Genomic DNA, 288,358 nt, shown 5'->3' on the forward strand with positions numbered 1-288,358 from the left:
AAAAGACACACACACACATACAGCTTTGGAGAACAAGCAACTGGAGCACATGAGCGAGTCTGATGAAGCACATACAAAACATGTTAGCGCTGAACTTCTGTGTGTTGATCATTGATTCTCATGCCTCTCAGAGATAAAATGCATCCATTAAATGCAATGCAAACACAACACAAAGTCAGATTCTTAGTGAGTTGTTTTGAGATTCACGTTAAGCAGCTCAAGTGTTTCTGGAACTTGTGCTCATCTCGACTCCTTTATGAACGTGTGCAGTTTTTAATTCAGCCTGCTCTAGATTTCCGAAAGAACATAATAAGTTTGGAAAAAGTCTGACTCATCTAATCCTTTTTATTGCTCTGTACTAATGAATCAAAGGCGACATCTTTCGCCAAAGCTTCTGCATCCCGTTTCCTCTTGTTTTCACGGGGACCATCATCATTCAGAGCTGAGGTCTAACAATTTAATCCAATAGAAATTCATTCAATTTACCTTAGCAACAATACTCCTACACACACATGTGAGCATCACTCCAATAACTAATTCAACATGGCAGCAGCTTCAAGGGGCAACCTTTTAAAAAGAATATTTTTTTCTGTTTCAGAATTATGGACTGTTGATGCATTGACGCTGCATGTTCATGTGCCGTAGTCTCTGCTGGTTTTCCCTTCATGAAAGAACCCAGACACACTCCATTAAATCCATCACATCTTGGGTTTACAGTCATTTCTCTGCCTTTGATTTTTAAACTTTTGTGCATGGAAAAAATAAGGCTAAATGTCTGGAATGGTGGAGGACAAGAAAGCCGCAGGTCTGTCCATATAAATCCTTTGTCGCCCATTTCTTACTCTTAAGAGATAAACAGTGGTGAGCCGAGCATGAGCAGGCCTAAAAAACAAGGGCAATATATTTCAATGCTTCTCAGCTCAAAAACTGAAATACGGGAGCCTGCACAGTAACAGAAAATCAGATTCAGGCATGTATGATCATCACAGCTTTGAATCCAGTGATGGATGCAACTGGTGCATACACAAGTTTCATTTAAATGACAGTGACACTGCACCAGGTGAATCACCAGGAAACTGACATGTAAAACCAACAAGTCTTAGAGTGGAGTGAAAGGCGTCTTTGTTCTGGCACATTAAAAACGAAAACACGAAAATTTAAGTTATTTTATACCAACGAATAAAGAGGAAGTTGAAACTCTAGTTTTCTAAAGGTGCAACACGGTCCTTTAAAATAACTGAAGGTACCAGAGAGAAGCTGGAAAGGATGTAGGTGAATCACAATGGGCTGAATAAAAGAGAAAGATCTAGGAGGGCAAAACTGCAGCGGGCATCCTGGGACCACAGAATGGAAATAAATCCTCTGCAAAGCACAGGAAACTTGAACGCAACTTTCTTCCCACTAAAACATGTAGCTGGCTTGGCTTTAGCCCACCAAACGCCTGCAAAGTGTCAAGAATGGATTTTAATTGTAAAGGCACTGGAGCAGTATTGGGAAGGCTGAAGGCAACTTCTGCACAATTTGTTTGATGCCAAAATCCCTAAATTGTGAAACTGATTCTGTAACAGCCACAGTTTAAGTTGTAAACAACAGGTTTGCCATTTTCCTCTCACGACAATACTTAATCTCCCTGGGAATTGTGCTGTTACAACTCAAAAAGGACGGAGGCATTAGGTATGACAATTATCTGTGCCTCAAAAGGATACAGAGATGATCGGACGTCCTTGCCCCACAGAGCAAAAATGCTCTTATCTTATCCAAAGCATTTGTTTGGTGAGTGCTGACGTTCTTTCTGAACCCAATTGGCAACACCTGTTCAAGTTAGCAGCCTTATCTGGTTTTTCACACCTGATTTATTGTTTCATACCAGCAGATAGTCATCAGCTCTGTCATGTGAACAAAACAAACAGTAAAACTCATCTCTTGTGGAGGAAAGTAAATACGAGATTCTTCCACCTCGAATACAAGTCTGGATTTCATTTTTCAAGTTTGTAAAACAAGTAAATAAAAGATGAGGCAATGAAAATAACACAGATGCACAGCATGTTTGTTCACATGATGCAGGAATTAATTCAACTGTGCAGGAATCTCATGCAAAGTGTGCCTCCTCTATTGTCTTGTGCTCAGGTGTCAATATGTGGACTCCTCAAATGTTTCGCGATCATTTTAAATCCAAAACAAAACCATCAGAGTCATCAGGCTTTTATTCACGGCTGATCAGATCTCTCATTATGATATAATATCTTAAACAGTAGTCTGTTCTCTGTTTATTGTCTCTTTTATGGCTTGTAAATGATCTTAGACTATGAATTCTATGGTATTAGTCAGTTTAAATGAATATGCTACATATCTGCATGTGTTTTCAATGAGCGTTCAGAAATAAACGTCTACCACACACATTTCATGTTCTGTAGTCCATGTTTTGCAACGCTATAGTGGAAAAATGTGCACGGATTCTTTTTAATGCACGGCTGCCTTCATGAAGACATCGTGAAGCAGCGTAAGACCACTCGCAGCCGTAAATCAATTGGACTTCTTTGACGCAGAGGTGCAACACAGTGACCTGTTTCCTCTGTCTGTTAGCTACAAAGAGGCCAATGAAAGGGAAAGTCTTCAATGCAGCTTGATAAACAGTATTTATTCTTGTTTTAGACAGCACTAACACAACGTCACCGCTCAACCCTCAAGGCCTCCTGTTCATTTATTCCTTAAGCACATCAGCTAGGTCGCGAAGGTCAGTGTGCTGTCGTATGGAATGAGAGCATCTCCCCGCTGACAGATGGCCAGACAAATGATACAACCAACACCAAGAGAGCTTAGAGTCTGGGTCAGCTTGCATGTGCCAAAAGCACATCCTCCGTTGCAGTCGAGTGCAGCACTGCCTCCGCAACTCCCACTCACCAGCAATATGACTCAAAATCTACTATTATGTCAAGGCTTGAAAGTCAAAGGTGGCTGGAGTTCACAGTGAAAAGGCAACAAAATGGAAATGAGCACCTTCTCCTCCCGACCTGCTCGAGCCTGTCGTTTTCTGTTGGCTTTCAGGCGCGATCCTTTCATTTCGCTCCTGGCTTTCGCTCTGTTTTGTTTTCCGGATTCTTTTAATCAGGCCATGTCATCACAGAAGCACAGGGACACAATGTTGCTTGCAGACAGTCCTTCTTCACATTTAGTTTTCACAGTCCAGCTCTTATTCAGAGAACATAACAAACTAATCGTCGACACGTTGGCCCGCATCGGTGTTTCGAACACTGTCTCAATAGCAGCTCATGGACTAAAGGAAATTCGGTAATTGGAGAGAACAGCAGCTGGTTTGTCCCACGGCACAACCTGCTGTCTCTCTCTGTAAGTGTGTGTGTGTGTGTGTACTTGTACTTGCTACATGGTGAGAACAGGAATGAGTTTTTAACCAGCAGAGTGAGGACATGTTGGCTGCTCCTCACAACTTCAAAGGGCTGTTTTAAGGTTCAGACTTGGTTTTAAGGGTTAGGATAGAATTAGGTTATGGTTTAATGTAACTGAGGGTCCTCACAAGTCTGGAACTGCACACTTATGTGTGTATGTGTGTGTGTGAGTAATGTGTCTAACACAGAATTCACTTCTCCTTCATGGTTTTGTCGAGCCTGTGACTTTTACCTGAAATCTAAGTTGTAGATGAAGTGAAAGTCATTTCTCTACAGCCAAAGGCTTTGCTTGAAGCATTTGGCCAAACTCCCCACTCGTGAATTTTAAAAATCCAGAGTAAAACCAGTAGCAGATGTAGAGCAACAGCTTGCTCGATAGAAAAACTGCTTTTTTTTTTTTGCTTGATTGCAGTGGCAGTATCTTGTTTGACTTATCATAACCCAAGCGGTGCTTTGATCTGTGTGTGTGAGACCTTGTACTGATATATAATGGAGAGTCACGACATTTCCCTATACAGCTACAACAGTATTTTATACCAGGCTGTTTGAATTTAAACAAATGCTACAAAGGAGGCATAGAAGTCGGAGCATCATCAGTTGTCAGTCGCCGGGGTTATATCTGCACCCCTGTCACTTCCTGTGTGCTTGGCAAGTCTAGTGACGGTGATTCATAAGAGCTTGAGCGCATTCATATGTAGAGCACTGATCTTTGATCATTTCCTCACCTGACTGACGGCTGCAGATTAATTTTTAATTGATGACCGGGAGCAATGAAACCGCTCAGGCTTCATATTAGTGCTGTGCGTGGGAAAAACAGCAGCAGCTACGCAGACTTTTCCTTCTTTTCCCAGCTTGCTCCATCGTGCTACAGACTGGCTGACACGGCATCGCTGGCCTCATGCCAGCAGTATCTTCATGCCACGAGAACGCATTTAAAACTGCAGTCTCTTTGAGCTTGTTGCTTGACAGCTAATCTTCAGTGAGCTCCACGAGTGTAAATGAGAGGTTGTCAGTCGCAGTGTGACGTCCTATAGCTATAAATGCTGCTTGTGCAATCTCATCTCAACTCGTATTGAAACGAGATGACCAAACTCTTGTTTATTTGTGCATTTGCATCCCCTCTGTCACTGTGCCGCCTGCACCTGAAGTTGCCAGGCGATCTCACGGCATTTAATTGCTTGCGTGGCATTTCCGGAAAGCTCTGAGAGGAAGTTCAATCACAGACTCTGCATGTGGGCTTACCTTGTGGCCTTTTGCGGCTTTGCTTTGTACGAGCAGAAAACAAGATGAAGCTCCCCATCAGCAGCGCAACGAATCCAGGGGCTCTAAATCTGTCAGAGCTGCATCAGAGCATTCTGGGGTAGCCAGCGGCATGCAGACAGGCAGGATTTATAACTTGCTATTTAAATGGACGCATCTCCTCCTGAGTGCTTCTTCAGTGGGTTATGATGAGGGCATACGTTGCTCTGTTGCCTTCCCCAATTCAGTTTCTGTCTCATACAGTTTAAATATGTCCTGCAATTTTGCTTGTATCGCATGAATCAGAGGCAAATATTAAAGCAACTGTGATTTCTCATGGACATTAAGCCAGAAAATGACAGTTGTATGACGTATTCAGAGTTATTTACCCTAGCAATTGGCAGACCTCTTGTGAAGAATGGCACTGGCTGGAACAAGAGCAAGCGAGGATGATGCTTTAAGGTGTAGATTTCTGGAAAACAGTCCACATTGAGCAGCTTCTGATCAACTGACTTTCACGTCATGTTATCCTGAGCTTGGCCTCAAGTCAGGGCTCAGTCTACAGCATCCACCCAAGCTTCTGTAATACACAAACAGAGGGCAGAACTAATAAAATAAATCAAGGCTGTGAATCCCATTGTTGGTGTCAGGAGCCAGTCCACTTTGCCAGCATGCACAGGTTCCTGCAACTGACACATCTAAATGCAACACAGCCAAAATTAACGTGATTAGCTACACCTGTGTGTGGCAAGTCCATCCAAACATGATCACATGCAGGACGTAGGCACAAAATATGTGGATATGGTCCACATAAAAGCAATTCTTTGAAACTAAAATATGTAAATAAAATCAGATTTTGGTGAGAAAAGTGTCCCTCAGATGCAATTTTCACTTGATCTTCCAAACTCTCTAAATCAGACTCCTCCAAAAGTCTGGATAGGTGAGCTGGGAGGCTAGAATCCATACTCTGTGGGAGTTGTGGGTGCGGAGACGTGCTGGCAAGTCAATATTAACTTCATAGCACTCGTGTGATACCCATGAACAGAAGATATTGAGAAAAAGTTACATTTATAAACTTGCTAACATCCGTCTTCTTCAGATTAGGCTCCAAACGCAGTCGTCTCGGTAGATCGGTGAGGCAGCCGACATGCTCTCACAGCTTCTGTGTTTGCGTTGGATCACATCCTCTCTCCCATGTTTCTCTGTCGCTCGCTACGTTGTCTTCTGAGCAGCAGAAATTTCAAACTAAATGTTTGTGTTGCATTTCCTCCAACCTTGAAATATGGCTCTAATACCATCAGGTTTTAACCTTTTTATATGCGCTCTCCATCAAAACCTGACAGCAGGACTCTGTAGCAGCTGGAGAAAGGTGAGATTTATTGTTGTGTTGTGGACCACAGCTATTGATGCTGGGGGGTGAAATGCTAATATTGTGCAGCTATTGATCTTAGTCAGCCACTAATATGTAAAACACATGAGGGAGCAGCATGGCTATAAGTACATGCAAACACGATGTGGTCACACTTGTCATCTGAGTTGGATTAGAGCATCTAGCTGCTATCTGATGGGCACACTCCTAATCGTTTATGCACAGAGTGAAACACACTCAGCCATGACACCATACTTTCTTGGACACCAGCATCAGTGGACGCATACACAAGCCCACCAACCGCATGATCTATTTTCTCTTTTCCCTATTCATTTCAGCTTTAGTGTAATGTGCTTGATTACATAACTGCCCTACAATCGACGGTAGTAATACGAACAGCAGCCTAATGTGTAGCCTAATCATACCATTTTATTTGGTTAAAAAAAGGATTTTGCCACTTCAAGATAGAAACACTTACAGAAGCCAAGCACTGCTTCTGTGAGCTGCTAAAAAAAAATCCTCTTACACAACACTGACGATGTTTGTGTACAGAGGTACTGAGCAGCAACTCTAAACAGGCACAGGTAGACTGCAGGTGACCCAGTAATCCAGTCCTCTGACCTTTCAGCTGTGCATTTTTAATAGTTACAGAGATTATTCGCACCACAGGGAATGTTTTCATTTAATTCAATGATAATGTTGTCTTAGATGGGCACAGAAAATGTAAAACATGTATTGCATGGACCTCTACAGAGGCTGTCTGACAGGGACATTTCTGCTGTTGTGTACCACCCATGTCAGCTTTTAGCTGTTTTAGCATTACGAAAAGTCCGTTTCTTTAAATCTGGGGTCCTGCATACTTGCAGACAGTATGCAGGCTAACTTCTCCAGCACACTTGTGGCAACGCGGTGGTGGTGGTACCGTTATATTATATAGGGGCGGTAACAAAATACAAATTGCAAGCCAGACAACGCCACCTAGGGACTTTCACCCAAGGAGTTTTACCCAGTTCTACACAGTAAGGCAAACACAGGTTCGAGCACTACAGGCAGAGACGTCGTTCAAAAGCAAATCAGAATTTATTAATGATTTAAACAAAAAAACATTAAACTGGAAGTGTCTGTTGGAGGGAAAGAAGAGATTAGCACTGAGCAATGAATGCAGATCAAAATTACGGTAGGATGTATGGAAATTTATTACAGTAACTGTTCTCACTTAAAACACTTCCAAAGTGAAATATTAAAACTATCAGAAAAAAAAGGGAAGGGGAAGTGAGTGGAAGCCAGCAAGGGGGAGGCAAACTACCGAAGGAGGTGTCCCAGGAGTGCACTTACTCACCACTCGTGAACTCACAGCAAACACACAGCAAACGGGTGCAAACTATCGTGTCCCAGTGCCCTTATCACGACAACAGAAAGGTGCCGGGAACCACCCCGAGTGCCTAGCCTCCACCGCCGGCCAGCAACCACTGCACTGTAAGGGAGGAGAAAGCAAATGTTACCAAAGAAACAGTTAAAACTGTATTAAACCAGTTGGTTCGAACTAAAAGGGCAATTTAATAGCACTTACAACACCCAAATCTAAAACAAATAACCCAAGACAAACAGCACAAATAAATCAAAAACAAAACAGATGCAAGGCAAAACAATTGAAACAAAAACAAACGAATCCAACAAAACACAGCAAAACAGAACAAAAACAAAACAAAACAGCACAAAACAAAACAGCAGCTGATTGTGTCTGAGCAGGTACTACAGTTACCCTGATGTCCTCAGTCTGGAACAAGTCACCACTACAAAAGAGGCAAACAGTGTTAACATTTTGTGGGGTTTGTGGAAGTTGAACATTGTTGAAAAGTTAACAAACCTCAAATCCCTCCCAATGCACACCACGACGACCAGGTCACCAGCACACAGACAGCAAACTACCAAACACAAACACAACACATGCTCACAATGCCCATGTTAAAATAAAAGTCACAAGAAGTCTAAAATGACCTCCAGGCCACATTACCCACCTCAGAGACACGACCATGTGGCAGCCACCCGGCACAGACAAAGAAAGGGCAGCCTTCATGCCACAGGTGTCTTAAATAGGCTACCAATTTAGAGGGGTTGGGAAAAGGGGAGGAGCTGACCAATCCGCAGCCTCCAGCTCAGGCTCTCTCTGCCACATTTCCCCCTACCTTTGAATCGCCGATTGATTATTGCCAAGGTCTAAAAATGTCAGATACATGTACCTGGGAGTTCGCAGCCCCAATCGCCCTGCTCCCCACAGCCTGGGGTAGGCGGTGAATATTTGTGTGCCTTCCAGCTGTCGACCTGTTGGACCTCCTCACCGCTTCAGGCTCAGTTTCCTGTCGGTTCCCTGCCTGGTGAAGTGGGGGCCAAGCCTGTAACTGCCCACCTGAAGATGCAGAGGGCACTAAAGAATCAGGCTGAGGCATAGGGGCTGGCGCAACATCAACCTGTGGGCATGAAAGATTCACAGGCACATGAGTTTGAGTGGATTCTGGCTGGATTACACACAAATCCTCATCTAATGAGTCCTCTGCCAAGGGATAGGATACCACATCCTCAGGTGAACAGGTATTGGTGCTTTTGTCCCCCACGGTACCTTGAAGGCAACTCTTCAGTAAGGTGCGGTGAACGTGCTTTACCTAACTGGGGTCATCCAATGGAGCAACGGTGTAAACAGATCCACCTCCCTGGGGGACCTTCACAACCTCGTACAATACAGAGCTCCACACATTCTGGATCTTATGGCGACCCCTGATGCCCACGTCCTTGAGGTACACCAGCTGTCCAACTTGCAGGGAGGAATCCCTCACCTTTGCATCATGACGTGTTTTGCGACGGTTTGCAGCAGCTTGCAGATGCTCTGTGGCTCCTTCAAAAGCCAGCCGGAGCCTGGTTTGATGCTCCACAATCCAGTCTTGTGTACTTCCTGCCACTGGGACTGGGGCTCTTCCTAGAAGAAAGTCAACAGGTAACAGGGGATCTTGACCAAACATTAAGAAGAATGGGGACTCACCAGTGGATTGATGAACTGTTGTGTTGTACGAAAACACCACTTGAGGCAGATAAGATGACCAGTCTCTCTTTTTTATTGTAGGCAATGTGCGAAGAAGGTCGTGCAGGGTCCTATTAAACCTCTCACACTGGCCATTTCCTTCAGGATGGTAGGGTGTAGTGCGAGTCTTTTTGATGCCATACAAGGTGCACAACTGTTGGATTAAATCACTCTCAAAATTTCGACCCTGGTCGGAGTGAATGCGGCTGGCACACCAAACTTGCAGAACCACTCGTTTACTAATATTTTGGCCACAGTTGTTGCACGTTGGTCCTTAGTGGGGACTGCCAGAGTGTATTTAGAAAAGACATCTGTCATTACCAACACATTTTCCATGCCATTTTTAGAAGGCTCCAACAAGGTGAAGTCCACTGCCAGGATCTGGTTTGGACGAGCAGCGAGGAGATGACCCATGAAGGTGCGAACTGTTGGCCGAGTGTCCTTGGCGACCTGACACCTTTCACACTCTTGACACCAGCGCTTGACATCCTGGTGCAGGCCCAGCCAGTAGCACCTCTGCCACACTAAACTGGTGGTCCGATCCACCCCCTGGTGGCCATGCTCATTGTGTAGCTGATGCAACACCTGGGTTTTCTGTGAGGAGGGCAGGACCAGCTGGAGTACCTCATCCCCGTCGGGTTGGAAGACCTTACGGTATAACACTCCATCTTGCTCCACAATCCGATCCCACTGTTTTACCAATGCTAGGGCCTGTTTGGACAGTGCACGTTGCTCTGCTGCGTCTGGGGCCCTCATGCGAGTCCAAAACATCAAGAAGTCACGGATTACAGAGTCAGCTGCCTGTAGAGCATGGAGATCAGTAACAGAATGACTTGGAAATACAGATATGGTATTCTGAGTTACCTCGGGCACTGGATTTGATACTCCCTGGATGGCCTGTGGAAGACGGGTGCCAGGTGCCAGATTGTCAGCTGTGACTGATGCAGGTAAGTACTGTCGTGATAGGGCATCAGCATTTCCATTACTTTTTCCAGGTCTGTACTTGATGACATAATCAAAGTTGGCGAGTTCTGATGCCCAACGTTGTTCCACAGCACCCAACTTTGCTGTCGAGAGGTGACTTAGGGGGTTATTGTCAGTATAGACGATGCATTTCTGACCCAACAGATACTCTAAACTTTTCAGTCATGGCCCATTTAAGAGCCAAAAATTCAAGCTTCATAGAACTGTAATTGTTCATATTACGTTCTGTTGGCCTAAGGCCACGGCTGGCATATGCTATTGGCCGAACCTTACCGTCCTGCTCCTGGGAAAGAACAGCTCCCAACCCGCTGTGGCTGGCATCCACTTCCAGGATGAAGGGCAGCGAAAAATTGGCATAGGCCAGCACTGGAGCCTCCACAAGGTGGCGCTTGAGACCTTCAAAGCTCTCTTCGCACTGGTCAGTCCATGCAGCCATTAGAGGCTGCTCAGATTTTCTGCGTTTTTTTGTGCCTCTCAACTCAGCGACCAGCCGGTGAAGAGGGGCTGCCAGCTTAGCGAAACCACCAACAAAACGTCTATAGTAGCTGGCAAACCCCAAAAATGACGGCAACTCAGTGACATTAGTGGGCCTTTTCCAGCTGGAGACTGTTTCAATCTTACGAGGATCGGTAGCCACCCCCTCTTTCGAGATCACATGGCCTAGGTAACCAACCTCCTCCTTGAAGAAGCAGCATTTCTCCAGCTTTGCCTTGAGATTCTCTTGCTTCAGCCGTCCCAGCACTGAATCGAGACGCTCCATGTGTTGGGCTACCGTGGAAGAGAAAACAACAATGTCATCGAGGTATAATAACAAGGACTGGTAATTTTGAGCTCCAAAAATCCTTTCCATGAGCCTCTGAAATGTACTTGGTGCATTGCAAAGTCCAAAAGGCATTCTATTCCATTCAAAAAGGCCAAATGGTGTACAAAAAGCAGTTTTCATTTTGTCCTTCTCGGTTACCGGCACTTGATTGTACCCACTAGCCAGGTCTAGGGTGGAGAACCAGCGAGCTCCAGAGAGGGCATCCAAGGACTCCTCGATCCTGGGCAGGGGGAAGGCATCCTTCCGTGTCTTGCTGTTAAGCAGCCTGTAGTCCACACACAGCCGAAGAGTGCCATCCTTCTTCCTGACGAGGACTATGGGAGAAGCGAAGGGGCTGTTACTTTCCCTGATAACATGTGACTCGAGAAGCTGGTGAATATGGGCTTTAACAGCATCATACTCTGAGGGAGGAATGCGCCTATACCTCTGTCGTATTGGTGTCTCATCCAGTAAAGAATATCGTGAGAAATCAGGTTAGTACAGCCTAAGTCTCCATCATGAGCTGAAAATACACTGCTGTGTTCCTGCAAAAGGGCTCTAACCTGACACTGATCATGCTCTGACAGGGCCGACAAATCAACAGCATTAATTTTCTCCTGCACTGAGCCGGAGATTGTCTGAGAAGACACTCTAGCCGAGGTAAGTCCCTCAATCTCCGTGACCCCGGTGGGCAAACTCACTACCTTGGCATGACTTATCGAGCCTATCACAGTCCTCGGGTAAAGCACAACATCACTACCTCCTACATTGACAATCGGAATGTACACTGTACCCCTTGTTGGTCGAACGAGAGCTGGAGAGGCCAGTAAACCTGCAGGTAACCCGTCACTCAGAGGTTCGAACAAGACATCATTGCTCAAATGCTGCTGGAAGCAGGTGGCAGCCACTAGCTTCATGCTGCCGCCAGGAACTCTAAAAACCCGCCTACCCTTCACTCTAGCTCTGCCTGAGTGTTCAGGGGGTGCAGTGGCCTGGGCTTGGTGACACTGCTGTAGGGCTTGTTGGAGTGGACTGGGGGCCTGTAACACAGAGGGCAGATCAAAAAGAGCAGGACCATGGTGTACAAACAACTCTTTATAGCATGATTTAAGAATGTTCATACCCAGTATACCTGGTGAGGAAGAGGAGTGACCTGGGGGGTCTTTAACCACCAGCACCCCACGCTTTGTCATTACCTTGTCGCAAAGCTCAACGTCAAGCTCAAGATAACCTACATATGGTATTTCTAGCCCGTTGGCCGCCTTCAGTTGTAGCCAGTGGCATGACTTTAGCTTCTCTTCCCCCCAAGGAGCAAAGTTCTGCACAAAGAAAGATTCCGTTATAGTGGACACCATGGAACCTGTGTCAACTAAACATGGCACTGGAACCCCACCAATTAAAACACTTATGTGAGGACAAGCGGACATCAACTCTGGCATAGCGATGGATTTCTCTGCACCTAGCTCTGAGCCAACAAGGCCCCCACCTGAACTTTGGCTCAGCAGTTCAGGGGGTGAAAGTTTCCCGATTGCTGGTTTTGGTAAGACTGTCTATGGTTAGAGGTAGTAGCAACAGGTGGGGCTGAATTAACTGGCAGCCTAACTCTCTCTCCATCACACTCCCTCGCAAAGTGACCAGGTTTCTGACACCTGCGGCAAATAACCGACTGTTTATTTTTATTTAAAGTTGGCCTGGGGGCATGCTGAAGTGCATTTAAACAACTGCTTAGTTTGTTTAGCTGTTCTTGTTGCGTTTTTAACATTTGCTTCAATTCTTTTAATTCAGAACCACAGTCTGGGTTACCTGACCCTGAATGAGGACCCCCTGTCTGAGAAAACTGGAAACCTGTAGCCGATGAGACCGAGTGGCTCCGGCCTCTGGCACCCCCTGGTGTTCCCTCCCGCTCCCACCGAATGGCCTCACTACGGACATCAAGCATTGTGACATTAGGTTGACGCCGGATTAGCTGTTTTAATTCCCTGCGAAGGGTAAAATCAAAAACATGCTCAACAAACTGGTCACGGAGTAAAACACCAGAGTTTGGAAGGCCATTAGGAGCATTGGTTACAATTTTGTCCATCAAACACATTAAAGCGTGTGAAAATTCCTGGAGTGTCTCTCCCTCCTGTTGCTTTCTTGAGAAAAAGTCTTCTTGCAGAGAAACATAAGATTTAGAACATCCATACAACTCCTGCAAAATGTCAAGGACTTTATCTGGGTCCTCCCTCTCCTCTTTAGATCGATATTTGATTTCCTCTCGGGCCTCACCCTCCAAATGATCATAAATGAAAAGGGCCTTGTCAGCGCTAGACAAATGACGTACACGCATGCAGGCTTTAACCTCCTCTAGCCATTCTAAAATGCTAAGGCCAGTCCTACCCCTAAACCTGGGACACTTCCTGTCCCTAGGGACATAAACCAGTCGCTCAACTAGTGGGGCATTGGAAGAGGGGGGCTGATTAGAAGAGGGACTGACTGATGCAGCACTAGTACTGGGTGCCACATCTCGTTCTCGCAGCAGCAGGTTTTCAGCTTGAAGTTGAGCAACCAATTCCTTTAACTGGTTCAGTTCTTCTGCCATGATGGAGGAGGAGACCCAGGGCCGGTGAGGCTAACAGGGAGGGGTCGCTTGAAGCTTGGGATGCCTGTGGAATCAGCTGCTGTTTTGTTTGTTTTCTAAAATACTCAACACTAACAATGCTTTGTTTTAAAAAATGAACCAACTGGCATACAGAACAAAACAAAAAAAAACCACACGTCTCTGCTTTTACAGTAGAATCCTGCCGACAACGCCAGAATGTGGCAACGCGGTGGTGGTGGTACCGTTATATAGGGGCGGTAACAAAATACAAATTGCAAGCCAGACAACGCCACCTAGGGACTTTCACCCAAGGAGTTTTACCCAGTTCTACACAGTAAGGCAAACACAGGTTCGAGCACTACAGGCAGAGACGTGGTTCAAAAGCAAATCAGAATTTATTAATGATTTAAACAAAAAAACATTAAACTGGAAGTGTCTGTTGGAGGGAAAGAAGAGATTAGCACTGAGCAATGAATGCAGATCAAAATTACGGTAGGATGTATGGAAATTTATTACAGTAACTGTTTTCACTTAAAACACTTCCAAAGTGAAATATTAAAACTATCAGAAAAAAAAGGGAAGGGGAAGTGAGTGGAAGCCAGCAAGGGGGAGGCAAACTACCGAAGGAGGTGTCCCAGGAGTGCACTTACTCACCACTCGTGAACTCACAGCAAACACACAGCAAACGGGTGCAAACTATCGTGTCCCAGTGCCCTTATCACGACAACAGAAAGGTGCCGGGAACCACCCCGAGTGCCTAGCCTCCACCGCCGGCCAGCAACCACTGCACTGTAAGGGAGGAGAAAGCAAATGTTACCAAAGAAACAGTTAAAACTGTATTAAACCAGTTGGTTCGAACTAAAAGGGCAATTTTTAATAGCACTTACAACACCCAAATCTAAAACAAATAACCCAAGACAAACAGCACAAATAAATCAAAAACAAAACAGATGCAAGGCAAAACAATTGAAACAAACAAAACAAACGAATCCAACAAAACACAGCAAAAAAGAACAAAAAACAAAACAAAACAGCACAAAACAAAACAGCAGCTGATTGTGTCTGAGCAGGTACTACAGTTACCCTGATGTCCTCAGTCTGGAACAAGTCACCACTACAAAAGAGGCAAACAGTGTTAACATTTTGTGGGGTTTGTGGAAGTTTAACAAGTTAACAAACCTCAAATCCCTCCCAATGCACACCACGACGACCAGGTCACCAGCACACAGACAGCAAACTACCAAACACAAACACAACACATGCTCACAATGCCCATGTTAAAATAAAAGTCACAAGAAGTCTAAAATGACCTCCAGGCCACATTACCCACCTCAGAGACACGACCATGCGGCAGCCACCCGGCACAGACAAAGAAAGGGCAGCCTTCATGCCACAGGTGTCTTAAATAGGCTACCAATTTAGAGGGGTTGGGAAAAGGGGAGGAGCTGACCAATCCGCAGCCTCCAGCTCAGGCTCTCTCTGCCACACACTCGGTTTGCAGATGTTTTAAATAACTGGCAGTTGAGCACCAGTCCTGAGGCGCATTTGGGGACAATGTACTGAGTGGGATCACCACAGACTTAGGCACCATTTTATCTTATTTAATTGTATCTCAGCAACATGTCATGCCAAAGCCTGGTCAGCGTCCATGTTCATGGAGGTCCACATCAGCAGTTAGGCCGCCAGCAGAGACCCACCTCACCTCACGGCCTCCTCCCTATTTGTATTATGCCTGCATCATAAGTGCCTTGATACCAGGGATATTGTTGGTAGAGTCCAAGATGTTCACAAAGTTCCTGACGATTTCATCTTCAGTGAGTGCGATGCAGGTGCCTTGGGCTGATGCCATAAGTCAAGGCGGCAGAAGCAGGCATCATGGCCGAATGAGGCCGGCAGCAGCGGCACATGGGAGAAGATTTCCTTTAAGGCTTTCTGTCAGAAAGCTTTTCTAAAATGTTGTTAACATTCTGAATAGGTCTATTTTAACTCAAAGCATGATCTTTTTGTAAGTTTAGTACCTAACATAAACCTAACTAAGAAGTCGTGCTGCCTGAACCTGACCAAACTCCTACTGAAAACTGAAAATAATTCCAAAGATAATAAACCGATCCTTCGGTGTCACACAGGACACAAACCCTGTTCTCCTGAATAAAAGTCCTGTGTTTGACCCATTCATCCACCATGACTTGCTCCCAATGTGGCCTTTGTTGCTCTTTAAACTAGATCATCTGACTTCCTAAAACCGTTCTGCCAGAAAGCTTTCTGGGCTTTCTGCCAAACTTCTCCCACAACCACAGCTGCGAGGCACGGATGGCATGAGCCTTGTTGACAGTAGAAAACATACTTGGTGACATAGGAGGGTGACTGAAGATCTCGAGCAGACATCCGCTAAGGTGGCTGAGTGAAAACGGTAGATGAACAGCCGGTGGGCTGATCGTTTATGGTGTGTGGATGCTACCTCCTGATTGGGTGGTGAGTGTAAAGGTCTGTCTCCAATAGAAGCCTTTTGGTGGGCGTAATACATACAAAATAGATGAGGTCTACCCAAGCATAATAAGTGACAACACCTGTGTGGGTGAACCATGCAGGTGCAAAGGCTTTAATATAATTTATTATAGTAGCCTGCTATTCTACTGTGCACTCATGGATAATTCATGTGATCGTTTGTATAACTGTTACAAGGCTTTCAAGGATAGTCACTGTGGCACCGTGTACATTTAGACATTCAGCTGCATTATGTGCAGAATTTCTTTACGTTAGGCCACTCATTCTTTGTTTGTTTTGTGTAAGATTAAATGCAATTGCACTGCTATTAAACAGACAAGTTCACCTGCTTACATCTGAAGCGGATTTACTGCAATTTCATTTATCGCCAGTAGATGGCAGTAGCTACTGGCAAACGCCTAAATGGTGCTGTTGCTAAGGCACAAGAAAAACATGTCTGAACATGATGGAGAACTGCTTTGCCAGTATTCATCTACATACGTTGGCTCAGTTTGTAGGTAAGAAAATGTACACAAACTTCACAATATGTGTGTTTATTTTATGTTAACATGCGGTTTCATATTTTAGACACAACAGGATACTAGGAAAACGAGTTAGCTAAGTTTAGCTAACACGCTAAGCTAACGTTTGTTTCTCTTGGGAAAGTTGTCGACTTAGCTTATTATTCTGCTAGCCAAGTCTTTTGTCATTGAGTTAGCTGCAAGTTTGATCTAATTTCTCAGTTCAGAGTGGGATATTCATGGCTGCTTGCGCTTTAATTTCCACTTGCTTTCTATGGTGTGCGAACATAGCCCCAGTTTGTGCCTATCTGGGTCACAGAGGTGACTGTGTATAATGGTGATGAATTACTGTTTATGTACCTGCATTGGAGCAAACCACAGCACAGTTGGGAGAATGGAGACGCGTTATGTCTGAATTCATCTCTAGGACTATCCATTTGGTCTGGTTCCAGTAACCAAATAGGCCCATAGCAGCTGAAGCATATCATCATTCAGCATTTGCAGCATCGTGTCAGACACATAGATGTTTTTGGATGGAAGAGGTGTTACTCTTCTCTGCACAGTAAAAATTGGCAGAGCACATTGCTTAAAAAAATTTCTATATCAGAAGGATCATACTCTTGCTTCATACTATACCTTATGGGCATATTAGGTGAATCCTATCATCTCTTTCTAATTGAAGTTGCTGTATTTAAGAAATATCCTCTTCTCACATGAGCACTACATAGGGTTGTGCATGATAGTTTAACACCAAACCTTTCAAACCAGTGAATTGTTTTCTGGAACATCTGTGACAGTTGCATTTGTCATCCGTGATGGTCACAGATGCTCCATAAAAGCTCCATAAAACATTTCTTGGTTTGTAGCATTCATGCAAAACTACACTCTATAAGATGCTGAAACAACTGCTGTCAGAGTCCAGCAAAAAAATAAAAAAAATGATTCACTAAATATTTTATGAAAGTGCTAAAGATTAGCAGACCATAGAAATAGGCTGTACAGTTAGTAAATGAATAATTATTTTGCTGTTTGTTGTACAGAGAAGAGATTCTGTAAATGTAATTCTGACATTTACATTATATAAATACTCAAAAACTACTCAAAAATATGCTTTTAGTAAATACCAAAGTCTCCACAGCTCCAAAAATTGGAGTTACCTTTATAATGTAGCCAAATAGTTGGTTGCACTTGTTATTGCTTATGTCTGACTTACCTGATTCTCTGATCATGGAGTTAGTTGTTTTGCCCAGTATTGCCTTCCAGCTAGGGAGGTGAGTGCAGTAGGTTGTTGTGGGGGGAAAATGCAGTTTTTTTTATATATATTCACCTTGTCTGCTACCTCTGACAGCAGTGCCTGCAAAATATCGATTGACTACAGAATATGTACTTGTCATAACCCTGATCGATAAATCAGCAGGTCCGTGAAAAAAATCCATATAATTTATATCACATCAGCTTGTTGTCCTTGGATCTGTCTGTCAACCAGAGTCAATGAGTTCTGTCAGAGACCTGCCTGAGAAATGTAGTGCATGGCTAAACTTCAGTTGTTTTTTACGGCATTGGCCTTGCCAGTGATTTGTGAGTGTGTGTCTGTTGTTTCTTTCCGTACTTTGTATTGTTGTAGATGCTGAACAGCTATGTTGGTTCAGAGATTAACACTGTGAGAGTGAAAGAGCTCATCTGAAGGAAATGAAACTAGACACAGCAAGCAAATCTGCGCCAGTCAAAACACTTCCTTGCCTATCTGTCTCTTGTCTCTCTTGCCGATCTCTCTCATAATTGTAAAGCTTGTGGAAATGATTCTGAGCTGCATAATTAAATCAACACCAGGATGAAAAACGTGTCTCTAAAGAGGTTTTGCTAAATGGAAAGCACTGTGTGCTTGACCTGCTCCTGTCCACACACCGTGACTGTAAGCTGATCAGACAGATGCCGTATGCGCTGGCTGTATCTCCGTGTGTTTGTGCATTAATGTGCCTTTGCACTTGTGACTTAGTCTAATGGGAAGATGATGAGGCTACCTGGGATAGGAAGCAGTAAGACAAAATGATCAAAGAGACACAACTGACAAACTTAATGTGCACATCGCGTGCATTTTGCACACTCATGTCCAGCGCACATCAGCTCTAATTCCACCGTATTATAAATGAGATCAGATACATGACAAAAATTCTCAGTGCAATGTATGAATAATATACTGTACATCTCATATTCGCTGTGAAACTCTGCATGACTGATGAGTCTCTGAGCACACACTGTGTTTTATATTCTGTTTCCGAGAGATGAAAGCCTCCAGTTTCAAAGTTGCAACCAGAACCACAAACACTTCAGAACCAAGTGCATAAAATAGACAGGAATTTGTCTCTGTCAGTCATTTTTTATTTTCATCATTTTACTTTTACTAGCATGCTGTGTATCATGCGATAAAACACATTGCTTGCTCTAAAGCAGCAATGTACTTTACCACCAGAACAGCACACCCTGACCCACATACTGCTTCACTCATTGGCCTCTAGCTGAACTACATAGCAACGACACAGCTCAGGTGAGCTTGGTCTTCGCAGAAATGCTGTAGTGGATGTTAAAAGAGTTTGAGTTTACCCATCAGAAATGTATTTTCTTACGGTGTGCAGGGTGAAGAGAGAAATACCTGAGATGCTAATAAGATACGCTTCACAGAACAGATCTGTAATGAAACTCTTGGATTACGCTCCGCGTTGATGGATGTGGTCACAGTGTCTCTGTAACAGTAACCCATGTGTGAAGATTGATGGATTGCATTTCCCGTGTGAAACAGCATATGTATTGCTTTGCCGAGATTTATGTCAAGTCATCATTGGAGAAGCAGGAGAATCCAATTTATGGCTGTGTCTGTTGTTTTATATGTGTCCTTTCTTCACCTGACACCCACAGAATGATTGAGGTGAGACAAGTGGAGAGCATGTGGCAGTCATTACCGCTGCTGTGGCACATCACATTAAGACAAGAGCTTTTGCATCCGTTGAACAAAACTGTTGTGAAAAGCAATTCTTCTCGCATGGATGAAGGGCCCATTAAACAAAACTCCTTATTGTCCACTCTTTTCTGCCTACTTCAATTACTCTTCATTCTACTCCACTATGATGTGAACAAACAAATGCTCTAGCTTTGCCTTTTCTCTTCCTTCACCACTGATAACTTTCTCTGCGTCTTTCTAGATGTGCGGTGTCCGTCAAGAAACTGGATGTCACGTGGTCACTCCTATGAAGAGCAAACTGCGTGGAACACAAAGTACTGTGTGGTTGCCGACCGTCAGATGCTGCTTCTGAATGAGGAGGAGGTGGTGAGAGCAGACAGTACCGTCTCGTGTCTGTCATGTCCTTCTGTGTCACCATTGTCATTCTCGGCTGCCTGTTTGCTTCGCTAGTTTGTCTCTGCCAATTTCATCTTACCTGCCTCTGCTTTTCTGCTCCTCTCCATCCACCTACATTTCCACATACTGTAGCTATATATATATATTTTATGACACTTGTTAAATTTATGTAAATATCGCTATTTCAATCCATTTCTAATGACTGCTGTGTTTAAATTCAAACTGAGATTCAAGCCAAACTCATTGAAACTAGTTGTCATTGATACTCAGCACATAGATATCCAGTGCCCCAGCTTTTAATCATGTTTAGATAATACTAGTAATAAAAGAAATAATAATAGTAATGATTAGAGCTTGACCAATAAAACGACTAGGGACAGATATGAGCTTATTGCGGCTCTATCGGTGTCACTATGCAGCATTTCTGTTGATAAGCAACAACAAATTTCAGACTGGAAATGCTGTATCAGCCAATATTCTTCTCAGATATTTTAAAGGCCTTAAAGATACAGTATCAGTTGGGCTGTGATAATAATTGCTACCCATGGAGAAACACAACCTGTGTTTTGTGAGAATTCATTCCACGTTTAAATCCAGCCTCCATTGTTTTGATCAGTGTCACACTGGATTATGCAAATTTCTGTGAGATTAGAGGTGCTGTTGTTAGGAACAAATCAGGAGTCAGCAGGGTCATCTGAATTACGTGGTTCACTCTGTAGTGTCCTGTTTCTGTTTGACAGCCTTGTGTGAGCTCATGTTCATACCCTACAAAATAAACAAACAGCCTTATTAACAAATAGATTCTTAATTTGGAAAACAGAAATGTGTAGACTTAAAACATGACATAACCATGATACCACAGTAAGATTCATCTTACTTACTAAATTGTTATGTTGAACTATTGCCCAGCTCTGCTAATTTCCATTAATGGTTTAATACATGAGGGATGTGCAGTGTGACAGTCAGAAAATGTACTATGGTTTTGTTGTAGCGCCAGGTTGCACCACTATGTGGCCTCGCTCTCTTTCAAGATAGTTTTTAATCAATTATTGCTTCATGTGGGTAATGGTCCAGTCATTGCTGAAAAAATTCCTTCATACAGCCTGTGCTTGAGTGACCTACCCCTCACTGTCCTGTTGCTTCAGAGGGGCGACCTTTACCTTGCTTTTTCACCTCAAGTAATTCCTTGCATACCTCTGCCCAGCTTCAACCTGAGCCCATTCGTTCCAGTGAGACCTTTTTACCCACAAGTTTCTCCTATTTTTGCATGCACCTCCTGCCATTAGAGCTTACATAACTCATGCACATTAGCGTCTGTGGCTGAGCCTGGCCAACTGCATGTTACACGTGAATGCCACAATAATAATATTTGATGTTCCATTTCGGACGACATTGTGTACAGTAAAAGTCCCAGGGCATCACATGACACACAGTTTCAACCGGGAACCATCAGCAACAAATTAAATTAGAGCTGCCTTAGGGAAATTCTCAAGCCCACTTCTGTAATTTTTAAGGTTTCAGCACAGCAACTGGGACAAAACACTGCCCCTCCTTGGGAATATAGCATCTTGTGCAAGAACAAAGGAGTTGATTACACTGGTTCTCAGACATGAATGCACTGTCACAAAGGCAAACATTGCCAAACATTTTTACATTACTGCTGGAACTGGGGAGAAAATCGTGCCTTCAGTTTTTTCTGTGCTGAAATAGAGCAATAATTGCAGGGAGGAAGTATTTAAATCGACCCCTCTGCAGCCTTTCCACCACAGTGCTTTTTATTTCACAGCAGCAAAGAACAACAGCTTTTAAATGCATCCATCTAGAGACCCAGACTCTGAAAGGTCATCTGTAACGCTGCTGGATTTCTGCGACGTCATCAGGCTGCAGGTCAACGCCATGATGCAGTCTAATGGGCTTGCTGCAGATAATGGTGCGATGGCATGGTTCAGACAGTTAAAGCATTTTTCAGCAGAATGGGTCAGAGCATCAGTTGCTTTGGACGCGATCATACAGTCCAGGTCAAACATTTCCACACGCTTCTGAAGGACATGTTCGTTCTGGCACTGTTCATTTCAGCAGCTTCATTCTCTGACAGAATGAGCGGAACATGCACATGGTCACAAAGCAAGCGATTTGATTCAAAGTGAACATAAAAATATAGCCAAGTTAAAGCTCCCCATGCATCCCAATCTACAATAGATGATCCTCCATGTTCGCAAGCAATGCATCATTATCATCAGAAGTCAAAGCAAATAATTCAGATTTCACAAGCTATGCAGACCACCCATTTGTACTCGTTGTGCATGTGATGCAATGTATCTCCAAACATGCAATACATAATGCAGCAGGTCCAAGACAACAGCTGGGCCTTTTTGAAATACACTTTAATAATTCAGATTTAGCCCTAAATTAAAACTGAACAAACACAACAGTGAACAAAAATGTAAGGCACAGAAGTGAGAGGAAAGAAAAGTGTACAAAAACACTTGCACAAAAGTTCTGATTGATTGTTGGCTGTGAAGGAGTTTTTGCTGGAGGGGGTTTTAGTAAACAGTGGCTCTTTTTTTTTCTTCCTCTGATTCTGTCTTTTTGTTTTGTCCCTTTTTGTCTTGATAAGTTTTTCTGGATTCTTTCACTGTCTCCTTCTTCAGTCAGTTTTTCTCTTCGGCCATGTCGGCCTCTGTTTCTCTTCCCTACACTCATGCTTTCCTTGTAGCCCGGCACATTATGAAAACCATAGAATTGATGCACAGCTAATGCAGATACCGTCTTTTGTAATAAAATGTTTACTCACAACTCGATTTAAAAAAAGCTAGGACACCATGTAGAACATAAATAAAACAGATAACTTGCTAATCCTTTTTGACGTATGCTCAATTGAAAACAGTGCAAAGACAATATATTTAATATTTTATCTCATCAGCTTAATAAAGTTTTGTAAATACTATATGCTTATTCTGAATTTGATGCCACCAACAAACAAGTTGGGACAAGAGCAACTGAAGACTGGTTGTGAAATGCTTAAAAAACACCTGTTTGTCAACAGTCAAGCAAGGATGGAGCGAGGTTCCCCACTTTGTGAAATACATGATTGCATAAAGGAGTTTACTACATGGGTTCAGGAACATTTTATAAAACTTGTTAATTTGCAAACGATTGTATTCTGTTTTTATGCCAACTTTTTTGGTGTCAGGGTTGTAATAAGTGACTGTCTTGTTTGCCGAAGGTAATTAGGTCCTTAGCCATTTGCACAGCCAGCATGACATTTTCCAAATCGTAAGACAAATGATGCTTGCACAAACACAGATAGAGCCAAAAAGGGGGAATTCAGAGGGTGAATGCAAAACTGCGTGAGGCGGAATAACAATCCCATCAGTAAACAAGGCTGCAGTATGAAAGTCATGTAACCGAAAGGAAGGTGTGAGGGGTTTCTAGAGTTGCACCTTCAGCATGATGTGAAGCCTTCATTTGATCCTCAGGCCCATGACGCGCACTGCGCAAAGATGAAAGATCAAGTTCAGCTCATTAGTCTCATCTACATTTCTAACACTCCACATGACTGCCAGCAGAAGGGGCTCGTGATTAAAGACAATACGTTTTCTATGCTCGTGATTCCAGCGGAATTGAGGATACTTGAAGGGGCCTTACAAGTGTTTAAATATAGCCCCAATTCGAGTGGGCTTTGCCATTTGTTTTACCGCTGTAATCAAATCAGTGCTTATTTCCAAGGCAAAGGCCATTACCTTAATTGGATTAGCAGAGAGCGAGGAGATATTTGCAATATTTTCCTCAGTTAACCCTTTCACTGTAAAAACGAGTTATCAAAACATCAATCAACCCTGACCCTGACTGCACTGTTCATACCTCTGTCTCGTAGGACTAAAATTACAGCTCACATTGCTCAGTCATTATGGCTCAGACCACTAGACATTGTCTTTATGTCAGAGAGAGCCTTGTCCTATGAGCCAAGTAAAGAGGTGACTCACAGAGACGGTCAAGAGGCACAGAGAGATAAACAGGGAAACCGAGGGTTAGAGAAAACGACTCAGGCAGGGTACCGCATTGAGCTGAGAGGTGTGAGGATGTTCGATAAGCCATTATCACCCGTCTTGGAGGACATCGGGCCCTTTCACTCATCACTTTCTCGCCATGCTTTTTCCTTTGTCTGTTTTAATCTGTTCGAGCCAAACATTTGGTATGCAAGCTATAGGAAGATACGGGCTGACACAGACTGATGCGCCGCTAATGTCTGTTCTGTTTTATCCAGTGACTTCTCATTTATCAGAAGCTCCACAGCTTTTGTGCACTATTGGCCCAACACGGCATTAAACATGGTGATCAGAATAAGCACAACAACATAGATAAGGAGCCCGGGTGACTATTGTGTTTCGAGCAGACACCATTTTTCTTCTTGTTAGCTTTCATTCTCCTTCTGTATGCTATCTGCTCTTTGTGCCTGCGTTTTATCTGTGCCTCTTTGTTGAATTTACTCAGCCTTTTATCTGTCTTGAAATTCTTGCTCTGTGTCTCAGTCTCCTTCTCTCCCCTCGGTTTCTCAGCAGATCCGTCCCTTGTTTTCGCAGGAGAGGCGCTCTGCGTCATGCAAGGTCCATCTCCTGCGACGCACCATCAGCGTTCCAGTGGAAACCCAGTTTCCAGAATTCCACAGCCAGCTGTCCACTGAGAGCGGTGAGTAGCCCGAGGACATGCCTCTGCAGTGATCAGACACACACACACACACCCATCCACACACTGGGAATACTTTAATTGCTTTTTTGAAACCGCTTCATTACATTAGAATGATTAATAACCCAGAAATCATATATTTAACACTTGTTAAACATGGTTATACACATATAAAATATAATTCATTAGTAAGAATCAGGAGACAGATGAGAAGTTTTTTTTTCCTACAATCTTCTGTGTCCAAGGCTGCTGAATATGTGCTGAATATCAGCATAAGTCAAAGTTAAGCACTCGTGTGCAGATGCTTGTTGTATCCACAGATCAAATGGGCAATGTAACTCAAGGGAAGCACTTCTTTCTGCTTCTCAGTGACATAACCAGTCAAACACTTACACAGCAAGTGAGCCTGTCATTGCTCGCATGCCTGGGTGAGCTTTTGAAATTGCTGATGCTCTTTTCTTCTACCTCATCTCCACTAGATGGAGAGCTTGCTGCTTCTAAGCCCTTCGCCGCACCTATAATGCTTCATCCTAACCTCTAAGACGGGCTCTGAAAAATGTTTTGGTCTCTTCCAAACGGCAGGTGCATGATGCCTTTTACAACGATATAATGCTTGTGATGTAGTAGCTTTACTTTCCTGATATGCTGGTTTGTGCATTTATGTGTCTGGACAAGATGAAACAGCTTGTAAAAGCTGGTGAAGTCTGTGGATGTGTCTTTAAGGGTGACTACATGGAATCAGTCAAAATGAGACTCTAGGTGGCACTGAGGTTTGACATTTAAGCATTTGTATCCCACAGTTACCGTTGCTGGGTTGTCAGCTGGCATGCAACCTGATATGCCCCACCTTTAAATCAGAGGGTGCAGTGGTTGTTTAGCTGAAGTGCTTTTTCATGATGTAGCTGCTTTATTTTGCAGTGTAGTACAGAGCACTGAGTTTTGGAATATTTAGTCATTTCCTGAGGTGTTGTTGCCGTCTGTCCCTGAGGTTATTAGTGGACAGTGTTATTGTGTAATTTCTTGCATTCTAATGTTGGGGGAGCACTGTTTAACCAAGATTTTTACAGGGTTCTTTGAGACCATAGTGACTTTAGTGATGCTTTGTGCTGGGATCAGAATCATGCTTTCTGCAGACCCCTGTTTTTTACCAACTCTGTACCACTAGAGGGAGCCTTTTAGTTCAATGTTAGCCATAAACACATAACTGTAGGACACTTTAGAAATGTACTTCTTCATCGCTTAGCTGACATGATGAAATAGAGTAATCTCTGGTGATAGCTTCCTTCATTTAAAGCATCGAGTCATGTTATGTGACTTTGTTTCTTCTCTCTTTCCATCACACCCTGCATCTCCTCAATTGAGGTCACATTCTTGCAGAGAATACGACGTTGAGACGAGCAGCAGCGTATGTCTCCTCAAAATTGTGGCTGCTACTCAGCATTCTCTGCATAGCACATATTTGGCTTTAGAAATACAGGGACATTTTTCTTTTTCTGTGATTCAGTGGTGAATCATGCACACATTATAAAACAGAGTTCTGAAATACGTGCATCCAGTTCTGTGGACCATTTTCACTGACACAAGTGATGACATGATGATGAGAAAAGAGCGCAAAGTGCATCATTACAGCGCATCTATGATTAGGTTGATTTTGTTTATCAGAGAAGAGACAGAGGCTGAAAGAGTAAACACACTCTGCCAGCTTGTTCACTAATTACAGGGTACCTTTGCAACTCTGCCAGTGGCATTTGAAACTTTCCCGTGATGATGTAAGATAATTTCTGAATTGCTGATTCAGATTTCCATAGTCAGGCAGGCCTTTTGTGCATGTTAGCAAGAATACATTAATATTTTACTGTGGTGGCTATTATGTCAGCCAGTTCAACATAATTTCATGCTTTAAGCTGTTCTGTCACCTTTGAGGTATTTAGCCGAATTAATATTTCACAAATTAGTATTCACAAGGCGTCATCAGCAATGAAAAATGACACACAGGAGCATTTACAGGTGAGAAGTAGCATTTAATGGCTACAGAAAAGCCAGTGGCAACAATATTCCAATACTTGTTAATAAGAGAAGCATGACTCAGACTTTAAATTAATGTTTAAAAATGTGTTTGTGAATCACCTCTTTTGATTAAAATAAATCCAAAACACAGCTATCTTTTAAATGCAGCATCCAGTATCCAATAGAGGAGTTAAGGTAACATAAAATAAGCCTAAAATGTAAAGCTGGTGATTAATTGAATAATTGTAAACTGATCAGTACTGCCATGAAATATCAGGCATATATGTGCATTGCTGTTAACATTGGTGCTAGGTGAGGTACTGCTAGAGCTTCATTCAAACACACTTAACGGCTTCACTGAGAAAATAGTATTTCACATTAGGGCTGTGTGATGTGACGATATACCGTGCATATTGTTTATTCCGCACGGATGCAGGCAGGAGGTTTTCATGAAGGTACCACAAACAAATTTGAAGGCGAGTGAACGTACCTTAGGACACAGTAATTCCGAAAAAGAGAAGGGCTCCAAAGCCAGGAGCTCGTACCTAAAAGAAAGGCTACTTCTGCTGCCTGGACGGGGTTTGGGTATGAAATGAATCATGTCAAACAGTACAAGAGTCTACGGATGAGAGCACCCTGCATTTGGTATTTTTCCTAACATGCTTAATTTTGATATTGCACAAAGGCTTAAATAAAAGGAGAAAAATCAGATATGAGTAAATGCATTTTATTTGTCAAAATGTAGTGAGAAATATTCATGTGGTCGTTTTATATAAGCTTTTCATTTTACAGAAAATATCGCCATATGAATCGTTATCTGGATATGAAAAGATCTGGATCGGGATGTGAGATTTTGGTCATATTGCACAGCCCTGTTTCACATGAACACAAAACAAGTGCCTCTTTGAATACCACATTGTCAGAAGGGTTGTCATCAGGTTTATCCCTGAAAGCCACACGCTAATACACGTTCTAGTCCCCTCTTCAGTTCCTAACCTTTAAAGTTGCATTCGTGCATGTGTGTAGTATGTGTGTGTGCACCTTTATGGTGTTCAAATCCCGCTCTACATCACAACATTACAAACACTCACACGTTTTCCTAAATTATTCATTGGCGTGGGCCCCACCTGCTCTTGTCCTTGTGTAACACGGGCTCTAAATAAGCAGGCAGATGAAAAACTACTCTTAGATGAATAGGAATCCACAGCAAATCAGAGAGCGCTCTCATCTCGTCTCATCCCCCGACTGAATAGTGAGCGGCTGCCTCCTCTGTTCTTTTGAACTCGTCGAGGTTTTGGCACAAACATGCCAGAGATGGAGAGCGCTGCTTCGCTCCCACCAGAACAACTATACTTAATTTTACTGAGGTGAAAGTTTTTTTCTTCCTGGATGCTGCTTTGGGAAAGTTCTCATCTCTGTTCTTTTAAGATGCTGGGGCATATGCTGCCCTATTTTCCAGCTTTCGCTTTCTCCATAAATATTTTCACTGAAGCTGCAACACTTTCGATAGGATTAAATACAAATGGATAACTGACCAAAGGCTGTGGAATGATTTTTGCATGCCTTGTAGCCAAGTATGGTCTCAAATGGATTTTAAGTATCTTAACATTCCCTGTGATGTTTAATTTGACAAAATCCATCTCTCCTCTTAGTCTGTAATGACAATTAGCTATCATTAGCCAGAACGGGGTTTGTTTACTTTGCAGCAGTGATTCCTATACATCCTGCCAGCACACCACTAAATAGTTGAATGGATTGGTTTGCCTTGTCAATGTGTTGTCTTATAGTTTCAATAAAGTGTGTGCATTTATTTAACTGTCTGCAGCAATTCTCTTATAATATTGGACCACCAGCTTAATATTTTATATGTACATTTATGACTGTAAGCACTGAACCTCTCATGGTTGTGGTGATTCACAATTTTGGAAAAAAGGTCTTTATTGTAAGCTTCTTGGTTCCAAAACAAACTGACGAGGTCCAGTTGCGAACGATTGAATGCCCTAAAGCTTAAAATGACCTGGATGAATGAGAATTTTCACAGGCACGTCTTTATTGTAGTTTTATTCATTACAGCCATTGACTGTTATAGTCGCCATTTATGACATATAGCAAAAGACATTTCCAGTAGTCATCTAGACCTAAGACTAAGCTTACCTCACCTGTTGCATGCTACATTTTGGCCTTTTTTGTGGCAAATAAATAGAAAAGTTAAAATTTGAAAGGTTTGGACTCCTGTTTTTTTGTTTCCTGATTAAGTTCGGACTGTACCATTACACTATTCTATGCATCTTAGAAAACTGAGACTATAATATATGTACAAAAATGCTTTATTAAAAACTTTGTCTACATTTATATAAGAAAACTTACACAGCGCTATACTATACAGCAGAAACTTCATTCAGAATTTTGCAAATCACTTGTTGCATCTGGCAGCTGTGGCATTGCAGTGGGTGCTTCGCAACCAGCTGCCTCACATATTTCACCTTCCTGCTTCAGCCTGCCAGAGATCTGCGTTCTATTGAGTGCATTGTTGTAGTCGAGATTAAAATGTTTTCAAGGTAAAGGTGGGCTCAGCTCAATTTTGCCATGTGACACTGCTGAAAGGACAAGAGCAGCAGGAGTGGCATGTGAGCGAGTCGTGCAATTACTGAACTACAAATAGATGAACATAAGCAAGGGCACAGTTGTAATTAACATCTTTAATAACTGTCTGTATGCAACTATTCCAACTATCGTTGCAGCCAAACATCAGTTTCCTGTGACAACACGCTGGTTGTGTCGGTTTTATATTTCTGTAATTCGATTATCTTCGGGTTTTGGCGCATGTCGGACAAAACGAACAAGTTTAAGACATCGCTTTGAGCTCTGACAAAGTGTGACAAGCATTTTTTCACACTATATTTTACATTTTAGAGACTAAACTATTTTTAATGAAAATAATCATTAGTGGCAGCCCGCACAAGCTGTTAATTCAGGTCGGCTTAAGCAGCGTGTGCTGTTCTGTGTGCCAAATTGAAATGAGAGTAGAAACCATGCCCAGCCAGCACAACCTGGTCTGGCTTTTGAGTTCACCCATTGTTAACGCTCAGGCCTCAGTGCTATATAAGTTCCTTAATTCTTCTGGCATGTTGATGTTTTCCAAACGGGTGTTACAAAAGTTCTCTTTATGATGAGAAAAACATATGATGAGAGTGTAAAATTGATCAAAGTGGAAAGATTCAGCACGGCCACAGCCCTCTCCACCCATATCTCTCTCTCCACCACCACCGCAATGTGGAAAGTGCTCCTCTCTCTCTCCTCCTCCCATTCTGTGTTCCGTTATGCTCTCTCTCTCCCTCTCTCTCTCTCTCTCTGCTCTCCAGAGACAGGCTCATTCAGACAGATGTAACACAGCGGTAGAAGCCTGAGCTGAGCTGGCAGGCTGCAGGGGCCAGACCAGCGCCAGCAGCTCTGACTGGAGAACAGCAGAGAGCAGACGGCAGCGGCAGCAGACATAAAACAGCACTTGTAGTAGTAGTTTCAGTAGTTGCAGTTGAGTTACAGAGCCGACTTTGCCTCAGGATATGGGTGTGTTGATCTCGGCGCTCGTCACCCTGTGAATTTAACATGGACCCCGACACCAGCACCCATCCAGAGGCACAGCATGGTGAGTGTGAGATTTGAAGCGGCAGGGCGGGAGGAAAAGATGAGAAATGATGGGAGTGATACTGTGGAAAAAGTTGAAGAGCGTGTTGGTGAACAAGGGAATCACGTCACATGGTTTTCCCGTTAGCTTGCTACTATGACTAGGCTCTCCATTTGGCTCTCAAACTGTTGACTGGGGCCTCTGTGGTCATATGAATAGGACTTCAGTCTGCTCTTTTGGGTAGGGGGTTAAGGGCTGAGGGGTGTTACATGGCTGCGTAATGAAATCAACAGCCTGCTAATGACATTTTGCTCTAATGACCTTTCCGTGATGACTTTAACAGGATTGTATGGTTTTTGGATTTAGTCAAGAAAGTTAAAGATAGTGTGTTGAATGATGTCTCTCTGGGAATTGCCCTGTCCCCGGTCCATCTCATGTCTGGCCGCTTCGGTACGAGCCTTGTGGATCAGGAAGCTCTGCTCTCGTCCTTTGAATGGAATAATTAACTGTGGCACATGCGAGGGCCGTGGGTGTACCGTTTCTGCTCGAAAGCAGCGAGATAATTTGATGGTTACGTGAATCTGCGTATGTGTCTGCTGTGTAGTGGTTGCAGCATGTGGGTGTTTGCGTTGGAGACACGGCACGGCAAGAAAGAATGAAAGTGGGAGAGGGGAAGAGAAGGGGAGACACAGAAAGAGAAAGAGTTATGTACACAAATAAATCCAGGGGGATCTGGACTGCACTGTAGGCAGCGAGAGCACTCTCTCTTTCTCTTCCCCCTCATTTTCCGCTGCCTCTTTTTTTTTCTGCACTGCTCCAAATGTTAGAGCCTAAACTAGATAGTTAAAAGGCAGAAAAAGTGGTGTATTATTAACTGGGCCAGAAAAGACGATGTTTTGTCTTCATGGCCGATGGGAAGGACTCTGCTGTGCCGCTGATGAAGAATGTGGTTAACAGAATGAGTCAACAGAGAACATATTTCCAAGAGACCATAGTTTCTCCTCGCCAGCGTCTAAGCCACATTGCTTTATGCGCTGGGCTGTCTGCCACGACAGAGACGGAGAGACAAAGAAAAGGGAAAGAAAGCTGCAACAGACGAAACCTCACCAACTTCATCCATCTCTCGAGACGTGAAACTTCTGTTAACAATCTAACCCAAATAAGTGAGAACAATTGAGCTTCTTGTCACCTTCACAGTACGGCTTCCCGGCATTAAACGCCAGCTTTGTATGGTGATCGACTGCTGTCTCCTCTCAGCCAGTCAGCCGGCCTCTCCCGGTGCAGATGTAAGAGAGAATATAAATAGAAAAGTGAGAGTAGAAAGGGCAATAATCTGATGTCATCCGATTACATTCTCACTTCGGGCTTGCAAGCCTCGAGGAGAGTTCACGCTTCATGAGGCTCGTGGGCATCAATTTACACTCACACCAACACATGCATACGCACAGACATCATTGGAAGAGCAGATCCTCACTGTGCATTTTTATGTGCATGGTTTTTTTCGTGTATTGCACATTGCTTGGTGTGTTTTACATAAGAATAAATGCTGATCTGCTGTCTGCATCTGGTTGACTGTTATAGCACTGGCACTGCTGCATCCACCTACTTCCTGTCTATATGTATTGAAAGTAAACGATTGCTGATGCTTGACATTCTCTCCTTCTATAGATAATAGTCCGAATGGTATTGCTGCCAGACAAGCTAATGTAAAAGATGTCACTTGAATAACTCAAACAATAGTCACATATATGACCTCAGTTTGCATCTTTAGCTTTATTGTCCAAGTCGAGAGAACAATTTTCTCAGGAATAAGATGAGAATCCCGCTACAAGGATTTCTCTTTACAAGAAGCCGTGCCTTTATCAGGCCTGAAAATGAGCATATAGAAACACCCAGAGATGAGAGGAAGTTTAAGGGAGGGAAGTGAAAAGGGAGAGGCAGAGAGAAGTCCTTATCCATGGCCTTCATTGACATGTAAATAGGTCTGCATGTTTTTGTCCTAGTTGTGAAAGGTTGAATGCCTGCTCATGTACTGGAGGAGCAAACACCGGGACAGTTTGTGTGTGTGTGTGTGTGTCAGTGTGTTTATACAGAACTTTTATTAGACAGGGAGATTAAACTAGTTGAAATTGCTTCTCTTTCGCTGTGAGGCATATTTGTGAAAAACAAGGGGCTTTTCTCTCATTTTCCATTTTGAGGTGAATTAGGGTTTCTGACTACACTCCTAAAATTCCCAGATTTCATCCAGATGAAAGTGTGGTCTTGTGGGTGAAAGCGCTGCAGGGCTTTGTCTTGAAGAATGTTCAGCTTTTAAGAAAAGATTTATTCTTGCTTGTGTTGTCATGTGCTAAAATCTAGCCAGACATTGGGGTTGGGTGGTACATGGCGTGTAAATTTAGCAACCGGGCTGTCAGCTTATAAGTTTTAATCTAGTTTTAAGAGAGGAAACACTATCTTGCACCAGGCCTCATGGTTAAGTCAAGCTCATTCTGGTGTGCAAGAGATTTTCTTCACCGTATGGGGATGTGGCCTTGGCAGATGAGTGTTGTCTAAAGGGTTTAGAGACAGATAGCAAACATGTTTAGTCTGTCCTGTTTACCAGCTATAAACATGTTTGTGCCTGTAGGTCTGTGTGCATATGTTTCTATGCTTGCATGTTTTGTAAAGCGAGTCTGGATTTAAACCATGGATGGAAAGACATTTTGGCAAAGTATGGCGGCTCTAGCTCGTCCCATTTCTTTTAATGGCTCTTTCAGGGTTTCAGGGAATTGGGTCTGAGGACTGGCCACAAACTCCTGGGAAAATTTTTGGCATTTAAACTTGCTAATGTTCGACGTTCTTCACTAGCTAGTTACCAGCTATGTCTGTCAGGTGCAGGTAGTGAGCAGTGACGCCTTACACATTAAATATAGTCATTTGATTCATTGCCGATATTAAAAATCATTGCAGCTCTAAACCTGCAATAACTGACTTTTTAGACACTTAAAGGCAGCAGCAACAAGCTGTGAATGGAACACTTTAGCTATCAGCACCTTTAAAGTTGATACTGCAAACTTGTTAGCAGTTGGTTTACTTGCACATCCAGCAGTAATGGAGCAACATTATCACTCATTTGGAGTCGTGCTTCTGGCCACCTGATGAATGTTAGTCCATTACTCACTCTCTTTTAGCTCTGTTTTTGGTCTCGACCAACTCCTGAGGGAAATATCTGTCTCATTAGCTGCTAAATGCTCCACTATGTTCATCAGCTTGTCACTAACTCCTATTAGGCTGCTATTTGGTGCTGAGCAGGTAGTGTACAGGGTGTTTGTGGCCGCAAACAACACTATGAGAGCGGTGACAATAAACTCAAACAGTGAATTTGTTGGCCGAACGGCCACACAACCATTAGAAAGCTCTGTAAAGCCGAGGGAAGCTGAAGAGTCAGGTGATAATTCTCTGAAGGTTCATCACTACAAGAGACCCCTTTCACATTGTCACACTGTTTTTACATTTTCACTGCTTACAGGAAATAAAGCAGCATTTACCCTTCAACAGTTGAAATCAGACAGGGCTGCAGTGGAGGAAAACATCCCATCTTATTCAGTTACAAAAGTTTTGGATGAACACCTTCCTGGCCAGCGGCCAGTAAGAGCAAAGCATATCAGTCAGATTGTGTATTGATTGTGTCCTAATGTCGGTTCTGATTTCTGGGTATTAATGTGTCTGTAAATTTAAGTAGCCTACTTCATGTTGTCATCCGACCAGAGCAGCTTTAAGTTAATGTTCCACATAGTCATTCTTTCCTAATAGGCTTCTGATCCTACTGCTCTAGCATTATCAGAAGCATTTAGACTATGAACACGTGAAAATACAAAGACATGCTGCTTCTCATCCTCCTCCTCGCATCAGTGCTGAACTGCAAGCTTAATTGAAAATACTTAGACCTGGTGTCTTGCATGAAAACAGTAGATTGTGTCTAGATTCAGTTGCAACTGATTGCATTTCACACTTGGCTTTGAAACTCTTCTCAAATGCATCTCGAGCGGCTGCTTGTCATGGGATTTTAACTCCACTCCTTTCTTTTACTTTACTATCTGTGGGGAAAACTGTGAAACCATGTTTCTGAAGACAGGGACAAAAAAAAAAAAAAAACACAGATCCCACACACTTGCGCTCAGCCATGCAGCCGCACTAGAGGATCGCTGTAGCTGTTTGTGTAATGATAGTACAACACCAAAAGGCTAAAAATGAGAAAGAACAAGCTGGAAGCAAAAGAGGCATGAACATGTAGAAGGACACAGTGTGATGACCTCAGTGGTCTATGTTTGGTAGCTTTGTTGAGCTGTATATATTTACCACAAACTTGACTTGGTGGTCCTTCAAGGAGGTCAAGGACGCATATGTGTTGACACTACACTACATTTTTGCTTAAATGCATCCTTGTGTCCAAATATAGCTGGAACAATCAGGTCCTGATGTCTCCTCAATGCATTTTAGGATGCTTTCAGTCCTGAATTTAGAGCTGTCTGCTGTGATCGGCATATTTGTCCTGCAAATTTAAAAGCTAGCTACTGGTAATATTGTCATGAATAGTTAAGAATTAGTATGATGGCCCTATGCCCTTTGACCAAATCATGCCGAGAACTAAGGAGCCTCAAGAACTAAACTCAGGAAGAGAACTTTTCTTTGGCACAATGGTGTTTGTCTTCTCCAAAGCAAATCAAACCAATCCCAGATTACAAGTGGCTGCTTGGTTTTAGTTTGAAGTCATCGTGTTGTTCTTTGTAATTTACGATTGCATGATTTGTGATGGAGACAGACAGCGGACGACACACCAAGACGCCTGTCTCCAGAGCAGCAATCTGCTGAGTGTGATGTTCGGCTTCTTTTGTCTGTTGTAGTGCATAATTTGCCTGTTTATGGTACATAGCAATCGACAAATAGATTCAAATTAGTTAGCCCTACCTCTTTTATTTTTTAGACTGTGACGTTTTTGGCTTTATAACTGTTGTTTAAATGTCAGTAACGTCAAACAAAGATTCTATCCCTAGTCCTTAAAATGATACGACAACCAGTTCTTGTTTGTAATCTGAGTAATTGCTTGTGTTTGACCAGTTGACCAAACTTGAGCAGGCTTCCTCTCATTCAAATGGAGGTAAAGATCCTTAAAATGTTCATGCGGTCAAAAAAAGGCCACTACTGACTCCAGTGCTCTCACACGTAGTTCCTGACCAACTCTATTTCGGATTTACACAGCAGTAAAACAAGTAATAAAAGTGATCTATCCGAGATGTTGTTTTCCTCAATCTGATCCACGTTGGCAGTTTTTTATTGTGAAAATGTTTTGTCAAGTCCTAACAAATCCAAAAACACAAGAAGTTCAGCTTTTTCTAATTGTATTGTCATGACAAAGAAATATACAGCAGCATTGTTTGCACACCTGCATCTGAGAAATCATAGCTAACCAAAAAGAGCCACAGCTGCGAGGTCCACACAGGAGATGGCACATGAAAAGTTCATCAAACACTCAAAACTAGTCTGGTGATGGTGGATATAAATAACACCGTAGGAGCAGAGCTAAGCAATAACCTCAGAGAGCTGACTTGCGGCCAGCAGCAACAGTGGCACGACTCCATTTGGCCCCATTTGTCAGAAAGCCTCCCTGATGAGAGACTGTCAGTCAACAGAGCGGTGCAGGGGCAGGACGGGGGGAGGGACAAGAAACAGAAAAGCAGTGCAGAGTATATGAGACAATAGAGAGCTAAGGAAAATTGGAGTATGTGTACAAATGCAAATTGTGTGTATGCTGTATGTTACGTAGATGTGAAGCGTGTCAATGTGGTTTGCGTGTGTGGGTGGGTGGGGGTGGGGGGTGCTAGCGCGTGCATAAGCGTGATAGTGTGCGTACATGGTATATTTCGCAGCTGAAGAGTGCGATGTGTGTCTAAGTTGAAGTGACTGTGAGGGGCAGAAACTGAGCCAAACACAGCCATGAGCTTGTTACACGCTCACAACAAATTTATGTTGGGAATGTGCTTTTCATGTCTCTGTGAATCTTATGTAAATGCACCAGTCCCACACTGAGCAAAGAGTGCCAGAGATGGAATGAGCTGAGGGGAGACAGTCGGAAAATATCGGCTATGTGAAAGGAAAGAGTCAGAAAGAGGGTGAGCATTAGTAGACCTGACTTTTTTAGGGTGCTTGAATGGCAAGATAAACTGATCTTAATCAGTGTTTTGTTTATCCTTCCTCATTGTTCAGGTGGTTTACCCAGTTGCACATCTGTGATGATCTACCAGATTATACGTTTCATTTCGATCGCTGGTGGGAAGATGCTGTCATTTGAGCCTGAAATGAGAGCATTGAAGAAACAGCAACATAAAACATTTAGAAGTTTGATTGATGTCTTTGCTGCTCTGCTTTGTTCTTTTTTACCATCACAATTCACTTAAGATCATGAGGTTAACTGCCAAAAACTTCACATCATGTCACATACTGTAAGCTGCTCAGTGTATTCTTATACGCATTTAAGGACATGAGGTCTATAAGGTTATGATGTGACAAAAGAATACATAGTCCAGCCAATGAATGTGACTCATTTCAGTTCATTAAAAAATGGACAGAAGAGGTAGTATTTCAGGATTTCAAAGGGAGAACTGAAGGCTACTATTATATATTGTATGTTTGTGGTTTTGTAAGTATTAAGATTAAGCTGCTCTGTTGGCAATTTTTAATTAAACGCTCAGCTTTTAGACCAAGTATGTGTGTTTCCTTAAATTCAGTCAGAGACACGTCCAACAAAGAATTTACTGCTTGTACCAAAAGGTTACGCTGTTAGATTTGGCAGAAAATGCTCTGCTCAGGATTCAGCTAGAAGAACTAAACCTCCCAGTATAACAATGGAATACAGGATCAGATCTATGTAAAATCATATGGGCGAGGTTTTGGGTGGTGGGGGGGAGTTCCAGTGCAACAGCACACAATATTTGCATGGGGGAATCAGTAGAGTCATGCTCTACCTAAACTGACACAATGCTCTGTTAATTACAAAGCACACACAGCTCAGTATATAACTCTGTTTCGGGACTTTAGATTTTGACAGTAAAAAGTAGAAAACATCAGAGGAAAGAGGCGTGAACGACGCGTGATGAAAGTCCAATAGAAACGTGGCAGCTAAGTGGTATGCGTGTTAGACCGCCGGGCCCCAGGATGCCCCAGTTCTAGCCTTTTATAAGTTGAATTCCCTTTGGAATCCTTCCACAAAAAGCACTTGCTGGCATGGTAGGCATGGCAGCAGCCTGACCCCACGTGCCGCACACAAGTGCCTTTGTCTCCAAAATGGCAGTTGTTGGCATTCCTGGCTGTCCCGCGTCCAACCCTTCCTACTACTGAAATACGCATTCCTTTATTGCTCCATTCTTACTGGCAAGAGGAAACAAGAGACGAACCAAAGGCTGATCTGATGTAGTTCGACTGCTTAATGCGTAAATCTGTCTCTGACTCAGCTTTTTGAGGAGCGCAGTGCCATTTTGTTATGCATTAAGTTGTGCCTCAGCACAAACATTTGGGATGTTTTTGTTGCACCCAAGCACTCAGCAGAGTGTGGAATGACAGAATTACTTCTAGAGGCAGATCCTTAGGATAGTGTAGATACACATTAGACAGACTGTTTGTTTCCTGTATTTGTCATTGATGGCTCTCGTAACACTTTCCATTCCTTTGCCCTCTGCTTGCCTCTGGTATACTGCTCCATCTTTCCTTTATCTCTGCTGCATATTTTCAGGGTGTTCTGGGGTCTTAAAAAGTACAAAACGTAGATAAATCATAAATCACTATTAAGACCCTGAAGAAGAATTAAAAACCCTTAAATGCCATTTTCTGAGGTATTACATTTCGTGGCTAGTTTTCAATATACTGTAAATATTTGTCCAATATAGGCCTATAGTGTCCTGCTCGTTTTGACAACTGGTCACTGACCCACTGACTGAATGCTGCTTGATGATGCCACCTAGCTAATGGGGAGATGCAAGTTGGTTGGAGAACAAAAGTTTGAACCATGTCTGAGGTGTGTCTCTGGAAATAACTGCGATGTGTACTGCTCTGTGTGTTGGAAGGCAATAAGTGTGGCCTCAACGCTGTGCAGTCCCACATGCTAAGTCCCAGCCACAAAGCCGCTAAGAAACGCAGACAGCAGGTCTGTGTCGCGCATTTCTGTGCTAAACTACGGTCCATACCCGCCGCTGCAGAAGCTACTTCAACAACCACCGCTTCATCATCCACTGCTGACCTCCGAGTGATGATGGGCTCCACTCCAACGCTGTGCACAGAGGTTCTGTGGTGTCTCGGCACAGCAGCAAAACACCAATCCCTCAACTCTAATGACAGGATTTCAGATCTTTTTCAAGCGATGTTCCCAGATTCAGAAATAGCCAAGACGTTCGCCTGTGGAAAAGATAAAACAGGGTACTCTGTCCAATTTGGTTTAGCCTCATGCTAACATAGAGTTCAAAGTTTAGTGGTTAACTACTGGTTATACATGTACATATAGTGAAATTCTTGATCTCCTGCTCCTTTTATTTATGCCATAACATGCACATAAGACAGTAACATAAAGAGTGTAGATATGAAGTAGCCTAATAACAAAGAGTGCAAGTGTGTGTGTGTGTGCGTGTGTGTTATAGGTTTAGATTGTGTTTCCAGTTCAGTTTCTGTTGGGTTAGTCACTCAGTTCATTCTCTTGTTCTTTGCTCCCACCCTGCCTATCTGAATTATGTTGCATTGATACTGCGGCCCAAGGACTTCTCTCAAATTAAGTTTGTTGTGTTGTGCTATCTTCCGATCAGTGTACAGCAAATGTAAGTTGGACTGTGTTGCTGAAGTAATGGTTAGAACTGGAAGTGGTGATGAGGTCTTGAAATGTGTGAAAAGGGTCTTGAAAATGTCTTAAAAGGTACTGTATTAGATTGAACTGCAGGATTCCTGCAAACTGTATACCCTGATCTTGTGGTTTTCTCAGTTTTTGCTGTTGTTCTTTGTGTTTCAACAGCAACATAAGTGCTGTTACACATGGGAGATCCATTTGAAAAACTCTGACTTAAGCATTTTCATAGACACAAATCTAGGCGCAGACTAAACAAACACAAGGTTAACATAGTCTTCGCTCTGCGTGTTCTTAATTTTTCACACTTTCTTGGACATAAAGAACACAGATTGACCGAAAATAAACAGAGTGACGGGGGGTGAGGGATTAGGGAGACAGAACGGCGAACAAACAGGGAGGAAGATAAAGGGAGAGGCGTGTCAGAGTTGTCTATAGGAGTAGACTTCCCTGCTTCACTTTTTGTCCCTGTGTAACTCTATACCCACATACCAAAGTACTCACTCACTATGTCACTTCAGCCTTTGGGTTTCTGTCTTTCCCATTTTTACTCTCGCTCCCACTTTTTCTCTGTTTTTCCTGCTAATTGGCTGTTGAAGGTGGAATTAGACTTAAACAAGCATTGTAGTCTTACCGGTTTAACCTCAGTCGGCTCTGAAACCACCAGGCAACCACATGCTAATGTCAACAGTATGTGGTGCTGCTAATTACAGTGTGAGTAATGAGTGATATGTAACTATAAGGATAGACCAGAATCAGAAGACTTTAGGATCAGCAGGAGCCAAGACGGAGAGTAACCATAATGAAACAGAAGCACATGTCACTGAAGGGTTTTAGGCTTATTAAACATTAAGCCAGGCAGTAAATAGGTGGGTTCTGAAACCTAAAAAGATAAGTTCAAGTTGCAATATTAAATCAGGTGCACACAATTAAGACCTGGTTATTTAGTCAAGTTTAAGTCTTTGTTCGTTTTTCAGTTTTTAATGCAGCTTGTGGACTGGGACGAGAAAAGGGACATAATATGTAGTTTGTCCATTGAGCTGTAAGGTGTACAGTTCAGTCATACCACACGTGAAATAGGTGTGAAATTGTGCCTGAATTTTCCTCTAAAATGTGTAGCCTACGAAAGAGACTCTAACTCACAGAACCTCGTATCGAGGTCAAAATACAATAACCTTCATGTTAATACTAAGAGCATTTCTGGCCATAGAATACAGCATGACTGCAATCAGCCTTACCCTCTTATTCTGAAAATTCTGTTGTACAGTATAGACAGTTCAGTTCTGTGTCCCGTAATCACAATTTTATGAATAACTTTCACAAAACTAAAATAATTAGTTTCAGAGAGCTTATGTTTATGCTATTATGCAAAACATCGAGAAAAAAAAGCCTCACTATTTGCCATTAATTGTTTTGGAAATTTGAAGTGATCAAGCAAGTCTTAAAAAAAAGGAGTAATCACATGCCAGAATGTGTCAAATAACTCTCATCATCAAGCTTTGGTACGCAACAAAGACAAACTCGCAACACGATGTTTAACCGGAGAGTTTTACAGTTGCGCTGGATGGCCTCAGAGGCAAGAAACATATGACGGTAATAGATCCTCACGTTGTCACAGACTGTCTCTGCAAACAATTTGTATCATTTCATATTTACTGGATATGTGTGGAAACAGGTCTGGTTCCATTTTGGTTTTGGAAGCCAGGACTCACTAAATGTGGAGTGGAGGAAACGTTGAGCTGTCTGTCATCACTTTGCACTAACCTGTTGGCTTTTTTAATGCTGCGCCGCTGTAAATGTAATTAGCTTAATTATAGATGTAAAAGATGTTAAATAAAGGAAACATCTTGTCTGTCAGATCAGTCAGTGGAAGTCTGTTTACCTTAAACACCAGAGTGCTCATTAAAGAACTAAGTGGTCTATTAAAAGCTAAGTAAATGTAAATACACTATTTTTAATGGTAATAGTTGGAGTAACAGTAAACCACTCATGGCTCTCCTTTTCCACATTTCGTCTTTGTGTCCTGTGCATTCCCGTTGAGTAGATGCGTCAATGTTGCCTACAGAGCTCATGTTACATTTTTAGCCACAGTAGCAGCATGGCTCGAGGGATGTTGATCTGTCAGTCAGTCGGTCCCCCTCTTTGGTCCAGACTGAAATATCTCAACAACTGTTGGATGGATTACCATGAAATCTGGTACAAACATTCAAGGTTTCCAAACAATGAATCCTAATGACTGGTGATCCTCTGACTTTTCCTCTTGCACCATTAGGTTTGCATTTATTGGTTTTTAGTGAAGTAATGATAAATATATCATGTTGGTGATCCCTTTGCTCTCCTTCTGGCAACATCAGGTGGAAGTTTCAGTTTGTTTGGTTCATTTCAATGTCAGTAGTTTGATTTAAGACCAAAACCTGCAAAACTAATGACATTCCCATCAGCTGCACTTTGTGCTTAGTGCTAATTAGCATGCAGCACTACTATACCTGTTAAACACCAGCAGGTTAGCATTGTCACTGTGAGCATTTTAGCTTTAGGCATTAGCAAAGCACCACTGTGGCTAAGTACAGGCTGACAGAGTCAATAGTGTGGCTGTAAACTCTTTGTCTTGGCCTCAGGTGATGCCAGTGACTCTAATAGGAGCACTGATGAATCAGGTGGTACCCCACAGAGGTTAAATACCTGGGACTCCCCACCACTAGTTAGAACTGAAGAAGCCCTTTGTATGAGAGGCAAAGTGTTTTCAAGTCCAGTTGCCCTAGATTCAACCCTCCTTGAATAACGATGACTGAGAATCAGCACAGACACTCTTTGTGTTGTTATAATGCCATCTTCAATGGTATCATTTCCTCAGACACAAAAAATGCACATTATAGTGATAATAAAGACGTTGTAGTGATAAATAACAGCTGACTGTATTTGAATAAAAAGACAGCATAACCGTTAAGCAGTTGGAAAGATCATCACATGATATTTTTTTTTTACAACACAGCCCTAAAGCCTCAGTATGACTGGAACTAGACGTGGCGAGAAGACGAGAGGAGGAGAGGGAAAAGTTGAAGATGCCAGAAGTAAACTGGTGTGAATAGCAGGAGGAGGGGGAGATCTGCTGTCACTTCTGTGGACAAATGCCTTGCTTGACAAATGTGTGGCCAAGGACAGCAGCTGAAACACGAGAGTACTGTTCTTTGGCAGGAAGGAGGGAGGGACGTGGGAAGAGACAAGGAAACATCACATTACCTCTGTAGTTTTGGCATGGCTGTGTGTGGTGACTTGAGTCTTTCACTTCAACAAGTTTGGAAACTTGCCTGGATTGATTCAGCAAATCAACTCGTTTATCTCTTAGAGAAAGGAAAAAACAAGTGAGACTTATTTCTTCTTTTGAAAGTCTTACTATTTATAGACACACTGTAAATCAGCTACTTTCATTTACAGCCATGCAGAATCATTTCTATTTTAAATCTATTTTATGAATGTGTTATGGACCTTGCAACACCTTGAATTACCTTTAGTGCCAGAAATAAACCAAATATATCTAATTATCCTGGCTTGCCATTTTATTGAATATTAAATATGAAATATTAGCAATGGCATTGTGTGCAAAGACAGGTAGTTTCACCAGATGAGAACAGCAATGATCATCTACAACACCGCAGTAGAATGTAGCCTAAGAATGCAGCAAACTTCAGCTAATGCTTTAAAGCTGGAGTGTGGTAGTGAGGCCCGGCCTGGCCCCGCGGTTTTGGTCGGCCGCAACAAGGCGTCCGATTGGTTGGACGAGAGGTAGGAATTCAGCTCTCTGAGGGCTAAACCCCACCTCCGTCTCCTCCTCCCGCCCCGGGCGCTGAGGCACGACGGCTTTCCCTGAGCGTGCACACACACACACACACACACACACACACACACTCATAGACAGTCTCTCTCTCTCAGTCTCACATGAAGGGGGCTGTAGAGTCGGGAGTTACAGACATTTGAAGACACAGAGCAAGAAAGTGAGAGAAAGCAACAAAAGACAAAGGGAGTACTCTCCTGCCCTCTGTTTGTGTGTGTGGGTGAGTTTTTTTTTCTCTCTATGTGAGCCTGAGAAGGGGGAGGACCTGAACCCCGGCTAAGAGTCAATATCCCTGCAGGAGTCCACAGGACCATACACACTCACACCCTCACACACACACCACACGCATACTTGCTCAGTCCACTGCAGCTACCGCAGCCTGAATGAGCGCAGGAGGAGAAACAGAGCGAGGAAGCAGGAGTGCGAGAGAGGGGAGGAGAAATCTCTGGAGTTACTACTTGTTGCTCTTGGTTTTCTGTGTGGATTGAGGATGATTTTCCTTCTGCTTTCCCTGCGGCAGTGGGACCTTGTCTGAGGTGAGCGCTAGCATTCCTCTCTTTTTTTCCCCTTTTTATGTCCTTTCACCGGCCACTAATTCTGTGAGAGGAAAAGAGGGGGGGGGGCTCTGAGTTACAGATTTTGTGAGCTTTTCTGTGGGATTGCTCTCTTGGTGGAATGGCGGAGGGGGGTTGGGAGGGAGGAGGTGTGGAGGTAAGCTTTTCACGTGCCAGGGAGGCAACATTATCATGCTGATCTGTCAGAGAAAGAAGCAAAGAGAAGCAGAGAAGCAAACTATTTTTTCTGGGAGAAACGACTAAGGAGGGAAAAACGGGTTGGCTGAAGAAATGTCAGGCTCAAAGACACAAAGAGCTGTAACATGTGATTCAGAGCTCTGCCTCTGCAAGTGGAACAGCAGAAGATGAGACAAGAAAACTCCGTCCGGCTCTCGGCCTGATTAATGCCTAATTGTGCGTCCAGGTAGGGGCTGCTTTGCTGACAGGACCACGCACCATAAATGTGACATTTATTCATAACCTTTTCAATTTGTGTGTGTGTCGGAGGAGTCATCCCATTCCAAAACACTGTGGCAAAGGCACAAGGCAGTGTTTAACTACTTTAGGAGCGTGTAGCCTTCATTTATCAGCTCCTGCGTGATTACAGTGTCTTCTCTGACTCCTCTACCACAGATAGTGCAGTAACTCACTGGAGTGTGCAGCCTCATCATCATTCCTCCACCAACATGTGTTTACATGCTGCAGTCTGTTACCAACACAGAAGTACTAAGCATCAACAATTTAGAAAGTTGCTCTGTAAGAGTTTGGGCATCAGTACTTGTGGTGATACTAAATATTTATATTATTCATGCGTTTGTGACCTTTTGGCTAGTTATAGTGACCCTGTGTGGGAAACTGTTTTAAATAATTCAGATTCAATGCACATAGTTTTTTAGATGTTGAGTTTTTTTTTTTTTTCAGTAGTAGCGCAGTGTGTCCGGGCGTGGGGCGGGCATTGTTGTCCTATTATTAGAGCAAGCTGGGCTGACCAGCAGCTGTGGGGAAGGAAGTAGGCTCAGAACAGCCGGAGAACGGGGATTACTGGGAACACTGAGCGGGAATTATGAACCGTCTGGACTGGCATTCCTAAGGTGGCAGAGTCACTGGAGGGGAAGATGAGTTAGCCAGAGCAGTGTGGATCATAAGAAAAGACATAGAGGTGGAGGTCATCAGTCATCTGCACTGATACTCTCTGCTGTAATTGCAGATTACAGCTGTTGTACAGCTGGATTACTTGGTTGGTGATTTATTGGCATGGATGTAATAAGTATAAAGCAAGTAATGTTTTTATCCTTTAATTAATCTGTTGTTTTGATTAGTCGATGAATCTTTTAGTCTGTAAAATATCTGGAAATAATGAAAAACGCCATCTGAGCTTCTCAAAACCAAAGGCCATGTCTATAGTTCAGAATTAAAAAAATGTTCAGTTTATGATCATCAGAAACAGGGAAAAGCAGCAAATCTTCTTGTCTGAGAAGGTGAAACCAGTGCATGTTTTGAACTTTGCTTGATAAGTGACTGATTTCGTACCCGAATAGTTGAGCAGTTTACTGTCGATCAACTAATCAGCTAATTGCCCTCCATCACACGAGCTGTCATGGTGATGGGTGGTAATTTTTGTTTGAGCAACGGGCGATAAGTAAAATACAGCCTTATGTAATCTGTCATTGAGTGTGCGCACTCAGTCTTTGTAACATCTTTATCTCTGGTGGCCCGGGCTATGGAAGCTGACCGAGTGTTCTTAGGCAGTGAGAGTGGAAGGAGTTCTTTACAGATAGTGATTACTTGGTGATTGACTGCTGTGATAAACTGCTGCCACACCGGCTAAAGAGATAATAGCATCCCAGTATTACTCACTTATCTCTGCTATCTCTGCCTCTCTCCCCCTGCTTATCTCTGGCGTGTATTCCAGTGATGTATGCTTGCTCCATGCTGTTACATAAATGTGGCAACAAGGGCTTTGATAGACAGAACTTTTTTTTTTTTTTGCATTTCTTATTTAACATGGTAAAATTTCACTCGTCTGACTGCTGCTGAGTTTTCGGTGTGTTTAAAGTAGTCACTTCCTCCACACCTGTAGTGCTGAATGCAGGCTGTGATGCAGTTATTGAACAGTGACCTTTTTGGTGAACACCCAACAGAGCTATTGTGAAACTGTCCCATCAAAAAAAGAGAGAGAAAAACAGAACAATACCGTTGAGAAACAGTTCAAGATAAACATCTCTTGTCTTGAACGTACTTGCTTAGATATTTTTTAAAAGATTGTGAAATCAGAGATGGCATGCAAGCTGAGCAAAATGATGATAGAGACTGTGATTTGATCATAAGTTTACCCTTTACTAAATCCAGATAGACTTAAAACTCTTGTTCTGCAGTATATATAGCAAAGTGTGTTACACCACATTGCAAAAGTGGTAGAGAGAAAAGCACTTGGGACTCTTCGGATTTCCACTCAGTATCGATATTTCATTCTGTAACATACTATTTATGTGTGGGGCGACATAGTTCTTCATATATAAGTTTTTTATCTCACATACTGTCCATAGAGCCTCCTCCTTACGAACACCTTCCTGTGGCCTGCAGACTTTTAGTAGCACAGGACCTGCCCTCATTTCCCCCACTCCCTTTCCAGCTTTCCTCCCCCCCTCCCTCCCAACCCACCCACCCAGCTCTCTGAAGAGCAGCTATGTAATTAGTTAGAGACATAAATCACAGACAACAGACGGGATTTTGATACATGTTTGACAGCAATGCACAGGGGTGGTTTTACTGTGTGTGTGGATTTTTGGTTTGGGGAGTATTTGTTGGCAAACCCTATAATTATGTACATGTGCTTTGCAGGTTATATTCTGTGCATCTGATCACACGCTCCGTGTGTGATCATGTGTGAGATAAATGATGCGTTTGTGTCTCGATGTCTTTTAGATTGCATGTTTGGGCATGTGGCTGCAGCTGTAGGCTTTGTGCCTGCACTGGCACTTATTCCTCATGAAAATCGAAATCAGTTAGCCGTTTCGTTGTTTTCTGTCCTGTCGACCACTAATGGCGACCGTGGAGAATTATTTATTATGTCTTTGTTGTATCAGCGAAGTACCTAACATCTGAATGTGCGGCCAGAAAAACCAAGGCTTTTTGTGGATCTTAATTTTTTTGTTTTGCTCCCCCAAAACTGTCCTTAACCAACAAACCACTCCCACTGCTCATTACTGAGGGAACACGCACTCACACATAGAGATGCACAACTAACATGGAACTAGTTACAGGCAGGAAAATTTAATTACGACTAACAGTATGTCTTTATTGCATCTAATGACACATTTGAATAAATTATTTACAATTTATGCACAGGAGTGGGGGTTGTAATCATCTTCATACATCACTTTATTCATTTGTTTGCCCGTGATTGAAAATATGTTCAAATGCCCTGATTTGTGTGAGATCTGCTTTGCATGCTTGCACTCCCAAGAGGAAAACAATGTATTAATTTTGGATGCAGGCCCTGGTTCCGTCATCACGCTAAAATGAATCCTCTCACAAGTGTATCTCTTGACCTTTCTGTTGTAAACACTCTACATTGCATTGCCCGTATTAGCTCTCTGCAAACTGAGCGTGCATTTGTCTATTAGCGTGTGCGTGGAGTGGAGGCTTCAAGGCTGTGCCACACTTCTTATAATAAGATGATGACATAATAACATGTTGATATATTGACTCTCATTATTAATCCAGCTGGAGTCCATATGTAGTTGTTGATAATTGAATTCTGTGGCCCCTCTCAGCAGATGAGGCCCTCAACAACAGCTTTAACCCTGACTGAGCTTTTTGACATGCGCGCACCCTCTACTGAAGCTGCCAGATAAACGGATGTATGGCCTCACTGTGTGCCTGGTTGTATTCATGTAGGCTTAGAATTTGACGAGGCACATTGCGGTGTCAGCATGTATGCCACCACAATGCATGCAGATGTAGTTACTGTAGATGCTTCTACATTCTCGCTGCATTTATGGTGGTATTGGAGCCTTGCGAGGAAAGTCAGTAAAAATCAGCCTCTGCAAACAGATACTGCTGTCTGCCTGCAGCTGGGACTATTTGGAGTTTGTCATTGACATTTAATGATCCGGTTGCGTATCAAAGAATCTTTGCTTGACGTGCTTCATCCAGATTATTTTTATTTAAATGTAGCACTTCAAGCTGTGAAACAGGAAAATGCTCTCGTAACCCAGCACAATTAGCATGTCAGCCTTCATTAATGTCTCAGGAATTGTTCCATTATTCACTGTCTATTCAGCAGCTCTGGCATTTTGTCTCTGGATGACTTCATCACTACTGTCTCTGGTAACACTTAATAATCGGGGTAAAAATCATATACTTAAGTAACACTTAATACATGACTCAAGACTGAATGAATTAATGCCGGATGTATCATGAATTCCTTTTGCTCACCATCAACAAATGATCAAGTTACTTTGACTTGATGTCTCACAAAGAGCGAGATTCTGTGAGATTGTGTGCATTGCATATGTGATGTTAGTGCTTATTTATGTTGTCTGACAAAGCCTTGTTGTGTTGATGCACAAAGAGCTGGACCACCCGTGGAGTTTTCAACGAGGCAAGAGATAACAGAGCAAATACTTCAGGTCTCTTGCCCGCAGGTCTCCAGCAGCCTTTAACGGTTTAGCAACAGTTCAGCTGTTGCATACTTTGGAGTAAGTTTTTAGGGTTAAGATTTACTTCAGGTGTTAGTACGTGTGTGTTACTGTGTTCGCCTTCACACCTCTTCCTGTTTTTTTTTTCACCTCAAAGTATTAGAGAGTGACACAGGATCAGCAAGTGTGTGTTTTTAAAACCTGTTATGAATGACTCACAGCATGGTGCAGAACAACACTGTAGTAGTGTGCACACACATCCAGACACATGAAAGCAAACATGTATACATAAAGTACTTGGAGTCATGTCATGCTGTAGTAACATGCATGCATATATACTGTAGTGATGATCAATAAGAAACTCTACAACTGTTTTAAGTATAATTCTGGTTTATTACAACTCGCATTTGGTTTTGTGGATTATTTCTATCAGTTATGGTAAATTTGTACGCACCGAGTTGTTGCAACAAAGTCTGACAGGGCAAGAAACACGAGCCAGACAGTTATAAACAAGCCACCGGTTTAGCCAGGTTATATAAATCAACTTTATTGGAAAGTACAACAGAAAAGCGACTTGAAACCTCTCACTTTACAGGAAAACATTGTGTGCTAACAGCTACGTAAAGTTTGTCAAAGTTGAGACAGGAATTCAGTCTGTAAACTGTCTGGTTGTTACAGTTTTTGGGTCGTCACCATCCTGAATTAATAGTAATTTTAAATTATGGTAATAGCATACATCACAACACAGTAATTGGTCTGTAAATTTAATAAAGAAGTGCTTTAAATTACCATACTGCATCGGATTGTCAGAATCCAAACCATGTCCACAAGACCCCTTTTAGCAGCAACTAACTGTCATGTTGGGTAGGTTGGGATGCCTCCTGCTCTGCATTTACAGTTTCACTCTCCTCCATGTTTTCTTGTCAGTCTCCTCTTTTCGGCCGTTGGCAAACTGGAGGTGCCACCGACTGTCGCTCTCACGTCATGTGAGGATGTGATAAACAGTCCTGCTGCCTGAATCACGTTGCCTTGTGAGGCAGCTGGTTTCGCGAGATCATGGGATAATTGCGACATCACGAGATCACGTGAGAATCCAGCCCTGATTTGCTACGTAGCCCCTAAATGTATACCAAAGACACTCAGGGATAACGCCTGCAGTACATGGACACATTTCTACAGTCGCCGCCCAAAAAAACGACCCAAGGTGTAATTCTTCAGTTTTAAATTTGCGGTATTCTGTAAGAAAATGTCCCACGGCGAGTCAAATGATGAATGATGTCTTGCTCTTTCATATCTTTCAAATCAGTCTTGACATTGATGTACAGATAAACAGGCTTTCATCGCAGCCCAGACAGACTGGTAACCAATACAATCTGTGGAGACAAAAGACTATGACTGTGAAAATGAAAGGAAACTGGAGTGCAGAGAGGAGCACCCTGCACTCCTCCCTTTGCTGCACGCTCTGAGAATACGCAGGTCGACCGCTGAAGCTCCCAGTGTGGACGATGCATGTGCGCCTGGCTTGACAAAGTTGTTCGACTACAGCTTTAGTTCTATTGCTGCCTAACTGCACCTTTGACTGTTTTGTAATTTATGAGGCATCACAGATGAAAAGCTCCTTGAACTTGAGATTAAAGTCTTGCTAACTTGTCTCATGTCACTGAGCTTTCAGAGACGCCACAAAACAGCTAACTCATGAATATTCATCCGAGGCTGGTGGGGCAGTGTGGGTCCATCTGAACGGATCTGAGGCCTGCAGCATTTTCACAGAGCAACAAAGCAATGAATTGTTAAAGGAAACAAAAAAGTGTTGCACTACAATATATATTTTATATACAGACTTTTATATAAAGTTGGGGAGATGGGAACTGACTGAAAAAAAAAAATCCCTCCTTACATCCTGACCTTTCTTATCACATAAACTTACATGCACACAAAGAGAAAAATGACATTTAAGTCTGGTTTTGTCATTGCATTTTAACTACATTTAATCCTTTTCTCATAGGCAACGCATCACATGGCTTTCATTGTTTCTATGGTAACCAGCAAGGGGATCAGTAGATATTCCACAGAGCTGGTACTCAAGTCAACAAAAAGACATGTGCTGCTTCCTGAGAGACTGATTGATAGGCAGACTGAACACATAACGGACAGATAATTTTATGAAGCTCCTAAATTATTTTACTTGTAGTCCACGACAACCAAGATATTCCTCTATTTACACATGAGAGAAGGTGTCCTGATAGCAACAGGATTGTGTATATTACTGCACATTCATGACACTTTTTGAACACACCTTCCATGATGGATTATCGTGGAGAACTGGATAATATTCAAGTTCTCTCTCTCTCTCTCTCTCTCTCTCTCACACACACACACACACACACACTGTGGGAGTGAAAGAAATAATGTTCATGATGTAAGAAGGTGGCCCAACATGCTGAGACAAAACAGGAAAGAGGAGGAAATGAACTCCACTCCCAAAGGTTCCTCCTTCCCGCCAACTTACCTCACTTCCTGTCAGATAACTCCCCACTTCGACCGGTCACACACTCACTTAACAAAAGCTATTTTTATGACTGATCACTGATCACAAAGCAGTGCATGTTTGTGGGCAGGTATGCATGAATAAAACATAGTGTGAAAGGACATTAGCTGAGGCTATCATAAACCTGATTTTAAGTGTAACATTGAGCCACGGTTGAGTTGCCGTCACTGTCTTTGTGGAACCAACTGGTGGAGACTGCACTGTCCCAGATAGTTGTGCTCCTCCTGTGTCCTGCCCTCGATCTCTCTGAATAGCCACACACGTACAGTAACACTGCATACACACACACACACACACACACACACACACACACACACACAGAAGTTGTACCTTTTGTCATTGTGGCTGTACCACTTTGAGAAAAAGGTACAGCTCCTGAGTGAAGTGCATGAAGTTAAAACACAGGAGTCCAAATCTGCTTCTGTTTCCTCCCTCTACCAACCAGCATTTCATCTGCGGAAGGACACAGACATGCACACAAACACACCCACAATGTGTCTGTGCATGCGTGTTGCAGAGAGAGACAGTGAGATTGCTGTTTATAGCGCGGATGTGGATTCCCACGCTAGATAAAGTGTTGCTGACCACAGGGATGACTGCACTGACAGGCCACCCTCAGTAGCAGATACAACTCACTTTAAGTGCATGTTTTGATGTTTATCCTTGCTTCATGTTTGAGTGCCTATATGCGCGTAGACTTGTTAGTCGATTTCCATTGGCTGAGTAACCTGGGGCGTTCCATGCTGAGAGCAACTGATATCAGAAGGCTTGTTTCCAACTCTGTCTCCACACGACAGGTGTAGCTCACCTTGATCTGTTGTTAAAGCTGTAAAGTTTTCCAAAACTGAAATAAGCATCTTGTTGTCTTTCCAGTTTACTTGTTCCTCTTAGAAATTTGCCTTTCAGACTGAGGAAAACAAGCACCTAAAATAGAGTAAGACCAGCTTTTATGGTTCAAGGAATTAATTAAGTCTTGGTAGCCCAGAGGGATAAGTAAGTCAACACTTCCTGCTTCCCCTTCACAGTAAAATCCTTCCTGCAGTTCAGGGAATATAATCCATTCTCTTGCTTTTTGGTGTTTTTATTGGTTCTTAAATTTAGTGCTTACATTGATTTAGATTTTCTCTATACATTATGACAGATGGGACCAAAACAGCAGAAGTGCTGTAAGATATGAGTTAATCTAAGCAAGTAAATATTCGTGGAAGTCTTTTATTGTGAAGCAGCTGCAAGACGTGTCGGGATGCATTTAATATTTGTTGGACAATCACATGAAGAAGCTAGACCAGAGCGGCTAGGAGGCAGGCTCGAAAAGTTTGTTTACAAAAAAGCCACCTTACAAAAGACACCTTGATACATGTGTAACTAAAAAATATGTACAAAAAAAGAGAAACAAACTAACTTGATTTAACTGAATAAAACTCAACTCATAGTAACGCAACTCAACAACATAATAACCAAAAAGCAACTGCTGAAATGTTCCATCAGCAGGAGCCAATCTAGTCTATACCACACGTGATGCAGGTGACTATAGCACCTCTCCTGACAACAGGAATGTGATAAAGTTACTCATTCTCACTGACCTCCAAGTAAAACCGCTTCACATAGTTTACCATATACCGTACAATTTCAATCACACAAAATCACGATAAATAACTCATAATATATCCACCCATCCCCTGGACTTGGTCTATCCCAGTGACATCACTGATGATGTCACCCAGTGCATAAATACAGGAAGTGTTTAGCCCCCCCCCCCTCCTTTGATCCCTGGAACACGTGGTTTACATGGTGAGAGATGGTAAGATATGATAATAGAAAACAGTTAAGGTACACCGAATTGAACCAATAAACCACAACTAAGTTTAACAAAACCTGTCTGTGTTTTACTTTAACCAGAAATGATAATATGTTAACTGTAGCTTAACATAATGTTAAACACAAACAACAATGGAATCGTGTGAGCCTGAAAACTACAGCTCAATGGAACTGAAAATGGAACTATGGCTAAGTTAACAAGCATGGTTAATTTTGTAAGCAATATTTACTTTACCATGCATGGGTTATTTTGTGTGAGATTATCATCTGTTTAAATAGTAACAACTACTGAGTCTACTGTCATGCTAGCAGTGCTGAGAGCTAAATGCTAAAATCAGCATGCTAGCATTCTCAGACTGAATGCACATATGCTGATAAACCGGTATAAAGTTTACCATGCTTGCTAGCTTAGTTTAGCATGTTAGCATGCCAACATTTGCTAACTAGCACAAAGGACAAAATGCAGCAGAGGCTGAATGGAATGTCATTAGTTTAGTTTGTAACTCCCATTCATTTAAATCTGATGTTGCACTGTGATCTTAAGTAGCCTCATCAATCGTAATACTTTTCTGCACACAAGACAGGTCAGGTCAGCTGTTGCACACAGAAGTGAAAATACTGGGAACAAAGTGGCCATGCTCAGGATGAGTCCAGCACCATCAAAGCTGTTGGTACGTTTTTATTTTCAGGTACAGCTCAAATATTTCTAATTAACTTGGGAACTTCACAGTGGTGAACTTTTCTCCTCAAATTCATCTAAATGTTCACTTCATCTACATCACCAAAAAGTAAATAAAGATGTTTTTGCTTCTCCTTAGTAGTATGCAATGGAGGTGAATGGAATTCAGTTTGGTGCTGTGGTTAATTCTTTTTTTTAGTAAACAGCAACATCTTTACAGAAACAGTGCCATTGTTATGCAGGACAATCCATATCCACAGAACACTGGAACTACTTCTAATGAAGAAATAGTCCCTGTGAAAACTGAACAGTGTAGCCTGTGAAAACCACTCCATCCAAACCCAACCTAACTGGTCTCCCCTTCCCACAAATCCCAGATTAATTACTTCAGTCATCATCAATGTGACACAAGGCCTGTGTATGTTTGCCTTCGTTTCAAGAGCACCCTCTCTGTAAGATCCAGCTTCTGTTGCTGTGTGTGTGGTCATTCGTGCGTTCATGCAAAGTAATCTTTGCAGTACATTGACTCATTTTCGACACTACAATAAGAGGGTGCTTGTATGCAAGAGTGTTCACATGCAGGTGAGGGCTCAATTAGCAGTCAGCACATGCGTGCAAATCAAAGGTCAATGGTTGATGGATAGAGAAGTTTTACAGTAGCATTAATTGCCAAGCCTGTACTGCTGCCAAGCCCCTAGTCAGCCCTCCTTATCCTCACTCGGTGGGCCACCTAAATTTCACATGGCCATTTAACAAATTATGCCTATTGTTCATATGACAATGGAGTCTCTGTGGCTGAATGGGAAGCGGCGACCCTTATGTGGGCTGTGACTGAATTCCATAAATTCCAACATAAAGAACACTAAGTATTTCTAAATATAACAGGACACATGATCAGACATTATGAGATAAGTGGGTGTTTAAGTAGTCCACTCCGTTCCAGTGCCACGTCACCATATCATCGAGCCGTGGTTTATTTTGTCCTGTATTTGCTTTATGCTAGAGGTTTGTAGTGTGCATGTGTGAATGGGAGTGAGCAATTAAAAAGAGAGAGAACAGAAATGGTGATTTTTCCTTGCATGTAAAAAGAGAAGGGAATGTTATAAAGAGCAGCAATAAAAAGCTTAGGAATGAGCTAAGAGGAGGATAAGTGAAGCACTACAGTCCCACTTCTGTAATGACATGTTTCGTTACCTATAAAACCGGCTTCCTGGCTCTTTCGGGCCTCTAATTTTTTTTTCTGCGTCTTTACAGCCTGTCCTGTCAGAGCAAAGACTATTACAGATGCCTGACAAGAAAGAATTTGGATTAATTGTGGGTGCAATATTTCATCACATTGTATAAACTCTAATAGTTTGCTTGCAGTAAACTGCCACAAAGCAGGAGTTGACAAAAAAAAAAAAAAAAGAACATTGACAAAACTGGGACACTCAGAAATGCACAGCTGACAGTGGCACCAAGTTTTCAGCACATCTTGTTCAAAAGACAATTCAAATTATGGCACTGCTCGGAATAACAGATGTCAGTTTTGTTTTGCTTTGGAGCCAAAAAACATCCTCAGCCTGGTGATAAGAGACTGTTCAGGGGATTTGGCATATTGGAAAGTTTCTAAAAAGCCTCCTAACACAGAACAACACTCTGCTTTTATTCTTCCATCCCTCTCCCTTAGTGCGTTTTTTGACCTGGGATTTAAAGGGGAGTTGCCATGTAGATTGAATAAGAACGGGATTACTAAAAGGAGATGGACAGTGAAAACCTGTGGAGAGCTTACACTGTATGTGTGTGTTCGTGCGCGCGTGTGCACATATGAACACGTGCAAAAGCTCATGCCCCCCAGTGGGATCAATGAAGTCTCAATCTATCTGTCTTAAGGCGAGCTCAGTGTGCTGATACGACTCTGTGTTTGTGTGCAGCTGCTGCAGAGGGGGTCTAGCTGTGGCCTAGGATCCTCTTTCCTGTGTGTTGTTTTGCGGGCACCAGTGTGTTTGCAAGCCGGACGCTTCTTTGTTTGATCTGCAGGGAATTGATTGGAACAGATTTCCCTGTGTAAGCGTTCGCTTAAATGTCAACAACAGAATGCGGGCTATTCACACTGTAATCCTGACATTGTCTCTTTGATGTGCAACGCACATGGCCTCACTGTGTATGCGCGTGTACCGAGTCACTCAGTGTGTGTGTGTGTGTGTGTGTGTGTGTGTGTGTGTGTGTGTGTGTGTGTGTGTGTGTGTGTGTGTGTGTGTGTGTGTGTGTGAGAGAGAGAGACAGTAAAAACAGTGCTGTAACGATAAGTTGATCAATGGATAATTAATTGCCATCTGTTATGATAATCAGGCATCATCAATCAAATCATTAATCAAGAGAAAACAAACATTTTTTAGTTTCAGCTTTTCAAATGCGATCGTTTTGGGATGTCTTTGGAGTTTTGATAAAAGTAAGCCGTTTGAGGATGTTACTCTAGACTCTCGCCAAGCATTTCTCACAGTTTTTCGATCAAAAAAATAATTAAGAATTACTGACAGATTCATCAAGTATCAAAATAGTTGTTAGCTGCTGTCCTAGTTAGCTTAGAGTGATCTTAACATTGTTGCATCCCTTTTTCTACGTACACTTTACTATCTCAATACTCCATACAGACATAACTTTGTGAATAAGGGATAATTACATTGAAACTGAATCGAATGTTGAGAGTTTACACAATTCAGCTGCATGTCTTTTACATGTGCATATACTCTATCTACAAGCATTGGCCAACAACTGTAGGCTAGGCGTTGTCTGTATTGTTGAGTGCTATATAAAAGAGGCGGTACTCGGTAAACAGAAATGGTGTTTGCAGCTCATAGGATTCTCCCTTTGGTGTGAGTGTCACTATTGTGTTTTGGGGGTCTGCGGAGGCCTAAAAGATCTGAAGCCCATCAGTGGGGGAGGGATATAAGATGAGAGGCCGCAGGACAGAGTATGAGCTAAGCTTAAATACGCATAGCTGGACTGCCAATAGGAACGGTATGAAATAATGCTGCAGCGATCATAAGCTAGCAAGTCGTACTCAGCTCGGAGGTGTTCAGCAGGTTGGTGGCATATTGTGAAGTGTAGAGCTTTTTCAGCTAATCCTAAACTCATGCTCGTGCACTTCATGTTTTCTGTGTGCCTTTTTGACTTCATTGCAAATATGTTTGTTTTATTGTTGTTCACAGCTTACCTGAAGCAGACGCACAATATGATAACATATCAAGATCTAATGAACTTGTTCTGTGTTTAGGAAACTTTTATGCTTTTTACATTCCATGTGAAACTCTGATTGCAAATAATCATAATAAACTCTGTTTAGGGAGAGAGGGAGATGGATGATAGGTCATGCATTTGCCGGGTCACCTGCAGAAATGGACGCCAGCTTGTATGTTAATGTTCTATTGACTGATTTATTTTTTTTTCTGGCTGCTCATCTGTAGTTGAAGCAAGCAGATCTGATATTGGATTCAGAATTGTGGACATTTAATAATCAAGAGAATGCTTTTACACACTTGCCACACACTGGAAGTCCACTTGTTGCTTGTACAGTATCAGGTGACAGTTTCATGCAGTGCGTGGTAGGCTGGCAGAAGCAGATTCATAGTGATTAACTTAATGTTTTAGAATAACCAAACATGTCTTACTGTAGCCAGTAATTCTCCCTAATCACTTGTTTTCCTGCTGCGATATAAAGCATTTTACTGTTCATATATTTAGTGTTGTTGCTTGTGACTGAGCGTCATGGTGCATGAACGCGTGTGACAGTGTGTGCCTTTGTGACACATTTGATATGAAATTTGAAAACAACATTGCCAGAGGTCTGTCTGTGCCCGTCTCAAGTGGTTGCTTCATTAGCGAGACCTCTCTCATCTCCTCCCTCTCTCGCTCCTTATTTGCGCTCTTTATTCCTTTTAATCATCGTGAAAAAGAGCTCTCCCCCTCTCGTCCTCCTCCTCCATCGTGCCTATCTGTTTGTCTCTGGCCAGCACTGTCACACAGACTCCTCTGTTCTCTGTCTGTCTCTGCTCTTGTATAATGAGTTCTGCTTGGGACGGGACATTCTTCAATTTGGCCTTTACTCTGGGGCCAAGAGGGAGTGGGAGGCATGAATAAGATGAGGATGAAAAGACAGCATGGATAGATGACACCAGTCTGTCACTATAGCAGCAGGAGTGTTAGTTAGTTTGGTCAAATCCTCTAGATATTGGAGTTTAATGACATTAATAGCTTGCTGCAAATCAGCGTGTCAGCAGTCCATCACTTCACTGTCATTCTTTAACTTCTGCTTGGATGTTGTTTGCACAGTTTTACAGTATACGTAGAAGTAGTTTTATTGTTTCACAATTGATGTCCAAGTGTACCTCTCAGATATGAAAGGTGCTGAAATCATTGCAGATGGTGAAAGATTCTCAGAGGTAGGGACAAAAGTGAGGAGTTCACAATGAATTAAGGCATCTTGGTCTCCTTAATTCACTTTAAAAGTCACACACTAGAATAGATTATGTGCTATAATGAGGATATTTTATAATGTGACGAGCAATGCTAATCTTGTTAAAGTTTAAGGTAATAACTCTGGACCCAAGAGTAGAGCTCAGAGAACATCGGAGATGATGTGAGACCTCAAGCAAAGGGCGATTTATTATAAAGTTTGTTAGTGGTGTAAATCTGGAGCGGTGCAGCGAGGCATGCTGCATGGTGAATTGTAGATCAGAGGAAAAATGCTGGAAATAAAGATCAAGGCAAAGCAGGAAACCAGGAAGGAGGAGACAATGGACCTGAAGCATAGGTAACGTTAGGTTTAGTCAGGTTAAAACACAACGCAAGGAAACTGCAAAGAATCAGGAGAAGTGGCCGCATGTAGTACGACAATAACACACAGAACGACCTGGCGAAGAGCAGAGTGACAGACCGTGGTTGATACACTGCTACACTGCTACAGGTGTAACTGTTGATTGGCAGCAGGTGTTCAGGTGAGTAGGCAGGAAGAGGAAACCAAGTCGCCATGCCCTGAGTAAAACAGACGGCCCCAGAAACAAACAGGACAGCAGAAACACTAGAGGTGTGGGAGGAATCCTGCTACACCCTAACAAACCCTGTTTTTCATGGTTTAAAGGTTTAATCTTACTGCAGTATTTCTATCTAAAAGTCAGATTAGTATTTTTTCCAAAAAACACTTGTGAAGTAAGTGCATTTCTGTGTGCAGCGTCTTTGTATTCGTTAAATGTCACTTGAGCTCGCCCGAGATTTTAGATGGGCTTTGATCTTCTTACGGGCATCCCTTTAATCCACTCAAACACTCCACTTTCTTTGTGATGAAAACATTTGCTGGAGAACAGACGCGCTCCTCTTTTATCTGTTATTAGAGAGGGGTCGATGATTTCTCCGTCCATCTGTTTGTCCTTTCTCCGCCAAATTTTGGTGGATTAATTCCGATTAGGAGTTGATTGGACAGCACCATGAAGATGTTCAGATGTCGGAGCGGGCAGTTTGCCAGCATGAGATATCAAAGTGGACCACAACAATATGTACGCTATAAAACCATGTGATTACCTGTATCTGTCTTGCTCACTGTGTTGTTGTATAACCAGCCACAACCACAACAAAATGTAACTGGAGTAAAAAAATCTAGTGCCGTGCAGTTGTAGTTTTAATTTTAGAATGGACTTTTAGTGTGGTGCAGTATGTTTTAGTAATTAATGGCCCTTTTGATCATTCCCACTGTGTATTTTCTGCATCTGTTAAAAGCATCCAGCAACCTCGGGGCAGTTTTGACTGGTCATAACTGAGTGCTGTTGCCATCCGTTGTACATTGCCATGTTCTCCAGAAGGGGTCAGTATTGATCCAGCATTGATCTGACATTTGGCTCATTCTCCACAGGATGACACGCATGTGCTGCAAATGTGTGTTCCACATAATCCAAGTCTGCTCTTGTGTTTTGAGATAATGACTCAGATGAATTACGTTAATAGTTTGCGCCGTCCATATCTAGATTTGAAACAGCCGATAAAGCAATTAGTCGACCAACAGACAAAAATAGTTCTCAAATATTTTCATTTTTCATGCAAAAATGCTAAACATTCCCCAGTTCAAGCTTGTCTTTGTGAGGATATGTTGCTTTTCTTTACTTTACTTGATATTAAATTGAATATAAATGGATTTTGGACAGTTTGTTGGACAAAACAAACGATTTTGTGACTTCGTAATCGACTTAAGGGAAGTTTAATGATTGTTTTTAACTGTTTTCTGACATACATAGACTGAGAATGATTAATTGAGATAATGATTATAATAAAATAATCTATCTACAGTATATCTCCAAGCATACACCACATATTCTTAGTTGCCAGATTATTAGGTACACCTAGCTGGAACTAATGCAGTCTAATACAACAGTCCTGCATTAAGCCATGAAGGTCATTATGTTCAGTTTTTGTTGACACTGTTAGAGGTGTTGACTTAACCGCATGGTCATTTTGGAGGCTGCAGTTAGAGGGGCTGCTGAATTGTTTTGCAACACACTGACAAGTGTTTTTCTATCAGTGAGGGTGGGCAAAATAACATAATGCAGTACAGTTCAACAGCACCAGCAGTTCAGTATCAGGCTGAGAGGCGGAGGGAAAGAAAAAGACTGCTCTCTCTCTTCTCTGTCTGGCGTTTGTAAGAGTTTACTGCTGTTTACACCAAAGCAGCGGCGACTTTATTATATATAATTAAGTCAAGTTGTCTTTTAGAGGGTGAACTATTATCTGCCCAAGGAGATTCAAGCAGCAGTAGCGATCAATTTTGTCGTGTCCACTGCTTGTAGTCCATACTAATATGTTTTGTCATTTCCAGGCGAAGTTTTGCCCAAGACTCTCAATCCTTGAGTCTTTATGGTTGCTTATCACATGCTGGTCTGCTCTGTTATTTCAGAGCAGTCTAATCCCTGTGACTCCCTCCAAGGTGTTTTGCTCTAATGGCCGGCTATATTTCAGTTGTAATAGTCAGTGTGTGCCACTTTCTGTGTGGGCCTCACTATCCCTGTGAAGACAGCAGAGTGAGTTGTGTTAAGAATCGATGCTTCTTTATTTGTCTTTTTGTTTGCTCTGAACCATCAGATGGACTCTTCTCCATCATTCCTCTGTAGTGATTTCAAGCTTAAAAGGTTCAGTGACTTTCTCGGTTCTGGTGTGTGTGTGTATATATGTGTGTATGCTTATGTGTGTAATTAACTGAGATTTATGGAAGAAAGTAGCACAACACTGAGCATGAGCTAAGGAAATATATGATGTATCAGCGATTACATCGTTTTCTTGCTGTATAACCTTCTGAACTTCATCAAAATGTGCTAACATACACCCTTTAGATAAAAAAAAAATGTCATTGTCCTTAAACGACCATCTTAAAACTTACATTTACAGTGCTGGTTTAGGTCCACTGTGCTTACAGCGATCATTGATTTCTTTCAAATCAACCTTGGATACATGATACTGAGAAATAAATACTGCCGGTCTAACTCTTATTTTTCCTTTTTCTTTCTCGTTTGCTGCCATGTGGATTTGACTCTTCCTTTCATTGGTCTCTTCAACAGGTAAGACATTTTTACTTTTACCTGTGATTGACGGGTGGTTCTATTCACGTCCTCCATCTCCCAGGTTCTCTCTGGTCTCAGGAGGACAACAGCAGACATATTCTTTTATGCGTTTGAGTAACATGGAATCATTTCGTGGCGTATGCTGCAGTGCACCTTCACACTAGGCCTTTGTTGTTGTGTCCTGGGTGTTCTGGTCATACAGAGGAACAGGGAGTGAGGAAGTAGGTATAAGAGCACGTGCAGGCGCCACAGTCAGTGTTTGTCTCCTTGATGATTCTGTCCTCTGCTAACTGAATAGATAGCCCTGATCACAACAATAAACTAAATGCATTCATCTTGATATATTTTATATTCAAGTTATAGTTAAGACTTTGTTTCCACTCTGCTGCCAATAAGCAATTCAGTATGCAGAGTAACTGGAAAGTGGGCTATTAAATACCTAGTGGAAATGCCTGGTTTTGAAGTAATGCCATCCAGAATCTCGCAAATCAGTATTATCTTTATTATAAACCATTTAAGTATTCAAGTAGATCATGCATTCAAGTAAAAATGCACGGCACCATGTATGACTTCAAAAAAGTAAAGTAAATGCTGCATTTGTTAGGGATTATTTTCAGTGGCAGATTAATATACATTGGTACTTGAGTGAGTTTAAATGGCAGGCCAGTGTTTGTGGGATTGACTCAAAATAGACGACAGTGCTCCTGTTTATGGTGACCACCACAGAAAAATACTTGCTAGTTCATCAACTGATAGTTGGTTTTGATCCTTTCTTGAAACTTGCTCTCTATAAAAAAATCTAGAGACTTCCCCTTCCCCAGTTGTATCTGCTAATACATATACTGTATGATAAGAGCCAAAAGGAGAACAAGTTTTAGCATTTTATTGTTCTTCTCACCTTCGGTGTTACCGCAGTACATAAAACTATCCTGTAGAACCAAATCTGATTTATAGCTTTATAGCTGACTCGTTTCACATTTAAAGCCATGCTATTCTCATCATATTTTTAATCTGCAGAGCATTTGGCTTCTTGTAATAAAGCTAATGACAACATGACAGACCAATTTGGGGAATCCTTTATGATGCATGTTTGGGTCATATTCCAAACTGCAAAAGTTGCCAACTGGCATCCACTGTAGAACAAAAGCCAGTGGTTTATTTCACCTTTATTCCTGACCTTTTCTTGACCCTTTTGCTGCTCACTAGTGTCTTTGTGGTGGAACCAGAGGAGGCCAGCAGCAGCACACAAACTCTGCATGACCCTGATTCACTGGTCTGCCTGTCTGCAGGCTCCTGGCCTGCCTAACAACAACTCATTGTAGGTACCTATTCCCACAGTGACTCTTATGCAGGCAAGACAAATCTGTCAGCTTTGTGATGAAGCAAACAGTAGCCTGGCCTCACATGTGTCTCCTTTGTCTGCGTGAAATGGAGTTATTGTTAGCCAAATGAGTTCAGCTGTTACCCCAATTTGTCTGTAATTATGTGACATTACAGGCTTGGTCTTAAAACCTAGACATGCTGCTTGTGTATTACTGGTTTGTCCAGAAGGAGGAGAGAAGATATTAACCGCATCTTCAGGGTGGTTCATGAGCCCTGTGGCAGTAATGTGGAGCCTGAAGGCCTTAACGTTCCCTCTGCTACACAGCACAAGGCTCTGGCTCACTCTCGAGTGATGTATGCCTACTAATGGTCCTGTTAAATACTCTCTACGGGACCGGGGGAACAGTCGAACCTATGTTAGAGACATACAGACGCATGTACACGCTGCTGCATTCTGTGGTTGGGAGTTTATGGGCTGAGCTAATGACAAAAACTCCACACAGTGTGGAGCGTTATGGTCCTCACGGCTCTCACTAGTAACAAGCGGCATCACAGTGAACAATTGAGCAGCTGTAGAGAGATGGAAAGAAACTGCAGAGGGAGAGAGCAGGAGAGGAAGTATTCGATTAGGTTGATTACCGTCCACAGAGAAATTAATTTATGTTGGGACCGTTGGTTGCAAAGATGTTAACATTTGCACTTCCGTTATCAGCATTTTTATTATTTATATTTGTCTCTGTGGTCATCAGTGGTTTATTTCTGTACTTTCCAAAATTCACTTCTCAGTCGCAGTGTGGTCTGTTCTTTGATCTCTACCTTTAATTTTATGCTCTGTTGATACATTTTGAGGATCTGTCTGTACTGCTTTTATATCTGCAATCAACCATTGTGGCTATCGGATGCTAACTTCCCGCTTCTTCTTCCATGTTGTCTAATAAAACAATGTGGCTACAGATGGAAATTCAGTCACGAATTTGGTCATTTATTTTTTCCAACAATTGGAAAACTACTCCACTTACTGGGAGTTTTACAAAGCTTTCAACAGCATGTCATGGCCTTCATAAGCGAATGGAATTGTGATTTTGTCATTTCGTTGTTCATGTTAGTTTTGATTCAGTTACAGTTCAAACGTATAGAGTCAGTAAGCACGGCCCAGTTATTGCCTTGTAGGACATTAAGGTTCTGGTTCTGAAGGGTCCATGTGGGACAAGGGCTTTGTTGCATTAGGATTGGTGTCAGATTGGAAAACCAGGAATCAGAAGGAATCACTAAGAATGTTTAATCACAATTTCTGATTATTTGCTCAGTAGTAATTTCTAGAATCAAGGTTCATACTATGGTTTTCACAAACTGGGCGACAAATTGACACAAAGTCTCTCAGTGGTTTTGCTTTGTCACTTGTTACATAGACAAAGTGAGCTGGGCTGGCTGACTCAGCTGTTACAGCTGTATAGAAATTCACATGCTCGTGACATGTAGGTTGAATATTAAAGGAACACACTGTTTGCATCCTTGCAATTGTGCATATGTGTCATTATGTCTAATTGTGGACTATGGTCCATCTGCCTGACCCTGTCTTGCAGAGCGCACACTCTGATTGGCTGTTTGACATTCTTAAGAGCCTATTTACATCTGCTTCTGATAGGCTGTCACTCCCTGCCATGCCTTTCTTGCCTAGGGAGGCAAATTAAAGTGGCTCTGTTGTAAAACCAGGAACATTACTGTGGCTGCGCCTGGATCAGGAGCAACTCACAGTGGGGGGTGGTGATATTTTTTCTGAGTCAGTCTTCTTTACAGCACCAGATGTCGTGTTATCTGTGAGTCTGCAACAGATTAGTTCGGTAGATGGAGGGAAGGAAAACATTCTGTAATCTGATAGCTGTCTTGTTAACTCCATTCCACCGAAGCCTTTATCTAGACATGTTTTCCTTGCAGCCCAAAGTTTTCTCCTGTTGTTCTCAACCACAAAGCATACCCTCTCTCTCTCTCTCTGTTACACACACTCACAAAGAGTTGAAGATAGGGTTCTGGATGTATACAACTGTGTTACACGAGACTCCTTAACTGCTTTATGAAACAGAGGGACTGGCTTTCTGACTGTACAGAAAATTCCTTTAGTGCACTCTGGCACTGGGAACAGGAACAGCTTTCCTGTCATTCAGGATACACACTCACACAGTATTCCGGACATCAAGCCTCTGGGATCTCGCTGTGGGAAACTTTGAGGGGGAGTGTTCAAAGGTGGAGCAGAAGTCTGAGCTTGTGGAGCCGGACACAAGTATAAGAACAGAAGTGGACGTTTGATGGTTCCACAATGGAGCGGATTTGATCACGACACAATCCACGAGGACCTAAGTAGATGTGAGCATGTGCAAGAGGACTCTTAAGTGCAGTTTGCGATAAACAGCGTTGCACTCCACGAGAACTTTGCCGGGTGTTTATCTGCACTGATACCAGATCCAAGAGGACTTGCTTCCAGCGCCGCAGTGCTGAGATATCTTGTTGTTGGTGGGCTCCAGAGTGGAAACTAGCACCATGGCCGGGGTCACCAGGAAGGGTTCTGGGAGACCCTCGTACTACTACAGATTCTTGGGCAAATCCCGACTGCAGCGTCAGCGAAGCCGGTCCCGCAGCCGCACCAGGCCGTCTGCCAGCAGGGGTAATAAATACTGTACTACTGCAGCTGCTAAACAAGTTTACCATGCAGCAGCTTTAGATTCCAGTCTTGTAACTTTGTTTCTCCAACATGCTGAAGCTGTAGCTGATAAAACTCACAAGAGACAGATCCTGCAGCTCACTAGCAGACCAGTAATCATGTTGACATGGTCAGGGTTTCGGATTCTTATTAGCAAGTGCATATCTGTGGTGGTGATTGGGTTTTTAAATATGTCTCCTCGGATTTCCATCCCTCATTCTATAAAAGCAACAAGGGAAGATGCGGTTCCCGTTCTCAAAGGTCTTTCTGCTTTATTGTTCAAATGAGAACTACTTTTGTAGTCGCGTTATTTTTAGAACCTGTGCCAACACTTTTTGCTCATGTGCCTGTGTGCTTATGAGAGTGAGATGACAGATTGGCGTCACTATTCACAGGGTGATGCTACCCTCAAATTGCACCACAAACACTTGACAGCTCACAGCTCGGTGTCAACTTGCTGAGCTCCGTCCTGTTCAGACCTGTGAATATATGTGTTTTAAGCAATGAAGAAATGGTTTAAGGGTGATTTCACACCTGTAGTTTGGTTCTTTTGACCAGGGGGAAAAATTAGTTTAGGTTCCTGTTCACACTGGCTTTTTACAAGCAAGCTTTTTATTGCTTCTGATGTGCGTATTTATTCTCTTTGGAGAGCTCACGAAGAAATAACTGTTTTTAACATTATTGGTATCGTTAGAGTGCAAATCGACCGCGTTTTATAAATGATGACTAACGGAGAGACAGGACAAAAAGGAGGCTTTTAGTATCGTAATGATTCAGGGTTATTACTGTGGGTTCACTGTCAGACACTTTTAATAGAACTAATGAACTGATGAAGTACATGGAGTACGATACAACCACTGCAGTTTTAACAGCGTTTGACTTAATAATCAGGGAACATACCTGCGTTGACGGCATAGGTGTTGCTATGGTTACTAAATGATTTGCATAAATATATGCATGGCTTAAACAGATCAACTATAAGATCACTTCCTGAACAGATTTTTTTGACCAGCATATGGATTTAGCAGTAGTTTAGCGTTTGAAATCGTGCTAAAATCACAAAATCCTGTGGTTGGTTTGTTTGTTTCTGCACCAAAAACAAACCCGCCAGAGCCCCTTCGACGGCGGACAGAGACCCACCTTTTCAAGCGGTTCAGTTGTTCGGCCCACGTGAAGGTTCGCCTGACAGCTTTCACACCGGCCCAATTGAACCATGCTAACCAGACAAACAGACCTGAATTCATTTTAACTGAACCAAACAGGTTAGGTGTGAAAGCACCTTAAATTAGTTTTTCGCACTGCTCTTTCTGTTAGTCCGTGTCTTCGAGCGCTGTGTCTTCACTTTGCTGCTCTTCTGCCTCTCAGTACTCATGCACTTACTGCTGGAGGCAGTGTTTGAACTGCAAGGTTATAGTGATAAGTCTGCCCCCAAGGCTTAGAGAAAAGAAGTATTTCTGAAATCTTCAGCCTATTGATTTTATTCCAAGCGAACTATTGTAACTTGCCAACCAAGATATTAAGTTGAAAACTGTTGCGTATCTGTTGCTCTGTTGGAGTATGATGCAAACTTTCTGGAGACAAAAGCGCAGCCAGGAAGACTTCAGGCTCACTTTCTCTCACTTTTGCTGAAACTGACCCTTACTTGTATTCTTTCAAAAACAACTGGCGTGATGAGTGAGCGTAGTTAGTCCACTATAGTAAGAGACAGGTAAAGCCAGACGCGGTCATGAGAGAGAGAGACAGAGTGTGTGGGTGCCCAGTTTGTATGTCTTCACTTTGCTTCTCCAGCTGATGAAAGCGGTGCTTTGAAGTCTCCCCTCTGTATCATTCAGTTATCAAAAGAACACACACACACACACACACATTTCAGCTTATGTACTAAGACATGCGTGCAAACACACTCTGCCTTGATCTTTATGGCTAAGTGCAAGTTCCCCTCACAAAAAAAACCTTTGCACACTACACATTAACGCGGTGACACACAGACAGGGTGGAAGTTGAGGTTGTTCCCAGATGAAGCAGAAGGTCACTGGTGGCTCTGATTTTTGAGGTCGCAGTAATGAAATCATTGTTGTATATCAGCGCAATCCATAGATACAATGTGGATCCATTGGCAGAATTCATTAAATGGTCATTTGAGCTAATCGTATGACTCTCATGATGAGTCTGTAGGCAAAGTGACTGTTGAAGCTGCCTAGAATGTTGGAGCAGCTGTGTCATATTTGGTTATATATTTATATGAGCACATGACTGCTTGTATGTGAATGGATTGGCTCATATGTGTGAACCCACAGAGAATTATCACTCCGTTATGCAGCCCCCCTCAGCATCTTTGAAGCCATGGTTTTGGTTTTACAGTCCGCATCTTTATTGTTTCGGTTCATTCTCTCTGCTCGAATCAGTCTCGTCTCCAGGAGCAATCGCTGTCTTCACCCACTGTGTGCTACCTAATATTTAGAGACCAATACTGAGATAAAAGTAGAGACTCACACTGGAGGCAGTAACAGGACTATGAAAAATGCTAATGCTGCTCCGGATCTGCTGGATGTGCAAATAGGCAACACGATTGCAAACACGTTTGCCAGCTTCCTAAGGTGATAATTCTGTGAGTTAGCGTAGTTTTACAGCATGTTTTTGCTTCCCTCAAACGGCAGCCTTTGTGTACAAATGCGCTAATATAAAAATGTGATGTTTACACATAATCATGGCTAAGAAACTTCATTTTAGGATTCTCTAATCGCCTTTCCTGATTGTGGAAACCACATTTCTTGCTTGTGCGACACTGATGAGATCCGACAGACAGTAACCTAGCTGCTGATTTGCATTTAATTGCACTGAATGTTGCAAATCAGGCAGCTTTATGGATATAGTTGTTTTACAGGGTTTTGCAACAATATAGTACTTTGATTTGTCAGCTGTTTAATTCACTGGATCAGCCAAAAAACAGATGTTGACATCTGGCATCCTCTATATCCAGAAATGTACTGTATCATTATATACTGTACATTAGTATTGCAGTATAGAATTATAGAAACAGTGTTAGAAGATTTTCTCAACATTTTCCCCCCTTCAACAGTGTGTTTTTACTCTAATTTGCTGAGATAAAGTTTGTGAGGAGAAAAATAAACTTTTCTCAGTAAACACTTCTTTGCGCCTCGAGCGAGATGATGTGATTTTGCTGAAATGTGTCTCATTCGAGAAGCTCAGCAACAGAGTGCAAAAGCTGTATTTTTGTTCACATCGCAGCAATAAACAGCGAGTTTATCTCGGGGAAGTTACCGCGGCCCCTCTCGACTGTCGCTGGGACGGATCCAGGTGGCAGCGGCATGAGCTCATGTGTTTTTGTTTTCTCAGCATGTGCGCGTGTGCATGTCAGTGCGTCACCATCAGCGAGTGGAAAAATCTTCTATCAGTTGGGTTCACGCTCACATCGCTGGGGATCTGTTTCCCCTTCTTTCACTGAGGTTGGTGACATTTACACACAAAATTACTGCTTATCTCGAAGAGAGACGGCCAGAGAAAGAGAGCGCGGTATTGTCTGGTCTGACTTGTTATGCTGCTGTGTTTTGAAACTCTAGTTGCAAGCGAACTCTTTGTTCCGAAGTGTCCCTTGAATGGAATTTTTCATCACAGATTTCATCGTCTGTCTCTTTTTTTAATCGACATTTGCAGAGCTTTTGTATAACACATAAGAGCTGTAATTATGAAGGAGCTTCCATAGAAAGTTATCTTCGCTCCAGTAAACTTTTCATCTCCTCAGAGAGATGAATTTTGGTGGAAATATTAGGCCTCTGGAAAAGTGGATGGTTTTATCAAAGTAAAGTTTCTGTCTCTTATTTCTTGGATCATGTTGGGCAGATTCTTTACTTAGCTGAGCTGCTGTCAGGAGCGTGTGAAGTTTGTGGGGGGGCTCTTGCCTCTTGGTGTATCACCCAAACCCGCTGGTTGCTCCCTGGCAGAAATAACTTGTCCTTCTTCTTTTCATTCCATTGATCTCACTATATTCTTGCTGACCTGTGTTTTCACTTAAAAGCTGGCAAGACCTCACACAAACACCAGCTGGCAACTGTGTTACAAATGTGTAAACATCCGCGCGCGCGCACACACACACACACACACAGAGACACACTTTTCTTACTGTGCTTTTGAAGGCAACCATTGATTACATTTATTCCCTTTCTTCCATCTCAAATCTCAATCTGAAACACTTGTTAACCTTTAAACTTAACCACAGTCACTCTCACCTGACCATAAAGTAATCTTAAACCATGAACTTAAACTAAAATATATTTGCACTTCTAGCAATTTAATCTTAAACTTATTTGCTTTTTGATTCAGATGAGAAGGTTAACGCCTCTCCCACATTTATCCTGTTCAATCTGAAGCTCAAGCCAGCAGTCTGTTAGCTTAGCTTAGCATAAAGGCTGGAAGACAGCCTGGGTATGTCCAAAGGCAACAAAATCCACTTACCAGCACCTCCGAAGCTCATTAAGCAAAACATTATATCTCGTTTGTTTAATCTGTTCCAAAAAGTCTGAAAACAATAGTTTGTGATTTTATGGGAGCTTTGTGCCAGACTCTTTCACTGGGATCTCCTCTGGTTGCCAGGCGACGTCACAATGACAATAAAACTTTGCATGGATTAAATAAATAAGATATCACATGGTAATTAGTGAGCTTTGGAGGTGCCGGTAGGATTTTGTTACCTTCAGACAGACGGCTGGCTGTTTCCCTATGTTTCCGTTTTTTATGCTAAGCTAAGATAACCATCTCCTGGCTCCTGCTTCATATTGAACACACAGGCATGACAGTGATATCAATCTCCTCTTTTAAAGGTAGGGTGAGTCAGAAAAGACTCATCCCGCCTTTAGCTTCCTTTAAGAAAGTGAATAAGCATATTTCCCCAGATGTCTAGCCATTCCTTTAAAAGTGCAATACTTTGCTGTTGAAACATTTCTTACATTAATAAAACATCAAACTACAATGTTGGAGGATGAGGCTAGCAGCTGCAGCTGCAGCACAAGTCAGGTCAAGTCTCAGACTTTGTGTAGCTCAGTATCTCCTATAGTCTCTCAATTGGCTTTACAGATCCACATCAACAGTGGTTGCAGTCTCTTTAAACAAGGAAGAACTAAATAAAACAAAAAGAAGGAAAAAATACATGAAAGGGAAGGAAAAACTGAGAGAAACTTTAGCAGAGGAAGTTTAGTTGCGATAGGAACCAGAGGCAGTTACAGAAGAAAAACTTAAAACAATGACACACTCCCAACAGTCGTACTTGCATAATAAGTCCAGCACAATCTGTCCAAAGACGTAAGCTTTAGAAAGTAAGTGCATTAAAAAAGGTTTTCCTACATTTTCCGGCCCATTCTGACAGATGTAGGCTCTTACTGCTCCGTGACTGTTTCAGTGAGAGCACCAACTCCACACAACACAGCACTCGATAACAGAAGCAAAGTAACGCGGAACCATGAAATATCACGACAGTAAAGAAAGAGTTACTGCAAGCAGCTTGCAGGAAAGTGTTTGAACTACTCAATAACAACTCAATAATGCATTACCACTGACAGTTATTGCACATAATCATATTCTCAATGGGTCATTACCAAGAAACACTTTTGATCTGTGCTGCTGCGTCATGCTTAGATTTTGTCAGGTTGTTTATGATGTAGCCAGATCTTTGTCGGAGTGTGTGTGTGTGTGTGTGTGCGTGTGTGTGTGTGTGTGTGTGTGTGTGTGTGTGCCTGCTGATGGGAAGTGAGGACAGAAATAAGGCTGATGGTTGGGAAACATGGCCAGAACAACACAGACAATCACAATGACTCAGTTTCCGATGCCTAAGTCATATTTACACGTAAACACAGGAAGGCTGGAAACAAGTCTGAATTAATGATTTGCTTTTCAAAGTGTGAATCTACTTTAAATATTAACACGATGGAGACAAAAAGAGAGATTAAAGCAAAGTCGTGCCAAGTTTGGACTTTTACTTCATGGCCAATTGAATCGGTTTTCCTGTTTTCTCTAAAACAGATTAGCCCTTTGATCTGTTTTTGCAGTTTGTGCCTGAGCATCCTCACAGAGATTAAGGTCATGTTTTAGTAAACCAAAGGCTTCACTAATCAACATAGGTACCCACGTTCTTTGATCATTTTGCCTTCATTCTCAGCATATACAATCAGGCCAAGGGCCAGGAGAAAATGTGAGATAAGAGTGTCGAAATTAACAAAAAAGCACAGAGTAAAACTATTTCCCGCCTACTTTGTTAGTAAAATGAGATGTGGAAATGTAATCAGTTTGCCTCTGAGATCACAGAATGGGAAGCAGAAACATGAGACGAGCAGCAGGGACAGTTAATACAGCAATGAAGCTGTGAAGTGAAAACTGCAAGAGCTCTCCACATCATCTCACTGTTTAACCCAGGATTACTTTCTGATCTTAGTCTCATCCCTGGAGTCTGTGTCCTTGTCTACCCTTCTTTTCCCCTCAGCCTGGTGAATCATGGAGATGGGCCAGATGATGCAGTGCGTCTGAACACCCAAAAGAGTCCAATAACAGGGGGACAGGTGCAGGCTAATCCCCCGTAATCCACAGATATCAACTCAGATTACAAATCAGAGCCAGGGAACGTTTTTGGAGAAATGGCTGTAGATCTATAGAAAAACATTTCCATCGCTCACCCTGAAAACAGTCTGTCACCACGCAGCAGACAGTGTGCCCAAGCGAGCAGCTATTTTCACTTGCATAAGCGCCATCAAGGTTATTAAATGAACTACGTTGTAATGTTCCTCCAGCATGCAGTTGGTTTGTTTAGGCATTGTCATTGTCCTTGTGTTTACAAAGGTATTTGAAAGCAGTCCAGTTCATATTGCGGTTGGAATTTCAGGGTCTGGGTATGATATAACAACAATATGCAATAAAACATGAGGAATGAGATCAAAAACGGATAATGCTTCTATAGCCCTTTAAAACCAGTCCGTAGCATCAGATCTTAGTAGTAGAGCATAGATCTTACGCTTGTCAATCTAGTTTGGCACTATGGGTTTTTGTTTAATTTTACTCATTATTATTCAAAGAGCTGTCATGTGTTGTTTTGTGTATATCGACTGACATGAAGCCTGCGCAGTTTCCTTCATTTCTGTGCGTCTGCTAGTGGATGTTATTGAAGTTAGTAGGACCTCAGTCGGCAGTCGCAGGAATGCTGTTGCTGTGTCGCACGAACACAAACTTCCTCCTTCTGCACCCCACTCTTCTCCTCCTCCACCTCTCCCCTCTGCCTTCTCATAACAGACTGCAGACAAAGGCATGCATGTGCCAAACTAAACACGAAACAGAGCCCCTCTGCCCGACCATCACTTGAACGTGGTTGAATATAGGATTCTTGTGTTTGTGGGGGAAAAAAATCCAGCTTAATTAGAGGGTAGTGCTACTTGTTGTTTCCAATATCTGTGCTTTTACACTGACGATGTTTCACAGCCTTAATACGGAATTCTGGTATAAATTCAGGCCGCTGCGATCTTTGTAATATCAGTGTTAGCAGAGAGTTAAGTGACTGTTGACTGTATCTGCACTGGTGGTTGTTGTGGGTTGTTTCTCTGTTACTCCCTCGTGTCCACGGAGTCGCTCCAAGGAGACGGAGCAGCACCTCTTTATCACCCCATCATCCCTGCGCTGAGTAAATACCGCGTCTCGGAGGTCAAAAGTCCAGCGCTGTCCTCACAGTTCAGTGTTAGCACATAATAGCCTCTGTGTACCCACACAAGGAAACACTCTCTCTCCCTCCTCCCCCCTTAAACTCTCTCATACACCAGCACATGTTTTTAGAGTAAACCATAAAGCCTGACAATTCAAAGCTGCGCTTGTATCAAAGTATGTGCCCGGGTGGCCTCCACTGTGACCTCCATTACATGATTCACTGTCCAGCTGGAAGTCAGATATACCACTAATGACAAAATAAATAATAAAAAAAAAATCTTCTCTCTGGCATATTGGGCTTTGATTGACATTAGCTCACAGTTTATATTCCAGAGGCAGACGGAGCCGTTTTGCAGCACTCTCGCCCAGTCAAGACAAGTTCTAGTTGTCTCGTTTTTGAGGGAGAAAGCAGAAAAGAGACGTGTTCGTGAAGGAGGGCGGATGAGAGAAAGGGTGGACCAAGAGAAGATAGTTCCCCAGGTAGAGAGAACACAGTAAACACAGCTTGACAGCCTGTGATTTTTGCTGCACATTTCACTGGCCCACAGAGGATGTTTGTGTGTATCTGTGTGTGTGTGTGTGTGTGTGTGTGTGTGTGTGTGTTTGTGTTTGAATTCTCCTCTGCTTTTCCCTCCTGTCATAACACAAGAACTCTGCGTTCTCTATGGAGGCTGCTTTTCAGCCCTGAGGGTGTAGACGTCTTGAAATGCAGACACGTGCTGCTATTGATAACAGGAGCCTGTCCTCTAACGCTCTCTTTATTAGCTTGGTGAGCACAGTTTGGATTATATTTCTGCTTTGTTCAAATGCTCACTTTAAGGTAGTTCTAAAATAATATTGTGATATTATAATGGATCAAAAGACCACATGTATGTGAAAGTCGTCGTTGGAAAATTTTCACCCAGCCCTACAGCTCCCTTCTGGTCCACAAACCAAGACTAAATATCGTTGTCAGGGTTAAACTGGCTTATTTTAATGCTTTGGCTTTATTTTAATCCAGCAAGTAGCTTTTCATTTTAGCAGCCACTGACTCGCTTTCACAAGTTAAAATAAACATTGCTGCTTGCAGTTAATTTTGATTCCGGGAGTAACTTGTTGACAGGCCACAATTAAACTTGCCTTTTGTCTGGTTCAAAGATCATTTGAGGGAAGAAGCTCCACTCTGTAACAAAGGGTTTCTGCAGTTCCAGCAAATCCACCAGAGTGATACGCCCTCTCTCTTTTGGATCGCCTCACATCAGTTCCGGGAGTTGCATTCTCACAGTTAATGTCCAGTTGCATCATATCAATATATATAATTTAATATTATAGAGGTAATATTTTTTTTTCCTTCCAACCTTTGAAACACAACTTACAACTAATCTCTGCACATGCATGCATGTAATAGGAGCACTTAGGTAATAGCAGTGCACTTCTGAACAGGCTTGACTTTTTGTGGTTCTTTACTTCACACAGTCACACAGCAGTTATGACCAAGGTTATGCTTGGTGAGATCCCAATACCGTACAAAGCAGTCTGATCAACCTATATTGACCAACTCCTACAACAAAACAGAAAACAATCAGCATTGGTTATGTGTTGCCCACGTATCGGCTCATATGGCTCATAGACGGCAATCATATCCTGGCAAAAAACGTGATTGGCGCATCCATGCTCCACGGAGTATCTTTAACCGCTGGCCAGTAGTCCAAACCAGGCATAATAGAAATGTTGGGAAACATGTTTGTGCTGGTATCAATTAGCTTATGTTGAAATAATGTTGCAGCCAGACTGTACGCAGCATTTACTACACAGAAACAACGGCAAAGAATGTACATGTAAATGTAATTGTACATGTGATAGATGACACATCTTTTCAGTGGTGTAGAGGTACTCTTTAGTTGCTATCATCTGTTGGTAGATTAAATACCCTGTGCAACAACAACTTGCTTACAACAACCATTGTGAATTTCCTCTTTCATCACAGAGCCACTCCACACAGACAGCTCCTCGAACGCTAAAAGATCATGAAGGACATCGCTCCAGGCAGTGTGTTTAGAAACCATTATTATTATTACATCACTTGTACACCAAAAATAAGTCTTAATGCACAATGCTCATCATTTTCATTCACATTTTTGCCTTTAAATGATCAACTAGATTCTATCAGTCTGTCTTTTAACAGTTTTTGTGACACATTGCCGCATGTCTGCCCAGCGTGCTGTTTCCCTGCACACCTCACACGTGAATCAGTCGTACTAATATCCATCCAGTTTGTCTCGCCTTACTAGCAGCGTACAAAACATCTGGGAATGTTGAAAATCGCAGCTAGTTTTCAGGAGTAGGAGAGGCTATTCCTCCTCCACCTTCATCTGCAGAGCGTTTGCAAGCTTGGGATATCCTGTGCTGGTGAGGTCGGAAGGGAAGGTTAGCTGGCACTGGTCGCTGGATGGAGCTCGCCTGGTTGGGAAACACTAAGGAAATATGCAGTCTGACCTATATAACTAATGGAAGATAGGAAACAAGAAAGGAAGATAGCATTGAGTATAATAGAATGATACATAGATCGATAGAATAACCAGATGGATTTATGACCAAAATGTGAAATTTGCGGTTTCACGACTAGTTACAAGCTTGAAATTCTCTGTCTGCTGGTTGCCTGGAAACCTCAAGGTGTTGACAAGACCCCCATAAAACCACAACAGGTCTTTATTTTTGTGTGGACTAAACTAACAAGATAAAACATGTTAAAAAGTGAGCTTAAGAGGTGCTAGGTGGTGTATTTTTTTACTTTTTGTCACTCAGGCTCGCTGTTTCCTCCTGCTTCCACTCTTTATGTTATATTTTGATAACCGCCTACAGTCTCTAGCTTCATACTTGGCTTCCAGACACCAGAGTGGTATCAATCCTCTCATGGAATTGTTGACAGGAAAGTGAATATTTTCCCCAAAATCTATTCCTTTAAGAGTCAGTCACTTTGTTTAAGGTTTACAAAGTGATACCTTCACTCCCAGGTTGCGCTGCCCCTACAGTATCTCTGTCAGCCAGATCGGGGACACACACACACACCTGTGCACACACGAAGTGCAGGTGGCTATCATCTCGTCTGTGCAGCGTCTGGCACCCCAGGGCTCTCGCTGGCACTTTCAGGCTCCCATTAACCGACTGTGAGGAGGTCTGGAGGGGGTGGAATCAAGGCAGAGAGATGGCTCCATGGTGTTTGTAGGAAAACAGTGATGGAGGAGGGAGAGAGATGGCTTTGAGGGAATGTGAAAGGATGGAGAATAAAAGAAAGATAGGCACAATGAGGAGGTAATAAGAGATGACATTTCAATTTAAATTGACGTAAGAGATGAAGATGTGATGATACAGTAAAAAAAATTCAGAGATGGAGGTTTGAATAGAGCGAGAAAGTGGATTGGTTAAGGCAAAATGGCAATTATATGACCATGATAAGGAAGAGAAGGGGGGCTTAAGGAAAAGAAGAAATAGATATTCAGGAGATAGACTGGAATGAAGGTCTGTGTAATAAATAGATGGCCTTAACGCCTGAAGACCTGGTCGTTCAAAGATACCTGAGCTCTGGACTCAGCAGCTGTTGTCTGTCAGCCATCTGACCCTTTGATTGACCTCACAAATAGAGCCTTGCATGCTAGATACACCAAAAAACACACATTTTTGCATGCCAAAATATTTTTATCAACAACTGTTCTGCAGACAGCTCCAGAAGGGAAGTGTTAACAATCTGAAACCAGCCACCCCGTAAAGTACAAAGCAGCTCTTTGATGCTTTACTTCAGTTGGGAATTTTGTGTTTTAATTTAAGTTTTATTGAGCACAAATGTCTGTTTACTGTTCACTGTCGGTTAGGCGGTTGGAGTCAGACACAGAAGCGAGCCACGGCGAGGGGAATTTTCCATTCATTTGCCGAGATACATTACTTGCAGTGAGTGAAAACATGTGGAAGCACACGCTGCAATTAGTTCACGTCTAAATGCTGTGTGTTTGTATGCAGGAGCGTGTGTGGCAGCCAGCTGTGCACAAGAGGGGAGATTTCCGTGAAGAAAATAAGAGAACTAGAGGGGCGAATCCAGCGAAGTCGAGCGCAGAAATAATTTGTGACGAGAGAAGCAGAAATTCACACTGCTGATTTAACTCAGTGTTCATGATTACTTTATTAGCCCTGTTTGCCCATGAATGATTTTCAGATTTAAAAGGATTAAATGCGCTTGTTGTCATGGCAACAGATGCTTAAATGCCGCCAAATTTGTTGCAACAATGAGAAAGAAAAGTAGTTTTTGATTTTTGTTTTTTCCATTGTTCAGTTCGTATGTCAGTTTTTATGAAATGTTGCACCATGATCATGAATTGAGTGGGTTTGTATGTGCCCACTTACCCACGCATTCATTTCCTTACATCATATCGTATTTCATTTTTAGTACTTCTAGATGCCAATTGTAGCATTTTATCCAGAGCTGCCACTCAGACAACTGAAGTTAAGCAGACAAAGTGTTGGGAAAACTTCAGTACACAGTCTTATGGATTGCCAAGTCCAGACTAACATCAGTAATATATTGTGATGATGTGTGATTGGGACAGGACCAGCTCAGCCAACCTGATACAAATGTAGAAACTGTTAGTAATACATTGTGCATGTGGTCATGGCTTTAGAGACTCCAGACTTCTCAAAAATGAAGACTTGACAGAGGACTTGGATTTGCTGTGACATTTTGTTTTAACTTGACACTAAAATAATTGGAGGCTTAAGTTTTGACTGGTAAACATCTATTACAGATACAGTTGCAACAGATGGGGCTTGCATGATCTTGCACTTTACATATTTAAATGATAGACATCTGCATTGAAATAAATTGTCACATTCAGAGACCTGAAAGTGTTTGCTTTGTTTGGCTTGACTTGTACTTACTTACGAAGGCTTGTAGCTTAACATGGACTTGCTCTGACGGACTTGATACTTGACTTGAACCACCAGTGCACTGATAAAGGGATATTAAGCAAGGGTAATGCAGGTGTCTTCTACAAATTTCTCACCTCTGGAGTACAATAACCAAGACAGGCTTAACACATCTCTGTAAAACACAGACCTATCTAGCCTGAAATCAAATCCACCTGACCTCCACAGAGCAGTGGACTACTGCTCAGCGGATCCAGATGGTTCCGGTTTTCAATTATAGAGATTTGACTTAGCAACAGAGGATGTCTGCTCTGTGTCAGAGCGTGTTGTGTTTGTGTGCCGTTTGTTGTTGTGGACTGTTTTTAATGTTAATGTTAGGCTGAGAATTAGGTGGGTTGGGAGCCAGCGCTCTGCACAGCGGGAAGTGCTATTCCTCCATTCGTTCTTCAATTACAGCATGCACTAATTCAGTCAACCGGCCTGTTAAACAGCAGACAGCTAATTTAGCACAGCTCAGCTTGACAAGCTAATAGAAGGGATAGCACTGACAGACATGACAAACTCCAAGTGTGTGTACTTGTGTGTGTCTTATTAGAGATGTTCTATATGCAAATATCAAAATAGGCACAAATACTTTTGGCACAAATTTGGTCCATCCAGTTTTTGGTAATATTGCTGTATTTGATCACTGCAAATTTGTCCCTGTCTCCTTTTTTTAGTTGCGTATTCTAGAGTAAAAATGTGTACAATGAAAATTGATATAAAAGTTTTGATATCCAAACACTGTCAACTTGATTACTGGAATGTCATTTATTGACCAAATGTTTTAACTAATAAATTAAGAAAACAGCTGGATATATGAATAACCAATTATACCCACTGAAATGTGGTATGCAGAGGTCTGATGAAGAGTTATGACCATTAATGTCAAGCTTGGTGAGGACTGTACCAAGTGCCCGCTGGTCACAAATCATTATTTTGTTGTCCATGAGACACCATATGTCGCATAAAGATGTCGCATCCCATTTCTGATGATGGTTAGATCAGCAGTCAGCGGGGAGTTCCCAATAAAATGGAGAACATTCCTAATACACATTTTGTATTATTATAAACTCCCTGCTATTATATACTCATATACATATACTACTGTGTGTGTGTGCGCACGTGTGTGAGAGAGAGAGACAGCGAGAGAGAGAGAGAGGGGGGGAGGAGGATTTGCTTCATAATGCAGTTTCATCCTTATTAGAGTCACACTGCCATGCACACTTAATGCTAATTTCATTAGTTCCCAGTCTTGCAGACAGTCATAGATCTCATTTAAATAATCCAGCACAGTCTCAGTGATGCAATGACCCCATGTGTTTCAGAAGATCAGATCAGTATATCTGGCCTAGTTATATACATGTTCTGTTTAATGTCAGAATGTCTTGTACTTAAAGTTGCAACTAACGTAAAGAACAGAGTGGTCGAAAAGACGGCATCATTTGGGGTTATATAAGTTCGCTGAGAGTCGAGAGTTCGTTTGTACCTACGAGGTAGCGGTGAGCAGGGTTGGCTGTCGGAAATCTGCGGAGACACGCATGCTCAACATCACTCACATTCCTCTCGGACATGTCCAGATTTGCTGCTTCCACACACATGCACAGTCTTTGACTCCAGAGCTCTTTCACCGCTCTTTCATACTGATCTGATACTGCGCTGTACTGTCTGTCCAAGATAGAATAAAGAATTAGATCGACTGTCAGATGATAAAAAAAAGAAAGCAGATACAGATAAGCTCAGTGAACAGGGGAAGGATGAGGAAATCGGGAATGGAGAGCAGCAGTCTTGTACTCCCTGAACAGACTCATTGATACATTCATTGAGGAACGGGTTATAAAATAGATGCACCCATAAACACGTCTTTTTGCATGTTCTCATACAACACTTCCCTTTGATCTGTAGGGCACAAACACATGTTGGATGCTTTAAACATTAAAGGCTAAGGTTTGGGTTGGTCATGGTTTACTGTCTCACCCACATCAAAACTTGATTAAACAGAATTCAACCCCAGTTCGAGCCCTTTTGGGACCTCAAACGCCACACTCTCATTTCCAACACATTGGTTCAGGGCTGTAGCTCAGTTTGAACCCTCTCTAGGTTGTTTCTGTTCTGAGTTCGTGCATATGAGAATTTCCTTTTGGTGCTCTTGATTCTGCAGACAGTGTGGCGGCAGGTTGGTCAAGTGAATTTTAAGAGGAATAAATAAAAGGTGTACCATGCTGGCGCTATGCACACTTTTTTTTGACTTGTTGAGATATTGGGAAATACACTTAATTGCTTTTTTGCCGAGCATTAGATAAGAAGATCAATACTCTCATGCTTTTACGCTAAATATGAAGCTAGAGCCAGCACGTGATTAGCTTAGCTTAACATTCAATAAGATGCAGGGCAAGCAGCTAGCCTGGCTCTGTCCATACCTTAAAAATACACCGAAGTATTCACGAATTAACGCATATCGTATTGGTTAATCCATGCAGCATCCTAGTTAGCTTTAGAGCTAAGCTAATCATCAGCAAGAAAGCGATAAATGCATTTTCCCCAAAATGTTGAGCTACTACATGTCGAATTTCACATTTTAATGATGTCTCTCTGCTCTTACAGAGTCTCCTCCAGAGAGGACAGGACGCCGACGCAGCATGCCAGGCAGCTCCTCGGACAAGACCACACCCACCATGGAGGCTACGTCCACTGCTGCTACACCTTTCCGAGTCACCGTGAGTACTGTGAGTTTGTTTTTATGTATCGTCTCTGTCTTCTCTTTTTGTTTTACCCTCTGGCTTTGTCTCCAGTGTATTTTGCGTTGGGAGGCTCTTAGTTGCGGATCAGTGTCTTCAGAGCGCTGGTCTGGCATCCAGATGGACCCATGCCAGTCTGAAACTCATTTACTTGAAATGTTTGAATAGGGCCTTTGATGTTTGGCGTCTATACATCACACATCTACACATCTTGGGTTTATGTTCCACACCATCCTCCGCTGTCTTCTTACATCCTGTGTGCCTTTTCATTGCACTTCACGGAATAATTTTAACACGCTTCGTGCAAGCCGACACGCACACTCCCACACCTGTGCACGCACAGCTCAGCCACTCGCTCACTAATAATCAAACCGCCTCTCTTCCACACTGGCAGAGCTGTCCTTTGTCTGTCATGTTGCTCTAATTCAAATCCGGTATGCTTTCCGTCATGTTTAATTCAATAGATAAACAGCCAGTTAATGAAGCAAAAAATTCTGCTGTGAGTCATCAATTTAGAGCTAATTGGCAATTAGCGGCGCATATTTCCATTAATAAATAATGAGTGGGGAGATGACAACCTGGAGGTGAACTGTAAACACTCGATGTTAGGACAGCAGGGCCACGAGCACCCAGCACTCTCGTAAACAACCCTCCAACTTCATGTTGACTTTCAGCCTTAGTAAAGGCGAAGCTGGGACACTCATGGGCAAAGATAAGGGCTAAAAGACATTATATTCCCTCTGAAAATAGAAAAGAAGTATTCATTTCTTTCCTTTTCTCTTTTTCGATTTTCTTTTAACACCATTAGCCATTGTCAGCACTCAGACATTAGGTAGTGTTCAGTCTCGACAAAAAACAAATTGGGATCCCTCTAAGGCTTTATGAAAGCCCACAGCAAATAAAAAACAAATAGGCTCGACCCAGTGGCGATGGACCGCCTGCAGAGTGAGAATTAACTGTTTCATAAACTATATTTTAGGAGTTGCACATGTACAACTACCACAGTTTGATGAACCAAACATGTGTTCATATAAAAAAAAGTGGAAATGGTGGTTTGAGTTACTATCTGCTGTATATAGACAGAATCTGAATTGAGTCTTTGGGAATTGTATCAGTGAGTGGACATAGAGAGATATAAAAAAGAAAAGAAGAATAAAAAGCTTGTAGGAGACAGATGAGGTCAGATAGAGGGGCTAAATATTGATTAAGTGTCTCTTAAGCAGCTCCTTGTACTCTCCAGGGATGAGAGGGAGAAGAGGAGCACTGCAGCAAAGTCATCCTGTCTCAATCACATGACCACTTAACTTACTTCTGTGGGCTTATTGCTAAGCAGCAGCGACTTCTTGCACAAAGAAAGCTTCCCAAGACATTGCTTGACCCTTTCCTGCACTTTTCCTCATGCTGCCCCCTTCTGGGCTTTAATGGCAGCACAGCCAACTAAGTTTCCTACTTTTTCATGAACTTTTGATGGATGCAAACCAGGAAGCAGATGAGATTTGACTGGAATTGTGCTGATCAGATCAAATATTGCTAAATCAAATGGGTACACATACAGTACAGGAAGACAAAGTAGATACATTGTGTAGATGGATGGATTGGATGCAGGCATGGTGGCGCACACACACGTAGAAACACAAACAAGAAGACTTGCATGCAGGAGGTCTGGTTCTCCCCCTCCTCACCCGCATCCCCACCACTTTTAGCAATGACAAACCACCCCTTACTTTTCTCCCTCCAGTGAAAAGAGTTGTGGTGACATCTAAAGTACCCCTCCTAGGCCTTGAGCTAAATCTGTCAAAATGTTTTTCTCTCAATGTCTGCACACACAAATGGATGCCACACACACACACACACACACACACACACACACACACACACAAGCACATCCTCCATCCTCCTAGCACTTCTCAAAAACAATTTCTCACCAGTAGGCATGAGAGAAAAATAAAATCTCTCTAAAGCCTAATCTTCCACAGCCAATTCCGAAATACTAGAAGATTGTCTACCTTAAATATAAAAGTTACAACTTGGCAGTTTTTTCTCTTAGTCAGTGCTTGTTTAAAAAGCAGACACGAGCCTTATCTAAGTCTGTCACGTCCACGTCCACGTCCCGCTGATTGCACTAGCTGGCTGGATTGATTCTCAATTGTGACTTACCCCGTTATCCAATCTCTCTCTCTGACTCCATCCTCCGTACCTCCCCTCTCCGCTCAGATAATAGCAGGGGGTCTAATTGGACAGGTATGTCTCTTGTTTTCATCAGGTTGTGCTAGAGGGGGACAAGAGAGGTTGATGTGGAAGCAGGGAACTCCCTGCTGATTGTCCTGGCGCTGATTCTATCAGCCCCCATTAGGGAGGCTTGGAATTGCCAAGCCAAGGGAATAGAATTAACTTGTTGCAAGCATTTGCTTTAATTTCATGAAAAAAAGAAAAGGAAAAAAAAAGAAAAAGCTCAGCGATAAAATTGAGCTGTCCTCTTAGAGTGTATTTAATGGGCTTGGATAGGCTGAGATTACAATCAAGTATGCGAGCCTGTTGTGCACTCTCTCTCACACACACAGACACACACACGGGCAAGCGCAGAGCTAAGATAACACACATTTGCACTGTAAACAAGGTAACATGGTAAATATGGACAAACGCATTCTTTCCACTGCCACCGCATTCCTCCTGGAGCGAGTACAGTAAGGCGGAGGCTGGAGGCTGGGTGAAAACCAGCCTCTCCTCTCCTTCCAGGATGCATGTTGAATCAGATTACTCCATCCCCTCCTTCCACTAATTAGCTGTCAGCTGCAGAAATGTGGAATAATTAAAGAGCTCATTGAAATTCACGCTAACATGTGACACTGTAATGCCCCCTGTCAGGTTGCACTGACTGTAATAGCCTTATCATGTTCCCGTGTATAAGCAGGTGTTTGCAAAGTGAAACGTGAAGGGCCAGACAATACAGCAAAGCCACTTATATTTATGGAGAGCCAAACACAAATTAATTAATGGAGGCATCTCAGCAGTATTAATGTCCTGTATTCAGGCTTTTTTTTTTTAATTCATGCATTGATATTTAAAGGTATTAAACAGCCAAGCTCTCAGGGAAATTGACGAATTTCTTTACCACACAATAGAACAATGGCATGATGTATGACATGTCATTCGGTGTCTTTTTTTTTCCATTGTGTATGTCGGCGCTACTGGCCACGTTGCTTTTAAGACCTGATTACATGCAGTAAGCCATAAAGGGTAGAGGTCAAAAAATTTACGTTGCCTTTTCAGGGAACGTCAGGCATAAATTCCTTGATTTGTAACAACTGGAAACACATGCTGAGACGAGGACCAATCAGAATATAGATCACAGGAGGGAACAAACTTAATTCTACTGCATTTTACCACCCTTTGTTTCGCGTAGTTCTCTCTGCAGCTGATGCTGAGCTCTGCTGAGCCCTGATCCGCCGGCGACCTTGTCACTCTTTCGCTGTGCTTCTCTCCTCACTTTCCCCCTCATTTACTTTCATTCCATTGCTTTTTCTATCAACTCATGCTCTGCCACCTCCACATTGTGCTCCACTTTCTCCATTTATCCTGCACATACAGCTCATCTCTGTCTGGCAGGCTCTCACTGCCATTTTCTCAATTTTTTAACCAGTCCCACCAATTTCTGTCCTCTCTCTTTCATCGCCAGTTGTCTCTGCCTCTGTTTCCCTTCCTGCATATTTTTCTTTAAATCTTGCTGTCTCAGTCATCTCGCACAAGCAGGTGCCGAAGGCAAATTAAACGCTAACATTTTTGCTTGTGCTCCCAGTGTGTCTTGCCTCCCATGGGGTTTAATCTGGTGTTAATATAGGCATCAGTCATCCACACTGACTGATCGTAAGTGGGAAATTAGGCCGTTCATATCTGCTGACCATTAACCTGGAGAATATCTCTGCAAGAGCTTTGACAAGCTGGCTGAATTAGAGGGCTGCGTTTCTTAAAGTTTCACATTGCTGCGGAGAGGGTGAAAGGCAGAACATGGAAAATGTAAAACAAAATAATCAGAGAAATTATAGGCTTGTGTATCTTGCTGGCTTCTCTTTCTTTTCCACTCGTTTCTCTTTCTCCCTCCCTTCTTCAGAGTCCATCCATCAGAGGAAGGAGAAAAGTAAAAACAGAACAAGCAGCCGCTAATCAATCCACATCGCCCACAGGGACAGGTTTCTATTCACTGACTTATTTCTGCGGACGGGGAAAAAAAGACAAGCATTTTAATTTGTCAGCTGTGAATATGCCAACAGCAGCATGCGCACACTCTCTCAAGGGGCTACAGGGAAGAGGCATGGAATTACTATGAATCTGGAGGTGATTGTGAATGACATCCAGATGACGAAAGGTGTGTCATTGTTTGCGCATATGCTGCGTGGGTGTTATCGATTTTGTACCGCGCTGCCGTCTTCGCCTTGTCAGGTCAGTGAAGGAGCTGATCTGAGACGCTGAATACGGTCGAAGAAAACGGTATTCATGCTGCAGAGTCTGACTCATATTTGTCATTGTTTAGAATGGTGCCGATGCTAATCAAACCACATGCCCACACACTGGCGTACACATACGGCGTGAATGATGTATTTACACGGCAAATACTTAAAGAGGCGGAGCGAAAGTTTGATTCAGATGGCAAACATTGTTGTGAGCCGCGAGTGCCGCGCTCTTACCGACAGCGGTGACTCAGCCCTGTTCATTTAGCTAATAGCCCCTGAGCACTTCACTGGTAGCAGGTCGCAGTAATAAGCCATTTGCTGCCCACTTCCTGTAGGCTTACGTGTGCCATGTCAGATTCGGCTGAATTAAGAGAGGGGCAATTAGGCAGATCTATTGGCAAAAATAGAGCCTTTTCATTAGTGTAAAATCACCTTAAAAAAGGAATCACTGTGTTTTCGTTAGCTTAGAATGGGCTCTTTATATCTTCAGAAGGAGTGGGTCAACTTCACAGATTTTGCCATGTTGCACTGCCATGTTTCTACAGTAGCCCAGAAAGGACAAACCGAACACTGGCTGGAGAGCACCCTTCGCGTCTTTTTGAAATCAGGTTGCTGGGAGCCCTGAAATTTGGCAGGAGCACAACAGATGCCGTACAGCGGATCCAAATGATTGAAACGCACAAGAAGATGCCATATTTCTATCACTGGCCCTAGAAAAAGGAAAAAAAGTGCAAAAAGGGTGTGCTCCAGGTAGTCCCCCAAAGCATTTGGACCTTTAAAGAGCTCTAACATCATCAGAATGTGAGATATGGCATTAATGGCAGCCAAGGTTGCAATTTGTTGCCAATATGGCATCATGGATTCATTCTTGGGGCCATGAAAATTTGTGCGAAAAGAAATCTCTGTGTAGGCATTTTCTGTATCCAGCTACAACTTCCTTCCATGTTGTCTTTATGTTTAAATTGAAGACGATATGAGGCTTACTTTGCCTAATCGGCTGCCCATGCATGGACCTGTATTGAGCAATGACGGCAGAAACTAAAACTCACAATAAACTTGATGTGAACTATGTTACATTTTTTTGTCAGCTTACTGGCGTCAACACACTAAAAGCCTCTGCTTGAAATAAGTATTTAGTGAGGAATGTGGACGCAGTTGTTGTTTTTGGACATGTGTGCACACACACTCATGAAACAGGGACACACCCGCGATTGGCATGAGCTGAAACATAGTGACATTAGCAAAGTCTTTGTTCCTCACCCCAAAGTGTTTTACTGATGACAGATGTTGTTCATCAGGATGCTGTGGCTCCTCTGTGATCAGCTGGCAGGCTGTCTGGAAGTCACTCTCTAATTATCCCTATTCTATTGTTGCCCGGGGCGACCTATTCACACAGTAGGTGGTAATTATACAGGTGTGTTAATGGCCTGACTGTGGCGGAGGGAGGTCTTTTCGCTGTGTGTCACCTATCACGTCTTGTGATATTTGTGCGTGTATGTGAGAATGGCGTGAGGTCATGGCTCTCTGGGTATGTCTCTGAGGTTAGATTAGTTTTTTATGAACGACATTGCAGCTCCTGAATTTGTTATTCAGCCTGTGAATCAGCTGTTTTGTTGTATGACTGCAAGAAAAGCTACAGCTCAGCCTGAGCAGGTTTAGTGCTTTTTTCCTGCATACTGGCTCGCTTAAGTCTTCTTCATGCTGCCCTCCGAAGTTTCTCTATCAACTCTCCTGTCTCCCTTTTTGTTCAAAGTCCTTCTTTTTCATCCTCGTCTTCATCCTCTCCTCCTTGATCTTCTTCCCTGCAGTGAAATCTTAAAAAAAAGCAGAAAAAAATGACTTTTTTTTTTGTCTCGCAAAACTTGCAACAGCCTGCCATTTCTGCACCACATCTCATTTGTTCATATTCTCTCGCTCTTAATGCCAGCCAACAGTTGCCATGGAGACGGCGAGGTGCTTGGGGGAGTGTGATTGCAGATGTTAGAAGAAGTAAACACACAGACTCAGACAAAGGGAAGAATGAGGAAACTAATAAAGGGGTGTATCCACTGAATTAGCGTATGAAGATGATTAGAAAACGCACGCAGTTTGCATGTCGCTAACCCTGATATAATTGCTGCTTTGAGAAACTATAATCTTTGCACACATATTACCGACCAGCTTATCGTGTCTATACTCTTTCACAGAGTCTGTGTTTGTAGTTTTATGCCTCTTTGCATTCAGGGAATATTTTGTGTTTGACCTTGTCCTCAATTTTTCCCGCCTGTGACTATCACTCGGCCCCTGATATGAAGATCTATACTCATTTACCACCCTTTAACTGTTCATAACATCCTGCGCCACAGAATTTAAGACATGGATTGTAAACGTCGGTATTAATATATTCTGTCCTGCTGCCAAGCTGAGCTTAATGATTGACATCTCAGAGACTTGCCTCACAAACTAGCGGTGATACTGCTTTATTGACCGTCTCTGTGTCTCTCTGACAGGGCTTTCTCAGTCGGCGGCTGAAGGGCTCTATAAAACGCACCAAGAGTCAACCCAAACTTGACCGCAACTCCAGCTTCAGGCACATCCTGCCCGGCTTCAGGAGCGTTGACAATGACAGGTGGGTGTTTGTTCGTTGCGGTGATGCTGGTGTGTGTTTGTGTGTGCTGGATTTGTTCATATGTCTGCTCTGTTGTGGCGTCTCTCTCGGCCTGACGGCTGGGTATTCAGGTCACTGTTGACATTTTTGTGTTGGGTTGTCAGTGTATTGTGAAAGCCGGTGAATCTCGAGTCTTCAATCTGTCGCTTCTAATACGTCCCGCTCTTCCTCACTGTAATACATGATGATGAATCTCCCGTCCTCTGTTGTGTCATGCCACGGCATGTTTGGTTTTCAGTAGAGCTGTGGCACTCAGCTCATGTCTTCGCAAAAGGTTGCACTTGCGCTGAAATATGATTTATTTTGCAATTAGGCAATTAGAAACTTCAATTTACTGTTACTGTATAAGTTAGATTGTTTGGCTGTGGTCTTCAAGGAACAGACACAGTTGGCTTGGTTGACTTAGCTAAAGTCAGATCGTTAGACCAGCGCTAATGTTGGCATAGATAGCACCATCGCAACAACCTCAAACATAGAGGAGTTGTTGCGGCTAACATAGAAAGAGGACAACAGTGCATGCAGATGCTTTGACTCCTTAGTAGATGACACAGGGCAGGGCTACGCAAAGTACAACATCAAACTGATAGCTGATATAAATGTTTACTGAGTGGAAAACCTGTGCCAACAGTTGCGTGGAAGTGTAAAGTTCATCATCACCATCACCTGGTGCATCACCATCTAATAAAGCATGCAGAGGGCAGGCACAGCAACCAACCATTATACTACTACCATTGTGCTTTCCTCCCTGTATAGACACATTACACACGCTGTTGCTTTTTTAATAGCAAAAGACATTGAGCCACTAAGTGTAAGTGGCCGAAGATATAAGCTCATATAAACCAACCTTTAATGCTTTTGGATGTATGCAAGCTTTAACAGTTTTGTTAGTCATTTATTTATTGGATCAATGGGTTTTCTGTTCGCAGCTCATACAACTGATGTTGTGAACATACTGCGGGGGAATTTTGAGCTTCAGAGAATGTTTGAAGGGAGAAACAGTGACTTCAATTAAATGATGATTATTGATGTTACCTGATGAAAAAATATGCGTGTGGCCTCAGAGTATAAACTGTACAGCTCTATTTTGAGAGCGCTACCCGTGTGATAGTGTTTCGCTCCAGGCTGCGATAATTGCCAGTTTCTCATAACTTTTCCTCCTAATTTCCTTGGGATCTCAGCCACTTGGCAAGCGTTTGACCTCAACTAACAATGTCAGTTAGGATTCCAGACCAGGCTGTGCTGACCTGCCGTCGCACTCCCTTCTCACTCTCACTTTTGATGGTCCTTCCATGCATGCATGAGTAACAGCTATAATTCCCAGCACCTATCTTTGCTGCGTCTGGAAAAAAGCCAAGGTGTCCATCTGTGGAGTTTAATTAACGGGGCTGCTGCTTTTGAAGCAATGTTCTACGGCTTTGGGTTTCAAAACTCGGAGCCGAGTCGGTGCCACTCTTCGTACTTTTAATGAGGCATTAACATCACTGTCAAGCTATCACAAGGGAACACTACCAATTGTTCACTGTGGAACATGGTGAACTATTCCTCTGGTGCAGCCAGACAAATTGAGCTCATACCTCCTATTCTTTGTCCCGCTGTCTTTTCTCATTCTCTCTCCTACTTCCACCCATTTCTTTTTGGCGTCTATCTTTCTAACCTCGCTCCCTTTTATCCATTTCAAACTCATCACTCTCCAATTTCATCCTTGTCGCACCCCCCTTGTCTCTATTTTTCAAACAGTAGCGAGGTTTCCTCACCTATCAGCATTTATGTGTTTCCCTCTGATAAAGCGCTCGTTGAAGAAGGCAAATATCAGACAGGAAATTGGAATGTCCAGGAGGTGTCTTATCTCACCGGGTTTAACATGGAAACACACACGCTACATACACCTCACTTGCAAATGCACACATTTACTCTTATATAATGATAGGGCTCCATATGCTTATCGTCATGTGGCAGAAAAGGCAAGAAATGCCGCTCTTTCAAGGACGTTATACAGGCAAGGGGTGGATTTAGTAGCACATGCATATTTGCTGCTAAATGTGTGCTTTGGTGTTTGTGTGAAAAAGAGGGAGAAAGCATGAAAAAGAGTGATGCGCTATGAGAGGAGTCGGTGTCACTCCCCGTCAGCCTGGGAGCAGCCTCCCCACAGGGCAGAAAACTCTGCAGAAGAAGACAGGCTTGGGGACTGGCAGAAGAGGGAAGGGAGATGATGAGACGAAGGGGAGATGGAGGGAGGAGGGAGGGAATCCTATACCCTGAAAACTCCCTGGTGTGCAAATGTGCAGGCTTAAATGTGAGAGATGCAGCGCATGCAGGGAACATTCAGTATTCACTGTACATCTCAAACGCTGTATTTAGTATGTAGCACTGGGTGTTATGCTATGTGCTATATTCCACTCCTTACTTTACTTACAGTAATCATAATCTATTTCACATCATATTTGCATGTATTTTTTATTAGAATTATTATGTGAGAGCAAGCACACAGCAGGCTCAAACACACACACACACTGTTTCAGTATGTGTGTTAGCTGTGATGACATTGTTAGGCCTTGTAGCCTGAGGCGGTCTCAGGAGAGTGACCTGCAGATGAGGAGCAGCTGGACTTCTGAAATGAAATATTCATCTGTGTTAATCAGAGGCAGGACACTCACTGAACAGTGCCATCTTTAGCCAAGCAGAAACGCAGCAACGTGCGGGCGCACACACCGACACTGTACGCACACAAGCAAACGACTGGATTATTGTGTTCAGATTTATACTTCACAACGCTGAGCCCATCTTTTAAGTATAATCAGGCTATTTTTTTCAGCGTCTTTGGCTGCATTGTGTCGGGTGGAGATAGTGACAGGGTAGCTTTCACTGTGGCGGTCAGGGCAACAGAACAGGAAACCTACACTACAGTGAAAGTTGCAGTATCTCAAATAAATCATTATTATTTTTTGTATATGCTATTTTAAGCCAAAGTCAAATACACTACATCATGCAGTTACTGATTCTGATCTGAAGTCTGAACTGACAGGACAAATGCTCAACATGTTTTGTGTGTATCTGAGAGATTATCTGACCCTGCCAGCCTCCGTTCCCTGATCTGATCTACACTGGCCATGCTGGAACCCTGTAGACACACTGATGAGTATCACAGTTGTTGCGGCGCGTCGGCTTTTAGACTCTTTAGCGACAGCAGAGTGCCTTGATTAGACAGCGCAGCATATGGTGGGGTTGATTTCATTATATTTTCTCAATAAGGACATGGAGGACATTATTTTAGAAACAGATTTGTGTAAAGGACGTAGCTTTATTCTGAGGCGGCACATGTATTTGAAATGAGCTGCAGTAATTAGTTCATAAAAGTTCCCTGTTTTTGACCACTAGTAGCGCTGTGGAGCTGTTTTTGTCTGCGTGTCCCCATTGTTTTTATCACACAGGAGGACACAGGAGACACAATGCACATTCCTGCTAATGGTGTTGCACTAGCAACGCTTGAAGTGTAGCAGCATGCCACTAAAAGCGGTAATAAACATGAATGTTGACAATTCAAGGTTTAAAATCTGTTAAAAAAAACACTTGAAAAAGTTCAATGTTGAAGCACATGCATTCAACACCTTTGTTAAATAGAAAAGTTATTTGTTGATAGACACCGAACTGAATAATCCTCTCTTCAGATCTAATAAAGAAAAAACAGGCCACCCAGAAAAAACTTGAATACTATCTCATGTCTCCTCTCTGTGCTGCTGCTTTCCTCCCCTTTGCATCATGCCAGATGTCGCTGGTCAGGGTCACTTATGCGCTGTTTGACTCAATAAGCACACAAGCAAGGAGTGCTTTAGTGTGTGTGTGTGTTGGATCTTGACTGACAGCGCTGTTCTCCTGCCAGGCTCTGCCACACCTACAGAATTTCGCCCTCTACATAAATACATGTTTGCATGCGCACACACACTGTAGTGTCTCTCAACTAACCTGACTAACTGTAGTTATGTGTTTGTGATTCTCCATCTGTAATCGCATGCATATCTTTGTATCTGTGTGTGTGTGTGTGTGTGTGTTTGGGTAACTGCGGCTCTCAGCACTGTGGGCACCAATGACTCATGAGTTTTTATGGAAAGACTTCTATAACACAGCAGGAAAGCTTTTCTTGCTGTCACTCACAGCTCTGAATATTAGCAGATGGGTAAAATGGCTGAACCGATTTATTACATCCGTATTTCTCTTCCTGTTTCTGGCGCCTGTCTCGCTCAGCATATGGTTTAATTATGTTATAGAATACCATACTGTGTGCGGAGCGGTGTGATATGCATGCTGGGAGAGACTCTTGAAAAAAATAAAAAGGGTAAATAAATAAGAAATTCAAGCGTATAGAAAATAGATGGATGTAATTAAACGTACAGAAGACAAGACAAAGACATAATAACACCAACATGAAGCACAGGGAAAGTAGATAAAGACGGCTTATTAGACTATAATAAAGTGTCATTGTTGCCACAAATCACATTATCCTGAACCAGGATATAAAAGTATTCAGGTCAGGAGTTCAAAGTACTGCCGTTTTTCACTTTCCACAAAAGAAAATCTGTAAACTTATTATTATTTATTTTCACATTTTATTTATTTACTCTAAATTTTGCCTCGTCACTGTATATGATGTTCTAAAATGCTTTTTCAGAGCATTCTTCTAACTGCAAGGAATATAATATTATCATAAGAACAACACATTTCATTGGAAATGAGTCATGTTTAAAGATAGAAACTCCATTTCTGATTTGTGTGTCTTAACAACTCCTCCTGGGGTCATTAAAACATCAACGTACATTTCCAGAACAATGTTAAGAGCATGACTTCTGTGTCGTTAATGGTAGCTGCAGTTATGGAATTATACATTAATTGCATGACATTCTAAGATAATAGGAACTTCTTCTGCAACCATTTCTGTTGTGTGCATCTTAGATGAATATACGCAGGGACCTAAACTCATTATTAGGGTTAGTATTGATTTGAGGTCATGTATTTATTCCTTCCTCTTCTGGCTTTGGATTGACAGTTAGAATTTCAGTGACCATAAAAGGTAGTGAAGCAGCGGCGTCAGCGTGTGCGTTGTAAGAAGCGTGTAGCCCTGAATGGCTGCCTGTAACGGGATTCAAGAGGCCTTTATACAAACCCCCCTGTCATTCTCCATAAAGACGCACCAGTGGGTACCATGGTAATAGTTGCAGGTGGGGGTATTGGAGTGTGTATGTGTGCGTGTGGGGAAGATAGAAAGAGAGCGGCATAGTGAGGGAGTGAGAGACATCCACCCATAAATCCAATAAAGTGATGCCATTTAGAGTTATTAAATTCTGTAAACATTCCCCAGGTGGTTCGACTGTAATATCCAACCTTTTTCTATTGCTCTCTCCCTTCTTCCCGACATCCCACCTCCCTCCACAGCTCACTCACTTACTTACTGACATTCACTTTTTGCTCTTCCAACATCTTTTAACCCTTCGCGTTATACGGCCCAGCCTCTTTTCCCATCCGGCTCTCTCCTCTCTCCGCTCTTGCTTTCATTTCTTCCGTCTCCCTCTGCTCTGCTGCCATTTGTCACTTTGGTCCTTTCTTATCTGCGCCGTTCATGCTAATAGTTGTGTTTGGAGCTGTTGTTGGGGCCGCGGTTCACTGGTGGATTTCTGCTTCATTAAACCCATACCGGCGCTCACAGACTCGTCCCTGGATCCTCTTCCCTTCTTCATTTCGAGCCACTGCACCAACATCCTCCTCCTCGCCTTTCCTCTTGCTCATGTTTGTCATCATTTGCTTGCTCCCAGCCCTGTTACCTCTTCTCCTTTTGGGGGACAAATGTCTCCTTTACCTTTACCTCCCCAGTCATTCCATCAGTCCCCCTCCTCTGATGCTGAAGATCACATGCTTGTTGATCACATGTGCATATAAACCCCTACAACACACAATCATGCACACGAACCCGCACGCTCACTCTTTTTCTTTCATCTTTCAATAAGAGGAGTGATACATCGATTCATTCTGGCATCACTCATTCATAGAATTAATTCACTACGTGATCTCCTCAAATGTTGATTTTTTATTGGTCATGATTACTGCACACGCAGCGAGGTTGTGGGCCTGCACGCTGCCCAGCGAAGAAATTCTCTCACTAGTGACAGTAATCAAATGCCCAGTTACAGATTTTTTGCCAATCTGAAGAAAAACAACAGCAGTGCTCTCATTATGTTCATTGCAGCAGTATAATTAGCCAGAGGAAGAGTGCATCCTTCTCCCTCTCCTTCTCTCTGGCGTCCTACCTCTCTCGCCACCTCATTTGCAATGCATCAGCATGATTTGGTGTAGATGAAACAGAGCTCTCTGGGTAATAATGTGTTGTACAGAGCAGGTTTCACCTACCACTGTGCATGATTAAGCTCTATCCCGTGCAGACTAGGATGGATTCAATGAACCCATCAATAGCATCTCGAAACTTAATGCTTCTAATTTGGTGATGATTATCAGGCTTCGTGGCATTATCTCTCTCTATTCGAAATTATAATGAGGATTTTATTAACACAAGAGTAATGCAGTGTTGTTTAGGTGCTTAGGCATAGGTGGGTGTTTTTTGAAAAGGTTGATTTGTCCTGTTTTCATAAACAGAGTGCTCTTCAATTGGTTCAAGGATAGAGATGGCTTTTCAGTTTTGAAGTTCTAGCAGCCTGGCTAAATGTGTATTTTTCTCTTTCAGTGTTCTTTCAGAGTCAAACAGAACAAGTTTTGTAATTTGATAGCCAAGGTAAGACCTTCTGGTACCCGAAGTAGCTTAATTACATTAACTAAGATAATCTGTTCTGAATGAGGCCGGCTTTGATTTCTGCTCGTGCTCTCATAGACAAAGAGCATCAGCACCAACTTACCGAAAATCATTCTCTCCAGCATTCAGGAAGGAGACGTTTGAGAGTGTTTACAGGTAAAAACGGATGAAAATGTCTGCATAAGTGTCTGAATACATTTCTTTTTCATTCAAATTCTGGAAAATTGACGGAGTGTTCTCATTCTGTCCAAAAGATTTAAATCAGTGACTTTTAAATGGACACCTACCACAGCAGAGAAGCCGGGAGGTCATGTACTGGCACCTTATTTATGCGATAATGTACCGAAATAAAGTCGTGTTTGTACAAAAAACTAATCATATTAAGTGATGCACAAATTGTACCCTCCAGAATATCCACGGGTCTTTTCAGAGTCAGCCGTAAGCACAGCCCCTCCAATAGATTCCAGACAGCTTTGCAAGCAAAGGTTCCATTATGATAAGCTCATGGACAATTAGATTTCATATTACCTTCCACTTCTCAGCTCGGCACTGTTTGAAAACCTTTTCTTGTAATTTACTTCCTAAAAGCGAAGTATGCATCCCTCATCCCTATAGTTAAGGGACAGAATGAGATTTACGTTGCGCCAAATGAGTCTAGTCTTTGGTTCAATGTATTCTAGGGAGCCGTGCTGTACATTGCTCCTCTGATCACTTTACCATCTGCATAATTTGTTGCAGAATCATCCCCAGAGCAATCCTAGTGGTGCTGACACCTGCCCAGCTGGTAGGTTTTGGTGGGTCGGTTGATGTTTAATCCTGCTGGGTCTTCTGTGAGCCTGGGCGAGCATGGCCAAGGGTCTCCTCTCTTTCATTCTCTCCCCGGGTAATGAGCTGTAATGGATAGGGCCTCGGGCGTGACAGGAATACTGAGGGCCTCATCAAAGCAGCGCCCTGCGCATCCCTTTAAATGGCTGCTCAGTACGCATGCAAACACTCATTTACTCATTCATTCCTGTCTTCATCCACTCCTGTCAGTGTTTTTTTAGTTATTTATCATGCACCAATATTATGCATATTATAACTTTGTTGCCCTCTTGATGCATCATTGTCTAAATTTAAGGATTACATGTTTTTACTCTATGAAAACTATGGAGACGGAGGTAAAGTGTTGAGGTGTAACAAAACAGTCAAACAGTTGTGTTTTCAACAGGTTGATCATTTATTTGGCTGCTTTATCCATGCAGGGCTTTCACATGCTAATGGAGGCTCTGACATGTTCAACACTTGCGAGTTGGCACCAGAACAGAATTTAATACAAGAATTACATCCAAATAGCAGAGTCGTTTTTCTAGCCTGTATGTTGCCACATGGGACGCGTCAACCTCCACTTTTCAGCTGAAGTAATTCATGCACAAAACGAAAAACTCTTTGGGCAGAGAAAAATCTCTTTGGGTAGGGCGTCCAAATAAGTTCTATGTATTGACTAACCACACACACAGAGACAGACACATAAAAGAGTTCAGTGGCACTGACAGTCCAGATGGTGCTCAGTGACTCTTATAGACCCACTAAATTACCATAGTGATGACGCTACATGGTTTTTCACCACTTTCACTTCACTGACAGGCCTCTCTGCCGCTTTACTGCTCACTACGGCTTTCACTCATTTCTCTAGTGTGTGTGTGTGTGCGTGTGTGTGCTTGTGGGCATGTATTACGTAACACAGTCACATTGTGCGGACTCATCTTCCTTATGGGGACAAAACGCAATGCAGGTCTTAAACATTCTTCTTAAACATATTTCAGCCTATAGGTGTAGTTTTACGTGTACTCTGATGACTATGCATGTGGTAAAGGGTGATTTGAGGAGAAAGAGTAAGGTAAAACTGTGCACTGCTTCCAAACTCACCAAAGTTTCAGCTCTTGCAGATTTTTTTTTTTTTTTTTTTTTTTTTACATTGTCAGTTGCCATCTGTCTAGACAGTATGTTGAGATCATTTGCAAAAGGCAAACCTCTTTTCAAGTTTCAGCAGTCTGACGAGCATCATCCCTTCTCACTTCTGTTCCTGTTTGTAATGCAAGCCAGCAGTAATCTGGCAAGCTGGCCCTCCATCCAGATTTTTGATTGGTCCTTCTGATTTTGCATGGATTGATTCAAGTCACAGGTGGCTCACATCACCGGCAACCAAACTCAGGCTGTGTCCAGAAATGACTCCCCATTCACTCATTCACGACTCCCAGTGTGATAGACACTCAGTAGCTTATTCATTTTGCAGCATCAATGACAGGTGCAGTGTCGCCTTGCTGTTTCTTCATATATAAAATGTGGTGCAGTGCATCGTGGAATGGTTATCAGTTTTGCTTCATTGGCAGGTCAGCCTTTGAAAATGCTGTTAATGTACATAGCGACCAATTGTGTGTGCAAGCTGACTTACAAAGTTTGAGGAATCAGCTGACCACCTGTCAGACTGCACTACCTCATAAGAGCCAGTGCACAGTCTTTGTTCACAAGCCCACTGTTACTTGTCAAAACACTCAATGTTTCATTCTTGTCAAATAGCCTTCCTGTGTGTAAGCAATGCTGCATCACTGGAACCCTTCAAGGCGTAAAATCATCACCTCCCTGCTGTCTTCTGACCTCTCTTCTTACATCAACCTCTTTGACCACATCAACAATTTTCAGTTCGTACCTTTATCGAATTGCACGTTCCTGCTGTTATTTCTGTTTTGCGTCTATCTAAATGAAGTGTTCCGTTATAAAGAGTGTTGAGAATCCTTGCTGCGATAGAGCACTTCAAACTTAGATTCAGCAGTGATGAAGCTCAAAGGGCTCGCGGTGCGCTTCTCTATCCACTACTCACTGTGCCTCCTCCAGACGCTGCCTCATCAAGGTCAGACCGTTGTGGTATACGGATGTGTCTGTATTGAGGCTCGAACACTGTGACCCACGTCTTTATTAAGTAAACGCATTGATAGAAAAGAAGCACAGGCTGGGTTCGACTCAAGTAACACTATCTCTAGTTGGCTCTATATTCACTCTACTCCTTATTGCTGTTTTATATTCTTTATTATATGAATGTTCCAGCCATGTTTTATTGTTTTATTCTTAATTTCTAAGTTAATATTTCAGCCTTAACTTCTTCTGAATGCATTAATACGAAGATCACACGTCTAGCAGATCACACTCTGCTAACATTCAATAATATGGGAACTGTTGCTGCTATTTATCATTCTTTTTGATAAATACCCGTTTTTGCGCTCTATTGATAAAATGCTGTTGCTCTAATGTTTATCTTATAATGCCCAAACTGAATCAAACTAGGTGAAAAAAAGCAGAAGAGAGAGACTGGTAAATGTGGCATAACAGCAGCACAGCTCCACCGATGCAGTGTGACCTAGTTAGAAACAAACATTTAAGGTGTCGAGACTGGCTGTTTACCTCTCTGCCTGCTCACAGCACCTCCTCTGTGCACACGGATGGGCTACCACTAAAATCAAAGGTGCATCACATTTCACATTATGCTCTGGGATCAGTCACCATCTATTAGACTGATTCCTGGAGTCTGATTCCCACTATTGCATTCTTTACTGACGGCTACCGTTGCACTGCATTGCATGCGTGCTACATGGGGAATTGTAAATACAGGCACACAAACTGAAGTGCAGGAGAGATGAGATGGCGCCAGACAGATCTCAGTATCGCTTTAAAAAAGACTAAGTTCTCTGAGTGCTGCCGTTGTTAGCTGGGTCAGACGTTTGCCTCGTCATTGTGCATTTTGAAAACCCTCTCAAATAGCTTTGTGCACTCAGACTGCACTTTTGTCCTATCAGAAAATGCTGCATATTTTTCAAATGACACCTTCGCAGAATTTTTTGCGTGTCATTGTCTGCACATGACATAGTCTAAGTTGCAGAAGTTTCTCTTTTATGTTCATGACTGCCGTTGTGCAGAATTAAAGTGTGTTGTTGGACTGGCTGTTGAAGGTAATATTTCCTTCACAGGTGTTTGGAAAATAGTGATGCCTAATAATTTGAAAGCTTCATAATAAGGCTAAAATCTATATGTATGATTTGAGGGCAGCAGCTTGGATATAAAGCACCCAAGACTTGTTTTATCATTTCAATTTAGGTTTTTTATTTTTCTTCTCGCTGTAATCAGTAGGGCTGGATATCTATTCAAATTTCCAGAATCGATTCGTTTCAGGTTAGTGTTATTAAAACCTTTTTTTGAGCTGTTTCCTGATTGTCTAGTTGTGCAACATATTAAAAAATAGTTTTGTATTGACATTTGGCAGCAAATTAATGAAGTATTGGCAGTTAATGATGGTTATAAGACTAGTGAAAATGGCAAGGACCAATCCCCCTCCCAGAATGTTGATACATGTACATGTTTGGGATAACTTGTTCAGCCATGCGTTTGCGTGTCACCATAGCGTAGTGCAGCTCACTGCAAATACCTTGATGAGCCGCCTGAAGCCCGGGTTTTCAACGACGGAATACGGGACCATAGCACTGCAGATGAAGCCTGCGCGAGTCACGTCCTTATTTATACAGTCAATGGTCATGTCACTGGTGGGGTTAAAGTTCACCCAAGGAAAAAAAAAAAAAATATATATATATATATATATATCTTTCTTTGGAAGCAAGAATTGATTTTTTAAAAATAAAATGAGAATCGATTTAAAATTGGCGGATCGATATTTTCAACCCAGCAGTAGTAATCAATGCTGAAATACTGCCTTTTGTTAGCTAGTTTGAGCTAACAGAACTGTGTTTTTGCATGACAGGTTTGATGTTTAACAAATTAACAAACTACAAATCGGTTTCCACTTTGTTTTTATTTATTAAACCAGTCAATGCATTAATATGCATTAGAATACAAAATCATAGCTAACTATGCTCCCCTTTCATTGCACTGGATTACAGCTGACCTCACTCTGACTGTAAGCATAAGTAATAAATCTGAAATCCTTATTAGGCCATGCTGAGATATTATTATAATCAGATTTTTTTTGGCCACGACAAATGTTACACTTCAGTAGTTTTACATCCAAGAAGTCTTAAGACAGGTTTTAATGTCCCTGTAATTATTGTATGTTGTATGTATGTATGTATCGTTTACATATATATTATACATATGATTAAAATGGGACTGTGTCAATCAAAATCTGTAAGGTTTACAGATTTTGATTGAAATATAGTGAAGTTAGTTTCAGTTGTGACTCATAAGCATTAAGGCAGAGCCATTTGTCAGCTTCAGGAGGAAACAGGTGGCCAGCAGTGACCGCCTGAGATACTTTCCATGATTTGGTCATTTTACACCCAACAATGTGCCTGTTACCAGTGCTTTTGTTTGGAATGGGTGTGAACTCAGAGCTCAGTATTTGTACCCTCCTCCACACCCTATTGTGTGGTCATTTGTTTTAGACATGCACTTGTGTGTGTGTGTGTGTGTGTGTGTGCGTGCATGTTTGTGTGCGTGCATGCAAGGGGTAAGGGTGATGTCATGCTTGATGACATCATTGCAGACGTGCAGGGAGTGCAGATTACTGTCCATGGCTCTTCTGAACCAGCTCTCCACAGCTGTCCTGCCTTATCGGTGTGTCCCGCCCCAGCCCTTTATCCCCCTGTGTAAGCTCTAGAAATAGCCTCAAACTCACCCTTATCTCCTCTGCCAGTCTACCAATCCCTGCTCAAATTGAGCATGGCAAAAACCATCCCACCCACATTCCAGTCTCACTACTACGGACCCTTTGGCTGGCCCCGTCGGCCAAGTCACTTTGCCAAAGCTGAGCTCCAGCCTCATATGTACAGTGTTTTTTCTGTCTGAGCCCCAGCATGAGCTCCAGTCTCCCAGCTGAGCCGAGTCCATGCACAGGGCAGGTTGGCGGCCTATGTGAACCCCTCCACCACCACCACCCCCAGTCCCAACAGTGGCAGCAGCAGCAGCAGTGGCTGAAGAGAAGGCAGCACACCTCGCAGCGGAGTTGACGGGACAAAGAGCACACACACACACACACACACACACACACTCCCACTGGAGCCACACAAGGGGGGGGCAGGGCCAAGCTAGGCTGCGCCACACACACATACATGTGACAGCCACCCCCCCACCATATGCAGGCTCCTCCCTGCGCAAGGAGACAGAAATGGGAGGTGCAGTCAATCACTGACAGTGAAAGGGAGAGGGTTTAGCTGGAGTTAGAAAGAGGGGGGAGAGACAGCAGAGGGGAAAAGGGGACAAATCATCGTTCTCAAATCATAGTCAAGGTCCGGGGTATCCTTAAATCCATTCATGTGGAGTGAAAGAAAACAAACAGAAGAGAGTGTGTCCCATTTCAGAGACAACACAGGAAGTAGGGCATGCTCTGTACAGGGTGAGCAAGAGAGGGTGGGAGAAAGAGCGGAGGAGAGGGAGCAGCAAGAGAGGGAGAGCATTGTAGCGCTTACTCTCCACCCCTTGTCTTAAAGCAGCAGGAGGAGGCAAGAGAGAAGGAGTCAGGGAGAGAAGGAGGAAGAGAACCACAAGTAAGGAAGCGAAGAGGCGAGCAGCACCCTGCATCGGTAGCAGGGGGGGGAAATGGAGCTTTGAAATCGCCTCTGCCCTCATCCATCCCCGCATTTTTCCTTCCTCCCCTCTTGTTCTGGCTCAGCCTCGGTTTCTCTCTCCGCCTGCCTTTGATTGTTCTGTGGAATTCTGACAATGCCTGGTGAGTGTTATCCTGCTTTTCACATGTCACTCGCCGTCCTTTGTGTGTTGGTTTGCTCGGCTTCATGCGGCGGGAGATTAATTTTCCTGCGAATGTGTGGCCACGAATACAAATGTACACTTTGCGCGTAGAGGATGCTTCATAGAGACTGTTTACGCTCCTCTGCCTCTGTGTGCTGGTTATGCTCCAGCTGTGCTGTTCTCCTCTTTCTTTGCTTCTCTCTCTCAGTGACAATGCAAGGGAGGCTGCTCTCCTGAGCACACACACACACACACACACACACACTCTACTACATCTTGCGTACATTCAGAATACTCAGTCATAATTATATAATTGGTTTTAAGTCCCAAAGGGTTCTCATTCAGAACAGTGCAGCCTATTTCGAGCGGCGTAACACCAGAGATGATAATGCAGCGATGGGGTTTGGACTGTGAGCGGTGACCACATCCTAAATGTAGCAACATCACACAGAGCTGGCCTGTGTGACGGAGGGCAGCCAGCTAACACGAATCAGATGACTGGGCCACGCTGTGAGGTCAGCCGCTGGTTTTCGCCAGCAATCTCAGTCCGAGTCGTATGTTGGAGGCAATTAGCAGTTTAAAGAGAGCCGTGTGTCCAAAGGATAGAGAGTTTGGGAGTCTCGGAGAGCAACAGCTCATTTCATCGCAGAAACATCGTAACGTCTGCACAAGATGAGTGGAAGGGCTCTTCTTGGTGGCCAGTCGTCATTTCGTCCTGGCTTTGGGTAGCATTAAATCTTATATTCTTATATTAGATTCAAAGTGATCTGACATGGTGGAATTGAGTGACTTAGTAGCGATCATGTTGGCCATCGCAGATATATTTACATTTCATGGATGGATGATTTAAATGTATTTCCTGATAATAATCCACTTTTTCCACAAATGTGAAAATCCACAGCTCATTTAATGCACCAAACACAGCGGATATCATGTGGGTGTAAAACACAAGGAACATGCTACTTATATGCATGGAATTAGTCAGCAGCCGCACATCAAGTGTAATTAACTTTTATTAATTATCCCAGTTATTTGAGTTATTGCATTTTAATTTGTCTCATTCAGAGGACGGATAAAACACAGAGGCCATCAGTGGCTGTTCAACACACCCAAACTTCCCCGTCACATTACGCAGGAAGAGTTAAGTTCCTGGAGAACAACATTCAAGCAAACATTTATTTTCCTCTGAGGTGGCTTCACGGGAGGAAGCCATCTTTGGTTTAGTAAACACGCAAATGACAATTTGATGGCTCTGTCGCTTGTTTACTGCAGCGTTCAGATATGTTTCAGTGTGCGAGCTCAGCTGGTGGTCCTCTTGATCGTAGTCTGCTGTCGAGCCCTCCGGAACAAAACCGAGTTTGACTTCTACATATTAGGCTACAAGCACTTGTGTCAGTCTGTGTTTGTATGCAGTAACAGTGTGATTCCGGGTTTTTTTTTTTTTTTTTTTCCTCCTCCCAGCCTGGAGCACTACATCCGTCTGTATGCACGAGCAAATGTTTGTGTGCACATTTATTTATGTGCACATACTGCATGCACATATGCATGTGTCTTGAGCGTGTGTTTTTTCCAGCAATGTTCCAGCAATCCTATTTTAGGTCAGAGCTTGCTGGCCAGTAACAGGGGACAGCAGAGCGAGAAATAGAGTCATTTTCACGTCTTAAACATGCAGTTGGAGCAAGAGTGTGAGATGGAGATAAGACAAACAATGCAACAGTATTGAAGATGACTGAAGTGAAGACAACGAGCGCAGACAGTCTGCTATTATTTTATGTATGAGTTGTATACTAGTTTATTCTATAACCTGTTATACGCCTTCCAGGATGTTGCTTTAATGCAATAGAATATATTCTAATCACTTCCTTGATATATCTGTGGTGCAGGGAAATAGGGAATGAATGCAGAGCTTGTCTTTATACAGTATCTTTCCACCACTCCTTCCCATCTCTCTGTGTCATTCTATGAGCATTCAGTCTCTGTGTAATTACTCTGTCATAGACCGTCTCTGTGATGTCCATTGATTTACCGAGCACTGATGAAGTGGAGCGGAGCATTTGATCAGACACATTTACAGGGAGGGAGGAGTGGGTCAGTGCCGCACCCAGGGGCCACTCGACTGGGGGTCAAGAGGTCTGAGCCGCTGGCGGTTCAGAGAGGGGGAGGGAGACGCAGCCGCAGTTTAACACTTAATCAACAGGACTTAATCGTAACCACACACACACATGAACATCCAAGAGTATTGAATGTAAATGCAGTGATTTTTCAGAAAAATCGAAGGAGTGAGAAGTAAAGCATACAAAATATATGGATTATTTGAAAAATGCATCGTCACCAAGCTGAAAACAGGGCTGTTTTCCTTGAAAAGCTGACATTTTGGAGGCACTTCTTTTGGACAGGGCAGTGACAGTGTGTAGTTTTAATGCACAATAATCACATGCTGTTTTTTTTAGCATGCCAAAGTTTCATATTTGCGACAGTAGTAGTGAAGTTTTAGTAGATCATACATTTCTATTTTGTTTTTTCTATCAGCTGTCGTTTTGCATTGCAAGTGCCCCTACTTCCTGTTTTTTAATTAATTTGTTTTGGGGGAGGAGAAGGAAAGTGGAGCTGGCATCAAGACGGTCTAGCTCATTTTATATGCTTTATTCAAATAAAGCATATAAAACGAGTGAATGCACCAATTGCATTCAAGTGTGCAAGATTCAAACATTTATAGGAGATTATGAACATTGGACACACACAAACACACAGATAGCGTTTAGGCTTGTTTTAGTCAAAGTGATCAATCTGAAAAGGATTTAGAGCATGAAAGGAGGAGAGAATGACAGGCCTTACACAAAAATGTCCTAATTTCCATGTGCTTGTATTCAGTGACTTTAATGCTTTGAAATGTGCGATGCGCGTCAGCAAATTGGAGGGTAGAATATCGTCTTCAGTCTTGCCATTGTGAATGAAAGACGGTTGAAGCCGGCTAAGCCGAAGACATTCAGGAACATTATTCTGGATCTCCTCAACCCTGCCTGGGAGAGGATGAAAGAGGAGCATATGCTCATGATGGGGCGGCATTGTGCGCTGTCAATAATTGAATCACTCATTCGCTCCCTCCTGCCCTGAAGGCCGTAGTGCAGAGTCAATAGGAACAACGTGAGAGGAGCGCTCTCGAGCATCAGTCCTACAGTACAGGTCTCTGTCTGTCCTTCCGCCCTCATGCTATTTATCTCCGTCTCTTACACAAACAACCACGCAGGAGAGCTGATGTCACTGCCCCGTCTCCGGTTCATCTGTGTGCCTGTCTCTTCTACAGTAAGCTGCTTTACAAAAATGAAATGGAGGGCAGGCTATAGAGGGATGAATGGAAGGAGAGATCTGTAATGCCTCTATTGCTTACCATTTCCTCTCACTTCTCTTCCTGTACCTTCTTCTGGAGGAGAAGACAGAGAGACGCTGTGGTTGGATTAGGCTGATCTTTTAACAAAACTTGGCAACACCGCCAACAACGGCCTAATGCAGCCAGTCATATTAAAGAGACAGTTACCTCAGCATAACAAATCTCTGACAGTTCACTCTTATCATACTTGTTGTCTGTACATGTCATCACGTTGCCCAGTTCCTACATGTGAGAGATTACCGCCCAAATTTAACAGCAGAAGCATCTAATTAAACTCTACTTGCAGCCCAGATTCAGTGCAGTAGCATTAAGAGGTATTATTCTTGGACTTACCGTCCTCCTTATTGCAGTCATTTTTATATTCTCTCTACTTGAGTCACTGGAATGCTGATGTGAGTTTGCTCTTCTTCTTCATCATCTTATTCTTCCTATCTGCCTTCCTCCCCCCTGCCCTCTATCAACACACACTTGTCCAACATGTCTCACCCTCTCTCCACCCACCACCCACCTCTCTGTGATGCAGACTTGTGGAAGCTTGCCTGGAACGTACTGTATCCACCGATGTTTTGTTTTTTTTTTTCCTCTACCTCCCTCCCTTCCTCTCTTCACCTCTGTGCAGACAGGTGGTGCTCTACTAAACAGGTTAGCAGTTAGCAGGGGAATAACTTCTCAGAGGCGAGGCCTCTCAGGGACTGCCTACAGACAGACAGTTAGCCGTCCCTCCTACCCTCTCTCATGACCCCTTCCTGTTGCCGTCGACTGCTGTGCACTTGGCTCATGACCTCGCCCGTAGCCACCCACACACTCCTTGGCACGATTTGACATGAGTTTTTTCTCACATGGAATACAAATACATTTCATGTTTGTTTGTGTGTGTGTGTGCATGCATAGAAACCGTGTCTGCAAAGACTAAGGCACAAATACACATGAAAAATATAAAAGTTGTGCACCCACATGAGTCACTGAGTACAGAAGGCCATTGTTCAAAATCCTTTTTCCCATGAATAGTGAAGATTTTGAAAAAGTTTTCTGCATTTCTCTCCTGCCACAGTGATTACAAACAAATGTCCATAGATAGAATAGCCTTGCCCTGTCCCACATTATACATGTGAGCAGTCACACTCCAAACAGCCCTATGAGGTATGATATTATCTAGACCGAGTGCAGAAGAATGAGGAAATCCCCCTGAGTGTTTAGTCTCCAGGCTTTGCCTTGGCTTTGTAGTTAACCTTTACCCAACCATTCTCCAAAACAGCAAGGCATGCAGGTCTGTTTACTTGTGATAAGAGCAAGCAATTCTAATCCATTGCATCAGGAGGAACAGGCACATGAAACCTCCAACAGTTTCACCTCCCAAATGATACTTAAATTGTTTTGGAGCTGGAGAACCGGTCCACCTATAGTGGAGTGCAAAGACCTTTCCAGCTGTACGGTTCACAGTGAATTCCACTGTCGAGGTGGACAACTGCTATAGGCTCCTGCATAGCTTCACTTTGGTCTTTTTACATAATGACGTCTGTGTAATTTCTGCACACTGTTGAATGATTGAGCTGAAATTTTCTCCTGTTGTTCAGAAAGCATTTTAATAAGAAATACTGACACTGTTCCACGTCAAACTGGACCGGCTTCTATGTAATTATTTCACAGGAGATGACTGGCATGTCTGGGGCTTTGGCTTTATTTGGAGCTCAAACATCAGTTTGAATCGAAGCGTCTCTTGACAGCATGTCTTAGCTGTGACATCAGTCTTCCCTCATTGCATCGCCAGCTATGTAAAACCAAGCATACAATACATCTGGCAATGCGTCTCCTCCCTAAACCTGGCTGGCCTCATTTTCTCCTTCCCTCTCTTGCTCCATCTTTCCTTTTTTGTGCTTCCTCTCGTCTTTTTTTTTCTTTTTTCTCCCTTTTCCTGGAGTCCCCCTCTCCGGGCCAAGGACCCAGCATTTTCCCACAGAGTGTGGTGCTGAAGGCTGAGCCATTGTTTCCTGCTACAGGGAAACAGGGAGGGAGGGAGGAGGCAGGCTGCTGACTTCCTGGCTGCCAACTCTGGGTCTATGTCAGTGTGAGAAAAAGCAGGGGAGACAGGTCTGATGATGACAGAGGAACTGTGTATCCTAGGGAATGACTTCAGCTAGAAGAATATAGATTTTGCTGTATTTCTCAGACAGTCGCACCTAAATAACATTCATAACAGGCTGTCAGCTTTTCCTGCCTGTTTTGGGTTTGCTTTATTGTTTTCCCTCTATTAAGAACAGAGACAGGAGTCAGCACTGCCCTTTACAGTACCTTAGATGCATAGTTAGACTTTAGTTTGCCAAGGTTTTCATCTGAAAGCAAATTCTAGATTATTCTAATGCAACTACCACATCTGAAATGTAAGATATAAAAATCATGAAGAAAACGTACAGTAAAAAAGTAAAAAGTACTGTAACTACCAGAAAGTAGAACAAAGTTGCTATGAATGCACTATTTTGCTGCAGGATAGCTGATAGCCCCACGTCACCATGAGCATGGTGTTTATTGCATTACTTCATCTCAATATAATGTTGCACTGGCCTATGGGAAGGCTTGTCCTAAACAAGAGCACTGTCTTTTTAAATGGGATGTGGAGAGGGGTGTGTTAGTAGCAACAGACATCCTTTGGGAGCGGTGTGGTGTAACTTAGAGGGCAGAGGCTCCCGCCACGTTCCCAGAGACTCAAAAATAGTCGGGAAAACACTGAGACCAGCCGCTAGTGAGGAATGCGACCCAAACTGAAGTTGTGCGTTTTGTGGATCCAGTGTGGAGAGCTTCTGCTGGACAATGTTTCACATATTCAGTAGATCGTAAGTGTCTTTTCGTTTTTAATACCTTATTCTTGGGTGTGCTTGTTGCTGTGGATGATTACAGCACAGCTGCACACTGTGGTTTTTGGAAACCTCTGTCTGTGCATCCACCCACGGTTCACTCAGGACTCCACATTGTGGCTTCAGCTAACTATTTTTTGCTACATATATGCCAGTACGGTACTCTCTGTAGGAATTATGCAAGTAAAATGATTAATTAAAAACCAGGAAAAGTGCTGTACATCTGGATAGTTTGGGAGGAGGGCGCAGAGAGAAAACGCATGAAGACGCGTTTAGACATGAACACGACAACTATTCAGTGCCAGAGGCAAATCTCGGCTTGAAAGCGCAAATAAGATCTCAGTATTGACAGCGCTTTACAATTTAGAGCCAATTACGTGCTAAAGTTGCTTCACCTGTCTAAATCTGGTATTAATAAAAATGCAACTATGAAAGCCAGAAGAAAGTGGGAAAAGTAGTGTTTGCAGAGATCATAGGCTCGAGACTGTTTTTGCCATGTTGCGTGGGAAGAAAGTCTGCCCTCTTTTTCTCCTTGTGAACTTGAGCGTTTGCCTGTTTCTTTGTCCAATGCCACAGGGATGTTTGAATATTCAGGTCAAGAAGTGAAAAACACACTTCCCCATCTCCTCTACTCCTTTGCACATATCAGTTCCCCGAGCATTTGACTGTTATGCAACAGTTTGAGAGAAAAAAGCCTTCTTGTGACTAATTTATATTTTCCTCAGCTCGTGCCAAAAAAACAGAATGACAATTTTATATTTTTTCTATGGGGTTTGGTCTGTCTTTGCCTTACAAACATGCATGATCACAGCGGCATCTTGAGCACAGATGCACAGACCATTTCCATGACCTTGGCGTGCCTTAAGTATTCTCAGCCTCATGGTCAAGGCTGAGTTATGCCCACTCATATGTGCGTGTCTCCCCCCTAATAGTCACTTAATGTCATTGTGGAGCTTTGTGGTTAAAGAACAGGCATATTTCCACCATTAAATGACAAATCAATAATGGCTAATGAGGAATAACAAATGGGAAATAGTAAACTCAAAGTGGAAAACGTGTGTGTTTGTGCCAGCAGAGGGGTTTATTATTAATATGACATCTACAGTATAACCAATGATAGCATTTTATGGTGTAATACTTCACTGATTCATGTCAGGACCTCAAATTTTCCCCTGCTCTTCTCTGGTCAGGCTCTAATGTTGAAGGACAGTCTCTCAAACCACTCCGACACCTCGCCGCCCTTCAGGGTTTAACAGTAAGAATCGCTGGATGGCCCGAAGCCACATAATAAGTCAGTTAATTGGGCAGACGTTGCCCCAATTAAGCGAGGCTTTTCACTATCCCCTGTCTTACGACGCTGATAACTATATTATCTTTGCCTCCGTCTTCTACCGCTGCCCCGCTCTTCTCTCCGCTGTGGTATTTCAGAGCAGAATTAATGAGTGTGTTAAGCAGAAATGGTGGTCATATGTACTTTGAATTACAAAATGAAAAGTAAAAGGCTGTTTCTTTTGTTTTGAACGCTGTTTTCTTAGGTTTTAAATAATGAATCAGCCCTGACCTGTCAAGATTATTTGTTGGCAGTTTCAAAGTGGGTTGAGTTGGCTGGTTTCCAAAAGTACCTCTAATTCTTACAAATGCATACTCAACAGGAACCAGCATCTGGCACATATTTTATCAGGTATCTGATTCGTTTAGAGCTGATTCATTTTCCTCACAGTGTGGATGAATGCAGGTGTACTGTCGTGCTGGTTTCTGGTGATTTAAAGAAATGGTTAAGACAGTTAGCTGTGAGCACAATAACGAATTCATAGACATATTTACATTTTTTCACAGTCAGTTATTCCCATTTTCATATATTGTTTAGCAGTCATTTATCTCCTGTGCATTATGAAATGCATTCTGTGGCACACATTTTTGTGATACATAACCCAGAATATATATAAATTAAGCACAAATCAACAGGGTAATACATTCTATTGATTTTAGCTCATTTAATTTTGCCTGCTTATGAAATAATCAATTCCTGGCCCATGACTTCACCAGTCCCAACACTCAAATTGTTATTTATAGTCTAAGTTAAACAAAACTGTTTAGAAATGCTGAGTGTCCATTTTCCTGTCGGTCCGGTGAAGACACGCTGCATTTGCTGAAATTTCATAATTATTAATCCCTCATGTGAGACGTTATCGAATGAAAGCCAAAAACATTTTAAAGAGGACATCGATGCACAGTTTGATCAACCACCACCATATACACTCTCCTCTTCCTCCCATTTCTGGCAGCGTCGTCGCGTGTGTTGTTACTGTTAAGAGGATGCAACATGTGTGTGGGCGACGAGTCACACAAGGCCACAGACGTGAAGTCATGAGACAGATTACTCCACTAGGCTGCAGGACAAAAAAAAGCTGTGTATTCTAGTAAATTCAATCATGAGGATTTTTCCCCTGCATGTTCCATAAATTTCATGCTTTAAATCAGTATACCAATCATACCGCATTGGTGAGTTCCCAGAAGGCCATTAGTCATTATTTTGACATTTGTCCTTTGCCCTGTGACTATAGCAGCTACTGAAGGAGTTACTCATTAGTGCGCCCTTTGACCTCATTATTAATTGTCCTTGCAGTGTTTTGGCTGTCCTATTTTTGCTTCACCCCCTGCTGTAATTACTGTGAATGGAGCGACAGCCACACATACACGCTCCTTTCAGTGGAGGAATTGTAGTCCGTTGTACTGCAGCAGCTACATAATATGCTTCAATGACCCTTTGACTCTTGGCTCCTAAAACTCGCCTGGGAAGAGAAATAGGATGAGTAAGAAGAATTCACCACATGTGTCACATCCTGCAGAGCTTGGCACAAATTAATACTCTCATGAAATCACCTCAAATGTTAAAAAAAAAACAACGAAACAGTCCTCACAGATCATCACAGGTAATTGGCATGCTGTGTTCTGCAGCTGCTCGTGTGATCTGCTGTGTCCAGCGGTTGTATTTCGCAGCCAGCTGTTCTGTTCTCTTTCACTCGGCGCATGACCTCAGAGCCAAACCCCAGCCGGAGCAGCTCTTCATCGCTCCGTATTGGTGTCCTGCAGTGAGTGTCCTAGCAGATGTTACACTGAATTACCTCCCAGCCTAGCAGGGAGGCTACGCTCTCACTGTAATCAAGCCGTGGATGCGTGCGCGTCTGTGTGTGTGTGCGTGTGTGTTTCCAGACAGCCTGGCTCGGTGGCTGCCTTAGCTCTCCCAACAGTTGTTCTCCAGCCACCTGATCTCCGTTACCAGCCAAGCTTTAGCGTTTCTGCCAGCGCTCTGAGTCAGGCATCCCGGCAGACTCCTAAAAATGGGCCTAGAGGAGCTGATCATTCAGGAGATACTAAATGCTAAAGCTAGCTCCCTCCTTTCCTGCATGTGTGTGTCGAGTGGGAAGGGGTGTGTGTGTGTTTGCATGAGTCTCATTCTTGCCTTTAAAAGCTTCCTTCCTCTCTGCAAATGAAAGGCCGTCTTTGTGCTTAGCTGTTCCTTCTATACTTTCAGATAATGTGTGCTCCCATCTAAAGCTCTAACTGGTTTTTCTTCACAAAAGTGGTCACACCATACTGTAGCTTTAGTTTTTATTCCCTCTTGTTTGGTGCAGCGATGCCTGGGGCAGCGTCTCTCTCTCCCCTCTTCCCAGCATAATCTCTCTTTTGTCTTGTGTGCATTAGACCGCTGGCGTTGTGAGAGCCTAAAGAGCCGACGCCGTCAAGCAGCGCAGGTGCTGCAAAGCGCTAATGCACTGGATGCGGACCAGCACAGGCTTCGCTGTGCCCACTCATCTATGTTACCCGTCTGTTTGAATGTACATTTTCGTGTTTTTCCTCTCGCTGTCATTACCGCTTTCATGGCCATCTACGACACAGCCAATCAGGACCCAAAGAGGTCACGGATGAGTGAGCAGACAGGGTGTTTTTGATTGTCAGTCTGAATGTGATGTGTGGAAATCTGCCTCTAAGGGTTATTGGCAGAGGGGATTATAGTGGGGGCTGTCACATTAGCTGCTGCATCTCCAGCTCACTTCACTCACTCACCATCTCAACCTCTGTCTCCGTCTCCAGAGATCGGTCTTTCTCTGCAGCGTGTCCGACTTCGACAGCGAACCAGCTTTGCTCTGCTGTTCTGTTGACTGGATCCTTTCTCGCCGTCCTGATTGGTGTTTGGGCTCCAAGGCCTGTAGCCACATGTCAGCGGTTCAGCTCGCACATCTACCGTTCTGCACCAGCAGCATTTGACAGGAGCCCCCCTCGCCTCTTTTGACTACTCTTCTTTCTGTCTCTCGCCGTGGGCTCGACGTTTGTATTGTTTATATTCTCCTGCTACCCATCTAACTGTTCACTCCAGTGCAGAGGACAATTGACAGATAGCAGGTTGATGCACAAAAACATACATCTTCACAGGTTTACCCAAAACGTAAATTACACTGCTGACTAACATGCGAAACAGAGACATGAATCATGAAACATTTCTGAAACTGACTGTGGCAGGAGTTTAACTTCCTCTTCTCGCCAAGCACTGAGAAGGACTAACCACATCTGCTTGGATCAAATGAGCGATCAGGCCCGTGACAGAGTACTCCGCAATGTGACAGACACGTAATTGTTTCATCACGGCCTGTGGTCCTTTCCACTGAGTCAGCGCCAAAGCAGTGGGAATAATGGACACTTTATTGTGCGAGGCTTGATGCAGGAATAATGGCTTATTTGTCCGGTTGCCTCTCTCTGCAGTGCATGCGTTTCATAATCAAGCTTCGGCAATTACTGTGTGATTGTGTGCGCGCAGTGCATGTTTCTCTGTTAACTGTGATGTTTTTCCGCTTTGATGTTTGAGTAAGGGCCCAGGTGCTCGTGGAGTGCTTGGCGTTGCTGGCTGGCTTGAGCTTTTTTGGTTTGAGCCCCATCTACAAGCCGCACAGAGCAGTTCATGAATTTTGGGACTGTACAGGGATGTAAATATGATGAAATCGCTCTGTTGCAACCTCACCTTAAGGACTCTATTACAAACCACTTATCACTTCTTCCAAACCACCATGGTTTCACAACTACAGGTTGCTCGTGCTCATGCCCAACACGCAACATCGTGTCAGACTGTATTCATGGTTATAGTTTGGCTTTCATCGTTGACAACATGCTCAAATGTTGTAATAAAGCGGTGCGTGACATTGGAGGAAAGAGCAAGGTAACGCGTCTTAGTAAGATGTTGGTTCAGGACAGAGCAAAGCATCCTCCGAAAAATGAATGCCCAAATGCCCAGAAGGTCTTTGTCAACATTTACCACTACTGTGAAGGTATTTCTAGAATCCTCAAAGGCTCTTTTAATCATCTGGATGATTTTTAACCTGTCCTGAGTCAGGTATAACCTGACTCTGTTAACACAAGCTTATTGATGTCCTTGCTCAATTTGTAGGACATGAACCAAGTTAAAAAAGATTAATTGTCAATACATTGCAGGTGCCTGTGTCCATGTTACCTTCTATTATTTAATTTTTTCATTCAAAACTACCCTTTTAATTTTTTTTTGGCAAAACTGATGCTTAACTCTGTGACAAGGTGCAAACTAATGATTCACATCATTTTCATAGTCAAACCACTAGGGAGCCCTCATGCCTGTACGGAAGCATCATTTGTTATGTTTTTCTTCTCATTCAGTCATTTTTTTCCCTTTAATTTAACATTACCTGACATTTATTTAGCTGACACTTTTGTCCAAAAGTAAGTTCATCTACCCCCCGTAGCAACGACAGCTAGATGTCTGCAAAAATTGAAGTTGCAACTTTTTTCCCCCTGCACGTCTTTGCCTGGCTCTGCTTGTTGATGTGCAGTCCCACTGATGCACGGGCCTCATGTGTTTGTTTGGTAGAGGGCATTATTAACAAGTGATTGCTGTGCCAGTCTGCAAGTGGAAAGCGCATTGATTGTTGTAAATGCACATCTCGCAGCAAAGCAAAATGCTGTGTAAACACTGTGCAGGGCAGTAACCACAGTAAACGCAGTTAGCAAGAAGGCTTAACATCAGGCCGCTTAAATGGAGGCCTCTCTTGAGAAAAGTATTTGTTGTTATAGGTTATGTCAGAAGCCCCAGCTTTGGTCATCAGGGTCATTTTGCGTGTTGGTTATTACTGTAACGTGACAAGAAGCAAAAACCATAAGGGTTTTATTTCCCAAGTGAGGATTACCCCCACTTCACATGTGCTATAACGTGCCGTTGTAGTACATGTAATTATAGTGAAACCATGCATAATCTTGTCGCTACTCAGGAGGATGTAGACTTTCAATGTTCTGTTATTCGGAGTTGCAGAGCCTTAATTCAGGCTATCTTGAGCTATCAGTATAAACATAGTCCCTTGTGGTGCAGCCGGCAAGCAAGCAAGTCAGTGTGTTAGAAGCCTTAAGTGCTCTGACGCCTATATGGGCCCGGGGTTTCAGACCATATCAGATCCCAGACAGGCTATCAGATGAACTCTTTCTACAGGATGCAGAGACAAAGCGCAGTGGGTGCAGCCCAGACACACTCAGAATCCATTACTCTGCTCTCCTTTCCCCGGTACTGACTCCTAACCAAGTTTCTATTGAACCTTAACCCGGCACAGTGTGTCTAGATGTCAGGCTGTGCTGATGGGATTTTGGCCTGATGCATCAATTCCTAAATAGTGAATGTACACCAACATTGTCAGTCAATTAGTTGTTGGAATGATAAAAATCTAATTGTAACTGATAACTGATGTACCAGAAAGTTATTCAGTTTAACTGAGTTGCATCATAGTGTTGTTGATACCATTTTCACTGGTCACCCCTCCTCATTTCAGACTTAAAGTTGTTGCTGTTTTTTCATCTTGTGCATGAAAACCCGGGGGCTAACTGCCAGAAAACTGGAACATTTCTGGAAATTTCTCAAAGAAGTTTCTACACTTAGCTGAGGTGCAAAAGTTGGCATATCTTGGGGAAGAAAAGGTGCATTAAAGGCAGACTGAAACAGATGTTTTTGAATACATTTTGATGTTTTGGTCCCTGCTTCTGCTTCTTCTACTGCAGAAAAAGCTTTCATGCCACACTGCCACGCGCTGTTTCATGCGTCCACTCGAATAGAAGGCCAGAAAATAAAGAATAACGTGGGCGTGCAGAACCACAGTGTCCCTCACCCACCTCACCAGCGCTGTAGCGTCTGATAAAAACACCACAGGGAACACGATGATCAGAAGAGACAAATTCATTAAGGAAACACAAATGGATGTGCAGAGCTACTGCTGCTTGATTAGTCATGTCACCCTGTCACGTCACATGCACCGATTCCCATTTTATTTCTCAAAAATAATGTGCAACATTTACTGGAAACACAACTATTTTCTTCCAGAAGTACAAATCTGTGTCTCTCTCAAGGTGTATGTGCTCTAATACAAACAATTCATTCAGTTATGTATCCAAACACAAGGTATTATAGATAGAGTATGAACTGTGCTGTTTGCACCATCTCCTGTAATTCTGACAGGGTCTTTACAAATACTTTTTTTTATGGCTTCACCTTTTCAATTATGTATTCTGCTCCAGGAACTTTGTATAGTCCTGTCTGCGTGTAGGAGTCACAGTAAGTTTCTGAACTGTCAGAACTACAGCCTGTATATCTCCTGCATAGTGTCTGGAATATTTAAATGGCCTGAATGAAGCCCAGAAGATAAAAAGGGCTCGATTGATTTGTGGCCAAGAGACAAGAAGGGAGATAAACAAAGCGAGAGAGATAAACAGTGGAACAGTGGAAGAAGAAGAGAGCGGGGTGGAGAGATGTCCACCAGAGAGTCAGAAAGAATCCTCCGAGCATAAACTATAGCGGCCACCTCAGGTAAACACAGAATGAGAGAAAGACGGGAGAAGAAGAAATGGAGGCAGAGTCATGGAGGATTGTCAAGGACAAAGAAGGACGTTTGCTGAGAATAGACAACGTTGAGGGAAGGGAAGGGAGAGGAATGAGATGAGGACAGCAGACCCTGCTTTTAATACCAGTTGTTATTTGCCGAGGCTGACATGAACAGTATGTCAAACTGGGTGATACAGAAGTTACGAGCAGATTTCACACGGCAGAGTCTTTCATTGTCATCATTGCAAAGTGGCCGACAATAGGCTGTAAACTACACGTTACAGTGCCATTTAATGCAGTGCCATACAGATGACAGGCAGCATTATTATTCATCGATTCATACAGTCTCCTGCCATTCCCACTGACACTAATGTTCTCATATGATATGCTGAGAGAAAAAGAAAATCATAATGGAGGAATATTATATATTCCTTTTTGAAGATGCTTTCCTCTCTTTGCACAACATGTGGAACATTTCTCCAGTGGATCTCGCTCCTGGCAGGCTACACTGGCTGCACGTTCCAGTCCATTTCCACAGAAGAAACACTTGCATGCTTCCTATATGTTGCAGGTTTATATTATAAACGTGTATGCTACCAGTTCATTAAAATGTTTGACAGTGTTTTGTAGCATTGCCAGGTGTTTGCGAGACACAAAAAACATCATCATGCAGGTTTTGGGACTGTGGACTATGCTTCAGACAATAAGTTTTCATCCCTTCCCGTGTCTAACGGCACATCCCACTAGAAAACCCCTGTTTCCCCTCCTCTCCGCTTACTTGACTCGCTCTCTGTTCTGCCCAGTACCCAGCCAGCCAATCACAAAGCAGAGCTAGGTGCAAACACACTTCCCCTGCAGCTGTGCTTTGGAAAAGGCTAGAAGCTCCTAAAACTGGATTCTCATATGCAAAGCAATCCTTGCCGTCTTTGCTCATGTATTTTTTTTTTCTTTTATTTCAGAGGATGAAATTTGCCTTTGCAGCATATGTGTGTGTGTGCGTAAGAGATAAAAAAGGAGAGAGAGAGCCCAGATCATTATCCACTTCACATTGGACAGTGGATTTGACAACAAAGCTGGCTGACTGTACAAAGGGCTGCATTCGGTTGCTAATCTGTCATTATGGGTGCTGCATTTTTCCTGGAATGCTCTTCTTTCAGTCCACAGAAGAGATTTACAGTACACACACACACACACACACACACAGGCCTACTCACATACATGGGATTAGTGTGTAAGCCATCCATAGAGGGCACTATTAACAGAATGCTCTCACTCATTACACTAGCAATTGACCCTCTGTGTTCCTCGCCCTGCCATTGTCTGAGTGTCAAATGTTTGTGTAGCTCGCCCGCCGCTGCTTACCGCCCTCGCCAGCCTATTTATCTTTTCATCCTCTTATGACTGCGAGCACTGAGGCCTGGTGTTTCACTCCATACATGTGACTTAAGACTAAAAACTATTACTTCATGACGTGCTGGAGAATAAAACTGCTTTTAAACACTTAAACAGAACTGGTTCTTATCAAGCGTTCCAATAGATAAACTTTGGGTTTAACATCAATCTCAGTACTGTCGATCTTATATGCCACTGGCACACATTTGCTCTTTCCTGGTGACATCAACCACAGCAAACAGTGGAAAGGCATTCACTTTGCCTCCTAATCCTCTCTGACTAAATAATGGCCATGAATAGTGCCTCAGGGCTGTCTTTGTTGGAATATTGAACTTTCTAAAGTGCACTCTGAGCTCCTGCCATAATTCAATGGAGAAGAGTTGACCGGGTTATGAGTTTGTGTGCTGTGTGTATGCTAAGTGGAGCCCCACAAAACAGATAGCAAGTGCTTTATCACGGCGTAGCATTATCACATCATGGAAATTATCTAAGCCTGACCATTAATGATAATCAGTGATATGAATTGCTTCCTATTTATAGTGGTTCCGCTGCATAGGTTTGCAGCACAGCTTGACTCATGCTTCTCATGCCTTCATGCTTCTTCATTCATTCATTGATGGCACCCATTAGCAAGTGAACTTAGAAGTGGGAGCATGAACATGCCTTGATACAGTATGCAAGCTTGTCATGCTGAGGCCTCGCTGACTTTGAGGCAAGTGGAGCATCCTCTCTTCGTCATCCTCACACTCTCTTGCTTCACACTCACCATGAACGCCCGCTAATACGTGCAGTACATATGTTGCCTCCCTCTCACTTCCTCTCTGCACAGTGACTCAGTTCTCTCCCTTTTTCCACTCTTAGATCTCATCTGATGCCAAGGCTGAAGGAGTCTCGCTCCCATGAATCATTGCTCAGCCCCAGTAGTGCTGTGGAAGCCTTGGACCTAAGTATGGAGGACGAGGTTGTCATCAAGCCTGTTCACAGCAGCATCCTCGGGCAGGACTACTGCTTTGAGGTGAGGGGGTCGCACACATGCAGAACATGAACACACAAATCCCCATTCCCACTGCTGGTCCTGCTTAATTAAAGCGTCCGTGGACTATCATACATTTCAAGTATCCAAGGCTCTGTAACTAAAGGTCGTGGTCTGCATAGATAATGTTTGCTGAGTGGCATTTGAAGCACTTCCAGAGCATCAGTACAAAAAAACAACTACATAAGAAAATTTCTGGTTCTTTGAGCAAAAGTGTTGAAGCTGCACTGCATTTTCTTGCAAAACATCCGATCACTATGCTTAAGCTAAGCTTCTCTTATCAATTCTTATATATTCAAGTTCATATGTTTAATGTGTTGCTCATCGTGATGAACCCACAGAGAATTATCACCAAAAGTCCCCCACAGCTCCACAGAGCGATTTAGCTTCTTTCAGCTCAATGTTTTGTTGTTTTGCATCCCTCTTTCAGCGAAAAAACTCGGATAACCCCACAGTACACTACAAGCCCAGCACCAAGCAGTAGACAAACAAAGTTAATGACTAGCTAGTGAACAAAGTGGAGCATTTAGCTGCTAATGAGCCAGATATGACACCCAGAAATCGGAGCAGACCAAAGCAGAGCTAAAGGGAGACTGAATATTTGAACATTCGTCAGGTGGCTAAAAACACGACTCCAAATGAATGCTAATGTTGGCGTTGTAATTGGACTGTTTGCCAACATTCAGGAAGTGATAATATGTTAGTGTCTACAGCTTGTTCTGCTGCCACTGTTAAATTCTTTTGCATGCGTTGCAAACGGCGAGCAGAAGCTAAAGATTACGCTTTGTAGAAGCCACATTCTGAAGCTATGAGACTTTTTTTTTTTTCCCAGTTGCAACAAACAACCTTTTTTGGGGCTCGAATGTTATGCTGATTATTTTCTTGATTAATCTTTTGGTTTAAATTCTGTCAGAAAATAGATAAAAATTCACATTATAACCATTAAAATGCATCTGAAATGTGAATCAATGCTACTTTTGGAACCAGAAGCTTCTCTTAATTCTAATCATATCTTGTTTAACTGCGGATGGCCAAAGGTTTGGATACAAACGGCTTTTCTGATGATCATTGGTGGACTGGGGTGATTACTGTAAGATTCACCTGTGCATGATGTGTGTGCACAAACGCATGTTGCAGCTGTAGTGTCAGCTCGCCTCAGGCTGAGAGAAATTAATGAATACTTTCCATCCCACAGCGTCGACTGTCGAGACCAGAAATCTCCACTAATCTTTATTATCCTGCTCATTACATCATTCAGCTTCTTTTTTCTGCTTGTTTCTGCTCTCTCTGTTCTCTCTCTGTCCCACGGCGCATTTTTTAACCATCCAGTTATCACCCAGCCTGCCAAGCGGTCATCACACCATCTATTCTCTCCTCAACACTGCTGTGTCATCTTCAGATACCCAGTAGTGTCTGTGTGTGTGTATTACTAATAAACTTCTTTGGCATCAGAGACAAAGGGGTATTTTTAAACTAAGTTTAGTAAAAAAAAAAAAAAGTCTGTTCCACTTATTCTCTGTCATTGTTATGCATGAGGTTTGATCATCAAAGCATTCGTTTTCCTTCTCTTGCTCACTCTCTCCGCGGTAGGTCACCACCTCCACGGGAAGCAAATGTTTTTCCTGTCGTTCATCAGCCGAGAGAGACAAATGGATGGAGAATCTGAGGAGAGCAGTACAGCCCAACAAGGTAAGCGTATAAATATGCAGTAGGTGGGACGAGACTGTGTGTAGCAATCAACGCAAATGAGCTGATGCACAAGTGTGTCAAATCCAAACCACGCTTTGCAACGCTGGTTAGTGTAAAGACAGTGAACTATATGGTGTTGACGTCATATCCCTGCAATACAAAACAAAGCAATCTGATACTGTGTGTTGACATTCAGCTGTTATAGATCGCAAACTGTTTATAAGAAGGTTCAACAAGTAAAGGATTTTCTTAGAAATCTCCTGTAATGTTGACAACATCATTCTTACTCTCTTTTATTGAGCGCGACCTTTCTTATTGCAATGATTGCTGGTATAGAAACTCAAAGCACTAGAAGCAAACCCACAGGAACAAGCTGTGGCCAATTGTTGGGCCAGTGGTGGGAACAGTACTGAAAATCCTGTTCTGGCTTTTGCTCCATCATCATCACATCATGGTCAAAAGACATGTGGTGCTTCTTTTTCTTTCAGGCAGATGGCATCTGCAGCAGAGCCTCTCCTCACACGCCCACCCCCTCAACGCTCAGAAATATACTGGAGTAAACAGTAGACATACAGTTTAAAAAAAGGAACATGGGAAGCACTCGTTCCTTAAAAAAACAAAAGTTCTTACTCGCATGCGTTAGCTGTAAGGTGTTACTACACATCCCTGGTGTGCAGACACACTTGTACCACCTGTATCTAACTAGGCTGATTGAGGGCTGACAAGGTCTGCTGGGATCTTTTCTATCCACTTTCATTGGAGTTGCAGCCACTGCCTTCTGGCCACAGGTACAGTTATCTCAAAATAAGAACCAACCAGGAAAAAGGCTAGGGTACAATTCAAATATTTAATTTATTTATAATTTTGGCATGGAGTGGATGGGCTGTGCAGACTATGCGCTGTATTGCAAATTTCCTCTCTGAGGACAATTAAAGTTATCTAAACCTGTGCTCTTCCTGCATTGCATACCTCAAGAGCAGAAAATACGAAGGTCACTGGGAGGAACAACAAAACTCCCAAAGTGCTCTTGTCTTGAGGTGATACCGTCTGTATCCATGACAAACACAGCTGTGGCAGGGAGCGGGAGTGTAGTGAACATATCAAGCCTAGCAGGTAGTCTTACTGACAGCATCTTTGCTCCTTCAGATGTCATTATTTAATAAATTACTCACTGATTAGAACTTTGAAGAAAAGTTCACTAATAGTGTTTGAGTCCTGTTCTTCTCAGCGATTTTGGCTATGATGTGCTATTTCTGTCTCTTTTTTAATTATTCTGTGATTTTGGGAGATTAGATGCAGTCCAATGCTTTTGGCAAACATAGAAACTGGTAACAGATACAGAAATTCTTTGAAATTAAATAAGGAAGTCAAGCAGATTTCACTTTAACTGCTACCACGTCTACCAACTTTGCCACTACTACTGTAATACTACTGTACTACTACTGCTCGCAGACTAGACCCGTGACTAAGTTAACAGTCTGAACTACGCTACAAAAACCTTTATATCAAGACTTATCATCCATCATATTGGGGACAAGCAAAAGCATCAAGACACATTTAAGTACATACAAATGTGCAAAAGTCATTTTGTTCACTGAAAATATATTGTGCACCAAAAAAGATTTTTTTCAGTTTTAATCCATATTAATCAACAATAATCTACCATGACCTCGCCTTAAAGTCTCTCCTCTGCTGCTGGTGCTTGGTAGGAGGAAGGAGATGCTAAAGGTATGAAATAACAAAGGAAATACATACCTGAAATACATTTCTGCCAGAGATGAAATCAACGTGACTAAAGCAAGGTGGTGTAAATGCCAAGTCTGCACAATTCAGCTCCTATATAAGAAGATAAGTATGTAATTAGAATAATAGGCAATTTACAGATATATCATCTTTGTGGGCTGATGTTTGGATTGCAAGTACATTTCTGTGCACATTAAAGAGACACAAAGCTTTTATTTTCTAATTCATGGTATAGAGCACTATCAGTGAGAACACCACTGACGAGGCGTTACTGAACAAAGATCACATGTGAAACCAAGACTAAAATCTAGCTGTCAGTCTTCAGGAATGATACCGAGCAGAGGAACAATACTGCAAAGACTTGACATTCAGTACTGCAGGCAGTCGTAGCAGTAGTTTTCTCCCAGCTGAACAGGAGAACGCCTCTACTTTCTGTGAGAAGGTGATGATGTGAGATGATGCATCTCCTGATGTTTCACAGGTTAGCCTCTATACCTTCTTTTAGCTCCCCACCTAATGGAGACACACCGTGAATGCACCACACATGCATAAAGATAAGATGAATGGGATGATTTTAATGACCAGAGCCGCAAAAATAGATAATAAATACAAATATTTTGTTGCACAGACGCTTAGCGTATGAAAAGCATCCAGATACCATTGAACTTTCTTAAGCAGAGCTACCCGTATTTCAAACATCCTCGTGATTATGAGAGACTCTATTATTTCTTTCTAATAATGTCACCATTAGCTCCTCTTTTCTTCTCCTCATCTTCAGAGGTAGTTTCCAAGCGATAGGAATAATGGGCCAAAAAATATGCCCGGCTCTTGGCAAAATCAAGTGATGACATAAGAACGGGTTAGCACTCAGTGAAATAATGTAGGAGTGAGATTTATTCGCTTTTTGAAAGACTGCAAAGGCAGGAGAGAGAAAGGATTTTCAATTGCCGCTATGAAATGATTGAAATGCTGTCTGAAATGTTTTTGTCAGTTAGAGGAAACTTCAGAATCAGGATTCTAGTTTGAATCATGTCAGTCTACTTGTGACGTCATCTGATTTGTTTAGTTTATTAGTTTACTACATTAGTTTTTGATTAACCTTTCCACCAGTGGTGATGTTGGTGAAAAAATTGTTCTTACTACACCACTTCCTGTCATCTTATCTTGTCTCCAGGACAACAGTCGTCGGGTGGAGAACATGCTGAAGTTGTGGATCATCGAGGCCAAGGACCTGCCAGCCAAAAAGAAATACTTCTGTGAGCTTTGCCTGGATGACTCACTCTACGCCCGCACCACCTGCAAACTCAAGACTGACAACGTTTTCTGGGGAGAGCACTTTGAGTTCAACAACCTGCCTCCTGTCAAGAGCATCACAGCCCACCTCTACAAAGACACAGACAAGAAGAAAAAGAAAGATAAAAACAATTACATTGGACTTGTCAATATCCCCGTCGCTGCCGTTACCGGACGACAGTTTGTGGAGAAGTGGTATCCAGTCAGCACGCCCAACCCCCCCAAGGGCAAGACGTCTGGGCCCATGATCAGGATCAAAGCACGCTATCAGAGTATGAACATCCTACCCATGGAGATGTACAAGGAGTTTGCAGAGTACACCACCAATAACTACATGCTGCTATGCTCGGTGCTTGAGCCCGGGATTAGCGTCAAGAACAAGGAGGAGATGGCGTGTGCACTGGTCCACATTCTGCAGAGCACTGGCAAGGCCAAGGTTAGTACCCATCATATGATTTACCTCCATTTTCCTCACGTTTGTACTCCTCGTGGAGAAATAATGGCTAACAAAGCCAGAATATCAGGCCGTTATCTTGCCACAAGGTACTGACAAGACATGAAGCAGACAGAGGTTAACTGTGCCTCCGCTGCCTGCTCATCTCGTGAACTATTGACCCCCCCACAGCTGTAATCCAGAGCAGACAAAGACCAGACAGACAGGTGATTTCCTCTTGCTGCACCAGCCTGTATTACATTTTTAACTCAAGCTAATCCCTTACATGTATCCCCTGCAGTGCTTCACAGCATACCGATGCAGGACAGAAGCACAATATATCCACTGCTGTCTGTAGCACTACAAGCGTGCAGAGATTAGTCTACCACAGTAGGAGCTAAGTCTCCCATGACAGCAGGCCTTTGGACCCAGATAATCTCGCATCCGTCCAAAACAGCTGTATTTTACTTTACACCGACACCGCGGCATTCGTCTTTTCAGTGCGGTGAAACAAAGGTTGGCATTTTGACCCAGCATGACACCAGGGTATGAGATACAAGAGGCAAAGTCATCCTACTGGCTGCAGATGAAATGTGCATGAAGCTTAGAGCTGAATTGGGCAGTCGAGCAATTTTCATAACAGGTTTGTCGTTAAGGTGATTTTTCAAGCATAAATAACAAAGAAATCACAGCTTCCAGCCACTCAGATGGAAGATTTGTTGCTTTTCTCTGTTTTATATCATTGTAAATTTAATATATTTCGGTTTTGGTGTGTTGGTCGGACAGAACAACACATGTAAACATCTGGGAAGATCCCAGGCTTTTTTAACTGTTATGCTATTTCAAGACCAAGCAATTAACTGATTAATAAAATTAATCAACAATGAAAATAACCATTAGTTTGATAATACTGATGGATCTTTTTACGAACAAAAGGCTTTTTTGTCAGGAAATAGACATCTTGTTGTCCTTGCGGTGTCCAAAATAACTCTCTGCTTTCATTGCGATATTGCTTCAGGCTGCTTTCTTTATTGCAGCATGAACGTCTTCTCTGCCTCGTCAGTTGCCAGCGACAACTTCTGCCTCAGTTCAGTTTTCTTGACAGTATCTCATCAGCTGAGCTTTGAAACTTCCTTTGACTTTATCACGGCTCAGCGGAATGATGAATGATCAGCGCTTAAGAAGTGATGTCTATCCACACTGTACCTCCAGTCTGCCGGTTTAGGCGCTGATAGCTGCTGATTGATGGGGGAGAAGGCCTCTACTGGTCCCCGGAGAGGCGGTCACATCCTTAATTACTTTCAATTAATCCCCACCTTCCAAGCAAAGCACTAAAACTTTTGCTTGTTTCTCACCTCCTGGCCCTCCCTCCCGGCTGCTTTCTGCTAGCTTTGGATGTGCTGCTTGTAAAACCACACCAGAGATGTTATTTTCAAGGTTGAACATCAAGAGAGAGGCCCTGAAATAATTCCCTCACTACATCTGTATTCAAAACTGCTTTTAATTTCATCTTCGTGGGGCTGTAAATATAGAGAAAAGCTGTTGTTGCCTTTAGAAGAATAGTCAGAAGCTTTTGGACGGACGTAAAATGGACGAATTAATGAAAGCTGCTGTCGAAATCAGAGCATCGGTGCTGTTTACGAGCACAGCTGCTTTTCTGAAAATACTTTCATCATTCAAGACATCGTGATGTGGTCTGACATATTTAGGCAACGCACAAACACACACACACACACACACACACACACACACACACTGGAGTACATGTTTTTCCTTTAGCATTGATGGATAGAGCAGTCGTGTCATGCCAGACACAGCACACAGGATACCGACAAACCACTTACCCTGAATTATTCCAAAGACCTAATTAGGATATCCTCCGCTGCTGTGTAGATGTTTTATATACACACGTCTTTGCCAATGTTGCATGGTTTGTTCATTTACAAGCCAATGATGAAGTTGTTTCTTCATGTGCTGCCAACTTGGGTGCGGCCTTTGCGAACATCGGCGGATTTGAGCAATTTAGCTGAGCAAAGATAAATTCTGGAAAATCCTGCGAGCCTGGTTTTATTGTTTTCCTGCAAGTGTTTAATAGAGCCTTTGGTTATTTACCCCTCTCCTTTCTATTGTTGTTTAGTCTTTCAACTATCCGGGCTCACGTCAATATCCATGAGTCAGTGTCTAATTCTGTCAGCGCCACAGTGGATTTCTATAGTTCAGACAGAGAGACTTTGCATTGCTGTTGCATTAGACAGTCACAAAGGCGCACCCCTCCTTACACCCAGCGGAGGTGAACGGGAGGTGAACGCTGCTTTTTGGAGATGCAGCGCTAACTCTTTGTAGCTCTGAAGTTCTGCTGATGTGCATCACTTTTAATCAGACGTGCGCAGGTGGGAAACGGCTTCTAATTGCAGCTGGCTATTGTTAAGGGATGCAGATTGCAAATTGTAGAGGGCATTAGTATGCAACACCTCCAGACTTCTGTTTCTTCCTGTGTCACTTTATCACCCATCACTGGGTAATTACACCCTGAATACTCTGCTCCGTTGCACACCCGCTCCCTACTTTCTGTCTTTGACTTCCTTCATCTCTCTTTCACGCTTCATTGCATCTTGAGGCCAAAGCTCTCTTGAGAGATGTCATTACTGATGCTGTATTGATGTCTGGATGCATTGGTGAGCACAGCGGCCACGCCCTGCACCGCTGCGCAGATGCTAACTTTATACACACACACACCTACGTACAGTATAATCACAAGACATTAGCAGGTGGTTGCAGGTAGTTTATTCAGTTTTATGCATGAGCAGCTAGGCCTGCAGCAGCATTAAGATAGATGTTGCTTTAGATAGGGGTTAAAGTATGAATGAATTAATCAGTTATCTGCTTTTTATGTCAGTTGAGTTTATATGATTTTGACTGCATAAATCCAGCTGAAATCAAAATGAGAAATCCAGTCGCAACATCCCTACCGAGTTCCCATGCTGTAAGGTCACAACACCAGTCCGTCTCCTCCCCTGTGGGACGTGCTGCTATGTCCGTACACCCGAACAGCACTACTAGAAGCTCCACAGCAACAATAACAAGCCCTCTACTGTGTTGGTATCGCCTGAAGACGTTCACCTTCCTTTCATCTGAAAATAACCACTCCTGGCACGAATCCTCCACGTTATTGATCCAGTCTTGTCGACGCCTCGGCCCTTGGGAAGATTATGTTCTAATTTTGTTGCTGCTCCTCTCAGCCGCGCCGACTGTTGGAAGAGACGATAAGGAGGATTTATCCTTATGATAACTGGCTAGAGGAGGGCGGTGCTCCGGTTATTATGCCATTGCCTTTTTATGTTACTGCTCCTCAAGGTAAACTAACAGCCCTGCTTAAGAGGGCGAAATATGTGCGGCTCTCCTCTCTGCAATGTCTGTGGCAATTTGTCGTAGCACGGCTCCAGTTATGTTAAACTCAAGCATCTTACTAATTCATTCAGCGGCGTTTTCAGTGGGCAGTGATGCTCATCACCGCAGCTGTGGCACACAGGCACAGTTTCGTACGCACATAATATGGTGTGACAAATGATTTACTAACATGACATGAAGGGCTGTGATAGTTCTGTGTTCCTCTGGGCTTTTTTTAAAATGTTGCTTTGAATTAATCAGCTGTCCCCAGAGAAGGCCAGTGAGTGATCAGAACATGCTAGCCACTTGTCAACGCCCCTCCCCATTAACAGGGAAGTTGTAATATTGTTAGACGGAAAAAAAAGATGTTAGCTAGTCATGAAGCCATAGATTTACAGTACAGGCTCAAACCAGGACAGGAAATAAATACCAAGCACCTTGATGCACGAGCTCTCCTCATAGTCCCTGCTGTAAAATTTGCACTACAAAGGCAGCGCATCATATTCTCAGAGTGTTAATCCAGCCCGATTTTTATCAGCACCCTGTTGAGTGATGAAGAGGTGAAAACATCCGATCAGAGAAAGGTAAAGGGAAAGCTGCAGGCGCTGATGATGGAGGGGAAAGAACGGAGAGAGGGAGAAAGAGCGTTTATAGAGAAATCTAGTTTGAGCTTGCAGCAACAGTTTCTGGCTGTGCAGTCAAACATCAGCAGGCTGCAAAGAGAAACATTCAGCTCTGCAATGATACTCAACACATCGATCTGGAAGCCTCCTGACGTCTCTGTTTGCACTCAGATCACATAGACTCTGTCTCTCTCCCTCCCCGTCACTCCTAACACTGTCACTCTCTTTTATCCTGTTGCCTGAGTTCATCTCAGCGAAACCTCATTACATGACACGCCACGTGCAGCACTCGTTACGATCACGAAAGTTTGAAAAATCTGAAAGATGCACGCTGTTTTTTCCTTCTCGTTCTTTCTCTTATTTGTAAAGCTGACTTATTCACCAAAATTGTGATCAGTTTGGTGACGCCTTAACTTCATGTACAGCACCATCATGAGATCAGAACGCCTGAAAGCTAATTCCCATCAGCCTCAGCTGTTTGTGTTCTGTGCTAACTCAACATTGTTAGCATGCTAAGAAACTAAACTAAGGTGTTAACATTACACCTGCTAAACATCAGCACATGCTATAGTATACTGACTCAGAATATTGTTGCACGTAATTACAGCCTCACAGAGGTCTTGTTTAACATGACTTAGAAACATAATTATCAGTTTTGGTGAGATAATATCAGTTCTATCTTACTATATGTTGCCTTGTCTAGAATACCCTAAAAAAAAAAAAAAAAAAAAAAAAAAAAACATTTGGTATAGAAATGTGGAAATATCTTAACTAACTGGCAGGGTTCTCCAAATAAGATTTTAAAACTCAATATGAGACTAAATGTCACATTAAAGTGGGCAAAAAGTCTGTTTAGTAATCAAATATGCATTACAGGGCTTCATGGACTGCACTTAACACTAATAGAAATGCAAGATGGACACACACACACACACACAGGAAATCTAAAGAATAAGTCAGCTGTCTGGATGCTGATGACACTTGTTGTAAGACCCCCTCCAGTCAAACCTATCTTCATCCTGATCATGTGCGCTAGCAGCTAAATGCAGCCATTCCCGCTTTTTGCGCCGAATGATAAGCCGCTGTGCCTACGGGAGGAACCGCTTCCATTTCCATCCGGCCCCCGGTCCTCTCCGTCAACCCAATGTGACCCTCACAGGAAGAGCTGCAGGCTACAGCGCTGTAATACTAGCCACCCGTCTCCAGGGAGAGAGACCAGGGGAGGCAGAAAGAGATGGAAAGACGAGGAGAGCGAAGGATGGAGTGGCTGGATTGGTTCCTGTTTTCTCCCCCCTGAGTCTTTCCTCAGCCCTTGCCCCAGGCTGGAAAACCAGGCTCATTGATCAGTCAAATTGATATTATTATCGGGTTTCTACTCTCCGCTCACATTCAGTCCTTTTTTCTTCCTTAGCTGTTTCAGTAAAGCCCAAAAACTGTATATTTGCTGCTTTGTGGTGTGTACACTCTTCAACATCAACAGGTAATTTCCATTTTATTTACTTTTTAATGAATCCCATCACTTCTGCAGCCCATGACTTCTCCAGTAATGGTGTGTTATAGCCATCCGCAAGATACAAAAACAATCTGTGAGCAAAGAATAAGCATTTATGCCTAAATAAGAATCCGTATTCATGCTCTGTTGGGCGTTGTTGCAATGCAGCACACACACACACACACAAAAACATTTTCTCACATTAATATGCGAGTTCAACAGCAGGACACCTTGAAAGAAAAGTAAGCGCTGCTGTGAATATATTTCAGTATTTTCTTTTACGTCACTCAGGATCATCATTCCGCCGTTTAAGAAGAAACATCTTGAATCAATAGCAATAATTATCTTAATAAAATATACATGTAACTTGCTTGTAACTAGAATTTCCAGAATTATAAAGTACAAAAACTGCTACACTGTTGCTGTTTTATTGCTTTTTTTTCTTGTTTTTGAGAGCTGAGTTTTTGCAGCTCACCAGCTTTATCACCTTTTACATCCAACGCAACACAGTGGATTGATTCCTGTGCACACTATACATCGCCGAACAGACCTGGGTAAAGTGATTTACCTGTAATATTTGAACCCATTTGAGTCGCCCACATGTTCTCCAGGTACAGACAGTTTTAAAGAGGCTGAATTTAGAAGAAAATGTTTTGTCGCTTTGCCTTTTTTTTTCTTTCCTGCTCCAGCATTATCCTTTTAAGGCATTTTATTGCTCTGCTTTATGTTACCACAGAAACATTTTAAAAGTAAGTGGGTCCAAAGCTTTTTTCATTTACTGTTTTCTTTTACTTCCCGGACTCGCGGCCCTAGCTTTTCAAGGCGCAGCAATCGGAAAGCAAGTCATTTAAAACGTCGCTCCCCTGTTCCGTGCTCAGGTTTGCCTGACGATGCGTCAGGAGCTTAAAGCCAGAATCCTGACCATGATCTTGATCTTGATTATGTCGCCTTTTCAGTCGGGGCCTGTGTGTTTATATTTCAGCTTCAACACTTGTGCGGTGGAATATTGCTGAATAGAGATGTAAGCACTGCACACACACACACGGCCGTGCCTAGTGGTGATTAGATTGCTGTGTGTACTGCAGTGCAATGGACAGGACTTTATGAGTTTTCACTAGCAAGTAACCCCATCTACAGGGAGCTTCTCATCTTCAGCAGGACTCTGTTCCCTACTATTTATTAGATGTGACCAGCCGTGCTGCACCATCTACCCTCCACTCAGACCCCATCTTCATATCAACCTCCTTTCCCTGTGCAGTGTGTTGGGGTTTTTTCTGCTTCTTTTTGAGGCATGGTTTGGCTGATGAGATGTGGCAGCGATACAGAGAGTGTTCTACTTCTCCTTATTAGCACTGAAGCAGAGGGGAGGAGGCGGGGGGGGTGCAGGCTGCAGGATTGAGGGCGTCAGAGAAAACGCTGAAGGATGGTGACGGGAGGGGAAAAGAAGAGCCAGTCGCTTTTTAGGACATGATTGCACTGACTTTTATTATACTGGTGGTTCCTAGTGATTTAACGTATTGCAACGAACCACATATCTACTTAGCATTACTGCCGACCGTTTTCCAAAGCACACTAAAGATTTTTACATTGACTTCCTACCTTCCAGGCAGTCATTTGTTTTCCCCTAGACTTCACTATGGTAGAAATGCCACTTGAAGAGGCTTGAAAGTTATTTGAAAGAGGTAATCCTTTATAGTGTATAAAGTTTTGGCTTTTGATTTGACAGTTGTGGCATTTTAAGGTGGCAGTTAGGCAGCTACTAAGCTTTCTAGCCATGCTGGCAGTCTGGCAGTGTGTGTAGAATGTCTCAAAATTGAACCAGCTGCATTACCCTCTGCAATCATTTGCAAACAAACTGTGTTTACCGACAACAGTGTTGCAAAATGTTCCCGAGCCCCTGTAACGTCCTTTATACAATCATGTGTTCACAAAGTGGTGAACCTCACTGCATCCTCACTTGTGAACGACTGAGTCTTTCCAGGATGCTTCTTTCATGATACTATCCCCTGTTACCAATGAACCTTCAGAATGAGCAGATATTTACAAAAATCAATGAAGTTGATGAGGTAGAACCTTAATATATAGTCTTTGTACTGCTGAGTTGAGCATATGTCAAAAAGGATTATTCTGCTTTATGTATGTTTTACACAGCGTATCAAGTCTTCTTTGTTAGCATACTGACTGAAAACCAGGTAACCAGGTGCCACCTTGAAGGTAAGAAACCAGTCTTAACACCATGCTATGCTACATGCTCCACTGAAAAATGTGTGCATTTTGTACTTCCAGCAGAGATGAAATACAGAGTGCAAATCCACCGTTATGCTCCCTCTAATTTCCTTATATCTTTAGTTCCAAGATTACTTTCATTAATACTCAAACTGAAATCCATCTGTGCCACAGACACATGCGCTGTATCCTCCATGTCTGAGTTGGTAGGCTCAACAAATGTCTGCTCTTGTGCAGCATGTCATTGTTAGAGACTGTCAGAGGTGGCTGGAACAGTTTTTTTTAGGCTGCCAGCAGAAATTATTCTGCTATTATTCTGTCTGTCTTTTTGATGTGTCTCTCTCAGCTCTCAGTCTCTCTCCTCCTCCATCTCGTCTCTCCTCAGCTGAGGAGTGCAGAGAGGGAGGCACAGAGGGGTCGAGGTTAGAAGAAAGATCATAATTGGGATGACATTTTCCCTCCCCCGCAAAAGAAAAAAAAAATAGATAGAAAAACAAGACCCTGGTTTAATAATGGGATGAGTGTCCATACACCAGGAAAGGTCAGGTTTCCTCAGGCATTGTTGTGTTGTGTATGCTGTTCTCTGCTGCATGCCTTATCAATAGTAACCATAAAAATACGATGTCAGGAATATTCCTGTAAAATTTGTATTAGTGCTGTGAATTCAGTGAATAGGTAGTCAAAAATTCACACAAAGAAAGGCCTAGTCCTTCTTCATCTTCACTTATATAATCAACAAAAGGTTCTTACTGATATTTGATTATTTTTCTCCTTTTATTGAGAATCTTTGTACAAATTTTCAATTATGCATGCACTCAACATTATTATATATATATTAATATGTTCTATATGATGTACGTAGTTCCATTTTCACACGATATGAAGCATTATATCCGACAGCCCTCCTTTGTCATTAAACAGCAAAGCGTAGATAAGTTGTGATGCTGTCAGCAGAAAATATCATGAAAAACAGTGTGAAGGGACAATTTACACTGTGTTACAGTGAATCAAAGCATCTCTAAATGTGACTTTTTTTGACGCTGATCAACAGAAAATGAAATATAAAACACAAATACTTGTTTCGATAAGTTTTCACTCCCTTCAAATCAGTTTTTAGTAGATGCACATTCGGCGGCAGTTACAGCTTTGAGCCACTCCAAGATAAACACTGCCAGTGTAGTTTTGGCTGCTCGGGGTCATTGTCTTTTTAAAAAACAAATCTTCTCGCAGACTATCAGGAGTGCATTAATTTCACCCTCGACCCTCAAAACTCCGCTGGGGCATCAGCATGATGCTGCCACCTGGCTTCACAGTGGAGATGTAATGTTTATGATGATGTGCAGTGTAACATGGTTCAGTTTTGGATCTCATCAGGCCGTGGAAACGTCTTCCAGCTGACTCCAGCATCTTCCCACATGGTTTCTGACAAACTGTGGCCGAGATGTCATGTGAGGTAGCTTTCTCTTTGCCACTCCTCGAAAAAAGGGGTGACTGGTGAAGCACCCGGATTAGTGTTGAGTCCACCATCTCTCCTCTGAGGGTCATCGTAGGTGTCTTGATGGCCTCCCTCGCCAGTCTCCTCCTTGTGCAGTCACTCAGTTTTCGATACTCTTTCCATTTCTTAACGATTGATTTGTCTGTACTCTAAGGAATGTTCAGTTCTTGGAAATTGTCCCCTGACTTGTGCTTCTGCGTCCAGACATTTACCTTTTTGTGGAGTCCTTTCATCTCTGTTGTGTAGGTTTTGCCACAACCCACATTCACCAAACCTCGAATTGCATTTGTACTACAAACAATTGAAATCCCATGACTGTACAAAATCTAACTAATTACTGTATGTGAAACCAACTGGCTGTGCCAATGAGGATTTAGCTGTGCCCTAGTGAATACTTTGTAAACATTAAAAAATGTCAAAGAAGCCACTTTAAATCGTCTTTGATTCAGTGCTGTGTGAGACCGAAACATGAAAACTTCGTATTTTTTATAAGCGCTGTATTATTTGTCTCATTACCTGTTTGTCTAAGCAGCAAACAAGCTGCAAACCCACACACAAACTGCCGTGCACGTCTCTCATGCTACAGTCTGGGTGTAATTTAAATGTTTGATATGCGCATTTGTTAAAAAGTAAGTTAAGATTTTCTTCTCTGTAGGTTTGTGTGTGTGTGTGTGTGTGTGTGTGTGGCTGGTGCATGTGTGGAATGTGCAAATGCGTTAACCAAAAAGGATCTTTTCGCTGCACATCAGTGGGTGATTGGCTCCCTGTGGTGTATCTTTGATTAGCCGGATAACAGGCTTCTGCAGCAGCTATAGAAACCGTCTGAGAGGCTCTGTGGCTTTCTTTCCGCCTCCTCCTCTGTTCTTTAAAGACCACCGCTCTGTCTCTTCCTCCTCTCCTTCTCTATTTCCCTCTGTACATCTGTCACTCGCCTCTCTTCTCCCTCGCTGCTACGCTGGTTCCCCTAGTTTAACAAGCTGCCAGGGGACTTACATGAGAGTACACCCAGAAATTTGTTGAAGGGATCTAAACAAGGGATGATTCATCCCCAGATGGCTCCATTTCCGTATCTCCCTTTCAGACTTTGAATGTTGGGAGCATTAATGCCTGTCTCCAACTGTTATTTTTCTTCACCTGATGAGTACTTTATCGTCCTGTGGCAGATCACTTTCAAACAAGACAAGTTATTTTTTTCTAAAACAAATAATTAAGAGCGATCCGTCAAAATATTTCACGCTGGCAATTAAAAAGAAAGATAAAACACATTTCAAGATTTGACTTGTTGTTTCAAAGTGAACAAAACTTTAGTACAAACTTGGCGGACTTTAACGTATATCCACTTTTAGTCTTCTGCCTTTTATTATTTGCTTCTCTCCATGTGTACGAGTGGGGAACAGAGACGAGCGTTCCTCTGTTTTCAGTCACTCATTGCACAGCAAAACTGGTGTCAGAATCTCTGTTTGAGCTTTTGAACGAAAGCGAAGAAAACGTTTACAGCCATGATATGAAAAATGAGTCCTGTCACTATTTTTTTTTGTCTCCGCGGTGATGACCGTGTTTCCCTCCAGATGCTGGCTTTCAGCTCTTGGATATGTCAAATTCAAAGGTTGAAATGAAGAGAGCTATTTTGTTTCCCTCCATTTATTGTAATGACAGAATTATGCTGTGCTCACATTCACCGGTGATAAAAATGTGAAAACCTGTCACACTTGCAGTGTAGTAAATGTTCCATTTTGCACACAATGTAACTGCAAGACAAATCTGATAAAGCCAAATCTTTGTCTTTACAAAGGCAAAGGTAGTCACTGAAATAGCTGCAAGACAGGCAAAAGAAAAGAACTATTTTGTAGATAATGGTGCTATTAAAGCTGCTATAGTCATTATTTTTATACAAATAGTGAATGAAAGACGACATGTATGTGGAAGTCGCTCCTTGTGACAGACCCACAGAGTTTATTATCACAACTCTGACTGTCCCCTCAGCTCTGTATCACTTTACTGTCTTTCAGCTCATTGTTTTGGTTTCCCTGCCTGCAGCTTTACTGTCAGGTTTACTCTCATTAGCATCATTTCAGCAAAAAGCTCTAAAAGCCCAGTGCACGCCACCGGCCCAGCACCAAACGGAAGACAACGTCTGCAACTAGCTGCTGAACATAGCGAGTAACTTAGCTGCTAAAAAGACAGATATTTCCCTCAGGATTTGGTACAAAGTAAAACAGAGCTAGAGGGAAAGAAAATTGGATTTACATTCATCAGGTGGCCGGAAAAGCAAATCCAAATGAGTGATAATGTGGCTCTGTATCTGCTGGATGTGTAAATAACAAGCTGTTTGTTAGCGAGTTCACCGCATCACTCTGAAAGGTGATAGATAATATGTCTGTGTTTTGTTCACAGCTTGTTTACTCTGCCACAATTTAGCCCAAAAAAAAACAATTCATGTAGGTTCAAACCATTCCATTCCATTTACAATGAGGCTCATTCTGATCATCATATGTTTAGTTTGTAAGGAATCTGTGTTTGAATCTTCTGATTCAAACTGTTTTTTAGCCTTGACTCACAGTTATTTAATTGCTAACCTTGTACACACACCCAAAGAATGAGGCTCAGGCAAACGGGCTAAGAGTCGACAGAAGCAGCAAGCTGAAGTAAGTGGCTCATCAAAACTGAAGCAGACAGACAGAAGAAAGGCTGTAGAGTTGTGGCACCTAAAGACAGTTGGGCAAACAGGTGAATAGTGGCTGTTTTTCTACTGTGGTACAGTCGTGATGGGGGCATTTGTGCCAGTAGGAACCCAGTCAGGTGACTGGTTGAGACAGGAAGCATGCAGAGGTCCCCTGGTGGACAGCTGGAATAACAGTGTCTGAAATGACAGCAGGTCATAGTAATGTGATATATCACATGTTAAACTGGATGAAGATGAATCAAATGAAAGCTTGATGAGGACCAATCCGGTTTTCCATTATAACTTGTTTTATCTGCCACCAGCAGCTCTCTCCCGAGGACAAATTTAATTTAACGGTCATTCAAATGAATTCCTATTTTTCACGCTTTTATCAGTTTTATTTTCCAAATTGCAAAACTCTCACCTCAAATGCAGCATTCATCTTAATTGGACAGACGTCTTTATCAGCTAATTCCTGGATAACCGTATAGGATTGTATGACTTGCAGTTATTAACCTTGTCCTTGTTTTGTTTTGTGTCTTTTTCTGCAGGACTTCCTCACAGACTTGATGATGTCCGAGGTGGACCGCTGTGGGGAGAACGAGCACCTCATCTTCAGAGAGAACACACTAGCCACAAAGGCCATAGAGGAATACCTCAAACTGGTGGGACAGAAGTACCTGCAGGACGCCCTCGGTGAGTGTAGTTGCTTGAAGTTCGTCTGGACATGTATTTGTCCATTTCTTCTGCCACAGGTGGAGCTTTCTCTTTTCCTCACATTCACTTCTAAACTTCTTCATGCGCTCACACTCACACAATAGTTGAGTGCAGCATCAGTGAAGTAAATGCAATGGCTATAGCACAATTAAGCGAAACACCAGTGGCATTAGAGATTACATGCATTCGTCCTCGCCTCCCAAGACTCATTCTGACAGCAGGACAACTGAAGCGACTCCTCGGTTATCTCAGTTTTTGTTTTGGAGGCTCACCGTGGACAACACAGTTCAGACTGTGACAGGAAATGTGTTTGACAGGCGTTGTTGCAGTTCTAAACCACTTGCAGGATCGGCTTTATGGAAGATTTTTGTGAGGTTATAGTTTAACCCCGCTCTCCCACTTATACAGTGTTAGTCCAAGGTTAGATCAAGTGTGTTTGTCCGTCTGCAGCCCTAACAATAAGCACTCTGTATGCAACGTGTGCTTTTCTCCCTCCCTGATTCAGAAATGTACACAGCGGCAGTTTAATCTACAAACGGCACACATCCTGCCTGGCGCTCGTCACATCTTTCCCTGTATGCTGCTAATATCAATGCCCGTCCTGTGTGTTTGTGTCGTACTGTGTGTGCGGCTCTTTCCAGCTGTGTTTGCGATGAGAGATGCTGCCCGTTTCTTCGCATGTTTCTCTCAGGGTGGTTTCAGATAAATAGCGGGCTGGTAAATTATGCATGTCTGTTTTTGGTGGAGTTTTTATTGTACGACATCTGGCTAAACTGTTAAAATGATTGAAACTGCGACTCTGGCAACGGCCTCCCTTTACAGGCTGTTTACTCATTGAGATCATAGCAATAATGGCGTCTTTTATCCAAATGGAGGTGACAAAGAGGACACTGGTTTTTTTTTCCACCATTTTGTGAGTTTAACCTTATTTGGCTGACAAGAACCTTCTATGTCTGTCAGTCACTATGTTTGCTGTCACAGGTCAAACCACAGAGTGACCAAGGACAATACCAAACTCTGTCACCTGTAGCGTTGGCATCGTTTCAGCTCAGCACTTTGCAACCAAGTCAGATCACAGGCAAAAAAAGTGCTGCCGCAGTTCCCTTTACCCTGCTGTATTGGTCTCACAGACACACAAGGAAAAAGATCTTCAAAAACCCATATGTTCGTTAATATCTTACCTATTTTTCTGTTTGTTTTCTTCAGGTGAGTTCATCAAAGCTCTGTACGAGTCAGATGAGAACTGTGAGGTGGATCCGTCCAAGTGTTCGTCGGGTGACCTGCCAGAACACCAGAGTAACCTGAAGATGTGCTGCGAGCTGGCCTTCTGCAAAATCATCAACTCATACTGGTGAATACTGGGACACAGCTTTGAGCTTTTTCTAATTTTCTATATGAAACTGTAAACAAGGCTAATGGTGCATTCACTTAACAGTATCCAGACTTCACCATAATTAATCCATTCTGCTTTATTACATGTGGTACAATACAAAGGAGAAGGACAAATGAATAGCACCAAGATCTCTTTATTTCATGTCTTGTCTCCTGGAAACAGACTTTCATTCCCAAGGATCTTAATTACAATTAAAACAATGCTATTGAAGGGGCTTTTAATTAGGTTGCATGCCAGTTCTGTTGTCCAGAAGATGGAGGAGATGTGAGTTTTTAAAAGACCTCCAGAAATCTAGAATGATCTCAACTTTGGACAAAAATCTAAATTATGGATTATTAATAGTTGTATTGTAGTTGCAAAGAATAATGAGAATTTAACTGCATTAAGATGTATGTAAAATGATTGCAATCTAATCTGTACCAGCTTTATTCTAGTTGTTTGCATCCCTAAAAATTCCAAAGGAAAAGGCAAAGAAATGTAAAGTAACATCCTGCCAAATGTTCAAATCAAATGCAAATAATATGCTGAAACTGCCCCGTTCTGAATTATGCATTTGGCATCAGCTAGCGTGTCATTATTCATCATCCCTCATTCTCGACAGCGTCTTTCCACGAGAACTGAAGGAGGTCTTCGCGTCCTGGCGGCAGGAATGCAGCAACCGGGGTCGACCGGACATCAGCGAGCGTTTAATCAGCGCGTCCTTGTTCCTGCGGTTTCTCTGTCCAGCCATCATGTCCCCGTCACTTTTCAACTTGATGCAGGAGTATCCCGATGACCGCACAGCACGTACGCTCACGCTCATCGCTAAAGTCACCCAAAACCTGGCAAACTTCACCAAGTGAGTGTGTTTTTTGTTTTTTGTTTTTTATCTTTTTAGCAAAGAGCTGTGGATCTCTTTAACATTCAGTTCCTGCATTCCTCCTCATCCCTGTTTCCCTTTCCCTGTCTCTGTTTGACGTCAGATTTGGCAACAAGGAAGAGTACATGTCCTTCATGAACCAGTTCCTGGAGCACGAGTGGACCAATATGCAGCGCTTCCTGCTTGAAATCTCGAACCCAGAGACAATCTCCAACACGGCAGGCTTTGAGGGGTACATCGACCTCGGCAGGGAACTCTCCACCCTGCACTCCCTCCTCTCTGAGGTGGTGTCCCAGATGGACCAGGTACTGAAGATGGCACAGCGCATCAGCTGCCATCAGCACTTTTGTCTCACTCAACTTGTACAAAAGTCAGATAACTTCCCTCTCTCAAATCCACGTATTTAATATGGAGTATTTTTGCATGTAATGTCTGCAAACTTGGGGTTTGATTAAATACAGTTCTTTCAATATTTCAAGGGCATTTTGTGCATGATAAGGATGCTGACACAATAGTGAGACTTGTTGCAAGAATGATGGTGACTGATGGTAAGCTGTGATATCATTGCACTGCAAAGCTACCACCTTTCTTTGCAGGATGCATTATTTCATATTCTGTTGCGAAAATTGCAACGCAGTATCTTTCTATCAAAGTTATATAGAGAAATAGATACACAGGTATTCTGCAGACTTGATAACAGAATTCAACTGGGAGGTCCAAAAGGTTGTCAGTGCATCATCGCAAGCTGCAGGATTTGAATCATGCTTAGACTGCATTAGGATGTTTATCGTACATCAATCTATAATTTATTATTGCTTTACATAAACAGTGCACAAGGGGAGAACACTGTGAAGCCTCAGAGGCTGGATGAGGCATATTAATGGATTTAAAAGGACATTTACATTACTCTGGTAGCAGATGGGAAGCTGGTAATAATTAGATAAAGGGCAAATTCTTTTTTTTTTTTCTGTACAGCATCCAGCGCTCTGCAACCTCGTCATTCAATAATTCAGAAATCACAGTGAGTCTGGTTGATAGTCCAGTCCATCAGACCGGCCAGCCTATTTCATTATTTAGTGTGTTGCCTGAATAAGAGAGTTGATTGCATGGCAGTGGGAAAATAACTTGGTCTAAAAAATATGCTAATATCAACTTCAACAAAACAGCACGTAAAATAAATCCAATTAAAGCTTTAGCTGAAGTGGTCCAGAGTAATATTTAATTTGGCTTAAGAAATAATTGTGTCTTTCTCTTCCCAGAGTGCAGCCTCCAAGCTGGGTCCTCTGCCCAGGATCCTGCGGGAGGTGAACACAGCTCTGTCCAACCCGTCCAGTGTCCAGATGACATCCGGACAGTCCTCAGAGCATGTGGGCTCGCCTCCCGCTGAGGCAGGCTGCAGCATCTCCACCGGCCTGCAGAAGATGGTCATAGACAATGACCTTTCAGGGTAAGAAATATTTGAGATATCATCCAGTACAAATGCACTTAGTTTAATCATATGTGCAGATGACACTGTTTTGTATGTTACATAAAATTATAAGATTATTATATGCAGTGTGTAAAATACAGGGGTCTCATCTTGGACCCCATGAAAACATTATGGGCACACACATTCTGGCAGCACAGAACAGGTAACTGACAGCAAACAGGCAGAAAATGTGTGTTGGTGCTGCAGCTGCTTGCATGAATATCAGCGCCACGACTTGTAGTTGTGCAAACCATAAATATAACATACAGCATCCTCCTCTGCAAATTTAAAAAGCCTCATTTAAGTCTTTGAAGTGCAATAAATATAAATGACTCCATGAACAAAATATCAGTTCTTATTTACCTAATGGAAAGCATAACAAGGCTTAAATAGTCCTTATATCATTAAACAAACAAATCAAAACCTGGACATCTTTTCTCTAGATGATGAACTTGGAGCCTTTGGAACAGCCTCCATTAAATCCCAGAGCTTGTTCCCCCGCAATCTGCGCACATACCTGTGTTTATTTACACTATTTTTGTCATTTGCTTATTTTCTGGCCATTATGCCACCCGACAGTGCCTTTGTGCACCGAGCTTTTGCCTTCACTGCCTACACCAGCAGCCAACTGTGGGCATATTTGATTACGTGTCAGCCCTGGAAGTGATTTAGAGATATGCTAATTGCACAACAGGTCGGTTGTAAAGCCAACACTTGTACTTTACACCTGTTATTATTCAGCCAGCCAGAGTGTGTTCTCAAACCACCAGTTCTGCTGAGTGTTAATGTTTGTCAGCTGAGGCCATGACACAGCGAGAGTATCATCCCTTGCTTGTTTGCATCAGCCAGATGAAACCTGGTTTACTCTCCTGTGGATGAATACACACTCAGACAGCACCCTATTTCGCTTATCTCCCGTCTCCTTACTCTCGGGCAGAACAAGGCAAGGTTAGGCAAGGTGACACTTATAGAGATTAACATGAAGGCACGGGGAGAGATATCTGATTAATAGCCAGACATACTGTGTCTCATAAATACCAGTAAACACAACAGCAGAACACAGGCAGGCAGATGAGATCATACTGTATGTTAACAGGAAGATGAGACAGCGAGTGAAACAGGAAGAGAGTCAGACAGCTGCTATCATTATGCTAATCAGAGGCCCAGGATCAATAGAATTAATTAAGTGATGTCCCTATATGACCTGATGTCAGAGCCGAGCCTCTTTACTTTATCACAATAACTGTTTGCTCATATATTGGTATTGGTGTGTGTGTGTGTGTGTGTGTGTGTGTGTGTGTGTGTGTGTGTGTGTGTGTGTGTGTGTGTGTGTGTGTGTGTGTGGATGTATCCTCATTAGTGAGCTCTGAGACTGAAACAGCATTCGAATGAGCTCACCTAATTGCTTCTCATCCACCAACCAGTGACATGAAAAGTTGGAGAAAGAAAAGAGACAGTGACAAGATTGAGGAAGGGAAGAAACTGAGCAGAATGACGAGAAGAGGGAAGTAAGGAGGGAAGGGTAATGGAAGAGAAGGGGGAAAGGACGCGGGAAGAGGGAGGAGACGAGCGTGATGTGAATGATAGAGATTATTGGAAGATAAATCACGTCTGTCAAGGTAATCGTCTTCTGGCAATAAAGCCTCCGTCTGCCCGCTGAAGGGAAGGAAGAAAGGGAAGGCGAAGAGACGAGGGACGAGGAGAATGAGTGCAGAGGCCACACATCCTGAAACATTTATTTATTGCAGTATTTGCTAGTTTTTTATTACCAAAATCTAAAATTGGCTTTGAGGCTATACACCTTTTGACAGAAGAGAATAAAAATGAAAAGTCAGATGGCTGCTAAAGCCTTACTTGGTCTGGTGTGACCGTTACCTTATGGTAGCTAACGTTAGCATATTCTGGGTATATTTCACTGCACAAGGCAATTGACGTCTTCGCTTGTGCTACTGTTGCAGTATTATAGCATTTTAGCTAAATGGTTGGGTTTTTTTCTTCTGCAGCATTACCAGCTCTGTTATGATCACTAGCTTACGGTGGCTAATGTTAGCTTTGTTGTTTAAGTCTCATCAGTTCACTGAATTTATGACTCTTGTGCTACTGTTACAGTAGCATTTGCTAAACGTCTCTAAAACGCTCTCGAAAAATCTCAATGAGGCTTTCTTGGTTAAATAAATGCTGTATAAAATGTATTGTTTACCTTTTTTGTGGGTGCACGGCTCAGGGTTATCAGTTCATTTGTGACTGATCTTAATTAACTGAGGTTTTAAAATGCATGCCAGAGTAACTTTTTTTCTTTAATCTCTTTCAGATTAGTTGACTTCACCAGGTTACCCTCCCCTACCCCAGAAAATAAGGACCTATTTTTTGTGACAAGGAGCTCAGGGATCCAGCCTTCCCCAGCACGGAGTTCAAGCTACTCTGAGACCAATGAACCTGACTTGGGTATGTCCAATGGCAGCAAGAGTCTGTCCATGGTTGATCTCCAGGACCCTCGCAGTCTGGATGGTGGCCCAGGTCCTAGCTCCTCAGATGTCCTGAGTGAAGGTCCAGCCTCTGGTGGAGGCTGGTCTGCCAGAACCCCACAGGGCAACATCCCTGGAGGTCCCACCCTGAGGAGGCAAGGTCAGACCCCCACCACCCTCGGCACAGAAAGCACCCCAGGCCGACCCGCCCAGCTTTTAGCCCCCCTGTCCTTCCAGAACCCAGTCTACCAGATGGCGGCCTGCTTGCCCGTGTCCCCTCGCGGAATGACCGACTCGGGCTCAGAGTGCCACAGCTCTGTCAGCTCCCATAGCAACAACGAGGACGGACCAGCAGGGGGGAAACACGCCTTCTTGAACCACGGTGGAGGAGGCGGAGGTGGGGGAAGCAGCGGGGACGAGTACACCAGGCGTTCAGGGGAGTTCAACCGCCGACAGCTGTCCCTCACAGAAACACAGCACCAGCCCACCGTCCCCAGACAGAACAGCGCTGGCCCTCAGCGCAGAATAGACCAGCCTCCGCCTCAGAGCATCACTCGGGGCCGCACACCCCCGAATCTGAACAGCGGACCCTACCCCCGGCCCTCCTCCGGCAACATGATGACATCTTCACCCGACTGGCCTGGCAGCGGCGCCCGATTACGACAGCAGTCCTCTTCCTCCAAAGGTGACAGCCCCGAGACGAAGCAGAGGGCTCAGCACAAACAGGTACGGGACTCACACGAAGCCTCGACTGTCGCTTACACATCTTTCACTTCTAATAACTGAGGATGGTATTCATTAGGGCGTTATTCAAGAACCAACTACTGCTTTCTCACCACGTGAAATTACAGTTATAGATAAAGCACCAGTTCGTCTCATAGCATGTTCAAAAAGGCTGCGTGGGTGGACTCGACACACATACTCTGCACATTGTGCCCTAATGAAGCACGGTCATTGTGCGTGTAATAACAGTAATTTGCATACAGGCAGCTCATCTCTTCACCACTGCTTTACTGGTCAAGTTTAATGGGCTGAGAATGAGGGTTGGTGGAGGCACAATTAGCATCTGATTAACTAGCGATATATGTGCTCACACACGCAAACAAGGCAACACACAACACACCGCATGGGTACAAACAGACGCAGTGTGTCGCTGGGTTTAGCGTGTTGATGCAATATGTGTGTCAGTGTGTGTGGTCACAGTGGGAGGTTTCCATTCAAAATGTCTTCAGTGCCTTTGCTGGTACGCTTATGTTCACTATTGGCAGGTCAGGACTATAGGCTGTAGTTGAGAGCACTGGTCAATGGTTGCCCTTGGTGACTGTTTGAAGGGGAAAGCATCTGCATATTAACCACAATGCTTTGCTCTTCTCTCTGTGGAATAGCCCATAGGATTGCCTTTAGATTACTGAGTGCACCAAACCCTAATTAAATTTGCATGTTAGAGGAACTCAGCACACACATTTATTTATTGGTGTTTTTTTAATGTGATTATAGCATCTTTTAAATTATTCTTTGGCTCTGCGGATAATAATGTCAATCAGCTGCTTCGCCACTTTGGTCCAGAGTGAAATATCTCAACAACCGCTGCTTGGATGGTCATGGAATTTTGCGCATGTTGTCCCCAGAGGATAAATCTGGACACCATTTCTGATCCAGCGATCACTGCAAAACTAATGAACTGCAGTTAATTTAAACACAAGATACTTGTGCTCAAAAAGAGGATTCATTCTCAGTGAAGAACCTTGGAGCTCTAATCTGCCTCTATACCTGCCAAAGAGCAGTGATTCCTAACACGTCTCTGGGGGTCATCAGGTGGAAACCTCCCTTCAACAGTGTTTGCCTACTTAGTCCCACTACACCTCCAGGAGGTTAGGCAGTGAACTCCGGCGTCCCAGAGTCACCCCCCCTAGTGCCAGTTCACACTGCTCCTACACAATCCAAACAGCACCGCCACGTTCAACTGACCCAGAGATGCTCCAGGTAGTGGCCAGTACCGATGCTACCATTTAACTATTGCTAATGCTAATGCTAACCGCTAAGAAGAACAGAAGAAGACAATACAGTTCCGATGCTACCATTTAGCTAATGTTACGTGCTAACCGCTACCTGCTAAGAGGAACAGAAGAAGACAATAAAGCTAGATTCACCTATACTGTTAATGTTAATTGCTAGCTACCAATACTAACTGCTAAGATACTATCATACTCTCACCGCTTTAGCTATTGTTAGCTGCTACAATGCTACCACAGGCCTAGATGCCACATGTAACTGCCGATTGCCACACTACCATCATCCACACCTGCCTCTCACCAACTGCACCAAAAAAAAAAGCGGGGTGGGAATACAAACCCTGGTTCGGGTAGGGGGTAGAAAATAAAGAGGTAGAGTCAAAAGATGAAAGTAGGGATTGGATACAGACCCTTGTTCGGGTAGGGGGTGGAAAATTTAGAGGGTGCTGAAGGTGGAGGCCTAAACCACAGACTAGATTTAACAGCCTCTTCTAACATTTCTAATGACATTCCCATCAGCCTCAGGTGCACTTTGTGTTTAGTGCTAATCAGCAAATGTTAGCATGTTACATGCTAAACTAAGATGGTGAACACAGCAGCTATTATGCCTGTTAAACATCAGGGTGTTAGCATTGTCATTGTTACCATGCAGATGTTAGCACATGGATCAAAGCACAGCTGAGCCTTAGAACACCCTTACAGAGCTGCTAGCATGGCTGTAGTCTCCAAGGATACATCCAAAGTCACTTTTTTGATATTTCCCTTGATCCTCACTTGAACCAGAAGATGTTCTGGTCTGCCGTCTTTTAGCCTGTCCCAAAGCTCTCATTTCTGACCCAAGGATTAGCCATGAGCGAGGACACACTAGAGCAGCCTTCACGGACGTTTTTTTACTGGCCAACATGCCCCCTTATTGGATCTCAGTTACTGATTGGACACTGCAGCTGATCAGAGTGATCAATACATCACTGTAGTTTCATGCCACAACAAAGACAGATACAAATTAAATTCAAGTGTATCACTCAAAAGTTTTAGATTTGGTTTCCTGATTCGCCATTTAGTCACTAATCTATGTCAGCTGTAGGTCTGAACAACAAAAGAATCACAAACAGCTTCTTCATTTATGAGAAAGATTTTTCTTTTCACGATCTGTTATTTCCCCCATTAACTTTTATTATGGATACAATTAAAGTCAGAGAGTGTGGAAGAGTGTCATTCAGCAACACATTTTACATTGTTTATCCTCCCATTCAGTCACATGAGGCCGATGAGCATCATGGATGCCAGTTACATAATTTCAATTTCCCTGAAACAGTTAGCCTAATAAATGATTTCCACTGTTCAAAACACATCATAATCATATTCTGGGCTATTAGATAATGATTTCACATCCAGAATATCAATAAACACAGAGGCAAATAATGAATACATTATAGAAATGCTTCCTGTGCCTCTAAGCAGGACACAGTTTAAATACAGTATGCAGGTTGTTATTCATGTGCAGGTGTTTGTTAAACAGGTAACAGGCTACAGAGAGGAAACACTGCTGCTCTGCGTCTGATCACTGTGTTCCTGTTTAACACAGCACACGTGTGCAGACATCAAAATCATCAAAAGTCTCTGCAGCTGTTAAGGCCCACTGACGTCTGATCCAGCGTCGATCAGCTATCATCAGCAGAAGTCGCTTCATGTGACACATCGGAGGAAAAGACGTCTCATTTCTCTGAAAACGGATTTCTACATTTCTTCGCTCCAGCCATGGTTTCCTTGCATCTCAAAGAAAAGATGCAAGAGAGGGGAACTTGGATGCGATTAAGAGACTTTGGATGTAACCTTTGTCTTGTTCACAGAGGAAGGTGCAGCCCACAGTATGTGCTGCTTTCAGTGACCCGTGGTTTGACACTACCACAACTACCAGAGTAGTTCAGCGTCAAAGGTGACTTACAGCATACAAAAGATATATTTTCTATTTTCTACAAGAATCCTGCAGCTCCTTAAGTCTTAAAATCAAGTAAGTTGAGTTTGTGAATTGTCTTTAATTTCCTGTAAATTTGCTGTAGGCACTAAATTAGCAGATGCTACATTTAAGGTTGATGGGAAAATCAAGCACAGTAGAAGCTTCAAGTTATGTCATTTACCTACAGACGTGGTTGTCTGCCTGCGTGTCATCTTTTCATAATTCATGTTGTGGGTGCAAGCTAGCTAACGAGCTAGCAATGAGCCAACATGGGCAAGTTTAATGACAAATGGTTGAAGGAAGATAAGTTTCGGAGATGGTTTGTGCCAACAAGAATCAAAGTAAGTAATTTATGCTGAAATCACAAGAGGTGCACAGCAGCAGCTGGTGGAGCTGAGCTAATGCATGCATTGTTTGCACGTAGCACATCCGAAACTTCTCAACAGTCGACGCTGAGCAGCTCTGTGTCACCACCAGAAACAGAGATGCTTGTTTTCTATCAAACACATTGTTTCAACATTCTTTGGGTCTCGAATTATATTTGTTGGGGCCTTAAAAAGACCAGAATTTGACTTCAGAAATAGTGCAAGAACCCTAGTCTATTAAAACTGCTGGATCTTGATTATAAATTAATTAGATTAATTAAATAGATTTATATCTTAATTCAGTCCGTCTGATTAAAATGATTTTTTTTTTAACAGGTTGTAAATTAATTGTCATCACACTAATGAGGCTACCAAAGCCAACAATGTGGTAAAGTTATAATACATTTTTCCCTGCAGGCGGACAAAAAAACCCCATTTCTTCTCTTCTCTGATTCGATTTTTGTGTATTTGCAGATATTCAGATTCAGATATTTGAGCCTTTTCAAAAGCCCTTAATGCAGATGAGTGTGTCGAACTATAAAAACATCCTACGTTTCCCCTCATGTGGTGTAACAGCCCACAGCCACTCTCTCCACCCATCCGTCCATCAGATAACTGGCAGATAGAAACACACCTCGTGTCTGCCTCCGGTCTGATTTGGGTTTCACTCATTCATTGTGCGGGCGTACACGCTCACGCGTGTTTAAATCAGCGCTTCCAAGTGTGTGCTCCGGTGTATGCGTGAGCTTGACGACAGGAGTGTGTCTCCATTCCACCTGCTGCTTTCGATCCAGATGAGTTGGTGCATTTCAAGCTTGTTTCTGTTGTTTCTGTGCTGTTATTGCAACCTGCCTCCCCTTCCCCTCCCTGTCACTTGCACTCAGCTCATGTGTGTGTGTGTGTGTGTGTCTGTGTGTGTGTGTGTGTGTGTGTGTGTGTGTGTGCGCGTGTTGTGTTGGTTTTACTAGGCCCCCTCCCCAGTGAACCCCAGTGCGCTGGACCGCACAGCAGCCTGGCTTTTGAATATGAATGTGCAGTATTTAGACCATGAGGGGATGGAGCCCGAGTCACTGAGAAACAGGGAGGATCTGACTCAGGTGGAGAAGGTAACCTGCCTCCTCATCCAACCTTTGACCTTTACCAACCCCTCCTTTCACAAACCACCTCAACCTTCAGCCCTGATACTCCCACTTAACTATCCTTCCTTTCTTTACCTCTCATTAGCTCCCACATTCACCTCCCTTCTTACAACACCCCTTCTACACTTAACGACCTGCTATATTTATCCCCATTGTGCCCTTGCCTTTCCTCCAAGCCTTCAGTCCCTTAAACATACCCAGATTGCCGCTCATATGTGCATTTATAACATGAAATTGAGGTGATGTCGTGCATCAGTCTGGCTCTGCATGTGACCCCATAGTACCTCGATCTCCCATTTTTCCTGAAATTGGCTTTTCAGTGATGTTCAGGCTGTTTTTTTCCTGGGATTTTGCAGCCAGCGGTGAGCTCAGTTGTGGCTATCAACCGGAGGAAAGTCGTAGCAAAAATGGCAGTCTGTATTTATCACAGCCAAAATAATTGTGAGGCTAAGTATAGCACACAAAATTCTCAGCGTGGTCGGCAGCAGGTGCCAGGATTGAACATCAGAACAACAAGGATTATTTTCATTATAGATTCATCTGCTGATTAGAAAAATAATGAAATAGCCGTCATTGTTTCCCACAGCCTAGATAGACTCAGATGCCTTCTTTTATTCGACCAACCAACCAAAACCTACAGATACTGAGTTCACGCTCATATTTGACTTTTAATTCTCATATTTGGAAAGCTAGAATGTTGGAAAAATAACCCGAATTATTAATCGATAATCCAACAAGAAGGCAGGAATCTGTTTATGTTGAATGCTAGCATTTTGATTACCCTGTGCAGTGGTTAACTTAATGTTGGGTAAGCGTTTGCTGGCTATCTTTGATGAATAATGTCAGCTGTTCCTTTGTAGCGCCCTGAGAACCAGCTATAGCTTGGGGGTAGCTAACTAGCTTCAGCATGAATACTTGAATTTCATTATAATAGTAATGATAATGACACAGCAGTAAAGGTTACATTCATTCACTGTTACGTTAAAACTTAGATTTCAATGCAGGGTTTTTCTTTCCGCATCTCCTGCCGATAAAGTTAGCCTGTAATTAGATTTTTTAATGACCGTATTTTGACATTTTTATTAAATGTGTGCAGTGTGTCTTTGGCCTACATTAAATGTCATTTAGCAAAGAAGCAGAAATAACATTTATGATTATTTTTATTTTTAAAAACGTAGCTGTGGCTTAACTGACTAAATAATTGCAGCTTAATCAGTATTGTAGTTTTAACCTTCTCGTCCCTGCACCTTTTAAAGCCTGCCCCCCCCCCCCCCTTCTCACCATCTTTGGAATGAACCTTATAGCCCAAAGCAGGTGTGTGTAAAGTGTGTGTGTTTGTGTGTGTGTGTGTGTGCACATGCAGTACATCCACACAGACATGTTAGTGTTTGTGTGCGCTTGCAACCACAATGTGTGAGAGCTACAGACAGAAAGAGGCTTTTTGCTGATTCCTCTGCCCACATTCCCGCTACTCCTCTCAGCAACCTTTACAACCGTTCACCCTCCGCTTCGCTTCCACGCTTTGATTGGCTGCCACATTCTCCCTCTTTTTTTTCCTTTTTTTTTCCATCCATAATGAATACAAACCTGTCATCCTAACATAGCTCATACTTTATGGAAGCCAGCAGCCCAGGCAGGGAGAGCAACCAAAGAAGGCAATAACTTCAGTCCTAACAAAGACGCTGCAGCCGCCTTAAAATAGCAGAGCAGCAACAAGAGAAGGATTGGAGAACAGTGCATCTCCCACAGCAGCTGAGACACAGGCTGCAGCTAATAGCCCATACAGCCTTAACAACACAAGTAGCCATTTCCTGCTTTCACACCCCATTTGCATACACTGTATACTATATTCAGTCGTCTCGAACAAATTAGGGCGTGCATGTCGCCCGTTAGGAGGAGCAGACGTCGGGACGTAGAACAGAATTTTTAATAAATCAGATAATTTGCTCATTTCGATGAACACGATACAATTAGCATTTTTGTAGTTAAAAAAACAAATTCTGTGTGAAATGTAATTTTCCAGTTGAATACCGCTGAGCGTGTAAGAGGAAGTGTTTCGTCGCATACGCGAAACAGGAAGGCTGAAGTTTTGCGCTGTGCATTTTTGGTAATTGATGAATGAGAATGCGATACGAGCTTTAATATCCTGTGCTCGCATATAGAGAGGAGAATATTATGTATAATCGTGTAAGAAATTTTCTATGCTTAGAAAATACATTTAAAAAGAAAAAAACACTTCATGCCGGTGCCATTACCAGAACAAGACAAAGAAATCATTAATTAAATTAGCAGAAAATATAATGTATAATAGTAATAATAATAATAATAGTGGTACATTTTGGTTGAAGTGCTTGTTTAATTTGAAATACTTGCGTGATCCAGCTCTGACTCCACGTGAGTTCAGTGTTGGTGTGGTTGGAAAACTGGCTCATCATGAATGTCATCAGGTGTAACATCAGGGCAGCAGCTGCGGAGATGCATCTGTTCAAGCCACACCTGTTTTTTCTCTCCTGTCTTGTCATCAATATTCAGATGTGTTCATTATGTTCTTGAGTTAATTGAATTTCAAACGCACGGAATCGTAGAACAGCAGCAAAGAAAGAGGACGATGCTGTTGTGTATCGATCAATTAAGAGGACGGTTTGAGCCATGCATGATTTAAATTCTCTTTCTTTTGTGTCAAAACACACAAATATTCATAAGATAGAGGAATATTTATGAAAGGTCAGCGATGCAAAGGCATGGGGTTATATTTCAGCAAAACTTATATTCCACTAAATATTCAAAAGCAGTGAAAATAACCGATTGATCCTATTGATGTATTCTCAGCTTTCACTGCAGCAGCTAAGCAAAGAAGCGATCACCTCATTAATTCTGGGCTTCTGGTTTATTTTTGAGAGAAAAGGTTTGACAGCTTCTACGGCAGTTTGATTTCCTCTGACTTGACCTATGTCCCGTGTTTCAGATAGATAGAGAGGATGCAGGATGGAGAGGAGAGCGTAGGGCAGGGGTCAGGAATAAGCATGTGCCAGCATTGTTGTTTGTGGAGTGGAAACTCTTGAACTGCATGTAAGAATAAATTTGTGGTATGAATTTAAAACAGTCGGATCAGGATCATCATGCACTACTGCAGTATTACATGTTGTAGGTCATATTTATTGTGGGTTTGTATTAGCCTTGTATTTACATTCTGTATTGTAGCTTTTATTAAAAAAATCATGTAAATGTTTTAATGTAAGCTTTTGTCAGGGAGCCTAAATATTTCTGTGCGAGGGCCGGATTTGGCCCACGAGCCGCTATTTTCTTAGCGTAGAAAAGACGTCAGCGGTATAGAGTAGATGCATTGTGCAACTGAGGGGCAACAGATACAGTAGATGTCACTGACTCTCAGGGGATCTGGTGACGAGAGCAGACGGATATTCCAGATAAGGGGAGGAGGAGTGGAGGAAAAGAAGAGGAGCCGATGAGATAAATCTCTTCGAGGTCACTCTTCCTCCTGGGAAAGAGGGGGATGATGGGAAAAATGTCCCAGTGGCGGGCAGCGGAGTGACGTGCGAAACTAAGTCGAAGGTGACGAGGAACGATACGTGATCCCAGCAGCATCCTCACTGCGCATCGCTGAATCTGATCATTCTGATGGCCAGTTCAGTCTAAAAATGTCAATTCGAGCACTTTTGATGGAGAAGTGTTTTACTTCCTGCTGTGTTAAAGGAGACTTTTCAACAACTAATTGATGGATTGCCATGAAATGTAGTCCAGACATTCATGTGCCCTTGAGGACGAATTGTAATAAATGTGGCAATCCTTTAACTTTTCCTCCAGCGCCATCACCAGGTCAGAATTTTAATTTGTCCAGCACTTTGATTTATGGCCAAATACCTGCAAAGCTAATGACATCCCCACCAGCCTGAGCTGCACTTTGTGTTTAGCGCAAATTAGCATGCATTAGCATAACAACCAAACCGAAAAATGTAAACACGCTAAGCATTATACTTGCTAAACATCGGCATGTTAACATTGTTTTTGTGAGCAGGCCAGCATTAGCATTTAGCTCAAAGTGCAGCCTCGCAGAGCTGCTAGCATGGCTGCCGTCTCTTCGTGTGTAGTTTCACTCTCGCTGTTCTTTCAGCGACACGCCGACTGACCGCAGCATCCCTCGCTGTTCTCAGAAATGTGTTTTTTTATCCAGAGGATATTTGATCCCCCTCCCCCTCGCCTGAAGAAAACTCTTTCAAAAGCCTCTCTAAGGTCCAGCGAGAGGTCAGGGAGAGATTTTCTGGGCTTATTTGACAGACTAGACTCCTACTACACTGGTTCCATCCCTCCCCTCTCACCTCCTCTTTATCTTCATCCATCCTAAACTTCCTTTCTTTTCTTTTTCTCTTTTTTTTGGCCAGTTTAACCTCTCAACAGGTCATTGGTTTCAGGAAAAAGCTGAATTCGACACTGTTTTTGATTTATTTTCTTGCAGCGACAGCCTTGCTGCTCTGTTTGACTGGAAGGAGAAATTATGATTTGATTAAAAGGCAAAACGATTTGTGTGGAAAGTTTTGCAGGGCAGCTACACAGATGTAAATAAAAGCGTGATAATGAAAACAGCTTGTAAATGAAGCGCGTGATTCCCTGCGAGAGGAGACGGAGACAGAAATCCTACGCAGGAACAACAGGACTTCATCTCAGGCCTGATTGAGAGACTTCTTTCTCGTTCTTGTCATTTATGCTAATGAAGGAGGGGGCCCCTGCTGTTAGGGTTGATGATGATGATGATGATGATGATGATGATGAGAAATCTCCTCATCCCTCCGCTTCTTTGTTCAGTACCAGCAGGAGATCGCGGTGCTGCAGGAGAAGCTGCGGGCGTCGGTGCAGAAGCTGGAGGAGTACGAGGCTCGTCTGAAGGGTCAGGACGAGCAAGCCCAGAAGGTGCTGATGGAGTACCAGGCCAGGCTGGAGGAGTCGGAGGAGCGCCTGCGCAGACAGCAGGACGACAAGGACCTCCAGATGAAGGGCATCATCAGCAGGTAGGGAGGAGAAGAAGACGATGTCGACGTGCAGCTTTGTGCATCCGTTCCGTTCTTAAGAATTCACTCGGATTTGTCCTTTTTCCAGGTTAATGTCTGTGGAAGAGGAGCTAAAGAAGGATCACTCAGACATGCAGGCGGTGGTCGACTCCAAACAGAAGATCATCGATGCACAGGTCGGTTTGCTGCAGCGTGCACTCTGCAGGTCGCATACGATCCTGCAACGTGCTTTTCAGCCGTGTGTTTCGTATTTGTACCATCGCTTGTGTCCTCTGCCTGAAGAAACAAAGGGTCACTGAAACACAAAGAGATGTTTAATTCATGGCTGTCTCAGCTCTGGCATTGACAAGCTTGAATGGCTGAGCAGAATCAGCTCCCTCCCACTCTTTTTCTTCTAAAACACACATTTACAAATGTCTTATCTCGTCTGCTGTCAACATGTAGCTCCTCGATAATCCATGTGGTTCTTATTCATGTAGCGCCGCGTTGAAAAGGAAACAAAAAAAAAGTGTAGAGTGCTTGACTGCGAAGAGTGTTGATTGGAATATAATTATAAATTAGGCAGAGAACGATTGTGTAACTGTTGCCAGAGAGGATTAAACCCTGCTGGAGTGTTTGTTACAGTGTGTCTATGGATACGGTTTCTTCTGTATGCTGGAGAAAGTGTACATTAAATGCATGCAGACACACACAATACAAACGCAAATGTGCATCTTTGGTGATTAATGTCAAAGTGATTTTGAATGTGGGGGGAAAAAAAACAGCTATGCTGCAACATGACATTTACACAAACCCAGACACGGACATGCAAAGGTGTTTAATCTCCTTCACGCCTGAAGTAATGAGACTTTGCATCTGCAAACAAACACGCCACCGTACGGCAATAAGTTGTCTCCCCCAGTACACAGGCGGAGCAAATGAAAATAAAAAAGCTCGTTACGCCGTCAGGGAGGGAAGTTTGTTTCCGCGGCTCAGCCCACACCGACACACTGAACCCCAGGCGAGGAGCAGCTATACAAAGTCATATGAGTCACGTACAGACATCTACTGTCAAACACTTGTTTGCCTTCAGAATTAATATCAATTTAAAGTTTAAATATGTTACAGAAAACACCAACAAAACTTCCCTGTTTCCCTGCAGTAGTACAGGTTTTTGTGTGAAAATGCACAATTCTGGAGAAAATTCTGCAGCCTCAGTCGGTCATAATGCTCATCGCCGTCCACAGAAACATCCTGCATTACAACTAAACACGGTTTAATATCACAGACTTAACTCTCCCCTTGACCGCCTCCCATCTAAGTCATAGACGGCTGTATCTAAGACAGTGTTTGGCATCTAATTTCAGTGTCAAATCCTTCTCTCTCTACATCTGTCATGGCTCAGCCGTGACACGGTGTTAGCATCTATCATATTTTCTAAGCTTTCAGGTGATTGGATGGGCTAATCATTCATATTATTTGATTTATTGATTGAGAATTTCAACAAATATAACAACAAAATGCTTCTTAAACACGTCGACTGCAGTAGCTTTAAATGGCAGTTTGTGAGTGTTGATGATGCTAATGATCTACATATGCAGTTCAGGTTGAAACAAGCATGGAGCTTCATGCAGCTAAGAGGGTTTGGTGATTCGACTTGTAGAACCAAGCCTCTCAGAAAAGTAAGATACAAAAGTATGAAAATACCTGCATAACCTCACAGCTCGCTGTGGCTCGTCTGTAAATATAGAGGTTTGTTCTCTTTCTTGAGACCCTGCAGTATGCTCCTCTGACTGTATTTGTGTGTGTGTGTGTGTGTGTGTGTGTGTGTGTGTGTGTGCAGGAGAAGCGCATAGCATCGTTGGACGCAGCCAACGCCCGTCTGATGAGCGCTCTGACCCAGCTGAAGGAGCGCTACAGCATGCAGACTCGCAACGGCATCTCCCCCACCAACCCCACCAAACTGCAGATTACTGAAAACGGAGAGTTCAGGAACAGCAGCAACTGCTAGGCAGAGCGCCACCCGCCATCCAGAATGAGTGTCGAGTGCCTGGGTGTGTACAGATATTCAGCGAGAGGACGTCTACATGCATGCATGGATGCATGCCTGTTTGAAACGCTGCGAGGGCGTGCGTGTGTTTTTAAAAAAAGCGGACGCAGTACTTCTGGAAGACATTTTCCACTTTTCAGACGCCGGCGTAGGAGCGAGGTCGTCACTCTGAGGGGGGCCGGCCGGAAGAGGCAGAAAGATCACCTTCGGCAGGAGGGCGTCGGCCAGAGGAAGCGGAGCAGAGCTTGTACATACGAGACTCAAAGCTGTCCATCAGTCAAAAACTTTGCCAGTGGATGTATTTAAGATCCTGCCACAGCCCGGGACGAACCACTATATAACCACACACGGCGACGGTCACCCTAGCAACCCTCCTCTGTCTCTTTTATCCCTCTCCCTCCTGACGACCAAGTGGACCCACTTAAAAACAACAACAACGCGCGTAGAGGATTATCACTTTAGTTGTCTCGAGAGGATTACTTTCTAGTGCTTTATTTTAAAGTCATTTATAAAGAACCAAATAGGAGCTAAAAAAATGATATTTTTAGTCCAAAACAATCTTCTTTACGTCCCTTTTCAGTCCTCGGGTGTGTTCCTGAGCGTCCCGCGGACCCCGCCTCCCCCCTCCATCCCTAATGTAGTGCACTTTGTGAAAAGCTATTGGTACATGAAACGCCTTAAGTAAGGAACACACCTCGACTTTATCCCACAGCTCCCCTATTTCTGCAAAAAAAAGGCACAACTTATACTGTGGATTTGTAAAGGATACAAAAATAAATTGTACACACATAAATGTATTATGAACGCTAAAGTAAATGAATTCTATGTGATACTATATTAATGAAATTTAATATAGATGTATGCATTTCTTTTTTCTTCTATAGAGTATACACACATATCTATATCTATATTTGATAATCTCAAATATAAAAGCAGCCCTTTATTTAGGAGTGAGATCTAGTTTTATTTTTCTTCTCTTGCGATGAAAGACTGTAGTGTGTAGCTTGCTTTAGAGCCCTGGAGGAGGAGACCACACGGAGCAGCGATCGGCACCACCGCCTCAGTCACCCCTCAGATCTCCACGGCGCTCCACCCTTTACGTACAGGCGCGCACCGCGTCCGAGAGAAACGCCAGCCCAGTACAGCTGGCGGCTGCGCCGTAGCTTTGCACAACTTGCACAGTCAAGCCATCGCTTCTTCTTCTTCTACTTCTTCTTCTTCTTCTGGTGCTCGTCACGGCTCTTAAAGACCCAGATGGGTTGAACCCAGATTGAGATTTTGGTTAGATCTCGAGTCGCCCGTGTGGTCTTCTCACTCCAGTTGCACAAGAGCTATTGAGAGGCGTGTTTCGACACACTCCCTCAAACTATACACTGGACTGGTGAGCCATTGTAGTAATGGCCTCCGTAGTTACAACATTTTCTCTCTAACTGCTTTGTTTGTCAGTGGTAATGAAGTATGCTGCATCCAAACTGTGACTCTATTAATCCTAGTGGCATCATCTCTCTCTTCTTTTCTTACTCCACCCTCCTTCATCCCCTCTTCTTCTGAATGTGAAGACGCTCACTGGCAGTCGGTCTTAACGCGAGGTTTCGGTCCTTCCAGTCTCTCCCGGCATCGCTCCCATCGCTCCATCCCGCCATGGCGTTCGTGTTTTGTATATTTTTTGTGTTCATATTTCTGACCTGTAACAGGCTGTACACATCCAAGCGCGAGGCTCTGCATGCTTCATCCTCGCTCTCGGGCCGATGGTAGCCTCGGTATCACCATTTGTTTTCTTTTTGTTGCCAGTCGGAAGGTGAGGACGATAAAGATGAACGGCTCGCTGCAGACATATACAGTGAATATATGATAACTGAGCGTATTGAGAGGCAGGACAGCCTGGGAAAGTGTAAATAAAATGCTCACACTATTTTTACCTAATGTTAACAGAGCTTTTTGTAAATGTATCTTGTGCTCAAACTCTGCTGTATCATTATTGATATTGTAAATACGAAATAGCTCAGTCGGTCATCTGTCCTCATATACTATTAAATTAACCTGTCAGTGTTCTCCCTGTTAAAGCTATTGTTTTTGTACTTAGAGTGTAATATCACTAGCCAAAAAACTGATAAAGTAGGAGTTGGACTCCTGGGAAGCGGCGGAGGACGCCTCGTTGGTCTCAGGCCAAGCCGAGTCCAGCGTCTCGATGAGATCCACAAGCACAATCCTGTATTTCTCATCAGTCTAGCTCTATGCACTTTTACGTTTAGTGGTTGGTGTTAATAATTCGCTTTTATCTTCCTTTTCAGCACAGCACCTCTCTCAGGTGCTTTAAAAAAAAAAAAAACGCAGCAAAGTTCAAAACCGAAGAAAGGGATTTTTGGTGTAACTCAATCACAAACCGTTACGTCAGACAAACAGAACTTTTCAGCTTTTAACGAAACAAATTCGACTGGAGAACCTTCCGGTTGCAAAAAAAGATTTGGGGCTTTCCTCCTCATCACATCTTCCCAGATGTTCAGTCCTATAACACAACACTATAACTGCAGATACTAAAGCGAGACCACGTGGCTTCAGACAGAACAAATAATACTTACGTTGAATTCATAAACAAGAAAACGCTCTGTGGCTCAAATCAATACACTCAACAGGTTTTGCTGCTAACGTGCAGCCTGAACGCTACTCGGCCTGTTTTAAGAAGCATTTGGTGGCTAATTCTAGCTAACGTTAGCTAATTGTAGGTGAATTTAGCTGTAAAATACAGATTTTACAGCTAAATTGATTGACTTTGACTCCTCTCTACTTGTGCTATATAGCATAGCTTTTCAGCTAATTGGTAAACTACAGTTAACAGTAGCCATAACAGTCAGAAATGTTGATGCTAATGTTGCAGCCTGACTGTATGTCAAGTAGCTTTTGGTCGCTAAGGTTAGCTGGATTTTACTGTATAAGGCTCAGTCTGATTCAGTTCACTGTTGGACTAGCTTAGCATTTTAGCTAAATGCTAAATTACAGACTCCAGTTTAGCATTTAGCTCAAAACAGTAGTTTAGCATTTAGCAGTGGTGGTCGTTCAGCTAAAGCTGCACAGTCTCGCTTTAAACTGCAGCGTACGATAACAAGAGTTAACTGATGTAAAGACGTCGCGTACGTCGCATCAGGACATGTTCAGGCAGGTTCAGCTATCGGTTCATTTATCCCATCCATGTTCCCACCTCAGTTCTAACTTTATCAGGAAACCATGAGCTCACTCCTCACACAGTTCAGCCAGTCCGACAAAAGATGAATCAAAATATAAAGCTATAAATAAAGTAAAAGATGTTGTATGTTTTCTATTATCTTGTAGAAAATACTTTTGTAAGTATGTTGAAAGTATAAAGTATTTGCTGGATTCTGCTTCCTTTGACGACAGTGACAAAACAATAATGTACAGAGGAATTTGTGTTGACAACATGTGGCTGTGCAATTTATGTACATTTGCAACTAGACCTATTAAAGTTTTATTTAGCTATTTTAAAATCTCACCCTCCTGTGTCTGTCTCCCGTACACTTGTTTGCATCGTCCGCTGCCACGCTTTTTTTTTTTTTTTTATGAAATGTAAATGAAGCTTAATTTGAGATGAATCACGTGTTCATTGAATACTCAAGGAGTCCCAGATAGATGACGAGCAGCGAGAGAGAACATATGCTCAGACTGGAGGTCCAAAGGCAGAGGGGAGGGGAGGCTATGATGGAGGGGTTTGACAGGCTGGTTTGAGCGGTGCCTACTCCTCAGCGAGCCTGACCTACATACCGCCTGATTGTAATTCCCCACAGTGGGTAGCAGAAACCTGAAATGGCCCAAACAAGAAAAAATGGAGGCGCTTTTGTAGCAAAATGTCTCTCGCAGATAGCTGTAGCTGTAACGTGAGCTGATCATCATTTAAATATGCCTGCCGTTTTGTTTGTAAGTACAGCTCAAAGGCAGTGATGTGGCATGAAAGTTCTTTATTATTATTGTATTATAATAACACAGTTAGTGATGGAGTGGTGAGAGTGGACCTCGTTAACGGCAGATCCTCATTATTGTATTTTAAAGGAAAGCTCCTGTGCTGTTAATTGCTCTCTGTCAGGCACACTTATGTCTTTGGCCAAGTGGAACAGGCTGCCCGAGGCAACGGCATCATTTAGGACATGAGATTAATAAAAACAATGCCACCACTCTTAGCGCTCTCCAACACGCCATCAAAGGCTGGAGAACGAAGCCACACATTAAAGCCACTTGTTGTTGCCGAGATGCTGCGTTCTTTAATTCCACTATAAAACATCTCCAAATGCCAAGGAAATAAGTGTTGTGTGCTTCGTATATTTATTTTACATATTAATGAAGAAGTCTGTGAGGTTAATTTTTAATTGTCTGGCAGAAACGGAATGTAATATTGACAAGTATGTTGTCATTAGTTTCTAATTGCCTGAAAATAAGAATTGTTTTCATTGCCTTAAAGCGAGCTCTGTATCTACAGAGAGTCACGCCGTTATGTCTCTACGGAAGGCCAGAACGGACAAACAAACACTGGCCTTAGAGAGCGCAGTTTGGATTATTTAGTGGTCACTGTGGGTTCTTCCACACACTTCGAAAGGTAGCGGTAAGACAAGGGGTGTTTGGTTGGTTGCAATCTGCTACCTCACCACTAGATGTCACTAAAATCCCCTGGGCCATCAGTATTTGCAAATGCTAAGCAAATGATTGTAGGAAAGCTGAGACTGTTGTGATTTGATTGACACAAACCATTTCAAGATACAATCACAAGAGCAGGTACAATTGATGCCAACAACAAATAAACGATTATAAAACTGAGGCAACTCGCCCATGAAGTCTTGTTACATCGGCAAAGGTCCAGAGGATACAATCCAGAGTCGCCTCGATTTCTTCTTCTGTGTAAACACCGAGCTGGCTGCAACCAATTAGGAAGACGACTGGCGCTTCAGCCGTGACAAGGAATTCAGTGCAAATAGAGATATTACAAAGAGTTTGAAATGATAAATACAGTAAATGGCCTCAATATGAAGATATATGGCCTAAATTGAAGTAAAGATACCCTAAACATAAATATACATGGCCTAAATAAAAATATTGAAATTTTAGAGATAAATATAATAAATGGCCTTTAGACATAAAGCCTAGACATACCATAAAAGAATATTAAAAAAACATTTTTGAGCTAGTTGTACTTACATGAGTTTTTTAATTTGTTGCTGATTTATACTGTGCTACAAATATTGTACTTTTAACTCTAGACAGATATAGTTACAAGTTACTTTGCAGATTAAGTTTTTGTTTTGTGCCAATTAGTTTGAGGCAGGTTTAATAATCACAACCTTATTTAGATCCATATTTTGCTCCATGTGATCAGAATACAAACTTAATAAAATAATAATATTAATATCTAACATATTCTTAACTAGATTTTGACACAGGCCCCCCTTACAAGACCGAGCCACAAAGATTAGGTAATAATACAGTTCATATTGGACCTTATTTGTGCAAATTCCGAGACAAACTTGCAGTTCAAGCTATATGCAAAAAATTGAAAGGCAGTAATTGAGACTTTGAGGGTTTGAAGCCGCATGGCAGTTATTCATTGGCAGGCTGTGTAAAGAAGGGTTGAACAAAGTGCAAAAAAAATAATAATAATAGTTAAGTAGTTAAAATAGCTTCATCTTGGCAAATTCCACTAAAATGCTGCTTTTTTGATTATAATGTTCAAATATTGCAGTTTTACTACTTTTACTTTCAGGATCTGGGCGCATACTTCTGTCACCACTGTAGGCTAATCAGTGTTTTCTCAGGGTCACAGCTGGAACAACCTCGCACTGACAGTCCTAACTTTTCTATCTTGTATTCATCACCTAGACTTTCATTGGCACCACTGACCGAAGTCGAGGACAAGACGCTGTCAAACTAGCACAAAATGTCACATATCTCTCTGACTTGTGACGGACGCCTCAGCTGCTGAACCGGGGCAACAACACAAACCAAACAAACAACAAAACGATGAAGACTAAAGACTCTAAAGCTCGAGCATCGACTGCTGCTGCCAGCCTCCGCGACAGAAGGTCGAGGAAACATTGGCAGATGGTTGCAGTGGGAAACATATCGAAGGTCTTAAAACATACAAAAAAGGAGCTATTTCAGGCTCATCTATCAGCCTTGTTCAAGACAGAGATGTAAATAGTACAAACTGCCAACGGTGCTGCCATTACGTGGCATATCATCCTCTAATGGTGTGACAAATGGTGCCCTTTTAATGAAGCCATGGGGGAAATCACTCCGCGGTGGGACAATAAGGCTGCACAGACGACTTGTGCAGCATATTTGCAGCAACATGCGTCTGGACTTCGCATGATTCGCTCAAACACATTCGCATATTTACGTAATAAGAATAGAAGCAGCAAAAAGAAAAAGCGTGAATTCAAGTTTTTCTTTAATATCTGATCAGTATCACGTGGTGGCCACATCAACACACACATCTTCTGTCGTGTAACGCGTCACACTTAATAATTGGTCTGCATGTCACAAATCCATCCTAAAAGGAAAAAAAAAAAAAACAACTCCACAGTTCAAACATAAATTTTCAGTGTTGTAAATACATGATCTATGAGCTTCCTGTTTGGCGTCCACCAGCGGCACGTTGGCTAACATTTATAATTAAAGAAACACTACAGCTGTCTTCACTGTGAAATTTTGTGCCATGCAGTTAACTTCTGTAATAATCAGTTGCCAATGGCAGTTGTGTGGCTACTGAGAAGTCATCCTAAAAACATGTTCGCTGGAGGTCTGAGGCTGCCTGACTGGAATAGCTGCTGAACTGAAGGAGGATAAGTGGCGGCGTGGCCTTTTCCCTTTGAATACTTATTCACTTAACTCATCTCTAATGGGCTCACGGAGCTAGAGCGCACAGCTGAGCCACTGGCTGGAAATAGGGCTCTCGCCATTGAGCTAAACACAAATAAATGCAGTACAGTGCACACACACAAACACACACACACAATATGCCCACACAAAGGCTCAGTCACCCTCACATCCATTTCTGTGCAAATGTAGTAGTTCAAAGAGTTGTTGTGCAAATTCAAGAATATAATACGCACTCTAAGACACTCCCTTACACCCATTTACTGTGTTTACGTGTAACGTGTGTAAATGCGTTGAATATAAAGCCGGAGCATCTAATGTTATCCCTGAATAGAATGTTTGTTTCGGTGTTCGTCTTGCCGGACAAAGGTGAAGGGGAGCAAATAGCTGCCCTGTAGAATCAGTAAGTACGTTAAAAGCAGTCTCATCCTCCTCCTGACTGGACCACACTGTTCATACTGTTCACATCGGGAGGAAGAAATGCACCAATCTCCTCACCTCCCTCGCTCCATATCCACTCATACACCCCCTGCAGACATCGTCCTCCTCTGAGAGAAGAAAAAAAAAAAAGCAATCAGGCGTAGAACAGTCCTCCTGCGAGTCAGCCAGCAGGGGTCCAGCTAGTCCTTCTCTAGACTCCCATCATACCCCCCCTTGTGGGAGCTGCAGAGGCAAGATGGATACCTAATTTTGCTGCTCCCGTGGAGAAGGCTAACGGCAGCGTTCGGAGGACTAGCTGAAACGCTCTCGTCAGTTCTCCACGTTGGCCCTGAGTGTGCGAGGCTTGAGTCTTTGATGCAGCCGGTAGTCCTGGCTGGCGGCCCTTCGCAGGGGAGCCGGGGACTGGAGCTGAGGGTTGGCGAGGCCCAGCGTCTGGGTCCTGTTGGCCCGCGGCAGCGCCCGGCTGCAGCTCACAGAGCGTCTGTCTTCGGTGCCGGACTGAGAGTCCAGCTGAGCCTCGCACAGCTCCAGCAGCGTCGCGACCTGCTCCCTCATCGCCAGGGATTTGAACCTGCGACCTGCCAGGTAGAAAAAGGCCTCCACAAATGCTTGTAGGCCCATACCTGAAAAACAGAAGGCGTGGGTGAGGCGGGGGAAGTACCAGGGTTCCCATCTCAATTTCCAGGACTTTTCCAGGACATTTTCAATGACGATCTAGCTGCTATGACAGACTGTCTGGGATACAACGTTCAGATGTGTCATGTCACTACTTTTACTGCTCTCCTGTTCTTTAATTACGTTTCTCTTGTTTCAATGTTCTGTTTAATATTGTCATTATATTCCTATTTTATAGCATTCTGTCATTGAATTTTATTTGAAACGCTCAATGTTTGTCAAGTGCTATGTTAATTAAATGCATCAATTTACAACCTGAATCCCTTTTTCTTATGATTCATATGAAGCACTAACCAATTACACAAATATCAGCCTACAATTTAACCTACTGACAAACCCAGACTGAGCTTTACAGACCTAAATGTAAGATTCAAAGTGAGAGTTGAGTTTGTCTGGATTGTGAACTGCCACGGACTCTTATCAGTTTAAGTTATACTTCAGCCCCTTCATTAATAGCATTCAGTGTCTTTAACGAGCTAATCACCCACTGTGAGCCACCGCTGCAAAAGCTCAAACACTTCATGTCGTGTTATTGAACAGACGACGTCTGCTGTGCTGTGTTTGGGCTTCCTTATTATCAGCGAGCAGTAATCAGGAGGTTATTGAGGGAAAACTATTACTTAATGGCCTTGTGGCTGTAAAATATGCTCACGGAGAATAAGGCATTAATAAGTGCTTTACAATGACCAATAAAGAGCCAACTACCACAGTACTAATATGAATGCTAAAAGGCAACTGGATGATGATGAATAAGTGCACTTGAACACAAAATGTTAGCACAGAGTCAACAGAAAGTCATCACTTTGCACTTTAGTCTCTTGTGAAATGGAAATTTACCATTAACTGCCCTCTAAAGCACATTTCAGATGCTATACTGTTGCTATTCAAGTTCATCAGAAGAGATTCAGATATGAATATACTGCTCATCCTAACAGACATGAACTGTGTGTCCAAAGAGAAGAAGAGCTTCCTCAGAAGTGCCAGCTGATGAGACCGGCCAGTGTGATCACTTTACTTCACGACTATTTTCAGATGTGGCAGAGAGGGCCAAAGTCAGAGCGACCGAAGGTCAACGAACGAACGACAAAACAATGAGGTGAAAAGAAGCAGGAGCTGAGCTAATATTTCATACTGCAGCCTCTGTTATTCTCGACCAAGAAGAGGAAGACTAATGAGCAGAATACCAAGTAATCCAAGGCGTGAGGGAAAAAAAAAACAAAAAGCAAAACAAAACAACGAATGAGACGCCGGTTTACGGCGGATTAACACGGTGAGAGCTGGTAGGTCATTTGCTGTGGAATTATTAGCAATGCTCCAAATCACAAGAAGAGTCTGGTGCAAGACGGCATTTACATAAATTCCTTCATGTGTCCTTTGAAAACTTTGCCGCATATCCCAAACAAAACTTTAAAAAAAAAAAACCCTCGTAAACATGAGTTTCATGCCTTTTTGTGGTTCCCCACAAATCCTCCAATGCACATACACCGAAATAACAGACTGACTTCAGCGTCCCTGAATACGTATGAGCTCATTCTATATTCAGCCCACAGTCTCCTCTGTACAGGCCCTTCCATCCCGGTCCATGTGATCTCCATCCATCCGCCTCGCCTCGCAAACATTCCTCGCAAGGTGCGACGCCTGAATAATTCATGTCGGGTACTCTCTTCGCTGTCACATTGTGATCTCGGCTCATTTCAATTATGGCAGCACGGTGTCAGAGGGAATCTGACAAAGAATGACACGCAATTATCTGCGAGCACATTATTTGCTCCGAGTCTCAAGGATACCCGGCTCTCTGTCCTCTACATGCTGGTGTTTCTTTGTGCCGGTTTTGTTTGTCGCCTTCGTGTGTGTGTGTGTTTCTGTGTGCGTGTTACCTGCTTCTCTAGAGTCGGGCGCCGCTCCCGACCAACGACGTGTGATGTCTATGTAGAGGATGTCCACTGAGGCCATGGTGAAAGTACTGTTGCTCAGCTTACAGCTCCTAAAATCAATCAGGAAATCCTACATGTCAGTCACACAGGTTCAAAGTGCAGCCGGATTCACATTTAGTCGTTGATTTTTGCAGTCAAACACAAGTGAACATGTGTTTTTAAAAGTACTGCTGAGCGTTTTTTATTACTAAACGGAAGGAAAAGTTGCCTGATATCAGACAGAATCGTCAGCTGGTTCCGCTCTGTTTCCATCTCCAGTCTGGGAGATTCGATTTTCCCTAAACAATCACTAGAGACCAACATATCCGCCTGAATCTAACGTCATTTTAAGTCGACCGTTGACTGCTGTCTAAGTGTTAGTCAGTAAGCGTCTGCTGATGACAGGGCGTGATGTTACCGCTCTGTGCAAAGACTTAATTGGCTGCATGGAAACAAGTTCTCCATCTGCAGAGAAGGAGAACTAATGAACATTCTGTTGAATTCATGCAAAGATAAGAGGCAGCATCAATATAAAGCAATTTCTCAATGTGATTTACAGAGAAAATACGTACACCACGACAGCAAAAATACAATTTAACTTCAGTTTGATTTTCATCTCTATTTGAAATATAGTGGCAATAAAAGCAATATTATTTGAAAGATTTCTAAATCTAAATCAGCGCTAATTGTAAACAGGAAGAGTCCTCAGCTGTGCCTTTCTATACAGGGCTTCAACTGGATCAACCTAATTGACCTTTGCAAAAAAACTACCGGCGCAAGAGAGGAAGAAGCGGTCGGCGGGAAATGGTGAGGCAAGATGACGAGGGGAGAAACTCAGTCCAGCAGCGGCAGGGTTAAACCGCTCAAAGGTCAGCAGCCAACAGCTGAAGCGCCAAAGTGGAACACCGCCCTTCCAACAAACTATCATGTCGGTTTGGAGTATTTTTTAGTTTCCTTTTCGACTGCGCTTCTTGTTTATTTAAAACATGGGTTTGGTTTGGTCTAGGAATGGCAGTAATTGCGCCTCATTGCGCACAGTTTTGTTTGGCTGAATAAGGAGGACGAGCTCAACGAGGGCCTTGCTGCTTTATTATTCTGTTGGTTTAAGGGTTTTGTGCTTTGTGAATTAATGTTCCACATAACCGATGTGCCGCTAGAGTTGTTAAAATAAAACGTCAAATGAGAAAAAGATGTGCTTTTGTATCTTATTTATTATTAATGATCCAACCGTCGGTGAAGGAAAATGCATGAAATTTGCAACCCTCGTCTGAATAAACACGTGTTTCTCTCTCATGCCGTCCTAGTTTTCCTGAATTTTATGGCTAGGTGTGTTTAAATGTAGCTGTGTTATACTTCTTTGGCACGCTCCTTGTCTTCACTGTGTTTCCACTATATGTGGTCATTCAGCACTGATGTTATGGATTTGGTTGTGCTGTACTGAGATCAGCTGCTTTGATTTATCTTTTAGTTTTCTTTCTTTAGGGGCCGCGCTTTCACAAATATTTCACGCAAGGATCCCAGGATGATTAGCTAAGTCAGGAGCTAATAATAAAACAAATGAATTAAAGTCGTACCTGATGAAGGTCCGGAAGGCGGTGGGGCCCAGACGCATGTTGCCCTTGACCCCGAGGAAGCGTATGAACAGGGTTGCGATCCGCTCCACCAGCCGCAGGTGGCTGAACTGTTTGGTGTACTTGGGGTAAACCTGCTTCAGACACAGCGAAGGCAGCGCTCCTTCATCGGGGCTCCTCTCTTGTGTTTCTGCCTCCATGGGAATCTCCTCGCCGTGTTCAGGTCTAGGTTGGGAACTTTGGCCAAACAAAACAAAAACAACAGATCATTATAAATTTCACTGCAATTACCTTTTTTTAACTGTATGAGCAAGTTGATGGAACATTTAACCAGCAGATTTGAGATTTAAAGACCACAAAGTTCACAACATTTACTGTTATTGTGTGCTATCCAGCATTAGGGCTGAATAATGGCCTTCAAGCTCTGCAGAACTAAAGCACGAGACCATCAGGCCAACACAGAGAGCTTTTGTCAGCTGAGTAACAGACAGCTGACCACCCGAGCTAGATAAATGCACCAAGCCTTTCCCTGGAGTCTGCACTTACAATCTGGCTTGGCAGGGGAAACAGGAGGAGTAATGTTGGATGAAGGATAAATCACTCTTTTCACTCGCGCATCTCACAGCCTCCGTACAGCCTTTCCGCTGTCTGTGCTTACGTCAGCGGCATTTAACTGCATCAGCAGCAAAATGCGTCTACATGCTATAGGTTTTGCATTTAGAATTTCAAAATCAGCTTTGAACTTCTCACCCAACTTGGATAACTAAAGGTATACTCTGCAGGGTTCGTCGACTGCTGGCTCAAGAGAGTAGCAGCGGTTGAGCGAGCTCGAGAGTGAATGAAGAGCGGTAGCGGTGTTAGCGAGACCAAAGCTGTGAATCAAAGAAATGAAACGTATTCTCCGCTCGCTGCGCGGCGGTTACACTCAGAAGCACAAATAAACGCGCCCACGCCTCCGCACGACCTTGCGGGAAGGTGCCGCATTGCCAGATTCTGTGCGAATGCAGCTGGAGTGCAGACAGGGAGCAGAGGAGAGAGATGTGTCTCGCTTTATACAGGCCGTTGGCTGGGGGGGCTGCACTACACACCCACCGCCCAAAGCCTGATGCCTAGAAATGCCCCGACCACAGCAGAATAACAAGAAAATACAGGCAGGGGGCAGGGTCGCTGCAGATGCATACACCGCCACGCACTTGTTGTGGGACCTAAGTGATGATTGAGAGGGAGTCTATACATTATTCATAAATCCTGCATAGTATACCTTCAAGTAAAAGCAGCACAGTGACTCCTCAAACACTGCATGCCCTGGTGATACCTCTGCAGCAAAGACCCATATTGCCAATTCCACAGCAGCTACTGATGGCAGACAAACTGCTTTTAGAGGTAAATTACTGACCTCACGTTTGATGCTTTGAATGCTGAGGAGGCAGCTGCGTAAAAAAGCACTTATGTCAGCTACTTAAGTTGGCGAGAAGAAGTCCATCGACCATAGATCCAACCAATCACTTCGTGGCACGAAGGCGGTAGTTCAGCGTAAATAAGTACAACTTCGTTTCAAGCTATTAAAAACTAGGCTTTGCAAATGTTTCATGAGGGAAATGTGTTCAACATGTCTGCTAGTCTGAGTGACAGCTGAAAGTAAATAAAGGTGTTTTGCCTGTGAATATTCTCATTCGTCCAGGTCATTGTAAGCTTTAGGGCATTCAATCGTTCACAACTGGACCTCGTCAGTTTGTCTTAGAAGACGTTTCGCCTCTCATCCGCGCAGGCTTCATCAGTTCGTACGCAACCAGACTAAATAGGACAGCTCTAGTCCAATGCAGTGGTGTTAGGTTCAAGTATTTTATCCTCTGAGTGAGGCCAACCCCCAAAACCAAGGATGGTATCACTCTATTGTGAGGCAAACAATCCCGCATTAAGGAGGGGTAAGGTGGTTTTTTTTGTCACCATTAATTTTCCACAGAGTACCACCTGTAAGGGCCGTGCACGAGCTCGGGCCCTTGACTTTATATCTCATTCACAAAAGGAAAAGAAAAGCTGTAAAAACACTTTTTTTCCTGAGCATCACAAACACTCTTAAGGGCCTTTTTGTAATATCAGAATTTGATCCATTAGATCCAATAAAAATTAAAAGCACCCTGAGGAGTTCCCCTCTGAACAAAGTCCTGCTTAGATTCAGGCATTGTGTGTTGAATACATTTCCTCCCTCGTTAAATATCTTTATTTTATAACTCTCATTGCTTTACGTCCGTACTTGCTGGCTTGCGATCTTCTCCTTCCCTGCATTTTTCTGGAGTAACTTGCGGCGCCTGTCAATGTGGAATAGTAGAAAACCATTGGCACGTTCCTCACTGCTTGCCTGACTCTCGCTGCCAGCTACCCCACCGTGCTTTTCCTGAGGGATTTGCCACCTGTCATAGAAACATAGTACGTCTTTACCTTCATGAATATGTGCACACTGAGTTTGACTGACATCTCCCTCCCTGTCCTGTTAGCTATGCTGCACCTGTTGCTGTAGGCCCGTACCAATTATACCTTCATCATTTTTATCGATAATTAATTATCATCACACCGACCTGAGCAGAGGTATCAGTCAGTGTAAGTGAAAACACTTTGTTGGTGTGCAGGGCCTTTAAGAACAACTCCTATGGTCGACACGTGTCCATGCAAATGCAGAAGCGGCCGAGCAAAACACGCAACGGCACATTCACGAAGAGAGGATATAGTACTGCTGACTTTTATGAGGCAGTTTCTTCCTCCATAAATTAGTAAGCAGTGTGAATGACACTGAGAGAGCACTGCTGAATGTTTAATAGAATCAATCATCCCTCAGCAGCCAGAGGGACACCACCCACATCTATTTAGACGGGACAGGCTCGGCTAAAAACGGACACATCTTCAACAGAAGCTGACAGCCAGACGGACGGTGAAGGGAGCGTCTCCAAACATTCCCAGCAGACGGAGAAAGTAAATGATGGAGGGGAGGCGAGAGGGTAAAAGGTGAAGAATGGCAGGTTATTAAAAAGACATGCAGGGGCCGGGTGCCAAATGTTAGTTGAGTGTATACAAAGAGGACCAGGCCTAATTCAGCTGTCATTACCCTGCTTAAGAACCATTTCTGGCCTCCTGGTGAATAAAGCTACAAAGCTTTTGTACACTGTCAAAAGTGTTAAAAGGCACAAGATGTGCCCGCACACTTCTCTCCATTTCAGAAATGTGAATCTACAAAGCACAGACATGGAGCAAAGAGCCTCCCACAGCCAACAATAAATCATTTATTGTGTAAATGATTTAATGATTTCTCCTTTTCTCACTTGTTTCTCTTCACAGAAACACAAGAATCAGAAAACTTAAAGCAGAATCAATATAAAACCATTTATCAAATGATAATGTGAAAATCTGATGTGAAGAGGATCACTCGTGACCGTACAGAGAAGTATCACCTGAATCTGCAGCCCCCACCCGTCTTTACAGAGCCTTACAGCCAGTTTCAGCTCATTACAGCATCTTTACTGTTCACTCTCATAGTGCTATTTTAGGATGCGAGCAAAAAAGCTCTAAAGACCCGCTGACAGTCTAACTGGTAATTAACAGCAAATAAAGGTATATTTTCCTCAAGAGTGGCCAGAGACCAAAAACAAAGCAAAAAGGAGATTGAATATTGGACTTTTAGAGCACGGCACTCTTAAATACTCAGCTGTGTTTATTTCTTGATAGATGACCAGCTGCTCAGGTACTCCGTTGCTAGGGGAGCCATAGCAACAGTCACAGACTAAAGGGGCAATCCGTTCATGTACCAGGCTCAATAATAAATCGCCAGCTGATTTGAGTGGCAAAATATGGAGCATTTTCCGGACATTACTTTTAATTTGTTTGGAGAGGACAAAACACTTGGCTGGAGAACGATGTCCACAGCAAAAAAGACAAGAAAAGTAAAGAGCAACGCTGGACCGACAGGAGGAGCAATGTAAGTCACAAGAGACTCGAGGACACAGAGATTGACCAGATTGAAGTGGACACACAAGAAAAAAACACAGAGAAAAACACAGCATGAGCGATCGGCCTGCTATAAGACTGCTGAGTGGAGACAAAACTGGAAACTGATTTTTTTTTAATGTCTGACGCTGAAAGCAGAAATCAGCTGCTGCAGGATTTTGATCCATCAGTACAAAATAACAGCGGTAAACCAAACTCTGTCTCCAGCTACGTCTCTCTCAGGTCTGGGATATCCCGTCACTTCTCCACATTTGACATGATTACGCTAAATAATTGTAAAGAAATAAGTTATCCTGCCTGCTGGCCTGTGCACGGTAAGAGGCGGTTGCTACGCAACGTACGTGTTTACTTTCAGAGCCGCTGCGCAGTGAGGGCGGTGACAGACGAGAGCAGGCTCATTTTAAATTAATAAAATATGTTTTAATCACTATTTTGGACATGTTTGTTCAACACCTTTAAGTTCAACATGTTGAAGTAAAGATGAACAAATCAGTTGTTGCAGGTTTAAAGCGGCTGTTGCAAGCAGTTATTCAAAGCGTCCACACTAATACGATGAGACAAGGTCTCAACTGTAAAAACACTGCTTTTTGGACACATGGTTCAACCTTAGAGTCTTTTGACTGCACTCAAATCCACCTCTGCACCTACTATTTCTTTTAATGCAGAGGATGCTTTTGCAATCGCGCCCCTTGTACCCTATTTTAAGGTACGTGCGCCGATGAATTTTAGCTTTTTGTTCTCACCCACACTCACACACACCTCTCATAATGGCTCATAAATCACCCCCAGAGACATCATACACAGGACTAATGAGCTGGGTGCCAGACGAACATGTCTGAGAGTCACTGATACCATCACACCCTCCTCCTCATCATTCCCCATTTATGTCTTCCTACTTTGCACCAAAATGCCATCCCCCCGACCCCCCCTTTTCTGCCATTTTATAATTTAAAATTTTTACTTCTCTCCCTCTTACATAAGCTCCACTCAGTCTCCTTTAAATAGCAACATCATTTTTTTTACTTAGCTGTACCTTTTTTCATTGTGTGCCTGATCAGTTCTCACCTCTCTTTCACTTCATCTTGACAAGTTAAATTCATGCGGGGGTGACTTCAGTCTAAACTCTGCGCTCTGAATGACTGAATCCCATCCATCCCACTGCTGAACAGCTGTCAGCGACCACAACACAAGCATGTTTACTTGCCAGTAGACCATCTTTGCAGTAAACAAATTACTTAACCTCCCGCAATGATGTCTGGAACATTTTGTTCATGCTGCCAAAGACTAATGATCTTGAAAGTTTGCAGAAGAAAACTAAATCAAATCGGTGTCTCCCCATTAAAGCACAACTGAATCTAAATCTATGCATGTGAATGTCAGCTTCAATCATGTCTTCTTATTAAAAACTTTAAACCACTGGCAAAAACAGGACAATCAAAAGGCTGTCTGGAGCTAATACACTGGTCCAGCCAGTGGAGCCTCTCTTCTTCATTAGAATTAATTGTTGGTGATTTATGTTAGCTTTATCAAATACATTCTGCAGTTTGATGGATCTTCGGTAGTATCAGTGGCAGAAAGAAACAGCACATTTACTGAAGTAGTATACATAAGTACAGTTTTTTTTGGTACTTGTAGTTGAGTATTTTCATTTCACGCTTCTGTATGCTTCGACTCCATTGCATTTCAGAGTGTTACTCCTTTTCAGATTAAGATTTATTTTCACCAATGGTCTGCCACAAACTTTGCTTTTTCTTTTAATGTGTTATCTTTTTCCACCTATATAACTGAAGCACATATTACTTATGACAGACATACACTCATCAACTGCAGAAAAAGAAAGCGCAGGGATTGGACCAAGTTTAAGTTTATTTACTTTATTATTTATTTACTTATTTAATTACTTCTCTGCATTTAACCCATCACTGATTGAAACACATACACAAGCAACATGCAGTGAAACACACAAGAGCAGTGGGCTGCTGCATCAAGCGCCCGGGGAGCATATTGGGTGTTAAGTGCCTTGCTCAAGGTCCACGGACCACCCATCCAGACCAGCTGGACCAAACGCCATCGCAAGCAGTGCGATCGCATCAGGAAGAGACGGAAGAGGGACAGGATACGAGCTAAGCTAACCCACCTTAGACCTAAAGCTATCCCACTGATCAGCTACTTGCAGCTAATGTCCAGTCACAGGTAAATAAAATGGATGCAATAAAACTCAGCAATGGGAAATCAGAGACTCTTGTGCCCACATCTTTACAGAGACCTGGCTCCGTCACAACATCCCAGATCAAGCTATTGCACTTGACGGGCAGACCGGGTTACGTGCCTACAGACCACAAGACTCAGATGGACAATATTTCCTAAATGTTGAGTTTTTAATGTTAAGATGTCAAACATATTACATCTGCCCTGAGAATTCATGAGTGCGTCGTCACTGCTGTTTATATTCCTTCACATGCAAACTCAAAAAATGCACAAGAACTGTACAAGGTCATTACTTATGTGACAAAACAAATGCATGGTATTTTTTATTGTAGGTGGTGATTTTAATCAAACAGACATCAGAACTGTTTTACCTAAATTCCACCAGCAAGTCCACATCACCACCAGGGGAAGGAATACCCTGGACTATGTATGAACATTCCTGGCACCTACAAAGCCCTTCCCTCGGACCATATTTGACGTGCTTCTCCTGATAACTTTCATCTGATAAAAAGGGTCCAACGACCAGAAAAACTGCTATAATGTGGAAGGATGAAGCTACAGCAGCTCTACATAGGGCTTTGCGTGCACAGTCCGGCACACGTTCAGCGATGCCACCACTCAGGAGAACCGCATCAATCATGAGCGCATACATCAATGGATTGAGAGGTGAGGGCCCTGTCCAGAGCCAAAAAAAGCTGCCTTTTGGTCAGGTGATAAGGAAGCATACAGCACCTCCGGAACGAGACCGAAAGCTGACATCAAGGTGGCAAAGTGGAGACGTCAGCACAGAGTGGAGAGAGACACACAACACCAAACATGTGTGGAAAGCAATCCAGAACATCACAGGCTACCGAAGCGCCCAGTCATGTACGAGGCCGCATTGCTTAATGAGCTTAATACATTTGAAGCTCACTCTGATCTTCTCAACAAAGAGCGAAGAGTGTAAAGTCTACTCTTCTTAGGACCTGCCACTGTCAGGACCCACAGCAGACGTGAGAGGAATTCTGCTGAGAGTGAATATGAATAAAGCTGCTGGGCCTGATAACATCTCTTGCCATGTACTAAGAACATGTGCCAATCTGCTTGTTGGTGTTATTCCAGACAATTTAACAAATCACTGTCACAGGAGAGTGTTCCTACCTATGAAGACAGCAACCATCATCCCTGCACCTAAAAAGCCACTACTGCCCTGCGGCACTCAACCCCATTCCATGAAATGGATGAACAAATTTAGCACTCTGGGCTTGAGTACCACACTCTGCAACTGGATATTGGACTTCCTCACAAACAGACCCCAGACGGTTCAGATTTGCAGTCACACTTCCTCTACTGAAGTGCTCAACACCGGACCCTCCCAGAGCTGTCTGCTCAGCCCCCTCCTGTTAACGCTGTGTTGTTAAGTTCGCAGACGCCACCGCCATCATCGGCAGGACAACAAACAATGGAAAACAGGAAACCAACAATCTTAAAGGGTGGTGCACAGAGAACAACCTACTGCTCAACGTCAACGAAACCAAAAAGCTGATTGTTAATTTTAGAAAAGAGGGAGCAGAGACATGCATCAGTGGAGCTGAAGTGGAGCAGGTGAGCAGTTTTAGGTTCCTGGGTTTAAGCATCACAGAGAACCTGTCATGGACATCACACATCTCCATCCTTGTAAAGAAAGCTCAGAAATTACTTAAGAAGGCAAATTTCCTGTGCCAAGTTCTCATTAACTTTTTTAGAACAGCAACAGAAAGCATCCTGATTGGAAACATCACAAATTAAAATGGCAATGGATGTGCACAACCCAGGACAGGGGTGCTCCGCAACAGGTGATTAAACCTGCCCAGAACATTGGTACCCAAATACCAAGCATCAGAGTTATCAGTGAGGTGAGGTGTCTGCACAGGGTATGATTGATACTAAAAGACAACACCCACCCAAACCACAACCTGTTCATCCTGCAGCAGTCTGCCAAGCAATACAGAAGTATCCACTGCCATACCAGCAGAATACTGATTCTTTCCTGTGAGACTCCTTAACTCCTCCTTAAATCCATCCTCTGCACTCCACCGTACAAATAGTTTATTTCTATGGCTATTATTTATTTATCCATTTATATCACTTTTGTTTTGGGACAAGCGTAGAGGGACTACAACAAGCACTTCGTTTAAAACCCTTGATGTAAAATGACACCTCGGACCTTGGACCTTGTGCATCCATAATGTTAAAGATTAAACCAGTGGTTTTTAGCTTGTGGCCCCTTACAATACACCAGTGTTGAGGCCTGTTTTCACACATCATTTAAAAAAAAAAAAAAAAACTTAGAATAACTTTGGAATAACTAAAACTAGCTCCAGCCTAACCAGCTACTACAGTAAAATGCTTCGCACACATTGATGTATCAATGCAATCTACAGTAATGATGTCATATTCAAGATCAGATTATTATATTATTCAGATCAATTTTCTGCAGAATGAGGAAGTTTGCTTTTTGATCCTTTTCGTACATTTGCAGATGATAATAATATACCTTTACTAAGGTAGGATTTTGAATGCAGCACTTGAAATCGAGTATTTTTACACTATGATATAGGTACTGAGTACTTCCTCCACATTGGCTGATGCCACATCCTCACACACTACTGGCTCAATTTATAGTAGATACAATTCAACGAAGAAAAAAATTTGGGTTTTCCATCAGACAAACTTGTATGTACAATACACAAAGAAACACACTGTGGAATTGGATGATGAGTGAGTTCTCATTTTGCACCCACGTTGTTGGCTGCAGCTATGATTGCATTTTTGGAGCCTATCCAATGTAATGGCTGATTTAATAAATATTAGCACTTGCTTGTTGGGACATAATTAGCATATTTCCCTGCTAACCACAAAACTCAGTCACTATCTGCAAAGCTGACACACTTTCCTGCAATCACAATCAGACATGAATACTAAATCTTTGTGTTTGGGAAGCAAACATGTTCAACTGTGCTAAACCACAACAGGATTATTGCAGGAGATGACATATATAGATCTTTAGGCCTGAGGTTTTTTGATATTTCAGTCCTAATTTATTTTAGTTTCACGCTTTATCTCGGTCCACCTTCTAACTGCAATGACAGATGACAGCAGTAACAGTCTTGTCACTGTTAAACTGTTTTTATTATTGAATATCTGACTATTGACTGTCTTCCACCCTGTTTAGTGTCATGGTATATCCCTGCAAACGTAAAGACACATAAGACTCTAAAAAAATACTGCTTGACACTCTAACTTCCCTCACATCATAAACCCCGTCCTTGTCGGTGTCACTGTTCTTCTTCTGTCTTCTACAGCTCACTATAAGCAGTGCTATATTTTTATAGACACACTGAATTATATCATATCAAAGATCACTGAACTTGTTTCCCTCATGACACACCTTGCTCCAGTCTGGACTTAAGCCTCTTTTCACCACATGACTGCTGACTGTAAATACTCTCTCACACTGAGATATTTTATAAGATATTTTTCTACACTTAATTGGCTTTAGGAGTCTTAAAATTTGGAGATTACGGGCCTGTGTGCATCTAGAATAGAACAAAGAGATAAATAGAGGTAAGCACACGCAGCGAAATGAGCCACATTTAGAACACAATCACTGTCTAATTAAAAAATGACTGGAGGATCACGGTATACAAGTTCTTGTATGCAAAGTTAGGACAAGAAGCTAAGAAACAAAAAGCTAAAATGTGACAATGCAACAAAATATTGCTTCCTTAAATTATTATCATACTGCTCAAAAATCACATGAAAACAGTCATTTGTCATGATATGAGGAAGTATAAAACAGAGACAAACATTTCTGATACGGATGCATTGATTTTGTTTTATCAAAGATTTGTTCCATCGTATGTACAGGGTGCAGGATGCTCCAGTTGAAAATAAAGTTTGGTGGCCTGGTTATCTTTTTAGCGGAGACACTGCTTCCGAATCACCTCTAACATATCTTTGGTGTTTCTGTTTCAGATTTCTTGATTTTTCATCAACAAACATGTGCATTGATACAGATACATCTGCAATAACTTCGCATTGGTCAAGCTGGTGTATAGTTCTAGATGTAATTTTTTTGGATCAACAATCTGCAACTTATATCCTTGACTAATCAATTAATTGTTTGGTGTAAAAAATGTAAGAACAATGCTGATCGCGGATTTTGTCTGACCAGCAGTCTAAAACCTAAACATGATAAATTTATTTGATTGATGAAGAGGAGAAGCAAATTCTCACAAATGAGATGTTGGAGCCAGAGAATGTTTTGAAAAATGACTTAAATGGTTAACTGAGTATTAAAAAAAAAAGTTGCACAGTAAATTTCCGTCAGTTGTCTAATTGGGGAATCAATTATTTGTTGTTCAAGTGCAAAAATTGTGTAAAGACACAATAAAAAGTTTTTGAGTAATCCCAACTAACTCAGGACCTGAGGTCTGAATCAACATAAAAAGTATGAGGTACACTGGAGTAAAGGATTAAGGTTTTCTAAAAGTATGTACCATAGATAGAAATAAAATTAAATGAAAGGAACAGAATAATAAATGTATATACTGCATCAGACTGTTGTGTAATCCATCCAAAGACAAGTACAAAATGAGGTTTGACAGATGAAAATATAGCAAAGCAAGAGGAATGACGATTAAACATATTATAGGCGTATTATGTCAATATGCTACTGGTTATGATTATAATAATGGGTATTATCCCAGGGAAGGCATGCTTCTCACTTGCAGAACAAAGCAGATCAAATATCTGATACAGAAGATAATCTGGAGAGAAAGCAAGAAATAAGTAAGGAAAGGAGGGAAAGAGAGGGAAGAGAGGCAAGAAATGGAGATATGGTGGTGGAATAGAAACAGTAAATCTTCTTGTCATAGAAGGAAAACAGATTGAGAAGGGGGAAAAAAAACACAAAGTCGAATGGTCGAGGAGATTTATTGCCAGGCACCACACAGGGCCAGTCAGCCAGAGAGACTGAGCCACCAGACTTGTACAGTAATGTGTGAATTTCCACCAGGGCTCAGCTGAATTTAATTTTTCCATTTAACAGGCTTATGGGGAGCTGGTGAGTGCTGCAGAGCTGGGCTCTGAGGAGGGATGGGCAGAGTGAGATATCATGCCCTTAAAAGTAGACTCTTAAGACCAGCAGACAAAGAGCAGAGCATGTAAGAAGTCCAACTTCCAACTGTGTGTTCACTGTGTGTGCAAGTGTGTGTGTGTGTGCGCTTACGTTGAAGGTTTCTTGTGGCCAGGGTCCATAAGGCGCAGAGTGTCCCTGATCACACCCACTTTGACCTCTTTGTCAACTGGACTAGGAACATATTCAAAAACTCCTGGTGCCACCTGAAACAAATACAAATATTTGTGTCAAAGTCAATCACAATGACAATAACAGTACATTAGTGATCTTGATATTCACCCTCACCTCCTGTTCATGCTCTATTCTCATACTGGGGTTGGAGTTGACCTCGAGTAATACTGGCTTCAGGTTCTTCATCAGCAGGATGTCAAAACCTAATATCTGAGACACAGACACAGCCTTAATTTCATACTATGTATTTTTTTTATTTTAGAATAGACTGTATGATAGCTAACAAAAAGCTGCTGTCTATGTCTGTTTATGTCACAAAACGAATTGGATCCATTGGATCCGTACCAGAAGTCAAAAAATAACATAACATTTATTCATGTACAGCACATGAGATATCAAATAATTAAATATGACCTGGAATTTCAACTCCACCTTTAAAAAGGTAGTGTAAATAAAAAAATCATTATTTTTTAAAAGGAGACTGGGCATACAGTAGGAGGTGGTCCAGGTAAAAAAAAATGTTAGTTTGAAGTGTCTGAAAAAAAACTTTTGAAACAATTCACACTTCTTCTTCTTCTCAGTTTCCAGTCGATTGTAGAGTCACAATCAGCCAATATATCAGAGTCAATAGTCAAAAAGTCATTCAGAATGGAACTCACTGCATGTCTGAATACTAAACTTAAACCTAAGAACACCTTTATGTTTTAAGTACCCAGCTCATGTATTCATCTCATTTATCCAGTCACGTGTTCAAAGTGGTGAACCTCGCTCCATCCTTCCTTGTGAATGACTGAGCCTTTCCAGGATGCTCCTTTCATACCCAATCATGATACTATCACCTGTTACCAATCAACCTGTTTACCTGTGGAATGTTCCAAACAGGTGTTTTTGGAGCGTTCCACAACTTTCCCAGTCTTTTGTATCTCCTGTTGTTGACAACAAATTGAGAATACGCATATATCTAAAAAAAATCAATGCAGTTGTTGACTTCAAACATTATATATTGTCTTTGTACTGTTTTCAAGTGAGTATTTGTCAAAAAGGATTAGCAAATTATCACATTCTCTTTTATAGACGTTCTACAGTGTCCCAACTTTATGGCATCAGGGCGTATCAAGAGCATCTTTTGATGTGATTTGTAATTTTGGTTTGTCGTTTATCTTTGATGCACATTGGAGATCCTGACGCGACTGTAAAGACAAAATTACACCAAATATAACAGTGCATTGTGTCTTTGCTTTTAGGTTTAACTGAGTTATGACTCTGAAAGAATATTCCTAAGACAACACTACCAACCTGGAAGCAAGTGGGTCCTGGTTTGCCAGGCGGTATGTCAGCCTGATAGTACACTTTAAGTTCAGGCACCACGGCGATGACAGTCTTGATGACAAGAGCGATGATGTCTGACCAGACCTTCTTGATGTCTACGCCTTTAGCCGCCAGCCTGTACAACACGCTGGAGAGCGTGCGCTTGCTGCCTGTGCTATGGCTGTCTGAGTGGACAAAGTTGCCGCTGTGGACGTTGAGGGAGTAGTTTGTAAGATGCATGAAGACATGGCTCAGATTCTTCTGGCTTGGTTCCTGTAGTCAGAATAATAACATGTTTATATAAAGTATAAGTACATTTTTCATAGAATCAAAGCAAATTAGCAGCTTCACAGTAGCATCGTTAGCACCGTCATGGCTACCTGGTAGGGCTCGGTGCAAAAACGTGTCAGGCCTTCCTTGGCAATGTAAATCTCCAACGGCTCCATGGACTTTATCAGCACGTAGAGGCGGATGTCAAACTTGAGCTTGTCAATGAGTAACGGCTTATTGATGTACTCCTGGACTACAGCCTGTTTGGCCTGTGAACCCGCCATGAGCTTTAGGTCGCTGGGGTTACGGATGAGGTAGATGCCGTCCCCCTGAGAGCCCCCATCTGGCTTGACAATGAAGGTGGGATTCACCGTGGCGTCGTTCTCCTTCACCATGCGAATCTACAGCAGAAGTGGGAGTGAGAAAGGGTGAAGTTCTCAAACACCTCAAAGTTATTTGGAACACCTGATTCACACAGGTTTCGTACGCTGTGGCAAACTTCAAAACCAGGGTCCCTGACTTAGAGAGATGAAAGTTTGAAGAGACATAGTCCAATTTAAAAACTTACCAACCTCATCACGCAGTTAGTGGCTGAGTAACACATGTAATTCAACATTCAAATAAAGTCACAGTTCTTGTTCTCAACTTAAAAATTCAGAGTTCATGAAATTAGTTGCATGGCTATAATAACATGGCTTTTTTAATATGAAGTAGAAAAGAAAAGAACAACATAACACAACGTTCTGAAGGTGCAATTAACCCAAGAAATCATGGAAATCTAAAAAATGTGGCTACTGTTATTCCAGAATTCAACCCTTACCATGAAATATGGTTTAATATTTACATTAATTAATTTAATCTATTTCAATATATAACTATATTTAACTAATTTAACTTCTAACTGTACTCTATCCATATAAACCAGACAGAAGTAATCAAAGCTGTACCTAATCTGCATACTACACAAGTGTCATAATTCACTGCATAGATTAAGTTTTTTTTGTTTTATCTCTACCTACAAGCTAACACAACACCCACCTTTCAATTAATCCTCAATGTCATTGTTTTTTGTCTTCAGAGTTCCAGATCAACACACCAACATAAAATATTGCCAAGCCTCATATTGCCTAATGCCTCATCACTGATGTCACACACAAAGCAGAACAAAAGCCTGAGATCTGTTTAAAGGTCCGTAGAAGCAGTTTTGCCTGCTGTAAACTACGATGGAATGAAAATAGTGGTGTTCTGGTGCCCCCTGCTGGACATAATGTGTTCTTGCTACTGTGTATATGATGTCCCTAAATCAGAACTATTGGCCGTGCAATTACATCACCAATTCAGCTCAAAACTGAAACTCCATCACTGATATTCCTACTGATAGCAGGAAATGAGATTTAATGGCCCCTGCCAAAATCAGTTTAACTACTTGCTGTGGTGGAAACACTGAATGTCTGTGTTTATACATGATCACAAATCAGAATGTTGGAAAATAAAGACATGCCATTGACTAATAAAAAAAATAATCTACTCGCAAAACTGGTGTGGAGAAAAAAAACAACTGATAACAACAAAATACATTATTTATAATGGATCTTTCCTTGTCCTAAATTGACATACATAAATACGCAAATCTGGCTAAATGCATTCAGTGTCAGTTCATTTGTGGCTGGTTGGTGAATGGCTCACATGGTAACTGGTTGTGATATGCTTAAACACTGCAGTCAGCCAGGGAAGAGCAGATGATGGATTGCTCATTCTACCCCTATTCTCTTCACTGCTCTTTCGCCCTGTCGTAAGTGTACACACTCGCTCAGCGGTGAACTTCCTTTACAAGATAATCCTGCTCGATTCAGCCATGTGTTCAGGAGTGCCAGATGACCATAAAGGGTAATATTCATAAATGTGTAACAGTCTGCATTTTCACTTCAAGGAAAGTGAGCAATGAAGCGAGTGCATGACATGAATTAAACAGGTCATATTATTCAGAGCACTACTGTTGCAAAGCAGCTTGGTTTAACAGTGTACAGAGAGAAAAGAGCAACAGTGCAAAGACACCAGCAAACTCCACAACTTAAGCAGTTGTGTTGTTTAGTGCTAAAATATGACCAATTTTGATAAATGAGAGACTAAAAAGAAACACTGTGATTTTACTTTTCAGAGTTATCAGGCCATCTCAGTCAGATACAGTATTGACTGAGCCACTGGTATATTTTAATCTATAAATCCATTTTGGGAATTCATCAAATCAATATCTATCTTTGATCACAAGACACAATTTGCTGCTGTCTGGTCTGCAAAATGATAAGATATGTTTTGATTTGTGCTACCTGGAAAAGCACAGCTGTAATTAATCACATTAATGATGGCCGCATTCCGTTAAGTGCTTCTAGGTCCAGGGCCTTGCTGTTATGCGTGTTGACTTACAGGCATCACCGATTGCAGGCACTTAAATGAAATGATGCCATCGTTAATTTTATTAGCAACACTTATGCTTACGATATGCCAAGTCAAAATGTCTGCTGTGAAAAGGGTTTATTTAAACAAATGAATTTGACATCTACAGCCTAATTCAACACTACTGGAATCTTAGTATTCATTCATTGTTAACTATTGTTTTCTCTGTTGCATGATTTTTGTATTTTTGGCCTGCAACTTTTTACCTTACTGTCTTGAATCTTCTCTCATCTTACTCATATGAACTACAGTCAATGCAACCTTTTCTGAAATGTCTGCTCAGTTTCTACTACAACATACAGTATCCACGTTTCACTGCACAGAAGTACATACATTTCAGTTAATGCATACAAAATCTTCTCGTCCAGTGTCATGACGTTTTTGTTGCAATGCAACTATACCTGTGTGGAAAACTGCTGGTACTCTTCAGGCAGGATCCAGGAACGGGGATAGAAGTCGTACTCTTCAGGGAACAACTCCTGCATAGTCCGCACTGCCCGGCTCATGTTAATCTTCCTCAGCATTTCAATCATCCCTGCAATGCACAAAGCACTATGTCAGATACAATAAATGCAAGCGATTGCCTCAAAAATGCAACCGGAAAGCAGTTTTCAAAGAAAATTATATTGCTATGGGAGAGCAAGACTGTAAGAGCAGGACTTCCCAATTAAACAGACATGAAATTATGATAAAGATCAATATGACACAAGTATCAAGAATCACATAGTGTAAGATAAATGGAAGCAAGAGAGCTATGAGGATCAGTAAGGCTTAAACTAAGTCCCTCCTCCTGTTGTGGTTATAGAATACTGAGTACTACATGAAGTACTCCGAGATGATATAAAGCTAGCGCTCCACTTACAGTTAGTGTCGTAGTTTTAATGTAGGGTGCTTTACATCAGCAGAAGGTTGTATGAGATGAGAGCTGCAGATGTGTTGAAATACCTGGGAATTTGTTCACCTGCCCTGAGACGATATTTTCATTGTCATGGAAGGAGACGCCATGCCAGTAGATATCACATGCTGCTCGTCTTCCCAGAGGAAACTGAAGAAAGGGAGGGAGCAGTGAAAGTGGGAAATAAAAGATGATTAACAAAAGCGCTAAGAACAACAACAACACACAAAAAAACCAACATCTGTAAATGCAAAGGAAGGCCTAATCTGTTAGTATGACTCAGGACATTGGTTAGGTGTTTGTCCTTATGGTGATCCCAGAGTGCAGGGATAATCTTGCCTAAAGATGGTAGGTGGCATGTGTTCTGTTGTGATGAGCTGAGAAAGAAGAGAGGAAGTGACACTATAAAAGGATTTAGAGAGGTAGGAAATCCCACTGGCACAAAGCACAGCTTTTGTCCTCTACACCTCTACACCTGCCCACATTCACACACTCCAAACTAAATGTTATGCACCAAATGAGTTGCTACTATAATGTTGAAAGGATAAAATACATAGGGCAGCATTTCTATTTACTTTTCCATCTCGTACAGATGGATTCCATCTTAAACAAGCTTTTCCAACAAAAATAGAGTTCAAGAAGTGTTTGGACCCCTGATCACTACATCAAATCTATTACGACAGCTTCTACTTACATTTGTCCCACACAGTGCAGCATCAAAGCATGATGCACTTTTCATTAATTGAAAAACAATTCACAGGTTTAATCGGCAGTTCAGATCTATTATTGGATGTTTTCTCCCTGTGCCCTGCTGGATCTCAATTCAGGAAGTTTCGGCTTTTGAACAAACAGGGTTGATTCTGTGTTTACACAGACTGGCCAACGTTTCGAGGCTTCCAGTGTGGCCAGTGGATCTCCGGATAACAGATAGCTGATGATGGACATCCGGGCGAAGACTTCCTCTTCCATGCACTGATCATTGTCTGCAGTCCAATTATCAACTTGACTGTCAAGCTCGACACATCGGCTCATCTCTATGAACAGATATCTGCATATGAATGTAGATACATTTTTAAAAGTTAATAAAAAGTTAAATTGTTGTCAGACAATAGCCGACGGGTTCCAAGATGCACATTGGTCAATGCATTCCACCACTTCTACTCTCCACACAGTCTGTTCACCTGCATGCAACCAAAGCCCGCTCAAACGTGATTGGTCAATACAACTCAGACTACAAACTCTGTTTACCTGTGAATAAGAAAACCAAACAGCAAACAAAATTTCCTGATTGTGTTCATCCTTAAAATCATTTTCATCCCTATAATCTGCTCGAACCTGATCTGAATAATTCATTTTAAAGCTGCACAGCCTGATTTCCACTCAGCTCACGGTTAATATATTAAACCCCAGTTTCAAAACATCAACACTGAGCTAGGAAGGATTTTGTCAGAGAGTCTATCTTTAACTTCATTACAGGACTCTGTATCGACCTGCAATGAAAGGTCAGCCGCCTATCATCACCACTCTTAAATTCTATTCTCATATGACCCACCCCACTGCCCGGCTATCGGATAGATCTGTGAAAGAGCCGCGTCTCATTAATGAGTAAGCATGTGAGCGTGTGAAACAGGGAAACCCTGCCGGCCGGCCAAGACCTGCTATAAATACTGCCACAGAAATACCAGCGTATAACTGTCTAATCGCATGAGGGAACGACGTCAAATTAATTTGAGTAGCTTCTAGGGATCAGGCCCAAAAATAACTATCTTGTGTATGCTGCAGTCTTGTGACTAAATCATGTGTGGGCCAAGTTCATTTTCTGAGCCACTTTGTGAATGACAATGCTTTTGCTCACTGACGCCCAGTTAAAGGACAATTTCAATTATTCCACTTTAGCTACAAAATAAAGCCAATATATTGGGTATTTCAAGTTGCATCATATCTGTCATGCATCCAGTAAATAGCATTTATATTTTCACTAACACAGATTATGATTTTTCTAATATGCAACAAGGCTGCAAGTAGGTGGCAGGAGTTTTAAATGAATGTTCTTCAATTTAAAATATCAGCTTGGTCTGTAGGATCCTAATCAAACGACCAAGCCCATGATTAAATGCACAGTTATTAGTCTCATTTTCTAAAATTGTCACTCAGACCCTCTGGCTTGTCTCTCTCTCTCTCTCTCTCTCTCTCTCTCTCTCTCTCTCTCTCTCTCTCTCTCTCTCTCTCTCTCTCTCTCTCTCTCTCTCTCTCTCTCTCTCTCTCTCTCTCTCTCTCTCTCTCTCTCTCTCTCTCTCTCTCTCTCTCTCTCTCTGCCTCAGAGAGGACTAACAGTCTATTGGATTACAGGAGCTTAAAGCTAATCATTTCACACTGTTTAAGAGAATGCCATATGCTGAAAGTCAGTTGACGGCTGTTTCTCAGGCCAGAAAATACTGCAGATGTAGAGATGCAGTAGTTTGGATGTAAACAGACCTCAAATCCAAATGTACGGCTCATCAGTCACTAGAATTTAAACTTTCCAAAACTGTTTCCAGCATCTTATGTGTAAACCTACAATAAAGGCATTTTCACCAATCAATGTTCATTTCATAATTGACAAACAAGGCTGGTGGAGTTTCAGCTCCGTCAAAGACAATGAAATGGTACAGTATCTGTATCGCCCTTGACTTTGTTGGGGGCTGACCATGGGGACAAAGCGTGGTAATGTATAGGCCTTCTGTCTACCGTCTGTGACACCAGACCTGGAAAGGTTTAAGTGTCACTGCATGGTCACTGGTGACAAGAAGAGTCTTTACTTCACCTGGCTCACTGGATTGCCCTTCTTTACTCCTCATGCATAATGCAGACCATGTTAATAATGGCTGAAAGCAGGTATTAATTGCATCACATTCAAACTGACCAGATGGTTTTTGCGGCTCGGAGTAAGAAGACTGGGTCAATTAGCCCTCTCATAAATCTTTTAAAGATGTTGCTTCTCGTTTAGAGAAGAGAGGAGTACTTTCACCCACAGCCTTCCTCTGTAATTTTATACATTACAGGTAAACAAACTGACATTGGCAGGTTGGGGCTGGGTTAAAGGAGATCCTGTGATCTACTTAGCAATCTGCCAAGTTTTCAATCAACGGCTTCTTCAAACTTTAACAGGGATGCTGCAAATAAATAAACAACAGGAGAGGATAACAAGTCATTATATTCTAAATTTGAGCTGCAACTAATGATTATTTCAATTTTCCATTAATCTGCATATCATTGTCTGAATTAACTGATTTATTATTTTGGCCTATAAAACAACTGAAAACTGCCATTGGAAATGTTTCTATCGCTCAGCAGGTGACACCATTAAATGTTTGTCCAAGCAACAGTACAAAACCCCAAAATCTTCCCATTTACTAACAAGTCAGATGGAAGGCAGCCATTTCTCCCGTATCTGAATCTGAACCATCAAATGTTTAACATTTTATTCTTGCTTGAAACAGTGATTAACTAGTTAACAAAATAGCTGCCATTTAATTATTTGTCCATCGATTAATGGACTAATCATTTTAATGGACGAACAGATTCATCAACATATTGTGTTAGACAAGAAGAAACAACCCCACACGTCTTGGGGAATCCACTCCCTCGCTATAAAGCCTCCTGTCCATTTTCTGAAAGCTCAGTTTGGACATCTTCAAGTACTGTACTATAAATAAATCAATTGAAATGGTTGTCCAACTGCTGGAAATGTGCCGCAGCCTTAAATATACAAAGCATTTTGTGGTTATAATCTGTCTAAAGACATTCACCTACACAGAATTCAATTTAAGTTCCAACTTCTGAAAATACAGCTTTGTGATTCACACCATGCAGAGATACTGGCTCTCATAAAATTTCAGTTCTTGGATGACTGTAAAAAGAAACATGCAGGCAAACTATTACATCATCTGGTCTAAAGCCCTGTGCAGAAAGAATAGGTTTCCAGGGAGAGGCTGGTAAATGTAACCATTGCCAGGCTGATTTGCATCCTCTCAATTGTCCATTACAGAAACGTTTCTAGGATGCAGCAGTAGATTTTATTGTCCTTCACATGCTGTTAAATGGCAGGAAAAGTCATCTCAGATTATAGTAATGCAATGCAGATTGACATTCTTGACTTGACTGGAGGAAATGTGCATTGTTTGTCCTTTTCTTTTGCACAGATACACTTCAGGCAGCCGTTGCCTACTGTATGTGTGAGCACTAAAACTACAAATCCAGCTTATCACACCCTCTGACCTGTCTCAACATCAAGAGGATATATGGAGGGAGAAAGCCAGAAAATTTAAAGTCAACAGAAGACATGCATGTGAAGTGCAAAAATGTCGACACTATCCCATATCCTACATACACGAAGCTTATGGTCATATCATAACGACGGCCATGCCATCAAGAGCTATGCATATATAGATTTTCATTCCAGTTGACCAATGAATGAATAAAGTTGCCTTATAAACACCTTGAGCCAACCAGGACAAACTTTATCACTTAAGGGGTCTTTAGCTAAAAAAAGGGAACCTCAAGCTGTGCACTGCTGCTTAGATAAACCAGCTCCCACGTGTTTCAGGGGAATAAAACCTGCAAAGCAAATGCGTGAACAGCATTTTTCCAAGACAAACAGCAAAAGAGCAAGAAACAACGCATCATGTACCGCACCTCTTTCCAATTCAGCTGCTTGATGCTTAACTTCAGTGCCTCCAACGAGGTTTTGGCTTTTGCAGTATCCACCGTCACTGGACGCCTCTTCTTTCCAAGTTTAAATCCGTCCTCATGGCGTGCTTCTTGGATGCTTTTGGATGGATGGATGGTTGCATAGTTGCCGTTAGTCTCCGACTTGCTCTGCAGGACCTCCCCGGTTCCTTTGATGTGAAGTGTCCTATCATGCCCTAATCTCTTCAAGTTTTTTCCAACATGAGCAGGCACCACAGAGCCACGCAATGACATTTCTGAGATGTGTTTGACACAAGAGCTGTTGTCATCTTTTCGCAACTTACTACGACTTTTACCCCTATGTCTGGATGCATCTCTGCCAGCTGTGTTGATGCTGGAGGGGTCTGGTGAGACGGCTGCACGGGGGGAGGACACTGGGACCTGCTCCTCAGTGTCCACACGCTCCTTCTCTGCATCCTCACCAAATGATTTCATTTGCTCGAGTTGAACCTTAACTTTTACATAATGATCACTCATAATGCGAAATGCTATCAGTGACGCTGCTTGGCAGGGTACAGCTGTACCGGAGAGTGCAATAACCGAACGCCGGCGAACTACCGTTATCCTGAAATAATGTAGTACGCATTGCTAGCTTGAATGGCTAATTAAACAGGAAAAGCCATTATGCTTCTGTCCGGTTGTTTCTCCAAACAGAGTGAGTGAGCACACCGTGGAGATATGCTCACAGTCCTGAACGCTATTAGCTGAGCAACTTCAAAAGGCGTTGACTTAATCTATGCTAGCTGCTAGAGGTGGCAGCACTTGTAGCCAACGGCGGAGCTAGCTACTTGAGGATAAGCTAAACCTGACGTTAGCCGGTCAAACTTAATTTAAGATAACATATGGTTCTGTGCTGTCAGCGAAACTGCCCTTTAACTCATGACAGCCTTTATCTTCCGGGTACCGTTATCTACTTCTCTAGCGGTGACCAGCTTTGCTGCGATGTCCGCGGTCATCCGCTCGGTGTGTTATTGTCCGTGTTGTGAAGGAGCGGTAGCTCAGCAACTGCAGAAGGCAGAGCAGCCCGTCGTCCAGCCTCCATCTGGTCTGATCCCATCTGATGCTGCCTTCTGAGCTCCTCGTAACCGCCCGCTTTCAGAAGCCACAATGGCTCCGTGACTTATCGCCTATTTGCCACAGTTAGAAACTGTGTTCTGCTAGAATTTGAGGATGAAAACGTAAATCCGTGTTTGATTTTTGTAGACTGGCGTGTTTTTCAAGCGTATATTATTATCGCAGAGGGAAAAGCTACAGCAGTCTCGTCAGAAGCTGAAATAACCACATAGATGCCACATAAAGACATATTTATGATGCATCTATGTGGCCTATTTATCAGTTTGTTTTAGAAGAAATTGTCGGCACCGAAAACTTGTGAATCCGTACTATTTACATTTTTAACTGCTTGGAAGTATAATTTATTTCCGACAGCACCTGAAGGCAATAAGGGGATGCCATGTTTCAGTGTCCCCCTATTAGAGCAAAGAATAATTCAACATCCTCCACCGAATACCACCATTCACTTTACTGAGAGCAATATGTAGTGCTGTTCTGTGTACATGATGCAAACAAGGAATTTGTATTAATTGGGTAAACCTGTGTTTAATGTCTTTTGGGGACATTTATTCAATTCCTCCAGACGTTCACCAACAACTTGAAATATCAGTGCTTTCATGGCACCAACATAATTAGATTAACCTTAATTCATGAAAATGTCCATCCTAATTTCCTGAAATGTGTTCTGTTCAGACATTTGTCTTTTACTGCCACTGTAAGGTGCTCACTGTACACAAGAAACGAAGAAGCTCTTACAAAGAGAGTCGTTTTGCACGTACACAGCTACGCAAAACCCAGGTTTGTACGTCTGTAACTGCCCTTCATTTGGAAATTATCATTTGCTGTTTTGCCCTTGTATACTGAGAACTTGAATATTAAGATGCTGTGTTAATGTGTGTGATTACTGCTTTTGTTTACTACTTGTGATTTCGTCTGCTGAACATGGCCTGTCATGTGACTTTACTTGCTGATAAAAGAGCCAGAAGGCGACCACCTTGTATTTGACCTTAAGGGCTAAATTGCGTAGCCGTGTGCTTACCTATATTTTAATTCAATAGCCGTGCGTTATTAAAAGCTTTTTTAATTTACTACCTTCTTGAATGCCTCACACTTCTTTAACACTTCTGTGTTCTTGTGTAAGTGTGTGATGCAATGCAGGTCTGGCTCAGGGCTGGTTTTGTTTATAGGCATGAAGTATTTCAAGAAGCTGAAAAAGTGCTCAGAACTGTCCACTAGGGGGTACATCCATCAAGATGCACTGACCCTGTTTGGCAGATCAAGTATCACTCAAGAGTGACTGATCCACATTAAATGCAATTTCTGACAGTGTCCTCACTTAATATCCGCACTAAATTCAGCGTTTCCACTCAGTTACTTTCATCCATGTACAGCAGCCAACAGACTAGCTTACATTTCAGCTGATTCAGTTTCCCTCATGAAAAATCAGCTAGAGGACTCAACGTGTGTCTGCAGAACGGCAAAATTATGACAGCAAACAAGGATCATTAATATTTCGGTCTTGTGAAATGACACTCACAAATAATTTCAGTTCAGTTCAGTTCATCTTTGCCGTCTTAGTATTTAGTATTTTGTCTGCTTGTTCTTTTAATGAGTGTAGTTTGTAGTTTTTTGTTTTTCAAGGTGAATTTGCTGGATTTATCCAGAGAAAATATGACTAAATTGAAATATGAATATCTTATTAGAAGTGTTCTTGATTTCTCATTGTATGTTTTTTCTTTGATGTAGAGGGATGCTGCTGCACCGTTCCCAACCATACAACTGAGGCCAGGATAACAGTGGGGGACATAACAAAGAGGGACATGAAGAGGGGCGATAAAATCTGAAAATCTTTTGTGTCTGTCTGTCCGTGCTGCTGTCTTCTGGTCGGCAGGTGTTTCCTCACATTCTTCTGTCTGTCCTGTCCTGGTTCCACTGGCTCTGCAGATAAAGCGAGCTTCACACTGTCGGTGCAGCTGCCAGCCTGAGTGTTGCAGGAGAATCTGCACTCTGTTCACCGTCCCATCTGTGATGCTACTCCAGAGGAGATTAGTAAATTGTTGTGAGAATGGCACCATGTCATCACTGGACCTATTTTTTAACCTCTGAATCATCGCATCATGGTTTCCATCCTGCTGTGTTTCACCAGCCTGAAGCAGAAACTCAACAGCGGCTGTGATCGAATCCCTGCTCTCAGCGTTGGCGTCCTGATGAATACGGACCGTGACTATGAATTCTGCCCACAATATTTTAGTGGGATCATCGGGGGGGCTGATTTGAACGATTCCCATTGTTTCAGTGTCATCCTTTTGAAAACGAATTAAATCACGGGACCAGTGGTGTCAACTCTAACCTCCTGTGTCTCGTCCATCTGTGATCCTGTTCTGTCCATGGGAACTGTCACTGTATCACTGTTGAATGTCTTCGATTTGTTGTGCTTCATGAACTCCTTCACCAGTTTTCTGTGATCTAAAGTTCTGTGTAGTCTAACTGGTCAGTATATAGACATGGTGTCTGTGCATGTGTGATGTCAGTGTATGTGTCTATTATATGTTTTGTCTTTGTCTAGTTTGTTTCGTGCTGATGTGGATGTTTAAACTGTGACCTGCCAACAGACTGCAGACGAGCTACCCAGGTCAGATGAATGCAGTTTTACACTGTGTTGAAACTTATATGGATTCATTCAAGTTTAATCATTTCTGATTGTCCTTTACAACTCTGGCCTGTTCACTTCAAATTGAATACATTAATATCAGATCAATACAAGGGGGACATTTCCTTGACACTTACATAATCTATCTATCTATCTATCTATCTATCTTGTATTGTATATATTCAAATTGAAGTGAACACACATATAGACATATCCTTCTATCTATATCTATATATATCAATATCTAGATAGATAGATATAGATTTATATAGATTTACAATTTCATCCATTACTTGTACTTTATGTCTGCCTTAGATGGAGATTAATTTATACACAGGAACAAACAATGTTCCTTCATATTTACATTTGTACAAAAACAATCAAACCATGTCATAATTTAACTTTGTCTCTGCTAGGGACAAAACGAAAGAATATTCTATGAAACCATTTTGAAAACTAATCATTTACTTACATGTTATTTTACAAATAAAGTCATAGGCATTGCCCTGAGAATATTATGTCTAAACTGATGAATGTAATTCTCAAAATAATGCATTGGAAAATAAATGCATGATGGGGCTTCTATGAGGTTTTACGTGAGTGTGCATCATCTGCCGCTTCATGTTATATATTCAATATTTGACAGTTTCCTGTTGTTCACAGTCAATGTAGAGTGAAAATACATTAATCACCACCACCCTCGAAAACATTTGGCAAAGCTTCACAAGCAAAAACTACTCACGTTCATGTAATAATTCAGGTATTATGTGGAGGTACGGGCTGGATAATCTCACCTGTTTTCAAGAGTACTGAGTGTTAGAAATTTTCTTCCACAGTAATGTCTTCAGGTTGTTAAGGACTAGTGAGTGATGCACCTCCATCTGGCTTGCCAGACCGCTGAGTGTCACACAGGTGCGTAGCTGCTTCTCCAGATCCCCCCGGAGGTCTGAAGGTGCTCCGAAAAGCAGAAAATCCTGCAGGAGCACACATACCTTTGCTAGATTGGGCTGTACAACCTCAGTATTACACTGCTTCACTAGTCGATCACAAGTGGCCGTGCAGTCCCGGCCATAAGTGCAGTCTGCATTAGTCTCACAGCGTCGCCCCCTCAAAAATCCCCGTACAACGGCCTCAGATGCCACACTGCGCAGGTTGGCCATCTTGCAGTCATATTTTGCATTGTAGCCCACATGGCGAGGGCTGGCATCGCATATTAGGAAACTCCCGTAGGACCCGTGGAAGACCTCCTCCACAAACTCCAGCAGGCCAATGGTGATGCGAGCCCTGCGGGGCCAGGCTGGTGCGAGCCAGTGGTTCAGGCTGGAGCTCAAAGCCTCTGGGACCAGAGCCTGCAGGTAATGAGGCACTTCCAGCCTGTAGAGGGAGCTGTGGGCCACACGCTCTGTCACATACAGGTCTCCACAGAAGCCGAGCAGCTTGGGGGTGTGCTCCTTCTCCTGCAGCGCCACCATCAGGAGGAACTCGTTGATCTGGAGAAGAGCCCAGATAGACTTGGCTTCTGCTAGAGACACCTTGCCATCCTGGTTGACATCAGCTAGAGTAATGACCCGGTCCACCAAGGTGCTCAAAGACGACTGCTCACCGAGGTTAGCCTGCATGAAGGAGGTCAACACAACAACAGGTTATTATGAGGCAAACATGGTAAAACAAAAAAAGGAACAAGGAATATTTATTTATCATATATAATGTAACTGCTAAGAAAAAAAGACCTTTAGGAAGCTATGCAGCATCTCTTTAAATTCATCCATAGAGGTTCCACGAGTGGGCTTGTCAAACAGGCTCATCTCTTGTCTCAGCACAGAGTCTGGAGCCCCGTCAGTCTTCACTGGATCCTCAACACCACACTTGATCACGACAGGTCTCTCCTTCCACAGTCCAGTGTACACCTGCAAGAACAGAAAAGTGACAATAATAAGAGATGATAATGGATGCTTGTATGTGAGTTGTACATTAAAGGCCAGTGGTTGGGAAGTGTTTTTTTTTTAAATACAAGCATCAATTTAACACAAGCTGAAAAGACGTTCAGAACTGTATAAAGGTCAAACCTTACCTTCGCCTGCTGATTTACCATTAGCTGGTACACAAACGATCACTGCTTACAACTACAACTATCCTTTTCAGATTTGCAATAAACATGGCAGGAATCACGTCTGATACTAAATGTCGTCCCAACATTTTCTCAGTGTGTTCCAACATTTGATCTCACATTTCCTAATATTAAAGTTTTGTTTTCCTCCAGAAAAAAAGCAACAAAAACAACAGCAAAATCTGTTTCAGACCAAACTGTAAATCGATGAGCCAGAATTTCGATTTCTTTTAGAATTAAATGAAAATATCACACAAATTATACAATTTTTGTTGTTTTTTTAAAATATGTGTGTGGGGAAGCCACATTGACGATGTTATAATAAAATAATTATATGATATATTTCAAAAGCATAAATAAAAGCTGTGCCACTTCATTCAATAATCTAAATGTAAGAAATGCTTGCGTTTCTGGTTTGCACATTAAAAAGTTTCACTGTGAGAAGAAAAAAAAAACAGTGATTGCATGCAACTTGTGGCAGGTTTGGAAGTCTTTTCTTAGAGTAAAAGTTGGTGTGTGTGTTTATTTTACCTGATGTATGGAGGAGGTGGACATGCAACGCTGCAGGGTTAGAGTCCTCTGATCACACAATGCCTTGCAGGACGAGCCTGATATTATGCCCCTTCTGTAGTGATCACACTGCAAAGGAAACAGGAAATGCACATCATTAACCACAGGAAACAGATTATCCAAGTGCCTCACCCTCTTGCAAATCCAATATTATAATATTATAAGTATTTCTGTTTATTTACACCTCCAAGGTCTGCAAATAGTCTCTCAAACCTTTAATTGTGCTCCATCCAACACATTTCTAACATCACATCTCATTCGAGATGTGCCACGCTGCTCCTGTCCATTAGTTGTCGCTCTCTGGTTTCCTTCTAATGCTCACCATCTGATGCTACCACCTGCCCAAATTTAACTGCATCTGGTAATTAAATGCAATATAGAATGAAAATTAGCTGTATGTGTATGTTCAGCACAGAATCAATGGTTTAAGAACAAGGCTTTGTTTTTTGTGCTTTTATACTAAATGTATATACCACTGCAATGGTCCCAAAATTAACTATTTAGTATAATATTAGTATAATACATCAGAACTAGATGTAGGTCTAGACAATATGTTTGAGTTTCATGTCCTGACATTGGTGGCATTTTACCCGATAAGACTGTTAGTATACTAATATGAATAAATGATCCAGTGCATCTTCATGCAAGTATCTGCACAACAACATCATCTGAAAACACTGCAATCTGATTTCATATACTGTGACAAAATAGCTAGAGGTTTGTGGGGCTTAAAATAGAAAATCTAGGTACAGTGATGCACTCAAGAATAGATAGGGAACATAGTGGAGCATTTAGTAGCAAACAAGATGGATAGCTCTCTCAGGAGTTAGTGGAGACCGAATGTTGACATACATTCATCAAGTGGGCATGGACAGAAAGCCAAATATATGATAATGTTGCTCCGTATTCCCTGGATGAGTAAATAAGGCACTATTTGCTAAGATGATATGTCAGTTATATTTGTTTTTGTTTCACTGCCCCAAAGTGGCACAAAAAAATGAATTATTCTTATTCAGTGAGTCAACCCATTAACAAAAGTGCAAATGTATGTGCCAAAGAGTTCAAGTTCAAATGAAAAACTGTCAGGCCCACAGAGGAGGTTGCACATTAGAACATTTTAAACTAAACCACTAAACAACTCTATATTTGCCTTTAATATAAACTACACTAAAAAACTACCACAAATACAAATCTAGTGGCATGAAAAGCGTCCATATAATCGAGTGGACTTTTATTTTTCACACTGTCAGAAACTGAGGCGATCACAAACTATACATCCATCTGTTGTGCAGACCTGATTATTTGTTACAATGAGCTTACATCATCGATTGTGTGCCTGGAGTGTCTCAATAAATGTCAGTGCCTGTTCTGTTGTCAGCAGCTGAAAGCTCTGGAAACAAGCACAGCAGGAGAGTAGTTTAGTTATAGGCTGCATCTCATCCAGTGTCAAAGGCGGAGCATGAAGGAAGAGGCCAAACCAAGCAGCCCCCAACTGTCCCTCCTCTTCCTTCTCCTGCCAAATTTCCCTTTGTTTTGAAGTCTTGCATATTATTCATGTGTCTGAGCACTTTTCCTATTCTATGTAGACCACAAACATGCTTAAAAATATTATACAATGTGTCAGATTTTTTTTTTACTATTGAAATTGGCTGCTGTAGTATTCAGAGACGACACTTACAATGACCATATGGCAGACGTGCCCGCGGCAGAGTTCCGAGTAGGAGGCATACTGCATATAGATGACCCAGCTGGCAATGAGGATGCCCATCCATGCCAGGAGAAGGTACTTCACCTTAATGGCTGGGAGACGACTCTTCGAGGGAGTGGGAGAAAAGGGTTGGATGGGATGGAGAAGAAGAATACACAAAAAGTCAAGAAGACACAGCAACTGGTCATGAAAATAGATCTAAACTACAGTGATTGAAAGAACACGTGGTCACTCAGGTCAGGATAAAACAAAGTGAGCTGATAATCAGTGGAAAAATAAGTATTCTGAGCCTATACTTAAGTAAAGAGACCATAGATTAATGTAAATATACTCTGTAATAAGTCCAAGTCCTGCTTTAGAAATACTACCTAAGAATTAACAGCAAAATGTACTTAAACGTATCAAAAGTTTGATTTTTATCATTAATTTTTTTTTTATTTATATACGTTTGTATGGCTGCACCCAATATGGCAGTCAGGCCGCTGTCCTCGGGACTAACCACAGCACTAAAGCAGCTCTCATTAATGTAATCAAAGATCCTCCATAACACTAGACCGGACAGCAGCTGTCAGCCATGACATTTAACTCAGTAGACTAGAAAATTCAGTCCAGCTGTGTCATTAACAGGCTCTTCCAACCTTACAGGCTGAACTTTCTCTTGACAATTTTAAATCTAGATTCATTGCGGGGTCCCAAAAGGTTTAGTTTCTAGGCCCCTTCCTGTTCAATCTACATATGCTGCTACTTGATTCCAACACGATATCTCTTACCATCCATATGCTGATGATACACGATTGTATATTTCACTTTCACACAATAACCTCAGCCCTATAACTGACCAAATCAGTGAAATTAGAATCTGCAGGTCAGACAGGAGATCCAGTCCAAACTGATCTCGCTGTCTCTGAAACCCAGTGACCAGGTTAGAAATCTAGCTGTTATCTTGGATTCGAAACTCAACTTCACAAGACACATTAGTAGTATAGCTAGGCCTACATTTTAGCACCAAAAAAATATTTCTAAAGTTTATCAATCTTGTCACAGTCAGATGCTGAAAAACTTGTTCACATGTTCGTCTCCTCTGAACCTGATTAGTGCTATATTGGGGGAATCCTAAAAGACTGTGAGATGACTCCAGCTCATTCAAAATGCTGCAGCTAGAGTACTCAAAAAGCTGGCTTCCGATAAAATACGGATTTGATTTCAAAATATTGCTCACTGTCTACAAATTACTTAATGGTCTAAGCTCCTAAATACATGTGACCTGCTCACTGCTAACAAAACCACCAGAGACCCCAGATCACACTGGTCTCCTACCTGAACCCACGATCAGAAATAAATCTGGTGAAGCTGCATTCAGTTACTATGGGCCCACCCACTGGGTCATATTTCAAAAACTAGAACTAGACATTTTAAAATCTATGTGTTAAAAACATATAAAAAATCTATTCATGTTCTATTTTGTGTTGTTTGTACTTGTCGTGTGTAAAGGACACTGAGCTCGCCTTGTGTGAAATGTTGTATATAAATAAATTTGACTTGACTTTAGGGCCAGCCACACAAATGTGTTCTAATCTTTTCCTCTTTGAGTTTTGAACCATAAGTTAAATGAATCCATATCAGAAGTTTAGGGAAGAATTGTCTCGTTTAAGTGCTAATAACTCACAGACATCAAATACATGGCAAACCTTTACTAAACTGAAGGGGTCATAATTAAAAAGGTGTGTGTGTGGGGGGGTAAACACAGCTGTTAAATGCAGCGCCTTGAATTTGAATGAGTTGAATTCATAAGGTCGATCAATGGACATCCTGCACCCTGTAATACTCTCAAATGTTTAAGATCCACGACATTTTGTGGTGCAGTCCACGCAGATACCGGCCTGGTGGTTTTGGCACGCATTCAGGTGATTTACCGTGCGGACCCTGTCACTGCAACAAAGGGCAGCAGACTGACATCATGCTGTCCTACCTACATACCTGCAGCCCTTTGGACAACGGGCAGAACAGCACCAGATGAACCAGTCTCCGCAAAGCTCTGGGCATCATGAGCGACTCTGCGAGGAGGCAGCGGAGCGAGAAACCAGGGATCCCTGTCCGATCACATCCTCACGGCAAACCTACGCCATGCGTCGCGGATAACCAGAAACCGCGCAGTGATGCGGCGCAGCGTATGCCATCATATCTCCTCCAGCTCCCTGTTTCACTGCAACAACAGCACGGGGTCTTTAGAGTACGGTTTGATCATCCAGTTTTTCAATTCAAGATCATTCGCATGAAGAGAAAAAATGAAAACAAGAGCGCGTCCTTGAAATTAGGCAATTTCAGATTTAAGCGCCATATGCGGCCAAAATTAAAGACCTCTTCCGGCCGCGATCACCAGCGAATCCGATTAACGCAAAACGCAGCTTTCTTCGTTATCTCGTCAGATGAAGCTGGACACAACTGACACAGGAAAAAAAAACCGGTGGATGATCCGACGAGCACACAACCTCCGCTGCCCAGCGACTCATCACTGCGCTCCGTTAAAGGGGAGGATGCGGGGTCTCAGCTGTGAGGTGGTTTTATGCCGCCGACATAAATTTAGCCTGCGTTTCCTGTCCTGTTCTTCCTGAGAGGAAACAACAACCGTCAACAGCACTTAAAGATAGATTTTAGATTATGCAGAGAAGTCAAAGCTGTTGAGAGATTAAAAATGTCAACAAAAAATAAAAAATAAAATAAAACACTGGGTTATTTTGCGTGCCCTTATTAACATTGAAGCAACAGATCTATTTGAGTCTACTTTTACATTATTGTCATGAACCTACTAGGACGTTGCATTTATTAAGATAAGATAAAATAAGATAAGATTGACTTTATTGATCTCCAACCGGGGCAATATGGGTATTACAGGTAGCAGATAACAGCAGTTGGGGGGGGAAAAAAGCAACAGAAATAGAGAAGTACAAAATACAGAATACAAAATAAAAGCTGACTATATGTGTACATTTTATACAAAGCACTACATAAGAGAAAAAAATATGTAAAAAATACATATTGTCATGAAAATATACTGGCAAAAATTCTGTAGAATTTCACAGACTTTACAGAAATTGTACATGGTGGTTAAAGCATTAATGCTATTGCACAGAAATAAATATGTATTTGTCACAGTAGAATACTATTATTACTGATATGTAGAGCACTCAATATTGCAAGGACATTGACATATTGTAACATTTGTCTATTGTCCTTTAATTTGTTAATGGTTTCTTGTCATCCTGAATTTGATGCCTGCAACAAAGAATTGGGACAGAGGCATGTTTAACCCTGTGTCTTCTGTTGTAATGCATTTTCACTCTGTATTGACTGTGGACGACAGGAAACTGTCATAAAATTAATATATAACATGAAACAGAAAATGATGCAGACTGACTTCAAACCTCATAGAAGCCCCATCATGCGTTAGTTTTCCAATGCATTATTTTAAATGTACATTCATCAATTTACACATAATATTCTCCAGGCAATGATTTCCTCTGTATCAAGCCTGACATATTTTGCTCATGTCGACCACGTAGACATATGCAGGAGGACAAAAAGCTTAAAGATCTGGGGATGAGAGACACTGATGGTGGCTGTGACAGCTTTGCAGAAGCAAAAGCCAAAGCTGCCCAGGTAAAAGGAGGTGGCTGACATCATAGAACCTCTTTTGGTTCAGGTGTCAGACTCTGAGTACGAGCGGCTGCAGGGGGACATCTTTCTGGCGGCTGAAGCTCTTGCAGATGACATCTCTCGTGCTGTGATTGGTGAAGAACGGTCTTTGACCAAGACCCACCAGGACGCCCACGCTGAGAGCAGGGACTCTATCACAGCTGCTGTTGACTTTCTGCCTCAGTTTGGTCAAACAAAGCAATCAGGATGCGATGATTCAGGGGTTAAAAAATTTGTCCAGTGATGAGATGGTGCCATTCTCACAACAATTTCTCCTCCTTTTACTCCTCCAGAGTTGCACAGATGGGACGGTGCCTGAGTCACACCGACAACTGAGTACAAGGCAAACTCGTCAGTGAGCGCTTGCTGTTCCTCAGTTAAATTCCAGCAGGTGCAGTTCCTCGTGCAGCCACCTCAGCAGTGTGACCACATCACCAGAAATTTTGAATGAAGAATCTATTTCTGATTCTTTTGGTGTCACAACGAAACCAGATGGCTGAAAATATGAAGAATTTATCAAATATTCAGTAATCTGTTGCTGGAATAAACATATTCTAAAAGCAGGATGGCTTTTTAGAATAACAAGTTGAACTCTTTTTGATTGTCAATACATTACTCGTTTAATTGAAGATAATCACACTTCTGCATCGGTGTACTGCATGAAAGCAACAAGAAAAGCCAGAAATAAATGTATATGCATACATGGGACACACATTGTATCTGAATGGTTACCATGTATAAACACCACTGACGCAGCCCTTGGTTGATTTTGTCCCTGGGCCTCTTTAGAAACTTGTGAAGGAGCTTTCTGTGGGAGAACTGGGAGAACTGCAGATGGCAGAGATGGTTTGGTCTCTTTCTGACAGGGAATCCTGTCTGATTACTCCCCCACATGTCTTAACTTCCTCTCCACATGGTGGTGGTACTGGTCTTGGTCTAGAGCAGTGGTTCCCAACATTTTTTTTTTTTTTATCATTTGTATCACTGAGTATACTGAAAGTTTTCCTACATCCCTGAAAATCAAGAAGAGCTTGCAACCCTCCATGAAGCTTTGGGACCCACAGGTTGAGAACCGGTGGTTAAGAGGGAGATACCTCTTCAGCAGTTAGACACATACTGTCCTGTTGACCTAGAATCCTGACTGAAGACGCTCCCCGTGTCCTTCGTCTCAGCTCACGAGGAGGTGATCCTGTGAGGGACACAGTGGATGAAGGTGAATGCCTGGTCTGTGCTTCAGGCTGGAGCGCAGCTCCTTTCTGATGCCATATAGGGGAGAATCTATTCTATTCAGTTGATCCAATATTCCACAATGAAAACATCAGACTGATCATACATTCCATTCTAGAAAAAAAGTTTATATTTAAAGCATTTATCAAAATTCAATTGCTGATATATGTTTGAATTCATTCTTTTAAAATAAGTGGGCATGTTGCATGAAATGCTCGACAGATAGCAAACAGAGAAAATGAGCAGTCAGCTGGATGTGCTGGGGCCTAATCGACTCTGCTGGTGAGAAATTCCAGTGGAACCTACATAGAACAAATAAAATAATGCCCTGATAAACCTCAGAGGAGTACGTGTAAAAGAGCAGAAGTATTTTTAACTATGTTTTAAAAAGTGCCATGAGTAGTCTTGGGGCCTCAACTGCTGTTGCAACGTCAACAAAGGTGTCGTGGGTAGCTAAACGAGAGAAGGCAATTTCTGAAGAAAGTTTAGTGTGACCGCTGGATGTTGAAAAGCTGACGCTACATTTTGGTGGTTTTATAAACTGAGTAATAGCAACCTATGAAAGTGTATAATAGGAGTATGAATAGTTTGAAAAGAGGATGGAGGATGCCAAATAGTGTGTATATTTTGTACGAGCAAGTAGCTGAAGGAGTCTGAAGAGTTCAATTAGTTGGAAAAGCTCTAATTACTATGAGTAAATCTCAACGTCTGAAAGATGTGGAACATTGGAAGATTTGAATAGTTTCTCAAACTATGAATGAATAACTAACGTGACTAACGAATAAGGTTAAAAAGAATATGAGTAGGTGGAATGGTGGAAAGGCGATGAAAGATTCAAAATACAGTGTAAACTGGATGCTAAACTGCACAGCTAGCCTCACTTTGTACAAAGAAACAGCTAAAGGAATATGAATAATGGCTGGGAGCTAAACTGCATCACTGGCTCAGACGTGGAAATGTGGGAAAATGTTCAATTCGTATGAATGGGACTGAACAGTTGAATGAATGTCGGAATGTGTGAAAGATGTGGAACATCCTAAGACTTGAAAAATGCTTGAAAAAGTGCAAGCATGTCTGCGTCCTGTGTGTGTGTCAAACTGCAATAATAAGCTCATCTCAATTAGCTTTATGGTCCCAACTACAGTCAGGGGTTGCCATGGTAACCGCTGTTTGACAGCACATTTCATTGAGGTTTTAGATGAGACGCACCTCTCATACTCCTGCTTCTACCTCAAAGATAGTAAATCCTATTGCCTAAATGGCAATATTGTATGAAACAGCAGACCCTGCTGAGCACACGATGTATGCTATATTATTTATATTAATGATAGGGAAAATTTTAAGTCTCAAGTCTCTGGAACATTTGAACAAATCGAGGCGATTTGGGGTGATGTTGGAGGAGCTGAACACAGATGATAGTGTAGACTTTCTATTCTCTGCCACCTCATGACACAGGCTAAACGCAATGACACAGTGCAACGTCTCATGGGACACGTTGGGACGACTGCAGAGGAAACGCAGGAGCAAATAGTCTGCAAGTATCAAGTCAGCATGGATTCTCACCTTCCCAGGCAACTCTGCCACTGCTCCGCAGGTTCATCTGGTGGAGGTGAACCTCTGGACCTCCATATGATGAAGATCTTAACGAGCAGAAAAGAAGCAGAGACAAAATGTTTAAACCACATCAACTGTGTTTTTGCCCTACTTCTTGTGTCTCTTAAATTTTCTTGATACCTTCGAATGAGGATGTACTGCATGTTTTCATTTTCAGAATGACCAGGAATATTTGCAAAGGATGAATCATTTGATGTGTATGTGTGATTTATGATGAAATTCACCTAAAAAGCATCATTCAAACAGTGAGTGGGACACCAGCAATCTGCTGCGACTGATAGGGTTGATGTTTGTGCTACAAATAAACAATACAATAATTATAATATTAATAATAATAATAGCAAACTGTATTAGTATAGTATCTTTTACACAAGAACTGGTGCCTATAGTGATTCACAACAAAGAAATCACATGCATTAAAACACATAAACCATAAAAAGAGGGATAGAAAATAAATGTAATGAAGAATAAAACCAACTTGATAACCACAGCAAAAATAAGATGAAAATAGAATCCATTTAATAATAGTAGTGATAGAGTTAAAATAGAGTACATAGAGCGCATAAAATCAAGAAAAATACAAGATTTTTAAAGAAATGCAGCACTGCATAGTAATGGGCAAAGTGCAAAGCTAAAATAGTGAACAAGGGAGTGAGCAATGTAGCTAGCTCATTCAGGGCTTTGTATACAAGGAGGAGGACCATAAAATCAATCCTGCATGTGACAGGAAGCCAGTGCAGAGCAGCTGAAACTGGACTAATGTGCTCTCTCCTCTTGGTTCTGGTTAATAGCTGTAGAGTTTTGAACGAGCTGAAGTCTCTCAGTGTTTATTTTTTTTCTCAGACACATAATTGAAGACTGACGGAAAACACAGTCAGACAGACCAATTTATCGAGACAATTGGTTAAGATATCATGGCCAATTGTTGTTACCATGCTGTGTACCGCTGTCATCTCAATAATCGGGACCAGCTGTCCTCATGAGGGCAAGGCCACCATCTTCTCGCTGTGTATCCACCAGCATGAACAGGAGAAATACATCAGAAGACAGAGGAGACACATACTCCAATACAAGATCATACCCATTCAAATGTATTTACATACCAGAGATCATTGTCCATTGGTCCATTAACATTTGGTATCCATGAAACAGCCCTGAAGGCCACATCTATAAGTGAGAAATCAAGTTACTCGTATTATTCAACAGCACAGGGCAGCATGGACACATTTGGAAAACATGGTACAATTTGCTTTGGCTGACCTCTAACTTCTAGCAACATTTCATGGTGAATATTAAACAACTTCTTGATTGACAAAATGTTGCTGTCCCTGGATTTTTATTTTCCACAACCACGTCATTTTTCTGTCAGTTCTTTTATTCATCACTTTGTCAGAATTACAGGTTCCAGCTTATCAAATATGATTTTTTTCTGGCTTTCTTACTCATCTGTAACTTCATATTTTTGGGGTTTTGGTCAGCTGATAGGGCAACACAGTGTTGTCACAATGGGCTCTGCTTTTCATTATTTACATGAACAGACCAAATCAGTCTATCATCCATCAGACAGACTGTCCCTCTCTATTAAAGTCACCAGGGGGCGACAGTGGGACGTTTGTGTTCCAGTCTTTTCCCATATCTTTGACATTTCTAGAATTATTTCTCCCCACCAAAGGTTGCCTAGAACAATTTACACTAAAACTGGGAACATTTTTAAGCTCAACATTACTGCCACTTCGTAGTAAAGACTGACGCCTGTTAACGGCCATACAGGTCATATTTATTCATTTTAAAATTTCGGCAAATTCGGATAGGTTTAACTATAAAATTATAATAAAGCAAAGTGAAAGTTGTGATACCATCCTGAACGTGAACTTGGGATGTCCTAAAACCTAAAACAGTGCTGGCATTTATCTGAAAACAAAGGTCAACTGTGATTAATACTGTTAAGTGGAAGTTTGAGTTTAAGTAGAAATGGCGTTTGGTTATTAGCTTTAACATTTGCTATTATTAGCGAACATTTAAATTATGAAACACGTGAAACTGTTTTCATCAGTAATGTGGAAAACGATGTTTTAAAAAATACAATCGTTATAAACTTTCTGTAACTTCGTCATATTCTCCCACTTACCATGTTTATCCTCGCAGCTGTTTGGCCGGTGGTCAGGTGACCTTACTGCGCCACTACGGAACCCGAGAGAAGCCAAAATTCATCAACTGTCGCGAAAGAACAGGCGTTATTTACCGCACTAAATATTAGTTTGATGCTTTTGCAATTTAGTGACTTCTTTAAATATTCTCTAATACAGTGATGGTGCCATAACAAGTTAAATTAGACACTACTAGCTATTTACATAGTAGCAAAAACACAGAAAAGATCATATTCAGAATTTAAACCATTATTGTTGATATTGTTTCATAAAACACTCTAAAAGTGACATGAATTAAACATTTACCAGATGAACACAAAAGTAAATTTTAATGACTTTGGCAGTACAGAGCTTACCATTTTGCTAAACTACAGCAAAGGTGCAACTACTCTTGCATGGGGACATGTTATCTCATACTCTCAATACTTAAATTAGAGCTGCAACAACTAGTAAATAAACTTACAGAAAACCAACCTGGAACTATTTTAAAAGAGCTGATTGTTTCAGTAATTGTTCAACATTTTCTGGTTCCATCTCTTCAAATGTGAGAATTTTTCTCCATCGCTGCTTTACATCAAAATAAATTGAATACATTTGGGCTTTAGACTGTTCAGATAAAACAAGAGATTTAAAGATGCTACATTGGGTATTTTTAATTGTCAAATTATTGTTATTGTGTCATGTTGCAGCACATTCAGTGACTGAATTTAAGCAGGGTTTTTGGAGAAAAAAAAAAACAGATGTTGTAAGTGTGATACTGTGATATCATCTGAAGGAGTAAAGTTAATTGGGTAATGTTTGTGTGCACATGATTGTGAATAAAACAAATGGTGTCTGATTTAGAATGTCAACAGGCCGTGGAGGTTCATGTAATCATCAACGGTTGAATTTGGACAAACACGCTGCAACGTGATTCACTTACACTGCAAGGAAATGTTAAGAACAAGACCATGTCACAGAAACAAGATTCATTGATGTTACAAACATGCACACAAGTTCAGTCTTAACACTGCAGCATATTTCGCTAGCATCATCGCCATCAGATCTTTTCCAAACGCAGACGCATGATGATAAGGAGCAGCAGACTGAATTGACTTTATATAAATGCATTTTCAATGTCACTTGTTTCAGAATATATAACATCAGGAGCTTGGAGTGGAGGGTGCTGACAGGCTGCACAGTAGCTCCATCTGTCTCCTTTTGTCCTTGGCACGGTTGATAGTCATCTTGAATAGGCGACAGAACAGCTCCATGCTAGCTGGAGTGTCATCGTTCCCAGGCACAGGGTACGTCACCAGGCTTGGGTTGCAGTTTGAGTCCACCACACCCACCGTGGGAATGTTCATCTTTGCTGCATCTCTGATCCCTACGTGCTGCTGAAACACATTGTTGAGAGTGGACAGGAAAATGATGAGGTCTGGTAGGCGGACTCCAGGGCTGTACTGGATGGGGGCGTTGGTAAGGAGGCCGCCCTGCCAGTACCGCGTGTGGGCATACTCCCCACATTCCTTAGCAGTGCTCTCCACCAGGTGACAAAACTGACGCCGGCGGCTGACAAATAGTATGATGCCACCACGATATGCAACATGGGCAGTGAAGTTCAGGGCTAGTTGAAGGTGCTCCACGGTCTGGTCAAGATCAATTATATCGTGGTCCAAACGGCAACCATAGAGGTAAGGTTCCATAAGCCTAGGTTTAAATAAATAAATAAAAAAAGGCCATTAATCAAAATATAAAATTGATGGTACACAGTTGTGACTGGGATGTTTATTCTATTATTCGCATATTTAGTCGCTGCAGCCTATTGCATTCCCCTCTGCGTTATATTGCCTCATTGATATGACACTCAAACAACAGCTCACAAGATTATTCCTTCTCATCAGTTTCTTTGCTGCAGTAAGCTAATCTTAATGCATAAAGGTAGTGTTGATACTACCTCAACATTTCCTGCAGATCTTAATGAGAAGGCATTAAATCTTTGTTAGATGTGTAATTAGGCATTTTAAACGTCCAACGCACAATTAAATAGAGGTGCTCAGTACAAAACAACTAATGTTGAATCATAAACAGTGAGTCACTATTAAATCAACTGGAGTACCTGGAGTTATGTAGTTTAGCAGCAACATTTTGGATTGCGTTACATACAACACAGTATGGCTGCCATTAAAATACTGTAATGATAATTTAAGTACTTTTAACACTACTGCAACACCAATGCATTGGCTCTGGAATGAAATAATAATTATGCAGTTCGCACAATTATCGACTGCAATTGTGGATTTGCAACAAAATAAACAAATGCTTTATGAACATCCCATTGAGCTTTGAAAATGTGATTGTAAACAAATGTGATCTTTTAAGTTGATGAGGTGTGCGACTTAATACCAACCTGTGCCTGCAACCTTTTTTATGGCCAAGATGCACTCTGGCGTCGAACAGGTCTTTCAACGAGAAGAGCTCTGACACATGGAAAAAGTCCGGCTTCTCAAGTGGCCGGTTCATTATTTGTTCTGCATGAAGGAGAAATGATATTACTTAAAGTCTGGAGAAAAACAGCACTGGCTAACGTTAGCTTACCTATACGCTAGCTTCGCATTCGCCGGTTAGCTCACCTGTAACATTGTCAGTTTGTTGTTGAGGTAAGTTGATGGACGCTGCAGCGGCATGTTGATGTCCGACAGAGGAGTATCCGACTGTAACAGCTCGTAAGTGTCGTAGCCCCAAAAGGCCTAAACACAGGGCACACAAGTCGGTAAAAACATCACAAATTGACTCCTAACAAGCGAGTGCTGCTAGCTACCTAGCTAGCTACTGACGTTAGCTGTTTGCTACTTGTCGATTTGGATTACAAGCATAACACAGACAATGCCACACTTGTTCTACAAACCTGAAAATTTGTGTCATACACTCAAAATATTCCGACTACAACAATATTGTACCGCACAGTTAAAAACACTTGAAAATACCTTTCGTCAGTGCCCGGGCTGCCATGCTTAGTTGAGTACCACGGAAGGTCAGCCAACTGCGGCTGCGTGTGCGTGAGAATGCCGTAAAGTTCTGTCGTAAAAGTTCTCTATAATAGACTACAATACCCAGAGTTGTTTTTTCACAACTTTATTGAAAAACACATAGAACACTACTGACATTTCCAACCTCATGTTATTTGGCTACAGAAGCTGTGACAGCCAGTGTTAAAGTAAGGGCGTAACTCCTGATACAGAACACATGGAACAGCCCAATATGAGTTTTAAAGAATAGCAGCTAGCAAAAACCTTGACACCAGAACGCTTTCATTAATTAGGAAAATGTGGTAAAGACAAATGGCAGCGTACTCTGGTAGTTTCTGGGCTTTAAGACTTACTTTTTAGAAAAACGCTGCAAAAAGAAGAAATGCCCAGAATTGGCTATATTAACAAACAAGCAAACTTTGTTCCTCCTACTGCTATATTTTTTCTCCCTTTTATATAATTTACAACATTACAAAACTTCTTTTTTCAAAACCCAACTAAGAAAATGGTATATATAAAAAGTACAAACATACAAAGTTGCCCCTGGCCTGCAACATCAAAACTAACAGCACACCTCCAAAAACAATAAAGTGCAAAATAATTATTCGACAACCCATATACTGTAACATCAAACACAGTCATGTACATGCATGCTTCAAATGCAGTATGGAGTTTTATTCTGTTATGTTGCGGTGGTGACTGGCTGCTTCATTTCTCCTGAAAAAGAGCAAAATCATCCAAGATGAAGTGGTTTTGATCTGACTCATCACTCACTGCGGAGAAACAACCATTTGGATCCAACCACATACCTGCTGACTGGAATGAACTGAAGCTTTCTTTTGACACGTTGCACAGTCATGTTCTGCTCAGCAGCACTACAGAGAGAAGGTACCCCCTGCAAGCGTTGTTTGATATATATTTCACACCCTCTGCATCTGGACAACTTCTTACAAACAGTCAAAGTTGAAGTCGTGTTTCTACATAAATTGTACCTTCTTGTACTTTTTTGCTAGGTAGCCCCTGTTGAACATCCTGCTTCTCTCGTCTGTGTTAAGCGCTATGCAAGGTCTGAAGGTGATGCCAGGGTCAATGGCACTTGACAACGACCTGAACAAGGCAGAGCGGGACACACATCACAATTAATCACTTAATACTCTAATCTTTCATCCGAAAGTCCATCTTCAAGCCAGTGAACCTGTAAATTAGGATGGCAGGTGTTCCATCAACCATGACGAGTGTTTCTATGATGTAAATTAGTGAGGAAGACCCACTGTTGCTCGGATTCCACTCTTTATTACACAGATGCACTTAAAAGAGACAGCAATTTTTTTTTTTCTGAAAGAGTGAAAGAAAAAAAGAAACACTTCTTACAAAATATTTACAAAACCTGGCAATGCACAGCATGTTCAGTAACTTTTTTTTTGATAAACAAAAATAAATAGCCTTTTTTCACATATGAAATTCAAGAAAACTTCAACATGACAAAGAAATGAACACACTAAATATCAAGTTGAGCGAGACAGAGAGGAGCAACTATGTGGCGTCTGTGGAATCTGGAACAACACTCGAGTCGTAGAGGTAATAAGTCCAAGACCGTTTAGTGGCTTTCATCAACAAATGAGCTTTAAATTTAAACCTTAGAATTAAATAAGGGCACTGTGTCAGAAAAAAAAAAAAAAACAATATTGAGAAAATTAAATATCTCCATGGTGGTCGAGAAAGAGTACAAGATTGTTCCAGTAGCCACCAGTCTTCTAAGATTGCATTAAAAAATGTGTCTGCTCAGGGTCCAAAGGTATAATCTGTTTTAAACTGACCCTGGCTGTTTCTCTTTATGTGCAAAAGTTAGAAAGGCTCCGCTTAATCTGTGGTTGAGGTGAGAAGGCAGTTTTCTGGAATTAAACTCCAGCTTCAGCAGCGTGAGGTAACGACATACAGAGGGAAGGTAAAAAGGGAAAGGGTGAGAAAGAAAATGTGGTGTGTTTAAACAAGCAGCCACAGTGAAACTGAAAAATACAATCAGTTGTTGACATGGTAGAATTTGGGCAGATAAAGTCATGGTAAACTGTATCAGGCTAGATTGTATACTGTGGTATCTCTCTGCAATCAGATGTGCTAGAAAATAAACTTAAGATGCATCACCCCACTTTGCATGAGATTTCCCAAATAATAGTGTTTATTATTGCTGCTTAGACGTACTGTATCTTCATTACAGATTAATCACCTGACTCAATTTATCTGTAACAGTATGAGGTGTAAACAAAACTGAAAAATGCCTCTCAGAGCTTCTCAGAGCCCGAGGCGACGTCTTCGTGTCTTCTTTTGTTCAACCTCTAGCCCACAATCCAAATATTTACTATCAGATATGACAGAGAAAACCCTCCCATTTGAAGCTGGAGCCAACAGAAGTTTGCCTTTTTTTTTTTGCTTGAAAAATGGAACAAATAATCAGTCTTCTGCTAATCAATACTGACTAATCAGTCATTTCAGGCTGTGTAAAATGTGTCCTTTTGATTGATTGTGCACCAAAATGTAAATGCATCTCATGATATATGTTAATCTTATAGCTTTAATTGAGTTACCGCTACCTAATTGAGTGATGGAAACCTATTACAGTAACATGAACGACTTTTTAACTTTTGCACATAAAAGGTTTTTGACTTCTTCTTAAAGTAAACCTACATCTCACGTGTTAATTGTGCGAGATTATGTAAAAACAGCAAGCAGTTTTCTGATGAACTTTTGTGTCGTCCCACTTGTACATTAAAAAGATACAACTCAAATTTTTAAGCATTTGGACTTAACCGTGAATCTTTATTTTGTCATTTTGACTGGTTTATTTTTCTTGGTCACTTCTTTTTACATAAAATACGAAAGATATTTGGGAAATGTCATTTTCTGCAAGAAAATATTCTACTCATGCACTCTGCCTCTTGTACCAATATGTCACTGTATTGCTTTTCAAAGGTTTAATGATATGAATTAACCTCAGCGCACGAAAAAAAACGGTTTCATCCATCCAGCCATCGTGTTACATAGCCGTATAAATGTACAAACACATTTAAAAAATGCCTGTTTTGTTTTATTGTATCAACAAACATTCCCTTAGAGCCTTTAAATGAATGAGCTTGATCACAACCTACGTTATATTTCTTAGCGGGGCACAATCAAGAAATTAACTCACATAAAATTGGATTATGATACTATGGGACATAGTGACCAAAGAAAATACTTACAATGTAGAAAAGCCCTGCTTCTTCTCTGGATTTCTCCTGTTGTCTGACTCACAATCTGCCTCATCTATAAACTCTTCCTCTGTTTTTTCTAGATGTACTTCTTTATCATCTATCTTCATGGTCTCGCCTTCTCTTTTTCTCTCACTTAGCAACTCTGGCCTCTCCTTTCCCTCGCTCCTTTCCCTGCTTCGAACCTGGACATGGTTGGTCCTATTAGATTCCAGCTCAACAAATGCACTCTTGTCCTTGGGCATATGCACCGTGCTCTTTGCCTCTCCATCCACGGGGCACTGCGTCCTGTGGCCAGGCGCAAGGCTCCGTGTGAAGGACACCCTTGGATGCTGCGTGGCAGTAGATAAAAGATTTAAAACAGGGGATCTGAATGTGGTATTTACAGTTGTCTCTCCAGAGCAGGGGAAATGTGCTCTGCAGGTCCTTGCAGAGGACCAAACAGTGGCTGGAGTTTGTGATCTGGGGGTGATGATCCCGCTTTGAAATGGTGGACTTGCCGATGCAGTCTCGCTGATTTTAGATGAGGTGATATGGAATGGAGTTCGACTGAGAGTCCTAGTGTCAGTATTGAGGAGTCCAAGGCTCTGGCGCCACTTGAGTGACTCTGAGCGGGAATGAGCAATGTTAGGACTCAAAACCGACCGAACTCGCTCCACCTGTGGGGTGACGGCCTGGACGCCGCCTTTCCCAGCGCTGGGCCTCTGTTGCTCGGTTCTAGCGGCCCCTGCACCGTCTGCTGGCTCCAAAAGACCAGGGCTGCAGGACTGGGCTGAGGTCAGGTGTGATTGTGCGCTGACAGTAGAGATATCTGCAAGCGAACTCTGTGGCGTTTGACGAGGCTGACTAATCGGAGGGGATTGTCCAGAGAGAGGACTGATACTTTTTCTTTGAATATCAGCCAGCTGATTTTCCTGTTTAATGTCTTGATTTTGAAGCGGGGTAAAAACCGCGCCAGTGCCGTTCCTCGATACGTCTCCATCTTTACTTTTCCCTGCTGTTGAAACTTTGGCCTTTTCAGCCAGAAACCGTCTGATCTCTTGCTCAATGCTATCATCGCTGTCAACTGAACTGCTGTCTTCCTTTATCTGCAGCGCGGTCTGAGTATTGTGCAACAGCGGGGGGTCTTGGCCCTCAGCTGCTTTCAATTTCTGTGTTTCTCCTTCATGCATATCAAGCTCTTCTCTCTTATTAGTTTGTTTATGCTGTGAAACGCCCATTTTGCTCAACCCAGACTTGTCTTTCATCTCATTCTTACTCTTGTGTACCTTTTTCAAAGCAGCCCGCTTTTTAGTAGGATCGGGTTTGAACTTTTTGGTCTGTAGAGCATTTCCCAGCATTGGTTCTTCATCCTTGAGGCACTTCCTTGATTTTCGCTTTAAGTCTCTTGTTTTTTTCTTTGACTTCTTTTTTGTCTTGAGCAGGTCTTTTATTGCGGTGTCTAGGTCCTCATCGCTGTCGAGTGAGCTGCTTTTATCTCCACTCTGCTCTGTCTTGTGTTGTGGGTGTGTTTGACTTTTTCTGGGAAAACAAACTGGGCTCGATTCTTTCCCCTGCTCGGGTAAAGGCTCGGGGGGCATTTCTTTAACATTGTTATCGGTCCCTGATGTGTTGGAAATGCTACAATTTTCTGCTCTGTGTTTTCTTCTGTGTGTCAAAGACAACCTCGGAGGCTTCTTTTGGGTTGCAACTTGTTTTGCTTTCGCTTCCTCTGGTTCAGTTACACTGTGGGGCTCTTGAGTCGTAGCAGGGCCGGGCGGCTGTTTGTGCATTTGGCCCTTCTGCTCCAGAAATTTCCTGATTTCTTGCTCTATTCCATCTTCACTATCGATGGAGCTGCCATCACTTTCCTCATCGGGACAGTTGTCAGGGAGCGAAGGTTGCAAGGAAGATTCGGAGGGTGCACAACTGCTAAGGCCGACACTGTGATGGAAGGCCACAGGCATGACAGTTTTTGAGATGTCCAGTATTGCCTCAGCACACATGAGCTCTGCTGTTGTGTTTACCTTTGGCGGGGCAGGGGTAGGGTTGGGTTGCTCCTTATAACTCTCCACTTTAAACAAAAGTAATCCGTTTCCTTTACACTTGGAGCTCTCTGGAAGTGTATTCTTGGGTATGAAAACAGATGAGGGAGGCGGTTGAACAGATTTCACTTCTTTCTCTCTTCTGGGCTTTTTCTTTCTCGCTTTGAGTTTCTTCATGTTTTCCGTGCTTGTACTTCCAACAGCATGTATTAATGACTTGCTAAAGGGTTTCTGCTTGTGCAACAATGGTTTCAGGACGCTCTTCTCCTTGAGCTGCTCAAGCTGGTAGCAGCGTATAGCTTCTTCGATCCCGTCATCACTCGTGGAGTCAGACTCCTCTTTGAATGCGTGTGGACTGAAAGTTTCCCTTTTGTTCTGCTGCTCCCTTTTCTCTAACTGGTATCTCTGAATGGCCTCCTCTATGCCATCATCGCTACTGGAATCATTAGAGTCTTCCTCCATCTTTACTGCGACTGGGCACTTTACTTTGTTGACGAGGCTGACTGTTTTAGAGGGGCTCTTTGTCTGCTCTTTAGGCAAGACTACGCTCTTGGTTGTTGTACTTGAATCCAATTTTTTAACTGTGTTGTCATTTAGGGACGCCTTGTTTTTGATATACTTCTTTATAGGTACAACAGCTGGTGCTGTGAGAGTCTCAGCTTTGACACTTTTCGGAAACTGGTTACTGGCAATCAAGAACGTACTGCTGTCAGAGCTCTGTTTGGAAACCTCTGGAATGGGTGGGTTCTTCCTGGGAATTTTGGTTGATGGGAGAAAGGTGAAGCACGGTTCTGCCTTGCGTTTGTGATCATCCTTTTCCTTCAGGTATTCCAGTATTGCCTCCTCAATTCCTCTGTCCACTGAATCATCGCTGTCAGAGTCACTGCTCTCGTGGTCGACTGGGGAGGAAACACCTGCCTGCTGCTTTTCAGTGGGACCTTTTGTTTTGGACTTGGCTCCCACATAGGAACCCATTGCGACCTTGCAGACTTGGGGATGACCCTCCTGTCCTGATAGCACGTTTCCCTCGATCTCGTCGCCCATCTCGAGTGAGGACTGGGTGCTCCTAAGGCTCTCTATGATCATCTGGACCTTGTCTGAGATAGGTGCGCCTCTGGTGGACAACTCAGTGTCAGAGTCATTGAAGCAGATAGGAATAGGAAGGCTATAGCCTCCAGGTGGGCCACATGTTCTCCATTCTGTTTGCGTCGCTGCGACAGGAGGTACATTCATCAAGTACATTCTAGTGAAGTGAGGTGAGGTCCTTGACCATTGGAGTGCAGCTGCCTCCGGTCACAATCACATTGTTCAATCTGAGAAGGAAACAGAGACACAGTGACAGGCAAGTCAGACTACACTGATAATTCAAGCTCCTACAATGTAGAACTTCTATGGGATTCATCTATTAAAGTATCCTGACTGCATTCATTATTATTCATTCCACTTCCACACACTGGATCATTTTGACAGAGCTCTCCATGAAATCCACTAAGTTATTGGAATATTGCAAACTGATCCATCCAAAAAGATTTGTCTGAACATGTCCGCATTTACAATCTCTTTAACTGTGTACAGACCTCTAGAATTGACTATTTATTGGGACAGGAATGTTTCAGGTTCTGGCTACAACTACTGACAGCTACCAACATGCATAATGTCAGCAGAAAAGCTGCGATGAATAATTATTTTAATTACCTATTAATCTGTTGACTATTTCTACAAGTCATCACTTATTTACTCTGTAAAATGTCGGAAAATTCTGAAATTTCCCACAGCAAAAAGTGACATCTTCAAATGTTGGCCCAACTAATAATCAATTAGCAAATCATCATTTTTGACATTCACATTTTTACAGTCTTTAAATAAACACGTGATATAATCAAAGATTTTTGATCAGCTAAAATTGCTGCTTGATCTATCTATCTTGATCAGCTAATACTCCTAGCATTACTTTATATTGCTTGTTGTCTCTGGTTATATTACAGTATCTCCATACGAGTTGTATTTTCGTTTTAATTTATCATCTGACCCTGCTGTTGATCTCTAATCACAAAGGAAAACCATGATGCTGTGTAACAAATAAGCATGTTTTAAAAATAGCTCTGTACTAGTTGTTGCTAGTGAGCATTTGATTTTGCCAGTTGCTATAATTTAACCATCAAGATGAAGAAATAATATTTCCCCTTAATGCACATCAAGTTATAAATACGTTTAAGTCTTTGACTATCTCCTTCACTTACCCTAGACTCTCTACAGAATGGCCAATACTGACAGAGCTTCCAATCAGAATACAGAACATTTCCTTGCACACAACATGCTGCAGAATAAGCATCGTTGCTTCAGTGCTCTGCTTCCATCCTGTGGACTAACTCCGTGTGACCACTCTGCAGTACTAATTGCAGCCTGTATGATATCATGTAAAATGAAATGGTGCTGCACGGTTCCGGGAGATTTTCTTTACCCCCTCAGGGCTGCAGGAGTTGGTGATTATTCATGGGAGAATTTGTGAATTTCTGGGGGACTTTAGATGACTCTGTGTACAGTATGCCAAATGCCTGCAGCGTCTTCACAGTACAAGCCTTCTAGGGACTGGCTTTTGTCAGTCACCTAGCCATGTTTTGGTCCTGTTTACCAAAAAATCCCACATAATCGCTAAGTCAGTCATTGCAAGTGCATGTAAGTGGTTTCTCCTTTATACACAGAAACTGAAAAAGACCACGACACTGCTGAGACAAAAGCGAAAAGGAAGCAGTGATGCTGGAAGGCTTTTAATATGTAACCACGGAAGGAAGTCTTCTGGTACGTTCTGAGGGGAAGAATGGACGTCACTACAGCTCTGACAAATTATGACTTCAGGTCTTTCAGATCGAGACAAACCTTTGAAGCAAGCCAAAAGACACAGGGCTGCCCAAAACCAGATTGGCCTGATGGTGGACCCCAGGGCAAAAATAATCTGAGGGATCCTGTTCTAGAGTTGCTTCAAATTGATTAAAAGTAAAGTAAATCTATGACTTTTAATTTAATAATACACTAAGTAGGAAAAATGACAAGTGAAATATTTAAAAGTATTAAAAGTTGACTTTGACACCCTTCTACAAGACAAGGCTTTTGAGTAGGAAAAAGGGCAGGGGTCACCTTCCTATTTAATATTAGTCCCTATTACAGAGCAAATTTGCAATTAACCAAATTACCTTAAAGTAACTACCACACCGTGAACTTAGGGCTTTCAGGCCCCCTGAGGGTCTGGGCCCCCTTGGCAGTTGTCCAATTTGCCCAGTTAGTCATCCAGCCTTGAGGCTGCCCGAAGCTGTGATCGAGTCTTAAATGTATTGCAGCACAAATAATAAAACAAAACTGCACTCCAACCTGACATTTTAACACATGCTCTCCTTAGCTTAATTTAGAAGTGGCTCAATGGAACCCACTTAAATGCCCCCATAGGCCCCCAGACCCCACTGTATTAATTTGAGAACAGCAGATATAAATTTACTGAGCATGGAAGGTATCAGGAGAAAGCTTTCTCATATTGTATTACCAGTGTGTGCAAATGAGTAAATCACACCCTTAAATTACTTCATTTCGTCCTCCAAATTATTGCTGTTAAGATGCTGTCGGAGCAGGAACTGCGGGTACAGGTATTTGTTTCTAGTCCATCCATTAATAAAGCAGCACCCAGAGCATCAGTGAGAGCCTGGCAGCTGGGCTTTAATACAAATGTGCCCTCTAATTACCATATCAATGACCTCAAATTAACAGTGTTAAATCATCATGTTTATCCAATTGGTCCCTGTCCCCTCAACAATCTTTGCGTAATTCAGTTTTAAAGCTCCACTGGATGTTGTTTAAGCTCTCTCTGATGGACAGCTCTGACTGTGCACGCATCCCGCTGAGTAATGCAATACAGACTAAATACAGAAAGCTGTCATGGCACGAGCAGGCTGGGCCGCTGGGGTTCAGTCACTGGTGGAAAAAGTGTTCAGATGTAAGTGGAGCTGCAATATCACAATTTAAATATATTGTATAACAAGTAAAAGGATTGTGTTCAAGTTACTGCACTAAAAGCACAGCTGTATTATTAGCAAAATGTACTTAAATGGTCAAAATTAAAGGTACACCTCATGCAGAAAGAATGACACCTGTCTGCCATGTCATTATATAACACATTATTGGGTTATTAATATTAATGCATCAATGTGTATGCCGAGTTTTAATGCTGCAGCTGATGAGGGTGGAGCTAACTTTTAATCAGTTAAACATACTTTTCCAGACTGCAGCTTGTTTGTGCTGATTCTTGCGCACAAATCGAAAGTGTTACTCCTGGTACCTGCCAGCCTCCGTAGATTCTGGATAGTAATGTGGCACCTTGAACTCTGCACGACTATGAGACCGTCTTGAGTAGCCAAATGTCCAGGGTTGAACCCTACAACAGCCAGTATCGCGCCTCCACGAACATGTATGTTTTCGGACATCAACCCAGTCGAGGAGCCAGTTAGCCTGCAGGACGCACGCCAAATGTAGATCCTCCAGCTCGGTATGCAGCCTGCAGGGGGAACGAGCAACCCGGCTACAGCCTGACACCAGCAAACAATATACCAACTCTTACCCACCCTCCTCAGTGATTATATCCTGCAGAACCAGATAGAAAAGTGCGAATAAACTCCAGGAAGCCGGGATGGGTCACCAAAGACGCCCCGCTGGAAAAACAAAAAAAGCCGAGAAGCCCATAAACCGAGCTAAGCCCGTAGCATAACGCAGTCGTACGCCAACTTTGTTTGACATATCATGTGTACAAAGAAAGTTTCACCACTCACGCCAACATTAGTGGGTAGTATTTTCTGTGTTGCATAACCAAACGTGTTGTTGCGTGGATTTTCCCTCCCGTACGCTTTCCTGGATGCAACACGGCAACCCCGGCTGTCCCCGTGAGCCTCTAGCGGCGCGGACTGCACCGTTGCCCGGCGTACGGCGTTAGGAGACTCCGCAGAGCAACCATGTTTCTTGGTACCGGCCGTGGTTGTCAAAACCCAGCGTATTCGGTCAAGAACAACGCCGAACGCGTGTAATATCCGTTAACGGAACCGTGTAACAGAGTACAGCTGACTTTTTGGGGTAGAAATGGACGAGATGGGGGGAAACATCGGAGGGATATAACCGCGGCTGGTCGGCGACTTGAAAGACACAGGCGGGCCTCCCGGCTGCTGCAGCCCCGGCATTTTCTCCGGCAAAGAAAGCCTTTGTATTGAGCCACTAGCCTCGGCTATTTTCACCCAGCTACAACCCCACAAGACACGGCGCACAAGTTTAACTCACCTGGATACGACACAAAAAACACCGCTACGGTAAGAGTGTGTTCATTGCTGTGTCGGCAGGTATCAGGAAAAGCCGTCGCGGAGATATCTCGGCGTCCGTCAGCAGCTCACACACCGCCTGAAGCTCTCGCCGTCGAGTCCCCCCTCCGCTCCGACTGCCGGGCGGACAAGCTTCCTCAAACCCTGAGTCCAGCCAAGCATGGATCCCTTTCCAATACGGCATCGGCAGTTTTTTTTTTCCCCCGGAAAACATCAACGCTTGCTTTTAAATAACTATATTTGACATTATTACAGCAGAAAACACATTTATATGTATTTTAATGCTGTATTAATAAATAAAAACAGACTTTTCCGGGAACAATTAACCGTACAATAACCTCTAAAGGAACTTTTTTTAATAGTATCCCAGAGGACTTAGCGACAGTGTAAGTTAACTATCACGCGCCTTCTTGTGCGAAACTTTTATCTCCCGTATGACTGGTTTGATTAATTAGACACCTCCCTGTGTGCCTAGCACTGATATCAACAGGGCTTTTTTTAACACTCTACACAGTATTGTGCTACCACACAACCCACAGAGGTATTTAATTCAACTTCATATCTGCTTTATTTTTTAAAGACTTTCTGTAATGTGTGCATTATGCTTCTAAAAGAAGCCAGATCTGCTTGTGGATTGCAGCCAAACAACTTTAATATCACATCTATAGACAGTATTCGCTTTTTGTAGTGTGTTTCCAGCTTTATTCCAGACGATAAAGTCGTTAAAATACCACTCAAGATCCTGGAAAATAGACTATTTTGACAGTCAGTTCATATTCTCGGTTAGGCTTCACCCCCACAGTGACTTACTCCATTATTTCTGTCAACATTTGGTAATATAATTACATTTGTGCAACTATCTTGTGCAATATTACATAGTTTTACTCTGTTTTTACATTCTACTGTGCAATAGTACAAAGACACTGTGTTTTATTATTCATATCTTATTCATGTGCAATTCAAAATTTTCCTCTGTGAAACTGAGCCATCCTTCACAAGGTTACCTTATTTTTGTACACTTTCGTATATATAAAGTACATACATGTTGTTGATTTTATTTTCTATCCTTTTTATTGTCTGTTTGTGCTTTTGCTACATCTCCTTTTTATTCTTGCTGTCTGTGACGATTATATTTCCCGGGCATGGGATCAATAAAGTTTTATCTTATCTTAATCTAAGTGAATATTTAAATCATTATTTCAGGTTTAACAAAAGCAGATAGTAGTCACATACTGTCACTCCAGTAATTACGTTTGATTATAATGCAGAATTTAAACAATTGTGTAGACTGCAAGTCAGTACATCCACTTTCACTTTATAGAATATTAATCCTCAAGAACGGTCGGATATAGGTAGGATGCAGGACTGTCACATTAAATCAATGCAACTCTTCTGAGACGGATGCTGCGCATATTGGGGGTCAGGTAGCTTATTGCAAAGAGGTATTTTTGGCAGATTTTGCACTGTTGGAAATGCAACACATGGGTAAAAACAACAAAAACAAATCACATTTACCAAAACAGGGAATTAAAATTGTTCTAAGATGTTGGTGTGGGATAATTGGCACATTTGCAGGAGTAGTTCTTCAAATCACTGGTGATGCTCAAGTCTTCAAATACTGTAAACTGGCGTCTGAGCTAAGAGATGACGCCTTTAGTCATTTACATCAGCAGTTCACAAATGTAATTTGAAACACTTTGGATATAAATCCAAATAAATCCCATAAAAGTTCCCAAAAGTGTCAGAAGGTTGTTAGTTTTTCTTGAGACACCAGCTGACCTGAATTGACTTGCCTTGCATCTAACATAATGGATCTTTGACTGAGACTCCTCTCGCTCTCTTTTCTGACTCATTAACCCTGAATGTGGATAATGGAAGCGCATCTTGTGCAGTCCTCTACAGATTTAAATCTTGCTTTGTGTGCAATTTCTAATATGAAAATATTTGTAACACCAAACAGAACCAGCACATCTAACCCACCAGTTGCCCGTGTTTATTAGGAAAATATTTTAAATGTTTGTCAGAATCTTTGGATATGAACTTTCAGACACATATGTCTGGATGTCCATCTTTAAAGTTCCAAAACAGGCGGCAAAAAGCACAAATATATTATATCCCAATATTAATAATAGATTATTTTAAACTGGAAGTTGCCTTATCTGGATGAAACATGTCACACTGGGATGTGCGAATCCAGTCTGGGATACATATCTAATGAAATCATTGTGTTGTACATAGTTTGTAACCTTGAATAAAGCAAAATGTCAACATAAATATCCTTGTAAGTCCTATAAGTTGCCATTCATAATTATTTCTATTAGATTTGGAGGGATACAGAGCAGATATGTAAGCTCAGACTTCACTTTATACTGTTATGACGTATCTGTCGACACAGTGTTGGACTGCTTCCACACCTGAAATAAACCCACAAAGTTCATGTCCGAGCTCTGAGCCCTGCTCTGTTGTCTCAGGTGGTGTCTGTCGCACCTGCATGTAAGCACCCTGATCTGTTTGGTCCTGGTTGGTCAGTCAGTGGAGTGGAGTAATAATTTGAATCACATGTGGGACAAATTTATGCCAGTAGTTCCCTTATAATTTGCGCTACTTATGACCACTTGTGTGGCTTTTAGGGATGCAACTAAAGACTCTTTTCACCATCGATTAACAGGGACGTAGGACTAAATTCAGGACCATGTACATAGGCATTCCCTACGGACCCCTCCCCGCTTCCATGGCTATTCATTGTAGTATCTCTGTGGACCCTCCTGACATGAGGGCCCTGTATGTTCAGTTCCCTTTTCCCCCTGCTCGTACACCCCTGGCAGTTAATTTGCTGTTTATTTTTTAGAACAACTGTTTAATGGTCTACTCATTATAACTTGCCAGAGCCCAAGGTGATGTTTTCTTTCTTTGTTTTTTTCCAATTAAAGTCCAACATTTAATGATATTCAGTTTGTGAATTATGACTCTTAATTACGACACTATTTTTTCAATAATTTGTCTTTAAAAATGACTGATTATTGAAATACTTGCAGATTGTTTTCTCTCAGTAATCGATTCATCGACTAATCGTTTCAGCTCTAGAGGCTCTCTGAAACGTTTCCTGTGGTGGTTAAATTTGAGCTTCTCTTCATTTGAACAAAGATTTTAAAGTACTAATAAAATAATAATTTAAGCATGAGGTTTTCATGGCATGTTCATCTGATATAGTATGCAATACTGGTAGCTGAGGGCTTGTTCATGTAGCTCAGTTCATTGATCGTTGGTGAAACCCAATAAAAAGTCTCCTCACTGTATCTAGTGATAAAGTAATTACTGTGCATTTCGTACAGTTTTATCACACGTTTGGTAAACATCACTAACGCGCAGATCAAACATAAAGAATATACATGAAGCTTCGCAGCCTGTGACTAATGTACTGTTGATGAACCAGCTATTAAAACGGTGTCAGTATGAATCAGATGAAGTCAGCTAGTAAGTAACAGAGTGTCTCACCCACACTGTGACTTTTGTCATGCTGTGCAACGATCCTCACAATGAGAAATCTGATTCTCAGGCCTGAAATGGTCTCTTTTCCAGGAAGGACTGGAGTTTCATCTTCACGTTATCAGAACTTTCCTCCTCATCCTCATCTTGCGTCTTGACTTGTGACTATTCTTCAAAAAATATATCTCTTTCACAAACATATCGATCTGTTTTCATGGAGGGGTGACTGGGTGGTTCAAAATGACAGAGTGGCTATAAAGTTGCCATGAACACACATGCATTAATCAACACAAACAGCAATAAAAACACTGGTAGGTCAGTAATTGAATACATGTGATTCTGTTGCTGGGATATAACAGACCACACACTGGCACTGTACATTTCTGCAAACCATGGATGCATTAAATGTGTATGTTTCATATCTATCATATCAACGTCTCTACAATTGGTATCAAAGTGACATAGTTCAGATCACCAGTACATAAACATGAATATGAGCTTCTCTTCAGGACGAGGAGGGGTTGGCAGTGGCGTGACCGCCAGGATATTTTATAACGGGCCGTCTGGACATTGTCCAGCTGTGTTTGTGGTGACAAAACTGGGTATTTTAAGCCAAAACATGATTTTTGTGCCTAAACCTAGCCAGACCTTAACCACAGCATTGTCACAACATCAAAATGAGAAATGAAACATAAAGAAACTGTGGTATAGCATATCTGTGGTTTGCAGAGATGCATCGCCTGCATAAAATTCCTTACTTACCAGTACGAGTTGCAATAATGTCTGCTCTGATTACTCTATTAATACTGTTTAGTAGTAATAGTCTGGAAGCATGACTGAGAATGGACACTAAACTTCAAGCAGGGATCACTAAAAAAGAGGCTTGAGAAATGTGCAGTTGGTGGTTAATGGTCCTCATGTTGGACTGCAACATTTGCTGCCATTAGACATCTTAATAAGCGAGACGTCTTACAGGAAGATGCATTTTCCTGTTAATTGATTCAGGGTTAAATAAGCAAAGTAATCTGACTATGAAGTCCACTATGAAGTGAAGAATCTTGCCTGTAAAAAAAAAAAAATAATAAAGAAAAATACTGGAGACTTTTAAGGCATGTCCAAAATTCTGCTCACACTGTGTTTTCATTGGGAAGTCAATATCAGTATGTCTCCTCAGGCACTTTTGTGGGGCCATGGCAAAGTATTGGAGCACAATGAGCCAATATACTGTACTGTACAGAAAAAAGCCATTTTCATATTAAAGATGCAGCCCCTTTTGCATCAATACTCGCTGCAAGAAATGGCGTGATTTGACTTGCACCAGTGGTAATGTGACTGAACCAAATGCCCTATTTTCATGGCTGCACAAAGACTGATACCAGCAGCATTTCAACACAGTGGCATGGGCCTGACCTTGAAATGCACTTTGGTCATTTGGTGTTTTCATTTGCATGCAAATGAGGAAGTGGTGCGGTAGTAACTGAGTCTGACGATGCCCCGAGAATAGACGTAAGAGGGCCTAATTCATTTGATAATAAAACAAAAGGCATGATGGAAATGCAAAGCAGTCTCTCTCGCTTTGCGTCTCTCCTTTCCCCCAAAATCACTGTCTGAAGTGGAAGCTCAGCCGTGGAAGCAGAAAAAAATTACCAAAGTAAAAAAACAGGTTCAGCACCATGGACAGCAACCCTGCTCACCCCAGCCTCGGAGGGGAAGAGTATGGAAACATTCGAGTAGTTAAATTCCACTTTTTCCACCATAAACACATTGTATGTTTCCTTAAGGCCTTCCAAGCAGTTTGAATGCATTTCCTCAACCTCATGAAATATTTGCAAAGCCTTACGTCTCCTTTACATTGGCTTGCAGCCTTTTCTCCTGCTTCATCAATGCACTGCAGAGCATTAGAGGTTGTAGTGAAATCAGCCTCCCTTGTCTTCAAACCCTTTCTCTAACGTTTCCGGCAGAAAGGCCTTGAAGGAAAACTTCTCCCACGAGCCCCTTTTTCTCATGTCGTACATGTGCATCCCTGTGCAGGATGCTCTTAATTTTGCTCTATCCTGTTCTAGGAGATTTAGCAGGTAACACCGTTGTCGGCAATCAGTAAAATATTGCTTCTGAATACACAAGCAAGGCTTGATTATCTAGTGAATTGAAAGGACGATCAGATTCCCAGAGGCAGAACTTGACCTTGCTGACTGTGCTGACTTGGATTTCTGTGTCTGGAGTTTAACATTTAATCTGTTTTTTGGATGCTAACTATGTTTTTTTTTTTCTTAATTATAGAACTAAAGACAACCCAGACTGAACAACCATGCAAAAGGTGGACAGCCATCAGACTCTCAGTGTGTACCATAAAAGAATGATCAGTTACCCATTTATCCGATTAGGTGCTGTATGTCTTTTGACTGGATGCTTTCTCAAAATGTCAGCGCTAATGCTATTTCAAAACAAAAAAACAAAAAAAATCAAATCCACCTTTACAAATGGATGTCTGACGTTATATTTGGATTAGTTCTTGGGTGTGGATTCCTGGCAAAAATTAAACTACTTTTATTTCTATCACTAGTTTGTTTGCTCAATAGTTGACAAGCCAGTAACTTGAAATAAAAAGATTTGCTATTTGCTGTTGTTCACTGCATTTCATGTCTCCATATCAGACGTGTGGAAGAAGAAAATTGCTTCTAAAAATGCTGTGGTCCAGAGGGAGAAGTGTGGGACTGGTGTGAACCTCAACAGAGAGCAAATAAATCACATCTTCTTAGAAAGCTGTAATAATTCTCAGTGTTGTTTTGATAAATAGAAAATGAAACAAGGATCAACCTTGAGAGGCACCTGAAGTTGTCTGCATGAAGCTCGACATGTGACGCTCCACAAAAACTCACAGGTCCGAACAGCAGACTGTGTCGCGCTGTCAAATTTGAGTCTGCCTAAAGAACGCTCATGGCCAACACAATCAAATGCCTCAGGCACATGGAGCCTCCATTTACCAACACTGAGCAAGTTTCAATACAACTCTTTAATACAATTCTTTTACAAATAAAAGTCATTGAAAAAAATACTTGAGCAAAAATATGCAAATGTGATAAGATTTTACTGTTGGTAGTTGGTTGAGGTGGAGCTCATTTTGAACTGATTATTTTCATAATGGATTAATCTGCTGATCATTTTCTCCATTGATCACCTGATTGTAAAAATTCTGAAAATAGTGAGAAATGGCATCACCCAAAATAAGACGTTTTTGCATGAAAAATGACAATTTGAAACAATTCTCAAACAGCTGATAATTAATTTTCTGTCAGTTGACTCATTTTAGCTGTACCTCTATATAATGTTTGGTAATTATATTTATAACAAAACATCATATGCTATATTTTATAAGCTATATGTCTTTTGTACAGTAACTTGTAGTAATAAATGCAGTATGTTCAAATAGGTTTTTCTGTAATGTGCCACCAGATGGCAGTGCTGACATGTGTAAAACAGACTCAACGTTCTTCCTCTACCATTTGTTTTTACTAACAGCCATAAAGAATATGATAATATAAAATGTAATATATACAAATTAATTTAACTTCCAAAACCATAAAGGAAATGTATTAATAGAGATACAATAAGTCTGGGATACTTGTGCGCATGTATCTTGTTAGTTTCTTCTTTGTTTAATTTTTTTCACCTCCACAATGTATGAATTGACTCTCATATTACATCTTATATGCAGTCCACGTGAGACCCAGGAGCATAAACACATGGTTCCCTGAACTATACCTAAATACAAAAGCAGCATGTCTCTCATGTTCACTACAGCGCCACGATGCGAGATCAGCATCTGCAGTCATTAATAACTTTTAATCCTTACACGAAAACCTCCCCATCCTCAGTCGTTTTTTTTTTTTTTTTTTTGTAAAACCCCCACTATGAAGTTGGATTTCTCAAAGGAGACATTTAGTGTTATAGCTGTCATAACTCATAAAGCGTTGCTGCTACAGGGGGCAGCAGAGACCCACTGTGGCGCTTCAGTTTTTTTTTTTTTCTTTGCAGTATTTGTAGTATTCAAATAAGACAAAAGCAGTACGGTAACAGCCTTAATTACAACACAAGGTTCAATCTTAATTTGTCTGTTTTCATTCTGCGCCACCTCCTTAGAGGAGCTTGACAACCAGATATGATGGCTGATGTTTATTAACCAAAATGAAACTGATCCAGAGCTTGAAATGCCAACTGGCAGGCCATTATTTTTCTTAATGCGCCTGTCAGATAGCAAAAGTGCACATATCTCGCTGCCATGTGGCGCGAGAAAGGGAGAATCTGCAAGTTGAAATGGAGGCAGACAAGCATTTTTTTTTTTGCCAGATTAACTGTACAGATGGGGGTGCAGGAGTCCACTGATACTTGTGAGTAGCCTGGTCAGTTTCAGCTGAACCAATACCATCAGCAATAATCGTAGAGAAGGCAGAGGAGGGGGTATCACAATCTATGCATATGAAATGAACAACATAGAGTAGACAATACTAAGAGGATTCAGGAAAAAAAGGGCTGATCATGAAGCAGGAAGTGTGCTCCAGCTTGACACAGAGAGAGCTGCAGAGCGGAGGTTTCACAATAAGATCTAAAAAGGCTTGAAGACGGTGTTCAGAGAGAAAGCCAAGACCCCAGCTGTGCCCCCGCTCCCACTCAGCACACATGTATGCACATACGCAGGTCCGCCCACACACCAACACAGCGGGCCTGTGCTGATTTCTCTTAAAAACAGTCGCAGCATATTTACCGTAAGCCGACCACATATACCATTAGATAGACGGCAGAACCATCAAATTTAATCATTTTCACGTGCGGGATTCATACGAAATACCTCAAATGAGAAAGCTCACATTATGAGTGCTCAGTTCAGTCTACAAACCATGTGAGGCCAGTTAGTTAAAGTTTGTTACGTGTCTCCAGATGAATGAAAGCCAGGCAGATGTGAGAGATGTTGCATTTCAATAGCCAAGATAATGCATATTCAAGTTAAATACTAAATGTCTTATCCACATGCAAACGCTGCTGGCTGAGCATGGAATTTTTGTATTACATTAATACACTTTAAAGGTATCCAAAGGCCATCGAGACTGTTTCCAGAAGCTTCAACCAAACACATCATGTTCTTTTTCGATCACTTTACATCCCAGCTACATCATTTCACAGTCAGTAGTTCGGGACCGTCTCCATAGCAGCTGCAACTGCATTCGTCAAGACTCCAACATAATCAGGGAGAGAAATCTGCCTAATTCAGCTCTGAGTTTGTGCCATGTTTAATTTGTTCTTATATCCCACTCAGGGGAAAGTCGTGTTTGTCAGCATGTTTGCTATTGACCAACAAGTGAACACGAGCAGTTGTCCTATTGCATTTGGCTCTCCGGCTGTTGCGGCGCTCTCAGGCTTTCGCTGTATGCTTATTTGTTATTGCAAGTTTATGTCCTTGCTTTTTTTTCCCCACAGTTGGGACACTGTGGTGCTCTGCAATGTCGCACAGAGGCCACGTTGCATAACCGCTTTCATTCTCAACCTCAGAGACAACCTTTGCCTTGATGCAGCAAAACTGGTGTTTTTCTCACAGATATTGTAGCATCTTTAGCAGCACTCTTCTGCTTTTGGATCAGACTTCATCTTTAGTGCATTTTGTGCTGCCTATAATCAATCTAATCGCATGTGCAGCACTGGAGAGTGATGGTCAGGTGTACCGTGGTTGGAAATGTGTGGGAGGAGATGGCTGCTGTTACTGTTTACCATAGTATTTCCGGAGTGGAGGCAGCTGAGTGGTCCAGAATAATCTGACATTTCAACATACGATGAAAAAGAGTAGCATGAAAAGACAAACGATAGCTGGGGGCACCAAAGGAGAACTTTCGTTTCATTATTATATACTTGATTAAAATTAATTCCATCCAGGGACCATCTATGAATCAATTAGCTCATGAAAAATATATCTCTCATGAATTAATTTATCGCAGGTCACTCGGAGATTAAGGCTCGTTTAGGTAGCGTATAATGCTTTCTCAGCTAAAGTTTGCAGATGCAGAGTGTGTGGTGACCCTCAGAGCTCTGAGGACAATGTCATGTCACATAAACACTCTATTTCTAACCCCAACAACCCTCTATCATCTCCACACAGTGGGGTATTGATTGGTGAAGAAAGAACATTTAATTTCTCTCTCAGCAGGTCGGCTGTGCCCAGCTGTCCTTCAGACCCCCTTTTTCTCTGCTTAATGGAATATTCCAGAAAGATAGAGGGAGAGAGATAGAGAGAGAGAGGGAGAGATAGAAATAGTGATTCGATATGTGCCTTCAACACCTACACTCCATAGGGAATAATGATGGTTGATGAGTTCCTGTCATGAAAATCACATGACAGTAATGCACTTGAGTATTTTTCACTGCTTATTCAGTCTGTCATTTCAATATGATTAATCTCTTGTGAAGGCTGGTGCTTAGGGTAGATCATCTGTATTTCTGCATGCTACAAGCAGCCTTTTCTACCTTGCACAATGGGAATTATTTCAAGTGCTCAACAAAACATTGCATTAAAGAGGAATAAACACAAAAATAGTGACATTCCTTTCCACAATACCTAATAGCACAATCTCTCCTACACATTAATGTTTTTAATGTTTAATGTTTTTTAATGTTTTTGAAATTTCATGGTGTTTTTCATCCAAAAATAGTGAAATTAATTCACATTAATTCATAATCTATTAGTATGTATATATACATTTACAAATTTACAAAAAATAATTGAAAATCCTGAATAAATGAGTGTAGGAGTATGCAAATGTGGGTCAGTGAGTGGTTTGATGAATATTAAACGTTTCAGATATTAACTAGAGTTAAACACCAGTGTGACATTTTCCCACCACCTTGTCAGACAGGACTTTTTGAGCCTTGAATGCAGCTTTTTCACAGCAGTCATGTGAGATTTTCAGGGCTGAAACCGCTCTGCCAAAAACTCATTGACATTGTGACTGACTGTGACGAGGTGCCCCAACAATACACTGTTTTATTGCAAGGGGTCATAAGCCAAATCTTTAACAGTCAACAACAGAGGTGTAATCCATAAATTTATCATATAATTTTCTGGAATCATATGTCCTCAAATCTGGAAAATAATTATGTACTATTATAAGTAACTGTCAGCTCAATTTAGTAGAGTAAAAAGTACATTTTCGTCTGAGATGTGATGGCGTAGAAGTATAATGTAGCATCAAATGCAAATACTCGGGCGTAGCACGTCAAAATTGTAATTGAGGAACTCCACAACTGAGGGCATGTTATATGGAGAAGAGTTGTTGTTAACCGACATACAGAATAAAGTCTTACATCAACATGCTCCTTTGATCAGTGTGAGAATCGTTAGCTTAAATTAACTGCGCTTAGCAACCAGCGACAGGTTCGTCACTGCTGGTTGGTTAGCGCAAAACACAACAAGAAATTAGTGAATGTGAGCAAGATGTCAGGCTAAGTCAATCAAACGATGCTGCAATTCAGTCTAAAGTCTTTTTATCTACAGCATATGAACAGGCCTTAAAGGGCCATGTTAAAGGGAAAGTGTGCCAATATTCCACCCCATATCCTGTGTGGCAAACTGCCTTGAGTGATGTCACTTGAGGCAACACAAGTTGCGTCTGAAGACCACAAGTTTGTAAACCAGTGAACAGTCAGTGGAGCTTATGAGACCTCCGATTGAGGCCACCTACTAACAACACACCTGTATCTCCAACCCAGCTATTGGCGGTCGAGTTGCATTGTGGGCAATGTAGGTTTTGACCAGGCAGAAGAATGCGTAGAACAGAAAATACGATATTTGTGCTCCTGCAGCTTTGATGTAGCTTCTTTTTTTAACTGTCCATATATTATAGCAGTGCAATGCTAAATCTGTGTAGTCTTGCCGTCAAGTTGCTCATTTTAAAAAATGAACTTTTAATGAAAGCCATTCTAGGAGCAAACACCTCTGCTAAAGTGTAGAATTTGTCTCGTTTGCAGCGAATGTCTTCCGAGTAGTGCATTACGAGGACTTATGGGCTTGTTTTTGTTTTTGCTCCGGAAGCAAGGGGCATTAACTTCCCATAATGTAACCAGTGTTATATGAGGCAAGAGGAGCCATCCACCGTTGAACAAAAAGTGCCATTCATCTTTATACTTTTATTCCTGGAGTCAGTTTTTACTTTTTCCGTTGTGCATTTTCTGAGCTTTAGCAGTTGACACCCAGTGCCTTTGGGAGTGTTTGTGAGTTTCAAAGCACAGCCATGTGTCTCCTAAAGGGACGGTATCCCCATGTGTCCGTTATTTTTTCCCCCCGGGATCCCCGGGGACTTTTACAACCACATCCAACCTCATTATGAGTGAGGATGAGATCATGTGCAGTGCTTCCTCTCTCCCTGAAGGCCCAGTGTGGAAAAGTGTTGCTAAGATCACTGACAAACACAGGAGAGTTGGTCCTATAGGCCAACCCATAAACATCTGTATATCTGGTTTATGTAACTTAAGGCTGGCAAGTAAAGCTGAGCTGTCATATCAGCAAATAAATTCAAAAATGTAAGGAAAACTGATTATGTTAATTATGCACAATTAAATTTACATTGTCCAAAGCAATATAAAACTTGCATATGATATAAACCAAAACATACAGACTCCACCTCCAGCATTAAAACCACAGATTCTGATCTACATCAGTGGCCTTAACATGATTTTATTATCATGCATTGTCGATAGGAAATATGATTGCAAAGATCTGTGCTGTTTTTGAGTTGGATTGCACAAAACACTTCCATAGATCCTGTATGATTCAATAAAACAGCAAGATTAACGCTGATTGAAGCTACCAGGAGTCCCGCTGAGTTCTTGGCAGCCGGGAAGAACATGTTTGCCGAGTCGATGTGACTTTTAACCAGAATGCCCCCTCGGGTTCAGGCCTGGGATTGGAGTGAAAGGTTGTCTATAAAATATGCATGTCACACCAGGGGCCGGTGGTGGAGTAAGTGTGAGTGTGCTTTTCCTGTGTGTGCCCGTGTGACGGGTGGGGTGCTAATGGTTTACTTGAGAGGCGTGGAGGTGTAGTTTAAAATACGATCACATTCTGTGAGTAAATTTATGCTGCGACTGTACGGAATAATTCAAATGAAAATAGAAATTCACAGTAGCATTTTTGTGCACAAAATATGTATAAGCCCTATTTGCATTTTCACATTAAGACATTAAGAGAAATCAATTTAATAGTATAACTTCATTTCGATCACGTAAACAACAATGTACAAAAAAAAAATAAAATAAAAGCACACATGTATACATGCATACATACATTTCACATCTAAAGACTCCCTCCAATGATAATTAAGCTTTTAACCTCGTTAACATGGGTTTTTTACATGCCACAAGACATATTATGAGCGAAAAAAACAGTCAGTACCATTTCAACCTTGGAATTGTTGTGGACCAACTGCAGCCTGTATGTATTTTAACACAGTGGAAAACGGAGCCAAATGCTGAAGCAGTGTCAGAAAAGTCAGTGGTTTAATGAGTAGTTCAAGAAACGTGCAATAAAGCAACCTTGGAGATCCACACACACGGGCTGACTAAGAGTGAACAGGCAGGGAGAGTGACGGGACGTGGACTGGAGCACACCTGGGCACAAATAAAACAGGAGTCAGGAAGGCGGATAAGGAAAAAAGTTATCAAAAAACATTTATGTTGGTTTTCAGGAGTGTCAGTCGTTACCACGTGGATGATCGGACGATTTCACAAATACTGGGTGGAAAAGGGGGTCCTTAAATACAGCGGCAGCAGGTGAGTCTTGATTGATCAGGAGCAGGTGCGCTCAGGTAAGGAGGAAGCCGGACCAGACCTTGGGGGCTACGATGAAACGAGGGCTACCAGAGGAGAAGCTGGGTTCAGTTTTACTCTTTTCAAAACGATGCCAGTGACATGTTCTGTTTTGAGAAGCAGGAGAAATGGTGAACCTTCACTAGGACCAAAGGAACCAAGAGCCTTTTTCAGAGCTTGCTTGAAGCCCAACGCTTTCCCATGCATTAATCCTGGGGTATCAGCGAGTACGAGCCAAACAAATCTGCAGTGTGCTAGAAAACGTTAGCCAGCGTTAGCCTGATGATTCATGTCAAGTGCTGAGGGGACATTTTGTAAGGTGTTGACGAAGAAAGTTACGGCGAACGTTGCTCAAAACAGTTTGTCGGAGAGCTGCTGCTGCTGCTGAGGTTTGAGTGAGTCGAGGCCGCGGCGGAGAGGTGGGTGGAGATAGAGGCGGGGGCCGCTCACGCCCACGCATGCAACATGAGGGCAAAGGTGTAGAGTTACATCGAAGCCAATGTAAGGCACGAAGGATTTTCTTTACCCAAAACTTTTAAACGTGTAATTTTGATGAACACATGAGTTTTCAGGGTTTAATCAATGCCTGGGGAGGAAGTTTAATATTCTTAGCCTCAATCACACACCTCAGCCATAATTCATAAAGAAGACAAGGACAGTCCAATCTGAACCACTACACACACACACACACACACACAGTGATGGAGTCCCCTTTTAAAAAAAATATAGCTTGTAAGTCTTACATAACTTATGTTGCAGATGCCGCCTCATGACTGTTGAACTTATCATTTCAGTGTTTATAGTTCAGTATCAATAGAGCAAATCCACAGCAGTTCCTAGTTATACCCCTCTGTCTGACTTTTAAATTATATGATCCTTCCTAATAATGCTCTTGAATTATGATTATGAATTAGAATTTATATTTAAAGCAGCATTAACGTAAATATTTCTGGCTTAATGCTTGCTGTGGCTGCAAACAGGGTTTAGGAGAGCAGTAAGAGTGAACCCAAACAGTAAAGCTGGGGGCCGACAAACAGTTAGCTGAGGGACGTTAAAATGCTCCTAGAGCTGAGGTGAACTGCTCAGCTGAATGATGATTCTCTGTCAGCACTGGACACCCGTTTCACATTGGATATACTCATTTTATAGATTGTTAAGATATCTTTAGCTCAACAATCTATAAAATGAGCATATCCAAGATATTGATCAGTGCAGTTTAATGTCAAATGGACTTTGCAGTTCCATTTTGATATTGACAGGTAATGTGCACCTACTCCTGTGACCCTGAGAGCTATGTTGTCAAGGGCAACAGCTCCAGGGAGGGTGAAGGTGAACTGGTCCGGGGTGAGCAGCCCCTTCCCTAAGACAAATCAGCCTGTATTTATGGGGCTCACCCCATTGAAACAACATGGAGCTACTTCCACGTGGGCCACAAGAAGGAGTCAGTACACTGGATGGAGAAGGAGGGGGCTTTGGTGGATTGATCCCCGGATTAAAACTGACTGATGGGACAAAGAATATCCTCTTGGAACTAGTGCAGGACGCTGAGTGATACACATTTGAGCTCACCTGTAAGGACTGTGGAACCAAACTCTCAGATAAGGCTGCACTCTCCTTTACCGGAGATCCAGGATGAGAGGCACCTGACGGGCGCAGTGATAGTCAGAAGCCCCCAGCTGAGCTACCCTGCCCTTCACTGTTTCCACATTTATCCTGCTGGCGAACAGCGGCAAGCCAACTCAGACCCTTACACAAGGCAAAACAGAAGGGCATCGCTGTACTGAACTCGCCAGTGCAGCGAAAATATCAGATCTCCACTGAAAACATTCCCTGTAGTTCTGCAGAAGCGGCATGAAATGGAGATTCAGCTGCTGCAGCAGGTAAAAGTATTTGTTCTGGGGTGCTTGAACCTGCTGCTTTGTCAGGACATGCATATATCTGCTGTGGCCCCAGGGTTAAAGCTTCCAGGAGCTTATCTACTTTTGCACATTTTACATATTCAAGGAGAAATTACATCCATACTGAATGGAGACAATCAATTTTTATTTTAAACGTTGAGAAAAAAGCCCTGCAGCAGCTTGGTAATATGTTCCATTACTGAACCGTCTTTTTAACCTGTTGTAGAACCAATCCTGTGCCAGCCACACCAATTTAACCAATCCAAAAACAAGAAAAAAAAAAACCCTGCTCCCCTGTGGCCTTCAGTCACATTTTCCTTTTAATAAAACATGGACATAGCGGTGCTGCACTGTACAGATGGAATCACTGGATGATGGTTTGGGATAATGTCACCTCTTGCTGCACTGCCAACCCTTTTTGTTGGTTGCTAGGAGACAACACTGGAGTGCCTAAAGGTTTTCAGAGATAGTGTAATGTTCCAGAGATCGACTTTTTCAGCTAAAAGTGTGAGAAGCATGTTTAGAGATGGAGGTATTTTTGGATGTATCAGTCAAATGGAGCCTGACAACATGAAAATGTTAATCGCAGGCAAAAAGCAACTGAAGCATGCGGCAAAAAATATTGTTCACCTAAAGAAGTGGTGACGAACAGCACCAAAAACAGCAACTTTCAGTGATATACCACTGATATACATTAGCAATCTAGAGAACATAATGATTAAATATGCTGCATGATCATATCCAGGGATGTAAAAAAGTTTATATTTCTGTTTGCCATTGTTTGATTGTTAATAACTTGCATGTCTCCACCAGTGGGGGGCAGTAGAGGTCTTTTTCAGATTGACACTCATTCACGGGCAACTTCATTGTTCTTTTTCCTCAAGTCCTTGCTTCTCATTATGTTTCAATTTTCTGACAATCCGCTCAAACACACCAGGCAGCCCACTGGAGAAGAACCACACAAGCCTTTTTGTGTTCATGAAACGTCGACCCCCCTCCCAAGTCCCAACCAACGAAATGTGCAAAATATACTGTTGATTCAAGCAACTCCGAAGACATCAAGACTGTTTACAGTTCAGTTTTTTCCTTAAAGCTTAATTTCAGCTTAAGACCACAGACGTTGACGCCAGCACTTCTCCAAACGTCTCTCCAGTGGCACTACAAGCAAAGGATTAACAGCAGTTTAAATTACAGATGGCTGGGTCAAAGTTAAAGCAGCAGAGAATCTGCAGAGTGCCATCTCTGCATATGAGCTGATGGGATCTATAAGATGGTCTTGATCATGATCGCTTGCAAAATGAGGCACAGGAGTGTGAGATTTATTTGATTATGATGTTAGGGACAGGTAAAGTCCTTGATCTGATCCACTGAGCATGATCATGATCATCTCACTTTTAAGCTCACTAAACATTATTATTTTTGTCAAAACATCATTCATTTATTGGTATGAAACTGAATTGATTTGCAAGCTGCAACTTCTGTCTTGCGGCATAAAAATTATTCAAACAACACTCAAGAATAGCTTAAAAATGCAGGTTTTGAAAGAAATCCTAATGCGGTTCATTATGTCGAATCTACTCTCAGGGTCAAACGCTAAAGCAAATGCTGTGGAACATTGTTTGACTTCAGACCAGCTACAGCCAGCAATCATGGCTGCAAGGTAATGAGAATGATTTAATGTACCTTGTGCAGGAGAAAAACATTCTTTATATGCACCTTGTTCACCACAACACGTACATCGCAGGCGTTGCGTGCTGTTCTTATTCATTGAATCCTCTTTCCAGTGGTTACACAACCTCAGGATGCCTGGGAGAAAATGCAATGTGAGCCATCAGAAGGACAATTTAATATCAGCTTGCCTGGAAGGAGGACACGCTGAGTGGACCAGTATTGTGGTCTCATATCAGCTTTTGAGGCTCATAAACAAGCTGTACAAGCACAGCGAAGGGTTAGAAGAACCACTTATCCTGGTGGTATATTCACATAGTAAATGTAGGAACTACAGTTGTTAAGCTGCATCTTTAGTCCTTTGGCCTGCTAAAAAAATGCATGTTTTACTAGTGAGAGTTGTCAGACTAGCGTTTGGACAATATGGAGGTCTAGAGTTCTGTTTCAGACCAAACCATCCCCAGCTGTGTCCTTTAATCACGCACATCCATCATCTTAGAACTTTAACACCCCTGACTGATCTCTTATGTTTGTCTCTATCAGATGTGATATTTCCAGGAGTCAGTCTTCCTAAGTGGACATATTGGTTTAATTTATCCTGGTCGGTTGCATGTTTCCAGCTTCACTTGTGGTAAAAATTGGTGTCAGGCCAAGAAAAAAATAATGTCAGGCTGCCGTTCGGCTCTTAAACTGATGCAGAAACCAACCACATTTGGAATCTGGTCTTTTCTGGGCTGCCGGCTGTCATTCTGCTTGAAGAATAATTCTTCTCCTCTGTCTTTCTCATCTATCTGCAGCATGCCTGCAGCTACAATGAATGAGAAGACTGGGTCTAGTTGATTTTACTGAGACAAGTGCACATTTATAACTAATATGCGACTTTTATAACTCTTAGGCTGAGTTCTAAGTAATCCGATGCGAATGCGAATGAAATCTTAATACAAACTGTAGCAGAGTATACAGCCACGCTAGCCGCTCTGCAAGGATGCACCTGCCGCAGCAGTTAAAATGCTAACATCAGAAAGCATGCAATGCTTATGTTTAGCAGGTGTGATGCTGCCCAGCATGTAGGTTTAGCATGTTAGCATGCTAACATTTGCTGATTAGCAGCTGTTGCTCATGGGAACATCACTAATTCTGCAGGTGTTTGGTCATAAATCAAAGTCCTGAACAAAGTGAAAATTAGACCTGATGATTGTGCAAGATGAAAAGTTAAGGGATTACCAGTGTTTTGCAGATTAACCCAATAGCGGCACTAAAATCAAACTCAACATCTGGGAACCTTGAATGTCTGCAATTTGGTGCCAACTGATCTGTTAGATACTGAAATATATTTCAATAGATCAGTGAAAACTTGACCAGCTGGGATTCAGAGGATTATCAAACTCAGCAGGATTCATCCTGTGGTGAGCATGAATGCACAAACTTCCTGGCAATCTCTCTGATTCTTGCCGTTAACGTGGCTCAAAACTTGGTGGAAACCTTGATAGTGCACCATGCAGCACTTGGTGACACAAATCCCCATAATGTCAAAGGATCTCTGGTACCTGCCGAGAAGATAAGTTTGCATTTCACTGCAGTCAAAAGTAGTTTAAAACAACTTTAATACCTCTACTAAAAGATACATAAATTTCACCTTTCCCTGCTATGCAAGCTCTGATCCACGCGGCATCATATTAAGTGTCAAGAGTAAGTTTCAGATTAAGACAAATATATCAAACAGACCTCACTCGTAAACCAATACCTTTGCCTGGTGCAAAATTATAGCCCTGTCTGATCTGTTTTCGTCTCCTTTTTCATTCCAAGGTTCAGTATCTGTCTTGAATTTGTTATTAGTGGAGTCGACAGGTACAGACTGTTAATGACATCAGATTTTTAAAGCATTATTCATTGTTTATGTTGTGCTGTGATGTGATTAGAATGAGAATCCTGTCTGAACACGCAGACGTGAGGCTGGAAACAGATTTTGGGAAGCAGAACTGACAGGTCTATTTGACCCGATTTGTGATGTGATGGCCGACAAATATCAGAGAGGAAAACAAACCGTTTTTCTCATTGGTTTTTCTTCTGTATTCTCCATGAGTGCTGGGTTTTTCTTCTCTCAGCTGTGCTCCCTCTGATGTGATCTTCATCTGTGGGGACTAGGAGTGGAGCACTACCTTCAGCTGAGAGAGGCTCAGAGTTTCTTGGCATGCCTGGAGGCCCGTGTACCTGAGGTGATTTGGGATTTCTTGGAGAGACTTTGCTGTAGTGGCAGCGCACGGGAGGTGAAGAAGTTGCACTGAGCTAATGGCCCATTCATTTCTGTTGACAGGACACGAGCAAATCTGGACTTCTTCCATACACTGAGGTTTTGTGTGGTCGTCCACAGCCTCGCTTGCAGGAAGCATAGTTTAGCCCTCAGTGGGCTGAAAACTTGTTTGCTGAAAAAGAGCAATTTGTTTAGTGGTCTGCAAACTCTCCTGGGGAAACTCAACAATTGAAGAAAGTGTAATAGAAGTCTGCGCTCTGAATAAAAGGGAGAGCAGGTAAAACTACAACAGGCGACAGGTATCAGGATTTTTAATAAGCAATCACTCCCACAAGACTGCTGCCAGTTCAAGCGACATAACTGGAAATTAATACAAATTTATATCAAGGTGCCACCATTCTGGGCATTTTAAGTTTATTAGATCACAGTGTTCAGGAGTTTTTTTTTTTTTCTTGATAAGCAGCAGATCGTTTCACATCAAAAAAGAAATAGTAGCAGGACCTTAATCACTTCCCTGTGAGGAGGCGACAAACTGCGTATCAGGTGGATTGAAATAATAACCTAACCTGATGGAGGAAGTGGACATTCAGTTGAAACTGGAGAGAAGGTCCACCTGCTTTTATGCTTATTTTTAGTTTGCATGTAGAAAAAGTTACGCTCAGCAGATGTAGCCATAAAAATTAAATGGAAACACATTCAGTGAATAAATCATGATGTAAATGAGGCAAATGTCACTCAAAATTCTGCCTCTCTGATGGGACGGGGAGGGAAAATGGCAAAATCAGATCTATGTGCAGCGATGAGGAGACTGTATGTATTTACATTGGTTTTCTCTTGTTTGAGGTTCTAGTGGAGCTCTTTTAATTACCTTATTTTATTGTGTGCTCTTCTTCTGCTGTGGTTTAATGGCGCCCTGGAGAATTAGTGTCACCAACTGTTTATTTCAATGCGCTCGGCTATATTTGTACAACAGCAATGTACAGAAGTGCACATAAATTAGCATTTTTTTTCTGATGTTCTGAAAATGTATTTGGTGCAACATTTGGATGGAAACTTGACTACTGAGAACAGCTTGCACCGAAATATGTCACAAGATCCAAACATCCCTTTCATCATCTTATTGTACACTCTTCTCTTTTATTCCAGTTCTGTCAACTAATTACTTGAAATTGTTGTGGAAATAAAACACAGCTCAGCAAACAAAGACAACCAAAGAGTGACAGAAAGCCAATCTATCCACAAGCCTGATTCAAAAAATGCTGGGACGCTGTGTGAAACATAAATAGAAACAGAATGCAATAACTTGCCCCCTTCACACCCAATCATGATGCTAACAGCTGTTACCAATGAGCCTGTTTACCTGTGGAATGTCCCAAACAGGTGTTTTTTTGGAGCGTTCCACAACTTTCCCAGTCTGCTGTTGCTCCTCTTAAAACTTGTTTGAAACGTGTTGCTGCATTAAATTCAGAATAAGCAGATATTTACAAAAATCAATGAGGCTGATGAGGTCAAACATTAAATATATCGTCTTTGTACTGTTTTTAATTGAGCATATGTCAAAAGGGATTAGCACATCATCACATTCTGGTTTATGTTCTGCACGGCGTCCCAACTTTGTTTGAATCGGGGCTGTACTATTGAAAACTTATTTATAGCACCTGTAATCTAAATCAGGATTAATGAATTTTGGCAATATGGGACTGTGTGTAATTAAGCATTCATTTGAAGTGAGGAACTGAAACAAAAATATGCATCAAGCTTAAAGGGGGACTTCCCTCCACATTTTTAGAATTTCAATGTTCAAGTCACAATGATCCTTATGACCGCGTTCAATCTGAGTCTCCGAAGTCGAACATTGAAAAGAGAAGACAGATGTACCATGCGGCACGCAACCGAACAAAACTGCAGCTGAATTATTCATGTGCATTTGTAAGCTTCGATAGACAGCGCTGCCTTGCTGTGATCGTACCTTATGCATGTCGGTTTTGATGTCTTCAGCTGGTTCATGAGCTATCCTTAATGAATTTGCTTGACCTTGTGTGTGTGCGTAATCGCTGTGCATTTACATTGTCACTCTTGTAGCTGTGTGCACTGGGGGTACAGTATCTACACGAGCCGAGGCTTGTTTTCATGGCAGAGTGCTGATGAAGGTGGTCAGGTGGAGGTCAAGCTGTCAAACGCGGGAACACTTTAGCAGGCTGCATCTGTCACGGCCGCGTCAGAGCGCTCAGCAGGCGAGAGGGAAATAAGGGCGAGAAGCCGTTTTACAGCACAATGCCCGGCTGTTTATACACCACTCAGAGGCCGTTCAGCTGGAATGTCACTCTGTATTTTGACAATGATATTGAGGTCCAAAGAAGGCAGCTCGGAGCTTTTATTACAACCATCGTTCCCACCAGTGCAAGCAGCCGCTGAGCTGAGAGGGAGGACAACAAATCGGCGACTGCTGAGCCAAGGGGTCAGGAAAGTGAACTCATCACCCCTGTCAGCTGTGACTGTACACTCATCACAGACTGGTGGGCAATGGAGATGATGATTTTGTCGGTAGCTTTTACTTAAACTTAACATTCTTGTTTTAACCACTTCACTGTGGCTGTGATGCAGGTTAGTCAACTAAAGCGCAGATCTATCAATCACATTATTTAGAATAAGGAGAATAGTCGTTAGCATTAAAATTAAGATGACTAGTTTTTACCCGCATTTGTCTTTTTGCTGACTTTAATGCCGGGATCAGACTACACAATATTTTGTCAGATCAAACAAACACAGTGGCATAAACTTTAGCTGCACCATCATCAGGCTACACGTATGCCCTGAACCAATCACAGCTTATTTCAAGATCACGCGTGAGTTCAGGTGTCATCAGGGAGGCAGCGTGGCCATCGAACTTCTCTTCTGTTTCGTTGTCCCACCCGACAGCAGCAACCTTAGCATTCCTCCTCCTCCTCCTCCTCTTCACCATGTTTACATGACTGCATTCTGGAGGGAGCACCTGATTGGTCAACGCTAAGGAACACATCGGCGTGTCTAGACAAAAAAATTCTGTCGCAGATGCTGCACGACAGCTCGTTTAGCATGTCACACTACACTGGTATAGACGCCCGATTGTTCATAATCAGCCACGATGCTGGTAATTCGTCAGCCACGACAAAATCGTCTCAAAATCAGGCTCGATTCGTGCAGTCTGAACCTGACATAACTGAAGAACACTGACTTAAAGGACAAGTCTGGGGTTATTCTACATTTTTCTCTCAACAAATCCCATGAAAAGACCAAAACCAAAGATGAACTGATCCTAATAAGTAGTAAGGTGTTCATGTAGCCAAAGCCACAAACAACCATTGTTGTCTAAATGTATTAAAAACGCTTCAGTGAACCACACTGCTGCACTGGGTGACATGTTCCTTTGCAACCATGGACAAGAGCACTGTAGTGCTTGAGCCAAACCCACATGCAAAATGCTGCCGCCATCAATATTTGATCTGATATCGCAGATATCATTGCAGTTATGTTGCTCCAGGACCGTCATTGCAACTGACCAATCACCTGTTCTGATGTCAAACTTTTGCAACCTGGGGAAAAAGTCTGGATCAAAAGACACATGGGAGAGGTTAGCCTTTCTAGCATATGGTTAACGTTGTGAAACGGTCAGTTCTTTTCCTAAACCCGACCACGTAGTTTTGGCTAAACGTAAACTCGCTTTTGTTTCAGTTGCAGTGATGGTGGAACAATCCTGGATCAACATTAATCATGATGTTACATGGTGATATCATCGAAACCGAGATATGCAGCAATAAATGTTGTTTATTATTTGGTGACGATAATAGAAACAAAATAACGTCACCATGATACATTTCAGTGAAAATTAGATTTTTGTGTATTTTGTCTTACACAATTAAAGCCACTTTCATACAAGTTTCATGCTATATTCTGTTGGTTTGCACATAAACACACACACACACACACACACAGACACAGGCTCAAACCTCTGGGATCGTATTGTTTCTTCTATTTATTCTCTTTGTTTGATAAAACCTCATCTTGTGATGTTTTATTCTGGGTCCACTGATGCGCTGTTAAAATATAAAGTCCTGTTATGTTTTTATTCCCGATACGCTGAATTGATATGAAACTTTAATGATCTCTGTATGGAAACTAGGTCATTGCAGCAACTGTGAAAAGATATAGAATACAGGGAGAACTGAGAACAGCACAAGTAGTAACAGCACTTAAACGAAAAAAAATAATATACAGATGTACAAACTGAAGTAGATGTGCAAGTGCACATTCAGCACGATGGAGGATTTTTCTAATTTCGTGTATTTTCTAGTATTTAACATCACTGCAAGTTATTCTACAGTCAGATTTGGAGACATTTGCATTTTTTTCTCTCTTCAGTTTCCTCGTTCATTGTTTAGCAAAAGTAATTATCATCAACAATGGTGCAAAAGCTAAGATAAGGGCCCGGGTCTCATCATTTCCCCTCAGTTCCGCCACTCCTAATTTCCACAGTCTCTATCAAACACTCAGTCCTCTCCACCTCTGCCACTCTCAGATCTGCATCGGCTGCCAGCCCACCCACTCTTTGCTTTGCTTTGTTACGTCTCTTCTTGCTCATCCCTCTCCCTCGGGAGAACTAAGTCCTGGAGGCCTTTGGGTTCTGCAGATGGATCAGCTCAGCCCAGGGGAAAAGGAAAAGAGGGGTCTCTCTTCTGGGGGTAAAGGGATAAAGGCACAGCGGACAGTTTGTCCCCTGCGGCCTGATTGTGACGTCCAAACCCACAGCGAACTCTGGAAATGGAGAGTGGGAACTGCCTGATCGGCATAGTTCAAACCCACACTGAGCTCATGTGCACGTGGTGCAGTGTGAGCGGGCAGATTGGGGGGACATGCTTTGAATACAGTGCAGGTTCTGGTACAATAATAATGTTGCTAATGAAAGCACAGAGGCAGTTATTCCATGCACAAACAGCAAATTTCATCCCCACACATGAAATATGTATAGCCTGTTTTTGTGTTTTCCCTTTGAATTGCAAAGTGTGAAATAAAATGGAGGACAGGATGTTAAGGAAGGGATAACACCAGGCAAGGTGTACGTTCCATGATCGTAATGGACGGCGTGATAAGAACCGCTCGATGCAGAGCGGCAGCATTCCGCTTTTATCCAACCATGACCTCGTTTTTCCTCTTCTGTTTCTAGAGGTGTGAATTAGGAATCGCTTTGCTGATTCAAATTGTTTTCTTTAGCTCAGTTCAGAGATTCCTTGTCACTGGCTATAAAATTTGTTTACTTTTTTTATGCTAATGCAGAGCCAGGAGTCGTAAAACATGGCAAGAGAGAGAATTTTTTTCTGATTTCTCTCCGATGCTCAGAGAATAGTGCCGCCGGCTACACGATATTATTAAAACTGTCTTTCCAGCAGAGACGTTGAAGCGCTCTCTCTCACCCTGCGTCTGTCACACACACTTCAGACACATTAGCTCGCCGTCTCTCTTTCCCACGCTCGCTCTTACCTGTGGCTTACCTCATCCCCTTATTGTCTGCTCTCCAAAATCAAATTTGTGTGATTGTTGTTGAGAAGGTTTTCATCTGTTGATGTTGTTGATGTTGGTCTTGGTGGTGGTTACACAAATAACCCAAACACCAAGCTCCTTAGCTAAGCCTCACTATTGCTCCCTTTACCTACAGTTTAATAATGGCGCATTTCTTTTTTTCCCTAGAACTTTATTAACATCAACACATTAACAAGCATAAATTATAAGGGGAAATTTATTTATCACACAAGGTAGAAGGAAGAAAAAACAAATTTAAAAAGCCTGAAATATGTGTCAGAAATGCACACAGTTAATAAAAACAGAACAACAAAATTAAATGTGTCCAAAAATGATCTCAGTGGCCCTCAGTAGCTTTTTTTGTGGTGTAATTTCAACACATTCGATAGAAAAAATAGCATGTTTTTAAAAGAGGAGAAATTGGGATCAAACTACTCTTCATTTACATGTATAAATCTTTGCTAAGAAAATAACAAAATTGCTCCGATCTGAGTTTTTCAAGCTAGAAAATAACATCTTTGCAATTTAATACAGAGCAGAACTGCAAACGAAAGCTGTATTCGGACCCACCTGCTACATACAGCCAACCAACACAGTTTGCATACATACTGAAGTATGTATGCAAACTGTTTTTCATAGTAGTTTGCAGTGTGCAACTGTTCAATCAATATATTTGGCAGAATGCTTGGCCAGGCTTAGCTGGTTTCTGGTTTTGGAAAGGAGAAGTAAACAATACCACTACTTCACAGCATTCCCTGATGCTCGAATGATTTTCTGAATGGCAAACATTTACCTGAGAGACGGTAACGCCTATCTGATGACTGCGGGAACCAGATTCACCAGCATTTTGTTGCATTGCTTCACAGCTCGAGTTGGAGCTCATCCTCCTGGTATTTCCGTTGCTTTGGAAGCGTAAAGTTAGTGTTATCCCTGCTTCAATCGAACATGAAGCCTTTTCGTAAAACTTGTTGACTGATGGTATTTTTGTTTGTGTAAATGTCCATGCTGGTTTGATCATTTCCCTCTTTGCAGTAGCTGCATTGAGGTATATGGTCGGATCAAGCATGATCAGGGGTAAACTGATGTCTGGAATGGAGACCACTTTTAGTTGTGGTATATGAGGCTACGAAGGGTCAGATAAAGAATAGATAAAGCAGAGGTAGTAATGTTTAGGGGGCTATTAGGACTATTAACTTTAGATGTAGACATAGATTGTCACAAAGGAGAACATTCTTCAGTGGGACAATGCCCAGAGCATAATCTGGTCTGTAAGATGGGAAAGGTATGGGTGGAGTTAGATAAACAGTCATGCTATATATTGTGTTGTCTATGTTAAGGGCAGAGTCTTCTGATCTGACCCTGAAGCTCTCTCGGATGGCCGGCATCTGATCTGATACTGCTTGTTATAAGTTCTCTTCAACTCAAGCTTGTATCAGCGGAGTTCTTCCTACATCATCATCATACCACTGCTTGGCAGGACCTGGCTGATAAACTTCAGCATAATTTCAATAAAATATGTCAAAAAAATTAATGTAACGACAGAGTAACAGAGGTAGGAAAGTTAAAAATATGTCACAGCTGTGGGCCTGGCGTTCCTCTGCTGCTGTTGCTAAAGTCTGCTGTGTTGGCTGCACTGGTCTGTGTGACTGCGGGATACTGGTCTGTGAGCGGTCTAGCTAGCTACCCCCGCAGGCGCTTATGAAGCAGTTTTGAATCGAGCCAAAGTCTGGTTACTAAAAGTGAATCTCAGTGTCCTCAGTGGCTTAATAAATCATTAGTTCTGTGTACGTCACTCATGGGTAAAAATAACAATAATGTGCCTGTTTTTTTTTTTAACAGTACATTTCTGTGCATTTTAAAACAAATCTCAAATTGTAAAAGTATTTGCTATGATTTTAGGAGCTCACTTACATAACATTGCTGTTGTTGGTCTATAAACCTGCATGCAGAAATTGGAGAGCATGAAAAAAAAATCAACTTTACAACTTTTAGAATTTTTTTTTGGGGAGATTCATTTCCTGAACCTCTGGGAGAACAGTGTGCCTTTCACCAGTTAAGTGTATCTCTAATGCAGTGTATAATTTCATTTTCCAGCACAGAATTATCCATCCTTTGCCTTATCGCTGGAATCCTATAGGAAGGCAGCTGATTGCAACAGCCAATCTCCTCTTTCTGTCTCCAGGCAGCTTTATTAGGTTTCAGGATCCCACAGCTAAGTGCTTCCTCTTTTGCGAGCTCCGACTGGGCCACATGCGTCCTGTCATTTCTGTGGAACATCCAGCCTCTGCTGGTGTACAGCAGTATTGGAAGCATACTGGTAGAGCTACTCCCGTCAGTCCCCACTGGCTGCAGGCCTCATTAAAGCTGTGGAGGGCTCAATGGCCTGTCACGCCACATCTCTCTGCCCATTTATCTGGGGGTGACCATTGTTGCATGGTAGTGTGTTAGTGTGTGAGAGACCCAGGATGTGTGCTAGGGTATCAGTAGGTCACTGTGTTAGAGATGCTCGTTGTCTGTCGCTATTTACAGCTTTTATTTCAACGCAGGCATCTTGTATCAGATCCTCTGTTCATTCACACATGAACACAGCTTCACAATGAACACCTCTGTCTCTCAGTGATTGTACATGAATATTTTAGCAGAAAAAGGGGTCAAGAATCACCTTACAGACAGCCCAGATTGATAATGAAGGTTGTAATAGGGATTATTTATTCAGCGTGTGCCGTCCCTGTCTGCACACACACAGGCGGTCCATGCTCTCCGCGGCTGGTAATTCATGCTGTGGATAAATTGTTGCCTTTTCGTTTTTGCGTGTTTCCTTTGCAGCCTATCCGAAGGTCCTCGCACTTTTTGCATTTTTCATCTTATTAGAATTCCCTGCGGGCATCAGCCAAGGACGCCGCTGTTCTGCAGGTGGATCATTTCAGCTGTCAGGCCACATTCCTGCAGGAAACATTGTAAACAACACGTGAGGAGAGTGACAGAGAGGAAGCGCTTCCCTGACATTCAGGAGACGACTGGAGGATGCCTCGAATTGAATTAGTAAACCCGAAATGCATATAGGACATATGCAATAAGCTAGACAGGATGTTCCGCATTTTATGAGTATAGGTTGTGTTCCATGCTCAGATTGATAAATGGTTTTTCACACATCACACACAGACGTCTCAAACTCCACTCACCTGCTTTCAAAATACACTCAGCCTGTAATCCTCCTTCTTAACTCCACCTTGCCCCATCACCCCCAGCCCGCCTCGATCCTTCATCTAAACCAGGGTTCACATTCGCCACTACACACAAATGTGCAAAAAGTGTTGCATTTGCTACCGAAGCTGGAAACACGCGACACAGTCTAAAGGCTGATTTTCGCCCTGATGTGACCCTGATAACTGATTTTGAAGATTGTGGAGTGTCCGCACTTGCCGACCGAAGATAAGGCAGGCCACCGCTGCTCTCAGAGTCACACTATACTGGAATACATGTTTGATTTTTAGAAAACTCATACGGAGGTGATGCTGCTGTTTGAGCTGGTAAAAGGGGGCCTCCATTGATGAAAGCTGGATTTATAACTGTGCAGCGACGGTGTAACACTGAAGCTGATGCACATATTCATCTGCCACGACGGTGACGATTGTTGATGCAGCGAAGACGGCATTGACGAAGTTGAAGAAAGACTCAGTAATCTGCTCCTTTTCAGAAACACGCACCTTGCAAAGCCATTTTCACGGCAAGCCTTCTGCTCACAGCAGTTGTTGCCCTTTATCGCAGCGGATAAAAGAAGGTAAACACTAGTCTTCCATTCAGTAATGGGACAAAGCAAAGCTTCTCTTTATCACTTTGTATCACAAATAAAGGAAAGAATGTCGACACATGGATATGGATAGAGCACAATATGGCCTGATCATGCACATTTGGTGTTGTGGTAGTGCTATCCACAGGTGAGCTGCTACTCTCAACTGTAATTCAAAATCTTTGCTACAGGTGTCTACGGGGACGGCACATTCTCGCTCTCATACGGGTGCTTGGCGTCACTTTTTACAACACCGGGTTCCCCTTCAGCGTCATCCGTCAACATGCAATGCTAAACATCCAACTTTTAAAATAAAACTCAGACACGGTTAATCTTGTGCAACGGTCGCACTTTAAGTTAAAATGAGGAAGCCAGTTCCTTAAAACATGGCATCACGGGGTCCTGACCAAGAGCTGGGAGAGAGAACAGGTTGATCGGGATACTCCTGTTAACTGAAATCATAATTATCATCCTTTTTAACGCCTAAAGTGACTTTTAAGTCAGTTAGTGTTAATATTTTTTCTTGTCATGAACAAAAGGGAAAAAGGACTTTGAGGAAATATCAGAATTAATCCTTGAGCCTTAAAGCCTCTGAGTGGGTGGGCCGGTGCATGTGCTGATTAGCTAAGGCTGGACAGGCAGCCTGTTATGAGCGGTGAAGGAGGATCACGCCATTTAGCATCTGAGCAGGTGGATTTGATGACATTTTCTTTGTTTTTCTGCAAAGAGCAGAGCAGATTTCCATGAGGTAGCAGAAAAAAACATTCAATTAAAAAAAGGGTGCATATTGCAACCGATGGTTTATTTCCTTCAGACCTTCTTTTAAACACCCACACTCACAAGCCTTTTCAACTTTCAGTGTGTCACGCTGGCTTCCTGTCAGAAATTTGCAGTTTCCTTGAGCAGGTTGAGATGACATTATCAGGGGTTATTTTTTAGCTTTTCTCTTCTTCACAAAGCTCCTCCAGAGCCACAGACGACTTTGCACAACCCTCGGGGCTGAGCAGTGCTCACCAAGACTAATAAACTGACTCTTATGTGTAAAATAGGTGGATTTCCCTTTTAACTACCATCACGACAACAGTTCTTACCCCAAATTCATTCCGCATTCAGTGGAAGAGATTTGAAAAACGACCCAATAAGCTGTTATGGACTTACTTACTCTTTCATGATGTTAATGATTTGTTAATGACTGAACAGAGCAGTGAAAGAAACCCTTTCAAACGGACTCCCCCCTCCTCTTGAGTTATTTCTGTATCACACAAAAACACCCACAGGTGCCGTATAATCTCATCTGAACTGTTCCATTTATTTATTAAAGCGGAAATTGTGTTTAAACTCTGGTGGTGTCGCCACTGGATGAATGCTAAGTAAATGACACACCTAATGTTTCATGTTCCTTTAGGAATGTTTTTTATTTATGATAGTGTGGAGTGTTCGAGTGCAGAAAACAGAAAATTATTAAGATGACACTCTGAAGGTAATCATGTGAGCACTGCTCGCAAACTACACTGCAAATGGACACATCCAGTAATTTGGGCAAGTCGAGAGTAAAAACTATGTTTAATGGCTGTCTTGGCTGTTGCTCATCACTCACAAGGTCAGAAAAATAACACAGAGACACAAAAACAGCCCACTCACCAGAAAAAAATGTTGACATTTTTCTGCAAACCACGGATACATTCAATTTGTAAAATTCATAAGTATCATATCAACTTTTTTATTGAAGGGTTAGAGTAAGCAGACCACTGTTTAAACCAAGTTCCTTCAAACAAAACCTGGTATTTTAAGCCAAAACATGACATTTTTCTAACCCTAGCCACACCTTAACCACAGGGCCATAAGGTTTGAATGCAAATATCCACAGTTTGCAGAAATGCACAACGTTTAATCTGCTGACTGGGTTGGAGAAAATCTAACATGTGATAAGACATAAGAAGTGGTTTTACAATAGCTCTGGGGCAAGAAAAACAAACTGTTCTAATGTATGATTGAATTAGAAAATAAAAAAAATAAAGGAAGAATTGCTTGGGGAACTGGGGGGTTTGAGTTGGGAAATTAGATAAATACCTGGAGACAGATGTGTAATCTGCACTGAAAAACCTCTAATAAGCCACATCTGCTGCCCAAAACAGCATTGCAAACTTGGACTAAATTGCTCTGGACAAAAAACAGAGTGCGGAGTGTGAACTTGTAGCATACTGATCCAATAAATTGGATTTTTTGTCCCACCTATTAGAGACTGTGAGATTGGAGCTTTTGTTTGTGTAGAGTTGCAAAATTGATGCTCTCACTGCATGAACCCTGAAATGTGTTGGTGACCTGGTTTTCCATGATTCATTTATTTTGCATCTTTTGTGCAGGAGCACCAGCTGCTTCACCCTTATGTCTCAAGCACCTGATGCCTGACAGTTTGCACCTTCTGAAGACTGAATAAAGTTATTTTTTCTTAATGATTTAAACGATTGCATATGCATATAAAAAGCTGTGTGAAGCCTTTTGTGGCTCGAGAGGGAGCAGTCTGACAAAATGCTGACTCAAGTGACATCACTCGTCAGCATCTGTTGAGTCTGAAGACTACGAGCTTGAAAATTAAAAATATCTGCAGGTGTGGAATTAGAAAGAAGTGAGTTTACGTTAATCTCATTAGCCGCTGCTAGCATGGCACGCTAGAATCAAGACCTGACCTGTTGGTGGTCGAGTTGCATTGTGGGTAATGTAGGCACCAGGTTTTCACAGTGAAGAAGAAGGAATAAAAAAGATAGCATATCTGGTTCTGCACCATCGATTTTGATCATTAAATCAGTGGAATCCTCTTTAGGACATAGAGTATGCAGTGATATGGCTTGCTGTATCTTGCCACATCAAAAAAATCCTCTTTGCATGAATGCATATAGCAGCCATTATCTATACAGCAAGGCTCTCTTGATCATGAGAAAAGCAGCCAGGTGTGCAAACCAAGCCACGGAAAATGAGTCAGAATTAGATATTTAGAAGATGATCTAGTTAACATGTCGTTGAACATCACAATCATGCGAATGGCGCCGAGCGGAGGTGCAACAGCAGTTCTTGCTGCTGAGTGTCTGTGCAGAGGCAGATGTGTTCTGTATGTAGGTCAGGAGGAGAGCAGAGTGTGGGCACACACAAGCAACACACCACACCATGGCTGCCTCCTCACCTGTGAATGATAAGGAGCTTGACCTTTTCCACATAGATATACCACCGGAGAGAGGCAAAGACAAAAAGCTGCTATGTTGTGACCACACAAGCTGATTTGTACTGTGAAGCAGTCTGCAGTTAAAACGGAAGATGAAAACAAGCTTCTTGTGGCTACAGACATTTTGTATGCATTCCTGCAGCTAATGCCTGCGGAGTGCTGCACATCAGACCTCACAGCTTCCTGGACGGATCCTTCCATGTGCTCTCAAACTGGTTATATGTCTAGCTATTTTTCTCTGGATGTCAAGATACCTCCTCCCTTTTATGCTCTGCCTCTTATATAATTTCTGTGTCACAAAATCCTCACTCTTGAGGTTTGGCCGTGACTCATCAGTTTGATCGTGATGATGCACGAATGCGAGAGAGGCATATAATACCTAAATGCTTAAGGTTATGATCACAGTAATTCAAACTCTCATGTGTCACACCAGGACAACGCACATATTTGCTTAATATGATTTCTGTGAATCAAACATTTTCTACAGCTGTGTGGAATGTTGAATGTGCACTCCTGCAAGACATGGCTCTGGGTATTAATGAGGTCTCTCTCTCTCTCTTTTTTTTTTTTTAGCCTTTTTCACAGCTATGCATGGCTATTTCCACCCACACTTTGTCTTTCTAGTTTGGGAATGATTCCCTTGGATACCATGAATTAGTAATGGCAGTTCTCTGAGTTGCAGAGAGAAAAGTGCAAGCTAAAAGGGAGGCATGTCAATTTCGACCCACCCGCTGCTCTACAAACATCACAATTTTACCTCTGGAAAAAGACACAAGATCAATTAAATCAGATTTTCTTACTAAATCTGCACATTTGACCCAAGACACAACATTAAAATGTTACTAGTTTTGGATGTGTTTGGTTTTAAACCAAAGTATTAAAATCAAGTAAAAATGAAGATGAAAAGTGGAAGGATCACCAAGGTTATTACAGCTCATCCTGAGGGAGGCATGAATCTCTCCAGCCTTCTATCTGTATGAGCTACCACGAATACCACCATCATCACAGTCATTAGGATGTATCCTCTGGGAACCATTAACGTCTGCATTAAAATATGTGCTAATCCATGTTGTATATGTTGCAGTATTTCACAGTGAAAACCTGAGCTGCAGGTGGTGAGGACCAAAGTCATGATTTCCTCCCCTGACAGTTTACCATCAGATCCTGTTGGAGAGAGGGTGGCACCTGCAGTATGGCTACGTGAGCTGCCCACAAAATAACCCTGCAAATGCTTTTTGTTGTTTTAATGCACGGACACATGGAAAAGTTTTAGTGCATGTGTGGGTGGTGCGACTGAAAAAGGATGTTGAGTAACTTTAAGTCACCGCAGGGGTTTGCACACATAACACATGAAGTCCAGCTGTTTTCATGGAGCCTGCATGCTACATGGAAATGCCCTTTATTGAACCGATAGTAAAAGAAACATTAATTCTAAAAGGATAAATGATGCACTATAGGAGGATAAATTACAGTATAAAGAAAAGAACAATAAAATGAATGACATGGCTAAGCTTTACACCACGTCCACATTGCTCTCCTCAGACCTCATACAATAATGCTTCCGGTTATCACGGCTGCCTATTAGTTTTTAATAAGCACCTTCCTATCCACGGTGGGCCATTAGTAGCCCGACAATAATAACAGCAGGGTCCAAAGAGTCATCCACAGCCTGAGCCGGAGAGAAAGACAGAGAGTTGTGGAAATTTCATTTAGTGCAGAGATGCAGTGAGGAATGAGAGGCTGTAGACACAACCAGAGCACGCTTCCCTGAAGCATGACTACATTGAACAAAAGCCTAAATTTAGAGAGCCACTGAGCAGCCTCCATAAACACAGAAACAAAACATTGATGGGTTTTGCAGCGGCAGAAAAGAAAAGATCTTTACAGCACGTCGAGATATAAGAAAGGAGAAGATCTCAGTGCGACAGAGAACAAGCTGTCTCAGTGTCTCAGGAAGAGTGCATGGAGCAGTGCAAGGCCCTGAAGCAGCCATGGATCTGAATCTAGTTGACCTCAACAGAGACCTGCTGTCAGAGAGGTAGCTGTGGTCAAATCAGCCACGGAGCTGCTGCCGAGCTGATAGGGCTCTTCCAACAATCGCCCCAACGCCTCCTGGCTGTGTGACCCATCAGCTGTGAAGGGCCCTCACTGCTCCCTGATCCCACTTTCCATATGTTGCTTTCTGACTTAAAGTGTTGGGCGAGTTACTTTCAAAACGTAATGCATTACATTTCACTAGTTACTGATTACATTACTTTTGCATTACTTTCACCAAAATGACCACAGAAGTCTAACTAGCATTGTATTTAGCTATATTAGGGTTGTATGCAAACTTATTTCGTACATATATATATATTATACACCCATTCTTCTGCTTGCACATCTCACGTAGCAGATACACTCTCTTTCTACGCAGCTGTCTGCATCGGGTCTGTGCAGGCTCACGCTTCAGCTTTGCCTTATGTACGTAAGTGTGACCCGAAGTGTTTATTTATCACATTTATTTTTATGAGAGTATGCACGTAAATGCGAAGTTGACACCCAATAAAAAGGCCCTGAATAAGTATGTTTATTTACATACTGCAGCCTAGGCGGAGCAGAGTGTGCTGCTCTTTGGACAGAGCCAGCCACACACACTTACATGTGTTACGTGATATAGTAATTGTAATAACACTACCTGAATCTTATTAGCAATTAATTATTTTACTTTAATACCATTCTTATAATAGGAGAAACAACTAGCCATTACAGTAATATAGTACTTTCTTGTGGTGACAATCTTGTCTATCTAACAGTAAACAGTAATTGGGTGAAAAGCATAAATCTCAAAATGTCAGACTATCACTTTAATGAGCTTTCTGTTAATTTCTTCCTGTGATATGAGGGCTCTAATTCATTGTTTTCATCTTTCCCTTGTTTACCAAAAATCTCCCTGCGTTCCCTCTTTCTCTGCCCATGACTCTTTGTGACCTCCCTTTTTTCTCTTTCTGCCTTTTCTATTCTGGATGGGAGGCTAAATTAGCGCCTAATTATAGTCGCCGGCTCTTGGCTGCGTAGCTCTAATGGAACAGAGCCCCTCCATATACCTCGGCAACAGCCTGACAGAATCCAAATGAGAGGGGCTCACGCTCCCACGTGCTGGTCTGAGTCTCTGCAAACACCTTATGCAGACGGCTCACCCCACCCAAAGCTGGAATTTGAACAAATGAGATACAGAGAGGATGACATAGCTGATAGCTGTGACATTTCCCATGATTGTTGTAGCTGTTGCAACAGCAGCTGTTGTTGCATTCATTCCTACTGTGATGTTTGCATCTGAATGCACTGTGCACTCTACTGTACGTTTCGCAGCACTGCTTTGAATAATGAACTAGTTAGAGAGGTTCATGATGAATATTTGTTGTCAGTGGAGTGGAATTTTGTGTTGGGTCATTAGAAGTACAGTATATTTTCATAAATAATGCCAGTCATGCACACACACACACACACACACACACACACACACACACACGCACACGCACAGACAGTGATGCTCATTATCTCCTCGCAGTTGTCCCCGTTTTCATTCCTCCAGCAGCAGAGAAGAAGTTTGAATCTCTGCTGAAAAAGCACAGCACCACAGAGGCCAATCATGACCCAGATTCATTTCCTCATTGTTTAAAGGTAAGGCTCAGATTTGGAGCTGCAGGTGCGCCGTAGGTACACAAAAACATTTCCCCTCCTTAAATATGCGCTGCCATCTATCTTCTCACACATTTCCTCAGCTGGAACGGAAGAATCACAGTTACATAAGACCTTTAAGAAAGTGGCATCCCTGCAAACTGGGGCAATTTAATATTGTTTTCTCTGGAAGTGGTAAGGATCAAGCAAGCTGAGGAACAGTAATGAAGGTAGCAGGGAGGGAGGCGGAAGCGGGGGTTGGTTTAGGTTCAGAGAAGAAGACTGAGACATGGCTGATGTAACAAGGGAGGGCAGGGATGAATTAAGACGGCAGCCAGGGGTCGATGCAGAGCGGTAAACTTTGAGTAAGGAGCATGAATGAATAGCTGAAGTGAAGAAGGAACTTGTTGAGGTGCCACTTGCCTTAAACACAAAGGTGTTCTGACAAAACATCCCGCTGTCATCCCCAAGCAGCCAAATCCCAAGCCACTTCAGTCGCACTGCAAGGAAAGAAAAAAGCCGCAGCAGTTGCAGTGTAATTGCCCTTCTTTTACAGCCTCCACCACCTACGAAAGAAAGAGGACGAGCGAGAAAAACAGCAAATATGTTGGGATTGACATAAGAAAATACTGACAAAAGCGTCATAAAACCAGAAAAATAAGCTGAAACAGGATTTTTTTTTATTAATACCACAAGCACAGCTGGAAACCCTGGAATCCAAACAAACAGACCTTAACGTACACCTTAATAATGCAGCATCTATGTGTAATTATAGTTTTAATTCACCATACGGCTCTTTGTATCTCCTAAGAGCTGTCCACAGTGGGGTTGTAAACCCTACACTGTGTTACAGATGAAGTGTTAGTCTGGCTCTTCCCAGCAGTGCAGCAACTAGAGCAGCTTCTGATGGAATATTTAATGCAGGAGACTCTAAGAATGGATTCCTGCAACATTTTCTCACATCTCCTCACTACGCATGGCTCACTCTCTGGTTTGCCTTCTCCGTCTCTACCCTTCCTCTCTCTTCACGCGCTGACATAAGAGCCACACACAACAGATGCGACACGAAACACATACAAGCGCGTTCGCTCCGGAGTATTTGGTAGGTGTAAGAGCTACTACGTGGATTTTTCTACTCATCTATCTGCAGCTGCGGCGATAAAACGCACACACGCCTGTGAGAGTAGACAGAGAGGAAAGCTTTGAAATTAAACGCATGGGCAGGAGGACCAGAGGGGAGGTGTCTTACAGGAGAATGAGCCACGCCACGATAAATTATGGACTGCTGAAATCATTCCAATTCCCATTGTTCTCTCCAAAGAGCCACAGCTCTCTGCAGGAGACAGCCCCTCACGCTCCATCAATGGGTAAAAGATGCACAGGCAATGAGAAGAGAGGGAAAGATGGAGGAACTCAGAGAGGCAAACAGGAGGTAATTAGAGAGGGAGAGACGGTAGGTATGTCCGTGAGCTGGAGTGACATTTGTTAATATGTTAAGTATATTTTTAATTAGTTTCTGTGCAGGAGACGGGAGGTCAGCAGGCACAGAATGGTGAGATGAGGGAGGGGAAGAGGAATGGGGGCGATGACGGCTGAAAGGTTTTACTGGAAGCATGTTAGCAGTGGAGAGGAAGACGGATGGAAGATGGTTTTTTACCACTGAACACACTCGCTGACCTCTCTTTCTCACGCACACTTTGCTGGAGGAGAAGCAAAATGGAAACTTTGCATCGGCGTGTCTATTTTTCACAAGCAAAATGCAGCAGAATGAACACAAATAGTGACATTTTGAGCTTTATTAGCGGGATCTCAGCCACGTCGCCTGCAAAATATGTTTGCATGCCACTGATTTGCTTTGCTTTTCAGAGGAAATGTAATCGCTGCCTGATTATGTTTACTGGCACTGTGTGTTTTACCAATCCAGGAAGTGTGCCATCCTCATACTGTCACAGGGAGGAGGTCAGGTTGGATCATCAAAATTCAATTTATATACCACTAATTTGCGACAGAGAGTATGTTTTGAGATAAATGTTATGCCAGCTCAATTTTTTTTTAACCGACAACGTATGTCATTCATTTTTCTCAGTATTATCTGCTCTTGCCTGTTGCAAATAAGGCGTGATTAAACGTTTTTACGGTTGTGCTTGGGCACTCACAGGTCAGGGAAAGATTGTGGTCTTGGTTGACTATTAAAAAAGCCAAAATGAATGAAGGGCATGTTTTCTGTATTATCATTTAATTTGAGCTACCTGAACCAAAGAGCTTTTGTTGCCTAAACCTAATCACAGGTGGTAAAGTCCAGTCTCCTGCACTGGAGAATGAGGTTAGTGTCCTGTGTCTGGTGTGTTATAAGGTTTAAGGCTGCTAAAACGCTTTCCTCAGTTTTCAATATTTCACAATCGGCTGCAATCTTCCCCTTTAACATCATGCAAGGAGTTTGAGTTGTCTAACCTATGAATATGTTAACTGCACTTTAGGAGAGGAGTTCAGTGCCAGGAGTGGATATTAGAGGGAAAGCAAATAAAATATGTAAAAGAGAAAAAAATGAAATATTCAATGTGCATATTTTGCATTGGCTACCAACAGTTTAGAGATACGTCCATAATATAAACGGTTTCTTATAATAAATGCAATCTGAGCTGCATTTCGTTTACCACTCAACAATATTTGCTATTGCATATTAGATATAAATGAATGTAACTTGTAGGAAGTCAAACTATGATTCTGGGTTGACACACTGATAATTTGCTGTAAATATAGCAATGCATTAGACATTTACTGTGCCTAAATGTAACCATACTGCAGCTGCCATGCACACTTATTGCAGAAAGCAAGAATTAAAAAAAAAATGTTGCATTGGATGGATTGGATGTGCTGTTTTATGATAGTTCCACTGTCATACCCAGTAACCCCAGCTGCAGCCAGATATTTCACTGGAGCTTTGGGCCATTATTTCTTGGGCCAGTGATGGCACGTCAGGAGTGATTTTCGCGATGGTCAAACGAAATCCAGCTCGTTGCGTTCCTTCGTTTTCGGCGGTGACCAGAGTGCTGGAAGCAGTCTGTGACAGGCGAATTGTGGCCAACTGACTTCCTGCTTCAGTTTTTTTTTCACCATTTATGTATGTACAACACACCCCCAGATGCTGACACATATATCTGGGAGCTATGATGTGTTGAAGAGAAACACATCTGTCTTTTCCTTCCGGCAGCTCCTGATCAGAAACTACCTCGTCTAATTTTTGATCTGTCATTCAGCTCCTCAAAGAGATGTTTGCTCTCCAGGAGTTATCGACGTATAACGCAGTGAAACACCGGGCAGTGGGGAGCCTTCTCCTTAAATCAGATATTTAAGCCCTTTATTTCCTCATCGCTGAGGCATCTTTACCTGTGCAGAATGCAGTTACATGATCACAGGAAAGGTTGTGCTTGTGAGTGTGTAGCTGCACAGACCAGATCCTCTCCTGGTTTGCACATTTGCATAATAATGTCGTGTTTCACATTGCTTGTGCTGGATATATGCGATGAGGCGGCAGCTTCATCTGACTATCAGTGTATAGTTATCACTTCCTGCCACGTGTTGGCTTTCCTTTCACTGTTTTGTTGGGTAGTTTTTCATTTGCAGGCCACCTGTGGTCCATGTTATTTCTGCCAATTTGATGCAAGCAGGCTTTTTTTCCCTGCACAATAAGGAGAGAATGCTAACATGAATCAACAGATGTCTGCTTTTACGTCTTGCCTTCACTACAGGAATGTCATCACAAGCTTTTTTTTTTTTTTTACAGGGTTCACCTGTCATCTCGGTGGTCTCTGACTTTTCCATTCGCAGGGTTTCACACTATCATGTGTTGATTTTTCACCTCAGACGACATATAAGGCCAAAGTCAATACACTGCAGCTGTCTTGGTAAATGCTCATTTCATGTTTTGTATTTATCATGCAGGTCATGCTGGTTCTTAGTCTTGAGACACAGACAGCACAGAAACATATGTTTAATTGAAGGGGCTAGTTGAGGGCTTTACCATTGATTTGTGGGTCTATAAAGTATGCTGTTATTAAGGTAAGGTGTGGACCTACCACACTTGAACAAAAACAATTGTGGTTTAACTTTAAAAATCGATAATGGTGATAATATTCAGAGGGAGAGGATTGGTGGATAGAAGTGCAGACAGAAGGCAGACAACAATCAATAATTATATATAATTATTTTTTAAGTACACATCTCACATCTCAACAAACAAGCAACCCCATTAGCAAACGTCTGCCCAAAGTTTCATCTTCAGAGATAAAATATTCCAGCCAGCCTGCTCAGACCTGCACAGAATGAGGCTCAACACATCCACATAAATGACTGAGAGCACCAGCATCAGGCATACAAGATCTTCATCATGCCAGGCCTCATCATACTGGACCTTCATCATACCAGGCCTCATCATACTAAACTGCATCATGCCAGACCTTCATCATACTGGACCTTTTTCATACCGGTCTTTCTTCATACCAGTCCTTCATCATACCAGACCTTCATCTTACCGGGCTCTAAGAAGTTTGGTAATTTCCTGGTAGGGGCACAGTGGGGTTAAAGCCCCACCTCGCCCCACCCTCCTCCTCCTTCCTCCATCCTGCTTTGATGGGAAGGATAATTTTACAAATTACTGCTCAAAATTTTCATTTGAATTTCAGAGTTTGTAAATTGATAAAATCCTAATATTATTTTGCACAGCTTCATTTTTTTCTTCCATTCCTTAAATCAAGGAGGCCTCCGGAGCCCCTGTGAATCTTTGGCACTGCAGGGTTGGGAACCACTTTATGGTTATGGGGTGAAGAGAGAGTACACGGAGGAAGAAGAGGATTCTTGCAAAGAGCTGGAAGCGGTCTTTCAATATCTTTGATAAGTGCTTTCAGAACAGCAAAACTGGCAATGCGCTCTTGTGCCATTTTTGGAAAAAGGTTGTGTGATCTCTCCTCTCGCTCGCTCACTCCCTCCATCACTTCGCCTGCTCTGTTCTTTTACTCACACAACACCAAGGAGCTTCCATTTTTATGACTTCACATAGTCAGGTGCTATCACAAGAATCAGCGTGAGCATGCATCAGATTAATGTGCAGCAGCACATGAACTGAACTGCACCCATTGCAACAAGTGTCTTAAATTGCTCTCATGTTTATGCTTGAAACTGTTTTGTCCCTGCACTGAGAATTCGGCGCCCTCAGCAGCCGTGTTCTGGGGCCGCTTCAGGACTGCAAAGCAATGTATGGCTTTTGGATTGTTTGGAAAGTACATGCATTTGGTGGTGGGGAAGCTGATGGTGGCAGGGAGCCAAAAAGTAAAAAAAACACAGGCAGCTTTCCCATGCCTTTAACTGGCAACGCAGATACAACAGTATGTTTGTGCTTGGTGTGATGTATTCACCCACAAAGACTTTTTTCACAGCTTTGTTTTCTCTGAGGTTCGCTCATAAATCATATCGCCATAAAGAGATGAGGTGCAGTGATTTTAAAGCGACCCAGCTAAAAGAATATTTTGTGAGCTGAGAACATCTCTTAGGGCAATTCAGAGCAGATCTGAAACTACCACCTCCCAGAATTCTGCACTGCATGAACACAGGGAACGCATTACCTTAAGGCGCTGCAATGTGGAGTGCTGTATTCATCTGGCACAAAAACACTCTATAAACTCTCATGTTGTGTTATCCACAACACAAAGCTGTGGACCATTAATTCAAAATGGACTGGCGGCTGGACGCCTCTTTCAGGACAAAAGAACTGAATTCACAAAAATAATCTACGCTGAACAAAACGAGAGGAGAGAAAGAGTGAGATAGATGATAAAGCACTACTGGAGGCAAAGACGTGGTAGATTTGCTCCTAAATTATGAAGAAATGTAATGTTTGTTTACTCCAGCACACAGTACTCAAAGGCAGAAGATATTGTAGTAATAGTTCTGGCAGAGAATATGCAATTATCACTTTGTTCTTACTCAAAACACAATATTTGAATTTTGGTAAATGAATGGTTGTGTGGAAGAAGAGTCAGCAAAGAGGCAACAGGCGGGTCACACCATGAGGGTTAGTGATGGTGGGCAGGCTATGTGGCCATGTGAGTCATGTGAGTGAATGAGGTTTCATGTGCCGAGTGCAACGGTTGCAGGAGGACACTGGCTGAGCAGACCTGGAGGAGGTGAGCTGTGACCGTGTATATGATGCATTTTCTGTATAAATGCAGCTTACAGACAGCCGTGGTTTCACAGCAATCCATAGTGCTTTACGATCTATAAACCAAGTCCTCAGCTACATCCATGACTAGGGGTGTAGAGATGAACTGATATGTATCGGGAAACTAATGCAAGAGTCAGAAAAATCTTAAATCGGCTTGAAAATCTCTCTCTGAGCTCCCGTGGCTCTCCTGCTCCGTTCTCCAGTCATCATCAGGACCGGAGAGTGGAAGATGAGTCCATTTTTACTTATGTTGTCCTTCAGGCAAGTAAGAACTAGACTTGAACTAACAACATAAAACCACCGAAATCAATTCTAATCTTCATGATCTTTTTTGTCATTTCTGTTAAATGAGGGTTGGTGCTCAACCAAATGAAAAGAGCAGCCAACATAGTTTTTATTTTTATTCAAAATTAAGGTTGATAAAGAAAGAGTTCAAATCTGCCAGCACCCAGCCACATATAATAAAACAAAATAAGTGTGTGACAGAAAAAATAAGTTATTCCCTCCAGTAGTTTCTCTCGTAATTTTAAATTTTGTTAGGATTTAAGAGCACTGCACAATCGAAAAAGACATTCAAATTACGGTTGCAGGGAAATGAGAGGTTGAGGCAGCACATCAACACGTGGGAAATATCCCTCATCATTTTCCTTGAATGCAAAGGTGGGTTTCTGGTTGCCAGAGCTCCTGCAGATTCCTCCACTGATCTCATCGGATTTTCCACTCTTGACATCAATGGATGCTCTCTCCAGCTCTTCAAGGGGTGTCGAGCCCTCGGTTGGTTCTTGGCCTGCTAGCTTTTCTGTGATGTTTAAAATATGGCAAATCAAGCAGGTTATGTAATACTACAGTGAAATAATTTAGTGCCTTATGATAGGGTGAGCTGAACCACTGGCTCTATTTACCCCAAAGCCACTGCTTTGGAAGAAGCTGCCTGGCTTAGCAATCCTGGCTAACCGCTAGCTCAATTATTGACATGGTTTTAAACCCCTTGGAAATCACCAACATGTTATGCATGTCATGCAGACTTGCAAACTTAATCTGACAAGCAAAACATGCTTTTGTCTTAATAATATTTGTCTTCTCTCCATCACAACCTCATCATATAAATCATAGTTCCTGCACCCACTGGCTCATTGTAGCCCACTCTCACTTCCTGCTTCTTTCCCACACTGAAATAAATGTTGCACGGCTGTGCACGCTGCATTAGCAGTAGCTAAAGCAACTTCAATTCAGCCCCAGCCAAGGACACTCACTGATACGGCGTTGTTGAATAATTCCAATATTACCAAATTCAGACAGACAATGCTCACCCAGGAGCTGAGGTAAACAATTCCTCATCAGCATGAGTTGACTGAAAACCTCCTACAGCCAAAAGTAATCCACATAAAAATGACAAAAAGAAAGAAATAATTGATTCATTGTAGTCACACTCTTATTATTAAAAGAAATGTTAAATCCTAATCACAGCTAAATGGAATCAGATTTGAATCACAGTGTATCGTGATGCTTCTTCTGTTAATTTCTAGACTGTTTCTGAATACATATTGAATTGCCTTAGACGGTGTTTCAATAAATCGCCTGATCGGGACGCATCTTCGTTTTGGAGAACTTACAAACTGCACTACTGATTTGCATTAACACTGAAATGCACAGCAGCTAAAGAATGCGTCTTTCTCCTGTGGAAACAGCTGTGGAAGAAACAATAATCATACACACGACTGCTGAAAAACACTAAGTGGTCCCACCTTTGCAGCGGCCACATGTTCCTGCATTTAATGAAGGCACACAGCCACGACAGCTGCTGCAGCTGCACTGAGACAGCAAGACATCACTGTCAACTGTGGCTGCATCCTTTCAGTTTGTTGTCCAATTCATCGCCAAGTTATTATTATCACTTAATGAAAGTTAATTGGATTGTACCTCTGCTAATTAGACCTTGTGTGGCACATGTTTTTTTTTTTTTGTACTCATAACTCTTCTAAATATGTTAACTGGAAAAAAAGAAGTTGCAGCTGGATCTCTGTCTCCATTTGCATTGCTTTGCTCTCAGTACATCTGATCGCTATGTGACAGGTTTGTGCTTTTAGCCTCCCACGTACCCCCTACTGTAAACTCACCTACATTGCTAAATTAGCAATCCAAACTCCACCACATTAATGCTGTCCCCGATGAATGAAAACAGCCTGTGACGCCTTCTACAGACGTGAAATCACTCTACCATCCGATCCATCCTCCCACATTTTCTGGTTTCGCATTAGATCGCCCCAATGATGCTGCGTTCTCGTCAAATGAGATGGATGGTAGCGATGGGAGAGAGTCCCACATTAGTGCTTTCCAAGCATCCGCGGTTGGATTTTTACAGAGCTGGTTGTGTGAGGACAATATCACACCATATCCATTAAATCTGGGTTTAATCACCTTCAGCTGAAGTCTCTGGCTGGTGTGAGGCATCAATATTTGTTTGGCTTTCAGGCGCTTCTTTATTATTAAGCACCAAGTCAGATGTATTGGAGCATTCAGAAAAATCTGAGCTTCCCAGTCATAATTAGGAGCTGGAGGTTGATGCGAACGTGATTTACAAGCTGGTAATTATGATAACTCCGATGTGACAGGAATGCACAATTAGCATCAGTTTAGAAAATCTATAATCAGTACTTTAGTTAACTGTTGGAAAGAGTTAGACATTCACTTTTAATGGCTGCACACATACTGACTGATCAGTCTTCATGTTATTTGAGTAGAATTCTGGGTCATTCAAATAGTTGCAATCTCAATGTTATCCTAATGTGGTGTGCACCCAAAGCTTTGTGAAAAAGTTGAACAGCACTTGCCCAAGTGCGAGCTGGCTCCTCTGGACCGAGAGAAGAATGGACTGCCTGCACTCAGCCCTAATCTGAAGTGCCTTATTGCGAGTGACATGCCGTGCAGCGGAGACCAGCCACGCAGGACACGGCCGGGAAGTATCGCGTGTGTGCCGGTCAGTGCAGATAAATCAGGACCTCCAGGTGAGCTCCAGAGCTGTGGTCACGTTGCGTATGCAGGAGCCTCAGCAGACCTTTAAAAGCATGCTGGTCAGGGAGAAATCTGGTGCACTGCTTTACCGTCGGCCTATTGAAACGAGGGAACACGGATTAACATGCACGTAGGAAAACACATCATTTTTTAGCATGTTGTGATTAAATAAGACGCTTGTACCCATAATTGTTTTGTTAAGCTTTCACTTTAACGTGTTGTCGATTGCCTCGGTGAAAATGAAACCTCTTAATACTGCAGGAGACGAATGATCCTGTTCCAGCTCATCCTTTGCGGTCAGCTATCTTTTCAGCCATAATATTGAGTGACTAGAGAAGCCAGCGAAAGCTGGCCTGCATTGCTTTCCACGACACTGAACCTTTCACACTGATGACATGATGTTAGCCTTTATGTAGGGCAGGCATCTCAAACCGGTTCCATAAAGGGCCGCGTGGCTGCAGGTTTTCATTCCAACCCAGGAGGAGCACATCAGGCCGACCAATCAACATCAAGGGATCACTTAGTTATCAGCTGAAGACTGAGATCAGCTGATTAATTGATACCAGCCAGGTGTGCTCCTCCTTGGTTGGAATGAAAACTTGCAGCCACGCGGCCCTTTATGGAACCGGTTTGAGATGCCTGATGTAGGGGAACTTTTTATGCAACACAGTCTTGGACAAGCCTCATTCAAATCCACTCCCCGAATATGTTGAGGCAATGAAGATGGCACCTTCTCGTAGGAACCAACTGGTGCTTTACCAAAATAACACATGAACAGACCATATTCGTCAAGTGGTTCCTCAACATCCTCCCCTTACCCCCTCACCCCTACTTCTACCTTAAACACTACTATTGTGGACATGGGCTGTGTTCAGGGCCGCCTACTACACACTGACCAATGCAGTACGTTATTTTAATATCCAATGTTAAACTGTTGAATCAATTTATTTTGCAGTATGTTAGGCTGGGCCTACAGAAATTATACATATATTGCACATTGTTACATTATTCTGCACCAAAACTTGATTCTTTTTGGTTTAGTTCTACCAGTAATGTAACCTGAAAAGTCTTTACTTAGTTTTGCTTTTATAAAAACAAGTATTTTCTCTTTTTCAAATAAGAAGAAGAGATTAAATAAACATGGTACATAAATATGCGCAAGCTCATCACAGTTTATACAAGTATTTGCCTTAATCATGGCTGAAGTATACCTAACTGTGCAGCGTCTCACACACACATTTGCACACAGATCATTCTGACAGCACTGAAGCAGAACTCTTACTTGCTTCCTGCATGTGTTTGTTGGCACTCGTGGAGGGTGTATTTTCTGTTCTCGCTTTCGTTCTTTTCCTCTCTCATTTGTTTTCGCTCGCTCTCTGACAGTATCACACATCCCCCTCCCCTCTCTTTCTATCTGTCTCACTCTCATTCTCTTTTGCTCCCTCTCTCTCGCTCATGTTTATTTCATAGGGCCCTCCAGCATCTCAGAATAAATAAATTATACATTTCATTATGCACTCATTCCAAAGCTCCTTTCAGGAAAGGGACTAAGCTCATTTGTCCCCGAGCTTCTGTTTATCCTAAATGACTGCATCAGACATGATCATGAGTGTCTGGGAGCCCTGACTGTCCGTGCTCGTTTGTCATGTACCAGACCTAATTCGCATAAAGTCCACATTCCTCTCTCTGATACCGCAGCCTGGCACTGATCCGAGGATTAGATACAGCAAGTGGGCAGAGAAAATACGTGGAAGCACACACCAAGAAAACGCTCACTTAAATTACGGCAGGTGCTCATCAAGTTGATGCTCATACCTGAAGCAGGCAGTTTTCATGTTTTTTAAAAGCGTCAGGGTGGAACTGTTTCACAAATATGACTTGGCAGAGACGCCTTCATTTTTAGAGGAATTCAGTTTTGTTCCACAGATTGGTTTTAATGGCAGACTACACTGGTCCGACTGGGTCACGCTCCGCCCGCTCCTCGTCTTCGTGCTCGTGTGCTCGCGGATGCTGCTGTGCCATGCTGGTGGGCCGTGCGTGGCGGTGCACTGCTGCTGACCGGCTGACGTTAGTAATGTCGTGTACTTGGCCCTCCTCCTGCAGACGAGCCGCACATGCTGAGGGTCAGTTTGACCCGTGGTGGTGGTAATGTCAGGGCCAGTGGATTGTCCAAAAAAGTAGCTTATTCCCTTCACACATGGACACACACACACAAAATGAGAGACTTCTCCATATGCACTGCACAAGATACACAATCCATAGGTGCACATATGGCATGCTAAATCACATAGATTCACACGTGCACGCGCAGGAAAACACACGCATGCGTCCATGCAGATACACAATGCCAACAGAACGCTTGGACACACTTTCCACCCCATATGGACCCTCATGGCCATCTGTCCCACTGTCTACATGCCAGGCGCTGCTCGTTGAATCTCCTCTTCCTATTTCTCTATTGGACCATTGTGCTGCCCCGCTGCAGTAGGCCTCAGCATTTTAGCCCATTTTACATGAACTGTGGTAACCCAACATGAACACTATCCACACTTCAGCGAGCGGCATCCCAGAGGAGCGACTCCCAAGAGCTGTTGAGTTTTAAGCCCTTTCCACCACAGTGATATCGTAATAGTAAATATGATTTTTTTTTTCTTGGAAGATAGATAGATAGACTACATACATCAGTTTGGGATTGTGCAATATGGTTGGAATCAACATTGAAATATTAATAAGAAAACTTTTCTGATACATCAACTTGGTGCACAAACAGTGTACAAACAGATTCAGACTGAGGTTCAGTGAAATGAACTGTGTTTTACGGTGAAGCCTTGAACCAGAAACAACTTTAAATGCATGCAAAAGAACTATTTAAATTGCTCATCCTATTAGTTTTTTAATGAGAAGTTTTATGGAAATCATTCATTTGAACGGCGCACTCTTGTAAAACAAAATATCATCACAATAAAATGGCAGAGAAAGCGTGGAAGCAATAACATTTAAGCTAACAATATTTTATATTTTTCTCAGTGTCAACAAATACACATTACAGAAACTCATGTGTATTCATCCGCAGCTGAAAATATTCCCAACGAGATGCACTATTTACATCTGTTTTGGTATACTTGTATATGATGCATACTTTTTTCTGTAAAGATTTTAGCCTGTAAAACACAGACATTGTCCTTATTTCAATATGTGCAATAAGAGAATTACTTATATCATAGTTATGACACACATGACATCATTGGTCATCTTGCAAATGCCACAACGTACTGTACACACCAATGAAAAGAGAGTCTGTTTTTGGATACACTGTAGCACATTTCTATATCTGTAAGTCACTACGCTACTTTAAATTTCCTCCTTCTGGCACCTCTTTCATGTAGATTTGTGTTATAGGCTTTATTCCTCTTTCTAAATATGTCCCTGGTCCAAATCTGGCAGAGCCTCAGTCTTCTGGGTGCTGCACCGGTGATATCTCTGGAAGAGTATGACTCACACTCCCGACCCTGCGAGCGTGGAGCAGGAGGCCCCGGGGGAGCCGGTCTGTTAGGAAGGCTGTTCCAAGGAACTGATAGACTCACCTGAAAGGTGCGATGCTTTCCTCAGACATGTCACTTCATCCAAAAAAAGCAACCCCGTCACTGTCTGGTAGTGCCTTTTCAGACAGAAAACAAGTGAGAAAACCCACGGTTATTTGAGTTATTTGTTCTCCGCCTCCCCTTTGATCACACGTCTCCTTCTTGTGTAAATTACAAACAGACGAGAGTCCTCATGGAATACAACAACAGTGGCAATAGTGATGGAGGGACACGGAATGAGAGGCCAAGTTATGAGTTTACCGCAACCTCATGGGCTGTATTTTTTTGACATAATACTGAATAAATAGAGAGGTGTGACATTTGCCAATTATTTTTTCTTCAGTGCCACTGCCATTTAAAAACTGTAACTCATCCAGTAGAATATCTCTATATCTACAAAACAGCCTGACAAAACATATTGATACAAGCATGATCCCCTGATGATGATTCCTAGTGATTTTGGTGAACTTTTTTTTTCTTGTGCCGACTTGACTTTAACATCTTTGTTTTGGAGGTAAATAGCTCAACAATCGTGCGTACCACAATTCATGGATTGCCGTGAAAACATATGTAGACATCCAACATATGAGGCTACTGCATCCTCCGTTCATCAGTTCATCCATTCAGGTCACAAGGAGCTGACGCTGGAGGATTACTGTGCGAGAATTGTTTCTAACGCTTTGAAAATGCAATATTCAAACTTGGCTCCACCTCCCCAGCTCTTGGATAGTCTACCTGGTTTATACCTGGTCTTGTCACCACAAATGCGGCTGGAAAATGTCCCGATGTCTTCTTGAAAATAGTGAATTTTGTTGGCACAAAAAACGGCTCGACCAGTGGTCTGCTGCTTGGCAGTCGTCTTGCTGAGCTGTGTCACGCTACCGCCACAACCTCCTCCTCGTGATGACAAACTCAGCTCATATGCATGTACTGGTAATGTGAGCTGACACTTTGATACTTGTTAATGACACATATGAAACTTAACGTATTCGCGCTTTGCGGAAACATGCAATGCCAACATTTTATTCTGCTGACTGGGCTGCGTATGCACAGGCTTTACAACAGCAAATTATTTTCAGTATGTGTGTTGTTATTTGGTTGGTGTGTACTAAAAAAAGTGAATTTTATAGTCATGTTAGCTCATAGGGGAAAACTGGGTGATGAATAAACAGTGTGTAAAACCTACAGTAGAACAAGACAGAAATATTCATGTGTGACAATGTTTTGTGTTACAGACTTGCACAGGATCAGCCACATGTTTGAGGAAGACAAGTTTGCTGTCCTCTGCTGAGGAATACTAACCCTTGTGGCTTAAAGTTGTGGCAGAGGATTCCTCTCCCAGCACAGCAATGACCTCAAACATGCATCAAAGATAAGACAGGACTGTTTGAAGTCCAGGGAACAGCAAGCGGCTCTGCCTTGGAGGCTTCCCCTCCACAGTCGCCAGACACCCTCTCTCTCTCTTATATATCACGGTGTGTCATTCAGAACACACTTCAAAGATTATTGAATGAGAATCTGGCATCAGTCTTCAAGAATCTTGCCCATATTTTCATTTAGTTTACTGCGGGTCTCTAGAAACGTCCCATAGATCAGTTCAGAGAAATATTTTTATATTCTTCAGTATGAAATTCGGGGTACAACGCCCATATTCGTCTCGCACTGATTACACTCATTCATCAACAAGATGCCTCTACCGAGAGGAGTCAGTGCCAGGTGTACCAGGACGATGGCCTTAACTGCTTCACACCTGGCAACCCTAGAAGGCATGCTGGAGGTGCGTGCTGCCTGATGAGGCTGGCAAAACTGCATCATCATCAAAGAGCAGTGACATGGTCCTGAAGTTACCAACCTGGACACAGTCAAATCCAAAACACAGCTAGTCACTAGGAGGAAGTTGCCAACATGTTCAGCAACACGACTTTTACGTTCTACCATCAGCAACTCATTAGGGCAGCTGACCGATCAATTTATGATTAGCCCTGCACCGCGCCAAAGCATGTTCAGTAAATTAAAATCAATTTGCCACCGAGGAACTCCAATACATCCTGTTTCCTACGATTTAATTGGAGTTCACATGTGGTGAATTGATTTTAATTCACTGAGTGTGATTTAGAATTGTGCATAGCTATGCATAACAGCTCTCACACTTGTACTAAATTTAAGGCCAGAAACAAAGGCAATTTGATGTACTGTGTGGATGCAAGGATGGATGATAGATACTGTGTGTAGTAGAATCGACCATCTGGCCAAATTCACAACAAGAAAGGCTTTGGTCTGAGGAGTGAGGACTCAAGGACTCAACTGTCACTCAAAAGGAGATTCTCGCTGTTGCAGAGTTGCTCTGCAGAGGTGGTAAAATCTGTTAAAAGGACAATCATCTCTGAAGCAATTCCATGATTGGGGTCTTTGTACTGAACTGTGTTAAAGAAAGTCAGACATACACAGTATAAAGGTATGAGAGCCCACCTGGAGATTGCCAAATGCCACTCCAGTAGTCCGAAGTAGAAGAGAAAAAGATTATCTATTCAGATGTGACAAAATGTTGTAGCTCCTCTTCATCTGGTGAAAAGCTCAAGCTATCCTATCACTACAAAGAGAGACGGTTAGGTTTGCACAGGGATGAGCGCACCTCTCAGCAGCAGGGTCTGCACGGTTGGTAGGGATGGAGGGAACAATGAACGGGTCCAAATACACACCACACATCCATCTGAAGACCTGCTCCACAGAACATAAGCCCAGACAATGCTGGAATGAATTCAGAACAAAATCCCTGAACATCCTTGAGTGGTCCAGCCAAAGCTTGGACTTAAATCTCTGATCCCAGTGAAGATCACAGTTCACTGGTTTGCCTCATGCAATCTGTGAGGGAAAAAAAGGGCCAAAATGCCCCAAATCAGGTGTGCAAAGCTGATAGAGACAAGAAGAAATCACTAATCTCTGCTGCTTGTCTTCCTGGAAGTCCTGAATTAAAAAAAAATAGACCAAATACTTGGGCTGTAATTGATTTTTAGAATGAGGATGTATCAGATAATAATGTGAAAGTACTGTAACATTGTGAAAGGGGACACTCATAATGGCGAACTAACACAGAGTAATCACTCAAATCTGCAGCTCTGCACAGGTTTATGGAGCTTTATAACGTGTTTCATGCTGATTTTTTGGCTGTCCGACCTGCAGCCTAACTGTTCTCTCACCATGCTCACGGTGCTGCAGCATGCCACTGTTTTATCAGCACCAAACGACCAAACTACAGACTAGCTGGTGAACGTAACGGAGCTTTCAGCTGAGAAGGTGCCAGATATGTCCCACGGGAGCTTTCAGTGATTAAAAAGAGAATGGACTTAATTTGGCAGTTAAGAAATATGACAAACTTTGTTTACTGACAATAGTTTTACAAAGCGTTCCTGAGTCCATGCAGTAATCGCCTTCATACAATCATGTGTTCACAAAGTGGTGAACCTCGCTCCATCCTCGCTTGTGAACGACTGAGTCTTTCCAGGAAGCTCCTTTCATACCCAATCATGATGTTTTCAATTGAGTATATGTCGAAAAGGATTAGCAAGTTATCACATCCTGTTTTATTTAGATTTTAAGCAGCATCCCAAATGTGTGAAATCCGAATTGAGGTCGTAAATAATTAACTGTCATATCAACTTAATTTGTTAAGCAGTTAAAGAATCTGCCATTGCAGGTTTCGGGAAGAAAAACACCAAACTGTGCATCCATTTTTATGGCCTCCCTGACATCTTGAACACTGTATTGTTTATTTGCACTGTGCTAGATGTATGTTATCCTGGCTTTTAGCTTGTAGGCCTGCAATTTTTTTTGTGTCTGTCACTTCCTTTAGCGAGTTACAGAGGCACTGTGGCAGGAAAAGGTACAAGCCAGACATGTTCTGAATTCAAAGAGTGACAGATCAGCAAATCCCAGACCCACTTACTGACTTGAATCAGACATGTTTCCTATATAGTCATGTTCAGACAAGGTACTCTGCTTTGATACCTGTCACAGCTCTGCATATCACAGAAAGCAGGCTAGTACCTAGGAACTGGAGCAGGGAGGAGAAGAAGTGTGGATGAAAAAAAAAAGAAAAGGTGGTGAAGATTTACAGCTGCAGCCTCTAAATCACTCTGGCATTGTTGTTGCTCTTGCTAAAAGGAGCTAACTGGCTAAATCTGGTAGCAGTTGTTGTGAGCTTGCTTGATTAAGAGAGACAGGAGGCAGGTGATAAAGGAGCTCTGCCATTATGATCATAAAAACAATGGAATACAATTCATATTAATGAGTTTTTATGGAGTTTAATAATTGTCTATTTAATACTGAACACTCATAGTCTTTGTTTGATTCACTCACTAAAAGACCACTAAACCGTGACCTCTTCATGTTCAATTGCCAAAATCCAGATGGGAGAAGCTCTGACTCGAGGAAAATGTTAAAATACTCGTCTGACTCTTCGGTTATTCCCGTTCGCTCACAGCATTTATCCTTTACAGTCTCAGCAGCAGTGAGCTTTTATGTACAGACACTTCTCCTAAAAAGATGCTCGAACTGATCATCGTCAGCGACTCAGAAGTGCCCTTTGTCGTTACGATGAAAATATTTATAGACTGTCAACACTGGAAATGGCAGTTTGCATTTTTATTTCAATAGAACTTAATATGTATCAAAAAGTACAGGTAATTATTGGGTTAATGCGTTATAATGCAGCAATTTAACAATATCATGGAACACATGATAATCAATATAAACCTAATTGTCTGCTAAATAATATAAATTGATATAATTAAGAAAATAACTTGCATATACTTTTTTGCTGATGAACCTCTGATTTCTTTGTATCCCCCCCACTTCTGATACCCAATCTACCAGTCCACAGCAGATAAAAGGTATGCTACAAAGGAGTATGTTTAAAAGCAGCCTTTTTTTTAGCTTCTACAAATTTTTGGAAAGGGTAATAAAATATGAAAGATTTTGGTTTCTACAACTTTGCACGCAAGCGCGAGTTAAAATGTTATGTCTGACGTCGTCCATGCTACTTCTATTCCTCCCTCCAGCAGCAGCCACGCAGGATGAATTTTTCATAAGTCATGACTGAAGAAGAAGACAGACAACGAAAATAAATATATAAGTGTACAAATCAGTTTTCACTGTAGGCCAGGCCGATAACTCAAATGGCTCAGGCAACACCGGCTTTGATGTAAGAACAGACTTATCAGGGCAGAATTGTTTATTTGACTGAGCTGCTGAACGGCAGAGAGGGGGATGAATATTAAATGGCCAGGTCAGGAAGTTGAGTCTCAGACTGAAAATCGAGTATTGTCAGGTCACAACCTTGTGACCACATGTCAGCGCCGTGAAGCCGGACTTGCTCCGTCTTTGTTATCTGGCTGTTATGGAAGTTTAGACGCTGGTGCTTAAATTCTGTCACTGCTTGGACAATAGCTGAGCCATAGGGGAGCTGTCTCATTCCATCATATTGACTAATTTACAAATCTAACTAGTGTGTTTGGTACTCCTGTGCTGTATCTATTTATTTAAGTCTTTATTTATTTCCATGCATTTATTTAGGCATACGTAAAATGTGTGTCTGACATGCCTTTCGAACAAAAAAGTATCATCACCTCTTTAAAATCCTTAAAAATGTCACTTATTCCTCCTCCCTCATTAAAAATTCCAGAATATATGAATATGCAAATATTTTTCATTTCACAAGTTTATCTGCTGAACACCAGATATCTTCTACCTCGCTAGTGGTGTTTCCATCAAAGTGTTTTATGCGCATTTTTATGCGCCTTTTGAAATATATATATATACATAAATATATATAAACTGAATAAAAAAAACTAAAATGCCTTTTTGAAAAGGTGTTAATGCTCTTAACGGGAGATGGAAACACCTTTCCAAAATAAGTTCTGACGTAGCAAACATAGCTCTGTTTCCGCCACAGAGGAGGAGGAGAAGTCGTTTCTGCTGTCGCCATCTTCCCCGATATTCCCATAACGCTCTTCATCTTCATAATCTTCGTCTCCAGACAGCATGAAACATGACCAGTACAATTACAGCTTGCCCAAAAAGAAACAGATTGCTGCAGACCTCTCTCCATTTTTCTCTCACCTTCTTCTTCTACTGTTTATTGCCATGCGTGAGGTAGCTCATACCGCCAACTCCTATTTCACATTTTCTTAGTTGTCTTTTTTGCAGCATTTACATATTTTGCTTGAAATTGCTTGACAATCGATGCAAACGCGGCTCCTGTAAAGCCAGTCTCGGTGTGTGTGCGCTGGTGGCCTCAGGTTTCCACATCTAACTTGCGTATGCTCAGAGGCCCGCCTCTTAAAATCAGATTTTTAAATAGCATAGAGACAATTTACACTTCCAGAAATGAATGTGAAAACAGCCTTCTAGTGTCAAACTCAACACATGCATCATTCAACACGGCGGGGCTAAAAACACTCGTCTTACAGAACAGGAAGAAAAACACACTTTTAACTAGAAGCAAACTTTAAATGACACATTTTTAACCTGACGGTCGGACGGGGAAAATCAAGCATTAAACATTTTAGCCGTCTCCCTCTGAAGTGTTTACTTGTGAATTATAGTCTTTAGATTTAATCAAGCACATTAAGCATGCACATTATAACCAAGGTGTTGGCATATGGTTGATCCCAGCCTGCGTAATGAAATTTCACATCCCTCTGCTGCTAATGGGGGCTCATTTACGCCGAGCGAGGCCTTCGTCGGAGTGACACAAACATCCCATCCTCGGGGCACTTTCAGACCTCATAGGTAATGTGTGTGGAGTGTAAAGTTCATAAAATTCAAATTAACCTTTAATCAGTCTAATCTCATTTCAAAGTCTGTGTGTAAAATAAATAATACAAGAAGGTTTCTGTGTCAATGACAACTTGTCTTGTAAAGAGCCTTTGACTATGTTGAAAAACAACCTATAAGTAAATTGTATTATTTTATTTGTGTACACTGATGTATAATAAAATGGATAAACAGCTGAACTGTCTCACAGTAGACATTTTGATTGCTCATTGTAGGAAACACACGAGTAGTTCATTGAAGTGTCCATTAGCCATTCCAGTGAGACCTCTTTCATAATACCAGGACTGGAACTTGTAAACATAATTGAACGTAGAAATGAATGAAGTTATAAATCACACCTTCGGTTCTCTTGCTATGACATGTAAAGTATCTGCTGTGAAAAAAAGTCTGATTAACCTGTCGGCTGAACCCTGCTCGCTGGGCGAGTGTTGTTCTCTCTCTGCTCTCAAGAGACTCGTCGAGCTTCTGTGCTATGACAACAGTGAGGGATCGAATGGAGGCGCATATCAAAGATGGCAGCTTGAAACCGCAGCTCACATGCTCGACATGCTGTCAGTGATACAGGAGGACGGAACCCAAAACACAGGCAGCAGAAGATCAACGGAGAACGCTGAGGTAAACATGGCGAAGAAGAGTATCGAGTGATTGTGATAGACAGGAGGAGATGCTGCGAAGAGGCTCAACAATATGGCAAAAACACTGAGAGGGGGCAGGGTTTAAAGGGTTTAAATGCACTAGCTGGTCATAAGATAATGAGGCACAGCTGCTGCTGCGGCCAGCGGGTCATAGGGCTGATGAGGTGATGAGCAACAGGTGTGCAGGGCAGCGGAAAACTGAGGATGCCTGGTGGACAGGTGAGGAATAGCTAAATCAGAGGACACTTTAGGCCATACAAGGGGTTTTTAAAGACTGGCACTGTGCCCATTTTGCCTTTTATTGGAGAAGATATCATACTGAATCTGAATATATGTGTATCGGTTATTAATCACATGTCTGTGCATTCAGATTTGACCGAGTTCTGACTCTTAGAGAGACATTTTGAAGCAAATTGATGCTAAGGGTTTCTAAGCATGCTAATTGCCTTCTCAGCTCCTCTGGGATGGCTCGCCTCAAAACCTTTGCTGTATGTGCACTTGTAATTTACACTTTTTTTTGCAGCTATGAGTAGACACTCAGTTTTCTTTCCTCGTGGGACGACAGCGCCCATCAACGGCTGTAATCAATCACTTGTTAGTATGCACAATCTTGCACCTTCTCCGGTGTACACACTGCATTTTTAAAAGGATGTGGCTATGGATAGCTTTTGGGGAGATTTGCCTGTCTTATCAACATTTTCAGCCTGCAATAGGATAAAATAACAGACCAGAAGGGCTCTTTGGTCAAAACAAATAAATGTACGAGCTTCCCTAACCTTTAACCTGCAATTACTGATCTTTTTGGCCACTTGGGGGCAGCACAAGCAGGTTAAGGAACTCAGGTTGATAGTGATAATTCTCCTGTTACATTGTTGTCATTGTTTAACATGCCATTGATTAGCCTCTTCAAAAAAAAAAAAAAAAAAAACAGCTACACCATTTAAATGTTTATCATACTTTAGCTGCTGTGAGCAGATTTTGCATTGCAAATGAACAAAGACAAATAAAATACACACATTGTCAATAATAGCTTCACAGACACATTTTCCTAAAAACTGATTGAGATGATTAAAAAAATGTAATCTGGGTCGCATTATTTTTCATTTAAAACATATATGCTGTCACAATCTGGTGGAAAATGTAATTATAGTTGATTAGAGAGGTAATTTTCACCTGCTAGCAATTCAAAGCCATAACCTCGCTGTTTAGCATTAAGTTCATTAGACCACAATAACAAAAGAAATGCTATTCTACCTGAACCGTGAAAGATGTTTTAATTTCAATTCAATTCAATTTAATTGTGTTACAGAAAAATAAACATGTTTATATAGGACAGACATCCAATTATTATGTGCAAAATTAACAGTATAATTACTGTAATGCGGTATATTTATAGTACCATTTGATTTTATATAACTTCAATCACAAATAAACATTGAATTATGTATAAGTTACCTGACTAAATGTGAAAAGAGTAGTGAATGCATTCACTGCTATAGAAAATTAAAATATACATAATACGTATGGTTTACAGTTGTAGCTTCTTGAAAAATTTAACCAAGATGCTTTCTCCCTCTTGCTAAATGACTGACGTCCACGCACGAAAGGCCAGATTCCCAAACACAATCACAACATTCAGTTTGTAGGAGCAAAAAGCACCAAAAGAGACAAATATTTGCCATCTAAGGTGCTGAACCACAGATGGTGTTTGTCTTTCTTCTCCCCTGTTACTTGAATTGATGCACGCTGGACTGCTGGTGTGATTTCCAATTACATGAAGCCGTGTGGTGTGGGATTGCTTTCACGTTACGCGGCCGGCCCTGCTGTCATAAAGAGCAGAACTCCATACAGGATGAATAAGCAGTGCTCCATATAGTCCTGTTTTTTATTCAGGGGCATAAGCTCAACTGTGACACGTCTTCCATAACACATAACCTTAAGAAAAATAAGGAACTATTAAGCATGACATGTGTTGGGCAGTATACAGTAGCTTTTTTTAATAGAGAGTAGGATTCAACTTTGAAATACAGTAATTTTATAACAGTTACTGATCCCAATAATGCTCCATCATTTTGACAGGTCAGGGGTCAACTTGTTTGCTGTCTTTCCAGGAGTTTGATGGAGGCTTGATATCAGTTTTTGCAGATGGCAAACTGCTGCGAGGCATGTTAGCTCAGCGAAAGGACGGGAGGTGGTTAGCCTTAACAAAAGAGGAGAAATACACCTCCTGGTAACTCAAAAGTTGCATTTGCAAATTGTGTTTTCTTAGTGGCTAGTAAGCCACCTGTAGCTTCGCCTCGATATGGTTTGTGAGCCAGTTGAGGAGGGGGCTCCTCTGGAGTGCTGCAGTCAGTCACCAGGGCTAAGCTAGCGTTAGCTGTTTATGGTCGTGTGGTACTAACTGTGGCAGCTTGTTAAAAGAACATTTCTTGTTCTGTTGCTAATAAAATTAACAATTTTAAGGGAAATGGAACAAGGTGTGAGGTGCTGAAGACATGCCATTGTAACACACAGTTGCTAGCTAGCTAACTAACGAATCTTAGCTGAAAGTTGAAGACTAATTGGTGGGTGGATGTCATGATCTTATTGGTTGAAACTGGTAGCTTCAAACTCATGTAAGCACACGTCATATTTTGTTTTGCAGGAAGGAGGATACCACTCTGAGAGGGATGACATTAATCTGGGAACTTAAAGTCCAGATTAAAGAATCTAGCTCCCGTATCGTAACGTATTTTCAAGGATAGGAAGCTAACCTCCAGTCAGTCGTTAAACTAGTCACCTCCTTCAACACCTTCATCACCGTCACTACCAAAGCAGGTAGAACAGCAGGACGGTTAGTTACTGCCAGTCCGATGGGGTGCACCGATCCGACAGCAATATCTGTTTAATATTTATTTTTGAGCAAACAAGGTTTGAGATGGTGAAAACACACCAACATAACGTGCGGTTGCTAGCTAGCTAGCTAACGCATCTTAGCTCTGTGCAGCTAAAAGGTGAAGACTGATTAAAGGGTGGATATTATTGGTTGAAATTACTTTAAACTTAGGTAAGCTCGCCTCATATCTTGATTTGCAGGAACATTTGTATTGTTAAATAGGTGACAGGGAATGTGAGCTACAGGGTTAAAAAGGCATTTCATCTTTACTTGAGGTAAACAATAATAAGTCAGCAACATTCAGGTAAATGTTCACCTTCCTTCGCAGCTGGCCAAAAATGATCCAGTGGATTATGGCCCATGTTTGCTGCTGTTAGCGTTGCAGAAGGCATAACTTTCTGGAGTGCTTCTTGAGTATTTAAAATAAAAATCAAATCAGCTTTGAACCGCAACGTGTTTGAAATTGTTTTTTGGACGGGATCGTATGTCGTGCCACTCCCTCCCAGATGATTCCATATGCACCCCCGGCAATGAGGTTAAGGAAGGAAATTTAGCAGAATGGCAGAGCGAGTGGAAAACCCCTTATGTAAAGAATGAATGATCACAAAGCTTCAGCGACTACTCACGGCTGATGCTCCTTTAAAGTGCTTGTTGTGATCACATCCCGGCTCATTTTCACCACCTGAATGTGTATCATGTAGCATTACAAAAATGTCAGAGTCAAAGCCCCAGCGGAGCTGGTTCAGCAGCTAATCCGACTCACTTCAAGACAAACACATGAAATCTCTTACCCTCTGTTTGCTCTTTTTCTTTTCTTCTGTCTGTCTCCTTCGCAGTGACTCATCCATCTATACACACACATTTTCACAACTCAGGGCGAAACTCACATTTTTACACACCTCTTCCAGTCACAGCTAACAGTCGAGGTGTCAAATTCCTTTTTATGTTCTTCACTGAAGTTGCATCTTTTTCAAGTGCGAGAGTTGGCCTTGGTGTAAGTTCCCACTACTGTGCAAGGCAGACGAAGGGAAAATGCACATTGTGTTTCCAGAAAATACGGGCACTCCTCAGTTAATGATAAAAACAAGAGCACACGACACAACCAAATAAGAAAGCGGCCTTATTTATTTATGGCTCTATAGTGTATTTCTTATTTATTTGGTTTCAGGATGTGACTGTAGGTTCAAAGAGTTTTCATTTAAAGCACTTCTTTAGAAGTGCTTACTCTCCGTTCAGCTCAGCTCCTCAACAGCCCCGTCCCTGGCAGTCAGACAGCAGCGCATTCAGTTTGCTCATTTGTGCCGTTATCAAGAGAAAAGCCAGCAGCGCTGATGACGTTAAATCAATAAGATAAGGAAACATATGAAAGAATGCGCTTCGTTGACCAGAAACAAAATGCAAATGCGGTGCATTCGCAGCACTGATGACAGGCAAGTGAATGAGGGTTTCTGAAAACTGGCATTAATATGCCGATTTACAATGAAAAGTGACACACTGGCTGACTGGTGCAGCGAGTGGAGACTCCATCCATCCATCCCACATTATAAAGACTGTCTTTGTAGCATCTGGTGGTATGCCAGCTTCACTGCGCGCATACTGAGTTTTTTTAAGTGTTAATGCAGTTGTTTATGTAGGGTTTGAAAGCGTAGGCTATATTAATTGGTACTGCATTTATTAACTAGGCCATTTTAACTACAGGGTCATGGATGCGCATTTATTTGATTGGCTTATTTTAATGTGAAATGCAAAAACACCCACATTTGCTCTGTTGTGTCATATTGCCTCTGGTACAATGAGGTATTTATTTTAATCATTTTCAAACAGATTGTGCTCATTTTTTTTTGTTGCACAGATCAATGTAGCTTTTAGCTTCTGCAGGGCCACACAGCGACAACAGACCAGCCACGTAAGCACAGGGATGAGCAGCAAGATGCCTGCGAGGGTCCGAGGGTCCGAGGGTCTGACCATCGGTGTGCTTATAAGAGAGTGCTTTGACCTTGGAAGTAGCAGTTTGACAAAAAGATTCCTTTCAGATGCATTTTGTAAGGCTTCCACGGCAGATCATGGAGCTGGTCGAGTTGTGATCATGTTACTTGAATGTGGATTTTAGGCCACATGATAACAAATAATAAAATAAATAATTAATAACAGGTGTTGTGAATAATGTGCATATCTGACAATGAATGCCCACTTGTGTTGAGGTGTGAAAGTAAGGCTTTAAGGGTTTCTCTCTTAAGAATACAGTGCTTGCATCACATTTTGTTCATGCAGCTGAGTGCATCCACATGAATGTCTTCGGAGACACCAAGAAAGGTCTGAGGCCTTAGTGGTGAACTCTGCAGTTCCACTTTTACTGTCTTTCACCGAATTGTTTTGGTTTTGCAGCCAGCAAACTTCAATTTTTGGGTTACTCACACCATCAATGTCTTACAGTCGAAACAGGCAGAAAACTGCTGTAAAGGCACCGAACAGCAGACTGACGTAGTCAGCGTCTAGCTGGCGTACATAGTGGAGCCAGATAAATCCCTCAGGAGTTGAGATCAACACAGAGCTAAAAGAAGATCGAATATTGGACTCGCCGGCTAGAAACACAACTCCAAACGAATGCTGATGTTGCTCCGTATCAGCTGGACGTGTAGTCAGGATGCTAACTTTTAACTGTTTGCTACCAAGTGAACCATATCAACTCACAAAGTGATCGCTAATATGCCAGTTGTTACACTAATGAACAAGTTCTTACTATTCCAATAATATAACACACAATTTAGCAACACCTGAATTATGTTTGTCCTTCATCTTTACCTTTACCTCTGATACATTCTGCTGGTAATACTTCAGTCTTTTACCTAAAGTAGTATTTGAATAACGGTACAAACAGCTGCTTAAGGATCTGAACACTTTCCTTTTGATTTCAGTAACCTCCTGTATGCTCCATGGTGTCCTTTCATGTAAATTCAGCTTGCTTTCCTTTTCCAAGCAAATGGATCTTTTTTAAGATTTAAACTGCTGTAAATGAGTTGAATGAAAGAGACCCTGAAAAAAAAAGATGTCAAGGAACTGAAGCTCATTTGCATCTCTTTCAATAAGACTCTTTTACGACTAAACAGAGCGTGGCTGTGTGAATGTGTAAAGGACGTTAGAACCGATATTATGTACTGAGCCAAAACACGGCAGAGCAATGTGGAGGAGGAGCGTTTGACGGGAGACGTTATGGTTCTCCAGTGATTACCAATACAGAGCGCAGCACACGATTTACATCGCCTCCTCTCTCCGTTTCCCCTGTGCAAAGCCAATGTACTAATCAGCGTCCTCAGCAGCTATTACTAATGAGTGTTTTAGCTACCTGTCTGTGTAACGTTATGCTCCAGATATTTTAAAACATCTTGGGTGTCTGTGATGACAACACACATGAGAGATTTTCTCCATTAGCACTGAAAATAATAGGTTGATGATGCTGGTATGAAGAGCTAAGGTAGTTCAGAGGCAAACTGACCATCTGGACTATGGGGACTTTCACAGCAGGCTGTAAGACTTGGCAATGGGTCCAACAACATGGATGCAAGAAGATGAAAAGCTCCAGGCTGTTTGGTGCTCTTGCTGAGGAATGAAGAATTGAAGTAAATATAAATCCAAATGATATAAATTAAATCCACGAGGAAGAATGCCAACAGACCCGTTATCGTGATATTTGCAAACATGTGGAGAGTTGTGAAACGGTATCTCAATCTGCATGTACGGACATGAACGTGTATAAGAATTTCTAAATGCGTACTCAGATTTGTGAATGTGTCCAGGAATCTGCAAATGTGCATTGAGATTTTCAAGTGTACTGAGATTTGTGTCGAAATGTGCATTAAATTTGTTCACGTGTAAAGGAAGCTGAAAATACTCACAACACACAAAGAGTGAAGTGAAAAGCATGTATGTACAATAGCTGAGAGTTGCAAATGTGTGTGGCGATCTGTCTGCAGCTTAAGGTTTTATTTGCCCTGAGCTGAACCTCACAGGCTCACGCTGGTTGTTTCGGGAGCAACCAACAACCGTGGCGTTCTGACAGCGTAGCATATGAGGTCAAAAGACGTGTGTGTTTCCACATCGCCCGCAACATCAATCTGCCAGTTTCTCAGCTTTTACTGTTGTTTTATTAAATACGCTGAGGCGCACGTAAAGATAAATGAAGTGTGGCGGTGCTCAATAAATGTTTAGTGCACAGGAGGTCACATTGAGCTGTTTGAACAGTCCAACACTGTACCCTTTATCACAGGACAGGGAATCATGGCTGACCTCACGACTCTGACCAAACACATCACAAGGAGGACTGTATCGGATTACTTAGTGAGTGTGTTTTTGTGTGTGTGTGTGTGTGTGTGTGTGTGTGTGTGTGTGTGTGTATGGATTTTTTTGTGTCCTCTTCTGCACCACACTGTGATAAAGGCTGAAATTGGGTGGCGTGGTGTGTGAAGGGCTGTGGGTGTCTCTTGTGGGCAGCTTACGGGGTATTACTGAGAGTACTACACGAGTGAATCTGGATGTCCGTCTGGCCTCGACTGGTCTCTGTACCTACAGCCACCCTGAGGCGACCTTCAGCGTATCTCTTCCCGGGCGCAGTCTCGCATGAATCCACAGGGCTACACCGCTGGGAGAAACACAAAGGGAGCGAGAGAAGGGGGCGCGGGAGATGAAGGAGGGAGAAATATAAAAAGGGAGACAGCTATTCACCTCTGGGTAGAGTTCACAATAGCGCCATAAGTTACAAAACACAATGAGAGTTAGATGAGTGCCACTCTTACATTTGGCTCTGTCCAGAGGTAAAAACATCCGTCTGCTGGCACCTGTAAAGCAATGTAATTACACATTATATCTTTGCACGGAGACAGGCTAGCTGTTTCCTATTGCTTCCCTTGCTTCCAATCTGTATGCTAATATAGCTCCTAATATTACTGGTGCTGGCCGCAATACAGTGAATTAGCTTTTAGAGCTACTAGATAGTTGATGATGATAGTTGCACTGGACCAGATTTAGAAGATACCAAACTCCTACACGAGGTTGAAAGCAATATTTAATGAGCTCACTGTAGACGAACTGTTGACCAGTACTTAGATTTAGAGAGATAATAGGCAAAATAAAAGATAAATGGCTTAATATGTTCAGTTCTACATCAATAGTAGTGCAATATTCAAAAATAATCTCTTTCCGACAACGATTGAGTATCCAGCGATAGTCTTTTGCCACCACTTTTCTGAGTATTCAACCTTTGCGTTGTTGATCACAGAGTCCAGGTTACAGTAGTTCACCTGTCAGAGTATCAGTAATAACAAAATCACAGCCCATCCACGTTATTGTGATGGTTCTTCCACAGGCACTGGGAATGAGTTTGAATAAGAATACAGGGAGTACAAGTCAAACCGGGCTCTGAATTGGACTCTATGATTTGGGGTGTGTGCGAGTGGGGCTGGAAGTTGAGAACAGAGGCGATGCTAACCTTCGGTGGCAGTTCTTTGCCCTCCTTAATTCAGGAATCCAGGGATCAGGAGGTCTCGACCGGATTAGGTTGCCATCAACTGCAACCCAAAAAAACCTGACCTGCAGTGTTTAACACGGCAAGAATTGATCACTAGTTGATTCTCTCTCTGAACAACCATGAGTGGTTCATTCCTTTAACTTTTAGAAAATACATGTACTGTACAAATATTGTACATCACAAAAACCAACCAAGAATATCTGGATAAAATAAAACTTAACAAATTTCAGATTCAGAAATACTTGATGATGATCCCTGCAGGAAAATTGCTGTTGTTGTTGCAGTACAAGTTGCTCAACACACAGTTAGAAAGAAGAATAAAACACTTAAAAAGGTATACAATAATATACAATAATACTACTAATATTAGTAAAAATGTGCAGATGGAAATGTGCTAATGATGTACAAAATAACAATAGTTTCAGAGTAACGATAAAAAATGCACAATACATGACAGGAGCAACAAAAGACTGGGAAAGTTGTGCGCCAAAAACACCTGTTTTACAGTGTCCCAACTTTCCCAAACTGATATTAGATAATACCTGTCATGGTCAAATCCACGTACCTTTCAAGTCTGTCACTACAACCTCGCTGTGCATGAGAATCGCGAGCGAGATGATAAAGTGATTGAATCATAACCATTCGGCTCGTAGCCTCAAGCTGCCTTTTCAGCATATCACTGATCTCCATTTGGACCACAGCGCGCCAGTCAGTCACTCTGCTACCCATCATTGATTCTCTGATGGAGGGCCGTGCGGTCCGCGAGACAAGCTATCATGTTGCTCGGCTGCTAATGAAATGGGTTCACATGAGTGATGACACTCACGTCGAGGAAATAGGTGTGTGACAGGCTTTGATACGGCAATCTGCAGAGTGTGTGAGTGTGTGTGAATGCACACATCCAGGATCGCTGGAACGAGTCATTTGATGCACCTCCCTGCAGAAATATACCGCATCCTCTATCGTAAAGGTCACTGAGCTAAACTCAAGTGTTTAAAGGATATTTTTGCTTTATTACAACTTCGGTTTTATTTTGTACAGTAATGTGCTCACCAAGTTAATTGCTCCTATCTGAGAGCATCACTAAAAATAAGGCCAATGGGGCAACAAACATAAGCAGCCAGACAATTATACAGGTTTTAACCAAGACCCCCAGGTTAGGCAAGATTATTTAGAGCAGAAGTAAGTAAAGGCTGAGAATAAAATAATTATCCAGACTGTGTTTTAATCAGCCATCGCAGCTTACAGACAGACTTCCTGGTTCAACTTTGTCACACTGTGTTTGGGAATAGTTTGCACATAGTTTCAGCTTTAGTGACATATCCGGTGCACTAGCCTCCAAATAAAGTGGTTGTGATCATCTGGCTAAATCTGTGGCTGTTGCACAACCCGAGCGAACGTTTCTTGCCCTGTTGGAGCGCTTTTCAGATGGGATCAGTCTGCTTCTGAAATGCTCCCCGTGGGTTTATGAAAATATTTACAGCGTCACTCTGTGCTATTCTACTTTGTGCAGAATTCAAAAGAACACGGGCTTAGATGTCCGGGAAGATGCAAACAATTAGATCTGCTCCGAGTTCAGTTTTATTTCCATCCCGGCACAAAAATATTAAAACAAGCTTACAGCAGATTACAAGACATCTTGAGGGAAATGGGATTACAGAGCTGCTCAAACTGCAAAACAGCCACAAAATTTTGACAAAGGTGCCAGAAATCCATCCAATCGTGGAATAGGCAGAGCGTTCACTGTTGCACTCCCCAAGGCTGGATTACCAGCTGCAAGTCCAGAGCCCCAAACCCTGGTTCAGTGCATGTGAGCTACTATTTGTATTGTGATAATTTGCAAATTTAGGGAGAATTTGCACCACTAGCATGCAAAATCAGCTGTGATCATGAAATTATTAGCCAGTTCTTAGAGGTGTTTGGTCCCAACAGCAAATGTTTGCAGATTAATCTGCCCACAGTGAACCTCTCATATTTAGCATCAAACAACAACCAGTCCGGTGAAAATTCAGCCCCATTCTGATGAATGTATTCAGGGCTCTCAATTCAGGGTTAAAATAAGCCTTGCTTCATTTGTATAGTGTCTGCTCAGCATTAGGGATATTACCTGGCTCCCAGTCTGCAGCAATTACTTTGGTCACTACAATATTATCATCACTGATGTAAATTATTTCATAACTACGAAAACAAGAACCTGCAATGGTCCTGCGAGAATGAGCAGGACCGCTCTCAGTCTACCTGTAAGAGGTAGACAAGACTGCTGGTCTAGGAAACTTGGCATTTGTTGTTGTAGCCATGAGCTAATGTTATTACACTATAACTATGTATTTCCCTGCAAGGCAATAGATGGCTGAACACATTTCTTTGCCTTGAGCTAATGAGGTCCCACCAGAGTGAGTGTGATCAACATTAAGACATAAGGCAGCTGCATAAAAATGCTCTCAGCGGAGGTGTGAGCTCTCCTCTCTGTCTTCACTTTCTTGTCCTCGCCACCGAGGCTCTGTCCTCCCTCCCTGTTTACCTGGTGTCCTCCTTTTCCGTGTTAGCTCTTAATCAGCGAACCTTGTTGCTTGCTGCTCTTGTCACTGTTACACTCTGTCTTTGTCATGGGATCCATTTGATGTAGTTAGGCACAATGAGATTCCACTACATCTGGGTCAATTCTCTGTCTGAAGATTAATTTTACATGAACCTATTTCTAGGGCTTTCCAACACACCCCATACGCACTCAAGCACAGGAACAGACACACAAGCCGCACGCAACACCAAACCAATCCAAGCATCCCCCATCACAGAAAATGAAACTAAACAAGCATATGTGGAAAGACACACACACACACACACACACGCACGCACACACACACACACACAGAGGACATCCTTATTTTGATGTTTTACCATGCAGGCGAGGAAATAGGCGAAAGGCATCATGGTTATTATCCTTCAGGAGCAGAATAATCTGCTGAGAAGGGGGGAAGCAGACGATTTGGATGTGTAGATAATTAAATCCTGGCCTGTGAGAGGACTAATGATGAGATTTTCTCAAAGCTGCTCTACCTTATCGTTTTCATCGGAGCCATGAAAACAGCACTGACTGTGAATCATGCTTGCGCTTTTATTCACCACTCAGCAGTTCGCTCCCCGGGTGGAACTCCTCCGAGACCAGAGAAGGCTGGATGTAACCCGGCCTGAACTTGATGCTCTGTCTCAGAGCCAAGGGTAAAGATAGACCAGTGAGAACCTCCTCACCCAAATCAGACTCCAGGTCTAATTATGTGGCCATATGGCTTGTCGGCAGATTCCTTAAGATTGCGATTGAGGAGGGACGCCTTGTCTCATCATCTGCATATAGTTTGCATTCAGGAACAGAAATATCAGGCATCTGCATCCTCAAAAAGTATACAATGATGCCTTTTGTATTGCCTTTTTTTTTTTTAGCTTTGTTACAGAGTCAAGAGGTTGCATTTGCTCAAGTCTCTCTTCTCATTTGTTCCACATACAAATGAGATGCAAAGGATTGGGCCCTTTGCACAAGACTTCAATCTAATGAGCGGAAGCCTTTTTCAGCTTTAAAGGCATTTTTGTTCAAGGTTTTCCTGCTACCACAAAGCAGCTTATATTTTTAAAATGAATGATTTATGGATTATATAACTGAAGGAAAGATTAAAAACACACTATTTTCCTTTGAATGAACCTTATTAGTAGATTAAATCAAACATGATGAATCCTCTACACGCTGACATTTCTCTCATAACAAGATCCAAAGCCTCTCAGATAGGCTGTTTCAAATCTGTTGTCGTTCTGTGGCTCAGTGGAGGATTTGGGTTCTTTTTCCCTTGTTCCAGCCACAGGGAAAGCCCTGTTGCTATTTCCTCGCAGCATTTTTAGATTGTGCTCAGTTCGGCAATGTGATAGTTTGGGCTATCTTTATCTAGTTCCTCAGCACTATTGATCTGAAGCTTTGCAAGGGTAGAGGCATGGCGAAGTGGTTATCTCGTACAGGCTGATCGATAGCACAGTATTACATGATTCTTGGGCAAATTGTTTGTGGAAATGTTTTCTGCATCCTCTACTTTCCCAGCCATTACCACACACAAGTTTCCCACCAAGGGACAGGTAATATTTGTACAGTTTTTCATGTGGTTGTATTTCTGTAAGAGGACAAAGTGTCACATTAGCGGCTCTGTGAGGCTGTACCCGGCTGTGTCTGAGCTCGATGCTAATGCAACCATGCTAGCATGCTCACGATGATAATGCTACCATGCTGATGTTTAGGAGGTATAACGTTTACCATGTCCGCCATCTTAGTTTAGCATGCTAGCATGCTAACAGCCACTAATCAGCTCAAAACAGGAAGCACAGCTGAAGCTGGTGAGGATGACAGTTAGAAATCTGACCTGCTGGTGGCGCCAGAGGAAAAATTAAGGGATCACCAAAGTCATTACAATTCAGCCTGCGGTGGGCATGAATTTCAAATTCCAAATTTAATGGAAATTAAGCGTTCATCCTCTGGAGAACATGATTATCTGCAGAAAAGTTCATAGCAATCGATCCAGTGTTGAGATATTTCCAACCAAACAGGTGGACTTATTGACCGATATTACCATTCAGAGAGCAACGCCACTAATGTGGCTAAAGAAATCATAAATATAACGCATTGATGTGAGTGAAGAATCAAATTGATTCAATCTTGAACTCATTTCAAGGCCAAACACCAATGAGTTTTGTGTCAATATATCAAAGGCATGAGTGATAGAGGTAACAATAAGGAAACACCACAAAAAGAATTGTTCAAAAGCAAAACGAAGTTCATTAAACCTAAAGCTGCAACATCTGTGGTTTTGAGAAATAAATTAATCCAGCCCTAATTGGCAGAAGACATCCAAATATTGCAATTCATTAACTGCAGTGCTCAATCTGTCAGGCTTGAATGTTGACCAAATAACTTCACCTTGTGGTTGACCTATGAGATGATGTTTGGCATGGAGCTAATGGGTGAAACGCGACATCATGCATTATTTGCAGATTGCTTTACTATTGATTCATCAGTCACACATAATGGAGGGGGGGAAAAAATCAAGGATAGCAGCACACAGGTTGGGTTTTTGCATAAGCCTTTAAAGCCCATATGGACAATGAGTCTTCTTTTGAAACAGAAGCTCAGTATGCAAAATGGCACGGTACAAGCGCCACAGAGGAAAATTCTTTATCACATTCTGAACTCTCTGCTCTTGTCTGCATGACTATAATTTGAGCCATTTATCGGCGCTCTGCTCCTCTGCTCTGAAAGATGAGTCCACTGCTGCCTGGTGAAATAAGCACACAGGGTACAGTGTTAAACCTGGTGACAATTGGCCTTTCAGACATAACGGTGAGAGACAATGCTCAAGCTAATAGCAGTAAATCCTGTATGTCTCTTAATATGATATAATCACCTGCTACTCAGCACTGATTAACTTCTGTCTGGACTTGCTGTGCAGTCAGAGGTGTTTACTATGCTCTGTAGCTGAGGCTCTGTCCACTGACTGTAGTGGCATTTACATTTTGTCACATGTCACAATTGTAATGTAAAATGCTCCAGAGCAGGAGAGCGAAGAATCTGTCAAAATTGCATAACATCCACTGATGCTTCATACTCGACACCAAACAAACCCAACCACCAGAAACAGACTGGAGAGAATATGAAATTATGCAAGCAGACCAATCTCATTATGTTCCATCAGGTTATGATTTGTAGTTTATTTGTACTTGGTGACACAGCTGCGGGACTCTGCTCTGCATCCGTCTTGTTTCAAAATGAGTTATTTTGCAAATCTGTGATTTATCTCATTTTTTGCACTGTTTTGGTGTGTAAATGGACAAAACTAATTGCATCGTCTGTGTTTTAGTAATACAACCCTGATTCCAAAGAAGTTGGGATGCTGTGCAAAACTTTAATGAAACAGAATGTGATAACTTCCTAAACCTTTTTGACATACACTCAATTAAAAACAGTACAAAGAGAACATATTTAATGTTTCACCTCATCAACTTCATTGATTATTGTAAATATCTGCTTATTCTGAATCTGATGCAGCAACACGTTTCAAACAAGTTGGGACAGGAGCAACAAAAGACTGGGAAAGATGTGGAACCCTCTAAAAACACCTGTTTGGATCGTTCCACAGGTAAACAGGTTGATTGGTAGCAGGTGATAGTATCATGATTGGGTATGAAAGGAGCATCCTGTTCACAAGCAAGAATGAAGCGTCACACTTCACACTTTTACCTCCTCATGACCGAATGGTACAGATTGTATTATGTAATGAAGTACTGATGCACTTAAAATGCGTATTATCAATACTTACATAACACAACACCTGTACTAACAGTAGAAAATATGCAATTAATACTAACTGTACACATACACTTCGTTAAAAGTTAAAAGTTAAAACACTTATGAAGCTAGAGCATTAACGTAAGCACTAGCTTAGCGTAGCATAAACAGTGAAATCAATTCCTCTACTTGTCAGTTTTACACTCCTGTTTTTGTACAAATACAGGAAATAAAATACAACGTGTTAATTGGCACAGTTTAAGGAGTTTTCAGACTTAATGCTACGATAAACTAATAATCTTTTAGGCCGTAGCTTCTTATCTAGCATGCTGACTAATTGAATAAGCAAAACTATTTATTTAATATGGATCCTATCTGTTGAACATATTGTGTTTTTTAATTATCGGCCTACTTTATTCTAAACTTAATTATGTATTTCCATCAATACGCAATTTACGTTAATTGAATTAGCTGTAAAAACTGCAGCCTGTGGCAATTATGCCAACCACATCAGGTTGAAACTTAACTACACGTTTTTTTGGGGAAAACAATAATAAACTTGCACAGCCTGTGCAGAAATAGTTCAAACAAAGTAATGGATAGATCCTCAAAATTGGTAAATTGTGACCTCCAAAATGTGTTTCACCGGACTGTACAACTAAAAGGATCAATAGAAAAAGTTGTTTCTTGGCTGCGAAGAAGCACAAATTCCAGCTAAGATTTTGATTACATACAAATTGGCAGGTTGACACGAAGCCAAGACAGGTTTGCGATTTCAAAACACATATCCCTTTCAGGAATAACCTTCACAGAGGGCGAGGCTACACTATTACTCTAATTACTGCCCAGACGCTGTCAATCGGGATATTCGTAATGTCTTCTGCAGAGGAGGGGGTGTGAGGGGGAGACGAGAGATAAACAGAGGTACTAAGGTGGTTGCAGCATGTGTAATGAGAAACCTCACGCTTCAATATCTGTACCGATGTCATGAAGAGAAGCAAGTCAGAAGAGCTGACAAATGTGCTCTGGTCATCTGCAGCAGCTGAGGTTTGCTCTGTGCGGCTAGCTGGGACATCCATCAATGACTCCATTAGCATGGGAAGGGCGATTGTGGTTAATGTCACTGGCGCTGGCACCACATGAGTGTGATACTGCATATTATTACAGTTACTTTATCAGAGAGGTCTTGTCCTAGATTCCATCCTCATATATATTTCTCCTTAATCTATGTTATTAAAATGAAATGAGAATTAATTTGGAGCAGGGAGGGGAGCACAATGCGATGCAGAGGCT

General features: G+C 42.2%; 7 protein-coding genes and 1 long non-coding RNA gene across 17 annotated transcripts; 2 read left to right on the forward strand and 6 right to left on the reverse strand.

The window, feature by feature from the left end:
* Positions 1 to 8,672: 8,672 nt before the first annotated feature.
* On the reverse strand, positions 8,673 to 15,301 carry LOC121623438 (retrovirus-related Pol polyprotein from transposon 412). Its single transcript, XM_041960711.1, is given in 7 exon segments — positions 8,673 to 9,292; positions 9,295 to 10,220; positions 10,222 to 11,347; positions 11,350 to 11,911; positions 12,068 to 12,190; positions 12,675 to 12,793; positions 15,208 to 15,301. Coding segments are annotated over 7 exon segments (3,570 nt in total).
* A 3,164-nt stretch (positions 15,302 to 18,465) lies between these two features.
* si:dkeyp-72a4.1 (uncharacterized protein LOC100148058 homolog) lies at positions 18,466 to 25,036 on the forward strand. Its single transcript, XM_041960712.1, has 4 exons — positions 18,466 to 18,493; positions 19,655 to 19,779; positions 24,369 to 24,498; positions 24,975 to 25,036. Exons 1-4 carry the CDS (start codon positions 18,466 to 18,468, stop codon positions 25,034 to 25,036), a joined length of 345 nt encoding a protein of 114 aa, XP_041816646.1.
* An 18,204-nt stretch (positions 25,037 to 43,240) lies between these two features.
* Positions 43,241 to 157,152, forward strand: dab2ipb (DAB2 interacting protein b). 9 transcript variants are annotated; one of them, XM_041959712.1, is made up of 16 exons: positions 43,241 to 43,355; positions 79,888 to 80,009; positions 86,959 to 87,077; positions 117,008 to 117,161; positions 118,770 to 118,868; positions 121,786 to 122,340; positions 134,774 to 134,918; positions 136,146 to 136,290; positions 136,934 to 137,170; positions 137,295 to 137,496; positions 138,451 to 138,638; positions 140,971 to 141,850; positions 146,427 to 146,564; positions 151,416 to 151,618; positions 151,707 to 151,794; positions 153,441 to 157,152. In XM_041959712.1, exons 2-16 carry the CDS (start codon positions 79,923 to 79,925, stop codon positions 153,606 to 153,608), a joined length of 3,408 nt encoding a protein of 1,135 aa, XP_041815646.1. In that variant the 5' UTR covers positions 43,241 to 43,355; positions 79,888 to 79,922; the 3' UTR covers positions 153,609 to 157,152. The 9 variants fall into 9 exon arrangements, with proteins under 9 accessions (XP_041815646.1, XP_041815647.1, XP_041815648.1 ...); XM_041959713.1 differs by lacking the exon at positions 43,241 to 43,355 and adding an exon at positions 43,640 to 43,797; XM_041959714.1 differs by lacking the exon at positions 43,241 to 43,355 and adding an exon at positions 60,789 to 60,862.
* Positions 157,153 to 161,106: 3,954 nt separating this feature from the next.
* On the reverse strand, positions 161,107 to 187,104 carry ttll11 (tubulin tyrosine ligase-like family, member 11). Its single transcript, XM_041960404.1, has 10 exons — positions 186,258 to 187,104; positions 181,634 to 181,733; positions 181,090 to 181,223; positions 178,345 to 178,635; positions 177,953 to 178,237; positions 176,771 to 176,866; positions 176,576 to 176,688; positions 165,124 to 165,357; positions 163,514 to 163,620; positions 161,107 to 161,584 (listed from the first exon to the last, which is right to left on the reverse strand). Exons 1-10 carry the CDS (start codon positions 186,786 to 186,788, stop codon positions 161,271 to 161,273), a joined length of 2,205 nt encoding a protein of 734 aa, XP_041816338.1. The 5' UTR covers positions 186,789 to 187,104; the 3' UTR covers positions 161,107 to 161,270.
* A 2,983-nt stretch (positions 187,105 to 190,087) lies between these two features.
* On the reverse strand, positions 190,088 to 196,802 carry dipk1b (divergent protein kinase domain 1B). The gene is made up of 5 exons (XM_041960516.1): positions 196,377 to 196,802; positions 194,370 to 194,504; positions 192,653 to 192,760; positions 191,745 to 191,921; positions 190,088 to 191,627 (listed from the first exon to the last, which is right to left on the reverse strand). The coding sequence occupies exons 1-5, from the start codon at positions 196,443 to 196,445 to the stop codon at positions 190,815 to 190,817; spliced, it is 1,302 nt and encodes a 433-aa protein (XP_041816450.1). The 5' UTR covers positions 196,446 to 196,802; the 3' UTR covers positions 190,088 to 190,814.
* A 465-nt stretch (positions 196,803 to 197,267) lies between these two features.
* On the reverse strand, positions 197,268 to 203,166 carry LOC121623345. 2 transcript variants are annotated; one of them, XR_006007820.1, is made up of 6 exons: positions 203,062 to 203,166; positions 202,037 to 202,100; positions 201,866 to 201,938; positions 201,158 to 201,228; positions 200,883 to 200,959; positions 197,268 to 199,281 (listed from the first exon to the last, which is right to left on the reverse strand). It is a non-coding gene; the product is annotated as an uncharacterized LOC121623345 (long non-coding RNA). The 2 variants fall into 2 exon arrangements; XR_006007819.1 differs by lacking the exon at positions 201,158 to 201,228 and having other exon boundaries at positions 203,062 to 203,154.
* Positions 203,167 to 203,390: 224 nt separating this feature from the next.
* On the reverse strand, positions 203,391 to 206,097 carry mrps2 (mitochondrial ribosomal protein S2). The gene is made up of 4 exons (XM_041960585.1): positions 206,047 to 206,097; positions 205,693 to 205,809; positions 205,470 to 205,590; positions 203,391 to 204,769 (listed from the first exon to the last, which is right to left on the reverse strand). Exons 1-4 carry the CDS (start codon positions 206,069 to 206,071, stop codon positions 204,223 to 204,225), a joined length of 810 nt encoding a protein of 269 aa, XP_041816519.1. The 5' UTR covers positions 206,072 to 206,097; the 3' UTR covers positions 203,391 to 204,222.
* Positions 206,098 to 206,251: 154 nt separating this feature from the next.
* On the reverse strand, positions 206,252 to 217,057 carry ppp1r26 (protein phosphatase 1, regulatory subunit 26). Its single transcript, XM_041960743.1, has 5 exons — positions 216,668 to 217,057; positions 209,325 to 212,670; positions 207,081 to 207,195; positions 206,898 to 206,983; positions 206,252 to 206,805 (listed from the first exon to the last, which is right to left on the reverse strand). The coding sequence occupies exons 2-5, from the start codon at positions 212,597 to 212,599 to the stop codon at positions 206,763 to 206,765; spliced, it is 3,519 nt and encodes a 1,172-aa protein (XP_041816677.1). The 5' UTR covers positions 212,600 to 212,670; positions 216,668 to 217,057; the 3' UTR covers positions 206,252 to 206,762.
* Positions 217,058 to 288,358: the final 71,301 nt, after the last annotated feature.

The sequence above is a fragment of the Chelmon rostratus genome, chromosome 19 (assembly GCF_017976325.1).
Source record: "Chelmon rostratus isolate fCheRos1 chromosome 19, fCheRos1.pri, whole genome shotgun sequence".
In the NCBI taxonomy this organism is placed as follows: domain Eukaryota; kingdom Metazoa; phylum Chordata; class Actinopteri; order Chaetodontiformes; family Chaetodontidae; genus Chelmon; species Chelmon rostratus.

Excerpts from the sequence above, each read along its gene's own strand:
- dipk1b (XM_041960516.1), bottom strand. The coding sequence starts at position 196,445 with ATGATGCCCAGAGCTTTGCGGAGACTGGTTCATCTGGTGCTGTTCTGC. Across the intron at positions 192,761-194,369 it reads ACGTCTGCCATATGGTCATT|TGTGATCACTACAGAAGGGG; the intron begins GTAAGTGTCGTC and ends TTTCCTTTGCAG. Across the intron at positions 191,922-192,652 it reads CCACCTCCTCCATACATCAG|GTGTACACTGGACTGTGGAA; the intron begins GTAAAATAAACA and ends CTGTTCTTGCAG.
- dab2ipb (XM_041959709.1), top strand. The coding sequence starts at position 64,500 with ATGGCCGGGGTCACCAGGAAGGGTTCTGGGAGACCCTCGTACTACTAC. Across the intron at positions 136,291-136,933 it reads AAAATCATCAACTCATACTG|CGTCTTTCCACGAGAACTGA; the intron begins GTGAATACTGGG and ends CATTCTCGACAG. Across the intron at positions 141,851-146,426 it reads AGAGGGCTCAGCACAAACAG|GCCCCCTCCCCAGTGAACCC; the intron begins GTACGGGACTCA and ends TGGTTTTACTAG.
- ttll11 (XM_041960404.1), bottom strand. The coding sequence starts at position 186,788 with ATGAGTGATCATTATGTAAAAGTTAAGGTTCAACTCGAGCAAATGAAA. Across the intron at positions 176,689-176,770 it reads GAATAGAGCATGAACAGGAG|GTGGCACCAGGAGTTTTTGA; the intron begins GTGAGGGTGAAT and ends TATTTGTTTCAG. Across the intron at positions 165,358-176,575 it reads GGCCACAAGAAACCTTCAAC|TTCCCAACCTAGACCTGAAC; the intron begins GTAAGCGCACAC and ends GTTTGGCCAAAG.
- mrps2 (XM_041960585.1), bottom strand. The coding sequence starts at position 206,071 with ATGGCAGCCCGGGCACTGACGAAAG. Across the intron at positions 205,591-205,692 it reads ACAAACTGACAATGTTACAG|AACAAATAATGAACCGGCCA; the intron begins GTGAGCTAACCG and ends TCCTTCATGCAG. Across the intron at positions 204,770-205,469 it reads AAAAAAGGTTGCAGGCACAG|GCTTATGGAACCTTACCTCT; the intron begins GTTGGTATTAAG and ends ATTTAAACCTAG.
- si:dkeyp-72a4.1 (XM_041960712.1), top strand. The coding sequence starts at position 18,466 with ATGATGAGGCTACCTGGGATAGGAAGCA. Across the intron at positions 18,494-19,654 it reads GCTACCTGGGATAGGAAGCA|ATGTGCGGTGTCCGTCAAGA; the intron begins GTAAGACAAAAT and ends GCGTCTTTCTAG. Across the intron at positions 19,780-24,368 it reads TTCTGAATGAGGAGGAGGTG|CAGATCCGTCCCTTGTTTTC; the intron begins GTGAGAGCAGAC and ends TCGGTTTCTCAG.
- ppp1r26 (XM_041960743.1), bottom strand. The coding sequence starts at position 212,599 with ATGTACTTGATGAATGTACCTCCTGTCGCAGCGACGCAAACAGAATGG. Across the intron at positions 207,196-209,324 it reads AAGCAGGGCTTTTCTACATT|GTCGTTGTCAAGTGCCATTG; the intron begins GTAAGTATTTTC and ends TGCCTTGTTCAG. Across the intron at positions 206,806-206,897 it reads CAGTTCATTCCAGTCAGCAG|GAGAAATGAAGCAGCCAGTC; the intron begins GTATGTGGTTGG and ends GCTCTTTTTCAG.